Here is a 288,358-nt window from a genome sequence, read left to right on the forward strand (position 1 = left end):
CTGTCCTGCACTGTACTGCCACTGCAAAACAACAAATTTCATGACACATGTCAGTGATAATAAACCTGATTCTGATGGCCCACTGCATGCCAGAATATTGTATCTGTGGCCAAAGCATCAAGGCTCTGGGATGATCCTGATCACTACCACACTCTGCAATGGAAATTTAAATGGGTTCCACCACCAAGCTGCAGCCACCAGGGAAATATTGCTTTCAGTTTCTCACTTTGTATAGAACACCAGTTAGACCACAGCTTCACCACCTTTCAGGAAAGGTGTGATTGGACTAGAGAAGTGTAGAGATTCACAAGGTGTATGAAGTTAGCAGCCTAGATGGAGGAAGTAAGAAGGAACTATTTCTCTTGGCCCAGAGATCATCAATTGTGGAGGAACCAAGGGATCTTGGGGTCCACGTCCATAGATCCCTCAAGGTTGCCACACATGTTGATAGGGTTGTTAAAGTGTATGGTTTGTTGGCTTTCATTAGTTGGGGTATTGAGTTCAAGAGCTGCAAGGTAATGTTGCAGCTCTGTAGAACTCTAGTTAGACCACACTTGGAGTATTGTGCTCAGTTTTGGTTGCCTCAGTATAGGAAGGACATGGAAGTTTTAGAGGGTGCAGAGGAGACTTACCAGGATGCTGCCTGGATTGGAGAGCATGTCTTGGGATAGGTTGGGTGAGATAGGACTTTTCTCTTTAGGGAGAAGGAGGATGAGAGGTGACTTGATAGAGGTCTACAAGATTATAAGAGGCATAGATTGAGTGGACAGTCAGACTTTTTTCCAGGGTGACAATGGCTAACATGAGGGGACATAATTTTAAGGTGATTGGAGGAAGATATAAGGGGGATGTCAGGGGTAATTTTTTTTTTAGTGGTGGGTGCGTGGAATGCACTGCCGGCAGATACATTAGGGACATTTAAGAGACTCTTAGACATCAATGATGGAGAAATGGGGGGGGGGGGGGGCTATGTATTGGTTTATGGGAGGGAAGGCTTAGATAAATATTAGAGCAGGATAAAATGTTAGCACAACATTGTGGGCTGAAGGGTCTGTACTGTTTTTAATGTTCTATAAGTTTCATTTATGTTTTCCCAGACTTTGGCTGACAGCCAATGTTGAATAAATTAAAGTTTCCCACAGCTTAATATTGGGAAGGCTTAGATTATTGTCTTTGGTTCCTGCAACTAACTCAGTTCTGTGGGGCATCATTCCCATCACAAGATGAACTAAACAGTTCACAACCTTGGTGTTATGTTTCACATAGATCTGAGGTTTTATGTGGAGATTTGCTCTATCGGCAAGGCCGTCCCCTTTCACCCCTATAGCAATGCCTGGCCACATTCTTATCACAGTTTGCTTTTGTCTGTTAAAACCTGCAGCTATGCTGCCTTTCAGCTACTAGGCCAGTTTTCCCACATTCTCCTGGCAGGCCTCCCACATTGTACACTATCTAAACTCTGCTGTCTGTATGTTAACCCATTCCAGCTCTTGTTAACTAACACTATGTCTGTATCTGTTGATCTACAGAGCTTTGCTCAGATAGCAGCTCAGTTGTAGAACCTTCAACCTTGTTTTAAAATCCCTCCACTGCCTTGTCACTCTCCTCCACCCTCAGTCAACACCACTTCCCCCCACTTCTCTCCCTCCATTACTATATCTACAAGCACAAGTATTCTGAATCCCTGCAATCTTCCGATTCTATTTCTCATGCACTCCTGATTTTTAATCATTCTGCCCTTGGTTTTGTACATCCACTTGCCTTGGCTCTGGAATTGCTTCCCTGACACTCCATAACTGTCTCGCCTTTCAGAAACACTTTAAAATCTACCTCTGACTAAGCCTTTGCCCATCTATCCTGATAGCACTGTGCAATAAATATAAACAAAATGCTGGAAAGACTCAGCAGGTCAGGCAGTATCTTTAGAAAGAAAAATATGGGTAATTCTTCCTGTGGCTCAGTTTCAATTTTTGCCAGATTTTGATTTGCAAATACTCCTTTCAGATGCCCTAGGGCACTTCATTAAAGGTGATAGTGCAAGTTATTGCTCAACTTGTAGCTGAGGCAGGTGACATAACTCAGCAACAGCCTTCTGGATGAAGGTTTGTCAGTGCTCCATTGGTAAAGTTAGTGTAGGAGACACTCCCTGAATATCCAGTTGGAGGAACTCCACGGGTCAAGCAGCATTTGTGGAGGCAGAGGGATGATCAAAGCTTTGAGCTGAGACCTTGCATCGTTGAGAGTGTAGAGGGAAGATGGCCAATATATTAGAAATGAGAGGGAGGGGTGAAACAGAATGATGGGTGACAGGTGGAACCAGATTTTGGGGGGGGGGGGGGGGGGAAGAGGAAGAGGGGAGAATGACCTGGCTCCATCTGAAATTTTTTTCTTATGTGCAAGCATACAGGATTAGTTTAGATTGGCATTATGGTCAGCATAGACATGATGGGCCAAAGGTCCTGTTTCTGTGCTGCACTGTTGTCATGACCTTGCACCTTATTGTCTACCTGCACTGCACTTTCTCTGTAGCTGTGACAGTTTACTCTACTGTTATTTTTACCTGTCCTACCTTAATGCACTCTGTACTGGCTCAATGTAACTGCACTGTGTAATGAATTCACCTGTACAAACAGTATGCAAGACAAGCTTTCACTGTACCTTGGTACAAGTGACAATAAACCAATACTAATACTGTTCTATATTCTGTTTCCTATCCCACCTATCACCTACCACCCTCTATCTCAGAACTCCCCCCTCCCTCTCCCCACCTGGCTCCATCCCCCCCCCCCCCCTCATCTGGTTCTACCTACCAGCCTCTGGCTCATCCCCTCCTCCCACTTCTACATGCTGGCTGTCTTCCTTCAACACTCAGTCCTGATGCAGGGTCTCAACCCAAAATGTTGACCATCCCTTTGCCTCCACAGATGCTGCCCAATCCATTGCATTCCTCCAGCAGCCTAGTTTTTGCTCCAGATTCCAGCATCTGCAGCCTCTTGTGTCTTCCTGAATATCCAGTGCAGGTTTGGCCTCCAGCTCAACATCCTCCTGCACCTTCTACTTGCCCCTCCTGTGACAGTTCCCACTGCTCTCTGCTGTCTTCAAGGCTGTACCTCCAGGCTGAAGACATCCCATGGGACCACACAAGCTGTTTGAGGAATATAACACTGGATAAACATCGTTTCCTGCAGAAAAAGCAAACTATCCAGAATAATGAATCGTACAAAGAAACACCCAGATGTCAAGTAGCTGCCTACAATGACAATCCATCAATGAATCTGGGAGTTCTGCTTGATATCTTTAAACCAAGCTGCCAATAAACGCATTCCTGGGTAAGTCCAGGAAACTGACTCAGACAATATAGGGAAAGGTATTGCATGAAACCTAGGGCTCATATGTAACTGACACTCATTCTAAGTAATTCAGGCATGTTTGTGGTGCCACTAGCACAATCTGTTCTAATTTGGTGGATGGCACACATCTAGCTGGAAATGTCTCTGCTCCCCACCTACCACATTTACAGTTCAAGAAGCTGTTTTGTACTTTTTTAAAAAAAAGGCAGAATAACTGAATTGCCAGGCCATCTTCTCTAATGCATAGTGCATTCACATTGAAATATTTTTAACATTTTGCTGCTTTAAAATTATGCTGAAATATGCAGGCCCAGAATTTGACATGTTTGCACTTACTGCAATCCATATTTATTGACATTTTACAATCATTCTTAAGGTTTAAAATTCCCATTGTTGTTTGCAAATTCTCCAATGGTTTGTATCCACTCTCTGTGACTTCCTCAAACTCAACAGTTCATTGCACAATCTATGGAACACCAATTATGGTTTAATGTCTCTCCCCAATTTCCTATGCCACACCACTGGCAGTCTTGCTGTCAGAGTTCTTGACTGTAAGATCTTGAATTCCATCCTGAAATTTATCCATCTCTGAAATGCTTGTGGAAACCAACCTTTGTCCTTTGTGCATGCTTCTAAGATAAGATTTCCTTATTAGTCATGTACATCAAAACAGTGAAATGCATCTTTTGCATCGAGTGTTCTGGGGGCAGCCCACAAGTGTTGCCACACCTCTGGCACCAACATAGCATGCCCACAACTTCCTAACCTGTATGTCTTTGGAATGTAGGAGGAAACCTGAGCACCTGGAAGAAACCCACACAGACACAGAATGTACAAACTCCTTACAGACAGTGGTGGGAATTGAACCCAGGTCACTGGCACTGTAATATGAAGTGACTTAGGATGTTTTATTCCCTCAGTGGAGCTATTCAAATCAAATTGATTTGCAGGGTTTGAGAACCCTACATTCTTACTGGCACAACATTGCAATGGATTGCAAAAGCTTGCTTCAGTTAATCAGTTCAAAGATGAAGATACAGTATGACCATCAATGTAATGTTCTGAGAATCGACACATTCTAGGACTTGCAGAGGCTTGATATTTTGCATTTGACCTAAACCTAGGTGCATTCAAACTCCTGCCCACTTTCCATCCTGCATTAGTCCATTACTCCTATCCTCAGTGACCAACATTAGCTCCTTGTTCCCCTTTGTCTCTAATTTAAAATTTTAATCTGCAGTGATCCTAAGATTATTCACAATCTTGCTCCTCCTCCTGCAACCACCAGAGAACTGCCTACACTTCCATACCTGAGTTTCTGTGCATACTCAGCACTGTCCTCACATACTCACTCTTGCATTTCTGTTCTTTGCATCTTTAGGTAAAACACCTTGGAATTTGCTGCCCAGATCACTTCCAAAATGAATTACTCTAATGTTCCTAAGAGCAAAAGATTCCCTGCTTGCCACCTCTTCCACAAACATTCAACTCCAACTTGTGCAAAACTTTGCCATAGGTTGTTCTGCATAAATATCATATCAGTCCTTGTCAAAGCACCTTGGATCCATGTTCATCTACCTTCATTCATACATCTTTAGAGTCATAGTTATACAGCATGGAAATGGGTCCATCAGCCCAGCTCACCTATGCTGAACAATGTGCCTACTTTAGCTAGTCCCATTTGCCTGCATTTGGCCCATATTCCTCTAATTGTTTCCTATCCATGAATTTGTCCAAATGCCTTTTAAACATTGTAATTCTACCTACCTCCACCACTTCCTCTGGCAGCTCAATCCACATACCCACCTCCCTTTGTGGAAAAGCTTACCCCTTGGGTCCACTTTAAATCCTTCCCCTTTCACCTTAAACCTATGCCCTCCACTTTTAGACTCCCCTACCCTGGGTAAAAGACCATAAGCATTCACCTTATCTGTGCCCCTCATGATTTTATATACCTCTATAAAGTTACCCCTCAGCTTCCTTCAATCCAGAGTAAACAATCCCAACTTATTCCAGTCTCTCCTCATAACTCAAGCCATCCAGTTCTGGCAACATCATTGTAAATCTTTTTTGCACCCTTTCTAACTTAATCACTTCCTATAGTATGGTGAACAGAACTGCACACAGTATTGCAGGTGTGGTCTCACCAACATCCTATACAGCTGTAACAATTCTTGTACTCAATGCCCTGATCAATGAAGGCACATATGCTATTATGCTTCACCAATTTGTCTACCTGTATCATCAATTTCAGGAAACTATGTACTTGCATCCCAAGGTTTCTGTTCTAAAACACTCCCCAGGGCCCTGTCATTCACTGTATGTCCTGCCCTGGTTTATCTTCCCAAAATACATCACTTTGCACTTGTCTGAGTTAAATTCTATCTGCCACTCCTTTGCCCACTTTCCCAGTTGATCTGGATCCTGTTGTAATCTTAGACAACCTTCTTCACTGTCCACTATGCCACCAATTTTGGTGTCACCTGCATCTCATCCAAATTGTTATATATGACAAACAACAGGAGACCTAGCACTGATTCCCTGCAGCAGCAGCACCACTGGTCAGAGGCCTCCAGTCTGGAAAAACAACTCTCCACTACCACCTGCTGACTCCTTCCACCAAGCCAATTTTGCATCCAACTGGCTAGCTCACCCTGGATCCTATATGATCTCGCCTTCCAGACCAATCTAGCATGTGGGACCTTGTTGAAAGCCTTGCTAAAGTCCATGTAGACAACCTTGTCCTTATCAATCCTCTTGGTCATCTCTGCAAAAGAAAAACTCAATTTGTGAAACATTATTGCCCATGCCCAAATCCTTTCTATTGTGTTATTCTATCCTGTATCATCAGATTCCACTAGCATTGTTCTCCCCACAGGCTCTCTGACTATGACTTCGGCCCACAATTAATGGCAGAGTTGGGAAGAGGAGGAATAAGGTATGGGTAACATTGAGGAAAGGGGCAGCATGAAGGGATTGCAGGACATTTGAATGGAGGGCAGTAAATCAAACATGTGATAGAGAAGGGATCTCTGGTGTAGGGGCCAGAAGTGTGATTGGAGTGGGGTCCAATGGAGTTGGAGTCAGGATGAGAAGCAGCAATGGCACAGGCAGAGAGAGGTGTGGGGCGAAGGGAATAAATTTGAAGCAATATGTGAAAAGGGAATTTATCCATTTATTAGAATAGACTCCTTGATGATAAAAAATGGGGTTTAAGCTGAATCAGGCCTCAAAGCTACAATTACAGGCTGCTTTAGTGTGTGGCCCACAGGAGGGGGACACAGACTGATCAGCCTCCCACATGTGTGAAATCCTCCATCTGTATGCAGGCCAATACATATGGAGGGCCCAGAACAGTTTTAAAAGTGAGTGACCCATACTCAAAGACCCAATCAAGTTCTACATTTAGGTTTTGGGTTAAATTTCTTTGTATTAGTCTTGATATTTGGCTAAGTAATAATATTTCTGGCCCAAGTCTCTCTTCCTGGAGTGGCATTTGTCTTCTGTGTTGATTGAAGTGTTATCTATTTGTTTATCTATAGAATATCCCAAGGAATTTCTTCTGTTAATGGTGCAAGTGTTGTGTACACAACAAATGTTGAAACAGAATAATTGCATCATGACATCCTTTTAAAGATGGAACAGAAGGATTCCTTCATTTAAAAACAATGTTGAAGTGAAAGTCCTTTCTTTATAGGCCTGAATCTTTCCTTGGATCTTGCATAAATATCTCCAATAAGCAGTATCAGAAACAAGGAAGGCATAGATTTAAAAAGGAAGGTGTTTTATAGGGGATCTGTGGGGAAGGCTTTTTTATTTACATAGACTGTTTTATATCTGGAACTCACTGCCAGAGGTGGTGGTGGAGTTAAATACAATCATCACCAGTTAAGAGATATTTAGACAGGCACACGAATAGGCAAGGCATAGGAAACAGACCTAACACTAGCAAATGGGATTAGTGTAGATGGGCAAGAAGGTCAGCAAGGATGTAGTGGGTTGTTTTTTTGTGTTGTAGAACTCGGGTATGTGTATGCCTGAATCTCCTGAGATCCTGAGGAAAGGCCCTTTCAGGAATGCACTTGTCAAAGAACTTTTGAAATGCTGTCACTGCTGCAAAGGAAACATGGTAGCCATTATATGTACAGCAAGATCCCATAAATAGCATCATGACAATGAGCAGCTAATCTCTTATAGAAATGTTGATTGATGTATGACTTATACAATCTTCTCAAATAATGCTACAGGTCTTTTATGTTCACTTGAAAGAGTTTACATTTCATCTGCAAAATAACACCTTCAATGGTGCAAGATTCCATCAATACTATAGTGAATGTCAACCTTGGAATTTGTGATCAAGTTTCTAAGTGGGACTTGAATTTATAAACCTCTGGCAGAGGTAAGAACACTCCCACCTGAGCCACATCTAACAATCACCAAGCTCCCATTTCCCAAGTCAAGATGGCTATTTCTTGTCTGCATGTGCTTGTAATTACCAGAATTTGTAATGCAGGAGAATGAAAGGAAATAAGGTGGAAGCAAGGTTATTTCAGCTTTCATAACTTTAATGAAATCCCTCTGTAAATAAAACCCTGAAAGACATTAGTAAACTAGGTAGATTTTAGAACAATCCAATCGTATTATTTCACCACTACAATGACTAATTCAAATTCCAGAATACATCAATGAAATGTCTTCAATGTGAGATATTAACTGTTTCCCTTTGACAACATTTCAACATGAAACTCCATTTGACCTGCTGAGTGTTTCCAACATTTCCTGCTTTTTCTAAAAAAAAAATTCCAGATTATTTTACTACATCTATTTAAATTCACAAATATTGTGGTGGGCTTTGAATTCTCGTCTCCAGACCATTAGTCCAGGCCTCTGAATTACCAGTGCAAGCCAACATGTCAATATCCCTGTTTTCTCTCTTGTTTCTGTTGCAAGCCTCTGCATGAAAATGCTGCAATGAGAGTTATGCAGATTTGATGGTCTGCTTACAAATACTTGTGACAAGGAAGCTCTCTTTAAATTTTATAGTTTAAGGAATTAAGACTAACTCTTCTGAGGGCAGTTTTAACGAAAAAGTTTCATATGGTATATTCAATTTAATACACAGTTGTAGCGACTCACCGTCCAAGCAAGTGAACCGGCTCGGTGGTCGGGTCGTTGGAGCGGCGAGGCCCAAGATAGCAGTGGGCCTTCGTCTTCCCCAAGTGACAGGGAGAACCTGCGCGCGGGAAAGATTTGATGATGCAGCATATACGTTATTGCTGTTTTGAGTGGGCGGGAACAGGCTCTCTTAAAAGGCCTGCGCAAGGCAGGAAAATAAACCAGTTCTTGTTCTGAAACCCTTCGACTAGTGTCTCGTTTTTCACATCGCGGTAGCAGCTGCTACACTGTCCAGTTATGCCTTTCAGGATTCTTACCAGAACACATACCTAAAGTTTCATGTTAAAAATTATTTTGTATGCACCAGCATAGTGATCACTCCCAAAATTGCTTTGTAATTAAAAAAGCTAAGAATTATTTCTGGAATGACATAAGGACAGTAGGGAGACAGATTTACGGGCAGCACATTGCAGAAAAATTGAGGCAGTCCCAGAGCCCCACTAGAAAGAAGTTTTAGATCATTTCAGCACATCACAAAATGAAAGAAACTCTGAGCTGGTATCTGTAAAGATGGGATCAATACTTTGATCAGGTTGTCACCCTAGTCAGAAGGAACTGTATGTATTATATATCAGATGTTTTGAAAATGTAGAATAGCTCTGTTAAATTTGACAACTATTTACAAAATTTAAGTTCAGATATATTTATTGAAAGGTATTTGCCCTTATATGTCAGGACACTGGTACAGTTCATAAATCTTTGATCTATGCAAGCTAAACATATCAATGCATTGTCAGCGCAACAGAGCATTTTTACATTATGCATAGTGATTTACTATAGGGTGAGGCTTGTACAATAATTTTAATCAGTTTGTCGTTAGAACAATATAGCACAATACAGGTCCTTTGGCCCACCATGTCGTGCCAACCTTTAAATCTTGCTTAAGACTATCTAACCCCTTCCTCCCACATATCCCTCTATTTTAAATTCCTCCATATGCTTATCTAACAATCTCTTGAACTTGACCAATGTACCTGCCTCCACCACTACCCCAAGCAGCGCATTCCATGCACCATCCACTCTCTAGGTGAAAAACCTCCCTCTGACATCTCCCTTGAACTTCCCACCCATTACTCTAAAGCTATGCCCTCTTGTATTGAGCATTGGTGCCCTGGGAAATAGGTGCTGGCTATCTACTCTATTCCTCTTAATATTTTGTATACCTTTATCATGTCTCCCCTCATCATCCTCTTCTCCAAAGAGTAAAGCCCTAGCTCCCTTAGTCTATCATAAGGATATAGTGTTTCACATCAACAAAGATTGATTATTAATTGCTGTCTTACTGCATGGATATTATAATATCATTATTAACAAGTTGTCGGTACCAACATTGGAGCCGCCATCAACATAAATTTAGAACCAAACTCTACTTTTTCAAATCCATATTTTGTATGTAAACCCTTGCCTATACTCTATCATGTAGTTCCTTACAAGGTATCCGTTATTCCAGATACGATAAACCTTCTGAATCCTTCAGTTCAATCCTAGCCTATAGTTTATTGTAATTTATCCACAATTCCTTAGCTGAGTTGTCTGAATCCCCTGATTAGGTGTCAAACTGTTGAGCCACAGTTAACAACAAAATAATGCTGCTGCCACACAGCTCCAGTGACCTGGGTTTGATCCTGACTTCTGGTGCTACCTGTGTGGTGTTCAGACATTTTTCCTGCGATTGTGTAGGTTTCCCCTGACTGCTCTGGTTTTTCTCCCATATCTTAAGGACACACTGGTAGGTTAATTGGCTACTGTAAATTGTCCCAAGTATAGGTAAGTGGCAAGAGAATTTGGGAGTTTATGGACATATTAGAGAGAATCGATTACAGGGACATTGGATAGAGAGCTGGCATAGCTTTAATGGGCAGAATGGTATCCTACATTGTAAGTGTGTATATGTGATATGAGAATACGATTATATAGCAAATTGACTATAGCAACAACTGCAGGAAGAAAATCTGGTGCCACCATTAGAACCCAGTCTACTCATGAAAACAAATGAAAGATTTGTGCGTATTTAATATGCACGTACAAAAGGTTGGTCATGCAGTGATTCATGTGCATAATAAACTAAATAGCTGCTAACTTCTGATATTAGTCCTGTGACACATTTTGGAGCATTAAACAGAAATTAGGCCTTTCCCTAGGAATGTCACGACTGAAAAAAGATTTTACATATCAGGAATTAAACTGTAAGAAAAAGAAAACAACAGCCAATTTGTTGCATAGAATGATCTCACAAATAGTAATGGGACAGTAATTACATAATTTGTTTTACTGCTAGTCAATGAACCAATTTTGTCTGAGACAATGCTAATGACCTAGCACTTTAGTTGTAATATGTTTATCTCTGCTGCATTTGAGAAAACTGAAGAATGTCATGGGGTCACGCAAACCCTCCTATGTGGACAGAAAAAGCCTGTTTAATGTCTCATTTGCACTTCTAAGACATAAGATATCTTTATTAGTCACATGTATATCCAAACACACAGTGAAATGCACCTTTTGCGTAGAGTGCTCAGGGGCAGCCGACAAGTGTTGCCACGTTTCTGGCGCCAACGTGGCATGCCCACAACTTCCAAACCCGTACATCTTTAGAATGTGGGAGGAAATCGGAGAACCTGGAGGAAACCCACACAGACACGGGGAGAACGTACAAACTCCTTACAGACAGTAGCCTGAATTGAACCCAGCTTGCTGGCGCTGTAATAGCGTTACACTAACCACTACGCTACCGTGCCTACTTAAGTAGTAGCCTAAAAATGAGTTCAAAACTTATGATCTTGTGAATCAGAGATACGAATCCTATCACTTAACCAGACCTGATACTTCAAGAGAGCCTGAGTAGGGGTCAGGATTCAAATTGATCTAATTGAGTTTTTAAAATTGACAATATTTATTTGGAACTTTTACTCTGTGCTCAAGAAATCACAAACCAATGACATAAATAAATAATATTGGAGTAAGAAAGTAAATCATTTCAAACAAAAAGTCAAAAGTGTTGAATAATTTACATGGAAGCCTTTGGGGTGGGTAGCACCTGAGTTCAAGAGATATCCACAGCTACAGTCATAACCTGCACTTATATGCTGACTTCAGTGTGGGTAAACATCGCAGAAGCTGAATGCCAAGTTTTAAGAATGTAATAGTATTAGAGGAGAGACTGAAAACATTTGCAAAAGGTTTGAAAGGAGTAGGAGGAGGCAGAGATCTTGGGGGCTAATTCCAGAGCTTGACACCTTAATGATATGGCATGGTCCCCATTAACAGTGCAAAATGATAAGGGATGCACAAGAGGCAACATGAGAAACACAGATTTCAAATGGGGTGCCAAGATTGGAGATTACAAAGGTAGGAAGGTAGCAAGTCATAGAAGGATTTGAACACAAAAGTGTTTCTGGGCCAATGTGGGTGTAAATGGAAAGGCAGATATTGGAGGATAGAATACTGGCAACACAGTTTTGTATGTTTGAGCCTATGGAGGTTGAGGATGCATTGAAGTGCTATAAGGGTATTAAAAAAAAAGGAAGGAGTAGGCCATTCAGTCAGGTCATAGATGATCTTTAACCTCAACGTCACCTTTCTTCACTGATTCCTTTTTCCTTGATTCCTGGATATCTAAGAATCTGTACATCTCTCTCTTGAAAATAAGCTGCTGCTTCCACAACTCCTTTAGGAGAGAATTCTGAAGTTTTACGATCAGCTGTGGAAGAAATTTCTTCACATCTTTGTCTTGAATAATTGACCCCTTTTTTTGAGAATATGTTCCCTGGTTGTCGAAATCCAAGCAAGGGGGAAAAAAATCATTGGGTCAAGCTCCAAAATAACTTTGCACATTTCAATGAGATCACCTTTCATTCTTCTAAACTCCAGAGTGTATACGTCCAATATGCTTAATCTCCCCTCATGGGACAAACACGTACCTTCTACCCTTCCCATCAGGAATCAATCTAGTGAATCTTCTTTGCACTCCCTCAATGGCTAGAATATCCTTTCTTGACAAGACAGAAGATGGTATGTTGGCTGTGGTCTCACTAGGACCCTGTATAACTGGAGGGTGACATCTTTATTGTTAAATAAAGGCCAACCTACTGATTGCCTGTGGAATCAATGTGTTTGGAATGATTGTGTACAAGGACACCCAGATCTCTCTGAACACTAACACCTGTCAATCTCTCACCATTTAAAAAAGTATTCCACCTTTCTAAGTTTTTTGCAAATAAATGTATGACATATTTTTCAAAAGTTATAAAAGTGAGTTTCAGCAGAAGATGGGTTGAGGTGTAAATGAATGTGAGCAATATTGCAGGATTAAAAGTAGTTTAGATTTCATTAGCAAAAATAATTCTACATCCACAGCCTATTTATCTCTGCATCTCTGGAGGAGGTAGTTCCCCTAATCTCTGGGACCCTTGAACCTGCATATTATATTAGTGCAATCCCATATTTAATATAATTCATAAATGTATATAAACACTTTGCATATATTATCAATACATGTAGCTTTTATGTGAATTTAAAGGTTAGTTGACTCCATACAATCTGCCAGGTACGTATATGCTTGCAAGTGTAAACTCCCTCAATTAGAAATTTGTTCCTGCTGCCCGGAAATATTTAATCAGCATCTCAAATCCTTCTAAGTTACAATAGAAATTGCACAAATGAATCAATCAGTAGAATTTGCCATAGTAACTAAGTGTGTCTTTGAGAAGGAAATGTCTGTTCAAAAATGGAAGGTTACTTTAGGAACACTCTAGTATGCAGCACTCCGTTTCTGTAGTATCCATAAGTTTCATGATGCCGGATTTGACAGAGTATTTGACAATGAAAGCTTTCATAAGATCATATCTATAGTTTTTATTAATGAAACTGTAGAGTATGGGATTGACACAGCAATGTATTAGAGATAGACACTGAGTGATGTGAAGGGAAATAATAATGAAATTTTCTAGCTGACAACTGAAAGATAAAAGATCTAGGAACCACAAAACATCAAGAAACAGAATAGAGTGGTAAGGAAACCAACAGATTAGGAAAACAATCACATAGACAAATATTATCTTCCGGCTATTTTTCCTCTCTGGATCATTTGCAATTGGGATGGCTGTTGCTAGGAGGAAATAAAAAACTGCAATAACGAGGAATGGGATAAGAAATCCTATAATGATGCAACAAATTTCCATCCCAGCCATCCATTCTCTGAAGTTGTCCTCAGGGTAAGATAAATGACAGATGGGCGCACCCTGATGATTGCTATTCACTTTCAAGAAAATTAAATCTGGAACTGATACCAGTAAGGCAAAAATCCAGATAAACACACAGATAACTTTACGGATCAACACTTTCTTTCGGTCAACAGAATCTTGGAACCACATCACTGATACATACCTGTCCACACTCATACATGTTAGGAAGAAGATACTCCCAAACAGGTTGACACTGAAGATGAGGTGAGTAAATTTGCACATGAACACTCCAAAAGGCCAAGTGCCATGTTGAATGAAGGATGTGACCCAGATAGGGAGAGTAATTACCACACACAAGTCTGCAATGGCCAGGTTCAGGATGTAGAAGTGTGTTTCATGTCTTGAGTGAATTGACTTCACATTCACATAGACCACAATAATGTTGGCCCCCAAACCACTGATAAAAATCAGGATGTAAAAGAATGATATTATGTATAGGATAGCATTCTTATTGACATTTTGCATACAATGATAAATTTCCCAGGTCAAACAATCGGAGCCATTTACACAAGTGATCCAGGTTTCATTTGCTGTCGAAATATTCTGCTCATCCAAGTAATCCAAGAAAGCAGTGAAGTCAATGCCTGCCATGACAATCAAATTTCAAGGTCGGAATACTGTAAAAACAAAAGAGAAATCTATAGATTTCATCTCTTCAAATCATTGAAATAACTTCTATTTCCTTTAGCTGAGTTAATAGCATTCTTCAAATATAACTTAATTTTTTCTTCATTGAGGCAAAGCCACCAAGGGATAGGGTTGCAGTGAGAATCATGAAACCAGGCACAAAGTATTTAAAATTATGGCAGTATAAAGAAACAACTAAACTATCACTAACTCACAAGAAATACTGCTAACTAGATCAATAATGAGCTGATCCAATACAGTTCAACCACTTTGGAACATCTGTTAAAATTCAAGATGAAAAGTATTATTGGATTGATAGGATTTGCCACAGCAGCTGGGCAACTTGGTTGACATGGACGAGATGGGCCAGAGGGCCTGTTTCCTTGCTGTATAACTCCATGACTCTTTGACCATTAGGGCACACAGATTAATGCACTCCCTCCTGCACCATCTTTTCTCTAGACATTCACTCATTTGTTCTATATACCTACTTCTCTACTTGTTAGCACGTGGCTTTGGGAGTAATCATGAGATTACTACCTTCGAAGTGCTGTTTTCAAATCATTTTTCTAGCTCCCTGCAATCTGCTAATGGTACCTCATATCTATATCATTGGTATCAATGTGAAACCTAACTTCTAGTTGTTCATTCTTTTCCTTCAGGATGCTCTGCAGTTGTTCACTGATGTCCTCGATCCTGGCTGTACCCACAACCTCTGAACTCTGGAATGGTTCCTGGATATTGCAGGCTAGCAAGGTGATGCCCTTATATAAGAAAGGAGGGTGGGAGAAACCAGAAACTTACAAGCTGTTTGCCTGGTATTGGTAGTTGGGAAAATGCTGGGATCTATAATAAAGGATGTGATATTAAGACATTTAGAAAATAATAATATGAGTGAGCAGGGTCAACATGGATTTATGAAATGACAATCATGTTTGATAATCTATTGCATAACTTTGTGTATGTATCTAGTAGAACAGATGAGAGGAAACCAGTGGATGTGGTGTATTTGGATTTTCAGAAGAGTTTAGATAAGGTCCCACAGAGGAGGTTGCTAAACAAGTTTAAAGCACATGGAATGTGGGGAAAGATACTAGCATGGACTGAGAATTGGTTATCAATTAATAAAGAAAAAAAGTAGAAATGTACAGGTTCTCTTTAAGTTGGCAGGAATCAGTGCTTGGGCCTCAACTATTCACAATCTATATTAATAATGTGATTGTGGGCACCAGCATGTTTCCTAGTCTGTTATTGACACAAAAAACATGTGGATATTTGAGTAGTGATGAGGACAAAAATAGGCTTCAAGAGACTTTACACACACTGAGTGAGAGTAGATGGACTGAAACCTGGAAAAATATGAAGCAATACACTTCAGTAGAAAAAACAGAAACGTTGAGTATTTTTTAAATGGTGAGAGATTGGGAAATGTTGATGTTCAAAGGGGCCTGGATGTCCCTGTACATGTCACTGCAGGTACAGCAGGCAATTAGGCAGGGAAATGTTATGCTGGCCTTTAATGCAAAAAGATTTCAGTACAAGAATAAATATGACTTATTACAACTATAAATGGCATGGGTGAGACCACAAGTGAAATAATAAGAGAAGTTTTGGTCTTCTTACCTAAAAATGGATATACTTGCTATGGAGGTAGTGCAGAAAAACTTCACAAGACTGGTTCCTGGAATGATGAGTCTTCAAGTGATGTGACATTGAATAGGCTTGGCATCTATTTTCTGGCAGTTGAGAAGAATAAAAGATGATCTCATTGAAGCTTACAAAGTTATTAAAGGACACAGGAGGGAACATATGGGGAGAGTATTTCCCCTGGTTGAAGATTCTAGAACTAGGGGAACACTCTATCAACATCAGTGGCGCACTAAATAGCTATTATGCACTACTTAAACATAAAACAAATGACATATTGGTCCAACCTTCCATCAATATAGACAAACCAAGAAAGATGAGAAGAATAAAGAAGCAAAGTGAAACAAGCCAGGAAATTCATTAACAAAACTGTCTTGGCAACTGGCTTTTATGCATGCAACTGAACGATATAAATAAAAATGCAGCTTACCTCTTGAATAGCTTTTCAGGGAAGAAAAAAATATCTAGGTCGCACACACAGTAAACGGTGTCGATAAATGACGAAGAAATTAGGTCTTAGTAATGGGTGTAATTGGGTGGCGTGGGCTCGTTGGGCCGGAAGGGCCTGTTACCATGCCGTATAAATAAAGTTATAAAGTTTTTAAAATCTCACAGCGCAGTAATGTCAGATGATCTCTTCAGGTGAAAAATCTATTGGGTAAAATGCATAAAATGATTGTTGGAAACCATTTTTTAAAATCTACGATGCTAACAAGAAAATTAAAGATATCAGCAACTAAATGAACCCATGGGAGGTTTCTGCAAAATTCTTTTACAGAGTATTACATCCAAAAGTTTCAATATGAAATTTGTGTTATGGACAGATGTGCAGCATGATAGATCTTTTTTACTTCTAGTGGGTGTATTGGGAACATAGGCACAAGGCAGAATGCAGCTGTACACTTTTTACATTAAAGGAGTGTGTATATCTTTCAGCCTGTGAAGTAGGAGTGGGCTTGATTCCTCAGCTGCTGCTAGCTTGTGATGGTTTGCACTTGAGTTGTTAAACAAGTGTCAGAAGGTGAGGGTGAAGGTGAGGGGAGAGTGAGCAGCCAGAAGTCGTGGTACACATTAGTACCAACGACGAAGATACAAGAAAGGATAAGTTCCTGAAAAGTGAATATGGGGAACTAGGTAAGAAGCTGAAAAGCAGGACCTCAAGGGTAGTAGTCTCTGGATTGCTGCCTGTGCCACATGCCAGTGAGGGTAAGAATAGGTTGATTTGGCAGATGAATGTGTGGCTGAGAAATTGGTGCAGGGTTTCAGATTTGTGGATCATTGGGATCTCTTCTGGGGAAGGTATGACCTGTACAAAAGGGACAGGTTACACCTAAACTGGAGGGGGACCAATATCCTTGCGGGCCGATTTGCTAGAGCTGTTGCGGAGGGTTTAAACTAGTTTGGTAGAGCAATGGGAACCCGAGTGATAGGTCAGGGGATGGGGCAGTTGGTGTACAGGTTGATGCAGTATGTAGAGAGACTGTGAGAAAGGATAGGTAGTTGATTGGGCAAAATTGCAGTCAGTTGGATGGGTTTAAATCTGTCCATTTTAATGCAAGAAGTATCAGAAACAAGGGTGAGGGTCAGTACATGGAACTATGATGTGGTGGTGTTGTGTGAAATTGTTTTGTTAACTGTCTTAAGGATCAAAGACTCTGGACTCGAGCTTTGTAGACCAAACCTAGTTTAATCACAAAGGCAAACGCGGGACAGAATGGATGGGAACAGACACACGCTCACTCACGCACAGGGATACCACGAACACGAGAGGGGAAGCGCAACTGGGGTAAAATACACTCACACACGCACAATAATACACACAAGCACACAGTAACAATGTACAACTTCAGGATATAACACTTCAATGCCCGTCCCACACTAGCATTGGCCCTTAACACTCCCTGAGTCTGAGTGAAATGCTCCCTGACCATATGGTGATGCACTCTTACCAATGATCTCTGCAGCATTGTCTCACTACTCCTGGGGTCGTCAAAAGAGATAGGGCTAGGGGAGGCAGCCCTTTTTATGGTGCTAGGAGGCTGGGTGGAGCCTCACTGTTATGATTTGAACGAGCCAATGGTGTGGAAGTCAAAGACAAAGGTTCCTGTCACAGCCAGTGGTCAGGCAGGTTCAGAGACAAAGGATACTGGTCAGGCAGGTTCAGATGCAAAAGGTACTCTCACACTGGAGGGGTGGGTGGAGCCGCACCTTGATTGACAGTAGTATCACTTCCGATCAGAGGAGCAATGCTGTCCTCTGGTCATCGGGGGTCAGTGTCGTAACTGTCACGTGACAGCCATGTGGATTTCTCACAAAAGGTGGCCATTACAGAGACTTGGCTGTCACAAGGGTAGGAATGGCTGCTGGATGTCCTGGGGCTTAGATGTTTCAAAAGTGATAGGGAGGGAGGTAAAAGAGGTGGGGGAGTGATACTGCTAATCAGGGAGAGTATCACAGCTGCAGAAAGGGAAAACGTCCTGGAGGGGTCGTCTACTGAGTCAGTCTGAGTGGAGGTCAGAAGGCCTTGGCGAGTAGGGTTAAGGAAAGCCCCAAGGTGTTCTACACATATGTGAAGAACAAGAGGATGACTAGAGTGAGGGTAGGACTGATCAGGGATAGAGGAGGAAACGTGCCTGGAGTCGGAGGAGGTAGGGGAGGTTGTTAATGAATACTTTGCTTCAGTATTCACCTGTGAGAGAGACCTTAATGTTTGTGAGAACAGCATAAAACAGGCTGATAAGCTAGAACACGTCGATGTTAAGGAGGAGGATGTGCTGGAACTTTTGAAAAACATTAGGATAGATAAGTCCCCAGGGCCGGACAGGATATATCCCGGGATACCATGGGAAACGAGGGAAGAGATTTCTGAGCCCTTGGCGATGATCTTTGCGTCCTCACTGGTCACAGAAGTAGTATCAGATGATTGGAGGGTGGCAAATGTTATTCCTTTGTTCAAGAAAGGGAGTAGGGATAACCCTGGGAACTATAGACCAATGAGTCTTACCTTAGTGGTGAGCAAATTATTGGAAAATATTCTTAGGTAAAGGATTTATGAGTATTTGGAGATGCATAGTCTGATTAGGGATAGTCAGCATGGCTTTGTGAGGGGCAGGTCATGCCTCATGAACCTGACTGAATTCTTTGAGGATGTGACAGAACACATTGATGAGGGTAGAGCAGGTGATGTGGTGTATATGGACTTTAGTAAGGTTCCCTATGATAGGCTCATCCAGAAGGTCGTGAGGCATGTGATCCAGGGAAACTTGGCTGTGTGGATTTGGAATTGGCCTGCCCATAGATGGCAGAGGGTGGTTGTAAATAGAGCACATTCTGCCTGGAGGTCGGTGACCAGTGGTGTTCCACAGGGATCCGTTCTGGGACCCCTGCTCTTTGTGATTTTTATAAATGACTTGGATGAGGAAGTGGAAGGGTGGGTTAGTAAGTTTGCAGATGACATGAAGGTTGGTGGTGTTGTGGATAGTGTTGAGGGTTATCGAGGGTTACAATGGGACATTGATAGGATGCAAAGCTGGACCGGAAGTGGCAGATGGGAAAAATATTAAGTGATTAACTTTGGAAGGTTGAATTTGAAGGCAGAATTACAGGGTTAATGGCAGGATTCTTAGCAGTGTGGAGAAACAGAACGATTTTGGAGTCCAAGTCCTTAGATCCCTCAAAGTTATCGCGCAAGTTGATCGGCTTGTTAAGGTGTATGGTGTGTTGGCCTTCATTAGTCGGGGGATTGAGTTCAAGAGCCACGAGGTAATGTTGCAGCTCTATAAAACCCTGGTTAGACCATACTTAGAATATTGTGTTCCATTCTGGTCATCTCACTATAGAAAGGGTGCAGAGGAGATTTACCAGAATGCTACCTGGATTGGAGAGCATGTCTTATGAGGATAGGTTGAGCGAGCTGGGGCTTTTCTCTTTCGATCGAAGGAGGATGAGAGGTGACCTGATAGAGCTGTACAAGATGATAAGAGGCATAGATCGAGTGGACAGTCAGAGACGTTTTTCCAGGGTGGAAATGGCTAATATGAGGGGGCATAATTTTAAGGTGATTGGAGCAAAGTACAGGGGGGTATCAGAGGTAAGTTTTTTTTACACAGAGAGTGGTGGGTGTGTGGAACACACTGGCGGGGATGCTAGTAGAGATAGATACATTAGGGACATTTAAGAGACTCTTAGATAGGCACATGGATGATAGAAAAATGGAGGGGTATGTGGGAGGGAATGGTTAGATTGATCTTAGAGTAGGTTAAAAGGTCAGCACAACATCGTGGGCTGAAGGGCCTGTACTGTGCTGTTATGTTCTATGTTAAGATAGCCCATATCTTCTTTCACAGTGGCTGAGTAATAAACAGCTTGCTTAATATCATAATTTCAGGAAATTGCAAGGTGTTACTCCAGAGCAAAAAACTGCTGGGGGAACTCAGCAGGTCAGGCAGCTGAGAGTGTAGAGGGGAGATAGCCAGTATAAAGAGGTGATCGGGGGTGGCAGCTATACTAACTATCTCCCCTCTATACTCTCAGTCGTGATGCAGGGTCTCAACCCAAAACATCGACCATTTATCTGTCTCCTCAGATGCTGCCTCAGTTTGCTCCAAATTACAGCACCTGCAGTCTCTTGTGACTCTAAGATGTTACTTCATTTTGGCGAACAGACAAAAAACTAGGAGCCGCAAATATAATGTAATTACAAGTAAATCCATTAGGTCATTTGATGAAACAATCTTTACCCAGACAGCATAAAACTTGCAACACACTATCACATGGAATTGTTAAGACAAAGTGTTGACACATTTAAGGAGCAGCTAGATAAGCATGTGACAGAGAAAGGAATAGAGGTATATGCTGATAAGGTTAGAAGGTGGTATATGGAATACCATTGTGCAGCATGGACCTGTTGATCTGAACGATCTGTTCCTGTGCTAAACATACTGTGCAATTCCTTGTAATGTCAAAAACTGAAGTAACGCCCCAGTGGCTCTACTGGTAAATTCAGTGCCCCAAATGGTATAGTCCCTTTGAGACTATGAGGTTTCAAAACTCCTTTTAGTTGATCTAAATGGCTGGAATGCTACGTGGCCTGACGAACTGCTGAATTAGGGAGGGAGTGGAGGGAAGTGAATCTGCTAGGATCCTGCTCCTGATCGAAATCCAAAAATTCTTGCTTGAAAATATCTCTGCGTTAATATTGTGCTATCACATAAACAGCTTGGAGATTTAACTAAAATCAGTCGCTGTAATTGCCCTTTTGCCTGGCTCCACCCATGTTTAAAGAACCTGTCAACATTCAACACCAAGCCTCTGACATGATGAACAATGCTCTCACATGAATGAGAAACCAAAAGACCAGATACTGCCTGTGGATTTACAGCCCTGTATGTCAGCACCTCGAGAACAGGGAGATTTAAAGACTGTGCCACAGCTGGTTTTAAGTATTTGAATGAGAAAATCTAACCCAAAATGACCTCGTATTTGAATTTTTAAGAGACATATGGCTTTTGATTAAGCCTTTTTGCAACAAATTTTATTAACACTTAATTTCAAAACTGAAATCCACAAATCCATTGAACAGTTAAATCTTTTTACTCATGTTTAATTTTGACCTAATTTATTCATCGTTTAAATATAAGGTCTAGAGGATTACAATTTAATGACTATACCCTGGTAGCAGGGAAACTTAGCTGAAACTAATACACGTTGGAAGCACTTTTTAAATACCATGAAACCTTACCCAGTTGAATAACTTGCTGACACGACTTTTAAATTCCACACACGAAGAAAAGGTCCTTTGAGTAAGATACCATGAACTTACACAACCATACTAAACATGAGTCAGAGATGAGAGGAAAAGAAAATAAGCCTTGCTTTTACACACTCACTGGTTAACCCACAACTCAAACACAGTAATTTCTGACAGGCGTTTAACATAAATATGCTTCACACAGGCTGTGTGTTGAAGATAATCAGGAATTCAATCCTCGCATAAAACAGCCACAATTGGTGAGCACAGTTCTTTAATTCTGCCTGCTTAGTCAGTTCTGCTTATCTACTGACTGAAAGAAAGTACAGTGGTTCCACCTCCCCTCTGAATGTTCACATTGACTTTAAAAGTTAAATGTTAAGCCTCCTAGCGAGAATAAGTAACTGTGATAATCTTAAATTCAATGACACAGAAAAGAAATAAGAGCTGTGCACATTACCAGCAATCTGCTTCTCTTGTTGTTGTGGAGTGTGTACTGAAAGGTTCTCGAGCTGTGGCACATATTTCTTCTAGTGTTAAAGGAAAACTCCTCCAAATGGAGATCAGGGATTAGTCAAGCACAAAACTAGTAGGCTGGTCTTCATACTGCTGTAATTTCTGGATCATGTGAAGTTTTCAGTGCCGTGAAGGCAAAAACAAACCCTGAAACCGGCAAAACTGCAGTTAAGGATAAACATTCACAAGTTTCCATTAGAATTTCCTTTGTAAAATACAGTAATAAGTATTTTTTTAAAAAATGCTATAAAAATGTAAAAGCAACATATTTTCCTCATTAGTATAAGAAGGCACACTTGCATAAAACTAGAAACTGAATCCTGTTGATATTGTATAATTGAATAGGTTTTACTATCCACATACTCAGTGGATTCATAAACCTCACTTCACATTCCTTACCAACATCCAGAAGATTTTAAACTAAGTAACTACACAGCAATCAAAAGGATAACTGGACAATATCACCAACTGTAAGGATTTATGGTAAATTAATGGCCTGTGGCAATTCTACCAGACCTCTGACATAACTAGGATAAAAGCTAAATATAGCAGTCTTTATAAATCAGCCTTTGCATCCCCAAGTAGTGGTATGATGCAGGAGGAGACAAAGGTAGCTTCCAATGATCCAAATAGGCCCATTTTGGGATTCAGAGCAGGACTGCAGAGGGACAGGAGTACCAGCTCATTAACTAGCACGAGGGACAGCCTGGGATCCCAAGTTGGGTGTAGTTAAGACCTAGTGAACTGTTTTTTGTTAAGTGATTTTATGCTGGCTCCTTTATCACACGGGCTACAGGAACAACATGTATTCAGAGACAGAGGAACGACATTCTCCATTCCCTTGCTTTGGGATCTACTTCAGATTTTCTAGCCTCTTTGGTTGGTGGTGAATGATGTAACACTTTCCTGTGGTTAGCAGTTAAAAGTGGGGACCCCCCTCAGTGCCTAGTCTGAGATGAATCACTCCGTGAACTTTTTGGCTGGAAGTTACCAATCAAAAGAGCTCACATTCATATCATCATTTCTGAAAGGTTTTACTTAATGTCATAAATTTAGAAAGAGTTGTTAAGAATTACATGGTGTAAACACAGGACCTAGATGGTAAGGTTAACTTGCATATTATATTATAGAAGCATATTGACACAGTCAAACAGCACTGAAGCAGGGTCTATGACTCATTGAGTCTGTGTCAGACACCAAGTGTCCACTTACAACAATCCTATGTGAATCCCATTTAATTTTCCCCACATTCCATCAATTCCCCCCCACCCCTCCTCCAGATTCTACCACTCACATACACACCCAGGGCAATTTACAGTGGTCAATTAACCTACCAAACAGCATATCTTTGGCACATGGGAGGAAACTGGAACATCTGTAGGAAACCCATGTGGTCACAGGGAGAATGGTCAAACTCCACAAAAACTCCACAGAGACAGTGAAGGTCAGGACTGAGCCTGGGTTGCTGGAGCTATATGGCAGCAGCTCTACTGGCTGCACCAGCCAACACGCAAGACAAAAGTGATAATAGTGCAAATCAAATGTATTTTTACCTGGTTTGTGCAACAGAACACAAGATAATAGATAGAGACACAAGAGACTGCAGATGCTGGAATCTGGAGCAACAAACAATCTGCCAGCGAAACTCAGCGGGTTGAGTAGCATCTGTGTAGGGAAAGAAATTGTTGATATTTCAGGTCTAAACCCTGCATGAGCTCTCCTGATGCATGGTTTCAGCTTGTAATTTCTACAATTCCTTTCAAAGAGTGATTCTTATATGCACATTTTTGTATGTTAAATCAGATGCAAATGGGTCCAGTTTTGAGACATTGGAGCCTGCAGTGTTCTGCTATGCACTTAAGATTGGCCACTGGTGATTGAACAATAGCTCCAATGGTTTGCATTTACCTGTTTAAATGTAACTTTTGCACAGGTGTAGCCAAAAGTATGTCCAAAATTTACTGACCAACAGTGGCCACTGTTTCTTTCTGTAACCATAAGAGCAGCATAGTGACACAGCTAGTAGAGTTGCTGCCTTACAGCTCCAGCAATCCAGGTTCATTTCTGGCCTCTGATACTGTTTGCAATAGTTTCCCTGTGACTGCATGAGTTTCTTCAGGGTGCTCTTGATATCTGGTTGGTAGGTCAATTGGCCACTGTAATTAACTGGCCACTGTAATTGCTCCTACTATGTGGGTGAGTGATAGAATCTAGGGCATGTTTGGAACATAGAGAGAACTTGGTTCTAGATAGTTAGTGTGGACTCAGTGTGCCAAAGGGCCTGTTTCAGTGCTCTGTGACTCTATGATTCTTAGCTTATCTTGCTGAAACTTTTCCACATTTATGCTGGGGGAATTGGCCCTAGAGATATAGCACGGAAACAGGGCCTTCAGCCCATGGAGTCCGTACTATCAATTGCCTATTTTATACTAATCATATATTACTCCCATTATTTATCCTCACCACTTTAACTTCCCCCAGATGCTACCAATTATGTACACACCAGGGACAGTTTACAGTGGCTGATTAATCTACCAACCTGCACGTTGTTAGAATGTGAAAGGAAACTGGTGCTCCTGGAGGAAACCCACGTGACCACAGGGAGAATGTGCAAACTCCACACAGAGAGCACCTGAGGTCAGGATTGAATCCAGGTCTCTGGCGCTGTGAGGCAGCATCTCCACTAGCTGCACCACAGTGCCACTGATAGATTTCACCCAACAGATTTCAATGAGGATTGTAGGGTTGTGTGGAAGATAGGCAAGAAGTTCATTTTTAAAATCATTTGTTTCATTTAATGTGAGTAATTATTTAAAAGTGTTTTTATTGATTTTATTTCTCATATTTCCTTACAATAGAGTAGGAAACTATTTGACCCATTGAGTTCTTGGATCTAGCCATCAGTTCTTGAAACAATACCATCATTTCCACTCCCCAACTCATTTCCCTGTAACCCACTCTCTCAGATATTCCCATTAACATCCTTGTGATATTCCTATCAGCCACCTGCACTAGGAGTAATTTAAAGTAGCCAATTAACATAACAACCAGCATGTTTTTGGGATATAGGAGGAAACTAGAGCACCCAGGGTAAGTCCATGCAGTCACGGGGGTGGCATGTGAACTCTACTCAGGCTGTACCAAAGGTCAGAATTAAACCCCAGTTGTTGGAGCTGTGAGATAGATGGACTATCGACAGTGCCACATTTTAATAACTATACATTCTTAAAAAATCTTTCTTTTATTTTTAATAGTTTTTAAATATTTCTCTAAGCTTTGGTGACTTAGGTCTTGGGGAAGAGGCCTTGACATTGCATTGTTCAAACCCTGTGACTCCTCAAGGCCTCTTTGCTGGACTATGGGATACTTCAGCACAACAACATAAGCTTTCCGCAGCAGGATCCTGTATGTTTAGGTCTGGGGTGACCAAGTACGTGATTGAGGAGGAGGTCTACGCCAGTAAAATCTAGGCCAGTAATCCAAATTTACCTTTCTAGTTATATAAATTTGACTGTTGGCAATGCATATTGGGACACAGTGGATGTTCTCTTTGTGATTTTCAGCCAACATGGAGCAAATTCACACTTTCTTGACAATGTACCGAGTTGCATACCAAGGCCCTGGATTCAGGAAATTTACTCTAATAGATTATCTTGAGTCTGAAGTCAAATTAAGCCAATTAGAAATTAGGTAAAAAAGATCTGCAAACTCTCTAAGAAGGCAGGGTTATAATGACTGATTCTCCTTAGGGCCTGAGATAATGTGGAGTAATCATATAATGAAGCAGACCAAACAGCGAATGGAGGCTCTCTAGTTTCCACAGGGGCCTCACTGCCAGGATTTCCTGGGGTCAGCCCTAATTACATGTTCTCAATGAACTCCACAGCTGTACTGGGCCGAATGTGAGAAGCTTGCCAAAGGAATTGGACAGGAAATTGCACATAGTGAGAGCTGCTGGAAAAATTAACATGCCGCTGTTACATAATTGTAAGTCGTCACATATGCCTTGAAGAAAAAGTTCTATTGTATATTTTAAGCTCTCTTGTTTGGATCATACCTGGTAAGGGGAATAAGCAATTAGAAAATGAACTCTAAAGATCTATGATGGAGCGGCATAACGTTAAAACCTTTTACTTTAAAAGCTGGGCAAGTGTAAGTGCTTCTGGATGAGGTGAATTTGACTTGTCCTAGAAGACAGTAATGGAATGTGCCTGGCAGGAGGTAGCACAATAAATGCTGATGGAAGCAGTGATTTTGACAATCAAGGCAGAGCCATTGTTGGGTTTTAGATTGACTGCAAGTGGCCTCGCTCACACAGATAACAGTTTTGTAACTGGCCTTGTGTTAATTGTGGAGGGAGTTCTTCTATGCAGCCAACTCCTGATCTCCAGGAACTGCTGATCTTCCTGTTCTGAATGTTTCAAAATATTCAATTAGTACCATTAGAAAATATCACAACTACAATGGTTGTGAAGGAAAGACCATCCGTAATTACGTCTTGACTTACTGATTACCATGGGTTTCTGACTAAGATGGCTTGTGAGAACATGAGTTGTGATGCACGACTAACCTGCACACAGAGTGTAAATTTGGTGCTGCTTGTTCATTGACAACTGAATGTTCCAGGGTACAGATGGTGCAAGCATGAAAGAGGTGGAGGTAAGAGAAGAGGGGGAGTTGCGATTTTGATAAGGAAGAACATCACTGCAGTATTTAGAGAGGATGTTCCTGGGGGGGATACTCAGTGAGGCTATATGGACAGAACTTAGAAATAAGAAGGGGATGATCATTTTGATGTGATTGTACCATTGGCCCTTTAATAGCCAGCTGGAACTAGAGAAGCAAATATACAGTGAGATTGCAGATAGGACCAGTTTTGTGAGTGGCCAGGCTCAGCTGAAGGTAGCCTGCATTACTTACAGAGGAACATTGTGACTGACAAGCTGGCAGGTATGATTGTAGCAGAGAAAGTAAGTTGTTCAAACAGACATGGAGGAGAATGGTTTTCATGATTTTGCTCTGCTGTATTGGAAGCACTGAACAGGTAGATGGAAAGGAGGAGAGAAGTCTTCTAAATGAGGAGAGAAATCTTCTATTTATTGGAAACCAGGAGGCTCTCCAGGCACGTACTGCAAAGGGATATGAGGTGGTCACTCAGGAGGTTAATCAACAGGGTGAAATATCAAATAGTGCAAAATACAATCAACAATCTTACATAGATAGTCAAGATTGGTAAATACATGTCTGAATGCCATTTTCCACCAGCCACACCAATGGTTTCATACAGTTTTCAGTGTACACACAGTCCAAAAATCCCTAATCTATTCCTCTTATATTAATTCCGAACAATAAACCTTCACACAATTATGCTGCTGCAGTGCACACACCTCCATTTCACTGCTTGCATGCATTGCCAGCCAATCATTTATATCAGCTAAGCTTATCAGCTCACTTGTAGGCTAAGGCAACACATAACCACCAGTGGCATCAGCTAACCAGCAGGATAACAGGCTATTAGAGGAATGTTGCTGTCCATAATTGAAGCAGGTGTGACTGAAGCCATGCTCAATGGCTGGGTTGAAATTATTACAGATGATGGTTTCCTTATATTTGTAATTCTCTTCACATCATCTTTCCTTCATTCTACAATCCCTTAAAATGTAAAAAACTGCACCTCTTATTTTATTATTAATCTGTGCCTCCTTTCATCTCATCAAGAGCTGAAATTGGCATGAGCTCAAGGGAGTGAATATGAATACATTTCAGCACCCAATGGAATATGCCTAGCCAGTAGCTAAGATACTGGCAGTATGTGAAATTTGAAGACAGCTTAGAAGCAGGATCTGCACATAGGGAAAACGTAGTTGAGGGTCAGCTCCCGGAGGATGAAGTTATACATGAGCAAAATTGAGTTGCTGGGGGGAACTCAGCAGGTCAGACAGCATCTGTGGAGGGAAATGGACATTTCAGGTCAAGACCTTTCATTGTACTGAAAGAGTAGAGGGTAGACAGCCAATATAAAGAGATGAGGGAGAGGAGTGGGGCAAGAGCTGGCAAGCAATAGGTGGATCCAGGTGAGGAGGGGTAGCTTGGCAGATGGAGTCAGGCATGGGAGGAAAGGGTGGAGATAGTGACAGAGGCTGTGCATGAGTTCTGCTGCAGAGGACATAGATGAGGACTTTGTTGGGCAGCCTACAGGAGAAGACTAATGGGCAAGCACAATTAAATGTTTGAGCATTAGTATGCCTGCAAAGAAACTGCAAGCAAAGTCAAGGAGCATGTAGGAATCTTGCTGGAATGCAGGCAAGCTAGAGTCGTACCACGGAAACAGGCCTTTTGACCCAACTTGTCCATGCCGATCAAGTTGCCTAACTGAGCTAGTCTCAGTTGCTTCCATTTGGCCCATATCCCTCTAAACCTTTCCTATCCATGTAACTGTCCAAATGCCTTTTAAATGTTGTAATTGTACCGGCCTCTACCACTGGCAGCTCATTCGATATACTCACCACCCTTTGTGTGAAAATGTTCAGTGAGTCTTGTGAAGTGCTTGGAAGTCATTCTTTCTTCCATGGGTGGGTAAATCAAGTAGTACACTTGTGGAACCAACTATGAGGTACCATCTCATGATGAAGTTTTAGCTTTTGTTGCAGCACAGGTAGAAACCACCCCATTCGGTTCACAGTTCAGAGGTGGCACAGTGCCACAGCTAGTAAATCCACTGCCTGACAATATCAAAGACCTGGGTTCAGTCCTGACCTTGGGTGCTCTCTGTGTGGAGTTTGCATGTTCTCCTTGTGACCACATGGGTTTCCATTATGTACTCCGGTTTCCTAAGACTTGTGCATTGGTAGGTTAATTGGCCACTGTAAATTGTCCATCATGTGTAAGTGAGAATGTAGGTGAGATGAATAAAAAATATGGGATTAATGTAGGATTAGTGTAACTCGGTGATTGACGGTTAGTGCAGACATAATGGGCTGAAGGGCTGGCTTCTGTGCTGTATTTCATTGAGTCCTATGGCTTGGAAACAGGCCATTCATCCTACCACTTCTACGCCGACCAGCATGCCACCCTTCCATATTATTCCCATCTTCTAGCACTTCTATGCCTGGGTGATTTAAGTGCTCATACAAACATCTCTTAAATGCTATCAGTGACTCTGCTTCCACCACACTCTCTGGCAGTGTATTCCATGTAATTACCACTCTCTGAAAAATGTCCCATTTAGAACTCCTCAAAATCTCTTAACCCTTACCCTAAATCTATGTCATCTAGTTTTATCCACCTTCAATAAGGCAAAAATTTTCCTGCAGTAAACCCTATCTATATTCCTCTTAATTTTATATATCTCAATCATGTCCCCTCTTTGTTATGTTTGTTCTTAATCTCGAGACAAACTTGGCGTGGATTTAACATCTGAACATTTATTGAAAAACAACAAAACAACAGACTACACGGACTTACAACACCAGGCTGGCTGGCTTTTTCCCGCTCTTTCCAGCCACTTCCTGTTCCCCCATGTGACCCCTTGCATTGCCTGCTGGGAACTGTAGTTCTTTATTATAACTACATAATAACACATCTTCCCCGTTAAAAAAAAACAAACACAATACTTTGTCCTTATAAACCTGCCAAGAACCCTTGTCCACTCAGCAGCTTTCAATCAGTCTCTGAGGTGGTTTTATGGTCCTTTTTGGTCTGGTACTTGTTTCCGCAGGTGTGGCGTGAGTGGTTCTGCTTGCTGCTTTGGTCTGTAGGTAAGGCATATTTCACATGAAGCAGAAGTCCGTCTGATGTCTTGGTTCATTCTGGGCCAGTACATCACTTCACGTGCTCTACGTTTACATTTTTCTTCCCCAAGATGCCCTTCGTGTATCTTCTGGAGCACCTTCTTGCGTAGTGACACTGGAATCACAAACCTGTTCCCTTTGAAAACCATATCTTTCACTACTGACAGTTCAGCTCTGCATGCCCAATAATCCCGAATACACACTGGACAGTCATCCTTTGCTGCTGGCCGTCCTTTCCATATTGTATCCTTGAGTACTTTCATTGTTTCATCTGCCTCTGCTGCTTTCCTAATCTGCTCTGTTCTATCCAGAGATACTGGAAGAGAGGTGACTATCATGTCAACATAGGCCTGTATATCTGCATTAACCTGTTGGTCACTTTTTTCTGTCTTGTCGACTACTCAAGACAGAGCATCAGCAGCAAACATATATTTTCCTGGTGTGTAGATCATCTTCATATCATTATTTCTGCAGCCTTATCAACATGCGCTGTATCCTCATGGGAAAGTCATTCAGTGGTTTGGACATAATTGAGACCAACGGTTTATGGTCTGTCCCCACTTCAATAGCTTGCCCATAGATGTACTGATGGAACCTTTCACATGCATATGTAGTGGTGAAAAGCTCTTTCTCTATTTATGCATAGTTGGCTTCCGCACTTGTTAAAGCCCTTGATGCATAGGCCACAGGTTGCCATTTGCCATCATGCTGCCGCAGTAGTACTGATCCAAGGCCGTGCTGGGATGCATCAGCTGATTTCCAGATACACCTTTCCGGATCATAAAACTTCAGCACGAGCTCTTCAGTTAGGACCCTTTTCAACGTCTGGAAACACTCTTCTTGCTCATGAGACCAAATCCATTCATTTTGTTGCTCAAGGAGTGACCTAAGTGGTGCTGACACTGTTGATAGTCGAGGGATGAACTTAGCTAGGTAAGTCACCATCCCTAAGAAACATCTCACCTCCTCTTTGTTTTGAGAGCTCTCCATGTTTTCAATGGCTGACATCTACCTTGGGTCAGGCTTCACTCCCTCTTCAGATATGACATCTCCTAAGAAGGTCAGTGTCTTCACACCAAACTCACATTTCTCTTTATTTAATTTCAAATTGATATTCCTTGTCACGTCAAGCACTTGTCTCAGTCGAGTATCGTATTCTTCCTTGGTGGACCCCCAGACGATGATGTCATCCATCATGGTCTTGACACCAGGTATGCCCTCGAAAATCAAGTGGATGGTTTTATGGTAGACTTCTGGTGCAGACAGGATCCCATATGGCAGCCGAAGATAGCGATATCTTCCATGTGGTGTGTTAAAAGTACACAGTCTCGAACTTGCCTCATCAAGCTTCATCTGCCAAAATCCAGATGATGCGTTGAGCTTGCTGAACCATTTGGCACCTGAAAACTGGGACATGATCTCCTCCCGTGTTGGAAATTTAAAATGCTCTCTCTTGATGGCTTTATTGAGATCTCTTGGGTCTAGACATATCCGCAATGCTCCATTTTTCTTTTGCACAATGACCAGTGAACTCATCCAATCTGTTGGTTCTTCAATTTTCTGTATGACATTCATTCGTTCCATGCGTGCTAGTTCTTGTTTAAGTTTATCTCTAAGTTGAAACGGAACTTTCCTGCATGCATGGACAACAGGAGCCACTCTCTCATCTATGTGAATTTTGTGTACACCGGGTAAGCATCCAAGCCCCTCAAAGACATCTGCATACTCTTCCATGAGTGTTGTGTGGTCATCTTTGGTATGTGAAGTTACTATGAAAACTCTTTTCACTAGGTTGAGCTTTTCACAGGTACTCAGACCTAATACTGGCTCTACTCTCTTTTCTACAATCAATAGCTATGATTTTAAGTGCTGCCCTTTGTGCTTAAAGGTCACCGTACAGCCCCCTTTTACTGGAATTTTCTCTCCAGTGTAGCCTGTCACTTTTAACTTCACTGGGTAAATCTTACTCTTTACTGTGAGAGTCTTATAATCATCCATGGATAACAGATTCACCTGAGCTCAGTTGTTAAGCTTGAATGGAATTACTGTCTCATTCACAGTTACTGCAACAATCCATTCTGTTTTACCAGCAGCCACAGTCTGTACAAAATCCACAAAGAATTCCTCCATTTTCTCATCAACTGTGTGCACCCTTCTCTTGTTAGCCCCAGCTTTACAGCACCTTGCAAAGTGATTCTTCTTCCCACAGCTATTGCAGGACTTCCAATAAGCAGGGCACATCTTTCGAAGGTGTTTACCTCCACATCTGCTGCATTTGCTGTTTGAGCCTTCCTCTTTGATTTGCTGTTGCTTTCGGAAACACCTTGGGAGCTGCTTCTCTGTTTTCACAGCATGTACTGTTGTGTCTGCTCTGTACAGCTCCTTAGCTTGTGCTCGTGTGGTTTCTGCTGACCTACACATATTCACTGCCTTTTCCAGAGTCAAATCTTTTTCACGCAACAGTCTTTGACTGAGTCCATTATCTGGAATTCCACAAACTATTCTGTCTGTAACTAGTGAGTTTCTCAAATCTCCAAATTCACAAGACTTACTCAGTGTGTGAAGCTCAGCTCAGTATTGGTCGAAGCTAACACCTTGTTTCTGGTCACAGGAAAAGAATTTATATCTCTCAAATGTGATGTTTTTACTTGGGATAAAATACTCCTCAAATTTTTCCATCAAGGCGCTCAACTCAAAAGCTGTCTCATCAACTTGAAAGCTGTTATAGATGTCCAAAGCACCTTCGCCAATCATGTGCAGAAAAATAGACGCTTTCAATTTTTCATCGTTCCTTCCCACTCCACTAGCATCTAAATATATGTTGAATCGCTGTTTGAAGTGTTTCCAATTATCGGCTACATTGCCAGTAAACTGCATAAGCTTGGCAGGACTTAGCTTATCCATAATGGGAACTCTCGGCCTCTCACCTGAATCTCTCTTGGCAAATCCGGTGACCGTTGAACTTCATGAACAATGTACTCCTTCGCCACGCCGGCCGGCTTTTCCTCTGTCTTTTTACAGCTTTTCTTTCATACTCACTGAGTCTCTTTCTCAATTGCACACAGTATTCATTTACTTTCCTTGTTCAGACTTCACACCAACTTCTGACGCCATGTTATGTTTGTTCTTAATCACGAGACAAACTTGGCGTGGGTTTAACATCTGAACATTTATTCGAAAACAACAAAACAACAGACTGCACAGACTTACAACACCAGGCTGGCTGGCTTTTTCCCGCTCTTTCCAGCCACTTCCTGTTCCCCCATGTGACCCCTTGCATTGTCTGCTGGGAACTGTAGTTCTTTATTATAACTACATAATAACACATAATAACACACTCTTAACCTCCTCTTCTCCAGAGAAAACAGACCTAGCTTCTCCAGTCTCTCCTCATGACTGAAACCCTACATTCCAGTGAATCTCTTCTGCACCCTTGTCAGCACTATCACATCTTTCTTATAGTGTTGTGACACAGTACTCCAGCTGAGGTTTCACTGATATTTTATAAAGCTGAAGCATAATCTCCCTGCTTTTGTATTTAACGCCATGATTAATTAAGTCCAGTATCCCATTTGCCTTCTTTACCACTTTATCTACTTGTGCTGCCACCTTCACGGATCTTTGGACCTGCACGCAAAGGTCCCTCTGTTCTTCAATACCCCCTAGAAACTTACCATTCATGGTTCATGTCCTAGCTTCATTATTTCTCCCAAAATGTACCACCTCACGTTTATCAGGATTAAATTCCATCTGCTATTTCACAGCCCATTTCACTCACACATCTACATCACCTTGCAGCCTAATACTACCTTCCATGTTATCAACAATCCCACCAATCACTGTTATCTGTCATGACTCTGTGAGGGGTTTGAAGGGTGATGCAGCTATTGAGCAATCTGTGCTCCAACATATTACATGGTTGGCTAAGGCATTTCCCAAGGGAAGTGGCAGTAGTATTGTGCAGCATGAATCTGTGATCCCACCATAGCCTTTAGTGTTGCCACTCACCCATCCGAGACTCCTGTTACTCATATCAAGATGATGCAGTCTGAAGCTAAATCCCAGAATTGCTAGAGTTATGCTGCACATCAAACTACAGTGTCCTCCAATGTGAGTCAGCAGCATTTCATCAGCCATTCTGCAGATACTGTGACTGCATGTGTGGGAGGAACAGGGCAGGCAAAAATACTTGGAAATACAATAGCGTGTTTCTTTGTATAGGTATTCCCTGATGTACGAGTATTCAATTCATGAATTTTCACTACAATAACCACTGACTCTGGGCTATGTACTTTTTACTTACGAAGCTATTTTTTGCTATAACATTGGTCCAAACTTCCCACAATACATTTCACCAAGCCTTTTCAATTTATAACATTTTGCTTGCTCGGTCTTGTTAAGGAATTTTAATCAGGAGTTATGGAATAGCAGCCAGTAACACAAACAAGAACCAGCCTTTAAGTACTGTTCAAATTTAATTATACACAATAATCAGTTCTGAAATTTCATGAACAGCTGCGTAAACACCATTGTGTTTGTGAAGGGATCATGCTATCACTTAACAGATATGCTTTGGAAACTGACTGGACAATCTCTTTTATTGACAGATGTACGAAGATACTTTGTTAAATAATGTGACACCCATCGATACAGTCAGTCAGACTTGTGAATTTAATAATATCATGGGAGCTCATTCGTATGTAGGGGTGCTTATAACCTGGGGAGAGAGCCTGTACTATACTGGCACTGAAACCAGCCATGAGGCATGGGACATCTTAAGTTTTGTACCATTGTAAATCACACAGATTTACAACGATAGATAAATGTCTATGTTAATCAGACTACATTAAAGCCCCCAGGATGAGATCAGGGAAGGGTGCAGACTGACCATCTTGTCACTTAACACATGATCATAGACATATTTCTTCTGTCAATCAAATATTTGGGGTTTCTGTGTATCTAGAAAGCCATCCATCAATATAGTGGCAACAAGGCTGTTTTGGGTTTCTGGAATCCTCTCAAAGGTGTTTGAATATTCAGAAGTCATCTTGTCAGTTGAAATGTGCTCATGTTGTAAATATGTAATTCTACAAAACCACATCTACAATGAAAAGTATTGAAGTAAACTATGTAATTATAACTATTAAAACTGTGTTTAATCACCTGCTACTGTATCTGTGCTTAAAGAATTTAAAACCTGAATGTATTTTGAGTATGGGGGTGGGGGGGATACTTCTAAGAGATTCTCAGAAAGATTCTTCCAGGACTTTCTCTCAGGAGATTTTTCCACCAGAATTAAAGGAAATGTTTTCCAATACATGCATACCTTTAGTAAATTAAGAATGAGTATTGTTTTTGGAGTGATTTGATGTGTATAGTGGTCTTGGTTGGGAACGTTCATTTTGTGGTGAGTTTTCAATTTGCATTGTAATCAACCAGGAACCAATGGTTAGCAACAGAAGGAACGGGACTGTACCTTTTCTCACTTTCTCAGATAATGAAACAATAGCTATTCATCTCTTGCTCAATATGACCACTCTGTTAGACCAACAGTTGGTAATTCTGGTCTGGCGATGTTTGTGTATCTGGGCTCCTTGGCACCTTTTAGGCCCACCTGACCAGTGGTGTGTTAGGATGGGGCCAGGGCACTACAAAGAAGAAATGGCTCTGGGATCGCTTCACTGCCCAACAATGTGATCCCCTCAAATGCATCCAAGGGACTCAATCCAATCAGTGCCCACAATCAATGGTATACACCTCTGGCCCATAACCAAGACAGGTGGATAGACATCTCTTTCTCCACTGGCAACTGAACTTTTTATTTCCTTCATAGCTTGGTGAGTCCCTCCTGCATTGCTGACCTTGCGCCACCTCAAATGAAAGTGTTTGAGGTCCTTCCAATATACATTCTGGCCTTTAACAGACCAAAATGCAGCAGCATTGATAACATACATGTACCATGGCATCAGTTAACAAGGTGACTTTGAATATACTATTATTATCCTCTTCCTCAGCTGTGGAATAAACGCCAGTCGACATATGCACTTCCACCTCTTCACCATCCAAGGCTATGAGGATGTACCCTGCAGGACTGTTCCACATCATCACTCCCTTGCATCTGAGGATAGTGGGGACTATTGTCCTCTCTTTAGGGAGATGTAGTCCATGAAATGTGTCCTACCCTGTGATAATTATATCAGTCGACCTCCTGAAACATGGATTCTGAGGCTGAGTAGTTCCCATTACATCCCTGGCAAGGTCTCCAGCTTTACATACACACATGACTTGCAGCCTTCATGACTTTGGCACTCACATGACTACTGGTTTCGAGCCAACACCACTTGTGTCATCACTGCAGCCATTACCTTCTCAGTGACATTTTTTCTTGTTTGCTCCACAGGTCAGGCAGCATCTGTGGAAAGGGAAACAGTCAACATTTCAGGTCCAGGATCCTTTGTCACATGAGTTCTGATGAAGGGTCCCTGACTGTAAATGTTGACTGTTTCTCCTTCTACAGATGTTGATTAATCTGCTGAGTGTTTCAAGTATTTTCTGTTTTTCTTTCAGACTCCCAGCATGTTTTGACTTTCAGATTCCTTCGAAGGTTAGATCCCATGCATCAAACAGTTTCATTGAATTGAATTCTCTCATTTCTCATTCCGCAAGTCAAAAATGAGCTTACAGCACCAGATTCAAAAAGGTCGGAAAATTGTACCTTTTAATGTCATTAGTCTGACCAAGCATTCACCATTTCCTCTGGTCCCTGCTGTCATTTTCCTCTGAGCGGTCATACCCCCAGCAGTATCCAAAGTGATATTCTTATTTAAGAAGGGAACAGCCACAGGAGAGTCCTGCTCTGCCTGCTTTCTCCTTCTGGCAGTCACCTATCTTTCTGAATGAACCTCTGGTGTGGTAATCTCCTTGCAACTTCTATTTACAACACTTTCTGCCTCCTGTATGCCCCAGAGCAAGTCCATTGCTGCTCCAACTGATCTATGCAGTCTGAGAGGAACTGCAGTTGGACACATATTTCTGCAGGGACATTTGAACTCTCCCTGATCTCCCACGTCTCACAGGAGAAGCATACCACTTCACTGACTGCCATCACTGCTTTTAACAAATGGTGGAGCCAAGGAAAGGAAAACTTCCCTTCGCTTTATCTTGTTGCTGCTTGCCCTCCTCACCGAAGCCCGGTATTCCCTGAAGTCCGCACTCGGACCTCACAGCAGCACTACGACATCACAGCTGCCCTTCTCAAAATGGCTGCTCTGTTACATATTGCCTACCTTTAGGCCTCACAGTAAGCAATTAAACAGCTCCTCACTTGATCTAGGTGTTTTCAACGCTTGCTGCTGCTCCTCCTCTTTTCTAAGCCTCACAGTAAGCAATTAAACAACTCCTCACCTAACCCTTTTTATTCTCCCTACATTCTTGTCAACTTTCCCCAGATTCTACCACTCAGCTACTCAGGACGGGCAATTTAGAGTGGCAATTAACCCACCAACCAGCATGTCTTTGGGATGTGGGAGAAAACTGTAGCATCTGGAGGGATCCCACGTAGTCACAGGGAGAATATGCAAATGCCACATAGATAGCACCCGAGGTCAGGATTGAACCCAGGTCTCTGACACTGTGAGGTAGTGATTCTACTAGCTGCATCACTGTGCCAGAGTTCTGAGGAATCCACATTTCACCATATTCATAAATGATTTGGATGAAGGAATGGAGAATTTTATGACATGAGTGGGGCAGTAGACAATATCTTCATGGACTATAGCAAGGCCTTTGATAAGTTCCTGCATGATAGGCTAGTCTGAAAGGTTAGATCACATGGGGGCAATTGGATGCAAAATTGGCTTGGTGGTAGGAGTCAGACAGTGGTAGTGGAGGGTTATTCTTCAGATTGAAGGCCTGTGACTAGTGGTGGGCTACAGGGATCAGTGCTGTTGGTTATATATATTAATGATTTGGATGAGGATGTAAGGTGACACGATTAGTAAGTTTGCAGATGACACCAAAGTTGGTGCTATTGTGGACAGCAAAGAAGGTTGTCGAAGGTTACAACAGGATATAGATCAACTGAGAAAATGGGCAAAGGAATGGAAAATGGAACTTAACTCAAACAAGTGCAAAATGTTGCATTTTGGTAAGTTAAACCAGGGCAGGACATACACCATGAATGGCAGGGCCCTGGCGAGTGTTGGAGAACAGAGAGACCTAAGGGTACAAGTATCGAGTTCCCTGAAAGGGGCAACACAGATAGACAGGGTGGTAAAGAATGCATAAGGCATGGTTGCCTTCATTGGTTGGTGTATTGAATATTAGAGTTGGGGGCATAATGTTAAGGCTGTACAGAACACTGGTGAGACTACACTTGGAGCATTGTGTGTAGTTCTGGTCGCCATGGTACAGAAAGGATCTTCCCAAGCTAGAAACTGTGCAGAAAAGATTCATAAGTATGCTGCTGGGACTGGAGGAATTGAGTTACAAGGAGAGACTGGATAGGTTGGGGCTGTTTTCCCTGGAACGAAGGAGGCTGAGGAGTGTCCTTATGGAGGTTTATAAAATCAGATAAGGTATTGATAAGGTAGATAGATAAGTCTTTTCCCCAGGGTGAGGGGAGTCTAAAACTCGTGGGCATAGGTTTAAGCTGAGATGGGAAAGACTTAAAGGGGAGCTGACAGGCAAGGTTTTCATACAGTGTGGTGGGTATATGGAACAAGCTGTCAGAGGAAGTGGTAGAGGTGGGTACAATCAGAACATATAAAATACATTTGGACAGGTACTTGGATAGGGGAGGTTTAGAGGAATATGGACCAAACGCAGGCAAAAGTGACTGGCTCAGGAGGGCATCTTGGTCTGCATGGATGAGTTGGGCCATTTCACTCTATGACTATAGGTATATTTGCAGATGATTCTAATTTAGGTAAGACAATGGGTAGTACAAAAGAAAGCATAGCCAGATTAAGACAAAGGAATTAAAATCCAATGTAGGCAAGTAAGAAGTCATCCACTTTGAGTGCAATTAAGTTAAATTAAAGTATGTTCTAAGTGGTTACTTCTTTCAATAGGTTCACAGAAGGAACTCTGTGATCTCCAACTATAAGGAAGAGGACTGCTCAGTAACATCCTCAGAGCCATACATATTGAGGATCTGCAAATTCTTCTATGCTTGAAATAAAATGCTGGATATCCAAGATAAAAACAGAAAATGCTGGAAAAACTCAGCAGGTCAGACTGCATCTGTGGGAAGATAAACAGAATTAATGCTTCAGGTCGTAGACACTTTGTCAGAACTCTGAAGAAGAATAGAAGCTCATTAAGCTACAGGGATGGTGGGGGAAGGGATGTCTCTGATAGGGTAAAAGCTAGGTGACCATGAGAATAAGCTGTAAACAAGTTGGCTGGTTAGTTAGTAAATGGGAGCAGTTAGAGAGTGAGAACATAGACAAAAGAATGCAGGAGTTGCAAAATGCTGAGCAGGAAGACAGTCCTGGCAGATCAAGCTGGGCATGTCCTCCACTTCTGGAGATTAAAAAAAGGAAAACAGGAAAAAGAAACAAAGAAGCTGAGCCGATGTCATGGATAGAGACTGATGCAGACAGAGTAATCAAAACCACAGAATGACAGAAAGATCACAGACAGTATAATCTCCCAGAATTTATCAACTTTTGTATGGAGGTTTTAGGTGACGGCAAACAGGAGAATCTAGACCAGTCACTGACCCTAGAGGAGCTGACAATCACCATCTGTTTTCTTCAGATGAATAAAACTCCCGGAAATATACTTGGCTCTGTGGGACTGGATGGGCCCAGACCTACTGGAAGTGTACATTGCTAAGCTTCTAGCTGGCAGCATGTCAGAATCCATGAGGAAAGACACCATCACCCCTTGTTGGCCTAACCAACGTTTTGTATAGCTGGAACATGATGTCCCAACTCTTATACTCAATACCTCAGCTTGTAAAGGCAAGCATATCTTCTTCACTACCCTATCTATCTGTGTCACCATTGTCAGGGAACTATTAACTTGCACCCCAAGGCCTCTCTGTATATCAACACTCCTAAGGTCCCTGTGATTTACTGCATATGGCCTACCAGCATTCAACATCCCAAAATGCAATACCTCACATTAGTCTGGATTAAGTTTCATCTGCTACTGCTCTGCTCAACTTTTCAGCTGAATCTATGTCACTCTGTATCCTTAGACAACTTTCTAAACTATCTATGACTCCACCAATTTTTGTGCGTAACAATCATCTAGCAGAAGTCATTTCTAAGGTTTAACATAAAGCATATTGCTTGTAAGTTACAACTTAAGGGTATTAAACACCCTTTAAACTTTTGAATAGCAGGGAAGTAAACAATGGGCTCAGGATGTGTTTATGTATGCCAGTTATTATGTAGTTATATAAGCCAGTTTTTCTTGAGTTAAGGACATATCTGCAAGTAATTACTAAGAAGAATTTTCCTTTGAAGCTAGCACGTATAACCCAGACACAGATTGTGCATTTGGTTCATCAACCTATTTCTCGTGAAAGCAGTCAAAGACATCCACATTTATATTGGTCTTTAACATGCAATCTTTCCAGACCAGGTGATATAATTAAATTTTCAAAGTTTCAAAGTTGTTTCTTTTAAACAGTGGATCATTAGGAGTGAATCAGGAGCTGAGAGACCAAGGAGCAGTGGGTCACTCACAGGTCCAGGCTAATTTAGAAGGACCATTAAAAAGCAGGTCGTGTCAAGTGGAGCGGACAGAGTCAGAGTGAGTGGCTTTGGCACAACAGGCTTCGGCATCAAAGGGCGGAGGCCATCTGCAACAACACTGGTGAGTAGCTGGTAAGTAAAGGTAAGGTTTACTGTTATTGGTATAACTTTTAAGTAGACTACAGCTAGGTAAGAAAAAAATAGTTCAGATGGAGGGCAAGGTGATGTGCTGCAGCTGCACGATGTGGGAGCTAGTGAACCCTGCTGTGGTGCACGGTGACCACATCTGTAGTAAGTGCTTGAGGCTGGAGGAACTTCGGCTCAGAATTGATGGAATAAAAGGAATTATACCATGAGTGCTTTGAGAAAGAAATGAGTAACTTAGGAAAGGGTAGGGGTGAAAACAGGAAAAACAGGAGTCTAACAAGGTCAGGGTGATGAGTTGAGTGAGAGTCCAAAGGGTTGCCAGGGTTTGCAGAGCTCTACCCTGAGGCAAGATAAAGGAAGGTGGGTGGGTGGGTGGGTTGGGAACATCAACTACTAGGTTAGATTTTCAGATGTTCAGAGTTGTTTGAGATCTCGTTAAGGCTTCCACTGTTTGGCAGCATGCTGCTTTTACTTTCTCCAAATTTCACTGCACGTGGAATGAAACAGCAAGTCTCACATCAAAGGAAAACACAGAGCAGTCAGAACAAGCCAGTCAGCTGCTGTGACAACTCCCAGTAGCAACCTTCTTTGGAAACCACATATGTGGGCCGCCTCCAGAACATTCCATGCAAAGATGCATTTCACTGTGTGTTTCGATGTACATATGACTAATAAATAAATCTTATCTTATTTGTGTGTTTTCGCGGGCTTTTTTTTCCTGCAGAATTTAGAAGGCCCAATAAAAAGGAGGTCGTGTCAAGCAGAGCGGCCATTTTGGAGTGGCCATTGTCGGAGTGGACAGAGTCAGAGTGAGTTGCTTTGGCACAACAGGCTTCAGCATCAAGAGACGGAGGCCATCTGCAACAACACTGGTGAGCAGCTGGTAAGTAAAGGTAAGGTTTTACTGTTATTGATATAACTTTTAAGTAGACTACAGCTAGGTAAGAAAAAATAATATATAGTTCAGATGGAGGGCAAGGCGATGTGCTGCAGCTGCATGATGTGGGAGCTAGTGGACCCTGCTGTGGTGCACAGTGACCACATCTGCAGTAAGTGCTTGAGGCTGGAGGAACTTCGGCTCAGAATCGATGAGCTGGAGTCACAGCTACAAACACAGCGAAGCATCAGGGAGGGAGAGAGTTATGTAGATGCTGTGCATCAGGAGGCAGTCATCCCCCTTACAGCAGGTACTTCTAGGGTTCAGGAGGCAGATAGATGGGTGACTGTCAGGGGAGAGAAAGAGAAGGGGAACAGGCAGACAGAGCAGAGGACCCTGGAGGCTGTTCTCCTCAAAAACAGGTATTCCGCTCTGGATGTTGTTGAGGGGTATGACCTACAGGGATCAAGTGGCAGTAGCCAGGTCTCTGGCACTGGGACTGGTCCTGCTGCTCAGAAGGGAAGGGAGAAGAGGAGGGCAATAGTGATAGGAGACTCGATAGTCAGGGGAACAGACAGGAGGTTCTGTGGACATGACTGAGAATCCCAGATGGTATGTTGCCTCCCAGGTGCCAGGATCCAGGATGTCTCTGATCAGGTCCACAGCATTCTTGTGCGGTAGGGAAAGCAGCCAAAAGTCGTGGTACGTGTTGGTACCAACAATATAGGTAGAAAGAGGGATGAGGTCCTAAAAAGTGAGTTTAAGGAGCTAGGCAGAAGGCTGAAGAACAGGACCTCAAGGGTAGCAATCTCAGGATTGCTGCCAGTGCCACGTGATAGTGAAGGTAAGAATAGGAGGAGGTGGCAGATGAATGCGTGGCTGAGGAGTTGGTGCAGGGGGCAAGGTTTTAGATTTTTGGATCATTGGGATCTCTTCTGGGGAAGGTGGGACCTGTACAGATTGGATGGGTTACACCTGAACTTGAGGGGGACCAATATTCTTGCAGGCAGGTTTGCTAGCATGGTTCAGGAGGGTTTAAACTAGTTTGCAAGGGGGATGCGAACCGGAGCGATAGGTCAGTGGAAGAAGTGCATGGAGTAAAGCCAGGTCTAACATATAGAAGCTCTGAGGAAGGAGAAGCAGAGTATAGGGTATAAAAGTAGTAAGGTGGATGGGCTAAAGTGCATTTACTTATATGCAAGAAACATCAGGAATAAGGGTGATGAACTGAGAGCTTGGATAAATACATGGAACTATGATATTGTGGCTCTTGTAGAGACTTGGCTGTCACCAGGGCAGGAACGGATACTGAATATTCCTGGATTTCAGTGTTTTAAAAGGGATAGGGAGGGGGGGAGAAGAGGAGGTGGGGTGGCGTTACTGGTCAGGGATATTATTACAGCTGCAGAAAGGGTGGAGATTGCAGCAGGATCCTCTCTAGAGTCAGTATGGGTGGAAGTTAGGAACAAGAAAGGAGCAGTTACTCTACTGGGAGTATTCTATAGGCCCCCTGGTAGCAGCAAGGATACTGAGGAGCAGATTGGGAGGCAGATTTTGGAAAGGTGCAAAAATAACAGGGTTGTTATCATGGGAGACTTCAACTTCCCAAATATTGATTGGCACCTGCTTAGTACCAAAGGTTTAGATGGGGTAGAGTTTGTTAAGTGTGTCCAGGATGGATTCCTGTCACAGTATGTTGACAGGTCGACTAGAGGGAATGCCATATTAGATCTAGTATTAGGTAATGAACTGGGTCAGATCTCTCAGTGGGTGAGCACTTGGGGGACAGTGACCACCACCCCCTAACCTTTAGAATTGTCATGGACAAGGATAGGAGCAAAGAGGACAGGAAAATATTTAATTGGGGAAAGGCAAATTATGAGGCTATAAGGTTAGAACTTGTGAGTGTGAATTGGGATGATATTTTTGAAGGGAAATGTACTATGGAGATGTGGTCATTGTTCAGGGATCTCTTGCAGGCCGTTAGGGATAAATTTGTCCCGGTGAGGCAGAGAAAGAATGGCAGGGTGAAGGAACCATGTTTGACAAGAGAGGTGGAACATCTAGTTAGGAGGAAGAAGGTAGCATACATAAGGTTTAGGCAGCAAGGATCATATCTTGAGGAATATAGGGTAGCAAGGAAGGAACTTAAGAAGGGGCTGAGGAGAGCAAGAAGGGGACATGAAAAGGCCTTGGCGAGTAGGGTTAAGGAAAACCCCAAGGCATTTTTCATTTATGTGAAGAGCAGAAGGATGACGGGAGTAAAGGTAGGACTGATTAGGGATAAAGGTGGGAAGATGTGGAAGTGGGTGAGGTCCTCAATGAATACTTCTCTTCAGTATTCACCAGGAGGGCGGCCTTGATGACACTGAGGACAGTGTTGGTAAGGTTAATGTTCTAGAGCATGTTGATACCAAGAGAGGATGTGTTGGAGCTGTTAGAAAATATTAGGACAGATAATTCCCCGGGCCTGATGGAATATTCCCTCAGGCTGCTCCGCGAGGCAAGGTAGGAGATTGATGAGCCTTTGACTAGGATCTTTGAGTCCTCGTTGTCGATGGGAATGGTGCCGGAGCATTGGAGGGTGGCAAATGTTGTCCCCTTATTCAAAGAAGGTAGTAGGGATAGTCCAGGGAATTATAGACCAGTGAGCCTTACATCTGTGGTGTGCAAGCTGTTGGAAAGGATGCTTAGAGATAGGATCTATGGGCATTTAGAGAATCACGGTCTGATCAGGGACAGCCAGCATGGCTTTGTGAAGGGCAGATCACGTCTCACAAGCCTGATAGTGTTCTTTGAGGAGGTGACCAGGAAGATTGATGAGGGTAGTGCAGTGTATGTGGTCTACATGGATTTTACTAAGGCATTTGACAAGGTTCCACATGCTAGGCTTCTTCAGAAGGTCAGAGGGCATGGGATCCAGGGAAGCTTGGCCATGTGGATTCAGAATTGGCTTGCCTGTAGAAAGCAGAGGGTTGTGGTGGAGGGAGTGCATTCAGATTGGAGGGCTGTGACTAGTGGTGTCCCACAAGGATCGGTTCTGGGACCTCTGCTTTTCGTGATTTTTATTAATGACTTGGATGAGGGGGTGGAAGGGTGGGTTGGCAAGTTTGCAGACGACACAAAGGTTGGTGGTGTTGTGGAGAGTGTAGACGATTGTTGAAAATTGCAGAGGGACATTGATAGGATGCAGAGCTGGGCTGAGAAGTGGCAGATGGAGTTCAATCCAGAGAAGTGTGAGGTGGTACACTTTGGAAGGACAAACTCCAAGGCAGAGTACAAAGTTAATGGCAGGATTCTGGGTAGTGTGGAGGAGCAGAGGGATCTGGGGGTCCATATCCACAAATCCCTGAAAGTTGCCCACAGGTGGATAGGGTAGTTAAGAACGCTTATGGGGTGTTAGCTTTCATAAATCGAGGGATCGAATTTAAGAGCCGCGAGGTAATGATGCAGCTCTATAAAACTCTGGTTAGACCACACTTAGAGTACTGTGTCCAGTTTTGGTCACCTCATTATAGGAAGGATGTGGAAGCGTTGGAAAGGGTGAAAAGGAGATTTACCAGGATGCTGTCTGGTTTAGAGAGTACGCATTATGAGGAGAGACTAAGGGAGCTAGGGCTTTACTCTTTGGAGAGGAGGATGAGAGGAGACATGATAGAGGTGTACAAAATATTAAGAGGAATAGATAGAGTGGACAGCCAGCGCTTCTTTTCCAGGGCACCAATGCTCAATACAAGAGGGCATGGCTTTAAAGTAATGGGTGGGAAGTTCAAGGGAGATATCAGAGGAAGGTTTTTTACCCAGAGAGTGGTTGGGGCATGGAATGCGCTGCCTGGGGCGGTGGTGGAGGCAGGTACATTGGTCAAATTCAAGAGATTACTAGATAGGCATATGGAGGAATATAAAATAGAGGGATACGTGGGAGGAAGGGGTTAGACAGTCTTAGGCGAGGTTTAAATGTTGGCACAACATTGTGGGCTGAAGGGCCTGTATTGTGCTGTACTGTTCTAAGTTCTATGTTGTAACAGACTTGGCTTCACTGTAATTTAAAAGAAAAGTTTAGTGCCCATATTTTTCAGACAGCATTCAACAAATGTCACAATCCATTCATAATAACAAATGTTTTCCATGAATTTTTTATAAATTTTGTACTTGAACACATGGTGAATGAAAGTCCAAGACATTTGCCCTTTACAAAAGATCCCAGATGTTTGTAAACAGTGTGATCTCCTTGACCAGTTACTGTGACATGCAAAGTCTGAACCAGGAAGTGTGCTTCAGAATACTTCATTCAAAGCAAAATCATATACAGAAAACAAAATGAAGAGAGGGAAAGAAAGATGAATTTTAGAGAGAGAGAGAGAGAGAGAGAGAGAGAGACTTTACAAGCAGTAATACCTTTAACAATAATTGAAATGAATTTGAAGAACCTGAAGTACTTATAAAATTTCACAATCATTGGGGTTATTTGGCAATAATTAAGTATTAATCACACCAGAATGGGTGTTCTCTATTTCTGATGTGTTAGTGAGTTTCCTTCACTTAAGTACTCAAAATACATTCCCTTCTATGTATGAAGTAACAAGTCTCTTGGCAGGTTACTATTAAATAACTGCTTTTGGAAGATCAAGGTGACTTAGAAAAGAATTTCCTTGTTACACCTCATACTCATGACCATCAGAAGTTGCTGGTTACACTTTATAAGGGCGAGCACTGATAGCTTCAGTATTTTTTCTAACACTAAATAAAGATCAAAAAAAGAATTCATATATTTTTAACTGGATGCATATACATTTTCAATGCAGAGTCCAAGATTCTAATTGAATGGCAAGAATGAATCTAACATCACAGAATTAAGAAAGGGAAAACTATTCTCAGAAATCAAATTGAGTAATAGTTTTTTTCCACACTGCATGATTCAATTTTTATGTAAAACACAAATGAAAATTGGGGACATATGGCATAGATTATATACTTTTATTTCTCTTATTCTATGTGTTTGCATATTGAGACACTGTGGACCCATGACATGTAATGCATGTCTAGACACACTCGTAAAATTTTAAATAACATTGAAGAGGCTGTGCCATCAATAGAAGCAGGCTTTCACAGCAACTGTGAAGTCACACCCACTGTATTAGCAAATCTATATGTTTCAATGGAGATTCTTAGCCTGCAAAATGGAAAAGATCACTTTTAAAAATAAATTATTTTACTCAGTTTAATAGTTTTAATGATTTTTGTGTTTTGATATGTTTGATAAACTTAATTAATTGTTACAAAATAATAACATATTTATTGATTGTTGTTTTAATCCTTTTGAAAAATCTCAGTGCCAGAGACAGGCAAAAACTTAAATTCATGGCAAAGCAGCAGCCTTATTATCTGTCTCCAGATTGTGTGTTGGCCTTCCGCAGTTGGCTGAGGTGAATACAGGAGTATAGTAACTCTGGACAGCTGGCCAAGTCCAGGGAGCGCCAGAGAATTGTGATAACTTGTGAAGAGATGACAAATCAACATATATAGGTTAAGTGAGTGAGCATGGATCTGGCAAATGGAATACAATGTGTATAATTGTACATTTTGACATGAAAAATAAAGAAGAATTTTATCTAACTGGTGAGAGGTTAAAAACACTGAGATGCAGAGGGATCTGGATGTCCTAGTGTTACAAGTTGGCAGCAAGTAATTGGGAAAGCTAACAGAATGTTTTATTTATTGCTAGGGGAATTGAATACGAAACTAGGGAGATTATGCTTCAGTTACACAGGGTACTGTTGACACTACATCTGGGGTATTGCATATAGTATTGGTCTCCTTGCTAATGCATTGTAAGCAACTCAAAGAATGGATGAGTTGTCTTCTGAGGGAAGGTTGGACAGGTGAGGTTTATATCTGTTGCTACGGGAGACTGCATATGCTGGAATCTGGAGCAAAAAGTAAACTGCTGGAGGAATTCAGTGGGTCAAACGGAGGAGCAAAGGGATAGTTGCTGTTTCTCGTCGTGACCTTACATCAGATTTATATCTGCCCAAGTTTAGAAGAATGAGAGATGACTTGATTGAAATAATATAAAATCCTGAGGGATCTTGACATGGTGGATGTGGAGAGGATGTTTTTTTATGTGGAATAAACTAGAACAATGGATCACTGTTTAAAAATAAGGGATCACCTATTTAAAATAGAGATGAGATAAACTTATCTCATGAGTTTTTCTCATCTCATCTCATGAGAGAGTCATGAGCTTTTAGCAGTCTTCCTCAAAGGATAACTAAAGCAGAGTCTTTGAATATTGAATAATGGTGGAGCAAGTTTGACGGGATGAATGGCCTACCCTTAATCCTAATTCATTTGTTTGTATGTCCATGTCCATTATTATTCCAAAGAAAAACAATTAATATCTCAGAGAGTCACCGATTCATAGAAACATATAAGATGGAAACAGGCTATTTGGCCTAACTCCTCCACACCAACCAGTGGGCACCCTTCTGTATTCATCCCATCTACCAGCCTTTTATGTCTAGTTGATTGAAGTGCTCACCTGGACAGTTCTCAAATGTGTCAGCAACCCAGCTTCAACCACTCTCTCAGGCTATGCTTTCCAGGTACTTACCACTCTCTGGGTGAAGCAAGTCCCCCTCATATCCCTCTAATTCCCTTCTCCCTTACTCTAAATCTATGTCCTCTAGTTTTATCTACATCTAATACAGGGAAAAGTTTCCTGCAGCCTACCCTATCTATGCCCCTCATAATTTTACATACTTTAATCATGTCCCCTCTTAACCTCCTCTGCTCCAGGGAGAACAGTACAGCCTATTTTTTTTATATTTCTCCTCTGACTTCCATTTTGTCTTCTTTGGTTTCCTCTCTCCTACCATTTGAGACATTGCACATTGTGAATGCTTGCTTTTTTGCTTCTGATCTATTCTAAATGTTTTCAATTTTTATTAATTATTTTTTTTATCTTCTCTGTATGTCTCCTTATACCTCAAACATATTCCTTCACAGATATATTTCATCTTTTTCTAACATCTTTTATCTCTATTAAAGGCCAGGAGGGTAGGAAATAGTACCAAAACAAAACACAAGGCTTTGCCTAGAGGTGAGGAAATAGAAGTGAAGGAACAATTGTAGCTGAGAGAGAAGACGATAGAGGGTTTCTGGGTTTATGAGAAGCATTAGACTTGGAACAGTGGAATCTGGGATGAAGTTGGGATATTGCCATTTTGAAATATTCATGGAGATGGGATAACTCAATGGTTAGGTGTGAAAAACTCAGAATAAGGCTTCTGTCGCACAGTATGTCTTAGTCAGATCAAAAACATATTGTCTCTATCTCTCTCTCTCTCTAGGATACATTATTAAATCAACATGTCTACATTGCCAAAACAATATTTCTTACATTGGCTTTCTTCACAGAGATAGACAGTTTCTGGCACTTTCAATCTAAATATTGCTGTAATAACACAGAGAGCAGTTGCCAGGACTTGGAATATGATTATGGATGCGGCTAGAGGTGGGGCACATCATGGTTATGCAAGAGACAGCAGGTGCTGTAATCTAGAGAAAAAAATAAACAGCTGGAGGAACTCAGCGAGTCAGGCAGCATCTGTGGAGGCAGAGGGATGATCGATGGTTCAGGTTGAGACACTGCATCATGGTTAGATGTACTTCTGGAACACAGTACCATGATGGTTAGGTAGGTCAAGTCTACTTCTGGAGCAGGCGAATGGCATGGTTATTTGGGCAGCTGGAGTTAGGGACCATCATGGTTAGGTGTTCATCCAGACCAGGAGGCTGGTATGGTCAGCTGTGCTGTCACAGCCAAGGACAAAATTGGAAACACCATTAGGTGTGTAGCTCGTGCTGGCAGTAAGAAATGTGGTCAGGTGCATGGCCAAAGTGGGGTGCTGGCATGATTAGGTTTGTAGTCAGACATGAGAACTAGGAATACAGTTAGGTGAGCAGCTGGTGCTTGGGGTGGAGATGTGATTCGGTGTGTGGTCAAAGAGAGGAACATGGTTAGATAGATGGCTGGAGCCAGGGACTTAATCACTGCATAATATGAAGTTCAGGTCTTGTAATGCTTGGAACCTCATTGACAAGCTCATGCCTTTTGCATCTCTCAATAATCTGAGATAAATCCCATCAGGCCCTGAAGACTTATCCACCTTGGTATTCTTCAAAAGACCCAACACCTCTTCCTTCTTGATATCAACATGCCTTAAAATATCAGCACACCCCTCTCCGATCTCTCCATGTCCTTCTCCTTGGTGAATACTGATATGAAGTACTCATTTAGTACCTTGCTCACTTCCTCAGGCCCCAGACATAAATTCCCTTCTTTGTCCCTGAATAGTCCTACCCTCCCCCAGCTACCCTCTTGTTTTTAATGTACATATAATATGCCTTTGGATTCTCTTTCATTCTACTCAGAAAGACATTTTATGTCCCCTTTCAGCCCTCCTGAATCTCTGTTTAAGTTCTTTCCTGATCCCTTTATATTCCTCAAGTGCCATGACAAATTTTAGCTTCCTAAACCTTACATATGCGTCCTTTTCCTTTTCGACAAAATTTGCAACATCTCTCGTCATCCAAGGTTCCTGGACCTTGCCATCCTTGTCTTTCTTCCTCACAAGAACATGTTGGTGCTGAATTCTGATCAACTGGCCTTTAAGTGACTCCCACATGTCATATGTGGCTTACCCAATAACAATCACTCCCAATCTACTCTCCCCAGCTTCTGCCTAATATTGTAATTAGCACTCCAATTTAGTGCTTCCCCCTGAGGTAGAGTCTTATCCTTATCCATAAATATCCAAAAACTTATGGCGTTACAATCACTGTTCCCAAAATGCATTACATCTGAAAATTTACAGCAGCTAGTTGAAAATTTTACTGATTATCAAATCATTTAAATTAATGAAATAGTGAGAATGTCAATTGATGGCATATCACAATCACCAAAAAACCTTTTATATGGCATTGCTCAAATTAAATCTTCTATTATTATACCTGCTTCTTTCTAACAGAAAATTGTCGAGCATCTCTTGGTATTTCCCCTCAACAGTATCAAGATAGAAATAATGTTATCTGGAAATAGGAGTATGTAGCTCCTGCTTTATTTGCACAAATCATGCATAAAATCTGTTTTGCATGTTTTAACACATTTGTGTCTTATCCATTGGAAGCCCTGCCCACTGGGAATTTGTAGAGGTATATCTGGTTGTATAACACTTTGGCACGATAGTCATCTTCTTGGCAATGCCGTGTCCTGCTTTCTGACAGGAGCTGAATCTAAAACTTATGAACTATGGATCTTTTATTTTTTAACCCTTGGTCCAAATAATAAGTAAACCTTGTAGTGAGTTGACCATTAGTTTAATCTCTGCATATGCTTTACTCATGTTTTACTACTCTATACATTGCAACTATCATTACTGGGCTCAGAGTTCTTAATGAATGTACTGACAGCACAAAAAGATGCTATGACCGCTGCAGGCTTATGAGCCCATTTTCATAGTGCATTGTGACCATGAGTGGCACTGGAACTGAATGGTGATCACATGGAGCAGGGGAGTACAGTTATAAAGGTGGGGTGCATTGCCACAGATATTCAAGACAGATGTCCACCTATCCCTAGATTACCCCTCATCTCTACGGAAATTTTACTTTACACCAGTTCTATCTGTGGAAATGCTATTACCCAACACCTCTTCCCAAGGAACATCAGCTATCAGAGTAAGCTGTCAGCTGCCAATAGGAATCACATATTTTAATACAACCAATAAAGAGAAAACACACTAATGGTATTTTAAAGGTAAATTTCTTCAATTTAGTAATAAGCTTTAGTTGACAAACAGGAACCAGAGAATAGGAAAACATTGAACTTTGTTGGGTAGCAGGAAGTGATGAGTAGGTGCTTGTAGAATCATTGCCAGGGCCACAGCTATTCAGAATATAAATCGATGATTTTGATGACAGAGTTGAATGTAATATTTCTAAGTTTGCCAACAAAATGAAATTGGGTAAAACTGCTACAGATATGAAATAGGTGGTGGTAAGAGAGGAGAGGGAGTTGCGTTTTTGATTAGGGAGAATGTTACAGCAGTAATTAGGGAGGATATTCTTGGGGAGATCATCCAGTGACGCCGTATGGGTAGAACTTAGAAATCAGAAGGGGATGATCACTTCAATGAGATTGTATTATACGCCTTCCAATAGTCCGCAGTAGCTAAAGGAGCAAATATGTAGGGAGATCGCAGATAGCTGCAAGAATAATAGGATTATAATAGAAGGTCATTTTAACTTCCACCATATTGACTGGAACTGCCATAGTGTATAGTGCTTGGATGGGGTGAAATTTGTTAAATGTGTCCAGGAAAGTTTTCTCAAACAATATGTAGATGGCCCTAGAGAGGGGGCAATACTGGACCTCCTATTGGGAAATAAGGCAGGGCATGTGACTGAAGTGTCAATGCGGGAGCACTTTGGGACCAGCGACCATATTATTTTAAAATAGTTATGTAAAAAGATAAGAGTGCTCCATAAACTAAATTCCTAGATTGGGCAAGGCAAATTTTGAAGGCATTAGATATGAAATTGCAAATGCACCCACCCCCTCCCCAGGCACTCGTCCCTGTAACCATGCAAGGTGTCACACCAGCCCTTACACCTCCTCCCTCAACACCATCCAGGGCCCTAAACAACCTTTCCAGGTGAGGCAGTCTTTCACATGTGAATCCCTTGGTGTTTCTTGTGTCTCCAACTTGCAAAGGTTGATTGGGAGAGGTTGTTTGCAGGTAAAGGGACGTCTGGCAAATGGGAGGCTTTTAAAAGTGAGATAGGGAAAGTTCAAGGACAATATGTTTCTATTGGAGTGAGGGGAAAGGCTGGCAGGATTAGAAAACCCTGGTTGATGAGGGATATTGAGGCACTGGTCAGGAGAAAGAAAGAAGCATACATCAAGTATGGGCAGTGGGGATCAAATAAATCCCTTGAAGTTGAGATTGAGGACACATAATAGGAAAAACAGTAAACCAGAGTATTACTTAAATGGTGAGAAATTATAAATTTATTGATAAAGAAAACTAAAACTAAATATATTGCATTTTGTATTACCAAGCAAAACAACTGAAGTGCAAGATGATACATGCCACTTTGATGAATATGAAAATGCTATTTTCTGCATTAGGAAAAACAAGCAATGCAACATGCACATTATAGGACATAAAGGTATAGTCACAAACTCAGCATTCACCAATGTGCATGGAATGCAAAAGTCTTGGCTTAGAAATTCCTTTGCACAGCTTCAAAAAGGTGTTGTGCAGTTGAAAATCAGTCTTGAGTACAACATTAACTGCATATATTTCTGGGTGTCTTAACCCTTGTAAGGAAATTCAACATCTAATTTTTCAATGAACTTCTTGTTTGGATCAGTATCTATCTCCTGACAAAATCACCACCACAAATGATATCAAGAATAATGGATCAACAAAATTAATTTCCTGTCTGACTTTTCAACCCTATTTTTCTGAAAAATTGCAATTCTTATTTACTTATATAGCAATCAGGTTTTACTCTCCCTGGTTCTCCTTAAAGAGCAACTCTCAGAGTCTGCCTTCTTGAGGCGTGAACTCACGTCTGCATAGTTGAATTGCTTGGGGAGGTCAAAGTTACAGAAACTCAGTATCCTAGCCTCAGGTTCATTTCAGACTGGTGCTGTTGATCTCATCTCATCTGAGTCTGATGCTCACTGCTGCATGAGATTGGTCACCAAAACACTCAAATCAGGGGAGAGAAGAATTCTTCATCCACAGGAGCACAGGGACATCTATGCATTGGAGGCTTCTCCAAGTTCAGGCATTTATCAATTGCACTTATAATGCATTCCTTCCAAAGGCTTTCCTTACCTTCCTGCCAGGACTGCCTAGTTGTCGCTATGAAGGGTCTATGAAGCCTCCTTGCACAAAATACAAGCCCTCTTCATTTACTGTCCGTCACCAGGCTGTTCAGGTGGCTGACTCTCCAGGGACCACTCAGCCAACCTTCACTAATCATCGCAGTATCTATTCATAAGTTGCAACTGTTGCTGGAAAAATGCACCTTGTACTGTTGAGTGTCAATTTATGAGCTAGCTGCAAAGATCACACTTTCATAGAGAAATGCCAGCAAATGCAAACATTTTCAATACAGCAATAGAATATACTGTGCTGAAATTGAAACATGGAAATCTGACAAGGCTCTTTTGTGAACCTCACAACTTTTATGGGACTTTCATAAATAGTGTTGGGGATAATCCAAGAGGCTATTTTACAGCTATTAAATGGGAGCAAAGCAACTTCTCAACACTTTTTTTTAGCTTGTATTGGGAATTAGCAGGGAAATAAACAATTCCCACTGTGTATGCACAAAACAACATTTTATTTAATCTGCGGCTGAATTTATTTTACCTTCCTTTAGGCTATGCTTTCTTCTGAAACGAACCACCTCCTTCACTTTGGTTGGTCAGGCAACACCTCAAAGATTGTGCACAGTTTTGGTCCCCTTACCTAAAAAAGGATATAATAGCAATGGAGGCTGTTTAAAGGAAACTCACCAGGCTAATTCCTGGGATGAAAGGGTTGTACTATCAAGGGAGTCCGGGTGGTTTGTGTTTGCAGAAGAACGATGGGTGTCCTTATTCAAATATATAAGATCCAAAGTGAGTTTGACAGAGTACATGTTGAAATGTTATCACTAGTGGGAGAGTCATGACCAAGGGGATACAGCTGCAAAAAAGGAGGCTGGTCACTTAAAACTGAGGTGCATAGAAATTTCTTCTCTCAGAGGGTAGTGATTCTCTGGAATTCTCTGCCCCCCAAGGATGGTGGAGGCCAGATTACTGGACATATTTAAGGTGGAGATGGAGAAGTATTTGAAAGATCTAGGAATTGAGGCTTATGGGGAACTGGCACAGAAGAGGAGTTGAGGCCAGCATAGATCAGCCATATTGAATGGTGGGGCAGGCTTGAGGGGCTTGATGGCCCACTGCTCCTATTTTCTTGTGTTCTTCAGAAATTGTTGTGGGAGAGAGAGGGCTCTGGGGAATTGTTTTTTTTATATAGAGTCATACAGCATGGACACAGGCTATTTGGCCCACCACGTCCATGCCAACTAGTGGGCACCAAATGGTATTAATCCCATCTTCCAGCACTTGGCCCATACCTTCTATGCCTAGGCGATTTCATTGCTCATCTAGACACCTCTCAAATGACGTCAGCAGCTCTGCTTCCACTACTTTCTATGGCAGTTTATCCCAAGTACTCACCACTCTCTGGGTAAAAAAGGTCACCCTCAGATCCCCTCTAAATCTTACCCCTTATCCTAAATCTATGTTCTCTAGTTTTATCTACCTCTGATATAGGGAAAAGTTTCATGAAATCTACCTTATCTGTACCTCTCATAATTTTATATACCTCAATCATGTCCCTCTTAACCTCTTTGCTCCAGGGAAAATAGACCTGACCTCTCCAGTCCCTACTCATAACTGAATTGAATCAAGCAACATTCCAGTGAAATTCCTCTACATCCTCTTCAATGCTATCACATCTTTCCTAAAGTGTTGTGACACAGTACCCCAGCTAAGGTCTGACCAATATTTCATAAAGTTGGAGCAAAATCTCCCACTTTTGTATTCGATGCCTCAACTAATGAAGGCCTTTGTCCCATATGTCTTCTTAACCATGTTATCTACCTGTGCTGCCACCTTCAAGGATCTTTGGAATTACTAACACTAAGGTCCCTCTGTTGCTTAATACTCTCTTGAACCCTACCATTCATGGTGTATATCTGAGCCTTATTAGTACAGGAAGTCCCCGACTTACGAATGCCTGACTTACGAACGTCTGTACTTAAAAACCAACCTTTGTGGTAGGTTCGTAAGCGGGTCCGGCCCCTGATCCTACCACGGCGGTGGTACACCTTCTTTGGCCCAACCCCGGGCCAAGTGAGCATGTGCGGTCAGGGAACCCTGGGCCAAGTGCGCATCTGCAGCCAGGGCCATGTGCGGCCGCGATCCCCGGGCCAAGCGCGCATGCGCGGACACTGTTCCGAGTTACACACAAAATCGGGTTACGAACAGTCTCAAAAACAGAACTCGTTCGTAACCCGGGGACTTCCTGTACTCCCAAAATGCATCACTGCACATTCCTCAGGATTAAATTCCATCTGCCAATTCTCAGCCCATTTCAGCATCACATTGATATCACCCTGTAGTCTAATATTAACTTCCACACTTTCAACAATTCCACCAATCTTTGTGTCATCTTACTGATCATACCTCCTACATCCAAATTATTCACATATATTACAAACAGCAAGCATCCCAGCACCAATCCAATCCCTGTGGAATACCACAAACCACTCTCTGCTCTCACCTCCCATCTACTATTGACAAGCCAACTTGCCCTGAATCCCATAGCCCCTAATCTATTGGAACAGTCTCCCATTTGGGATCTTGTCAAAGGCCTTACTGAACTCCATGTAAATCACATCCACTGCATTGTTCTCATTTTTTTCTGGTTTGGGAGTGTTAATTTTTACGGATTGTGCAATAGGAGAAGGAAGAAAATGTTCTTCAGGTGTCACCTTCCATAAATGCACACTTAAAAAGTAATTACCCAAGAATGCACAATGACACTGACCATACAAAACGTTCACCAAACCATGTTTCCCAGATGAACAGACCTATTTGAAATTGCCCCTCAGTTACAGTCCCAGCACCAGATGGGTGGTTTGTAGCAATTTTCGAAAGGGAGCTTTAAACAATAAATAAAACTTCCGTTGCGTTTTCTTTTATAAACACAAACTCACCCAGAGGTATCATGCAACATTAATTTTTCTAAAAAGGTCTAAGCTGCCAGGCCGGCCGGCAGTTACCATGACGACATTCACTCGCTTGGAGTAATACACATGCGCTCGCCGGGGAACTGCAGCGCGCATGCGTTAGCATCCTGGTTGCCCTGGAGTTGAAGGGAATGTAGCTGAGTTAAGCTTTGAATTTGCTGAGGGCATAGAGAAATTACATTACAATACAAGCATATGGTCGTGCTGCACAGGTTGGCTACAAAATTTATCCAAGGAGCTTTGTGCAAGGATTTCAACTGAAGACCTGCTTCAAGGTTTTATGCAGGTCCGAGTGTAGCACTGGTTGAACTGGAGGAAAGTGGTAGTGAAACGAACGAGGCTGTAAAGTTGAGGTTCTGACCCATTGCAAGGAGAGTTCAGACTCGACCCTCGCCGATCACCAATCATGTCAAACAGGTAAGCAAGAAGGCACTGCATTTACTTTCGTGTTTTATGTATCCCAACTGAGAAATGAAACAAGGGACATTGAGTATTCCAACTGAATATACTGATTGGCAAATTCTTTACAGATTACCTAAATATAAAATCACTGAGTTTAGGATAAAACAATGCAGCATGAGTGAGCAAAATTGTAGCACAAAAGCACAATGCATTATTATGTTGTTATTTTAAATTTCCTTTTGAGCATGGAAACTCAGCAAGCATAGCAATAGGTCCTTTTGGCCCACCTTCTCTGTGCCAACCGTGATGTGTATCTGTGCTCATCCCATTTGCCTGTATTAGGCCTGTATCACTCTCTGTCTTTCCTGCATAAGCACCTGTCCACATGCCTTTTAAATGTCATCATTGTATCTGTTTCAATTGCCTCCTCTGGCAGTTCATTCCATATAACCACTATCCTCTGTGTGAAAAATGACAGATCTCCTTCACAGTTCTCTCCTCTTAAACCTGTACCCTGTAGCATTATACTCCCCTGCCTGGGGGAAAAACCAGCTATCCTATCAATGCCCCTCATAATTTTATAAATCTCTATAAGGTCATCTCTCAGCCTCCTTCCAGTGAAAATAGACCCAGCCTGTCCAAACCCTCCTTATAATTACAATTGATTGAACTCTTGTAAACTTTGTACAGTAGTTTAAACTGCATTTCAAGAAACCAGTTAAATGACACAAATAAAAGGAATATCATATACTTCAGGAAAGGGGGCAGTGTACATGCACCTGTCTACATCAATGGTGCTGAGGTCGAGAGGGTTGACAGCTTCAAGTTCCTGGGAGTGAACATCACCAACAACCTGTCCTGGACAAACCACGTGGATACTATGGCCAAGAAAGCTCACCAGCGCCTCTACTTCCTCAGGAGGCTAAAGAAATTTGGTTTGTCCCCTTTGACTCTCACCAACTTTTACCGATGCACCACAGAAAGCATCCTATCAGGATGTGTCACGGCTTGGTATGGCAACTGCTCTGCCCAAGACCGCAAGAAGCTGCAGAGAGTTGTGGACACAGCCCAGCGCATTACAGACACCAGTCTCCCCTCCTTGGACTCTGTCTTTACCTCTCATTGTCTTTGTGTAGCAGCCAGCATAATCAAAGACCCCACCCACCTGGGACATTCTCTCTTCTCTCCTCTTCCATCAGGCAGAAGATACAGGAGCCTGAAGGCATGTACCACCAGACTTAAGGACAGCTTCTACCCCACTGTGATAAGACTATTGAACAGTTCCCTTATACAATGAGATGGACTATGACCTCATGACCTCACGATCTACCTTGTTGTGCCCTTGCACCTTATTGCACTGCACTTTCTCTGTAGCTGTGACACTTTACTCTGTACTGTTATTGTTTTTTTTACCTATACTACATCAATGCACTCTGTACTAACTTAATGTAACTGCACTTTGTAATGAATTGACCTGTAAGATCGATATGTAAGACAAGTTTTTCGCTGTACCTTGGTACAAGTGACAATAATATACCAATACCAAATACAATATGAGTAAATTGTAAATTGAGGTCCACAATTCCATAATCAGTGATCTGAAGGTACAATTTATTGTTTAGCATTGAGACTCCAAAAACAGTTATTCTTTCCATTTTGGCATGCAAGTGAAGACAGAATCAAGATATCTTGTTTACCTTTATTAGTCACATGTACATCAAAACACACAGAGTGTTCTGGGGGCAGCCCACAAGTGTCACCATGCTTCCGGCGCCAACATAGCATGCCCACAACTTCCTAACCTGTATGGCTTTGGATTGTGGGAGGAAACTGGAGCACCTAGAGAAAACCCACGTAGTCATGGGGAGAACGTACAAACTCCTTACAGACAGCGGCTAGAATTGAGCCCAGGTTGCTGGTGCTGCAACAGAGTTACACTAACTGCTACACTACCGTACCTGCCCCTAAAGAAGTGTCTTGGCAGTGGTGGGTTGTAACTACAAAAGTCACATTTTGGAAAACATGTTTAAAAAATGCTAAAAATACTTGGTAGGTTAATTGGCCACTGTAAAATTGGCTCTGTTGTGTAGGTGAGTGGTAGGATCTGGGAAGCATGAATGGAAACTAGTGGGGCAATGAGAGAGTGAGCCGACACTGAGCTGTAAAGAAATATGGCAAAATCATCTAGTGTGGAACTAAAATGCATGGAGTGTGCAGGTCACAAGCTGATTTTGGGTGGGTTGGCATTTGGGATGATACAATTTGGTTTACTATTTAGAAGGCAAGACAGGATGGTGCAGTGTCAGTGTTGAAGGCATTAAACAGGGATTTGCAAAGGCTGATTGGGAGAGACTGTTTGTGTGTAAAGGCACATCTTGCAAGTGGGAGGCTTTTAAGAGTGAGAGACGGAGAATTCAGGGACAGCATGTTCATGCTAGAGTGAAGGCTGGCAAGAACCCTGGATGATGAGGGATTTTAAAGACACTGGCCAAGAAAAAAGGAGGTGTATGTCAGGTATAAGCAGCTGGGATCAAGCAAAACCCTTGAGGTGTATAAGAGATGCAGGAGTATATTTAAAATGGGAATCAGGAGGGCAAAAAGAAGACCTGAGATAGCTTTGTCAGATAAGGTAAAGGAGAATCCTAAGAGATTTTACAAGTATGTTAAGAGAATAAAGGTAACTGGTGAGAGAATAGGTCTGCTTATGGAACAATGTGGCCATCATGTGTGGAGCCACAGGAGATTAGCGAGGTGTTAAATGAATATTTCTCATCTGTATTTACCGTGGAGAAGGTCATGGAGACTAAAGAATTAAGGGAAATGAATAGTGATGTATTGTAACTTATCCAAATTACAAAAGAGAAGGTGCTGGCAGTCTGAAGGCATATTAAAGTGGATAAATCCCCAGGGCCTGATCATGTATCCTAGGTAATTGTGGGAAGCGAGGGAAGAAATTGCAGGATCCCTGGCAAAGATATTTGCATCATCTTTAGCCATGGGTGAGGTGTCGGAAAACTGGAGGGTGGCTAATATTGTGCCCTTATTTAAGAAGGGTTGCAAGGATGAGCCAGGGAACTACAGGCTGGTGAGCCTAACATCAGTGGTGGGAAAGTTAATGGAGGGGATCCTGAGGGAGAGGAGGTACCAGCATTTGTAAAGGCAAGGACTGTTAAAGAATAATCAGCATGGCTTTGTGCGTGGGAAAGTGTGTATCACAGACTTGTTTGAGTTTTTTTGAAGAGTTGACCAAGAGGATTGACAAATGCAGGGCGGTAGACGTTGTCTACATGGGCTTTAGCAAGGCCTTTGATGAGTTCCTGCATGGTAGGCTAGTCTGGAAGTCGAGACCATGTGGGATCCAGGGTGAGCTAGCCAATTGGATACAGAATTGGCTTAGTGGAAGGAGTGAGAGGATGGTAGTGGAGGGTTGTTTTTCAGATTGGAGAATCGTGACCAGTAGTGTGCCTCAGGGATCATTGTTAACATTGTTAGAAAATTTGCAGATGACACCAAAATTGGTGGTGTAGTGGACAGTGAAGAAAGTTATCTAAGATCGCAGCAGGATCTAGATCAACTGGGGAAGTGAGCCAAAGAATGGCAGATGGAATTTAACTTGGACAAGTGTGAGCTGTTGCATTTTGGGAACCAGGGCAGGACTTGTACAGTAAATGGTGGGACCCTGGGGAGTGTTGTAGAACAGAGACCTCAGAGTACAGGTACTTGATTCCCTGCAAGTGGTGAAACAGATAGGCAGGGTTGAGAAGAAGGGGTTTGGCACGCTTGCCTTTATCAGTCAGGGCATTGAGTGCAGGAGTTGGGACATCACGTTACAACTGTACAAGATGTTGATGAGACCACACTTGGAGTATTGTGCGCAGTTTTGTTTGCCCTGACATAGGAAGGATGTTATTAAGGGTGCAGAAAAGATCCGTGAGAATGTTACCAGGACTGGAGGGCTTGAGTTATAAGGAGAAGATGTATAGGCTAGGACCTTTTTCCCTGGAACCTAGGAGGTTGAGGAGTGACCTTACTGAGGTATATAAAACCCTCAGGGTGTAGACAAGGTGTATGGTCACAGTCTTTTTTCCAGCATAGCGGAGTCTAAGTCTAGAGGACATAGATTTAAGATGGGAGGGGAAACTTTTAAAAGACCTGAGGGGCAACTTTTTCATGCAGAGGGTGTTTGTTATATGGAACAAGCTGCCAGAGGAGGCTGCCGGGGTGGGTACAATTGCAATGTTTAAAATGCATTTGAACAGGTACATGGATAGAAAAGGCCTAGCTATGGGCAAAATGCAAGTAAATGGGACTAGCTTGGATAGATATCTTGGTCGGCGTTAACGAGTTAGGTAGAAGGAACTGTTTCTGTGCTGTTTGACTCCCTGACTCCTATGGTTTTAAAAAAAGCCTTTCAATAGGCACTAGCTAAAGGAGAATGAGTTATTTAAACAAGTTGATACTTTAGTATCCATTGCATCATGCAGTAACATGAATCACTATCTTCAGAAAAAGAAAGAAGTTTGGTGGGGGGTGAAAATAGAGAATAACATGTTTGTTCAGACATGGAAAGGATGCATATCAATTTTTGGCTACTTATTTAGTGCTCACGAATGTGCAGCAACTTGCCCACTAGAAGTGTGCTTGGGACATTGAGTTAAGCAGTGATCCTTTTGGTTTTCAAATTGCCTACTGTTACGGATTAAGTTACTATTGGTGAATGCCCCTTTAGGACATAGTGCAGTAGTGTGTGTGTGTGTGTGTGTGGGGGGGTGGGGTGGGGGGGGGGGGCGGCCGTGATTACGACAATAACAGGAGATAAGGATGTGATGACGTTTTTGGAGCAGTCAGTTAGGAGAGAGAGGGACAGAGACACTGCCTGCTGGTCTCTGTATCAATGGATGAAAAAACAATAACTGTGTCTGTCACCACAATCCATGTATGGATTTTTGGAATAATCCAGTGGAGTCCACTTTGTCGTTAACCTATAGAAGGAAACAGGTATTTGTGTGGACGGCCACATCTTGAGTGCCTTTTGGGGTGGCAGATACTTTGGAACAAAGAAATGGAGATCATCAGTGATTGAGGTGTCATGTAAGTTCCATCGTGGAACATTTGGATTTCATAATTACTCTCTACATTTCCTCTTCAGTCAATGGTAGCTTTGCAGAAGCCTTTGCTCACGTGTCACCTTATGGCTTGCTGAACTGAACTTTGAGAACTATTCCTAGACATGGAGTTTGGGAATTTGCCACACACACACTTCGAGTTTAGAGTTTTTGGGGTTAATGTTTAAGATCTAACATTTTTACTTCTAACATTCTAACATTTTTGCTTTTATTTTTCTTATTATCATAAGTAGTTATTAATAAAATAGTTTTAACACTTATACATGACTCGGTGTGTTTCTTTTGTTGCTGGTACGTGACACTACTGACACCTGGGCATTCGTGCATAACTTGAAGAGTAATCACTAGTTATTTAGCTGTACTGGGGGAGGGGTGAGGAACAAACAAATAGAATGGAACAGGTACTATCTATTAAGCTTAAAATACTTTGAAATATGGTCCCAAACAGTAGCAGTTTGCAACTAAAATGACCGCAAGACCAGCATTATCATCATCTGGATAAATGTGATACCAGTTACACACTGCAGACTATATTAGTCATGAGACACAATGACATTTATTTATGCAGAGCATAGTTTGTGAATTCAAAATGCAGTTTTAATATGGATACTTTATAGTTTTAAATGAATCATTTACTCATTTATTTATTACTTGCAAAGGATTTGCTGTCCAAGCCAGTTTCAAAACATTAGCCAGTGTTACCATCTGTAGCCTATCAAATTCCCTGGGTGATGGCTATCCCACTTCATGTTTCTTTACATTATTAATTAATGCTACACAACAGAATGCATCTGTTTACCTAGTGTTTACACAAGCATGGAGAATCCATGTAATGGTTGCAAAGTAATAGATATATGCCTGTAGAACTGTCATTCTGAGGCAGATACAAATATTCCCATCTTTACATGTGCTTTATAGATAGAAAACATTTGTTCAGTATTTTTTTGCCACTGTCACCTGAATCCTCAGGTATTTACATAATTAAAAATGAACAGTTTCTTCCAAGTGTCTAATTTTATTTGCAACCATGAATAAAATAGATAAGTGCAAATTGCAATGAATCAAATTGTCAAAAGAACATACTGTGCACCTTTATTATGTATTGACTTTATAGACTTGGTCATCTTCATCTCATGGAAGCCACTTTATTCCGTCAAATTTATGAGGGAATAAAATTCATTGAAAATAATTGTTTGTTTCCAAAGCATGAGGCCAGGCTATTTGATCATATGTGAACATATGAATTTGGAGTAGGAGTGAGCTGCTTGAGCTTGCTCCACCATTTAATAAGATCATGGACAATGGGATTATGTAGTCAGCTCTACATTCCAGTCTCACTGCAGTGATTTTCACCCCATTGTTCATCAAGAATCTATCCTCCTCTGCCTTAAAAATATTCAGTGATCCTGCTTCCACCATCATTTGAGATAGAGTTCCAAAGACCCACTAGAAGGGAAAAAAAACCTTATCTCTATCTAAAATGACTTTATTTTAAAACAGTTATCCTTGGATCTAGATTTTCTCATGAAAAGAAACTGTGTCTCCATTGTCAACTCCGTCAAGAATTGTTATGATCTTGTATAGTTCAATCAAAACTCCTCTCATTCTTCTAAAGTCCAACGAATACAAGTCCAACTTTTATAGTCTTAGAAATGCACAGTGCAGAAATGGATCCTTTGACCCACTGCATCCATGCTGATCCTTCATCTACACGAATTCTATTTGCTTGCATTAGGTCTGTATCCTTCTATGCCTTGTCCATTTAAGTGCCTGTCTTAAATGTAGGGATTGTATCTGATTCCTCCACCTTTTCTGGCAGCAAGTTCTAGATATCAATTGTGAAAAAAAACTTTGAAACTCCTTCCTCTCACCTTAGGCCTATGTCTTGATGTTTTTGATACCCCTGCCATCCTGGTGAATCTCCTCTTCACTCCCTCCAACTCAACCATATCCTTCTTATAGTGTTGCAACCAGAACTTCACCAGTACTCCAAGTGCAGTCTAACCAGTCTTTTGTAACGTTGCAACATAACATCCCAGCTTTTTTACATATGTACAGAAAAAGTCGCAACTCCGACCTATGAAGGTAAACATTCCATATGCCTTTTTTTTAAAGCAATCTTCAGGGAACTATCGACTTGAACCCCAAGGTCCCTCTGTTCGTCAGCGTTCCTTAGCGTCCTCCCATTTACTGGATAAATCCTACCCCTATTTGACTTCCCAAGGTGCATTGTCTTGCATTTGTTGGGATTAAATTCCATATGCCAATTTTCTACCCAACTTTCCATCTGATCTCTATCCTACTGTAGCATTATTTTAATAAAAAAGGACAATATGCACCTACTTACAGTGTAGGAAATGAACTTATGTCTCATAAGATAACCCGCCCACTCCAGTTATTAAATGTGAACCTTCTCTGAACTGTTTCCACTGCATTAATGTCCTTCCTTAAGTAATGAGTCTAATTATGTACATAGAAGATTGATGAAGGCAGGGCAGTAGGTGTTATCTAAATGGACATTTAGTAAGGTATTTTACAAGGTCTTGCATGGTTGGCTAATCCAGAAGATTAAGACAGATGGGATGCAAGGTGAGCTGGCTAAATGGAGCAAAAATTGACTTGGTGATAGGAGGTGGAAGGTATTGGTGGAAGGGTGCTTTTCTGATTAGAACTTTGACCATTGGTGTATTGCAGGGTTTGTTGAAAGGATCCTTGTGGTATACATTAACAACTTGGATGTGAATGTAGGAGGTATGATTACTAAGTTTGTGGACGACATAAAAATTGGAGTTTGTGAGCAGTAAGGAAGGCTGTCTAATGCTACAGAGGATCTAGTTCAGATGGAAAATTGGGCAAACCTTTGTAGATGGAATTTAATTTCAATATGTATAAGATGATGCAATTTGGGAAGTCAAATATGGGTAAGACCTGTACAGTAAATGGTAGAATGTTAATGAACTGAAGGACTTTGGGTTTCCCATCCATAGTTCCCTGAAAATGGTACCACAGGTAGGTCGAATGGTGAAGGAATATGGCATGCTTGCCTTCATAGGTAGGGGCATAGAATTTTAAAAGTTGGGACATTTGTACAACTTTAAATAAACACTGAATAGACTGCATTTGTAATATTGTGTGTAGTTCTGGTCACCACCCTGTAGGAGACATGTTGTTCCACTGGAGAGACTATAAAGGAGATTAACCGGGATGTTGACTGGATTGGAGGACTTTAGTTATGGGTAAAGATTGGATGGACTGGGCTTATTTTCTTGAGCAAAGGAAGCTGAAGGGTTTCTTGATAGAAGTATATAAAATTATAGGAGGCACATATAGCATAGGTAGTCAGAATATTTTTCCCATGGTAGGCGTTCAAAAACAATAGGGCATGGGTTTAGGTGAACATAAAACATTACAGCACTGGACAGGCCATTCGGCCCATGATGTTGTGCCAATCTTGATGCCAATTTATACCAAATGCCCTCCTCCTGTGTATCACCCATATCCCTCCCTTCCCTTTGTATTCATGTGTCTATCTAAAAAGCCTCTTAAACTCTACCAAACTGCCTGCTTCCACTACTACCCCGGTAACCCATTCCAGGCATCCACCAATGCACTCTGCAGAAAAAATCATGCCCCTCACGTCACCTTTAAACTCCTTCACCACCACCGCCCCCCCCCCCCCACCCCAACTTAAAATAAGCATGTCCTCTGGTGTTTGACATTCCTGCTCTGGTAAAAGATTCTGACTGTCTACCCTATCTATGCCTCTTGTAATTTTAAAAACTGCTATCAGGTTGCCCCCTCAGCTTCTGACGCTCTGGGAAAACAATCCAAGTTTGTCCAAACTTTCCTTATAGCTCATTCCCTCTGATCCAGGCAGCATCCTGGTAAACCTCTTCTGTACCCTTTCCACAGTCTCCACATCCTTCCTATAGTGGGGTGACCAGAACTGCACACAATACTCCAAATGGTCTGACTAAAGTTTTATATAGCTGCAGCATGACTTCCTCACTCTTATGCTCAACACCCCTACCAATGAAGGCAGGCATGCCATGCACCTTCCTTACCATCTTATCCACTTGTGTAGCCACTTTCAGTGAACTATGGACCTGGACCCCAAGAATCTTCTGTACCTCAATGCTATTAAGGGGCCTACCATTAACTGTATACTTTCTCCTTTCATTTGACCTCTCAAAGAGCAACACCTCATACTTGCCCAGATTAAACTCCATCTGCCACTTCTCTGCCCATATATGTAACTGATCTATATCCCGCTGTATTCTTTTGATAGTCCTTTACACTGTCCACAGCTCCACAAATCTTGGTGTCATCTGCAAACTTGCTAATCCACCCATCCAAATCATTGATATACATCACAAACAACAGAGGTTCCAGCACCGATCCTTGCAGAACACCACTGGTCACGGACCTCCAGCCAGAATAACAGCCTTCCACCCCTACTCTCTGTCTTCTATGGCAAGGCAGTTCCGAATCCAAACTTGCAATTCACCCTGGATCCCATGCATCTTTATCTTCTGAATCAACCTACCATGAGGGACCTTATCAAATGCCTTACTAAAGTCCATGTAGATAATGTCCACTGCCCTACTCTCATCAAGCACCTTTGTAATCACCTCAAAAAACTTTATCAAGTTTGTAAAGCACGACCTGCCCCGCAAAAAGCCATGCTGACTGTCCCTAAGCAGGCCATGCCTGTCCAAATGTGCATAAATCCTATCCCTCAGTATCCTCTCAAATACCTTCTTACCACTGATGTGAGGCTCACTGGCCTATAATTACCTGCATTCTCCCTATTTCCCTTCTTGAACATAGGCACAACATCTGCTCTCCAGTCCTTCAGGACCTCGTCTGTTGCTAGTACGGATGCAAAGATCCTTGCCAAAGCCCCAGCAATATCCTCACTTGCTGCTTTCAATATTCTGGGATTTATGTCATCAGGCCCTGGGGACTTATCCACCTTGATGCTTTTCAGATGACCCAGCACTACCTTCTCCTTAATCTCAACATGTCCCATCACATCAGCATGCCCCACTCTGTTTTCACTATCCTTCAAATCCTTCTCCTCGGTAAATACCAATGCAAAGTACTCATTTAGTACCTCAGCCACTTTCTCTGACTTCAAGCACAAATTCCCTCCTTTATCTTTGAGTGGACCTACCTTCTTCTTAGTTGTCCTCTGTTTTTTCAAATGTTCAAGTTACTTTATTGTCATTCATCCATGCTATAAAAACACATGGCGGAACAAAATGTCGTTTCCCCCAGACTCTCACAACAGAGGACATACGTAGAACAGAAGACATACAATAAACACAAACAAAAAACAAAAAATCAACAAAAAAATAGTGCAAGTACAAATAGTGCAAAAATACAGTATATACAAAATACAAATTTAGTGCAGAGTTAGTGCAAAACCGAGTTGGACAAGAGAAATACAAGTTCAGTGTGTTGTACTCATTGTATAAACATGTTCAGCAGCAGCCAAAGTTCTTATATGCCATTGTGCAAACCAGAGCTTTTGACGTGGCATTTGTCTACCAGGGTATTCAGGAGCCTGACAGCCTGGGGGAAGAAACTGTTTTGCAATCTAGTAGTTCTGGCCCGGATGCTCCGGTACTGCTTGCCAGACGGCAGTGGGACAAATAGGTTGTGGGAGTGATGAGAAGGGTCATCTATGACTCTATAAACGTTATGTGTGCATCGTGTATTGTAAATATCTCAGATGGAGGGAAGAGGTACTCCAATGATCTTTTTCGCTGTATTTGCAATTCTCTGCAAAGACTTACAGTCAGAGATGTTACAGTTACCGTACCAGGCAGAGATGCAGCTAGTCAGGACACTCTCAATGGTACCCCTGTAGAATATGGTGAGGGTGGGGGAGGGCAGGTTTGCTTTTTTCAGCCGCTGTAAAAAGTGGAGACGCTGCTGTGCCTTCTTGGTGAGGGAAGAAATGTCATCTGCTTTATGTATTCCCAAGAACTTATAACAGCTGACTCTCTGTACAATGATGCCATTGATGCACAGGGGTAAGTGGTCAGCCTGAGCCTTTCTAAAATCCACAATCGTCTCTCTTGTTTTGTCCACATTCAAGGAGAGATTGTTGACTGAGCACCAATCCGCCAGCCTCGCCACCTCCTCTCTGGAAGCTGTTTCATCGTTCCTGCCGATGAGGCCCACCACTGTTGTATCATCAGCAAACTTGATGATATGGTCGGAGCTTGAGTTGGCAGAACAGTCATGGGTCAGCAGCGTGAACAGCAGTGGACTGAGCACGCAGCGCTGGGGGGCTCCAGTGCTCAGCCTGGTGATTTTTGAGATGGTATTTCCAATACGAACTGACTGTGGCCTTTCAGAGAGGAAGTCCAGAATCCAATTGCAGGTGGAGGCACTAAGGCCCAGTAGGTGTAGCTTCCTTATGAGGTTCTGTGGGATGATAGTGTTAAAGGCGGAGCTGAAGTCTATAAAGAGCATTCTAACATAAGTGTCCTTTTGACCTAGGTGAGACAAAGCCAGGTGAAGGGCAAAGGACACTGCATCTTCGGTTGACTGATTGGGGCGGTACGCAAACTGAAGGGGGTTCAGTAAGGGAGGGAGAATGGATTTGATGTGTTGTAAGACTAACTTCTCGAAGCACTTCATGATGACTGAAGTCAGTGCCACGGGACGGTAGTCATTTAAACAGGTTACAGTCTGATCAGCTTGTCTTTAAACAACTCCCACATGTCAGATGTGGACTTGTCCAACAGCAGCTGCTCCCAATCAACACCCCTTAGCTCCTGTCGTAATTTGCCCTCCCCCAATGGTGAAAGGAAGGAGTTTCAAAGTGGATTTCAGGGGTATATTTTTTTATACAGCATGGTTGATATCTGGAACTCACTTCCAGAGGAGGTGGTGGAAGCAGATCCAATTACTATGTTTAAGAGACTTTTAAACAGACACTTAAATAGATAAGATGTAGGAGGATATGGGTCTTGTTAAGATTAAGATATATTTATTAGGCACATGTACATTGAAACACACAGTGAAATGCATCTTTTGTGTAGAGTGTTCTGGGGGCAGCCTGCAAGTGTCGCCACGCTTCCGGCACCAACGTAGCGTGCCCACAAATTCCTAACCTGTATGTCTTTGGAATGTGGGAGGAAACTGGGGCACCCGGAGGAAACCCACGCAGTCACTGGGAGAATGTACAAACGCCTTACAGGCAGCGGCCGGAATTGAACCCGGGTTGCTGGCACTGTAATAGCGTCATGCTAACCGCTACACTACCATGTCTGCTAGATAATGGGATTAATGTAGATGGGCAGAAAGGTTGGCATGGATGTGGTGGGTTAAAAGGCCCATTTGTGCTGTACAACTCTCTGACTCTCTAACTCTTACTTTAGATGCCCCATATAACTAAAGCATAACTTCCCAATTTCTGTAATCATTTTTCCTAGCAATAAACAGTAGCATTGTGCAACCTTTCCTAATTACTTGCTGTGCCTGCATACTAGCTGTTTGTGAATCATATACCAGGTCACCCAGATCCCTTTGCCTCTCATCATTTAGGTAATATGCTTCTTTGTTTATTTTTCTTTTCAAAATGTACTGTTTCACATTTTCCCTCATTGTGCCCCATTTGCCAGAGTTATGCCCAGTTACTTGTGCTATCTATGTTCCTTTGCAGCCTCCTACCTCTTCTTTGCAACTTACTTTTCAATCTATCTTTGTGTCATCAGCAGATTTGGCAGCCATACCTTTGATGCCTTCATCCGTCATCTCTATGAGAACACTGAAGCCCCAGTACTGAATCCCGTGGCACACCACTCATTGCATGCTGCCAACCAGAAAATGCCCATCTGTTGGTATTCTCTGTTTCCCATTAGCCAGCCAATCTTCTATCCATGCCAATTTGTTATCTCTTAATCTCTTCAAATGCTTTTTGGAAATTTAAGCATAGTACATCCACTGGTTTCTCTTTATCTATAGCACAGGTTATTTCTTCAGAGAACTCAAATAAATTGGTCAAACGTGATTTTCCTGTCGCTTAACTATTTTGACTGCCTGATTACTTTGAATGTTTCTATGTTCCCTATTATAATGTTTTTAATAATGGCTTCTAACATTTTTGCAATGAGAGATAATGGTCCATGTTATCTGCTGTCTGCTTCCCTCCCTGTTTGAAGAAAGGAGTTACATTTGTTAATTTTCCATCCACTGGAACCTTCTCTGAAACTAGGACATTTTAGAAGAATAAAACAATACTACCACCTATCTTACTAACCACTTCATGTAAGACCTTAGGATGAAGTTCATCAGAGGCCAGGAGTTGTAATATGCGACTCTAACAATTCCTTGGATTCCTGAGTTCCTCTCAATTTCTGATTTACAGCTATTTTTGGGAATCTACTGTTAATAGTGTACTGTCTATAGTGTTATAGACTACTGTCTATAGTGAAGACTAACACAAAATATCTGTTTAATTCATCTCCTTGTTTTCTGTTATGATTTTCCCAGACCTTGGTTTTCTTATTTTCTGCTTTTATATTTTGATATTGAGAACACCCATGTGGTTGCTTTTTTGTTCTTTGTTCGCATTTGGCAGGCAAGATGATTTGTAAACAAACCCTGTTGATTTTCAGAGCGCAGCGCTACTTAGAGCAGGAATGCTGCATGTTTAAACAAGGTCCACAGAAACCTAGAAAAGTGCAGCACAGGAACAGGCCCTTTGGCCCACCTTGTCTTCACTAGCCATTTACCCAAATTAAACTAATCTCATCTGCCTGCACATTGTCCATATCCCTCTATTCTCTGCCTGTTCATATGTCTATCTAAATGCCTCTTAAATGTTGCTACGTTATCTCCTTCCACCATTTCCCCAGCTCATTCCAAGCACTTACTACTCTCAGTGTTTAAAAAAAAATTGCCTTGTAAATCTCCTTTAAACTTTTCCCCTCTCACCTTAAACCTATGCCCCCTGGTATTTGAAAAAGACTCTTGACTATCCACCCAATCTGATTTCCCCTCGGCCTCCAGGCACCAGAGAAAACAATCCAAATTTGTCCACCCTTTCCTTATTGCCAATACTCTCTAATCCAGGCAACATCCTGGTGAACCTCTTCTGCACCCTCTCCACAGCCTCCACATCCTTCCCATAATGCAGTGGTCAGAACTGCACACAATACTCCAAATGCGGCCTAACCAAGATTTTATACAGTTGCAACATGACTTTCTGACTTTTATACTCAATGCTCTGATGGATGAAGGCAAACATGCCATACACCTTCTTTACCACCCTATCTACTTGTGTTGCCACTTTCGGGGAGCTATGGACTTGCACCCTAAGGTCCCTCTGTACATCAGTGTTTCCAAGGATCCTGCCATTTACTGTATACTTTACTTTTACATTTGACCTTACAAAATGTAGCATCTCGCACTTGTACGGATTAAATTCCACCTGCCATTTCTCTGCCCAAATTTCCAAATGACCTTTATCCTGCTGTATCCTTCGACAACCTTCCTGGCTATCCACAACTCCAGAATTTTCATGTCATCTTCAGACTTACTAATCAAACCACCCAAATCATTAATATACATTATAAAGAGGACAGAGGTCCCAGCATTGATCTTTGTGGAACACCACTAGTCCACAGACCATCAGTCAGAAAAAAACACCTCTCTACCACTAACCTTTATCTTCTATAACCATTCCAATTTTGAATTTAATTTACCAATTCACTGTGGATCCTACGTGAGTTATTCTGGACCACCTACCATGAGGGACCTTGTCAAAAGCTTTACAGAAGTCCATGTGGGCAACATTGTCTGCCCTACCCTCATCATCTTTGTCACTTCTTCCAAAAACTTGATCAAATTTGTGAGACAGGACTAACCCCACAGAAAGCCATGTTGACTATCTTTGATAAGTTCACATTTTTCCAAAATGTCAGTAAATCCTATTCCTGAGAATCTTTTCAATGATTTCCCTACCAATGACATAAGCCTCATTGGCCTTTAATTTCCTGGTTTGTCACTGTTGCCCTTATTAAACAAAGAAACGAACGGTATTGGCTGTTCTCCACTCTTCAATTAGCTCAACCGTGGTTAAAGCAGATACAAGGATCTCTGTCTAGGCCCCAGCAATCTCCTCCCTTGCTTCCCTCAGTATCCTGGGATAGATCCCATCAGGCCCTGTTTTTTTTATCCACATTAATGTTTTTCAAGACACCTAACGCCTCCGACTTGACATCAACATACCCCTCCCTAATCTCACTGTCATCCATGTCCTTGGTGAATCCCAATGTGAAGTACTCATTAAAGACCTCACCCACGTCATCTGGCTGTAGGCATACATTCCCTCCTTTGTCCTTAATTGAACCTACCTTTTGCCTTGCTACCTTCTTCGAGAGCATCTTCAAGAGGTGGTGTCTCAAGAAGGTGGCATCCATCATTAAGGACCCTCACCATCTGGGACATGCCCTCTTCATGTTACTACTATTGGGGAGGAGGTGCAGGAGCCTGAAGACTCACACTCAACATTTCAGGAACAGCTTCTTCCCCTCCGCCATCAGATTTCTGAAAGGTCCATGAACCCATGAACACTACCTCATTATTCCTCTTTTGCACTATTTATTTATTGTTGTAACTTACAGTAATTTTTATGTCTTTATGTCTTGCACTGTACTGCTGCCACAAAACAACAAATTTCATGATGTATGTCAGTGATAATAAACCTGATTCTGATGGTTCTTGTGCACCAGAAATGTTGAAGTAATTCTCATGATGTAGCATTCCAAATACAAAGCTTCATATGTGAAAATATTTGGGGATTTTGTGCTTGGAACATTAATAATTTAAATAGGAGTTGGCCATATGATCATTTGAACATGTTCCATTATTCAATACAACTGTGGCTTACCTGCTACATTACCTCTACTTTCCTGTTACATGATCGTTTCTTTTGATTTCTTTAGAAATCTATTGATCAACCATAACTAAGCTCAATGATTGACCATCCACAGACTTTGAAGGCATAGATTTCCAAAGATTCAAAGATGTCTGTTTTTTTTTACCCTGAAGCTGCAGTCTCCATTTCTCTACACCCTAGTCAAAGATTAGCTTCTTGGCTTCAATCCTGATGAGCTCTGTCAATCTTGTATATTTCAATGAGATTGATTCTCCTCTGAACTGAAATCACTCTTTGTGGAACTGGCCCTTTGACTAAGAAATCAATGTAGTGAATTTTTTTATGGCACCCCATCTCACACCTATATCCTTCCTTGTATATGACAAACAAAACTGCAGATAGTACTACCTATTTTGTCCAACCAACGTCTTGTTGAATTGCAGCAAGAATTCTTCCTTGGTTCTCCATCTTTGAGTAAAGGCCAACATACCATTTGATTTCCCAATTGCACATTTACCTTTATTTACTGAGTTTCAAGTGCAAAGGCTCACAGATTCTCTCAATAACATTTAATCATTTTTCACCATTTGAAACAAAACTAGTCTTCCTGTTTTTCAAAGTGAATAATCTCATTGTTTGCATCTGCATCCCATTACAGATTCTTTGTTTTACTTATAGTTTGCTTTCACTCCTAGTTTTGTATTGACAGTAAATTTGAAAACATTACACTCCATTCCTATATTTTAGTCATTGATCTTGATTGTACACAACTGAGGCACCAGCAGTGATCTGTGGAATTTGATTATAACAGCCTGACAATCTAACAATAACCTATTTATTATTAAGCGTTTTCTTCTCTTTAATCAATACTCTATTTTTCTAACATATTACCCAAGTTCTTGAACCCTTTTTTGTAATAATCTTTTATATAGTACTTAATGCCTTTGAAAATCCAAATGTAATATATCTACTGACTGTGTCATGCTGATTTTGAGTCACAGCCTCTATCAGAAATTCTTAAGATAATTTTTCTTGCATAAGACCCTGTTAGCTGTCCAAATCATGCAGTCACTTACAATAGTCTATTCCAGATTCCTTAACAATGGATTTTACTGTTTTCCCAATGACTTAATTTAATTTATCTGGCTTGGTGTTCTATATTTCCATATTAGATTTGTTATTTTTTGATCAACATGGATTGCTCCAGAATCCCTTCCTCCTCTTTACAGGCATTCCCTTGGGCTTGAGAATTTTTGCTTCCATGACAGTTTTGAGGTGGCTAGTGAGTACATGTATATATAGTCTCGTTAGTCCCTTAGCTACTTTCTCCATTTCTGCCTGTTTTTTGTTCCCTTCTGTGAAGACAGTTACAAATATTTGTTTAACATCCCAGTTATTTCCTCTTCCCCGTTATAATGTCTCCAGTTTACTTTTGGAACCCTCCACTATTTTCCATTTCTTTAAGAAGCATTTGTAATATGTTTTGGTATTTCCTTGTCATTTGCTCTCATACTTTCCCCATATATCATTTTATGGTGATCTTTTGCTGGCTTCTAAAGTTCTCCAAAACATGCATGCTTCTTTTCATTGCTGCTTTTAATCTTTCCCTCAAATTTCTTTGGTTAGTCAAGGACCGATCTCTTTCGCTGTGAATGTTTTATTTCATGATGGAATGTGCATTCACTAGATTAGTGCATGGAACTATGATGTTGTTTCCCTGACAGAGACTTGGTTAAGAGAAGGGCAGGACTGGCAGCTCAACATTTCAGATACGTAAAAGAGGTGGGTTAGTTGAACTATTGATCAGGGAGAATGTCACAGCTGCACTGAGAGAGGACAGTCTGGATGGTTCATCCAGCAAGGCAATATGGATAGAACTCAGAAATAAGAAAGGTTCAATCACTGTGATGGGTTATACTATAGGCCTCCCAACAGCCAGGGGGGAATAGAGGAACAGATAAGTAGATAGATTATGGAAAGATGTGAAAGTAACAGGATTGTTGCAGTCAGTGACTTTAATTTCCCCAGTATTGACTAGAACTTCCTTAGTGCCAGGGGCAGAATTTGTTAGGTGCACCAGCAGGGTTTATTGAAACAGTATGTAGATAGTCCAACTAGGGAAGGGGGCCATACTAGACACTGTAATGGGAAATGAGCCTGGCCATGTGATTGGAGGAGTTTCAGTGAGAGAGCATTTTGGGAACCATGACCATAACTCTGTAAATTTTAAGATAGTTATGCGTGAGAATAAGACTGGACCTTAGGGGAAATTGCTAAATTGGGGGAAGCTTAATTACAACAGTATTAAGTAGGAGCTGGGGAGAATGGATTGGGAGCAATTGTTATTGGGTATGTCAACATCTGGCATGTGGGAGTCATTTAAAGGCCAACTGGTCAGAAATCAGGACCAACATGTTCACTTGAGGAAGAAAGACAAGGTTGGTAAGGTGGGGGGAAGGGGGGTGGTGGTGGGAAAGGAAAAGGAAGCATGTACAAGGTTTAGAAAGCTGAAGTCAGGCAGGGCTCTTGAGAAATATAAAGGAGGCAGGAAATAAACAGGGGATCATGAGGTCTAAAAGGTGCTATGAAATGCCATCGGCAAGTAGGATTAAGGAATATCCCAAGGTATTTTATACATTAAAATCAAAAGGGTAGCTAGGGAAAGTGTTAAGACCACTTAAGGACAAAGGAGCGAATTTATGCCTGGAACCAGATGAAGTGAGTGAGGTACTAAATGAGTACTTTGCATCAGTATTCACCAAGGAGAAGGACATGGAGGAGAGCGAGATCAGGAAGGGGTAAGCTGATATTCTTGGGCATGTTGCTATCAAGGAGGAGGAGGTGTTGGGTTTCTTGAAGAACATTAAGATGGATAAGGCCCCAGGGCCTCATGGGTTCTATCCCAGGTTATTGAGGGAGGCAAGAGAGGAGATTGGTGGGACCTCGCAGAGATCTTTTTATTGTCTTTAGCCTGAAGTAAGATCCCAGAGGGCTGAAGAATTGCCAATGTTGTTCCTTGTTTAAGAAATACAACAGGGATAACCCAACAAATTATATGATTGAGCTTTAACTGAGTGATAGGGAAATTATTGGAGAAGCTTCTTAGGACTAGGATCTACTCGCATCTGGAAAAGAATAGACTTAATAGGGATATTTGGCATGGCTTTGTGCAGGGGAGGTCCTGTCTCACAAATTTGAGTCTTTTGAGGAGGGGACAAAGATGATTGAGAAGGGTAGGGAAGTGGATGTTGGATACATGGACTTCAGTAAGGAATTTGACAAGGTCCCTCATGGCAAGCTGATCTGGAAGATTAAGGCACGTGGGATTCATGGTGACTTGGTAGATTAGATTCAAAATTGGCTTGACCATAGAAGATAGAAGAAAGCCCACTTACCCAGCTGATGAAGATCCCCCTGTAATTTTTGATAACCTCCTTCACTGTCTACGATACCACCTAATTAAGTGTCATCTGTAAACTTACTAACCATGCCTTGTATATTCGCATTCAAATCATTTATGTGAATGACGAGCAACAATGGGCCCAGCACTGTTCCCTGTGGCATATTGCTAGTCACAGGCCCCCAGTCCAAGAAACAATCTTTCACCATGACTCTCTGCTTCCTACCATCAAGCCAATTATGTACTGATTTTATAATATTGTATTGGCAGTCATACCCCTTGGTTTATAAAGTGGCCAAGTATTTTATAACATCTGGCACAGCAAATAAGAGGTTGAAGTTTAAGTTCAGATTAATTTTATGAACAAAGGAATCTCATGGGAAATTATTTATTGTATTTCTCCCTTCTCCCAAGTCCTGCAGCTTCATTCCAAGTCCATTCTCAATCTCTGGTATTGCATTAAATCAGAAATTCCCATCCAAAGCATAGAATCTGGTGCCACTGATGCAGTTAAATTGGGTGGAAATTATTGTTAAGTATATCAATAAGGAGAGTACTAAGGCAATAAATTAAGGCAAGGGAGTTGTGTGTAATGAAAGTTGGAGGATATTATCAAATGCTTCTGTAAACTTAGAAAGGTCAGTGACAGTCCAGGTTGCTTATAAGAAAATAAAGCCTCTTTATGCAAAGCATAGCTACAATAAACACTCATATTCGTCCTTTGCCAAATAGTGTCTAATGGATAGATTCACAGATTGATGAACAGTATGGCAGGCCATAACATGAATGCTCCATCGAAGGACTAACCATAACTGCATAACATTTGATAAGTTCTCCACTGGCAGTAACATTATACTCTGACCACACCTTGGTAATCTACCATGTCTCTTTTGAAACATACAGAAATTGAAATAAACTAATGGAAGACTTGAACTTAATGGACAGGAACCAATGATTGCTTCATATCTGGCATGCTGCTCTGCTCTCTAAGTTAAAGAAGTGGCTTAAATTAGGCACCATTTTAGCTGTTAACACTTTACTAAATTAATAGTTTGAAATGCATAATTACTTTAGTTTAAAAATACTGAAAAAGCTGAGAACTTGGACCCTGGCAGAGATATTTGTATCATCATTAGCCATGGGTGAGGTAACAGAAGGCTGGAGGGTGGCTAATGTTGTGCCTTTATTTAAGAAGGGTTGCAAGGACAAGCCAGAGAACAGGGTGTGAGCCTAGCATCAGTGGTGGGAAAGTTACCGGAGGGGATTCTGAGAGACAGGATGTACCTGCATTTGGAAAGGTAAAGACTGATTAGGGATAGTCAGCATGGCTTTGTGTGTGGGAAATTGTCTCTCATAAATTTGATTGAGTTTTTTGAAGATGTGACTGAGGATTGATGAGGACAAGGCAGTAGACTTGCTACATGAACTTTAGCAAGGCCTTTGACAAGGTCCCACATGCTAGGCTGGTCCAGAAGGGTAAATCACATAGGATCCAGGGTGAGCTTGCCAGTTGGATACAAAATTGGCTTGGTGGTAGGAGTCAGAGGATGGTAGTGGAGGGTTGTTATTCAGATTGGAGGCTTGTGATCAGTGGTGTGCCGCAAGGATTGATGTTGGATCCATTGTTGTTTATCATTCTTATTAATGATCTGGATGACAATGTAGTTGGCATGGTTAATAAATTAGCAGATGACACCAAAATTGGTGGCATACTGGACAGTGAAGAAGGTTATTTAAGATTACAACAGGATCTAGAGCAACTGGGAAAGTGAGCCATTGATTGGCAGATGGAATTTAGCTTGGACAAATACAAAGTGTTGCATTTTGGTAAGTTAAATCAGGGCAGGACTTGCACAGTAAATGGCAGGGCCCTGGGGAGTGTTGGAAACCTAGGGGTACAAGTACATAGTTCCCTGAACGTGGTGACACAGATGGACATTATGGTGAAGAAGGCATAAGGTATGGTTGCCTTCATTGGTTGGGGCATTGAATACCAGAATTACAATGTTATGGCTGTACAGGACACTGGTGAGACTGCACTTGGGGCATTGTGTGCAGTTCTGGTCACCATTGCTATAGAAAGGATCTGATTGAGCTGGAAAAGATGCAGAAAAGATTCATAAGAATATTGTCAGGAATGGAGACCTTGAGTTATAAGGAGAGACTAGATAGGCTGGGGCTGTTTCCTGGCAGCAAAGGAGGCCACGAGGTGACCTTATAGAGGTATATAAAATCATGAGGGGCATAGGTAAGGTGTATGGTCATAGTCCCGGGTAGGCGAATCTAAAACTAGAAGACGTAGATTTAAGGTGAGGGGGAAAGATTTAAAGGGGACCTGAGTGGCAGCTTTTTCACACAAAGGATGGTGAGTATGTGGAATGAGCTGTCAGAGGAAGTGGTAGAGGTGGGTACAATTACAACATTTAAAAGACATTTGAACAGGTTCATGGTTAGGAAAGGTTCAGAGGCACATGGGCCAAACTTAGGCAAATGGTACTAGCTCAGGCAGGCAACCTGGTCAGCATGGAAGAGTTGAGCCAAACGGCCTGTTTCCATGCCGTGTAATTCTATGTCTAGATTGCGTTATGAAAGGGGAAGCACAAATGATATGCTTGACTGGCATCTTCTCTACCATTCATTAATTCTATGATTTCTATCTGACACATTTAATATGGAATGCTGTTGTACATGAAGTTTTTGTCTGCTATTCATATCATTATCCAACATTATTGCATTACAGAGCCTATAATAAGATGTGGGCTGATACCCATGAGGCACTTCACTATCTTCTCCAGGAGGAGCTCTCTTCCCAAGATGCCAAACCACTTACAGACCGCGTGATGATCTTCCAGATGCTGACTTCCTTCTACATTAAGTATGTGCAGATTTTCCGTAATGTGGAAGAGCTCTATGAACAGATAGTACATCCTCAGAAGAGAAGGATTATCCACCATGTACTGGAGGGTGTTATGGGCAGAATTCTTGAGCTAAAGGATGAAATGGTGAAACTGGAGTTCTCAGAGTTTCACTATTATGACGATATACTGCAGGATCTCAAGCTAACCCCGGTGAGTGAGGTTCCATCATTGATTTAAAAGCAAGAAAAGGAAAATGAAGTAGGCCTGTCTGTGGTTTAAAAACAGATAAAGTTGCTATAAAACAGCAGGTTACACATTATCTGAGGAAAGAGAGTTAATGATGCAGGTCAATTCCATTTATAAGAATCTGATGCTAGCTTAAGAGAAATCACTGAAGGATTAGGTTCCTTTGGTCATTGTAGAAGTAAAGCTTGAATCATATCAGAGAGGGCTACCCAGATAGGCCAGAGCAGACCTTAAAAAAAAATTAAGATTTCAATAGAAGAGCTTCAAGTTGCCTGCCACTTTAATTTTCCATGCCACTATCACTGTCTTCAACAGCTGACACCTTTCCAATAAAGCTGAATATAAGCTTGAGGAGCAGTACCTCATCTTCTGACTAGGCACATCATAGCCTTTTAGGTTCAACACTAAATTTCACAATTTCAGATAATTAGCTATTTCATTCTTGTGTTTCACATTTCCAAGATATTATTTTTCTTTTCCTCTTCTGGTAATTTCCATTCCATTCTCGTCCGCCTATGTTCACTTCAGGACACCTCTTGTTATCCATTAGCTTTTACCTTCTATCGGCCAGTACCATTTCCATTTTGTTTTTTCTCTCCTGAAATGTCAGGCAGCATCTATGGAGATATTAACCTGCTAAACATTTCAGTCTTCCAGCATCTGTAGTATTTTTTTTATGAACACCTTGAAATGTTTTATTTTACCAACATTTCTGATCAGTTGCAGTTATTTAATATTTGCTGCAGCAAGTATTTTGAAGCCATTACTAATCTCAATGATTTTAAAGCTAAACTTACTAGCCCATTGCATGCTGTCTGTGTCAGCCAGCCTTGCTTCACACTCAGGTCGCTTTGTGTGAGGTGAATTTTGTTGTACATAGGCCACAGCATTCTCCTATATAAATAAAATATCACAATATAAAATATTACTTGTTTGTACGGTATTCAAAAGAACAAAATAAGCTATAGCTCCCATTATTTATTTTAAATGGGTTTCCTGTTGATTAATTTGTAAGTGCTGTCAAGATCTAGCTGAGTTGTCAGATCATAAGTAATTAAAACTGTTCGACAATGATATGTATTTCTTATTTATGATTTGGGCTTTCATTGGGCTTACTCACAAGGTATCCTTGCAAATGTATAATATATTTAATTATCCGTTTAACTTCAAGGGTCTTTATTGAATTTTAAATTAAATTTCACAGGAAGCCTTAGAGATCCCCATTCCCAGATACTTCATGAAGGATAAATTAAAAGTTATGAAGGAAAGAGAAAACATTCTGTCTCGAATATTATCCCAAAGCTCAATTCAAGTGCAAAAGGTTAGTCGTGCAAATGAAATATTTACTGTATCTGTATATGCTGTTACTTTTAATATTGAAACTGCTACCCTTTTAATATCTTAATTGGTTTCCTCTTGAGGATGTGCTTTTCACCTGATCATGAGAAAGCTGAATCAGAACTTTCCTGTCTTCTTTCTTCCAGTCTCTCAGAAACCTACTGTAGGTAGGTGAACTACATTTTCCCTCATATGTTCTAATTCCAGAATCTTACCGGCCTATCCAGTTGGATTAAAATGGGTCAAGGCTCATAAAACAATAATTATTTAACTGTTTATCGCCCTGTGGATAACATACAAAGTCCTCTTAAATTTCAAACACTATTCACCGCAGCAAACACTAAGTGGAGTTTGCCTCGAGACCAGATTGCTTGTGAGTTGTTTAACAAAAAAAACTTGCTATGCAACAAACCCTACTTGTACTACAGAAACCAAAGCGTAACGCTTTACAGCACCAACGACCTGGGTTCAATTCTGGCTGCTTTCTGTAAGGAGTTTGTATGTTCTCCCCATGTCTGCATGGGTTTCCTCCGGGTGCTCAGGTTTCCTCCCACATTCCAAAGACGTACGGTTTAGAAAGTTGTGGGTATACTATGTTGGCGCCGGAAGCGTGGCGACACTTGTGGGCTGCCCCCAGAACATTCTATGCAAAAGATGTATTTCACTGTGTGTCTCTATGTACATATGACTAATAAAGATATCTATATTAATTAACACAAAATCTTTTGAGGCATCTTGGGAGATAACTTGTTATGCTACTCTACCATTCAGTAAGATGATGGCTGGTCTGTTACCTCAATGCCACTCTCCTTTACTCATCCCATCTCCATGATTCCCTTTTATATCCAAAATTTTATCAATCTTTATCTTGAATATATGCGACCACTGAGTCAACACAGTCCACTTGGGTAGAGAATTCCAAAACTTCACTACTCTCTGGGTGAACAAGTTTCTTCCAATTCCAATCCTGCTTCCAATCCTTCTAATTGCAGACGACATGAAAATTTGTGATGTTATAGATAGTGAGGAGGATTGTCTTGGGCTACAAAGTTGAGAGTTGAGTGGAACAATGACATATAGAATTTAGTCCCGACAAGTGTGAAGTGTTGCAGTTTGAGAGGTCAAATAAAGGTAGGATATACACAGTAATGGTAAGGCCCTAGGGAATGTTGTTGAACAGAGGGACCTTGCAGTATGTGCATAGATCCTTGAAAGTGGCAGAACAAGTAGATAGAATGGTGAAGAAGGCATTAAGCATGCATGCACTCATCAGCTGTGGCATAGACTATAACATGTTGCAACTTAATAAAATATTGGTTTGGTTACATCTGGAGTATTATGTGCAGTTTTGGTTGCCACACTTGTAGGGAGGATGTAACCGTGCTGGAGAGAGTGCAGAGGTGATTCACCAGGATGTTTCACCAGCATTTTTGTTATAAGGAGAGACTGGGTAGGCTGGGTTTGTTTTCCCAGGATGAGAGAAGGCTGAGAAGTGACCTGGTAGAGGTATACAAAATGATGAGGGGGATAGATAGGGTAGAGAGTGAGTAGCTTTTTACTTTAGTTGGGTCTAAAATAAGAGTGCTAGGTATACGTTGAGAAGTAGGAGGTTTAGAGAAGATCTGAGGGGAAATCTTTTCCACACAGAGGTTGGAATCTGGAATGAGTTGCCTGAGGAGATGGAGGCAGGTATTCTCACAACATTTAAGAAGCATCTAGTCAATCACTTGAATTGCCAAGGCATAGAAGACTATGGATCAAATATGGGTAAACAGGACTGATAAGTAGAACTAGATAGGTAGAATGGTTGGCATAGACATTGTGGAATGAAAGGCCTGTTTCTGTGCTGCACCATTCTGTGAGTCTATAAATGGCTGACCCTTTATTTTATGACTTTGATCTCCTTGATGTAAACAACATACGCAGAGGAAACAACATTATTTAGTGAGTTGGGTCCTTGTTTCTTTTCGTCTCTGTACAGTCTGGTCTGCTGAACATGTCCCAGTATATTAGAAGCACATCAACAACAAATTGCACAATCATAGTACCTATCTCTCTCAGACTAATTCTCTTACACACATTTTGCTGTTACCCAGAGTAACTTGTTTCTCTCTTTCTCGGGTCTAATGAAGGTCCTTCATCTAAACTGTTTCCTTTCTGCAGATGCTTTCTGACCTGTTTAGTTTTTACTGTATTTTACATTTTCTGTCTATCCTGCTGGGTAGGTCCCACCACGACACCATTAATAACTCATTACACAAACTAAGAAGCTAATATACTGAAGACTGTCCCCATTAAGTAATTTTTACTCATTCTATCACAGACAATCCTTTTGTTCTATCAACTTCCCTCTTGCTGAAAACTAACTTGCATCTCTCTCTTTCTCAGTTCTGATGTAGGATCGCAGACCTGAGATGTTGATTGTTTCTTTTCACAGATGCTTCCTGACCTGATGAGTTTTCAAGCACTTTCTGTTTGCGTTTCAGTTTCCAGCATTTGCATTTTTTTAAATTTGCATCTCCTGTAAGAATTTTGTCTGCTTTAATCATCTTCTAAACTCGAGCATTTAGGCGTAATCTTCTTATTCCTTCCTTATAAGAGTCTCCTCATTCCCAGGAACCAATCTGATGAACCTTTGTTAGTGACCCTCTGTGGGGCCCTGTATAATTATAGGAAGATGTCTTTCATTCTTAAATCCTCCAGCAATAGAGGACAATGTATGATTTGTTTTCCTTACAATTTGTGGAAATGCATGTTAATCCTCAGTGATTTGCCTACAAAGACGCCAAGATCCCTCTGAACATCAGTGCCTTCAATCTCTCATTTAAAACAAAACTCTGCTTTTCTATTTTTTTTCAACCAAATTAGATGACAACATATTGCCATATTATATTCTGTTGCCATGCCCTTGCCCATTCAAATCCCACTTGGCATTCAGCTCAGAACTCACAATACTACCATGCTTTACTCTACAAATTTGAATCTATTACACTTGGTTCCTCATCTAATTCATTGCTTTAGATTGTGAACACATTGGGCCACAGTCTCATCTCAGCCACACTGCTTTAACAACTTCCCAACCTAAAAATGACCCATTTATCATGGTTACAACCCAAAAAATTTGAACAGGTTTGTCAAAAACTATTTCATTTCTGAAAATTAATGTTGTACCTTCCCAGTCCTGTTTTTGTTGCCTAAATGTCCAGTTGCCACTTTATAATAGTCTGGAATTTTCCCTATGTCTGATGTCTGGCTAACAGGTTTGTATACTTTCCTTTCTCTCTCCTTTCTTAAATAGCAGGGCCACAATTGCTACTTGAATCAATGGAAACTATTCTAGAGTGAGGAGAATTGTGTCAGATGACTATCTGTGCAACCACTATTTCCATAGTCATATCTTTCAAAACCTTGGGATGTCAGTTATCAGGTCATGAGGAGTTATCTTAATCTTGTTTGTCTGTCTGTGTTTATTGAGCTGTGGAGTCATACAAATGGATAGAAATGAACCAATAGGTCCAACTCGTCTTATGCCGACCAAGGTATCTACCTGAGCTAGTCCCATTTGCCTGCATTTGGCCTGTATCCCTCTAAACCTTCCCTATCCATGTACCTGTCCAAATGTATTTTAAATGTTGTAATTGTACCCTCTCTACCACCACCTCTGGCAGCTCGTTCCATATACCCACTAGCCACTGTATGAAAAGCATGTCCCTGTTTAAACCTTGCCCCTCTCACGCCCTCTAGTTTTAGACTCCCCTACCCTTGGTAAAAGATTGTAACTATCTACCCTATCTATGCCCCTCATGATCTTGTAAATCAATGTAAGAGTACTGTTTCTTGCTTTTCCAGTATTTGATTTTCCTCCCCCACCACCCCACTCATTTCCTCTTTTGGAATTTCAGATTTCATTTGTCTCTTCCCATTTGTATCTTCTCCATATCTACATTTACGACCATTTCTGCCACTTGGTCATTCCTGGTCTCCACTCCATAATGTAACTTCACTACTGTTCTCTCCACAGACCCAATCACTGCTCTGACTCTCTGCAACTTAAACCCTATTTCATTTCTGAGTTTTCTAATACTGTTGAAAGGTCATTAACCTGAAGCATTCTGTTTCTCTTCATGATGATGACTGACCTACTATTTTCAGTATTTTCTATTCTTGCTTCAAGAGACCAGGTGATCATTTGGACTGAACAAACAAGTGCCACTGTATAGTCAAACACTATTTCGAAGTTTCAGTGCTCTCTCCTTCAGTTGCATACCACGTTTGCAAAGTCAATCAATCCTGTCTATGTCTTGCTTCCTGGCTGTAGAAATAATTCCTTGCTCTATTTCATTGTTCAGCTCGTTTTGACTGAAGATTAATTTTAAAATTTTGTTGGTTCTTCAGCTTTTTTTTATTCACTCATGGGTTGGGTACATGGCTGGTAATCCTGACATTTATTGACCATCCCATATTGCCTCTGAACTGAAGAGGAAGCTAGGAGTCAATCATATTGGTTTGTCTGGAGTTAAGTATAGGCCAGACAAGACTGGGAAAGCAGATTTCCTTCTCTGAAAGGCATTTGTGAACCAGAATGCAAATTTATTTCTATTACTGAAACTAGCAATGTTCAATTAGTTGAAATTAAATTCCCCAGCTATCGCTGTGCGATACAAACATATGTTTCTGGATCTGTTGTCCAGAATTTCCTCTGCTAGTTTGGGAACTTGCCCACTGTGCTACTGCATGTGTTTAGGTAAAATGTATTGTTGCTGCAGATCTGCCTATAACAATTTTCTACATTTTCTACATTTTCTAGAGAATGGAATCAGACTATATGTAGGTAGGAATAATTATCTTGAGCTGCCATGATGAAAGTAGTTGGAGATATTGTGTAGTAATAGGAGATATTTGCAGATATATGAATACCCACATTTAATGGCATTTGTCAGTGGCAAAATCATAATGTTAGTAACTATTAACAATAGAAAACTTCTTATTGAGTTGATGCTTCAGCAGTTTGTCAAACACAAATTGAAAAATATTTCATATGTAAAACAACCTTGAGATTGGGGGAAAAAGTCTTGCATTAGAGCATAGAATGTAGAACAGTACAACAAAGGAACAGGCCCTTCAGCCCATGATGCTAATTACATCTGCCTGCACAATATCCTTCCATTCCCTGCCTGTTCATGTGCCTGTCTAAATGCCTCTTAAGCATTGCTATTGTATCTGCTTTCACCACTTCCCCTAGCAAATTGATTATTGCAATTTTATTTAGCAATGTACTTCTTACTCGTATGGAATTGTGAATATATTTTGATTAAAATAAAACTCTGCAATGGTGGGAAATGAAAGAAAAGTAGAAAATGCTGAAATTGCCAAGCAGGTAAGTTAGTATTGGAAAAGGCAATATTCTGGCTGAAATGTTTTTTGTCATAACTGCAATTCATACTTGATAATGGATTAATGTTTGAATACAAGTAGAAATTTTGTAATACTGTGACTCAATGGTTACCCCATCTAGAGGAAAACAGGTATGAGATTAGATTGTGAATTCAGCAATGCATATTCCAATCCAGTAAACCCTAGACTGGGAGCACAGTGGAGGCAAACTTACTCCTTTGGTTTAGAAATTGCCTCGATCTGCCTGGGTTTATTAAAAAATATCAACATCCTAACATGAAGAAAAGGAAAGCTTTGTATCAGAATCAGTTTCTGCAATTAGTTGAAATTAAACATATGATTTATATAAATCTCGTAATATATAAAATATGTATTGATATTTCTAGGGACTGAATTAGAACTGGATTAATGAACTATTATAGTGAAGACTAAAATTTAGCAATGGCATTCTTTTTATGCTTTGTGAGATTTTATTTTTGTTATTGATGGATGAGGAGTTCTATCAAAAGCAAGTGAAATGTTTTATATCTTGTATATTTATCCAGAGCCAACTCTATGCCTCATTTAATCAGAGGATACATATAATTTCCATATTAATCACAAGCTTTCGATTTAATTCTTTAGTACAAGTCAATCCCATTGCTAGTGATTGGAACAGTTGGGCAGAGCAATTAAATATTGCAAAAAAGAAGACGCTGTGATCCCAATTACTTTGCTTATGTTTGGTTATTTGATGGTTATGAGGATTATCCCAGGCTGCTACAGAAGGCAAGGGATGAGATTGCTGTGGCTCTGGCTAAGATTTCTAAATCTTTACTGGCCACAAGTGAGGTACCAGATGTCTGGAGGGTGGCAAATGTGGTTTCCCGTTTTAAGAAGGGTAGCAGAGAAAAGCCTGGCAATTACAGACCTGTGAGCCTAACAACAGTAAAAGGAAAGTTAGTGGAAAAAATTCTGAGTGTCGGGATTAATGGTCACTCTGAAACGCAGGAACTAATCTGCATGGCTAGCATGGCCTTGTCAAAGACAGATCATGAATGATCAATCTGATTGAATTTTTTGAGGGGGTAACAAAGTTACAAGGTTAACAAAGATGAGGACAGTGTAGTAGATGTGGTTTACTTGGACTTCAATAAGGCCTTTGACAAGGTCCCACATGGGAGACTGGTCCAAAAAGTTAAAGCCCATGGAATCCAGGGCAAGTTGGCAAATTGGATCCAGAATTGGCTTCGCAACAGGAGACAGAGGGTGGTGATAAAAATAGTTTTTGTGATTGGATGCCTCTGGTGTTCCACAGGGATTGGTGCTAGGACTGTTGCTGTTTGCAATGTATGTGAATGATTTGGATGTGGTTGCAGGAAGTATGATGAGTAAATTCACAGATTACGTGAAGATTGGTGGAGTTGTTGACAGTGTGGAGGGTTGTCTTAGGCTATAGGGTGATATTGATGTGTTGGTGAAATGGGTTTAGAAATGGCAGATGGTGTGATAAATGTGAGGTAATGCATTTTGGGGGAACTAATGAAGCTAGGACATCATGAATGATTTATGGACACCCGTACATACGAACGAGCTCCCATAAATATTATTACATTCAAACGAGTACCAGTCTTGTAAAAGCCTGTTTACGTGTAACCTCCCTTTAGTAATTTTTTTAAATTTTAAATTTTTAAAATTTTTAAATTTTTTAAAGTTTTATTTACAGCATGGTAACAGGCCCTTCTGGCCCAACGAATCCGCGCCGCCCATTTTAAGCCCAAATTAACCTACCCGTTCATCTTTTCAATGTGGGAGGAAACCGGAGCACCCGGAGGAAGCCCACGCAGACACGGGAGAACGTACAAATTCCTTACAGACAGTGGCAGGAATCAAACCCCAATCGCTGGTGCTGTAATAGTGTTGCGCTAACCGCTATGCTACCATGCCGCCCAATCAGACACCATTAGCTCTTAAGAACACACGCTGCCCGTTTCACTACTGGAGTCTACTTAAGAGAGTTGCTTTGGAAATTGACAAGAAATCGTTTCTATTGATATTTCATTAAGCAATGATACTTAATTAAACAATGTAACTTCCACTGATACTTCAAGCCCATTGAAATCAGCCATTGAGCGTGGGACATCCTGATTCCACACTTCTGCCTTCCCCCACCTTGTTGCAATAAATAAATGTTCATGTTAATTGGCCCTCATCAACAACACTTGTTACAATACCATCAAAGTATGGTTACTGTATTGAGTGATTTTGTGTATTTTCTGAATTATGGACAAAATCGACTTGTGGACATCTGTAAAAGTAGAACCTATTCGTAAGTAGGAAACAGCCTTATATAAAATTATGGGTGGTATAGATAAAGTAGATTGAAGGAAACTTTTTCCCTTATCAGAGGTGAATAAAACATAGATTTTGGGTAAGGGGTAACATGATGATCTGATGGGGGACCTTTTGCACCAACAGTGATGAGTACCTGGAGTGCACTGCCAGAGCGAATAGTGAAAGCAGCAGTCACTGACAGCATTCAAGAAGTGTCTGGACAAACACTTCAATCATCTCGGCATAAAAGGCTATGGGCCAAGTGCTGGAGTATGGCATTAATACAGATGGGGGCCGACTAGTCGGCATGGATGTGGTTGCCCGAATAACATGTTTTTATGATTTATGACTCTATAGTTTATGATTCTGTAGTCCATTTTTGTTCTTAAAGTATGTCATGTAATCCTTCTTCAACACTGACTTTGATAGATTCTGTAAAGATCTCTTAAACGTCCATCACACTTTTACTTTTTTTTAAAGTGACCACCATTCATTTCATTGTGCACTATACCCAGGATACAACAAATTCATCAGCTTTATGGTTAAGGAGCTCTATCCTTCTTAGCAGCATAGTTTTAAGGTTCCTTACCTTGTTGTTAACATGTTAGGCTTATTGAGGTGACTCACTTTTTTATGGTGGGTTGTAGGAGGAGTTATGAAATTAAGGTCCAAGTAATTGGATATATATTGGCAGCATTAGAACGATTGATAATCTTAAATCAATACTTATTTAACTTCTTGCCAAAACAATCTTTAATGTTATCTTTTATTTTATGTATTTTAGGAAACTGGTATAAAAACATTGACTCTAGAAGAAGCCATCCAAATCATTCAAATTGCTGAACGTGCTCGGCAGGGGCGGTTACGAGCTAAGTTTATGCTGGAAATTCGAATGGAAGAAGAAAGACAAAACTTAGCTAAACAACGAAAAGCGAGTGCAATGGCTCCTGAAATGGCAGCTACTTTAATAAAAAAGGTTTTATTTTCACTTTTCACTTAAGAGCATAATTGTATAAATCATGATGAGAAAGGATGATTTGTCCTATCAAGATTCATTCCACTGATACCCACAGTTTCCTCATCATAGAAACCAGTTGCCTTTTTTTACCTTGGCTAATCTTCTTGGTGAATCATCTTTGGATAAAGTTCTTTCAAAAAGCTCTTAAATTTGCTTTAATATTCATTAGTGCCATTGAATTACCATTTCATTAATTTTTGCTTTTGAGGGTGAATGGAAAGTAGGGGCAAGGGTATGAGATTGATGTCATGTGGGTAAATTGAAATTAATTTCAGTGTATTTGTCAGATTTTTTTCCACACAAATCTTATTATAATTTTATCATATAATGAGCATAACACAGAGCTTGCATACTGCAATCACAAGACAGTTACATCGGACCACTTGCTGTAAATAGGATGTGACTGTATGTGGCTCCGCAAGTCAGGAGCTGGAGCAATCACGCCAGGTTTCCGGCTTCTGTGCGGGCAATGATTTAATGGCTGAATTAGACTCTTGAAGGCGCAGCCTGTTGGATAAGAACATAAGAAATAGAAGCAAGAGTAGCCAAGTAGATCACTTGCTCTTTTCTGCCATTCAATGCAATCATGGCTTGGTTTTAAAGCACCACACTGAGCTGCATCGTGTTATGAATGAAGTGTGTGTCATCAGAAGGATGTAGCTGAAAGGGGGTAAGGAATTAGGGACCACCTCCACCTCTCACTCGTTGCTGCCTAACACCTCCCCACCAGTCAGCAGCACACCTACTGCCTCATTGTATTCAAGTCAGTCTCTGGAGCAAAAATAAAACCACTGGAGGGACTCAGTGGATCAGGCAGCATCTGTGGAGGGAAACGGACAGCCGACATTTCGTGTTGAGACCCTTTATCCGGAGTCATGTGATGAAAAATACCAAATTTTTGTTAAGTTTTTGTTTTGTAGTGCAATCACATAAAAGGCATCACTTTGTCCTTTTTTCTTGAATGGCTTTTCTTGATCATGGGTTGGCAATTTGCTTTTCTCAGTTGCTTGTTCGTGAAAGGGAAGACATGAATAGAACAGGATCAATCGGATGAGATGATTAATAATGTTGGGTACAATTCTGAGTGCCAACTCATTTTGACTGTTATTATCACGTGGAGTTAACATTTATTGACCATCCTCACCTCGGCACTATCAGATTATCTTCAGCTGTGCCCTGGAAGGATCAAAAGGCCAAAAATTTTGCGATGGTGGGCATCTTTATGGTCAGTGTTAGTTTGTATTCACCAGGTCCATGATGGAGACTACCTCCAAATGGGAGGCAGCAGATGTCTGCCAGTAACTGATTTTATAATCTTGGCTATAGAGTCATTGTTTTTCTGAGAACTCTAGCAAGTTGAGACACTATCTACACATACAGATATGTGGGTAGCAGTTTTTGTAAATTCCATTCCTTGCTATTCCCCTCTTCTGCTTATTTACATAGAACATAGAACAGTACAGCACAGAACAGGCCCTTTGGCCCACAATATTGTGCTGACATAGGTAATCCCTTCATAGCTAATGCCTATATCACTGTATTTTCCTCTCATTCATTTCTCTGATAACTGATCCCTTCTGCTTACTATCTAGATGTCTGTTCACAGTTGCCTGTTGCTTCTGCTGATTATCATTTTACTCCTCTTGCACATGATGACTTTTAAAATTTAATGGATGTCAAAAGCACTTCACGGTCCATTTGCCTAATAATCACTGTCCCAGTGTAGGGGAATGTGCAGCAGACAATTTGCACACAATATAGGCCTACAAGTGCAGAAAAGATTCACAAGGGTGTTGACAGGACTGGAGGGCTTGAGTTATAAAGAGATACTGGATAGGCTGTTTTTCCTGGAGCGAAGGAGGCTGAGGGATGACCTTGTATCAGTCTACAAAATCATGAGGGACATAGATAACGTAGATAGTTACAGTCTTTGTCCCAGGATAGGAGAGTCAAAAACTAGAAGGCATAGGTTTAAGGTGAGAGGGGAAAGATTTAAAAGATATGAGGGGCAGGTTTTTCAGACAGAGGATGGTGGATATATGGAATGAACTGCCAGAGGAAGTGGTAGAGGTGGGTACAATTACAATGTCTAAAAGACATTTGGACAAGTACATGGACAGGAAAGGTTTTGAGGGATATGGGGCAAACGCAGGCAAATGGGACTAGGTTTGGTGGGCACCTTGGTCTGCATGTGAGTTGGGCAGAAGGGCCCATTTCCGTGCTATATAATTCTATGAATCTATCTATGACCATGACTAAGAATGAGTTGAACGACATTGATAAATGTAGCTAAGACACTGTAAACAGTTTCTGCTTTTGTTTAAATGATGCTATTGTATCTTTTCCATGCTGGTGCAAGACTAGGTGTTGATTTAACCTCATCTGGAAGTGCATTGAAGTGTCAGCAAAGACAATGCATATGGGTCTCTGGAATTGGTGTTGAGCTTGTACATTGATTCACAGGTGAGACTCAGAAAAAACAAAACGAGAACTGAAAATTTTAGAAGACTGCAAGAGTAACCTCCTGTATGCTAATTACAATTTCCTGGCTGATGGGTCTGCTCTCTCTCTTAAAAAGAGGACAAAGTCATCTCTGAGTGTTAGGAGTTGCTTACATTCTACATGGCATAAAAGGATGGGAAATTAAATTGTGAACCATTCCTTTGGTAAGAACAAGACACTTTGAACATCATTCACATTGCTATGAAGTTGATGAATGTCATACCAAGTCAGATTCAGATGCAATTTGTGATGTTGGAATTGTAGTTCTGGAAAGCTAGTACAAATCGCCAGTACATCCAATTCCTAAGCAGAAAGTAAAATCATTGCAAAAATACTATTCCATTTGTATGTCAACAGTACACAAACCCATTACTCATGTCTTTAAAACTTTCCTTTTCTGTAAGAATTCATTGGAAGTGTATGTTACAATTGTTGTACACAGTTTTGGAGGTAATACAGCATTATTGACATGATATTTTTCATACAATAATTTAAATATTTGGGAGGTTATTTTTTTAGCTGTACAAATAGACTTTTTATCTCAATAATGTCAAAATTAACCTAAATCCATTCCTTTTCTGCTCAAGCATTAATCACAACTATTGTACTTACTTTTACAGGTTTGGTGTGGATATATTCAAAGGAAAATTACCAAGAAAGAACGGGCAGAGGAAATGATATTTCTTGAGATGGTGAGTCCAAATGATGTGGTTGGGAGGTAGCCATTGTCAGTTAATATCAAGATGAATTGTGAGCTCAAAGATTAACTATAGAGGAATTAGATTTGTAGGAAAGACAAACTTACAAGGCTTTAAAAGTAGAATAATTATTGTAGTTATTGCAGCTGAAAATGTTGTAATACTATAGTCTCAAACCTCGCAATTCTTGCCTTTCCTCTGTGAGATTAAGTACACAATGACTATCTGTGAGAATTAAGCATGTAATTCTGGCAGTGTTTTAGTGGAATGCAAGATGATAGATGAGATACATGATTTCATAGAATGCATCTATGATAGCTTTCTTGAACAGCATGTTAGTGAACCTACAAGGGAAAATGCTATCTTAGATCTGGTCCTGTGCAATGAGACAGGTAAAATTAAGGATCTTGTAGTTACAGATCCTCTTCGAAAGAGTGATCACAGTATGATAGAATTTCTAATACAAATGGAGGGTGCAATAGTTCAATCTAAAACCAGTGTATTATGCCTAAACAAGAGAGACTACAACAGGATGAGGGAGGAGTTTGCTAGTGTAGACGGGGAACACAGGTTATATGGTGGGACAGTTGAGGAAGAGTGGAAGATTTTCAGAGAGATTTTTCACAGTGCTCAACAAAAGTATATTTGAGTTAAAAGCAAGGACAGTAAGAGCGGAGAGCCAACCTTGGATAACTAAGGGAATAAAAGAAGGCATCAAATTAAAAGCTCATGCATACAAAGTCACCAAGAGCAGTGGGAAACTGGGAGAACTTTAAAAAGCAACAAAGAACCACTAAGCAAGCAATCAGGAAAGGGAAGATGGATTATGAAAGTAAACTAGCACAAAATATAAAAACAGATAGTAAAAGTTTTTATAATTATATAAAGTGGAAACGGGTGGTTAAAGTGAACGTAGGTCCCTTGGAAGATGAGAGGGTGGAGTTAATATTGGGTAATGTGTAAATGGCGAGGCCTTGAATGACTATTTTGTGTCAGTCTTCACGGTGGAGGACTCGTCTAACATACCAAAGGGAGCTGTTATGGATGCGATGGGAGGTGAGGACCTTGACACAACATGGATTCAGGAAGGGCAGGTCCTGTCTGACAAACTTACTAGAATGCTTTGAGGATATAATGAGTGCAGTGGATAGAGGGGAAACAGGTGGATGTTGTGTACTTAGATTTCCAGAAGGCGTTTGATAAGGTGCCACATAAAAGACTTATCCATGAGATAAGGATGCATGGAGTTGGGGGTAATGTATTAGCATGGATAGAGGATTGGTTAACCAATAGAAGGCAGAGGTTTAGGATAAACTGGTGTTTCTCTGGTTGGCAATCAGTGGTGAGCGGGGTGCCGCAGGGGTTGGTGCTGGGCCCACAATTGTTCACGATATATATTAATGGTTTGGAAGAGGGGACCAAGTGTAGCGTATCTACGTTTGCTGATGACACTAAATTGAGTGGAAAAGCAACTTGCGCAGAAGATGCGGAGAGTCTGCAGAGAGATCTAGATAGGTTAAGTGAGTGGGCAAGATGGAGTACAATGTTGGTACCTGCAAGGTCATCAACTTTGGAAGGAAAAAAAGATCAGATTATTATTTAAATGGTGAAAGATTGCAGCATGCTGTTGTGCAGAGGGACTTGGGAGTGCTTGTGCATGAATTGCAAAAGGTTGGTTTGCAGGTGCAACAAGTTATCAAGAAGGCAAATGGAACGTTGGCCTTCATTGCTAGAGGGATTGGATTTAAGAGCAGGAAGATTGCAACTGTACAGGGTGCTGGTGAGACTGCACCTGGAGTACTGCGTGCAGTTCTGGTCTCCTTACTTGGGGAAAGATAAACTGGCTTTGGAGGCGGTGCAGAGGAGGTTCACAAGGTTGATTCCGGAGATGAGGGGGTTAGTCTATGAGGGGAGATTGAGTCGCCTGGGACTATACTCACTGGAATTCAGAAGAACGAGAGGGGATCTTATAGAAACATATAAAATTATGAAAGAGATAGATAAGATAGAGGCAGGAAGGTTGTTTCTACTGGGAGGTGAGATTATAACTAGGGGACATAGCCTCAAGATTCAGGGGAATAGATTTAGGATGGCGATCAGGAGAAACTACGTTTCCCAGAGAGTAGTGAATCTGTGGAATTCTCTGCCCAGGGAAGCAGTAGAGACTACCTCATTAAATATATTTAAGGTACAGTTAGATAGATTTTTGCATTGTAGGGGAATTAAGGGTTATACGGAAAAGGCAGGTAGGTGGATCTGAATCCATGGCCATTGAATGGCAGAGCAGGCTCAATGGGACAGATGTCCTACTCCTACTCTTATTTCTTATGTTCTCTTTCTCTTGCAAAACATGAAACTGCTAGAGGAACTCAGCGGGTCAAACAGTACCTATTGGAGACAAAGGGATGGTCGATGTTTCGGGTCAAGACCCCTGCATCAGGACTGGCAGTGTGGAGGGAAGATCACTAGTATATCGAAGTGAGATGGAGGGGTAAGATAGAGGCTGGTAGTTGCCGGGTGGAACTAGATGATATGGTATGATGGGCAGATCAGATGGAGCCAGGTTGGGGGGTGGGGGATATTTAGATAGAGGCTGGTAGGTGACAGATGGTAGGTGTCTGCTTATTCCTTCCCACCCACCCATCCCCAGCACTTTTTCCTGCAACCGTAAGCTTCAAATTTGTTTGTGCCTTTTTGTTTTTCAGGAACCTCCTCCTGATTTTCAGAAGCCTAGCTCTACTCAACTGCAAGCTCAGAAAGTATATCAACAGCGGCAGGTGGTACAGGAAGTACATGAGGTGGAATACCAGCAAGCCTTAGTCACAATAAAAGAGCAAGTGCGATCAGTTGAGGGACCAGATATTCAAGAAACCTTGCAGGAGCAGATCAGACAATGGTTTATCGAATGTCGGTAAGGGAAACAGGATTTAGTAGAATAACCATGACTTCTCTGTGGTTAGAAACAAACTGCTGGAGGAAATTAGTGGGTCAGGTATCTGTCCATTTCCGTCTACAGATGCTGCCTAACCTGCTGAGTTCCTCCAGCAGTTTTTTTTTTGCTCTAGTTTCCAGCATCTGCTGTCTCTTGTGGCTCTTCTTCTCTATGGTTCATGCTTTAAAATGCAGGTTGCAATTAAAATTGTAGAATCAGTGCAACTTGCAGCATGATGTGATGCTATTTACGGTAGTTGACTGTTGATTTTATGTTAAAACAGTTATGCATAGTTCCACGATCCTACCTTTTTCTCTATAAGCCTATAAATATCTGTCCAACTACATGAAGGATGTCATTAAGCTGGAAAGGGTGCAGAAAAGATTCACGATGATGTTGCTGGGGCTGGAGGGCTTGAGTTATAAGGAGAGACTGGATGAGCTGGGACTGTTTTCCCTTCTGAATAGGAGGTTGAGGGGTGACCTTGTATATAAAATGATGAGGGGCTTAGATATAGTGGATGGTCACAGTTTTTTTCAGGGTAGGGGAGTCTAAAACTAGAGGGAATAGATTTAAAATGAGAGAGGAAAGATTTAACGGGACCTGAGTGGCAAGTTTTTCACACGGGGTGGTGAGTATGTAGAACGAGCTCCCAGAGGAAGCTGTAGAGGTGAGTACAATTACAATGTTAACAAGACATTTGGACAGGCACATGGATTAAAAAAAACTTAGAGGGATAATGGGCCAAATGCAGGTAAATGGGACTAGGACAGATAGACATCTTGGTCGACATGTGAGAATTAGGCTGAAGGCCCTGTTTCCATGCTGTATGTCTCTGACTCTTATGTCTCAAAATGAGACTCTGGGAATACTGCTGGCAACCATCTTCCAGCCCGAAAACTTCCATTCATTTATCCCTTTTGCTTTCTATTATCACTCAACTGGTTTTATTTCCATATTGTCATATTCCATTAATTTCAGGAGTTTCCCTATTTTTAATAAGGCTGAAAATATACATACAAAAACGTGCAGATGCTGTAAATGTGAAATTAAAATGTAGGAAACACTCCACAGGTCAGGCAGCATCTGTGGAAAGAGAAACTGAGATAATGACTTAACTCAAAGAATTTTCGTTGGTACTAGGAAAGAAAGAAAACAGGTTAGCTTTAAGTTGCCAGGATGGTGGGAGAGTGTGGAAAGGACAAAAAGAATATCCTCTGGACTCGCCTTATCAGAAAAATTCCTTTTTCTTTCCCTGTTGTTTGCTCCCCGTCTTCTCTGCAACTTAAAATTAACTTGTTTTCTCTCTATTCCAGTTCTGATAAAGGGTCTTTGACCCAAAATGTTCACTCTGTTAAGTGTTTCCAGTATTTTCTGTTTTTATTTCTTAATAAGGATATTGTGTGGCACTTTCTTGAATGTCTTTTGAATATATACATCACCCAAGCCACTAAACTGATCTGCCTTCTCTATTACCTAATCAGAGAATTCAACCCAATCACTCAAAAATGGTTACTGGCTTTACTAAGTGCTGTTGTTTTGTTCTTCAATCCAGAAACATAACTGGAAAGTTCCCTGACTATCCTGATGAAGAGAAGGGAGGCTCCGCAGCTATATTTGCTTCAAAGACTCCCCAAGAGGTAAATTCTAAAACTTAATATGAGGCTGCTATATTTCGGGTATTAGTTGAGGCACATAGCCCGCTCATAAATCTCAAGTTAGGATTGTTTAAGGTGAAAAATTTAAACTTCCCCAGTTAATTACATACTCTATCCCATTAATAACTTCCCGAACATGTTGAACTAACAAGTGTATCAACAGCTTTCTTGAAGTGAATCAACTGAGGAAGAGGAAAAACTATCTAGGGTCCTTGCTCATAATTATGATACACACAATTTCCTACAAGGATTGTGATATGCTCTGATCTTTTTGGATGACAAGGATGAAGCTTGGCATAACCATGTAGTTATGTTGGAATTGGAGCTTTATTCAGCTTCATATGATAATACTTCTACAATAAATCTTTTCATTTGAATTATTGTGCATGTATGAGAGAATAGGCCACAGGGAATAAGTGGGGGAATAGGACTGTGCCAAGAGCAAGTATAGACTCAATGAGCCAAATGGTTTCATCCTATGCTGTGAGAAAATATGTGAAATTAGATTGTGTAGTCCTGTTTATTTCAATGACAATTAACTGAAGCTGCGCTTATCGCAAAAGTCTCCAGGTTTTTTTGTATATCTATGGAAAAGGATCATTGCTGACAACATTGACAGGGTGTTGTGAAATCAATTCATATGCGCATCATTTTACATGGGTTTGTATACAATGCTTCTTTTGGAGCATTATTGGGAAAATTTGCAGGAGCAGTCATCATAAGGTGCTCCAGTAACAACTAGATTTCGCAACTCACTGTTAGACCAGCGCCCTGCCACACAAGTCCCTTGCTTACACTTACAATTCATGATTTCATGATTCCCCTGTGTCTCCTCATAACCACAGAACTGATCTCAACTCCACCCACCCCTCCGCCATTGCACAAATGAATCTCCACCTTTACCTGACTCCTAACTACTGACAGCCTTCCAATTCCTCTCCTTTGCCCTCCAAATCAGCCTAAGTCAGGACCCAACAATTTCCCCCTTGGGTGGTGGTGGTGGGTGGTGGGTGGGGGCAGAGTCCTGATTTCCACTCCTCAACTCTTTTACCTGATTCCCAACTTGACCCCCAGGCTTAATGCCTCACGAGGTTAAGAGAAGACAGAAGACAGTCACTTGGTCCGCTGGAGCCGGTAGCCATACTTTGCCAGTAGCATTTTGTCTTTGAATCCTTCTGGGACCCTACTGGTGATATCTGCAGAACTTTGAAGCCTGCCACCCACAAATCCATTGGGCAGGCAGTGACTGAAGGCTTGTTTGACAGGGCAAACAACTATTTCAACTTTGCTACCAGTAGTGCCAGTCAGAACGAGTTATGTGGAGATACAAGAGACTGCAGATGCTGGAACCTGGAGCAATACACAAAATGTTGGAGGAACTCGGCAGGTCAGGCAGCATCTATGGAGGGAAATGGGGGAGGAAAACTTCTTCAAAGTCAGCATACCTTGAAGAGACTTCACAGTGGAGTAGCAAAATGGAGAGGAGGAAAGCTTCTTCAAAGTTTTCCTTTCTCTCCATAGATGCTGTCTGACCCGCTGAGTACCTCCAGCTTTTTGTGCTGCTGCAGAATGAGTTAAGTGTTTTGGCACGATCATCTGCCTATATGCATCAATCAAGGCACCTAGGATTCCCCTGAGTGTATTGGACACTGAAAGGTTTATTTTAATCAAACAAAAAGGAAGATTTTATCAAGTAAAATAAGTTATATTTTACTATTTTAAAAAATTATTAACATGTCAACATTGGGAATTGCAATCAAACCATATCCAACCTAGGCATAGCAGCCATTTAGAAAATTTCTTGTAGCCATTTCAAGTAACTATGAAAGGAATGGAGGTTCTTTGTTAAATAAGGGTTTCATCAGAATGAAAATTATGAAGAGCACCTTTGTTCAGTTCCAGCAAGTCAGTCTCCTGGCATATTTTTACAAGGTCAGTGAATTAATTCATTTTTCTGAAAGTGTGGAGAACTAATTGGCAAACAAGCAAAAATAAGACTTAAAATGCTTGTGAACTGCTGGTCCTGGGTTGGATGCAGTTTGATTGTAATTACCAATGTTGGCATGGTAACAATTTTTTAAATTGCAAAATAAAACTTATTTTACTTAAAAGAAGTTTTTCTTTTCGTTTGATTAAGATAATTGTTGTGGCTGTCCAATACACCTGGGTGATTGACACATGTAGGTGAATGATGTAAATAAAAGTTGAATGACAAGGCAAAGGGCACATTAGCTATTAGGGTTTTTGTTCTGTAAACTTGTAATACTCCCTAAAGATTCATAACCAGGATAAAATTCCATTGCTTGTTAATCTTAATTTCAATACTTCTCAGATCACCATGTATATCCCGTACATAACCATGGAATCATAGAAACATACAGCATGGAAAAGGATCCTGTTAGCCCACCCCACCTTGTCCATTCTGACCATTATGTTTATTTAAGCTCATCCCATTTGCCCACATTAGGCCCATATCTCTTTTATGCCGTTCCTATCTAAATGCCTATCCAAATGGCTTTTAAATGTTGTAATTATAACTGTCTCAACGACTTCCTCTGGCAGCTCATTCCAGATATTCAACATAAAATGACGTAGAATAGTACAGCATGGGAACAGGCCTTTTGGCCCACGATGTCTGTGTCGAACATGAAGCCGAATTAAACTAAATCTCTTTTGCCAGTACAAGATCCATATCCCTCCCTTCCCTGCATATTTACTGTATGTATCAATCTAACAGCCTCTTTAACGCCACTAGCTTATCTTCAATGTTCATCACTCTCTGTGTGGAAAAACTTACCCCTCAGATTTCCTTTAAATTTCTCGCCTCTCACCTTAAACCTGTGTCCTCTTGTTCTGGACGCCCCTACCCTGGGCAAAAGATTATGACAATCTATCCTATATCCTCATAATTTTATAAACCTCTGAAAGGTCACCCCTCAGCCTCCTACTTTCTAGTGAGAATAAACCCAGCCTGTCCAATCTATAATTACAGCCCTCCATTCCAAGCAATGTCCTGATAAATCTTTTATGTACTTTCTCTATTGCTACCATACTCTTCCTATAGTGTGGTGGCTAGAACTGTACACAGTACTCCAAATGCGGTCTAACCAATGTTTTGTACAGTTGCAATGTGATGTCTCAACTTTTATACTCAATGCCTTGGCCAAGAAGGCAGGCATACAAAATGGCTTTATCTCTACCCTATCCATTTGTGTTGCAACTTTAGGGAGCTATGGAATTTTCCCAAAGCTCATTCTTGCTCTCTCTACATCAATGCTCCTAAAGTCCCTGATAGTTACTCCATGTCCTACTAAAATTTGACGTCGCACAGCTTGGCATAAATGTCCTTGACATATTCATGGTGCATATCATCAATAGGAAGATTAATGACAGAACAGCACAGAAGTTTACTTCATCATAGAACAAGTGTATTTGCTTCTCTGTATGTTGTCACGAACCAGCAACAAAAGAAACACACTGAGCATGATTCAGTGTTAAAAACTATTTTATTAATCACTACTTATGATAATACGTAAAATAAAAGTAAAAATGTTAGTATGTTAGAATTCAAAAATGTTAAACCTCGAACGTTAACCCCAAAACTAAACTCGTCGTGTGTGTGTGTGACAAAGTCCAAAACTCCCAGTTCCGGAATGGTTCTTAAAGTTCAGTTCCGCAAGCCATAAGGTGAAACATGAGCAAGGGCTTCTTCAACAACCACCGTTGTCTGAAGATAAGATGTAGATGTAGAAAAACATAGAGAGAGTACATACGAAATCCAAATGTTCCACGATGGAACCCAAACGACACTTCAGTGTTTACTCGGTAGTGACTTCCTCACCCCGAAAAGCATCCGAACCGTGGTCGTCCACACACAAATACCTGTTTCCTTCTACAGGTCAGCAACAAAGTGAACTCCTCCAGATTACTTCCAACTTCCATACATGGATTTCAGTGGCAAACACAGTTATTGTTTCTCATCCATCGATAGAGAAAACAAGCAGGCTGGTGTCTCTCTCCCTTCTCTCTCTCTCCTTCTTCTTCTTCTTACTTCTTCAACAACGTCATTACGTCCTTTATCTTCTATTGACGTAAGCACGCCCCACACACACATACACACACACTCTCTATCTTAAAGGGACTTTCACTGAGTCCATAACAATGTACTGTATGCAAAACATGAACAAACTTGATTGTTCTTTGAATATTTTTCCATGATCACACAAAGCGGGCACATGTTTTGGAAAAATACCTGACATTAGCAGCTGCCATAAGAAATCCATGACATTTTCATTTCATTCAATTTCTGCTCTCTGTGAGCTCAGCTTACTATACTTTGAGTATGATCACTTTGCACAATTGCTACTACTCTTATTGAGTTTTTGTGGCTTAGAGTAGAGGTGCTTATTTACAATACATGCTCGTTAAAATAACTCCATGCCCAAGTTCAAGCAGAAGACAGTAGGATCGGAGCTTTTTCTTGTAGCTCCATGATATAAACTGAAGATGAAAGGCCTGGATAGAGTGGATATGGAGAGGATGTTTCCAGGTGGGAGAGTCTAGGACCAGAGGACACAGCCTCAGAATAAAATGACGTTCCTTTAGAACAGAGATGAGGAGGAATTTCTTTACCCAGAGGTGGTGAATCTGTGGAATTCATTACCACAAACGTCTGTGGAGGCCAAGTCATTGGGTATATTTAAAGCAGAGGTTGATAGGTTCTTGATTAGTAAGGGCATCAAAGGTTATAGGGAGAAGGCAGGAGAATGGGGTTGAGAGGGAAAACTAGATCAGCCACGATCGAATGGCAGAGCAGACTTAATGGGCCGAATGGTCTAATTCCCATGTCTTATGACTGAGGGAGTTCTCCAGTGCAGGAACAATATTAGACGAGAGACTGCAGATGCTGAAATCTGGAGTAAAAACAAACTGTTGAAGGAACTCAGCAGGTTGAGCAGCATCTGTATCGGGGGTGGGGTGGGGGTGGGTGGAAGAGACAAAAGATTTTGATATTTTGGGTCAAGACCCTGCATCAGGACTGAGCATGGAGAGGGAAGGTAACTGATATAAAGGGGCAAGGATGAGATGGGGGCTGGTAGGTGACAGATGGACCAAGGAGGTGTGAAGGGTGATGGGTAGAAGGAGCCAAGAGCAGGAGGGGTGGAGATGGCAGATAGAGGCAGGTGGGTGATAGGTGTAAGCACTTTCCCCTGCCGCCATAGATGGTGCATCACTTGTTCCTACAGCTCCTCCCTCACTACCATCCAGGGACTTAAACAGTCCTCCCAGGTGAGGTAAAGGTTCATGTGCACCTCGTCTGTTGCATTCGGTGCTCCTGATATGGCTTCCTCTAAACTGGCAAGACCAAGTGCAGACCACATCACCAGTTTGCAGAGCACCTACACTCTGTCTTCAATGACCATCCTGAGCTCTTAGTTGCATGCCATTTCAAGTCCCCTTCCCATTCCCATACTGAGCTGCCCATCCTTGGCCTTCTTCCCTGTTAGTGTAAGCCCCAAATGCAAACTAGAACACCACCTCATATTCTGCCTGGGTAGTCCACAACCCAATAGTATGAGCACTGATTTTTTTTCAATTTCAGGTTCCCCTTGCCTCTGAGTTCCCCCTCTCTTTCCCTCTGATCCCCCTTCTGAGTTCCCCCCTCTCTCTCCCTCTGATCCGCCTTCTGAGTTCCCCCTCTCTCTCCCTCTGATCCCCCTTCTGATTTCCCCTCTCTCTCTCCCTCTGATCTGCCTCCGGTTCTCCCATTTTTTGTTCCCTTTCCCATTTCCACCTCCCGGTTTCATCCATCTACTACCTGCACACTTCACCCACTGTATACCCTCCCCCATGTGGTTCCAGCTGCCTTTCATCTCTCCCCTAATGGTTCCCATTATCGCTTCCCTTATCAGTTTCTAGCACTTGTGGCCTTTGAGTCCCTGCTCATCATCTTCCAACCTCTGTCTCCACCTCCACCCTCCCCTCCGCTCACCTGGCTCTATCTGCCTCCCTTTCTTCCCCTTGTCTGCTTCCATGTTACCCACTGTCTTCCAACTCCACCTGTCTTTTCTCTCTGACCTGGTCCCTTCTGCCCATCATCCTTCACAACTCATCGGTCCACCTATCATCTACCAGCCCCTGTCTCACCGCCCCCGCCCCCTTTATACCGGCTATCTTCCCCCTCTGCTCTCAGTCCTGATGCAGGGCCTCGACCCGAAACATTGACAGTTTCTCTCCCCACACAGATGCTGCTTGACCTGCTGAGTTCCTCCAACAGTTTGCTTTTAGCTCCAGGAATAATAATCATTTTTCTCCACAGGTGCTTCAAGAACTTGCTGCACAAGAAGAAAAAAAGAAACAGAAAGATAAAGAAAAGAAGGAGAAAAAAAGTGGTAAGGACAAAAAGGAAAAGAAGAAGAAAAAGAAGGGAAAAGCTGATAAAGAGGTAATGTTACAAATTTTGGCTTTGGCTTAAATGTTCTTCTGAGTTCTTACCCATAAATGGCTTCTGTCTCTTGCATTCAGGATTGATTGGTACTGTCCAACGTCTTACTTTATGTTACTTGTGATTTCAACAGGATATTGTGTCTTTTGCACTTGTCCTCACAGGGCTTCTCCAATTATCCACCCGCCTAGTTTAGCGAGGGCTCTGTGATGCCATTCTCAATCAAATTCTGCCTTGAAGTCAATAGTGGTTACTCTCACTTCACCTCTGGAGTTCAGGTCTTTTGTCCATGTTTGACCATTACTGTCCTGCCTTGGCTGATGAATCAATATTACTCTATGTAGAACACTGCTTGGAAGAAGTACTGCGAGTGACAAAGGTGCAGAATTTACTGTGGGTGGGGGACTTCAACATCCATCACCAAGAGTGGGTCAGTAGCACCACTACTGATTGAGTTGGCTGAGTGCTAAAGGAAATTGCTACTAGCTTGGCTCTGTAGCAAGTGGTGAGGGAAACAGCAAGAGAGCACAATCGACCTCAGCTAGTCAGCAAAACAAAAGAGCTGGTCATTGACTTCAGGAAGGGGGGCGGTGCACATGCTCCTGTTTACATCAATGGTCAAGAAGGTTGAGAGCTTCAAGTTCCTAGGAGTGAAGGTTGAGAGCTTCAAGTTCCTAGGAGTGAACATCACCAATAGCCTGTTCTGGTCCAACCATGTAGACACCACAGCCAAGGAAGCTCACCATGCCTCTACTTTCCCAGGAGGCTAAAGAAATTTAACATGCCCCCTTTGACACTCATCAGCTTTTATCGATTCACCATAGAAAGCATCCTATCTGAATGCATCACAGCTTGGTATGGCAACTGCTCTGCCTGGGAGCACAAGAAACTGCAGAGAGTTGTGGACACAGCTCAGCACATCACAGAAACCAGCCTCCCCTCCATGGACTCTGTCTATACTTCTAGCTGCTTGGGTAAAGCAGCCAGCATAATCAAAGACCCCACCCACCTGGGACATTCTCTCTTCTCCCCCCACCTCCCCCACCCTCCCATCAGGCAGAAGATACAAAAGCCTGAAAGCACGTACCACCAGACTCAAGGCAGCTTCTACTCTGCTGTTATAAGACTACTGAGTGGTTCCCTAGTACAATAATATGGACTCTTGACCTCACAATCTACCTCATTATGACCTTGTACCTTATTGTCTACCTGAACTGCACTTTCTCTGTAGCTGCGACACTTTATTCTGCATCCTGTATTGTTTTACCTTGTACTACCCCAATGCACTGTTGTAATGAATTGATCTGTGTGAATGGTATGCAAAATAAGTTTTTCACTCTACCTTGGTGCAAGTGACAATAATAAATCAATTCCAATACTTGCCATAGATGTATCTGTCCATAACGATATCAGTAGGAATGACCAATGCATCGTCCTTGTGGAGTTGAAATTCTATCTTTACAGTGAAAATACACTTCATCATGTTATGTTGCACTACCATGCTAAATGGGGCAGTCTATGAACAGATCTAGCAGCTCAGGACTGGGCATCCATGAATTGCTGTGAGCCATCATCAGCAGCAGAATTGTACTTAGCCACAATCTGCAACCTCGTGGTGCAGCATATCCCCCACTCTACCATCACCATCAAACCAGGGGATCAACCCTGGTTCAATGAAGAGTGCAGGAGGGTATGCCAGGAACAGCACCAGGCATACCTCAAAATGAGGGATCAACCTGGTGAAGCTACAAGACAGGACTACTTGCATGCCAAGTAGCATAAACAGCATGCAACAGACAGAGCCAAGCAATCCCACAACCAACGGTTCAGATACAAGCTCTGCATTACTACCATGTCTAGCATAAATGGTGGCAGACAAGTGAACAACTTGCTGGAGGAAGAGGCTCCTCAAATATCTCCATTCTGAACAATGGGGGAGCCTAGCACATCGGTACAAAAGAGAAAGCTGAAGCATTTGCAAAACTCTTCGGTCAGAAGTGCCAAGTGGATGATCCATCCATCTCAGCCTCCTGCAGTGCTCCCCAGCATGATAGATGCCAGCCTTCAGCCAATTCAATTCACTCCACATAATATCAATAAATGGCTTAAAGGTATTGGATACAGCAAAGGCCCTGACAATATTCTGGCAATCGTACTGAAAACTTGTGCTCCAGAACTTGGCCAAGCTGTTGCAGTATAGCTACAACACTGGCATCTACTCAGCAATCTGGAAAATTGCCCATATATGTCCTGTCCACAAGAAGCAGGACAAATATAACCCGCCCAATTACCACCTCTTTAGTGCTATTAAGAGGCACTTGCTTAGCAACAACCTGCTCGCAGAAGCTCAGTTTGGGTTCCACCCTAGTCATTCAACTCCTGACCTCATTACAGCCTAAGTCCAAATGTGGACAAAAGAGCTGAACTCCAGAGGTGAAGTGAGAATAACTGTGCTTGACTATCAAGGCAGCATTTGATTGAATATGGAATTAAGGAGGCCTGGCTAAACCGGAGTCAACTGGAATCGGGGGTGGGTGAAACCCTCTGCTCATTGGAATCATACCTAGCACACAGGAAGATGGTTGTGGTCGTTGGAGGTCAATCATCTCAGCCACAGGACATCTCTGCAGGAGTTCCTCAGGGTAGTGTCTTAGGTCCAACCATTTTCAGTTGCTTCATCAATGACCTTTCTTCAGTTGTGAGATCAGAAGTAGGGATGTTTGCTGATGATTGCACAATGTTGAGCACCATTCATGACTCCTCAGATAATGAAGCAGCCTACATCCAAATGCAGCAAGACGTGGACAACATCCAGACCTGGACAGATGTGTGGCACAAATGTTACTTGCCACCTATTTGTCAGGCAGTGATGATATCCAACAAGAGAAAATCCAACTATCACCCCCTGATATTCAATGGCATTCCCATCACTGAATCCCCCACCATCAATATCTTGGGGGTTGCCATTGACCAGAAACTGGACTGGAGTAGCCATATGCACAATGTAGCTACAAGAGCAGCTCAGAGGTTAGGAAAATTGTGATGAGTAGCTCACCTCCTAAATCATGAAAGCCTAACCACCATCTATAAAGCTCAAGTCAGGAATGCCTAGGTGAGTGCAGCTTCAACAATACTCAAGAAGCTCAACACCATATAGGACATGGCAGCCTGCTTGATTGGCACCCCATCCACAACCATTCTCTCATTCCACCACTGACACACAGTAGCAGCAGTGTGTAACATCTGCAGGATGCATTGCAGCAACTCATCAAGACTCCTTAGACAGCACCTTCCAAACCCATGACCTCTACCAAGTAAAAGGACAAGGGCAGGAAAAGCATGGGTACACCACCACCTGGAAGTTGCCCTCCAAGCCATGCACTATCCTGTCTTGGAAGTGTATTGCTGTTCCTTCACTGTTATTGTGTCAAATCCTGGAACTCTCTCCCTAACAGCGTTGTGGATATATCCACACCTCAAGGACTGCAGCCGTTTAAGAAGGCAGCTCACCACCAACTTCTCAGGGACAATTTGGGAAGAGCAATTAAATGCTGGCTCGGCCTGCTAAGTCCATATCCCTTGAATGAATTAAAAAAAAAGGTGAAACTGATGAATATTCTGCTGAGGTCATTGTAAAAATGACTAGTTTCTCCAACCAACTTTAAACTTGTACTATAATACTTCCACAGTGTTTTATAAAAAAGGTTATATTATGATAATGGAGGCCTAAAAGCTTATTTTGTGTTTTTGTTTCTGCTCCGCTCAAACATTATAAAGCCAACAGGCTAGAAGAATTTCCACCAGACCTATATTTGCCTTTTAGGACATAGAACATTACAGCACAGGAACAGGCCCTTTGACCCATGATGATCATGCCAACCATGATGCCAATCCAAACTGATCCTATCTGCTTGCAGGTGGTCTATATTCATGCTTTCCCTGTCTGTCTAAATGCCTCTTAAACATTGCCATTGTTTCTGCTTCCACCACATCCCCTGGCAGTGTGTTCCAGGCACCTACCACTCTCTGTGTAAAAGAAAAAACTTGCTTCATGTATCTTCTCTAAACTTTCCCCCTCTCACCTTAAAGCTATGTTCTCCAGTAATTGACAATTCCACACTGGGGAAAAAGACTCTGTCTACCCTTTCTATGCCTCTCATAATGTTACATATTTCTATCAGGTCGCCCCTCATTGTCCGATGTGCCAGAGAAAATAATTAAAGCCTGTCCAACCTCGTAGTTAATACCCTCTAGTCGAGGCAACCTCCTGGCGAACCTCTTCTCCAATCCTTCCTGTAATGCGGTGACCAGAACTGCACATAATACTCCAAATGCAGCCTAACCAACCTTTTATACAGCTCCAACACGACTTCCTGAACAATCTCAGAAGAGTCCGGATTTTACTTTTTACTTCAGTATTATATACTCATTATGAAGGAGGCTCTTTGACTTTAAACATTAATTCTGTTTCTCTCTCCACAAATGCTGCCTGACCTGCTGAGTATCTCCAGCATTTTCTGTTTTTGTTTCAGTAATTTGCTTTTTTTTTTCACTTAATGGTCAGCAGCATCTGTGGGAAAAGAAACAGTTACTGTTTCAGGTCCGCTATTCTTCAGTGGCAGAGAAGGTGGTGGAGGGATGGGTCGAACAAAGGAAATATCTCTGAAAAGCAAACATTGCTTCTCTTTCACAGGTTGTTTCCAGCAAATATTGTCTCTATTTCGGATTTCCAACTTTTGCAAACTTTGATTTCACCAATATAATTTTAGATGTTCTATCATGCTCAATCAAAAGATAGTCAAGGCGTCTTTTATGTTCTAAGCCAGCCATTGCTAGCCACAGCTAGTTATTGCTAGCCATTCCTGGATTGGATGGATTTAGTTACAAGGCGAGATTGCATAGGTTGGGATTGTTCTCATAGGAGGCTGAGGGGTGAATTTACAGAATTTTATCAAATTATGAGGGACATAGATAAGGTGGATCGTCAGTTTTTTTTCCAAGACTAAGGGAGTCTAAAACTTGAGGATGTAGGCTTAGGGTGAGAGGGAAAAGTTTAAAGGAGATGTGGGGGGGCAAGTTCTTCATACAGAGGTGGTAGAGGCAGGTACAATTACAACATTTAAAAGACATCTGGACAGGTACATGGGTTAAAAAAAAAAGTTGAGATGGGTAAAATCAGGAAAATGGGATTAGCATAGATAGGCCTCTTGGTCGGCATGGACAGGTCAGGATTAAGGACCTGTTTCTGTGTTGTATGACTCTATAACTATGACTTTCTGGGCTATTGTTAAAACCCTCATTAATTTATATGCTATCAGTTTACTAAAGCTCATTCTTGAACTTTTATGTTGAAAGATTGTCAAAGAATTTGGTATTTCGGTGAGATGTATTTAAAGAAACTCTTTTCATGGTCAGGAAGTTCAGTAACTGGAAGGAATGGAGGAAAGCTGGTGAAAATTGTTTTAATTTAGCAGATGGATGTGATCAGAACTGTGTGACCTTTTTTCTTACATGATATATCACCTCCAATTTGCTATCCCCATTTGATTAAAAACATCTTTCATTAGGGAAGTGGCTACTTTCCATAGGAGCCTGAATAATCTCAGTTTGATGACCATGAAATATGGACATGTGTTCTTTCTTGAAGGTGACCATGTCTCTGATGTCAGCTGGCATGTCCTTGTCTTCCCAGAAGTGAGAGATTAGGCTGTGAATTTGCGTCTGAAGTTCCTTTCTGCAATATTTTCAGCAAAGATGCCTTCTGCTCCTGAGGCGTGTTGTATTTCATTTAATCTGGTCCAGTCTCAGCACCACCATTGACCAACTTCGTTCCTGGTGTCATCAAGTTAATATGTTCTGTATACAAAGCACCAATGCCACTCATGGCTTCTTTGAACAATGCGCCCTTCCAAGTGCAACACACAAAAAGTTGGAGGAACTCAGCGGGTTAGGCAGCATCTATGGAGGGAAATGGACAGTTGATGTTTTGGGTTGAGATCTGTTACCTGGACCCGAAACATCGACTGTCCATTTCCCACCAAAGATGCTGCCTGACCTAGTGAATTCCAACCATGCTGGAAGGATTTGATGTGGAGGGTGCTTCTCATTGCTAGCCAAGCGAAGTCTTAGTCTTGGCGCTTGTTGGTGAGTTCTGCTGGTGAGGCATTCTGCCAATGTGGTTGGTTTTGACAGTGTGGCTTTTTCAACGAGTTGCTAGGTTTTCTGTGCTTTTTCTACCCACCATCTTTTCTTTAGGTCATGGGTTTTTGTTGGAGCTTGGTCTTTGGATGCATGTAAAGTTGTTTTTATTCACCTTGCGGAGTGATGTTTTCAATCCAAGAACACTCTGACTTTGTATATTCTGGTAGAGAGGTCAAGGGTCTGATGTTTCACTGATGCTGATTAGGGTGGAGTGCAGAGATGTCCAGTCAGAGTCACAGAGTTATAAAGCACAGAAAATGGGCCCTTTGGCCCAACTTGTCTAGGCCAACCAAGGTGCCTATCTGAGCTAGTCCTATTTGTCTGCATTTGGCCTGTATCCCTCTAAACCATTTCCATCCATGTACCTGTCCAAAGGTCTTATAAACATCGTAATTGTACTTGCCAGTGGCAGTTTGTTCCATATACATACCAACACCTGTGTGAAGACGTTGCCCCTCAGGTCCCCTTTAAACTTTCATCCTCTCATTCTTAAACCTATGCCCTTTGGTTTTAGACTCACTTACCGTGGGGAAAAGAAACTGTGGCTATCGGCCCTATCTATGCCCCTCGTGATTTTATAAACCACTATCAAGTCACCCCTCAGCCTCCTCCTCTTCCAGCGAAAACCGTTCCAGCCTATCCAGTTTCTGCTTGTAACTTAAGCCCTCCAGTCCTGGCCACATCCTTATGAATCTTTTCTTCACCCTCTCTAGCTTAATCACATTCTTCCTTTAGTATGGCAATCAGAACTACACACAACACTCCAAGTGCGGTCGCACCGACATCTTGTACAGCTGTAACACGATGTTCCGACTCTTGTAATCTATGCCTTGATTGATAAAGGCAAGCATACCATACACCTCTTTGCCACTCTGTCTAACTGTGTTGCCACTTTCAGGGAACTATGTATGTGTACCCCTTGGTCCCTCTGTTCTACAACACTCCTCAGAGTCCTGGCATTCACAGTGAACACCCTCCCCTGGTTTAACTTCCCAAAATGCATCACTTTACACTTGTCTGAGTTAAATTCCATCTGAATTTCCTTTGCCCACTGTCCCAGTTGATCTGGGTCCTGTTGTACCCTCAGAAAATATTCTTCACTGTCCACTACACCACTTATATTGGTGTCATTCACAAACTTTCTAATCATGCCACCTACATTCTAATCCAAATCATTAATATACCTGACAGACAAAGCAGGACCCAGCACCGATCCCTGTGGCACACTACTCATCACAGGCCTCCAATCTGAAAAAACAACCCTCCACCACCGCCTTCTGACTCCTTCCACCAAGCCCATTTTGTATCCAGCTGGCTAGCTCACCCTGGATCCCATGTGATCTCGCCTTCCAGGCCAGCCTGCCATGAAGGATCTTGTCAAAGGCCTTGCTTATAGTCCATGTAGATAACGACTACCACCCTACCCTCGTCAATCCTCTTGCACCTCTTCAAAAAAAAAACTCAAATTCATGAGACATGACTTCCCATGCATAAAACCATGCTGATCAACCTAATCAGTCCTTGCCTTTCCAAATGCTGGTAGATCCTGTCTCTCAGAATCCCCTCCAGTAACTCTCCTATCGCTGATGTTTGGCCGATTGACCTGAAGTTCCCTGGCTTGCCCTTGCCGCCCTTCTTAAAGGCAAAACAGTTTTCCGGTACTTTACTCGTGGACAAGGATGATACAACAATCTCTACCAGGGCCCCAGCAATTTCTTCGCTTGCTTTCCACAATGTCCTAGGATACACTTGATCAGGCCCCAGGGATCTATCCACCTTTATGCTTCTCAAGACTGCCAACAGCTCTTCTTGTGTATTGTCAATAAGTTTCAGGATTTCACTTTTCTCCTCTTAAACTCACCAGCTTCCATGACCTCCATGGTAAATACAGATGAGAAGTATTCATTTATGACCTTGCCCATCTCCTGTGACTCCACACAGAGATGACCACACTAATCCTTAAGAAGACCTGTTCTCTCCCAAGTTACCATTTTGCTCTTTATTTATAAAATCTTGTAGGATGCATTGCATTTGGTGCCTATTCCTCTGAACCTTTCCTATACATGTACCTGTCCAAATGTCTTTTAAATGTTTTAATTGTATCTGCCTCTACCGTTTCCTCTGCCACCTTGTTCTACATACCCATCACCCTCTGTGTGGAAAATGTTGCCCTTTGGGTCCCCTTTAAATTTTTCCCCTCTCACCTTAAATCTATGCCCTCTAGTTTTAGACTCTGCTATCATAGGGAAATAGACTGTGACCATTCATCTTATCTATGCCCCTCATAATTTTATATACATCTATAAGGTCACCCCTCAGCCTCCTACGCTCCAGAGGAAAAAAGCCGCAGCCTATGCAGTCTCAACTGCTCCAGTCCCAGTTCCATCCTTGTGGATCTTTTCTGGCCCCCTTTCCAGCTCAATGACATCCTTTCTGTAATGAGGTGATCAGAACAGTTCACAACACTCCAAGTGCAGTCTCATCAGCATCTTGTACAGTTGTAACATGATGTCCCAATTCTTGTACTCAGTGCCCTGACCAATGAAGGCAAGTGTGCCAAACACCTTTGTTTTATTATTTATTCACAGAAAAGTGGAAAGATGTAATCAAAAGAACCCATCAGCCTGTCCTTTGATTGAACAGTACTCCAAATACCATCTTTACCTTCCCTCTGCTATTGAAATCGTAGTCTTTTAGTGTGAGTAAATATATAAATCAAACCAGGTCTTGCAAATATCAACCATTCTTCAGTGTTTTATCCAGTTAGTTTTCTCTGTTTCCGTCACCCTATGGAGTGTTATCCTGTGAGTACAGTTGTTGTTGGTGGAAGCCTAGTTTTTCAGTGGAGAGAGCTCGAATAATATCAAGAGCTCTGGATATAGATCAGGCTTTAGACTGCATGCTCTTGGGCATGAATGGTGGCAGTATGACATCGCTGGCTTACAAACTGCAGCAAGGGTACTGGAGAAGGTGAATGGTTGGATAATGAATACTGTTATGAATTGTTGGATAATGAATACTGGGGCGTGTGGGAGAACAGGAGATTCGTGTTCCTTGGAACTACTTCCATGCAATTTCCAGGTTAGGAGCATTTTCAAATTGTGCCTTGTGCCAAAAACAACTTAATTTTGATGCCTGCCTCAAGCAAGGAAAGGAACAAATTCATTGTGTCAGTGGATGAATGTTGTGGATCAAGAAGCTGATAAAGCTCAACAATATGGTAATTTTTCTACAACCAAAGGCTTTCAAGAAAAGCTAAATGCTTAACTGCTCCACCATTTTATCTGTTGCCTGCCATGAATACAGTGGCATCTTTGTGCCATGTATTCATTTTTCATCAATGAAAGGAATTATGAACTGTGTTTTAGGGGGATGGGTTGAGATCCTGCATAGCATGCATGTTTCTGAGAACTAGCACCCTTGTACCAAAGTGAACATCATCAAAATGTCAACATTAGGGATTAATCTGAAAATCCTTCATAAATAAAATAGGTAAGCATCTCAGTACAACAGGGAACCTTTAAACAGTCCTTTTCAGGAGTGAAAGTTGCATGAATATGATTATCTCGTGCTTATTCTGAGAAGGAGGTAAGTAGCATATTCCGCTGATTGAAAGCAAGGTCTATTTGTGTATTGTGTGCCTGCAACTGTAGCATGTTGCCAAATGCAGACTTCCTAATCTTGGCAAACTTCTTTGGGTTGATGAATTCTTTTCCTTATCAGGAAGGGTGAACTTTACTGCAGACATTTCTTCTCCCACAGACGAAATTGAAACCTGGTGGGATTAGCAGAACTCTAACATTTATAAATTTTGATCTATTTCCCACGCTCAATCCATTTAGTAAATCCAACAATGAGAGCAACAAGTCGTATTTACTTAGCACCTGAAATATTAAAGAATATCCTAGGGTGCTTTACAGAAGTGTTATCAAACAAACTTGATATCAAGCTGTTTAAGGAGATATCAGTACAGATGTCCCACTCCTTGGTCAAAGGATCTTAAACCACTCTATAATTTGGTGGGGGGGGGGGGTGGGTGTGGAATAAAAGACAAAAAGGCAGAGAAGTTTAGGAAAGTAATTCCAGAGCTCAGGGCTTTGGCAGATGAGGGCATGGCCATCATTGGTGGAGCAATTAAAGTTGGTACTGGTCAAGAGATCAGAACTAGAGGCATTCTTTTCTCTCTCCTCCTAATCCACCCAGGTGCTCTTGGCACACCCCCTTCTTTCCACCTATTGCTCCTGCACACCCCTCTCCCTCACCTCTTTATACTGGCTGTCTACCCTTTACATTCTCAGTCCTGAAGCAAGGTGTCAACCCAAAATGTCAACTCGCCCCTTGCCTCCGCAGATGTAGCCTGACCCATTGAGTTCCTCCAGCAGCTTGAGTTTTGGAGGACATTTTTGAGGGTTATATGCCTAGAATAGATTACAGAAACAGGGAGAAATGAAGCAAAGGATGGTTTTGAAAAAGGAATGAAGACTTTAAAAATGTTGGATGCTTAAATAGGAATTGATGCAGATCTGCAAGCACAGAATTAATGGGTAAACAGGTATCAGAATCTCAAAAGCAAAATATCACAGATGTTGAAAATTTGAAATAAAAACCAGAAAACGTTGGAAATCTTAACAGGTTAGACAACACCAATGGAACAAATTCAATTCATATCACAGACTGATGTTCTTTTATCAGAAGTGGAAAAAGTTAGGGATAAAGAAGTTTTAAAATACAGAGAAAGGAAACTGAAGGAGAGAACTGTGTAAGATTATATGGAACACTAGTCCAATGAATCTCAATGTAAGCTTGAGGAACAGAGCCTCATCTTTTGATGAGGGCTTTTGGACTTGACATGGAATTCCACAATTTCATACAAAGAGTGGTTATTGACAACAGCATATCAGCCATATTGACAACAGCATATCAGTTGGAATAACGTATGATGCACAGCTAACAATCTATTGCAGAGCACTTAAAGTCAGTTTAGTCAGAAAAGTGTCTACTTAAAGAGTTGTGGAAACAGGAACTACAGAAATTCCCAACCAAAGGAAAGTAATTTCTCCAGCAAAAATGTCATGAGTGCAGGGCAGCCATATATATAGGTTATGTGTATAAAGCCAAATGCAGCCATCTGCAGCATTATAGTTGTCAAGCCTTACTGATGGGGTGATTACCCAATCATACTCATTATACTTGACTGCTTCTACAACTCCCATTTACACCTTATCTAGACCTATCTTTTACTTGTATACTTGTACTGTTAGCATCCTCCTTAAACATGAACCCATCAACCATTTTATCATTTAATCCCTGCTGATTCTGCTCCATCATTGATCATGCATCTATAGTTCTATCCTCTGCTTTGCCCTTCCTCTGCATTGTATAGCTTGCTTATCTTTAACTTTTTCCAGTTCTGTTGGAAGATCTTTGAACTGAACATCAACTCTGCTTTTCTCTCCACATTTGTTGCCAAGCCTCTTGAACATTGTTTTTATCATGGCAGCATTGTAGGACTTTGTTGCTACAGTTTATACACAGGATTTGTTTATGGGGAAAGAATTATAAGGCTATTATTGAGGCAGCAATAATTAATCATTAAAATATTGAAATTTTTATGGGGCAAAATAATGTTCCAGACATCTAAGTTTTTAATTGATTAAATTTTATTTAAATTTTATCTAATTAAAATTAAATAAAATTTTAACTAAGTCTAAACACCAGTTTTTAACAGCATAAAGACTAAAACCTGCACTTTATTTATAGACAGTAACAGCATGTGTATTGCATGGTATAATGGTTCAGTCCTTCCAAGACAGATGTGAGATCAGTGATATTGTATACCAACTATAGAATTACATTCAGAGTTTAATGGGAATCTGAAGACAACAAATTCCTAGAACTTATCTCCTTTAATGCCATTTTTTGTGCTATTTAATCAGTGGTAGATCACACTAACCATGATTTTTGGGTGAAATAGCTGTGGAGTATGCAGTGAGAATGCTGCCTGAGAACTGAAGTGGGAGGTGACAGTGCCTCCTTGGCCCAAATCTACATGACTGGTAACCTCTCAGGACACTCCATAGACAATGGTGCAAAGATCTGCTGGCACCCAGACTGCTTTACCATTGTTTCAACCTCCAGATCTGGAGATGTTGAGTCACAGAAGTCTTCTCCCTGATGTGTTTACTTCTCTCTTTGAGGATAGCTCTCTGCTGTCTCAGCAGATGATAGGTGTTTGAGTTGAGGAGGCATATTGCTTCTCCTGCAAAAGACAAACAAGTTGCTGCATGCTATGAATTCTACTCCTGCAGGAGTGATGGCAGATGGAATTTAATCCGGACAATTTGAGAGGTAATGCACTTTGGGAGGTCAAGTTCTGGTAGGAAATATAGAGTAAATGGCAGAGAACTTGGGAGTATCGATATACAGAGAGACCTTTGGGTGCAAGACTATAGCTCCCTGAAAGTGGTGACACTGGCGGATAGAGTAGCGATAAAGCTATTTCCCATGTTTGCCTTCATAGGCTGAAGCATTGAATATAAGAGTTGCAATGTTATGTTTCATTTGTTCAAAACATTGGCTAGACTACCACAGAGTACTGTGTACAATTCTGGTTGCCACACAACAGGAAGGATGTGGTAGCAGTAGGGAGATTTGAGCGTGAAAGATCAGTATTTATATTGGAGTAGGGTTCACCTTGACATATCTCGCAAGGTTGTGATTCTTTTTGGCATTTCTCCATGGTGCATTGATTCTCATCCCTAACAGCCATGACCACCTGAAGGAAGCTACTACAACCACTTTCATTTAATGGGAATTTGCTGTTGATTATACCACCCATCTTGGTGTCAACAGCAAAGTCACTAATCATGCCAGATACATTCTCATCCAAATCGTTAATAAAGATGATAAACAGCAGTGGACCCAGCACCAATCCATGCTGCACACTACTGGTCACAGGCCTCTAAAATAAAGAACAATCCTCCCTTTGACTTGTCCCACCAAGTCAATTTTGTACCCAATTGGCTAGCTCACCCAGGCTCCCATTTGATCAAACCTTCCGGACCAACCTACCATGCAGGACCTTGTCAAAGGCTTTGCTAAATTCCATGTAGACAAAGTCTATGGCCTTGGTCAATCCTCTTGGTCACCTCTTCAAAAACTCAGTCAAATTTGTGAGATGATATTTCCCAGGCACAAAGCCATGCTGACTATCCCTGATCAGTCCTTACCTTTCCAAATGCCAGCAAATCCTGCCTCTAAGAATCCCTTCCAGTAACTTTCCCGCCACTGATGTCAGGCTCACTGGCCTGTAGTTCCCTGGCTTGGCCAAGCAGCCCTTCTTAAATAAAGGCACAATATTATCCAGCCTCCAGTCTTCTGGTACCTCACCCATAGCTAACGTAGCCATTGAAATTGCCAGGGCCCCAACAATTGTTTTCCTCGGCTTCCCACAATGTCCAATAAAACATTTGATCAGGCCCTGGGGACTCATCTACTTTTATGTGTTTTAAGACCACCAGCATCTCCTTTTTTTTCAATGTGGCTATGTTTTAAGATATTACTATTCTCTTCCCTGAATCCCGTAGCTTCCATGATCTTCTCCATGGTAAATACAGATGAGAAGTATTCATTTTAAGACTTTTCCCATCTGCTGTGGTTCAACACACAGACAACCTCATTGATCCTTTTAAGGGGCCCTATTCTCTCGTTAGTTACTCTTTTGCTGTTAATATACTTATAGAATCTCTTAGCTTTGGCAGACAAGGGAGAATCCTATCTCATGCCCTCTTTTTGCCCTCCTGATTTCACTCTTGTGAACATCTCTATCCCTTATACTCCAAGGGATTCACTCGATCTCAACTGCCTACACCTGACACATGCCTTTTTTTCCTGACCAGAGCCTCAGTATTCCTTGTCAGCCAGGGTTCCCTAATCCTTCCAGCCTTGCCCTTCACTCTTCGTGCTGTCCCTGAGCTCTCCCCCGCTCACATTTAAAAGCCTCCCACTTGACAGACGTCCATTTACCCACAAACAGCCTCTCCCAATCAATCTTTGAAAGTTCCTGTCTAATGCCATCAAAATTAGCCCTGCCCTAATTTAGGACTTTAAGTTGTGGACCAGTCCTACCTTTTTCCATAACTATTTTAAAACTAAAAAAAATTATGGTCACTGTCCCAAAGTGCTCCCCCACTGACACTTCAGCCACTTGCCCAGTCTCATTTCCCAAGTGGAGGTTGAGTGTTGCCCCATTCCTAGTAGATCTATTTGCATACTGCATGAGAAAACTTGAAACTTTCCTGAACACACATAACAAATTCTGCCCCAAGTAATTCCTTAGCACTATTGCAGTCTCAGTGAACATTAGAGAAGTTAAAATCACTTACTATTACAACCCATTGCTTTTATAGCTATATGCAATCCCCCAACATATTTGCTTCTCTAATTCCCACTGACTGTTGGGTGGGGCCTATAGTACAAACCCATCAAAGTGATCACCCCCTTCTTATTCCTGACTTCTACACACATAGCCTCACTGGATGATCCTCCAGGAATGTCCTCTCTAAGTACTGCTGTGATGTTCTCCGTAATCAAAAACATAACTTCTCTCTTACTTCCATCACACCTGTAGCATTTGTATCCTGGAACATTGAGCTGCAAATCCTGCCCATCTCTCAACCATTTTTCAGTAATAGCTGTAATATTCCAGTCCTATGTATGTATCTGTGCCCTGAGTTCATCTGCCTTACCTGTCAGGCTACTTGTATTAAAATAAATAGAGTTTAGCCTATCAGACCTTCCTCACTCCCTGTTCTGCCGAATGAACTTGCTCACACTAACGTCTATATTTGCCTCAACTGCTACACCACTGCTTTGGGTCCCACCCACTGTCAGACTAGTTAAAACCCTCCTGAGTGGCACTAGCAAATCTCCCCACTGGGATATTGGTCTCTCTCCAGTTCAGGTGCAACCTGTTCCTTTCGTACAGGTCACCTCTGCCCTAGAAGAGCTCCCAATGGTCCAAGAATCTGAACCTCTCCCTCTGCACCAACTCCTCAGCCACACATATATTTGCTCTGATTCATAACGTCACTAGCATGTGGCACTGTACTCCAGAGATTACAACCGCTGAAGTCTTGCTTTTTAACCTTCTGCATAATTCCCTATTTTCACTCTGCAGGACTTCATCCCTTTTGCTGTCTATGTCATTGGTACCAATGTGTACAATGACTTCTGGCTGCTCACTGTCCCCCTTGAGAATGTTCTACAACTGTTCAGACCCTGGCACCCAGGAGGCAACATACTATCCCAGAGTCTCATTCGTGGCCACAAAATGTCTGGTGTGTCCCCCTAACGATCGAATCTCCTATCACTGCAACTTCTCTTGTCTCCACCCTTTTCTGCTGTGCATCAGAGCCAGTTGTTGTGTCACAGACCTGGCTGCTGCTGCCGCTCTCCCCTGAAAGGCCATCTCCCCTCCCAACAGTATCTGAAGTGATGTGCTTATTTCTGAGGGGAATGTCCACAGGGAAATCCTGCACTCTCTGCCTACCTCCTCTACCTTTCCTGGTGGTCACCCAACTACCTGCTGCCTGCATCTTGGCAGCACCTCACTAAAGCTGCTGCTTGTGATACCCTCAGCATCATGGATGCTCCTGAGTGAGTCCACTTGCCGTTCCATCGGCTCGTTGCAGTCAGTCAGGAACTGTAGTTGGACGACTTCCCACAGGTGTAGCTGCCATGTGCACTGTGAGTTTCCTTGGTCTCCCACAGAGCAAACGACTACCCTAGCTGTCATCTCAAGCCCACCAAGACTTCAGTGGAAGGTAAAATACCTTACCACTGCTCAGCCTCTTAGCTGAAGCCTCTCAAGACAACGGCTCAGCACTTGTACCTCAAACACAATACTGCAATCTCAACAACAGCCACTCTCACAATGGCTGCTCTGCTGCAGCTCAGCTCAGCTCCTTTTAAATCTTTTCACTGGGATCCATTTACTAGGAATGTTGGGACCAAATAGTAGTTAGGCCTTACCTTGTTCTTTTTCCATAAATTTGTTTTATTCAATTGTTCTCCTTAGATATTTATTATCTGCCCAAAAAATGTTTGGCTATTTTTGTCAGCAGGCTTCAGTCCAGCCAGCATATTGAGTCTGGTTAAGATATTCCATTTGGCAGCTTCCAAGGCTGCTTACTTGATAATGAATTTAACCTCAAATTTAAAATTTGATTTTTATGATAGGTTAGAATTTCAAGAAATGAAATCTGGAAAGTAAAATCGATCTTGATTTCTTGTATAATACATATAACCTTTTCAAAACTTAGGCACAAATATTTTTTTTCAATTCATGCAGGAAGAAGAAGAAGGTTGGAAAATGGCTGAGAGTGATTTCCTTCCAACAGTGGCAGAAGGTCATAAAACATATGAAGGTAGGAAAAATCATTATGCACATGATAACATTTAATGTCATATTTGAATCCATCTCTGCAACCATTAGTGCATACGTTATTGATGATATTGCAGGGATTTTTGAGAACTAAATCGAAACAAATGCCACTATTTAAATCTGTTAATTTCCTCAAGATTTATTATTTTTAAGTTTTCTTTGATATCAACAAACTGGGCAAATAGTCTTAAGTATGGAAAATGGAATTCATTCAGTGAAAGGCAGTGCATTTAAGAGGACAAACAATACAGAGAAATATGCAATAAATGGTTGGTACAGAGATGTGCAGAGAAAGACAAGGATCTTTGAGAGTTTCCTTCCAAATTCCTGAAGACAGAACAGGATGCTAAGGTGGTTAAGAAGGTACACTTGTCTTAATTGTCAGATAAATAATATGTCAGAGCAGAGAGGTTTCTTAGAACTGTGTAAAACATTAGTTTTAAAATTAAAAGTATGAGAGTCTCGGATAGGGTGAATGAAAAATGCCTATTTCCTGAGAAAATAGGTCAATAACAAGGAGACATAAATTTAAGTTAATTGCTCAAAATTAGAGGGAAGTGGGTGGAAAGGTGGTGGGGGTCTGGAGGTTGCTCCCTGGAAGGGTGGTGGAGGCAGAAAGTACTTGAGTGACATTTGATGTGTCATGGCCTATGGAGCTGGTGATTGAGATCTGGGAAATGAGATTAGTTTAAATAGTTTATTTTTGGCTGGTATGAGCACAGTGGGCTGCATTGTGCTGTACTTGTTATGATTTTAAGATTAGTAGAAAATATATTCACAATGTATTAGTTACAACAAACATTTTGCTGTTGCAGTAATGAATATTTCCTTTTAAAGTTGTAAGATGAAACATTAGTTGCGAAACACAACAGCTTGAAAGATTTGTATTGGGTTATCAGCTGCAACAATTCAATCTACAATTTATTGACTGTACCTATTGAGAGTTTCCTCATTATGTCCTTTCTTGGTAATAATATGGTTAACACATTCAGAGTGCCACTGGAGATTTTGAAGGTTGCAGTTTTGCCAACAAAAACTCCATGTATCAATCATGTCATCAGAACAGCATAAAGTAGAGGTTATGTGTTTCATTTTATGGAGCGGAGAGGAGGGAAAATAAATCAGCAGGCAAAATTGTCAGCCTGACTTGGCATCCTTTTCATAGCCAAATTAAGAATATGATTGCTGATATCAATTTCTCACTCTCTGAGTTTGAATAAAATGCACAAGTATTTCAAATGTTTTTTTTCTGCACTAGAACCAGCAGTCCGAGATGAAGAAAAAACATGTGTCATATCCCAGGATTTTTCTTATCTCCTTTCCTTCTCAGGATCAATTTTGCTTCATTGTGGTGGTATTAATCACAGTGAGAATTAAATTGGATAATCCCCAAAATCAGGCTTGGATATTATGATACTTGACTGACCTGTAGGCAAGATAGCAAAAGCACTGTTCTAAATGATGGCTGCACTCAGCCAGTGTAGCCCGTGTTGCAGAGTGGCTGCAACATCAGTGGGTGATGTGGGGAGGTGCAGGGTGGTGAGGCAATATAGAAATTGCATATTTATTCTTAAAGGAAGCCTAAAGCTCTTAAAGTGGAGCTGCTTTATAGCTGTAAGAAGTGATCAGAGGCCTTTAAAAATTGAATCTTGACTGTGATATTTTAAGAAATGGCTAACCATACCAGAGAATGTGAACTCTTTAATAACACAAAATGTGGAGAGAAGGGGACATCTGTTTCCATAGAAGAGTAGGAGGCATTCTGCTTCTAATCAAAGAAGGCAGGAGGAGAATATTGGCAGTGTAACTTCAAGAATGTAAGTATAACACAAGAGAAGCTTAAGAATCAAACACCAGCTGTCAAGGTGAATAAGGTGACTCTCACAAAGAGCATCTGATTACCAGCTGTACCTCGAGCATCTCCCTCTTCTTAATTCAGGAAACTCCCATCACTCAATTAGCAACAATGTATAATCGAACTCTAAAATTCACGTTTTACCTCATCACATACTCGGTCCTTTTGCAAACCTCCCATCCATAACTCTCAGCTTACACACACTGGCATGATGGCTGTAAAGCCCAGAAATATTGCAGAATAATAAGGAACACATCCACAGTGAGAGGTGGTCATACATAACTGGAAACACTTGGCAAGAGCTGAAGAGGAAAAGACTACCTGGATGTTTTTACTGCCATTGAAGAGATGGGGCTAGCCATTACAGATGGGGTATCACTGAGGCTGTGTCTATTTGTGGAATTGGAGAGGTGGATAGTGAGGTCTTCTCTCTTATCTTCCAATTTTTACTGTGTTCTACAGTTTTTTCTGACTTACAAGCTCTGGTGAAGTAATTCTGATACCCAAGAATTAGGCCCTTCCCAATTAGAGGAGGAATAAGAAAGTGAAGATGAGATAAACATTGAGGATGAAGGGATACCAACGTTAGACTTACAGCCCACAACTCAGACATTGGTACTGCTTTTACATTAGAGGTTAAGGTAGTGGAGAGATCTTCACTTGGTAAGCCATCGGATGTGTGGACAGGAATAAGGTTTGAGGAAATAATAGCCCAGAAGTCAGTTTCCTGGGAATGCACTTATACAGAAGTTCATCCAAATGAAAATCCTGAAGCAGGCCATTCGTCTCGCCATGTCCACATCAACCATGTTCCTAATTTAGAGCCAGATGAAGGTTTTGATGTTGTAGGCTACAAAAGCAGGATTCTGGGTATAGACAGCCAAATATTTGGTGCAGTCAGAAGCTCACCAGAAAGTCTGTGCATAATGATGGGAAACCTATCTTACGCACAGGACATTGGCTGAGATTTAAGTCAATGCTTTCTAGCATTAGTAAACCTGTGGAATCTACAATGATGCAGCATTTAATGGCTGATGCCACAACTTGCATTGTATTTCAAACAACTTTCCTAGAATTATATATCATACATAGTACAGAAACTAGTCACTTAAGCTAACCAGCCCTTCTCATGTTTATGCTCCACCCGAGTCTCTTCCCTGTTACAGGATGGATGCAAGTATCCTGACACTACATGCAGTCTAATATGTTTAACAACTGTAGGTCTTTCCAAAATTCAAATAAACTGCATCTTCTGCAGTGCCCAAGGCTATTTTCTCCATCTCTTCAAAGAATTCAATGAGATTAGAAAAATAATATTTCTAAAAATAATAATAACAAAGTCCATGTTGTTCATTCATTAGTTTTGGGTGCTATTCTTGTTTTCATTTGTCTGTTTTTGCCTTTATTAGGGATCAGAATCAGGTTTATTATCACTGACATATGTTGTGAAATTTGTTGTTTTGTGGCAGCAGTACAGTGCAAGACATTAAAAATTACTCTGAGTTACAAAAATAAATAGTGCACAAAAGGAACAACGAGGTAGTGTTCATGGACTGTTCAGAAATCTGATAGTGGAGGGGAAGGAGCTGTTCCTGAAACGTTGAGTTTGGGTCTTCAGGCTCCTGTACCTCCTCCCTGATGGTAGTAACGAGAAGAGGGCATGTCCCGGATGGTGAAGGTCCTTAATAATGAATGCTGCCTTCTTGATGCACCGCCTCTTGAAGATGTCCTCAGTGGTGGGGAGGGTTGTGCCTGTGATGGAGCTGGCTGAGTCTATACCCTCTGCAGCCTCTTGCGATCCTGTGCATTGGAGCCTCCATACCAGGTGGTAATGCAACCAGTCAGAATGCTCTCCACTGCACATCTATAGAAATTTGTAAGAGTCTTTGGTGACATACCAAATCTCCTCAAACTCCTAATGAAGTAAAGCCACTGGCCTGTGTGATTGCTTCAATGTCTTGGACCCAGGGTAGATCCTCCAAGATGTTGAAACCCAGGAATTTGAAGCTGCTCACCCTTTCCACTGCTGACCCCTCAATGAGGACGTGTGTGTTTTCTCGACTTCTCCTTCCTGAAGTCCACAATGAATTCCTTGGTCTTGCTGACATTGACTGAGAGGTTGTTGTTGCAACACCACTCAACCAGCTGATCTATCTCACTCCTGTATGCCTCCTCATTGCCACCTGAGATTCTACCAACAACAGTGGTGTCATCAGCGAATTTATAGATGTCGTTTGAGCTGTGCTTAACCGCACAGTCATGAGTGCAGAGAGAGTAGAGCAGTGGGCTGAACACGCATCCTTGAGGTGTGCCTGTGTTGATTGTCACCGATCCGCACTGTCTGTGGTCTCCTGATAAAGAAGTTGAGGATTCAGTTGCAGGGGGAGGTACAGAGGCCCAGGTTTGGAAGCTTGTTGATCGTCTTTATTAGGGATTACATTATTTTTCCTTCCACTAAAGCATAACTGTCTGGTCTGTAGCTACCTGGACAATTTCTTATTTCCTTCTTAAATGGAGTATCATGTTAGGAATCTTCCAGTGCTCTGGCATTACACTATTTCCCAGTAAATTACTGAAAATGTAATAAGTGTCTCTGCTGCCACTTCTACAGATTATTTTGGTGTGCTATGTAATCAATTTGAACTCGCCCCTTTCAGTTTAGTTTATTAATTTGATCTTTCTTTTGCTATATTTCTAATCTGTTGTTCACCTGGCCTGTATTGTGGTTAAATCCTGAAGCAAGGCAATGAATTAATACTTCTGCTATTGTATCATTATTGCCAATAGATTTTTGTTTTATCTTCTCTCTCTCTTAGTGACCTAACACCCACTCTGACTTTGTTTTTTTTTGTTAATGCACCAGTTATATATTATTTTGCTTCATGCTACTTGATAATTTAACTGCATGGTTCCTTTTGCTATTTATTTATTATTCTTTTTGATCTCTAACACTTTATATTCTCATGTCATTCTCTCCCCTATTGTCCATGCAATTGTTGTAGGCCTTTTTCCTTCTCCTCAATTTTCTCTTGTGTATTTATGATGGGATTTTTGCAGTGAACAGTTTGCTTTGTTTAACAGTTTATATTTGTATGGATCTTCATTGGGTGCCATTTTAAATGAATGCCATTTCTGTTCTGTATCAATATTTACAAATATTTTGGTTTCTTTTGTCTTTTTTGATTTCAGCATCTCAAAACCAGCTCTTCTTCTAACTTATTACACTGGTCTTTGTCCTATTTAAGTCCTCAGTTATTTTCTTAAATATGTATTAGATTATAGGCAGTCCCCAGGTTACATAGGCTTGCATTCCTAAGAACTGTCCATAAACTTACTTTTCTCCTTCCTGATGTACTATTTCAGTTTCTCTCAGTACGCATCGCACTGCTGTCCATTTTCTATAAGCAACCCATATCGTACCCAGGACTGATGCAGGGTTTTGACTGGAAGTGTTGACAATTCCGTTCAACCCACTGAGTTCCTCCAGCAGATTGTTTGTTGCTTCAGAAAAATAAAGTTGATGTTTCAATTCAGTTACCTTTCAGCAGAGCTTTGCTCACTCGAGACTCTTGTCTACTCACTCTACACTCATGACTGCATGGCTAACACAGCTCAAGTACCATCTATAAATTTGCTGATGACACCACTGTTGTTGGCAGAATCTCAGATGGCGACAAGGAGGCGTACCAGAGTGAGATAGATCGGCTGGTTGAGTGGTGTCGCAACAACAAACTCACACTCAACGTCAGCAAGACCAAGGAATTCATTGTGGACTTCAGGAAGGGGAAGTCTGGAGAAGGCACACCAGTCTTCATTGAGGGGTCAGCGGTGGAAAGGGTGACCAGCTTCAAGTTCCTGGGCGTCAGCATCTTGGAGGATCTATCCTGGGCATAACACATTGATGCAATCTTGAAGAAGGCACACCAGCGGCTCTACTTCATTAGGAGTTTGAGGAGATTTGCTATGTCACCAAAGACTCTTGCAAATTTCTACAGATGTGCGGTGGAGAGCATTCTGACTGGTTGCATCACAGTCTGGTATGGAGGCTCCAATGCGCAGGATTGCAAGAGGTTGCAGAGGGTTGTAGACTTAGCCAGCTCCATCACGGACACAACTCTCCCCATCATCAAGGACATCTTCTTTGAGAGGCAGTGCCTCAAGAAGGCAACATCCATCACTAAGGACCCTCACTATCCAGGACATGCCCTCTTCTCATTACTACTATCGGGGAGGAGGAATAGGAGCCTGAAGACCCACACTCAGCGATTCAGGAACAGCTTCTTCCCCTCCACCATCAGATTTCAGAATGGTCCATGAACACTACCTCATTATTCCTTTTGTTTTGCACTATTTATGTATTTTGTAATTTATAATAACTTTGTGTCCTTGCACTGTACTGCTGCCACAAAACAACAAATTTCACAACATACAATTCAATGATAATAAACCTGATTCTGATTCTAGATCTGATCATCGCTAACTGCTGATGTGGCATTGCTCCTCTTAAATTTTCCATTGTTCTTATTTACTCTAACCAGCTCCCTTCTGAACTTTGCAACACTGCACTAAGAACCAACCCCACCTACTGAATATTTCCAGCATTTTCCGCTTTTATTTATTATTGTAAACTTTGTAGGATCTCTGTCCTTTTACCCACAATTCCAGACAATTAACTTTGAGGTATTTGAAATTCCTTCGTTAATATGATTGTTATTTCAGTCTTTCTTCTAATTTCCTTCCATATTTCTTCTTTCAACTAACTTTAACTATATGATCGTCTTTAATCTACCCCAATTACTGCAACTCATCCTTTTTTTTCATCTTTTAACACTTTCCATATATATCCACATTCTAATTAACTAACAGCTATGCAATTTTTTATAACATCGTTACTTTTTAAACATACAGCTATTCAACCTTCCATTTCTCATATCTTTCTTTTCTAGATCTGTTAAAGCTTGCACGATTTAATCCCCAATCCTGATTTTTCTTGAGGCATGTTTCAGAGATCTCTATTATTCCAATTTCATGTAATTTTTATTGCTTACTTATCTCTAACTGTATAATGCTACTGTGAAGAGCTGTACAGAAAGCTTTTAATCTCATTTCCTCTCATTGTATTTTTTTACATTCCTGTTCTATAATACGATGTATACTTTAATAAATCATGCCCTAACTTAGCTTATTCTGCCCTATGCTCTTTGTAGTCAATTTCATTCTCCTAGGTTAAACTATCATTGTTGTATCTAAACTCTGTCTGACTCATTTGGAGCCTTTATCAACTCCACTTTTTCTCTTTCTGCTAAGATTCCATATTCTGTTTCCAGTAAAGCCTCCACCTACATTTCTATCCCACAGTTCCCCATATTGGATGGCTTCCTGAGCCATAGTGCCCTTGGTTTGCATTTGTGGTGGGGTGCCTCATGGTTTTCCTTTTGCCCTTACAGGTAGCAAGTACATGACACCTACTGAATGCCATTGGGGAATCTACTACTTAACCTTTGCTAAATTCTAGCCCCCTGACAGTCACAATTTTCTCTTTCCTGAACCAGAACCTATTCTCTTTCCTGGAGTATTACCAAGACCTGCATAACACTAGCCAGAAATTCCACTCCTGCTCTATGTTCCAGGATGTTTCAATTTCACACGTCAGCTCAATGACTGAGCCAGGGTGACAGAGGTCCTACAGCATTCTTTTGGGATTCAGACAGTCTCACTGTCCATTACTCCTTACACAGCAGAACAACATGAACATCTTCAGGTTGAAGAAGGTTCTGTAAAAAGTTTCTGAACTGAAACTTTCAGTCTATTTCTCTTTCCACAGAGTGTGTCCAGTATTTTCTATTTTTATTTCGATTTTTAAAAAAAATTTCAACTACAAATCATGATACCAGCTCAGCTGCAGGCACCTTCTGCCATGTGGGAACTTGGTTCACAGCAATATAACTGCATCTTGCAGAGAAATCTGAATGGTTGAGTTAAACACCTGGGTTTAACTACACATTGCTCTTGGTTGGCCTATGTTTATATTTAAATATATAGCCGGGCAGTCGCATTTCTGACTTGTGAACTGTTCGGGTTATGAACACTTCTCAGGAATGGAACCCTGTCGTAACCCGGGGACTGCCTGTACAATGTAAATCTCCAGTTTTCTTTTCATAGGAGTAGAATCACGCAGTAAACAAAAACATAGTGCCACAAAAGCTAATTTCAAGGCAAGGTAATGTGCTCTTCTTACATCTCTTACAACCTGGTTATTTTTGGGGTTTAACCCCACATAGTTCATGAAAATAGCACTATTAACATGAGACTCTCTTTATAACGGGGAGGGAGGGCAGGAAGTTGTGTACAATGGTGTGAAGGGTTAAATTACACGTGCAAGTGGCAGTAAAACATCTGACACTGTCATCATTTCACACTTCACAAACTGCAACACCTCTGCCCTGAAATTAGGCTTCATAGAAACCCCTAACCTTACTGCAGGTAGTTGAACCTTATTTATATGGGCAATCTTTTTCCAGCAGAATTCCTGAAAAGGTTTTGCAATAGGAATTACAAAATCATTTAGCCATCAGTCATTGCCACTAGTATATCTTTTTTAGCACTGTTTAACATCCAAGTTAAGTAAAATAAATACATGTGGATCTGAGTCTGCTCTCTTAATTCCTGTCTGACAGACTCCTAGGCACAGGTGAGGGATTTGTCAAAGAAAAACTTGTTTCTAATATATAATTTATTTCCAAATGACTAACAAATTTATTAGATGTGGATTAGTGGGAAATATCAGTGTCTAGTCATTATTGCATTCAAGAGTATATGTACTGAATTTGGCCAAGAATTTATAATTTTTGTACTTGCACAAAGAAAGATTGTGAACATCCCATATATATGGATAATCACATAGTGTTACCCTGTCAATGCCACATCTAAACCCATCGTTCCAAAGGGGAAACTGTACACACCCAGTTCATTTTTATTACTGTGTTTGTACAAAGCAAGTATGTATGCCTTTTGCCCTGCATCCGATTCCACACTTGATACCATAACCTCATACTTCCTTATGCCACAAAGGTCATCTGCCCCCATGACAACTTGACAAGGTGGAGGAAGACCCAGCAAGGAAGCTGAGTGTAGCTGCTTTGTGATAACGGAAGTTTTGTTAGGCAGGCAAAACATCTTAGCAAATCTTTGTGGCCGGGTCAATTGACACACACAAATAAATAAGCTAAATAATTAAAACATGCTTTTACTGCATCTTCTTATCTGCATGTTACAGTTCATCCAGTTTTCTTAAGCAATACTATAAAACCAACTTTGAAACATTACGTTCATTGAACAACTTTTCATATGAGGTTGCATGGCAGGGTAGTGTATAAAGGAAAAGACAACAAAATGGAATGCAGTGTGATTTACATTTAGGTCTGTTAAAAGAGGGGAATAATACAGAGACAATCAGTAAGACAGAGAAAGAAAGACTTGAATTTATATAGCAGTTTTCATAACTTCAGGTAAGACTATATCTGCAATACCGTATTGGAGGAAGGATTTGTTTGCATTGATGGTAATATAGGGAATAATCACTAGGTTGATTTCTGAGATGAAGGTTTTATGACGAGAAATTGAGTAGAATGGGTCAAGAATGATGGGTGATCCCATATATACCGTATGTAATTGAGTGCACTTGAAAGAGTAGAAACAGTGAGAATGTTTCCCTTGATGGGGAATATAGAGATTCATAGTTTCAGGATAATGAGGAGGACTTCCTTTTTCACATCCACTTGTGGATCCTTGAAATTCTCTACTTCAGAAAGCTGAGGATTCTGAGTCATGGGGGCTTATCTTCCATTGCCCAAGAATCACCCTCCACCTGCCCCTTTGGCCTCTGGTGCAGTCCTCTGGGAGCCCAGTCCCAGTCCATCTCAGAGTGACTGGGTGTGGCATGAGGACTGTTTTGGTGCACTCACGTGGACTCAGAGAACGGTTTTGATAACCAGTGAAGTGTTAGTTGTCAACATTCACACGCATTCTGTGAGACCCAGGACATGTAATAATAACAAAGATATTAAAGAAGATTACATTTAAAAAGCATATTTACACACTAACAATTACCTAAAATTATTGATGCCAGCTTTTTTAAATAATAAGGATATAACCATTCACCTCCCTCTCAATAAAAGACATCTCTCCATTCATTTGAGTGGGACTGTCATTTTTACACTGGGTCTAAACCTGCAAAGGATCAGTGTGTAGATTTCCTATCCTGAGCTGGAGCCCTGCAATAGATCAGGCTGCTTTGTCGACTCCATAAAACACCTACTGAAACCACATAGGGACAGCCTAGGCCAGGGGGAGATGGACAGAAAATGCTATTTTTTATGGAGGCTACCATCAGCATTGGGTTTATTATCACTGACATATGTCATGAAATTTGTTGTTTTGCAGTGGCAGTGCAGTGCGAGATATAAAAATTACTATAAGTTACCAAAAAAAGGTGCAAATGTGGAATAAAGAGGGAGACTCCATGGGTTCCTGGACCATTCAGAAATCTGATGGCGGAGGGGAAGAAGCTGTTCCTGAAACATTGAGTGTGGGTCTTCATGCTTCTGTACCTCCTCCCTGATGGTAATGATGAGAAGGGGGCACGTCCCGGATGGTGAGGGTCCTTAATGATGGATGTCGGCTTCTTGAGACGCCGCCTCTTCAAGATGTCCTCGATGGTGGGTAGAGTTGTGCCTGTGATGGAGCTGGCTGAATCTACAACTCTCTGCAGCCTCTTTCAATCCTGCACGTTGGAGCCTCCATACCAGGCAGTGATGCAACCAGTCAGAATGCTCTCCACAGTACATCTGTAGAAATTTGCAAGAGTCTTCGAGGAGATTTGGTATGTCACCAAACTCCTAATGAAGTAGAACTGCTGGCATGCCTTATTTGTGATTGCATCAATGTGTTGGGCCCAGGATAGATCCTCTGAGATTTTGACACCCAGGAGCCTGAAGCTGCTCACCCTTTCCACCACTGACCCCTCAATGAGGACTGGTGTGTGTTCTCCAGACTTCCCCTTCCTGAAGTCCACAATCAATTCCTTGGTCTTGCTAATGTTGGGTGTGAGGTTGTTGTTGTTGTTCCAGGTTTCCATTTTTCCAGGTTGCTGCGCCAACCTGAAATACTAAGAACACATCGGTTAGAATTGTTCGTCAGATCCCCCCCTGTAACCAGACTCAACTCAAGTGTCCTTGTTGAAATGTCCAAGGCCCTGGCGGCGGACACCAGGATTTAAACTGAGAGCCGTGTGATATCTCAGGAGGAATCCCTGACTCAACTCCCTCAAAAAAAAACACACGGGGTCCCCTCAAGAGAGTCTTGGTTAAAACCGCCCAGGTCATCACACATATCTCACTCCTGTATGCCTCCTTGTCACTATCTGAGATTTTGCCAACAGTGGTGGTATCATCGGAGTGTAGAGAGAGTCGAGCAGTAGGCTAAGCATGCATCCTGAAGGTGCGCCTGTGATGATTGTCAGCTAGGAGGAGATTTTATTACCTATCTGCGCTGACTGTGGTCTCCTGAAATTAAGGATCCAATTGAAGAGGGAGGTACAGAGGCCCAGATTTTGAAGCTTTTTAATTAATACTGAGGGGATAATGGTATTGAATGTCGAGCTGTAATTAAGTACATAATGTAACTAAGTATATAATGTCAATTAAGTGATTTTTTAGTAATTATTCTAACATAAGGGTGTTTTGAAAACTAATTTGTATACAGAATGATCCCCAAACAATGGTGTTTGATGCTAACTAAGGGCAAACTATTGGCTGACACACTGAGAAGGATGCCTTTGATGAGCTGCATTGTGTTGCCTTTTGAACACAGGTAGTGCTTGAGCACTTAAAATTCTTTTCATTTGAACATAATTGAAGTCTTAACCTTATGTTTTTTGAACTGAAGTGATGGAACCAAGCATTGTGGAAGCCCTGCACTTTCATCCCTCAGGCTGAGCTGGATAGGCTTAATATTAATACGGGTCCTTTATTGACTGAGTCATAAGAAATTATATTGGGAGAAAGGAAATGACAGAAAAATTAAAGACACATTTTGTGTCTGTCTTCACAGAGGAAGACAGAATCACCAAAATAATGGAGAAGAGAATGAATAATTGAGTGCTGATGGAAAAAAAAAACTGGAGAAATTAATGGGACTGAATGTTCTCGGGACTTGATGACCTGCATCCTAAAGATTTGAAACAAAAATTGTATTTGGAGCTGATAGATATATTGGTTGTCATCTTCTAACATTTCACAGATTTTGAAGTGGTTCCCACAGATTGAAAGGAAACAAATGTAACCCCACTATTTAAGAAAGGAGGAAGAGAGAAAATTGGGAACCATAGACCAGTTAGCTTGATGTCAACAATGGGGAGATACCAAAATCTATTCTTAAAGAACTGGTAACAGGGCACCTGCCATGCACAGCAACTCTATTAGCTGCTCCACAGTGCCACCCCAGAAATCAGACCCAGAAGCCAGTGTTCTCTGGAAGCTATGCGGGTTCCTCTTCTGCAAAAGGCTTGTTTAGGTGCTGTACAACTCTATAGCACCTAACAAAGCCATTCCATTTATAATATAAATGCCTCTTCCTCAAACTTTACACATCAAGGGATCACTATCATACTCCTCTAATTCTAAGACAGGGTCTTGATAATTTGTCCTTGAGTTATTTGGAAACAATCTTCAAAAAACTGCAGAACTGATTTGTGCCCATTATTAGACAGCACTGCTCACTAGTAGAACAATGCTCTTCAGGGAACAACATGCATCACGAGGCAAATTTCTGCTGTTAGTTGGGTGTTTTCTCAGAGGTTTTAACTCAGGAAGGAGACCTTAGAGGGGCACATCAAGAAGAAGCAGCACTATTCTAATTACTGGGCATTGTTTCCAAAGAATTTTTTTTGAGAAGATTATTAAAAGATTGTTTCAAAAGGTAGGATTTTGGCAGTAAATAGAGAGGTGATACCATGTTAAAAAGGCATTTCAGAATTTTTGGCCTTGACACCTGAATGCATGGTTGCCATTGTAATGCAATTCTGGGATAATCAAGAGACTACAATTGGACGAGTATAAAGATTCTGGAATATTATAAACCTCAAGGAGATTATGTGATTCCGAAGGGGTGAGGCCTTGAAGGGGTTTTAAAATAAATCCATTATTCAATTGGGAGGCAGTATAAATCATCAAGTATAAGAATGATGTGTGAATAGGATTTTGTGCGATTTAGGATATAGCCGTAAAATAGTCATTAGGAAGAGGGAAAATAGCCAGCAGTGGATTGGACTGAAAGTAATAGAGGCATGGATTAAAGGTTCAATAGTTGTTGAGCTGAGGTAGCAGTAAATTTGGGCAACACCACAGAAGTGGAAAAAGGTGGTATAAGGGATATATCATTAAAACCACTTAGGTCAAAGGTTGTCTTTGGATCAAATATGATACCATGGTTGCAAACAATTTGGTTTAGTTTCAGACAGATGTCGGGGAGGGGGGGTTCAGGTGTCAGGAGTGAGATGGAACCTAGCACTGTTATAGATGATGATGTCAAGAAATATGCATGTAGATGAAAAATAGGAGAGCCATTTGCAAGTAATTATTGGACTATGATTAAGTAGATAAGAATGGACCCAGGGAAATGCAATCATACCCAGATGGTTGACATTGGATGGTGCAACATAAGCATTGCTGCAAGGAGATCAGTGTTGAAGGTCTCAAGGTCCCCACAAAGGCAGCTCTTCACAGATAAAACTACACAATCTACAGTCGACTCCCATTCTACAGGAGCTGCAAAGGTTTCACAGCATGTAGGCTGCCCTGAAGTCTGCCATACATGACACCTGTGAAGAGACTCTTGGCTTCTCTACCAAGAAGAACCAGGAATGATTTGATGAGAAGATGAGGTCGAGGAGCTAACCAATTGCTTCCTTCCAGTGACTGAAGAACTCCTTCCCAGTCCACAATCACGGTGTGGATCCTGTCCATCCGAGACACAATGGGCATGATATACACTGCACGGCAATTGCCAGAGAAACACAAGGGGCATTACCAGTCACTAAACATATTTGACCTCACTAAAGCCTTTGACTCTGTCCATCAGGAAGGGTTGTGGATTTAGCTGCCCATTAGAAATTTGTCTCCATTGCATTGCATTCCATTCCATTCCACAACAGCATGCAAGCTATCATGCTAAACAATGCATCTACCATAGAACCAATATCAGTGATTACCAGTGTCAAGCAAGGCTGCACCATCACCCCTATGCTTTTTTCAGTGTTTCTTACTGCGCTATTGCATCTCCCTTGCGACTAACATTCCTTGGGTGTGCAGCTAATCTTAAGAACTAATGGGAAACTATTAAATTTCTAGCAACTATGCTTCAGCACCAAGTTCACCCAAACCTCAATTGTCAAACTACAGATGAGGCTTGTATTTGTGCACAGTCACAAGCCAGGCTCTACGACATTGATACTCATTCAAGGAAATATACAAGGGAATGGGCCTTACACTCAACATCCATGAAACCAAATTCTCTCAGTTCCTCCATTTTCATTGCATTTACTCCATAATGAGACATTCCATACAAGTGTCTCTGAAATGTCTTCCCTCTTCCTAAACTGTCGCTTCCCACCTATCATAGGTTGACAGAGCCCTTAACCAGATCCCATCTATAACTCACACCTTTGCTCCCATCCTTTCTCTTCCTGTACAGAACAAGAACAGTTTCCTTGGTCCTTACCTTCCACTCCACCAGCCTCCTCATTCAGTAGATTATTCTTTGCAATTTCTGCAAGATCCATCAAGATTCCACAACCAGACATGTAGACACTTCCTCTTCACTTTCCACAGTTCAAAATGATCACTCCCTTTACAACTCCATGTTCCCTGCCCTCTTATTTACTTCTGAGATCTGGACTAGCTACAGCAGGCATCTCAAGGTAGTGGAAAAATGCCACCAATGCTGTTGTTGAAAAAAAATATGTAGGAATGTAAGAAGCAGCAGAAAGTAGTGGACTCAACCTAATACATCACAGGCACATCCCTCCTCACTATCGAAAGTGTCTACACAAGGCGCTACCTCAAGAACACAGCATCTATCATCAAAGGTCCCTACCATCCAGGCCCTGCCATCATCTTGCAGCTACCATCGGGCAGGAGGTACAGAAGCCTGAAGTCCCACACGACCTGGTTCAAGAACAGCTACTTCCCTTCAACCATTCAGTTCTTGAACCAACCTGTACAACCCTAATCACTACTTCAGCATAGCAACACTATGCCCACTCTGATCACTTTGCACTACAATGGACTTGGTTCTTTTTTGTTCTAGTTGTGTCCTTTCTTGTATAATTATGTATAATTTATGTTTAATTTATGTTTTCTTGTGAATGTTGTGTCTCTAATGCTAAGTGCCTGTGATGCTGCGGCAAGTAAGTTTTTCATTGCAGCTGTGCATACATGTACTTGTGCATATGACAATAAATTTGACTTTGACTTTGATATTTGAATGCATGAGAAGCAATGTCAGGGTGCTCTCCCAAGCTAACAGCTCTAGCCTTGAAGCCCTAGTTACATTCAATTGGACAGAACAGACACTCTATTTCAAGCTCTATCATAGCAAGATATAACCAGAGGGCAAAGTAAAAGATTGAAGGACGCACTCAAAGTATCCTTGAAGAAATGCAGCATGCCCACTGACTCCTGGAAATCACTGGCCAATAACTGCTCAAAGTGGAAAAGGAGTATTCAGGATGGTGCTGAGAACCTTGTGTCCATGTGCTGAGAGCACATGGAGACCCTGCTTTAGCAAGAGAAGGAGTGTGCCATCTCACAACTACTCACCCATCCACCCCGTCAGCCACCTCTTGCTCCATCTGTAGATGAGTCAGTGGTTCCTTCATCGGCCTTAATTAGCTACATCAAGACCCATGAAATTGGCATCGAAGCCAGTCACCCTCAATCCCAAGAACTGCCTAAGAAGAGAAGGAGAGCTGAAAATGTGTGCCAGAATAGGCCAGGGTGATCTGTTGCCTGATATTTCCTTCCCTCCCTGCGATGAAATGGAATCTCCTCATACAGAGTTACAGGACCCTCTTCTTTTTCCTGAGTGTGCAATGTATTACCAATCTTAATGCATTACATAAACTGAAGGGTGATGATCATAGTCTGATTTTATCACTCTTTATGCTTGTAAAGCAAAAGAATTGAGAAATTTTGATAATGTTGGGTAAAATGATGAGCTTTTTTATGAGTAGAGTATCAGCTCCTTTCCTTCTTTGTGAACAACAGGAGTTTGGCAGAACCGAGATGAGCGCACAAACCTCTCCCAGAAGTATGTTGCTGAACTCATCAAGGAAGATAAACGCAAAGAGGTGGAGGAGGAAATCAGAGTGCAGGTATAAAAAAATGTGGTCTGTAAAGCACAAAGCAGTATTCGAAAATGACAAAAAAATACTTTAGATTACAAATTCAACAGATAAAGCTATGAAACTTAGAGACATTGATTGCGATAGTTTGATCCTTGATATTCCTTTGTACATTTCCAGAGTTATTTCTAGATTCACTGTTTCACTTTCCACTCTAACCTGCCTGGTCCTCTTGAATTTTTGAGCCTTTTAACTTCTTTTAGTCTTTGTTTCCTTCTGTAGTGCACTGACTTTTTAAAACTCAGACTTGTGGTATTATCTCGTGAATGAATCTTGATCCATATTATTTTCTCCTGTACAGTTTCTCCAAAACTGTGCAGTTTTAGTCACCCTGTTATAGCAAAGACATTGTCAAGCTGGAGAGGGTACAGAAGAGATTTATGAGGATGCTGCCTGGAATAGAGGGCAAGAATTATTGGGAGAGGTTGGCCTCGCTGGATCTTTATTCCTTGGAGTGTAGGACAATGAGGGGTGACCTCATAGAAGTTTATAAAATCATGAGGGGAATAGATAAGGTGGACAGTCAGTCTTTTCCCCAGGGTTGGGGAGTCCATAACTAGAGGGCACAGATACAAGATAAGGGGGGAGAGATTTAAGAGACCTGAGAAGTAACTTCTTTACACAGAGGGTAGTGAGTACCTGGAATGAGCTGCCTGAGGAAGTGGTCGAGGCAGGTACAATTGCAACACTTAAGAGGCATTTGGATAGGTACATGGAAGGGAGGAGTTGGAGAGTTATTGGCTGAACGTGGGCAACTGGGACTAGCAGGGAGGATGCCGAAGGGCCTGTTTCCATGCTGTATTACTCTATGACTCCCACTGCTTTTCATTCTTGCTGTTGACTTTGATCAATTGTCTCTATCCTTCACGAATTTGATGAGCATGGCTTTGTGTGTAGGAGATCATGGCTCATGAATTTGATTAGTGTGGCTTTCTGTGTGGGAGATCGTGTTTAGCAAGACCTTTGCCAAGACTTCGCATGGTAGGTTGGTCTGGAATGGGATCCAGGCTGAGCTAGCCAATTGGGTACAAAATTGCCTTGATGGTAGGAGTCAGAGGGTGTTTGTTTTTCAGACTGGAGGCCTGTGGCCAGTGGTGTGTTGCATGGATCAGTACTGGGTCCTCTTTTGTTTGTCATATATATCAATCAAATTGCATGAGAATGTTGATAGCATGATTATTAAGTTTGCGAATGACACCAAAATTGGTGGTGTGGTAGACAGTGAAGAAGGCTATCTAAAGTTACTATAGGATCTAGGTTACAGCAAGGAAAAGGAATGGCAGATGGAATTTAACTCAGACACAGGTAACATGTTGCATTTTGGTAAGTTAAGCCAGGGCAGGACATACACAGTGAATGGCAGAGCCCTGGAGAGTGTTGTAGAACAGAGAGACCTCGGGGTGCAAATACATAGTTTTCTGAAAGTGGTGACACAGGTCGACAGGGTGGTGAAGGAAGCATATGGCATGCTTGCCTTCATCAGTCATAGCATTGAGTACAAGAGTTGGGATATCATGATATAGCTGTACAAGATATTGGTGAGACCACTCTTGGAGTATTGGGCACAGTTCTGGTCGCCATACTATAGGGATGATGTGATTAAGCTGGAAAGCATGCAGGAAAGATTCACAAGTATGTTTCTAGGACTGGAGGGCTTGAATTATTAGGGGACATTGAATACGTTGAGACTTTTTTCCCTTCAGTGAAAGAGGCTGGGGGATAACCATATAGAGGTTTATAAAATCATAAGGGATATAGATGAGCTGGATGGTCACAGTCTTTTTCCCAGGGCGGGGAGTCTAAAACAAGAGGGCATAGATTTAGAGAGGGGTAAGACTTAAAGGGAACCTGAGAGATCCCTTTAAATCTTTCAGACCCCTTTAGATCTTATTAACGATTGAGTTTTTCAAAGAGGTGATGAAGCTGATTGATGAAGGTAGAGCAGTGGGTGTCGCCTACATGGATTTAGTACGGCATTCAACAAGGTCCCTTATGAAAGGTGCATCCAGAAGATTAAAGTCCATGGGATTCAGGGTCATTTAGCCGTTTGGATTCAGAATTGGCTTGCCCACAGAAGACAGACGGTAGTGGTTGATGGGTCTTATTCTGGTTTGAGGTCCATGACTAGTGGTGTTCTGCAGGGATCCATACTGGGACCATATACACGCACACGTATATAAATGGCTTGGATGAAAAGGTGAATGGGTGGATTCATATTTGTAGATGACATAATGATTGGTGGCATTGTGGATAATGTGGAAGATTGCCAAAGGGTACAGCGGGATATAGATCAGTTGCAGATATGGGCGGAGAAATGGCAGATGGAGTTTAATCTAGGCAAGTGTGAGATGTTGCAATTTGGGAGATCAAATGTAAAGGGAAAGTACAGAGTTAAATGCAGGACCCTTAACAGTGCTGATGTACAGAGGGATCTTGGGGTTCTGAAAGTGGCTGCACAAGTTGATAGAGTGGAAAAGAAGATGTATGGCATGTTTGCCTTCATTAGTTGAGGCACTGAGTTCAAGAGTTAGAAAGTTATGTTGCAGCTTAATAAAATTCAGTTTAGGCCTCATCTGGAGCATTGCATTCAATTCTGGTCACCTCATTATAGAATGGATGTGGAGGGTGCAGAAGAGGTTTACTGGGATGCTGCCTGGAATAGAGGGCATGTGCTATAAGGAGAGGTTGGACAAACTTGGGTTGTTTTCTCTGGAGGTGAGGAGGCTGAGGGGAGACCTGATAGAAGTTTATAAAATTGTGATAGGTGTAGATAGACAGTCGGTATCTTTTTCCCAGGGTCGAAATGTCTAATACTAGAAGGCATGCATTTAAGGTGAGAGGGGGAAAGTTCAAAGGAGATGTGCAGGGCAAGTTTTTTACATGCAGAGTGGTGGATATCTGGAATGTGCTGCTAGGGGTGAAGGCAGATATGAGAGAAGTGCTTAAGAGGCTCTTAGATAGGCACATGAAAATGCAGAGAATGAAGGGATATGGATCATGTTCAGGCAGAAGGGATTAGTGCAATTAGACATCATTAGCTTAATTTGGCACAGCATCGAGGGCCAAAGGGCCTGCTCTTGTGCTGTACTGTTCTATGTAGGGACAGGTTTTACACAATCACAGTGATGAGTATATGGAACAGGTGGTAGAAGTGGGTACAACTACAACGTTCAAAAGACATTTGGACAGGTACATGGACAGGAAAGGTTTGGAAGCATATTGGCCAAATGCAGGCAAATGGGACTAGCTTGGATAGGCAACTGGGTTGGCATGGACAAGTTGGGCTGAAGGGCCTGTTCCTGTGCTGTAGAACTTGATGATTCTAAAAAAAAATTTCCAATCATTGCCATCTGCGTAATTCCAAATCCAAACCAAGGCTATGATTGAAGAAGTAGCTTGCTCTGTGAATTTATCTGCCAACTTTTCCATTTGATTAATCCAAATTTGGTGTCTTTTTATTCTTTTAAAATATTCCCTGATGTTCAATGGACTGAATGGCTTAATTTATCTGCAAAATCCTATGATACTGAAATTACACAACCTTTATATATTTTGCTAATTTAAAGATCAGTAGAAATTCCACCACATCGGACAGCCATTGTCCTGTTCCATTCAATTTTAGTTCTATATCTGAGCTGTCACATCTACTCTCATTTTGCTGCTCTTTCCTTCTACTTTAAAAAATTCAAATGCCATTCAAGAAGATTTTCTACTTTGGCAGCTCTAGTGCAGTCTTTGAGTTTTTCTGTGAAAGTGTGAACCCCACTCAATGAGTGTTTGCTCCATAGTTTATACATATGGGATTGCACAATATGAATTTCTGGCAGATATCAGAAGTACCAAAGCAGATCTCTCCACGTAATTCCCATATTAAGGTTATTGAGTTGACTTCAGTCACCACTTGTGTTAATGTATTCTGTATTCTAATGATCCTTTGGATCAATTTTTCATAACATTCCTCTTTTTGCTCCTAATATTAATCCTAATTTATATTCTTATAATACCCATTCATAACACAATGAAATGTTTTAAACATGTTTACATTCCTCATATAGTTCCCTCCTTGGCCACCACTTCTCTAGGAAGCACAGCTCTACATTTAGAAAGACTTCATTTTCATGTCATCACCAGTATATTTATAAATGTACATCAAATCCTTAAAATGATTCCATCATTCTGTCTATTATAGTTTGTGTTCTGACTTCTCTGCAACCTTTTAGTTTTGGCTGGAATGTTTTTATTTTGTACGTTTCCCTTCTTGGTTCATATTTCACATGATCTTCTGTGTTAATATTCCAAGTTTTTCATTTGATTAATCTGAGTTTTGTCTCTTTTTAATCTTGCAAAATGTACTCCCTATAGTTTGCTCTCAACTTTTTGTGTGAATCAACTTGTTTTGAAAATTTTACTCCTGCTTTGTGATATTTAATTGGCCTTGCTTGTTAACCAGCTGACGATTTCAATTTACTTGAAATTTGTTAAAAGATCTCAGTGTAAGCCTGGCATGTTACAGTTCTCTTAGACAATGATTTTTTTAAAATAAAATGCAATGCTTTCATAATTAGAGTCTTGAAATTAAAATTAATGGAAAGAAAAATGCCTAAATAATTGGACTTGGTGAACAGATATTTTATGTGAGAAACAGGGACAGGCATTGAAAATATCCATATTTTGTTGGAGTTCTGTGCTTCAGTTGCTGTCATTTTAATTCCCCACTCCCACTCTGACCTATCTGTCTGCAGCCTCCCACACTGTAAGTTTGAGGACCAGCACCTCCTCCAATATATTGCAGCCTTCAGGACTTGATATTGAATTCTATAATTTCAGGCAGCTTTTTTTTCTGTTGGTATCAGAGCTGGGCAGTTCTGCTGTGAGGTTATCTATCTGTATTATTGAGTCAGCTTTATCTCCCACAGACACTGCCTGGTTTGCATTTATACCATGTTCCTTTTGGTTTCGGGTCTCAGCGACAGCTCTCTTTGTCCCTTGTCACATGTCCCTATTGTTTATTTTCTGTCTTTCTACCTGCCCTTGTTATTCTTTAAATTAAATGATTGCATAAATACCTGGGCAACTTAGCCTCACCCTATCAGGGGTGTTCCCTTCCTTCACCGCAACCTAAAGTTGACTTGTTTTCTCATCTTCCCAGTTCTGATGAAGGGTCTTTGACCTGAAACATTAACTCTGATTCTAAGATAAGATAAGATTTCTTTATTAGTCACATGTATATCGAAACACACAGTGAAATGCATCTTTTTTTTGCGTAGAATGCTCTGGGGGCAGCCCATAAGTGTCGCCAAGCTTCCAGCGCCAACATAGCATGTCCACAACTTCTTAACCCATAGGTATTTTGGAATGTGGGAGTAAACTGGAATACCCGGAGGAAACCCACGCAGTCACGGGGAGAACGTACAAACTCCCAGAATCGAACCCGGGTCACTGGCGCTGTAATAGCGTTACGCTAACCGCTACATTACCATGCCTGCAGATGCTGCCTGACCTGCTCAGTGTTTCCAACATTCCGGTTTTTATTTCAGATTACAGTTTTTTTGACTTTCAAAGGCATTTGGAAGATGGCACGAAGGGTGATTACTCAACAACTGGTATTGATTAAATTGCCAAGAATTGCTTGGGTCAGGCTTTCATGATTTGTGCAGAAGGAGATACTGAGATGGCCACCAAAAGGGGGATGACAACATGAAAGATGAGTCACTGCTGGGAAAAGTGTTTCTTTTCATTAATTATTACATGGTGGGTATCAAGTGTATCAACAATCATTCTTCATGCCCATTGTTCACCGTAAAGAATCGAGCTCTGGCAATGATCTTTCTCTATAGTCTTCTAGCCATGCAGAGAAATATGTTCAAGTCCAACAATCCACAGTAATTGAAAGATCCCTCTAAACAGTTCATGCAGTTCATGTTTGTGATGGATTACTTCTTGTAGCTGGACCACAATAAGTACTAATTATTAATGTGATAATCATTGCAAAGGTGAATCATGTGTAGATGGGTAATGAGTGTGGGAGCTGCTGACTGAAGTTTGCAGTATACACTTGCTGAGCATGGTTCAAAATCAATTTTACACTCTAAATCAACTGAGCTTCTAGGCAACTATGTTTACATGAGAAATCTATGAACTACACATTATCTTTCGCAATACGTCGTAATTTCATATGTTGACTCATTTTTAACCTAACATTTTAATTTTTTCTATTCCCATCTTCTTGATGCAGTTTCATGTGTGGTCAAATTCTGTAGCTGACAGGCTAGCAATATGTTCACCATCAGACAATCAGGCTGTTTGACTATGACAAGCTCATACATGAGCTCCCCTGATTCCCACATGAGTATGCTTCATTAAATATCACTTGATAAGAATCAAAAGTTGTAAATTGCTTGTTTCTTATCCCATAATTTCTCGGGGATATTGAAATTATATTCAGTGTTCATATGTACTCGGGACAATTAACATTCTTGGCACAGACTCCAATACCAACAACTTAAATTTACTCAGGACATTTAATATAACAAAATATCAAGCAGTTATATTTGGAATATTAAACAGCAATCTTAAATAATATTCTGAGAAATATTATCCAACTAAGCCTAGGAAAGAAAAACTTGGGCAGATAGGCCTGAGGTCATCAAAGAAGTTGTTTTTAAGGAACACCTTAAGGAAACAAAGACAGCTGGAGAGGCAGAGAGAGAATTCCAAAACTCCAGCAGCTCTGCTGCTCCTCACTCTATACATTTTTTCTTTCTGCTCTTTTCATTGTCTGTATATTCATCCAGTTATCCTTTCCTCTCAGCTCCTGCCATTTTATATCTCCTTTTGTTTTCTCTTTCTCCTCTCCTTTTTTGCCTGGTTCCTTTGCTACGCTCTCCATTTCCAGTGTGCTTTTTTGTGTGCATTTCTCCCCCTCCATTTTTCTTTTACTGTTCTTCCTTTTGTTGTGCCTTCCCCTTTTTTTGTTTCTGTTTTCTCTTACAATTGGCTCTCCTGTTTTCACTCTCCCTTTTGATTTCACTTTCTCTCTGCCATTGCTTCTTTTCTGTGTCCCAGATTTCTGCTTCACAGTCTCTTCTTCATCTCTCTTCTGATTTCTCTCTTTATTCCTTCAACGTTTATTACTTTTTCTCATTAAGAATATAAAAAAATAGGAGTAAACATGGGTTACATGACTGCTTATGCCTTATTTGCCATTGAATAAGATCATAGCTGATTTAATCTTTAGCTCAGTTCCACTTTCCTGCCTGTTCCCCATAACCATTAACTCTCTCATAGACCAAAAATCTGTCTGTCTCAACTTTGAAAATAGCCAATGATGCAATATCCACAGCTCTCTGGGATGTACAAATCCATAACTTTACTTGCCTCAAAATGAGGAAATACTTCCTCATTTCCATTTTAAATGCAAGACTTCTGAAATTCTGCTCCCTATTTCTAAATTCCCTCATGAGGGGAAACATTCTCTGAGCATCAATTCTGTCAAGTCCCAGTCAATCTGATCACCTCTCATTCCTTTAGACTCCAATGATTATAGAACCAAACTACTCGACTGTTCCTCATACTACAATCACTTCATCTCAATAGGCAATCCAGGAAACCCACTCTGAACTGCTTCCAATGCAGAAAAATCTTATCTTAGATAAGGAGGCCAAAGCTATATCCCGCATTCCAGTAGTGGTCTCATCACTGTCCTGTACTGTTGTAGCAAGACTTTCCTACTTTTATATTTCATTCCCTGCAACAAAGGCCAACAGTCCATTGGCTTCTTAGTTACTGTTGTACCTTCATGAATACTTTTGAATTTCCTATCCACAGCTGCTGTCTGTATCTCTCCATTTAAATAATATCCTTTTTTTTCTTTTCTTTCTACAAAAGTGGATGATCTCACATTTCTTTATATTATAATACATCTGCCATTTTATTTGACCTTGCACCTAAACTATCTAGATCGCTTTGCAGACTATTTGTGTGCTCTTCACAACTGGCTTTCCTATGTAAATTTATATCATTAGAAAATTTGACTATGTTTAATCAATATCTTTGATCTATTCATCTAAGTAATTTACAAATCATAAATAGTTGAGGACCTAACACTGAGTACTTTGCACCTAACAAATTATAGTTTGCCACCCTGAAATTAATCCACCTCTCATGAGGCAATCTGCACCAATGCATTACTCCCAATGGAACAGATTGGGTGATTTCTAATATAAACACAGATACAAAATATTCGTTCAAAGTCTCTTCCATTTCTTTATTTCCCATTGTTAATTTTCATCCTTTATGGGACCAATTTGCCTACCTGTAGTTTGTATACACAGTTGTTTTCCAATTGGCTACACCTTCAAAGTCCAGGGCAGAATGGGTTTGCAACCTTACTCCCTTGGAGTTGGCATTGAGATAACTTTCCCCACTGATTTGCTTTCAGTCCATCCTTATTTGGTAGGATGTGCTCTATATCTGAAATGAGAAAGGCATAGTGAAGGTGAGAAGTGATTGTGGTATAAGAGAAGGTGAGATAAGAGAGAGTGCATTGGATGTGTGCATCTGTTATCTTCAGTGACTTCTGTTTTGCCAAGCCTTTGTTTGCAAGACCCTCACCTCTAACTTACTGAGCTGCTAGGCTCAGCAATGGTCTCTTTGTGTCTTATTTCAACCCCATTTTGCTAGCCGTTTTCTCCTGAAATAAAAAAAATGTCCTTGAGTATGTTTCAATGTTTCTGAATGAAGTGATTGCCTTGGCTGTAAGTGTATGCAGTGCATGAAGTGTTCAATTGATGTGTGCAGGTGTATTAGCATACCAGTTTTAACACAACAAGCAAGATACTGGAGGAACTCAGCGGATCAGGCAACATCTGTGGAGGGAAATGAACAGTTGAGTCAGGTCGAGACCCTTCATAAGTCCAGATGTTAATGCTTAAAACAAAACCAAGTTGAATAGGGAACTAAAGTTGCTTAAATTGAAAGGGTAGATCAGATGGGATAATTGGTATCTGAGGGACGAAGACACTTTCCCCAACAGCATTATCAGTCATCATGATAGTCTGAATTACATGGGGTAGTAATTTTTGAACTGATAATTTAGTTAGACTGGTCTTTATTTATGGCCTACCTAAACTACTGAGAGAAACGGAAACTTTGTGCACACACAGTAAAATGCATCTTTTTGCGTTACTGAGAATGAGCTGGGGGCAGCCCACAAGTGTCGCCACCCTTCCAGCCATGAGATCATTCCTGTTGAGTCTTCGTGTTTAATTTCCCCATTTCCTAATTAGAGTAAATTCAAAGCAAACTCTTTTGTAGATGTATTGTCTGTCTGTCTTTTCAATTCCTATCCCTCTTTTCCCATTTTGAACACCAACCTTGAAAAACAACCTCTGTAATCATATCCTAGGGATTTCTTTGGTATCTCACTTGCATATTGATTTTCAAGTGTAATTGTTAAACATTTTCCCAAGTATGTGATGCTTTAATACAGGCTTTCAATTCATCTGCTCTAATTGGTATATGAGGGATTGATAATCTAGAAAAAGATAAATTAACAGTAGGAGTTACTTTGTGCACCAAGTTTCTGTATGAGACCAGCTATGATTTAAACCAATTAGATGAATATATCCAAGGGAGGAAACCAAGAGAAAGAATGAAGTTCCGTAAGATACCAAAGAAATGCCTTAGATATTATTACAGAGGCTGTTTATAATGATCAAGGAATCTTTTCTTTTGGATTCTTCTGTTGGAATGGGAAAACCTCCTGGAATTACTGGTAGTGTTTAATGAAAATCTCCAGATAGCACTAAAGTAACTCCTACCATTAATTTATTATTGCATCTAAGATCTTGCAACATTCGACCCAATGCTTCCATGGCTCTTTTAGAATGTTTTCCTTTGTAGTTCCCCAACCAATGTTGCATGTTGTAGTCTCCACATTTGTCAAATTTAAAGTGAGTTAAAAAGTCAAATGTGCAGTTTTCATCCCCATTAAAAGTGTTGAAGTATTTTCCGATGATACCATAGCCAGGGCAGTCATGGTTTGTCTGAGCTTTAGCCAAAAGTAGATTAATAAGGAAAGATTTTCCCATTCCAGCAGAAGAATCCAAAAGAATAGATCCCTTGATCATTGTAAACAACCTCTGTAATCATATCCAAGGGATTTCTTTGGTATCTCACTGAACTTCGTTCTTTCTCTTGGTTCTGTCCCTTGGATATATTCTCTGGTTTAAATCCTAGCTGGTCTCCTTCAGAACATCAGTGCACAAAGTTTCCATTTCTCTCAGTAGTTTAGGTAGGCCAAAAGTACTTAGTTCAGGTCCACCCAAGTATTTAGTAGCCCAAAAATAGATCTGAAAAAAAAACTCATCCATCTTCAATGGGGAGAATTAAAATTGTGATGACACACGGACATTCTATTTTATTATATTTTTTTTGATTTCTAGCATCAGTGGGTTTTTGCTTTTCAATTCCTATCCCTCTTTTCCCATTTTGAACACCAACCTTGAAAAAGCTGGTTTTTATCCTGTTCTAAAACTTGTTATTTTCCAGTTTATACAGAGAATCTGTGGTAATGTTATTGGTTGATTTGACCTCAAACTAAATTATCTGACAAACTATGTCTTGATTTCTATAAACATTTATGCACATAACAATTTGTTTGCCTTGTATTGTAAACCCGACATGGACGTTTATGAAGACAAAAAGGCCCTTTCTCCTAGACTGCTATTTAATGCAGTTTTACCATCATCACATTCCCTCTCAATCCCACGTTTTCTGCACCATACTTGAGGATTATTTGAGTTTATTTACAAGTTTTACTATCTAAGCATGAGTAAGTTTCAAATGTCATTGTGGTTAGTTTCAGCTGCCATCCTGGAAACGAAGGAAAAAAGAATCAGGATCCACTCTGCATATTTGCACGTCTTCTGAAATTTTGAATTTGCCCTAGCTATTGTGAACTTCTTAATCATTAATAAAATACATGTGCCTAATATTTTTTTGCTCAGTTGCACTGTTTTTGTTGTGTAATCAGAATGCAGAATCTTTGGGTGAAATTGCATATAGTGCAATTTGAGTTAGTGTAGGGCAGGCATGGTAGTGTAGTGGTTAGCGTAACACTATTACAGCACCAGTGACCTGTTTTAAATTCCCACCGCTGTTCTGTCAGTTTCTACGCTATATTAAATCAATGCAGAAAATTTTGTGACAACTTGATTCTTCAAATTAATTGCCTTAAATGCTGTCATTGAAATAAATAACATATACAGTTTCAAGTTTGCTAACTAAATTTTGCTTAAAAACTGATCTATTGATTTGATTTTTTGTATTATATCCAGGATTGTCAAATAGATATCAAGATTATGAATAACATTTCATTAAAAATACTTTCTTTTGATGGCTCTGATAAACACTGAGACTGATTGCTTCTGTGAAGTATTGGGTGTAGCCTGCACAAGTGATATAGAATATCATGGAGGGGCAGTAAGATCCAGCCTAGCCATCCACACCCATAATACCATGAATAAGTTAAAAAAGAGAATCTAGATCATTAATGGAATCCTATTTTGTTAAATGAAAGCCTTACCATTTGTGTTACCTAATTGGTTACTGATGTGACAATTCTGTTTCAGAACATGTCAGGATGGGCTTGCTGGGTAGAGAGAGTGGAACAGAACCATATTGAGAAGGTGGAAAAGATGACAGAGGAAGAAGAATAAAATGTTTGCACAAAAAATACACACGGGGAACATGGAACTAGGTTTTTTGTAGGATCTTCTGATGGCTGACAGAGTAACTTCTAGTGTGATACTGAGCCATAGAAGGCTAGAAGAACGTGGGTTGAATCTCCAATCTTTGTTGAGGTAGTTGATCTGTGCTCAATTAGCAGTGGAAACACTAAAGTTAGCCTCATATCGTTGGTTCAAAGGGATGGTTCAGCATGATTGCCACCACATTTATTTGCCTACATCAACCACGTAGGCTGATACTTGAAGGAAAGTCACTTAGATGAGAACAGGTTGAACTTTTGGACCACTATAAATGTAACTTGGAGAAGGATGGGTTTATCTGTGCTTGGATAATTTTTAAAATTCTCACAAGGACTAGAAGTAGATATTTCAAGTCAGCCTATTTATATCTACTCAGTCAAAATTGATAGGTTTTTATAAAGGGGTATAGTTCTTTGTAGTATTTTATACCCTGCTTTGCAGTTAAATAATTACAAAGTAAAATAATTGCAAAAGCCAGAAATCCATCATGAACAACAGCCTGTGTTTTGCTCTATGTACAGCTTTTGGTAAAACTTACTTACTAATTCCAAAGTAAGGTGTGTCAGAAAAACAAGTTATCCCCAGTTCCCAAAGGGGTCTTTGATTCTCTCTCCAGCTTTCAATTTTAAAAAATCTTGCTTCATTTTTCCACGTGCAACATTTAATATCATATTCCTGGCAAAATCATCTGGTATTCTCTGATTCCCATGCAACAAAGATGTTTCCGTAAGTCTTTTTTAATTACATTCATATTGGAATTTATCCTGCCACACCACATTGGAAGCAAGTTTGTTTAAATTGCTTCTAAAATAGATTTGAATTTATTACAGGATATTCTGTACACTACTGTCCAGATATAATTCGGTGACAAACAGTATGGGGCAGGGAAGCTGACCTGTTGCTTGTTATTAGAAATGATTGCACATGGAGAGATGTGGCTTGAAATAGCAAATTCAATATGATATTGCTTCTAAACATGCAAAGCTGTGCATGTTTTAAATTTCTTTTAATATTTATTCTCTCAACACATCATTAATTTTCTGTGTTTTAGGAATGATTTTAAAGGTAGACCTTTAACATAAAGTGTACAATCTTTATAAAATTTATATTGCAGTTAGTTTCACTTTATAATAGATGACGGAAATTTGAGAATTTTATATGATGTCTTGTTTGCTTTACCAACTATTCGGAGTGAATGCAACATCTAACAACCTGAGGCAGATTCTCATCACTTTTACCTTCTATTCTTTCCAGCTGCCCGTAGAATGCAATGATTAAAGTAGAATGCAAACAAATGCAACAGCAAGCCAAGTAATCTAGTCTGCATCCATGTACATTGGTTTAAGTCCTTAATTGACTATTGCAATGTCATGATAAAATCTGACCCTTTTTTTAAATTGGCAATGCTGGAGAAATTTCCTCTAAATGAGGTTCAAGCTAGCCCACTCCTGTTCCTACATGTCACCTTCTGCGTCAAGTTTGAACTTGAATGAACACCAGGAGGCATGAAACAGGGTTACCTCAAATGGACATGATGTGACTAGCAAGTGTCTAACTAGAATCTGGGTTAGGGCTGCAACTATTCACCAGCTTTACAAATGAGTTGGATGACAGGATAGAAAGCCACATATCTAAGTTTACTGATAACTTAAACATTGATAGTGCTATAAGACTTTTGATTGATGCATTTGGTTTCAGATATATATTGTTAAATGAAATGGGCAAAACTGCCATCTGGATTTCAATGTACACAAATGTGAGATCGTCTACTTTGAATTTATAAAGAAATGCATAGATATCTACAATTTCCTTGGTGTTCACAGATTCATGTTAACTGGCTGTTTTGTGGCAGGTCAAAAACCATGTTGGTCATGAGAATTTCAGTAGTGCCCGAAGCAATGGGTGCTATTGAATCAGTGTTACATGGCAGCAGTGCATAGTATGCAAATTAATTCAGGTGGAGTTGGGGCTGCATCCTGCAACCTGCAACCAGCAGGGTGGGGGAGGATCACAGAGCATAAGGGTCAGATATGAGACTTTATTATAAAGGAGGTTAGGGCTTATATCATCTATCAGTAGTTAAGTCTGTAATTCCCAGTTGTGAGTGGGGGTTGAATGCTGTTGGGGGAGGGGTCACTGAACAGGAAGGATTAGGTATCCATCTGATGGGTGAGGGTCAAAGGCCTGAGGAGGATGGTGTCAGTATCATAAAGGGACCTGAAGGAGAACTGGGAAGTAGTTGATTTAAACGAGACCCACTAAAGTTGGTTACTAGTGCCAGGCTTGGTCCTGGTGAGGAAGAGTCTTTTTAAGTCATTCAGCTGCATGGAAACTTGATTGCATATGGCCAACAATAAGTGCAGCCTAATTTTTCCCAGTGGATCTCTAAATGAGGTACAAGCTAGCCCGTTCCTGTTCCTTTGTGTCTGTTCCTGCATCCACAATGTGATCTCATCACAAAGCATCCCCCTTTCCTTCCTTCCCCCTCTGTTTCTGTGAGAACTGTTTCAAGAACTTCAAAACCCTCCTATTTTTCTCATGCACCTGCCAATCAATACATTTGCTCGTTTGACATTACTCTTGCATTACTTTAATACACTTCTGGTGTCTGACAATATGATCTTTATTAATTAATCATCACTTTTTAATCTGCTGATGAAAATCTTTCACAAGGTGTTAAACCCTTTTAACTGTTAGTGATAACCCAAGTGAGCAGATCTAACCACTGATTTTTGACTCTAGGTCTCCCCTTCTTTGATTTTTTTCTTCAGTTAAATTAAGGGACTTAGGGGTTACTTTGATTCAAAGTTTAATTTAAATTTTCTTTTTTTTTAGATGCAGGTACATTGCTGTGTTTTTCCATCAGTCTTTGTCCAAGATTTCAAACATTGTTGCTTGCCTTTTCATTGGATATTTACGTACATGCATCTGCTGTAAATGAAATCCTGACTGATTATCAGCTCAGCTAGAACTGATGATACTAAAAGATGAACTGTTAATAATGTAAAATTACGATTACTTTCATATATTGCAGGTTGATGAACTAATGAGACAGGAGCTGAAGAACTTAAAAATAGCAGTGGACAGGGATAAGAGTACAAAGAGGAAAGGAAAGAAAGATGGGAAGAAGGTAAGTGCATGGAATGTTGTTATATGGAACAGAGAACAGTACAGCACAGAACCAGGCTTATTGAAAGTACAACACAGGACCTGGCAACAATAGATGACAGGAACATTGGTGGAGTTGCAGATAGCAAGGAAGGTTGTCAGAGGATGCAGCACGATATAGATCAATTGCACATTTGAGAAGGTGGCAAAAATGACTGATGAGAGAAGGACAGTGGATGTTTCCTTAACAGACTTTAGTAAAGCATTTGAGAAGACCCTTCATGACAGGCTGGTCCGGAAGATTAAGTCACATGAGATCCAGAGCGAGTTGGTAAGCTGGATACAAAATTGGTCCATAGTTCATTGAAAGCAGCGTCACAGGTAGACAGGGTGGTGAAAAAGGCATTTAGCACGCTGGCCTTCATCAGTCAGGGCACTGAGTACAGAAGTTGGAACATTATGTTGCAGTTGTATAAGTCATTAGTGAGGCCACACTTGGAGCTCTGTGTACAGTTTTGGACATCCTGTTATAGGAAAGACGTGGTTAAACTGGAAAGATTGCAGAAAAGATTTACAAGGATGTTGCCAGGAGAAGCAGGCCAGGCTAGGTCTTTATTCCATGGACCATGGGAGAATGAGGGACAACCTTATAGAAGTGTTTAAAATTATGAAATCATAGATAAGGTGGATGGTAACAATCTTTTTCCTAGGGTAGGGAGTCCAAAACTAGGGGACGTTGGTTTAGGGTGAGAGGAGAGAGTTTTAAAAGGGACCTGAGGGGCAACTTTTTCATGCAGAGGGTGGTGAGTATATGGAACGAGCTGCAAGAGGACCTTACTAGTGCATGGCACCAGGAGTTTTCCAAAGATTACAACCATTGTGGTCCTGCTTTTTAACCTTCTGCCTAAATCCATATATCCACACTGCGGATCCTCATTCCTTTTTCCCTATGTCAATGTGTACGGCGATTTTTCCCTTGAAAATGTTCTGCATACGCTCAGAGACATCCTTGACCCAGGCACCCAGGAGTCTTGTTTGTGGCCACAGAATCTCCTATTTGTGCTCCTTACTATCGAGTCTCCTTTCACTGCAGCTTTACTTGACTCCACCCTTCTGTACTTATGCCACAGACCTGGCTGCTGCTGCTGCTCTCCTCTGAAAGGCCATCACCTCCAGCAGTGTCCAAAATAAGATATTGTTACAGAGGGGAATGGCCTCAGGGGAATCCTGCACTCCTTGTCTATCCCCTCTGCCTTTCCTGGTGGTCACTCAACTAACTGTTCCCTGTACTTTCGGTGTGACCACCGCTCTAAAGTTCCTCCCTATGATGCTCTCAGCATCCTGGATGCTCCTGACTAAATCCAACTGCAACTCTAGCCGCTCTATGTGGTCAGTCAGGAGCTGCAGCTGGACACACTTCCCACAGTTATAGTCACCACGGACACTGGAATTTTTCTTGATATCCAACATCCTCAGGAGAAGCATATAACTGCACTAATTGCCATCCCTAAACCACCAAGACTACAGAGGAAAGTAAAGGACCTTGCCACTGTTCAGCCTCCTTGCCGAAGCCTCTCAAGACAAAGCCTAAGGACTTGTACCTCAAACACAATCACTACAACCTCACAGCAGCCACTCTTACAATGACGGCTTCAAAATGGCCATTCGCTAAAGCACACCTCCTTTTATATGCTGCCAGGCCGCTGAGTCTGTGGAAGGATAAAAAACCTTCCTTTGAAACTTACACCTATTGAAATTGTTTCTGCTCCACCCACTCTCCGCCAGGTCTCTGGGAAGGAAAATAAAATGCTCTTTTGAAACTTACACCTTTTTAAACTGCTCTCTGCTCTTCCCACTCACAGCCAGGCCATTCTTCAGTGGCACTGCCAGAAAATGACCCAGTGTTGAAACAACTGATTTAATGCTAACCTTACATTTTAACTGTCTTCAATTGATTTCTGGTTACATGATTCATGTGGGAAATATGTATTGATTGACTGTATTTAGACTAAGTTCAACTGGATTATAAGTCACCATAGTTTAGTAAACTTCAAGGTAGTCATAGAGAAAAGTAGAATTGGACCTTGAGTTAGGGCACTAAACTGGGGGAAGGTGGGCTTGGGAGAAGTAGATTGGAAGCAGCTACTGGGGTGGAAAACAACAGCTCATAAATGGGAGGTGTTTAAAAACAAGAGAGTAAGAGTTCAGAATCAGCATGTTCCTGCAAAGGTAAGAGGCAAAGTTGGTAAGTTTAGGGGACACTGGTTAATGAAGGATATTGAAGGTTTGATCAGGGAAAAGAAAAAAGCATATGTCAGGTATAGGAGCAAAAAAACAAATCGCTGGAGGAACTCAGTGGGTCAACCAGCATCTGTTGGCGGCAAAGGGCTGGTCCACATTTCAGATTGAGGTCGTGCATCAGAACTGAGAACGTAGAGAGAAAATGGCCTGTATAAAGAGGTGAAAAGGAGGGTGAAACGGGGGCTGTTAGCTGATAGGTGGAATCAGGTGAGGTGGGGAATGATGGGCAGATGGAGCCAGATGGGGGAGGGGTAAAGAGTAGTTTTGAGACAGAGGCTGGTGGGTGATAGATACAAACAGGTAAGGAAAAAAACGATTGGGCAGATGGAGATGTGATGGAGGAGGGGAGGGGGAAGGAGAGGCAGAAGCTGGGAGGTGATAAATGGAACCAGATAAGGGAGGTGGAACCAGATGGGTAAGGGTAACGAATCTAGGTAATGGTGAGGATTAGGGGGAGGGGAGGATGGAAAAGGTGAACAAAGGGAGAGAGGCCCTGGGTGGACAGGTGGGAAAAGAACTCAGGGAGTGTGAGTTACCTACAATTGGAAAATTCAGTGTTCATATCAGAAAGCACAACAGCCATCTTGAGCTTCCAGTTGCATGCCATTTCAACTTTCTTTTCCATTCTCACGCTGACCTGTCTGTCTTTGGACTTCTCTACTGCCACAGTGAGGCCAAACTCAGACTGGAAGAACAACATCTCGTATTCCGCTTGGGTAGCTTACAACCCAATGGTATGAACGTTGAATTTTCCAATTTCAGTTAACTAATTCTCCATCCATTCTATTATATTACACCCAATAACATGTCCTGATCTTATAAACTATTATATAGCATCTTATTGAATACCTAGTCTAAGTATATAACTCATTTTGTTTTCCCTTTATCAGACCTGCTTGTCTATCCTTAAAGGACTCTAATAAGGTTGTCAAATATGATTTTCATTTCAAAAACCATATTGACTGTCTTAGAGTACTATGATTTTCTATGTGCCTTGTTACTTCTTCCTTAATAATGGACTCCACTATTTTCCCATTGAGAGGTCTTAGGCTAAATGACCCACTTTCTTTATGTCTTTCTTCAAAACCCATGTTACATTTGTGGTTTTCTAAATTCTTGGGATCTCTCCAGAATCTTAGAACTAGTGAACAATTGTCAAAACTATCCATGCACTATCCTTGCATATAGACATCAGTTTGTGGGGATTTGTCAACCTAGTAGTTTTTTCCTTTAGTGATAATACTTGTTTTAATTTCCTCTCTCCCTTTTGCTCCATAATGGTTTATTATTCTTGGTCTGCTTTTGGAGCCTTCACCTGTGAAGTAAATGTAAAATATTTATTAATGTCTCTGACATTTCCTTAATCCTCAGCATCAATAACCCTGTCTCAGTTTCTGAGTGAAGAACATTTACTTTGCTACTCTCTTCATTTTTATGAATTTTTGGAAGGTTTTACAATCTAAATTTTATGTTCTTTATTGGATTTACTCTTGTATTTCTTTTTTCACCCTCTAACAAATTTTTAGTCTTCCTTTGCTCCTTTCTACAATTCCCCCAATCTTCAGGAAAATAGCTCTTCTTTAAAACAAAATTATAGGCCTTTTCATTCAGTTTAATTCCACTTTAATTTCTTTAGTTAACCATGAATGTATTTCCTTTCCCATAGAATCTTTTGCCTGTAATCAGACCCATTTGTGTTTGCATTTTATACAAAAGTCGCTTTTGAAAGCTATTTTGTGTACATTAGATCAAAATAGCAACTATTCAGGGTTGATTAGCAACCACCAGGAAATTGGCCAAGTGCAACTGCCTGAAGCAATGTTTATGTCTGTCTGGCATCAGTCATACAGCACATGATGTTATTATGCCCATTGTACCCAGTTTCATGATAACCAAGCTAAATCATGGCATAACCATGCAACCTACAACCATAAGCACAAAGAAACAAAGAGTAAACTCAGCAACAGATCAGCAAAAAGACATGATTTAAAGGAACTCTGATAGGACATGGATTCATAGAGCTGAACATGGAAAAGAAAAGCTTTAGAGGGATATGGGCTAAATGCAGGCAAATGGGACTAGCTCAGGAAGGCACCTGGGTCAGCACAGACAAGTTGGGCAGAAGGGCCTGTTTCCATGCTCTATAACATTCAACTCATCACAGAAAGATCTTTTTCAGCCTAAATTGTCCATGCTGACCACGGTGCCTATCTACGCTAATCCCATTTGCCTACATTAGGCCTGTATCTCTCTACTCCTTTCCTATCCAAGTACTTGTCCAAATGCCCTTGAAAAATTGTCATTGTTTCTGCCTCTATCACCTCCTCTGGCAGCTCATTCCCAATCCAAGGCTGAGCCCAGCCCCACCCCTTGAAGGACTCTCTATATACTGCTTTAAAAAGCCATTGGATGCAATTTACAAATTCCACCCCATCTAAGCCCCTTATCCTAAGGCAATCCCAGTCAATAATGGGAAAGTTCAAATCCCTAACTACTACCACCCTTAGTGATTTTACACCTTACTGCAATTTACCCACATCTCTGTTCTTCTAATTCTCACTGACCATTAGGAAGCCTATAGTATCAAAGTGATTGCCTCTTTCTTATTTCTAAGTTCCACCCATAAAGCTTCATTGGCCAATCCTCTCTGAATACTGCTATAATGCTCTCGCTGATCAGCAGTGCAACACTCCCTACCCTTTAGTAACCCCCTCTGTCATACCTGAAACTTCCGTACCCAGCAATATTAAGCTACCAGTCCTGTCCCTCCCTCAGTTATGTTTCTAAGATTGCAACAACGTCATACTCCCTTGTGGTGATTCACGCTCTCAGCTTATCCTGCTCAACTAAGGCTTCTTGCATTAAAGAAAATCCAGTTAAGCCGATGAGCTGTTTCATGCTCCCCCACTTGTCTCCATCTGCTCTTCCCACTGGATGTGCCTGTACTATTTTCTACATATGAGTCAGCCTCCCCACCTGCTGTGTTGTCATTCTGGGTCCCACTCCCTGCCCCACCCTGAATGTACCCCACAAGTATATTGGCTTCATAGAGTTATGCAGCACAGTAACAGGCCCTTTGGCCAATTCATCCATGGCGATGAAGTTGTCTGCCTGAGCTAGTCCCATTTGTCTAGATTTGACCCATATCCCTCTAAACCTTTCCTATCCATGTACCTGTCCAAATGTCTCGTAGACGTAAATATACCCGCCTCTACAGCTTCCTCTGGCAGCTTGTTCCATATACCCACCACTCTCTGTGTGAAAAAGCAGCCCCTCAGGTCCCTTTTAAATATTTTACCTTAAACCTATGCCCTCTAGTTTTATACTCCCCTACTCTGGGGGAAAAACTTTGACTAAATATCCCATCTATGCTCCTCATGATCTAATAAACCTCTATAAAGTCACCCCTCAGGGAAAACAGTCCCAGCCTATCCAATGTCTCTTTATAATTCAAGCCCTCCTATTCTGACAACATTCATGTGAATCTTTTCTGCACTCTGTCTAGCTTAATCACATCCCTCCTATAGCATGGCAACCAGAACTGCACACAATACTGCAAGTCTGGTCTCATCAATATCTTGTTCACCTGTAACATGACGTTCCAACTCTTCTACTCAGTGCCCTGATTGATGAAGGAAAACACGCCCTATGCCTTGTTTTTTCAGTTGAGAGCTTATTTTCTCCAGTTGCAACAGCCAGAGCAGAAGAGGGGAGGAGCTAGCAGCTTTTCTTTTTGAAGTTGTGACTGATTGACTAAGTGTGTGGCAAATCAGCCAATAAAAGGAAGGTAGAGTACAGCAGAGTGGACATTGTGAATATGGGCCAGTGTAGGAGTGGGAGCTGAGGCTTTGGCTCAAGAGGCTTCAGCGAGGATGCACAGGTGAGTAGTAGGCAAGAACAGGTAAGGATTTTATAGTAGTTAAATAAAAAGGCACCAAATTACAACTAATTAAACCAAGTAGGGATGCAGGATCAGGTGATGTGTTGTAGCTGCATGATGTGGCAGCTGGTGGACCCCATTGTGGTTCCTGGTGACCACATCTGCAGCAAGTGTTGGTTACTCAAGGAACTCAGGATCAAAGTTGATGACCTGGAATCTGAGTTTCAAACATTCAAACACTTTAGGGAGGGGGAGAGTTACCTGGATGCTGTGTTTCAGGAGGCAGTCACACCCATCAGATTAACTGCTTCAACTTCGGTCTATGGTCAGCGACAAGAGGGTGTGAGTGCAAGTGAGGCAGGTAGGAGGATCTAAGAGGTAGTGCTAGAGGAGCCTCAGTCCTTGAGCTTGTCCAAAAGGTCTGAGATTCTTGCTCCTTGTGTGGATGGGAGTGGGGGCTGTAAGAAGGATGACCAACCTAAGCATGGCACCGAGGTTCAGGGAGCCATTCAAGGGGGGGAGAGAAGAGAAATGTAGTTGTAATTGGGGATAGTATAGTCAGGGGAATGGACACAATTCTCTGTTGCAAGGATCGAGAGTCCTGAAGGCTGTGTTGCCTGTTTGGTGCCTGGGTTTGGGACATCTCATCTGACCTGCAGAGGAATTTGGAATGGGAGGGGAAAGATCCAGTTGTCATGGTCCATGTGGGTACCAAAGACATAGGTAGAACAAGGAACGAGGTTCTGCTGAGGGAATTTGAGCAGCTTGGGACTAAATTAAAAAGCAGAACCAAAAGGTGGTAATCTCTGGAGTGCTACCTGAGCCACGTGCAAATTGGCACAGGGTCAATAAGATCAGAGAGCTGAATGTGTGGCTCAAAGATTGGTGTGAGAGAAGTGGGTTTGAAGTCGTGGGACATTGACATCAATATTGGGGAAGGAGGGAGCTGTTCCAATGGGACAGGCTCCACCTGAACCACGTTGGGACCAGAGTCCTGGCAAATTGCATAACTAGGTCTGTGGATAGGGCTTTAAACTAAATAGTTGGGGGGCTGGCTTCAAGAGATCGGAAAAGTATAGATAAAGGAAAAGAGAAGGAGAATGCAGGAGAGGTTACTGAAGTCTTCAGAATAAAAAAAAGAAAAAGTTTAGAAACAGATAAGAATTTCACTTCAGGCAACATGGAGACAAGTTTCTGGTGGTGAAGGTGTTATATTTGAACGCACACAGTATACGAAACAAGTGGATGAGCTTATAGCGCAATTCAAAATTGGCAGCCTCGATGTTGTGGGCATCACAGAGTTGTGGCTGAAAGAAGATCACAGCTGGGAGCTAAACATCCAAGGATACACATCCTATCGAAAAGACAGGCAGGTAGGCAGAGAGGGTGGGGTGACTCTGTTGGTCCAAAATGAAATCAAACCCTTAGCAAGGAGTGACATAGAATCAGAAGATGTAGAATCCATGTGGGCAGAGTTAAAAAACTGCAAGGATAAAAAGACCCTGATGGGACCTATATATAGGCCTCCAAATAGTAGCCAGGATGTAGGGTACAAATTACAACAGGAGATAGAAAAGGCATGTAAGGAGGGCAATGTTACAGGGGTCATGGGGGATTTCAATATGCAGGTAGATTGGGAAAATCAGGTTGGCACTGGATCCCAAGAGAAGAAATTTGTAGAATGCCTACGAGAAGGCTTTTTAGAGCAGCTTGTGGTTGAGCCCACTAGGGAAAAAGTAATTTTGGATTTGGTGTTGTGCAATGAACCAGATTTGATTTGGGAGCTTAAGGTAAAGGAATCTTTCAGAGGCAGTGATCATAACATGATAGAATTCACCCTGCAGTTTGAGAGAGAGAAGCTAAAATTAGATGTATCGATATTACAGTTGAGTAAAGGTAACTACAGAGGCACGAGGGAGGAGCTGGCCAAAGTTGATTGGAAGGGAACCCGAGCAGGGATGACAGGAGAGCAGCAATGGCTGGAGTTTCTGGGAGTAATTCAGAAGATGCAGGATCAGTTCATCCCAAAGAAGAAGAAGCATTCTAAAGGGAGGATAAGGCAACTACGGCTGACAAGGGAAGTCAAAGACAGCACAAAAGCAAAAGAGAAGGCATACAATATTGCAAAAATTAGTGGGCACCTAGAGGATTGGGAAGCTTTTAAAAACCAACAGAAGGCAACTAAAAAAGCAATAAGGGGAGAAAAGATTAAATATGAAGGTAAGCTTGCCAATAATATAAAAGATGATATCATAAGTCTTTTCAGATTACTAAAGAGTAAAAGAGGCAAGAGTTGACATCGGACTGCTGGAAAATTATGCTGGAGAAGTAGTAAAGGGGAACAAAGAAATAACAGATGTACTGAATATGTATTTAGCATCAGTCTTCACTGTTGAAGACACCAGCATTGAAACCTATCGAACATTAAAAGACCTGGATAGAGTGGATGTGGAGAGGGTTGGTATTAGTATTGGTTTATTATTGTCACTTGTACCGAGGTACAGCGAAAAGCTTGTCTTACAAACTGATCGTACAGGTCAATTCATTACACAGTGCGGTTACATTGAGTTAGTACAGAGTGCATTGATGTAGTACAGGTAAGAACAATAACAGTAGAGTAAAGTGTCACAGCTACAGAGAAAGTGCAGTGCAATAAGGTGCAAGGTCACAACAAGTTAGATTGTGAGGTCATAGTCCATCTCATCGTATAAGGGAACCGTTCAATAGTCTTATCACAGTGGGGTAGAAGCTGTCCTTAAGTCTGGTGGTACGTGCCTTCAGGCTCCTGTATCTTCTACCCGATGGAAGAGGAGAGAAGAGAGAATGCCCCGGGTGGGTGGGGTCTTTGATTATGCTGGCTGCTTCACCAAGACAATGACAGGTAAAGACAGAGTCCAAGGAGGGGAGACTGGTGTCTGTAATGCACTGGGCTGTGTCCACAACTCTCTGCAGTTTCTTGCAGTCCTGAGCAAAGCAGTTGCCGTACCCAGCCGTGATATATCCAGATAGGATGCTTTCTATGGTGCATCTGTAAAAGTTGGTGAGAGTCAAAGGAGACAAACCAAATTTCTTTAGCCTTCCGAGGAAGTAGAGCCACTGGTAAGCTTTCTTGGCCGTGGCTTCTATGTGATTTGACTAGGACAGGCTGTTGGTGATGTTCATTCCCAGGAACTTGAAGCTCTCAACCTCAGCACCATTGATGTAGACAGGTGCATGTACACCGCCTCCTTTCCTGAAGTCAATGACCAGCTCTTTTGTTTTGTTGACATTGAGGGCAAGGTTGTTGTCATGACACCATTCCACTAAGCTCTCTATCTCCTTCCTGTACTCCGACTCATCGCTGCTTGAGATACGGCCTACAACGGTAGTATCATCTGCAAACTTGTAGATGGAATTAGAGCAGAATCTGGCCACACAGACCTGAGTGTATAGGGAGTAGAGTAGAGGGCTGAGGACGCAGCCTTGTGGGCACCGGTGTTGAGAATAATCGTGCCGGAGGTATTGCTGCCTATCCTCACTGATTACGGTCTGTTTGTTAGAAAGTCAAGGATCCAGTTACAGAGGGAGGTGTTGAGTCCTAGGTCTCGGAGTATAGTGACAAGCTTACTTGGGATTATTGTATTGAAGGCAGAGCTGTATTCAATAAACACTAGTCTAACGTAGGTGTCTTTACTGTCCAGATGCTCCAGAGCTGAGTGTAGGGCCAGGGAGATGGCATCTGCTGTAGACCTGTTTCGGCGATAGGCGAATTGCAATTGGTCCAGGTTGTCTGGTAGGATAGAGTTGATGCTGTTTCCAATAGTGGGAGATTCTTATGGAATCTTGTAGGATTCTCGTATTTACCCTTTTGCTCTTAATATACTTGTGGACTATTTTAGGATTCTCCTTTACCTTATCTGCCAAGGATATCTCACGTCCCCTTTATGCCCTTCTGATTTCTTTTTTAAGTCTGGAATGGGCTGCCACGGGTAGTGGTGGAAGCAGACACAATAGTGGTGTTTAAGAGGCTGTCAGACATGGATATGCAAGGGATGGAGAGATATGGATCATGTACAGGCAGAAGAGGTTTTGTTTAATTTGGCATCATGTTTGGCACAGACATTGTGGGCTGAAGGCCTGTTCCTGTGCTGCACTGTTCTATGTTCTATCCCTTGTACTCCTCAAGGGATTCACTTGATCACAGCTGCCTATACCTGACAAATGCCTCCTTTTTCCTGACCAGAGCCTCAATATCCCTTGTCAACCATAGTTCCCTAATCCTGCCAGTCTCGCCCTTTACTCGAACAGGAATATGTTGACCCTGAACTCTCCCTACCTCACTTTTAAAAGCCTCCCACTTACCAAATGTCTCTTTACCTGCTAATAGCCTCCTCCCAATCATCCTTTGCAAGTTCTTGTCATATGTCATCAAAATTAGCCTTGCCTCAGTTAAGGACTTCAGCTTCCTAACACAGTTTGACCTAATCTAAAGTTTTAAAATATTCTGTTTGCAAAATGCCTATCAGGGTTTCGACCACCGTAAAAAGTACAGGCCCAAATAGCCAGGGCAATATTTATTGCTTTGAAAAAAGTCCCATTTGATCAGGATTGTTTTCACTGATCTTGGAGACTTGGGGCTTTCAATACTGAAAGTTACTGAGTGACTCCAATGGTTTAAATTTTGATCTATGTAAATGAGATACCCTTCGCAAACCACTGGCAGAAAGCAAGAACAATCTTGTTGCGTGAATTATTCGATCTTTCCAGATCTTGCGCTTTTTAGACCTTATATGACTGATGAAGGAAATAAATGGGAAATGAGAAAGGAAATTATAGGGGCCAAAGGCAGTGTTAAGTGTGTGTGTGTGTGTGTGTGTGTGTGTGTGTGTGTGTGTGTGTGTGTGTGTGTGTGTGTGTGTGTGTGTGTGTGTGTGTGTGTTGTCCTTGAAACTTAGAATGTGGCGCAATATGTAGTAATGGCTGTGAGAACCAGAAGCACAGAATGACTGAAGTTTGGCAGCGTAAGTCTCCCATGTTAACAAAAGCCAACTAATCTGGGACAATTGAAGCTGCAGGCTGCCTATTGATGTCTTGTGGTTTTCAATTCTCTTTTGTTGGAAGGTCCCAGATTGATTTGTTCATAGGAACCAGGCCATAAACAGGCAATGAATAAATGCATTGATTGCTGCCAGATATGGGTCCAGGGTGTAAGAGGCTGCAGGTTCAGTGCGGGCCTGTATAGATATTAGGAGGTGGCAGATTAAGAGGGAGGGTAGGGGTTGTACTGTAGAACCTAGGATTCACTGGCTATCAAAGCCATTTGGGGGTGGTTCCAGACGCCTGTAATTGAAAAGATTATGAGGACCTCTCTAATTATCTGAGAGCTGCTGGCCCTTGGAATATCCAGTTTACCATTGGATCCCATCATAGGGTTGTGCCAGTAAACTCAGGAAAGAGTCAGTGTTCCAAGGTGAAGCTCATTCATCAGACTACTGACTTTTGACCCAGATATATCAAACCAATTTGTTTGCTTAAATGAATTTGCGTTGATTAAGCTGCAGCCAGACATTTCCTGTTGCTGATTTCATTCTGTTGGCATATAGATAAATAAATTAGATCATTATTCATTAGTGCCCCTTTCTCCTTTAACTTTAAGATGATTGGTTGTGTAACATTTGTTACTTTGGTTATGTACCATTTTAGGAATTGTGCTGTGTGACTAACTGCCGTCTGTATTTTTCATATTTATATTTCTTATCATTCATGATGCAGAATGAGGCCATTTGTCCCATTGAGTCTATGGTGGCTGTTAGAGCATGCCTGTTAGTCCCATTCCCCTACTTATCTCCCTGTCGCCTATTCTCTCTCGCATGCCCCCAATTCTCATGCCACACACCTACACCAGGGGTAATTTATAGTTGCATCTTAACCTACGAGCACATCTTTAGGATGCGGGAAGAAACTGGAGGACCTGGATGAAGCCTACACAGCCACAGGGAGAGGTTTCAATTGCCACACAAAGTGCATCCAAGATCAGGATTGAACACAGGTTGCACTACCCGCTGTACCACTGTGCTGCCCTGTTTAGTACAAAAGTTGCCTGGGAGTCTGTGAAATAAGCACACAGTAGAAATATTGTTCTGGCTCTCTGCAAGTTCTTTTATTAATAAAGTACCTTTTGAGATTAATTTATTGACTATTCTCTAATATATTAAAGAGGAATTGAGAAAGAAACAAAGACAGGTAGATTCAGTGACATTTCTGTTGCCTTGTTTGATTACATTTGTTTTTTGCACGGCAGTTCAGGACAAAATGGATGTTCCAGGAAATTAAAGGCTAGTGAGCCTTGTGTCAGTGGTATGGAAATTATTGCAGAAGATTCTTAGGGACAGGATTTTACACATTTGGAAAAGTATGGACTTATTAGGGAACATGTTTCTTATGTTCTTATTAAAGTGAACATGGCCCATTGAGCCTGCTCTGCCATTCAATAAGATCATGGCTGATCTGGCCATGGACTCAGATCCACCAACCTGCCTTTTCCCATAACCCTTAATTCCCCTATTATGCAAAAATCTATCTAACATTGTCTTAAATATATTTAATGAGATAGCCTCCACTGCTTCCCTGGGCAGAGAATTCCACAAATTCACTACTCTCTGGGAAAAGCAGTTTCTCCTCATCTCCGTCCTAAATCTATTCCCCCGAATCTTGAGGCTATGTCCCCTAGCTCTAGTCTCACCTCCCAACAGAAACAACCTTCCTGCCTCTATCTTATCTATCCCCTTCTTAGTTTTATGTGTTTTGTAGCGGTTGCTACCGCGGAATAAAACAAGACTCTACTCAGAGGATTGCCAAACAGAACTGGTTTATTTTCCCGCCTTGCACGGGCCCTTTAAGGGAGAAAGTTCCCGCCCAAAACAACCGGCAATGACGTAAGTCCTACGTCATCAGGACTTTCCCGCGCGCAGGTTCTCCCCGTCGCTCGGAAAGACAAGGCCCGCCGCCATCTTGGGCCTCGTCGCTCCGACGCCGCGCGACCCGACTGCCGAGCCGGTTCGCCCGACTAGACGGTGAGTCGCCACACAACCCCCCCCCCCCCCCCCAGAACCGGCAAGACAGTCCCCAAGGTCCGTGGGCTGTGCCAGCTGCCGCTTAGGGGGGCGGCCTCTGCGTCACGGCGTGGCAACCTCGACAGGCTGTTGCAGATCCAAATGGGCCGGTTTGAGGCGGTCCGCCGTGAAAACCTGTTCCCTGCCTCCAATGTCCAAAATAAAAGTGGATCCGTTATTCCGTATGACTCGGAACAGTCCCTCATATGGTTGTTGCAATGGCACCCGAGGTGTGCCCCTGCGAACGAAAACAAACTTACAGTCCCGTAGTTCCTTGGGCTGGCAGGATGGGGCTTGACCGTGCCGTGAGGTGGGAATCGGGGCCAAGGCGCCAAGCTTCTCGCGCAGTCTTTGTAGGACTGCTGGGGGTTGTTCCCCTTGGTCCCGAAGGGCAGGTATGAAATCCCCGGGGACAACTAGTGGCGCCCCGTATACAAGCTCAGCTGACGAAGTCCGGAGGTCTTCTTTGGGGGCAGTGCGTATGCCGAGCAGGACCCAAGGCAGCTCGTCAACCCAGTTAGGACCCTTCAGGCGGGCCATCAAGGCCGATTTCAGATGGCGGTGAAAACGTTCCACCAACCCGTTTGATTGAGGATGGTAGGCCGTGGTGGTGTGCAGCTGCGTCCCTAGCAGGTTCGCTAATGCAGCCCAGAGACTGGAAGTGAATTGGGTGCCTCTGTCTGAAGTGATGTGGGCCGGAACGCCAAAACGTGAGACCCAAGTTGTGAGCAGCGCCCGGGTGCAGGAATCGGTTGTGATGTCAGCCAGGGGGGTTGCCTCAGGCCACCTCGTGAACCGGTCCACGATGGTAAGGAGGTACCGGGCTCCTCTTGAAACCGGCAGAGGGCCCACGAGGTCGACGTGTATGTGGTCGAACCTCCTACGGGTAGGCTCGAACTGCTGTGGTGGGACCTTGGTGTGTCGCTGGATTTTTGACATCTGGCAGTGCGGACAAGTCCTGGCCCACTCACTGACCTGTTTGTGCAGGCCATGCCAGACAAACTTGCTGGCGACCAGTCGGACAGTAGATCTGATGGACGGGTGCGCCAACCCATGTACCGAGTCAAAAACGTGTCTCCGCCAGGCTGCAGGGACTATAGGGCGGGGCTGACCAGTCACAACGTCGCAAAGTAGGGTCCGCTGACCTGGACCAACCAAGAAATCTCGGAGCTGCAGACCCGAGACTGCGGTTCTGTAGCTGGGCAGTTCGTCGTCGGCTTGCTGTGCGTCAGCTAGGGCCGTGTAGTCGACACCCAAGGATAGGTTGTGGATGGTTGGTCTGGAAAGTGCATCAGCAACGACATTATCCTTTCCGGAGACATGTTGGATGTCAGTTGTGAACTCGGAAATGTAGGATAAATGTCTCTGCTGATGAGCTGACCAGGGATCGGAGACTTTGGAGAAGGCAAAGGACAGAGGCTTATGATCGGTGAAAGCGGTGAAAGGCCTGCCTTCTAGAAAGTATCGGAAATGCCGGACCGCCAGATACAGCGCTAGAAGTTCCCGATCAAAAGCGCTGTACTTCAGTTCGGGCGGTCTAAGGTGCTTGCTGAAAAATGCCAAGGGTTGCCAGCGGCCTTCGAGTAGCTGTTCCAGTACCCCACCCACCGCGGTGTTGGACGCATCTACCGTGAGGGCAGTCGGGACATCAGTCCTGGGGTGTACCAGCATCGTGGCGTCTGCCAGGGCGTCTTTGGCCTTAACGAAAGCAGCCGCAGCCTCGTCAGTCCAGGTGATGTCCTTGCCCTTACCAGCCAGCAGTGAGAACAGAGGGCGCATGATACGGGCTGCTGCAGGGATGAAACGATGGTAAAAGTTGACCATCCCAAGGAATTCCTGTAGGCCTTTGACTGTGTCAGGGCGGGCAAAATGGCGGATAGCATCCACCTTGGCGGGTAGGGGTGTTGCCCCGTCGCTGGTGATTTTGTGGCCGAGGAAATCGATAGACTCAAGTCCGAATTGGCACTTGGACGGGTTAATCGTGAGGCCGAAATCGCGGAGGCGGGAATACAGCTGGCGGAGGTGGGAAAGGTGTTCCTGGGGGTTACAGCTGGCGATCAGTATGTCGTCCAAGTAAATGAACACGAAGTCCAGGTCTCGGCCTACCGCGTCCATCAGCCGCTGGAAGGTCTGCGCAGCGTTCTTAAGGCCGAACGGCATCCGAAGGAATTCGAACAGGCCGAATGGGGTGATAATCGCAGTTTTGGGGATGTCATCCGGATGGACCGGGATTTGGTGGTATCCCCTAACGAGGTCCACTTTGGAAAAGATGCGGGCCCCGTGTAAGTTCGCTGCAAAGTCCTGGATGTGAGGGATGGGATAGCGGTCCGGGGTGGTGGCGTCATTCAGCCTGCGGTAGTCGCCGCAGGGCCTCCACCCTCCGGTGGCTTTGGGGACCATGTGCAGGGGGGAGGCCCAGGGGCTGTCTGACCTGCGAACAATCCCCAGCTCCTCCATGTGACGGAACTCTTCCTTTGCCAGGCGGAGCTTGTCTGGAGGTAATCATCGTGCTCGGGCATGAAGGGGTGGCCCTGTGGTAATGATGTGGTGTCGTACCCCATGTGTGGGCCTAGAATTTGTAAACGAAGGTGCCAAAATCGATGGGAATTCGGCTAGGAGCTTGGCGAAATCATCGCCAGAAAGGGAAATGGAGTCCAGGCGCGGGGCTGGTGGGCTGATTTCTCCCAGGGGATAGGTCCGGAGAGTGCTAGAGTGGACTAAACGCTTCCTTCGCAGGTCGACTAACAGGTTGTGGGCCCGAAGGAAATCGGCTCCTAGGAGTGGTCGGGCGACGGTGGCAAGGGTAAAGGTCCAGGTAAAACGGCTGCCGCCAAAGTGTAATTGAAGCGTACGGGTGCCAAAAGACCGTATCGTTGTACCGTTGGCGGCATTGAGTAGAGGACCTGGTGGCCTGTCACGAGTGTCGCGGCCTGTCGGGGGGGCAAAATACTGACCTCCGCTCCAGTATCAACGAGGAAACGCCGTCCAGATTTCTTGTCCTGAACGAAGAGGAGGCTCTGTCGGCGGCCAGCTGCCGTAGCCATCAGCGGCGGCTGGCCCTGGTGTTTCCCTGAAACTTGCAGGGTGGGCGGCATCGACGGGCCTCCGCACCCCACCTCTGATGGTAGAAGCACAGCTGGTCACCCGTGTCGTCGTCTGCGTTCCTGGGGCGTGGCTGCTCGGTTGCTGGGGCCGGGCGAGGCGGGCGTTGGGCTCGCGGCCTGGTGATTTGACTGACGGACGAACCGCTCTCGCGCTTGGCCCTCCACAGGACATCTGCCCGGGCAGCCACCTCACGGGGGTTGCTGAAGTCGGCGTCAGCTAACAACAAGTGGATGTCATCGGGGAGCTGTTCGAGGAAGGCCTGTTCGAACATCAGGCATGGCTTGTGTCCCTCGGCCAATGCCAGCATCTCATACATTAGGGCGGATGGGGATCTGTCCCCCAGGCCATCCAGATGAAGCAGGCGGGCGGCGCGCTCACGACGGGAGAGGCCGAAGGTCCTAATCAAAAGGTCTTTGAAAGCCGGGTACTTATCTTCCTCCGGAGGCGACTGGATGAAGTATCCAACCTGGGCGGCTGTCTCCTGGTCCAGAGAGCTAACCACATGGTAGTACTTCGTGGAGTCGGAGGTGATCTGCCGAAGGTGGAATTGCGCTTCGGCCTGGTCAAACCAGACACTGGGCCGAAGTGTCCAAAAGGTGGGCAGCTTGAGGGCCACTGCGTTGGCTGCTGCGCTGTCGTCCATTTCGCGGGTCCAAAAGCTGTTTGGACCGTCGGGGTCACCAATGTAGCGGTTGCTACCGCGGAATAAAACAAGACTCTACTCGGAGGATTGCCAAACAGAACTGGTTTATTTTCCCGCCTTGTGCGGGCCCTTTAAGGGAGAAAGTTCCCGCCCAAAACAACCGGCAATGATGTAAGTCCTACATCATCAGGACTTTCCCGCGCGCGGGTTCTCCCCGTCGCTTGGAAAGACGAGGCCCGCCGCCATCTTGGGCCTCGTCGCTCCGACGCCACGCGACCCGACTGCCGAGCCGGTTTGCCCGACTAGACGGTGAGTCGCCACAGTTTCTATAAGATCCCCTCTCATTCTTCTGAATTCCAGCGAGTATAGTCCCAGGCGACTCAATCTTTCCTGGTAGACTAACCCCCCTCATCTCCGGAATCAACCTGGTGAACCTCCTTTGCACCGCCTCCAAAGCCAGTATATCTTTCGTCAAGTAAGGGGACCAGAAATGCATGCAGTACTCTAGGTGTGGCCTCACCAGTACCCTGTACAGTTGCAGCATAACCTCCCTGCTCTTAAATTCAATCCCTCTAGCAATGAAGGCCAACATTCCATTTGCCTTCTTGATAACCTGTTGCACCTGCAAACCAACCTTTTGTGATTCATGAACAAGCATTCCCAAGTCCCTCTGCACAACACCATGCTGCAATCTTTCACTATTTAAATAATAATCTGATTTTCTATTTTTCCTTCCAAAGTGGATGACCTCACATTTAGTAACATTGTACTCCATCTGCCAGACCCTTGCCCACTCACTTGACCTATCTATATCTCTCTGCAGACTCTCTGCATTCTCTGCACAATTTGCTTTTCCACTCAATTTAGTGTCATCAGTAAACTTAGATACGCTGCACTCAGTCCCCTCTTCCAAATCGTTAATGTATATCGTGAACAGTTACAGGCCCAGCACCCTGCTCACCACTGATTGCAAACCAGAGGAACACCCATTTATCCCAACTCTCTGCCTTCTATTGGTTAACCAATCCTCTATTTGTGTGGGAGAGATACTATCTCACAAATTTGAATGAGTTGTTTGAGGAAGGAACAAAGGTGATTGGAGAGTAGGGCAGTGGCAGTTGTCAACATGGACTCTTGTAAATCATTTGACAAGGTCCCTCTTGGTAGGCTGGTCCAGAAGATTAAGTCACATGGGATCCATGGTGAGTTGGTAAATTAGATCCAAAATTGGCTTGGTCATAGAGAAAGGACAGCGGTAGAGGGTGTTTTTCTGATTGGAGGTCTGTGACCAGTGATGTTCCACAAAGGTCAGTGCTGGACTTTTGTTGTTTGTAATATATAATATTTGTAATGAAAATGTTTTGTAATATTTGGATGAAAATGTGGGTGGTCTGGTTAGTAAGTTTGCAGATGACAGGAAAATTGATGGAGTGGTGGATAGCGAGGAAGGTCGTCAAAGGATATAGCAGGATATAGATGTTGGAAATTTAGACAGAGAAATGACAGATGGAGTTTTATACTGACAAATGTGAGGTGTTGCTCTTCATGAGGTCAAATGCAAGAGGAAAGTATACAGTAAATGGCAAGACTTTTAGGAGTATTGATGTACAGAGGGATTTAGGGGTGCAAGTCCATAGCTCCCTGCGAGTGGTGATGCAAGTGGATAGGGTGGTGAAGAAAGTGAACAATATGCTTGCTTTCATTGGTTGGGGAATTGAGTATAAAAGTCAGGATGTCATGTTGCAGCTGCATAAAACTTTAGTTAGACCACATTAGGAGTCTGTGTGCAGTTCTGGTCACCACACCACAGGAAGGATGTGGAGGTGTAAAAGAGGTTCATCAGAATGTGGCCAGGATTGTAGAGTATTAGCTGTAAGGAGAGGTTGAATGAACATGGATTGTTTTCTCTGGAGGCTGAGGGGTAACCTGATAGAAATGTAAATAATTTTTGAAGGTTGGAAATGTCAAATACTAGAGGGCATATGTTTGAAGGGAGAGGGAGATTTGTGAGGCAAGTTTTTTTCCACAGAGTGGTAGGTGCCTGGAACAAGCTATCGGGGAGGTGGTAGAAGCAGATATGATAGCAATGTTTAAGAGGCATTTAGACAGACACATGAACAGGCAAAGAATGGAAGGAAGCAGGTGGGATTAGTTAAATTGACATTATGGTCGGTGCAGACATGGTAGGCTGAAGAGCATATTTCTGTGCTTTACTGTTTGATCTTCCTATGATTTTGTTTTTGTGGTATTTACCCCTGAATAATTTCACAATGTGGAATTTGATCTGAATACTCATCAGCTCCTAGCCCATAATTGTAATTCTACAGTGTTATATCCTAGCCATTGATTTCCCTGTCAATAAACACTATAAGCTTTGCACATACATTTGAAACTGAAATAAATTCACAAGAGTAATTTAAAATCTGAGAGTTTATTTTGTTTCCGTGTTTCATGCAGAAAAAATCAAAGAAAGAAAAGAAGAAGAAGAAGAAAGGAAAAGATCTGACTGCTAACAGGTAATAATCAAACTGGAAATGGTTGAATCCTGTCTTTCAAAGAAATATTCCCCAAGCAATAAAATGACTTTATCTCAATCAGACAATTATTTCAGATTTTAAAAGTTCCAGAAATAAATTTCAGTTAACTGAACCCAAGTTTTGTCTTTTCTTCAAACAACATTCTTCAAAAAATTTACACGTATTGTAACAGCCTGCTGCATTTAAAAAGTTGTTGCCAGTTCTTTTTATCTTGTGCTATACTTTGATTACTGACCCTTATGTCAGTGGATGTAGTTTCTCATTATTTCTTCAAAGTCCTTTAGAATTCCACACTCCTCTGTAAAATGTGTCCCTTAACCTTTTTTGCTCTCGGTAGAATACTCGTAAGTTATTTGGTTTTCCTGATAACTAAATTCCCTCATCTCTGGCACAGTTTTCGTAAATCCCTTCTGTACTCTTTCTGGCTTTGCTATCCTTCCTAAAGTGCAATGCCTCCAGTTCAGCATAATACAGCATCTGAGACCGAACCAATGGCACCAATTGTAGATAAGCTTAGATAGCCTTTGCCTCAGATATACCCCCCTACTAAGTTTCACAGCCGCATTTACCTTTTGTGGCTGCACAGCTCCCAGTGTTTTGGTGTCAATGTTGGAACAAGCATCCAGTGAGTGGTAACTAAGACTTTAGCAGTGGATGTTGAGGCCTTGTCTCCCAAGGCCACCCTGATGTCCTTTTAATAGCTCAAGCCATTAAAGGCCTTTTCCACTGTTTATGGATCTCTCTGATGATCAAAGACATAGAGAATCATTTAAAATACATTTCAATAATTAAAACCTCAAAAAATTGTTGTAAAACTATAATAATGAATATATTTAAAACAGTCATGTCAATTAATTGAACATTAATATTAAGTAATACAAAGATTAACAAAAAATCTTAGCTTCAAGTATTTCATGCAGAAAAGATTTATGAGAATGTTGCCAGGACTCAAGGGACTGGGTTATGGGGGAGGATGGGCAGGCTAGGACTTCATTCCTTGGAGCATAGGGGTGATCTTGTAGAGGTATACAAAATCATGAGGGACATAGATAGGGTGAATGCACACAGTCTTTTTCCCAGGGCTGTGGAATCAAGAACTAGACATGGGTTTAAGGTGAGAGGGAAAAAAGTGAATAGGACCCTGAGAGGTAACTTTTTCACAGAGTTGGTACACATATGGAATGAGCTGTCAGAGCAAGTGGTTGAAGCGGGTACAATAACAATTTAAAAGACATTTGGACAGGTACATTGGAGAGGAAAGGTTAAGAGGGATATGAACCAAACGCAAGAAAATGGGACTAGCTTAATTGGGAATCCTGGTCATATGGACGAGTTGGGACAAAGGGCATGTTTCTGTGCTGTATGACTCCATGTATCTTTTTGATGAAATCGGCAACCCTATTCAAATGAATGGGGTGGCACTAGATCTGCCACTTGTGGCTGGCAAGAAGTGAAGGGCCAGATAGGAAGAGTATCTGACCCCTCAGTTCAGTACACCCAAGAACCACACCTGGATTTGGTGCAGATTCTCGAGCGCAAGCTCCAGTGCAGATTGTACATCCATACTGCTATATTGCAGGCAGGGTGGTCCAGAATATGTTGCCAACTGCACTACACCCAGCCAAAAGTTCCCTACACCAATTAGTCACTATTATGAGTTGGCCTAATGATTTGTAAAGGTGGATGTGAAATACCCTATGGAAAGAACAACGGAATTATCCCTGCTGTCCTGACAATATTTATCCCTGAATTAGTATTACAAATCACATTATTTGGTCATTATCTCATTGTTGAAGCCATCTAAGTGCAAGTCTCTTTTTATTTCATGATACAAACAACATTGCTCTTTGATTTTTCTTCTGTACTAGTTATCATTTAACATTTAGGGTTAAAATTCAAGTATGGCCATAGAACTGAGATGGTTGTCAAACAGAACTAAGGAACAAATAAATGGCAATCCTCACTTTAATCTCAACAAACTGAATCACCAAAGTATGTTTCAAAAGTGAATATTTTCATTATTCAATGATAGATTTAAAGCATCCAAGGTTTTTAAAGCCACAGCCCATTTATTCAGAACTTCAATCAACACACCAGGTATAAACTCCAAATTGTCAATACATCACTTTGACACACATGTACATTTTCAAACTGCTCCTGTCTTGGTGAAACTTGGCAATATCTTGACAGACAAATTATTGCACATTCAACGTAGAAGGAATCAGATGTTGAATAAACAGAAAAATGTTGAACTTTAAAGCTGGAATCAAGGCTTTGCTTTTAAAGGCAAATGAAATATTATCAAAGTTTCAATCACTTCAAGATTTAACCCAAAGGCATATTGCAATTGCTTAAAGTATTTCCAGAATGTCACGTTGTTTGATTTATACTGTGAAATAATTAGCTGAACTTGTTTAGTTTTAGATCTGACAGCTGATTTGTATTCATACCAAAATATGAAGCACTCTCAAATACTGAAAAGTGAAATGCTATAACAGCATCAGTACCATGAAATTTTGCATCCAATGTGAATTCTAAGATAATTCTCTGAAGTTAAGAAGAAATGAAGGAGAAACATAACTCATATAAATTGTGTATAGACATTAAAACTACCTGAGAATTACTTCATCACTGATGTTGTCTTTCAAATGTTAATATAAATTAATGTATAAATATAAAGGGTAAAAATTCACTTAGGGATAAAAAACCAAATGCCCTCATCAGCAAGACTATCATGCTACATGACAGCTTCACTATAATTCAAAGAGCCATTGCTCTAGGTTATTTGTTTAGAATGTTCATCTGCAGATAAACAATTAGGAAATTATTATAAAGCTTCTGTTGTGCAAATTTTTCTGTGATGTTTGTCTAACTAAATGTGAGCAACAGAGTTATGACACTGGGATTGCTTTTGAAAAATTGTCACAACTGGAGAGAAAGAACACTCCTAACTGATTCAATGATACCAATTTTCAATAATATATTGTCTAGGAGAAATGCAAGGTTCATCGGTGCTGCAGCACTGAAAGGCATCAGTCAGCCCATTATACTAAAAGTCATCTGATGTATTTCTCACCATTTAAGTTAGTCTAGCTTACTTGCACAAAATAATTATAATACAAAAGATGGTAAGTTTGTGGCGACCAATGGACAAAGAGATTGGAATGCTGATATAGATGTATACAGGCACTAATGATAACTTTTAATTTGTATAGGACAATTGATTCCCTCTATGAAGAACTAGTTCGTGAAGGTCTGCTCATAAAGCCAAAGAATATCCAACTTTCTGATTTTAAAGGTATGAAAAAATTGTTTCTACTTTTACAAAAGGGTTTTGCAAATGATAAGTATAAGGCTAACAGGTAATTTTTTACCTTAAGTTTGGGTCAGCTTTTAGAATGCCATGCAAAATTTTGATGTCAATTTGACTTTTAAAATATATATTATAATTATATCATTTTAAGAATGGAGGTTGAACTTGAACCCACTTCAGTCTTGTGCTAGGTATATTGGAATGAGAGGCATCACTATGCCAGACACACCTTTTACAAGTTCCCTCTTGGAAGGAATTAGATCATGCATTTAGTGATGCCTTTGTCTAATATATTCAACAATGCCAGGAAGGCTGGCATATTCTAAGCTGCACTACATGGGTTTGGATGGCATAATAAAGTTAAGTATCCATTATGTAGCTAATGAGGAAATATTAAAGCTTTGAATGACAGCTCCGAGAAGATGTTGCTCAGAGGGGTATTGATTGAAGTGAAGCTTAAAGGTGGGGTATAGAATGTGTTTACATTGTGACCAGGATAGCAGTTATCTGCTTTATGCTGGGTTTTGATGACTACCTGCCATTCACCTGAAACTTCTCATACTCATCTATCATGAGCAATGTTGATGGAGAAGCAAATTGAATTTGGAAGGGATAGACTGTTGAGCTAATATGTAGAGCTACCTTGTATTAGTTAAGCAACAACTTGACTAGTCACATTCAATGTATCACATCACACTAACTATCCTCCCAGTCTCCTCCATCACCATCCTTGAGTATTCCCTGCCCCATTGGCAGGTCAATTCCCCAAAGGTAGTAGCACACTGGCAAAGAAGGAGAAGCATTGGAAAGCCTCAGATAAACCCTTCTACTCTGGTTGGTGGAGTTCTTTCTCGTATTTCCTCTATTTTACCCCATCTCCCTCCAAACAAAACAGAACTAGAGTTCCCCTTGACTTTAACAAGACCTTTGACAAGGTCCTGCATGGTAGGCTGGTCCGGAAGGTTAGGTCACATGGGATCCAGGGCGAGCTAGCCAATCAGATACAAAATTGGCTTGACAGTAGGGGTCAGTGGTGATAGAAGGTTGTTTTTCAGACTGGAGGCTTGTACCAGGTGGTGTGCTGCAGGGATCGGTGCTGGGTCTGTTATTTTTCATCATTTATATGAATGATTTGGATGAGAATGTAAGTGGCATGGTTGGTAAGTTTGTGGATGACACTAAAATTGGTGGTATAATGGACAGTGAAGAAGATTATCTAAGTTTACACCAGGATCTTGATCAACTGGACCAGTGGGTCGTGGAATGGTAGATGGAGTGTAATTAAGGTAAACATGAGTTGAATCGTGAGCAAACCTGGGCAGACTTGCACAGTAAATAGTAGGGACCTGGGGAGTGTTGTAGAATAGGGAGACCTCAGGGTGCAGATATATAGTTCCTTGAAAATTGTGATACAGGTAGGCAGGGTGGTGAAGAAGGTATTTGGCACATTTGCCTTTATCAGTCAGAATATTGAGTACAGGAGTTGGGATGTCATGTTACAGCTGTACAAGATGTTAGTATGGCCACATACGGAGTACTACTTATAGTTCTGATCACTCTTCTATAGGAAGGATGTCAATAATCTGGAAAAGGTGCCAAAAAGATTTACGAGGTTGCTACCAGGACTGAATTGTTTGAGTTATAAACAGAGGCTGGATAGGCTCAGATTTTTTTTCCCTTGAGCGTTGGAAGCTGAGGGGTGACATTACAGAGGTTGACAAAATCATGAAGGGCATAGATAAGGTGAATAGCCACAGTCTTTTTTCCCCAGGGTAGGGGAGTCCAAAACTAGAGGGCATAGGTTTAAAGTGAGAGGGAAAAGATTTAAAAGAGAACTGAGGGGCAACTTTTTCACACAGAGGGTGGTGCGTACTGTATATGGAACAAGCTGCCAGAGGAAATGGCAAAGGCAGGTACAATTACGACATTTAGGAGATATGGGACAAGTACATGGATAGGAAAAGTTTAGAGTGATATGGGCCAAACACAGGCAAATAGGACTAGCTGAATTAGACAACTTGATCAGCACGGACATGTTGGGCTGAAGGGCCTTTTTCTGTGCAGTATAGCTCTATGACTCTAGTCCTCGCCTTTCACCCTACTGGCTTCTGCATCGGGCACATCATCCCTCGTCATTTCCACCAGCTGCAACAAGATCCCACCACTAGCCATGTTTTTTCCTCCCCATTCCTTTCTGCCTACTACAGGGACCACTCCCTCTGTGACTCTCTGTCTCCCAATTCCACCCCCCCCCCCCCAACGCACACACAGTGATGACATCAGACAGGCAATTGCCGATGGAGAACAAGGAAGTAAAAAGCATAAGTTTTCTGATGATTTACTGATGTTTTCTGATGATTATTGTCACATGTACTGAGATACAGTGAAACAGCTTTTGTTTTCATGTCATCCAGACAGATCATTCCATACATAAGTAGTACAGAAGGAAAATGAAACAGAATGCAGAATATAGTATCACAGTTACAGAGGAGTGCAGTTCAGGTAGACAAAGTACAAGGGTCACGATGAGGTAGATTGAGAGATCAAGAATTCATTTTTATCATATAAGAAGTCTATTCAGAAGTCTTATAACAGCGGAATAGAAGCTGTCCTTAAGCCTGGTGGTACGTGTAATCAAGCTTTTGTATCTTCTCCTCGATGGGAGGGGGGAGAAGAGAAAATGACTGGGGTGGGAGGGGCCCTTAATTATGTTGGTTGCTTTCCCGAGGCAGCAGAAGTACTGACAGGGTCAATGGAGGGGAGGCTGGATTTCATTCATAAAAGATGTTTCAAAATAAAATACGTATATTTACTTTTATTTTATTAATATAATTGGAATTTTTAACATTCTACACATAAGATTATTTCTTTATGGCAAGAAATTCAGATTACCTCGTGCAATAAGATGTTACACTTTCAGGGCTCTTTACTTGAGTTTAGAGTGCAGAGACTAACTGATGTTGCCAGTTTATTGAATTCCATCTATTACACCAAGGAAGCCTTTTACACACATCCTATAGAGCAGCAGGGATTCACTGATAGCAACTTAGAGCTTCAGAATCAGAATCAGGTTTATTATCATTGATTTATGATGTGAAAATTTGTTGTTTTGCGGCAGCAGTACAGTGCAACAGCAGAGCAGTCCGTGATGTTCAACTGCATCGCTCAGGTTCATTGTTTAATTACGGCAATTTTCTGCAGGTACCCCAGATCTTGTCAATGACAAAATACAAGCCAGTGTCCTCTTGGGTCAACTGGATGCTTAGGTTAGTAAAACTAATGTCAGAGAAATAAATCTACTCCCTTGAGAACACACCTCATGGATTTAAGGGTAGGCCCATGGAAAAGATTACTAGATATCCCAACTCCTTGGATTATTTCTTTCAGCATTTTGGATCATCATAATTCAAGTGCAGATATTCAGTAGAACATCCAACATCCATTTAGGCAGCTGGTGCAAAAGATGTTTCAGTTCAAATGTGGTATTAGACCACTTAATATCTCAAATAAGAACTCAAGGAAAGCATGATACCCTCATAACAAGTTGACAAGATGGTTAACCCAATTTTCATGATTAATTCCCTATTTTTTTTCCTGTATAGGTGAGTACAACTACTTGGGGACCACACTCCGCCAAACAGATATCGAACCCATGCCTTCTCTCTTGGATGTGAAGCAACTGATCACATTGTATGGGATTCTTCCCTTGGGTAAGAGGCTGATAATGAGAATTAAGACTTTGATACAATATACTCAATTCTTAAACATGGAAGAACTCAATCAGTATTTGTAATTTGTCAGCATGGAACGCTGCATGATTCCATTTTAATGTGACAAATGTGTACATAGTTACATTACTACTTTTCAAATGACGCAGATGATACTGTTTACTTACCTAATCTAAAACAACCAGGTTGTGCCAAATCAGGTTCTCCAAGAAAGAGTGGGAAGTTAGTTACCTTGGTTTCCACCTCAAAATATATTGTTAAATTGCAGCCTGCTGAGTTCCAACAGCAGAGTCGTTATAATGCAGCTTCCACCACTTTATTGCACAGCACTCAGGAAAGATTCCCAGCTCTGAAAGCCACAATCTCCATGGCTACCATGAGGGAGAAGGTCGTTGTAGGGGAGAGGATCTTCTTTGCATCTTCTGCCAGCGAGGTTACCCTCCCAAAGTCACCTGCCACATCAGTCCCATAGTTATGTTACCTGTGGGATGATCAATAAGTCAAACGTAACTGTTTTCACATTAGTTACATTCTACATAAAGATTCATTGTTAGTTTGAACATGGACTGGGCACTTTGAAACGTGTGTGAGCAGTCTTCAATAACCGTCAGAGCTATCTTTAGAGGTATTCTTTAAATGCTGCCAAATGAAGAAACCAGCTTCTAGTGCTCCTTGGTTTTTGTGACCGTTCAACAATCATTTTATGGAGCTGAAAGTTCCAATTTATGTTGCAAGGGTCTGAAACGTGGTTGCACAATGATTGGCATCATAAGATGTACAACAGATGAGCCAATGTGAATTGAGACCAAAAGTACCTGGTCCAATTTTGTGATTAGTGCATTTTCATCTGGAATTGATCACATACTCAATTAACTTTGGGGAAGATCAAATGTGGATCATGTGGCATTTAATAAGCATCCCTATGCAGTCTGATATCTAGGCATGCCACTTTAATAAAGAACATAGCTGAGCAAAGTATGTGTCTGTGAGTCAATGAGAGGAAATGTGTGAGAAGCTTGATAGTAACCTTGAGCTTTGAGAAACTCTTTGAGCTCTTTTGTGTGCCCCTACATTCCCTTATAAATTCAGCTCGATGACACAGTGACCAGTTTCCTCAAAGTATATCAAGGACCCGTAGTTGGAAGGATGCCATTCCCACAGTACACTGTTGCTTCCATCTGTCTGTGCAGCACTGGAAGCAGATCCTAAGTATACTTGTATTGGAGTTTGGAGGTTTATCCAAGTGTCTGACTGACAAATTACCTTTTGTTTTATTTGTATACTAAGCTCACTGACAAGGTCAGAATTTGTCCAAATTTAATTCTCCAAAATTAACAGTTTTGAAGCACTGCAGCCTTGTAGTGAAGGTACTCCTACAGTGCTCATAGAGCATGAAAACAGGCCATTCGGCCCACCGTCCACACTGACCAAAGTCAAAGTCAAGTTTATTGTCATATCCACAAGTACATGTATGTACAGGTGCAATGAAAAACTTAATTGTAGCAGCATCATAGACACATAGCATTAGATAATCAGCATTCACAAGAAAAAAAATAAATTAAACATAAATTATACACAATGTTTACAAGAAAGAACACAATTAGAACAAAAAAAAACACGATGTCCATTTTAGTGCAAAGTGATCATAGTGCTGCTAAACTGTAGTGATTGGGGTTTTGCTGGTTGGTTCAATAACTGAATGGTTGAAGCTGTTCTTGAAACTGGTGGTTTAGGACTTCAGGTTTCTGTACCTCCTGGCCGATGATAGCTGCAAGAAGATGGCATGGACTGGATGGTGGGGATCTTTGATGATGGATGTTGCCGCCTTGAGGCAGTGCCTCTTGCAGATACTACTGACGGTGGGGTGGGATCTGCCCCTGATGCACCGGGCAGAGCCCACTACTCTCTGCAGCTTCTCGTGTTTCTGTGTATTCGAATTGCCGTACCAGACCATGAGGCAACCAGTCAGGATGCTTTCATCAGTCAACCTGCAGAGATTTGTTTGAGTAATCAGTGACAAGCCGAATATCCTTAACCTCCTAAGGAAGTAAAGATGCTGACGCGCCTTATGATTGCATCTATGTGCTGGGCCCAGGACAGGTCATCCAACATATTAATGCCCGGGAATTTAAAGCTGCTGACTCTCTCCACTGCCAATTCCCCCCAGTGTAGACTGGCATATGTTCACCCTCCTTCCCCTTTCTGAAATCAACAATCAGCTCTTTAGTTTTGTTGACATCGAGCAAGAGGTTGTTGTGGTGTCCTATCTCGCTCTGGTAAGCTGACTCATCGCCAGCTGTGATTTGCCCGACAACAGTAGTGTCATCGGCGAATTTGAAGATGGTTTTGGAGCTGTGCTTAGCCATTCATTCAATGTGTGCATAGAGAGTAGAGCGGAGGGCTAACCCTGCAGCCTTGAGGTTCACCCGTGTTGATGATCAGTGAGGAGGAGATGTAGGCACCCGTCCATATTATTCACATCTTCCAGCACTTGGCCCATAGCCTTCTATGTCTATTATGATTAAAGTGCTCATCTGGACACTTCTTAAGTGCTTTCATCGGCTCTACTTCCACCACCCTCTCCAGCAGTGCATTCTGGGTACTTGCCAGTCTCTGAGTGAAAAAGGTCCCCCTTTAAATCTATTGCCTTTTTACTTTAAATCTGTGCCTTCCAGTTTTATTCACAAAGGGGAAAAACTTCCTGCAATCTACTCTATCTAGACCACTCATAATTTTTTTAAACCTCAAACATGTCTCTCTTAACCTGCTCTGCTCCAGGGAAAACAGACCTAGTTTCTCCTCAGAACTGAAACACTCCATCCCAGGCAACATCCTGGTGTAACTCCTCTTAACCCTCTACAGGGCTATCTGATCCTTGCTGTCATGTGGTGACCAGGAATGCATCCAGTACTCCAGCTGAGGTCTGACCAACTTTTTTATAAAGTTGAAGGCTAACCAATGGTGAACCCGCAGACTCTGCCACAGGTGGGGCAGGAGGTGTTTGAAGGATGGGTAGGTGGATGGCTGATTAGGGGGTAGTGCGCTCCTTTCACCTTTTACTCCTCCTGCATTTTGAATAGTCAAAAGCCAGGGATTTCCATGAGTCAGTGAGGATGTTACACTTTTTCAAGGAGGCTTTGAGAACAGTTTTGAATCTTTTGCTCTGTACACCTGGTAATCTCTGGCCATACAGAGCTCAGAACAGTGTCTGATTCAGGGGTCAGGTATTGGACATGCGACTGAATTAACCTGTCCATCGGAACAGACTGAGTGTAATCAGAACTTCGGTGCTGGAGATGTTGGCCTGGGAGAAGATGCTTACGTAGTTCACATCCTGCCAGTGGATTGGAGGATTTTCAGAGACAATGTTAATGGTATTTCTGCAGTTCATTAGGTGCCTGACCTAAAATGGTTCATTACTCAGAAGCATACTGGAAAGGAAGGAACATTGCTTCTCAATCAATTATGAGCTTTGAGAGTGTGCCAGGAGACTTTAGATAATTTTACCCATTTCAGGAAAGGAGACATCTGATTGTGGGTAGGGGGTACGGGTGGAGCGGGTTGGGGGGTGGGGTGCTCTATCTCCTGTATTTTACAGGAAAGTTATTGCTGGGGGCTTCCTCAAGTGCCTCCTTAAAGGGAATAAAAAAACTACTCCCTGAATTGCTGTGTGAATTCTATCCATTTAAAGGCATATGAACATGATCTCCCACATGTCAACTCCAAGAGAAATACAGGAAGTAGCATTAATCACTTGTGCTTTTCTGACCTCACTAAAATCTGCAACCCTGTCAGTTGAGGACTGTTGAGCATCTTTCTCAAATGCAGCTGCCTGTGGGAATTCATCTTCATCTCATGGCTGCCACACCATGGAATGCAAACCATGGTCCTTCCCACAGATCCATAACAGGCCCAATCTCAGTGCAGATTTATGTTGGGGAAGCCTTTCTCACAGGCCTTAGTGGGAACTATTTATTCAGGACATATTTCATTTTACCTTTTTTTTTTTAGCTTATTAGCTTTCTGTTCAAGTGTATGCTTTATAGAAGCTGTTCAACAGCAATTCTGAATTTTATAGAGCACTGTCTGTATATTTTTTAACTTAACTTTCTTCTTGAACCTTTAATTCACGCCTAAAGGAGTGGGTAAGTATGAATGTCGGCCTGACTTTGTAATCTTAGGCATTAATACTCCAAAAGTTCACAATTAGTTACAATGTAACAAAGATTTTGTTTTTTATTTGTTTTCCCTTTTTTTTAACCAAGTTACATCCGGGGGAAATAAAATCATGCAGCATAGAGTCTATAACAGTTTGGTGTGAATGATAACACTGTCGAGATGTCAGATTTCCAGAGAAACCACTTGGCAGATGTGAGCCCTGCACATTTGCTTCAGTATTAATCAGAGCAACAAACAGATGCACCTCCTCAGAGCTCTGTAACCAAGATCATTTCAACAGAACACTTGCTTATAGAATTAGGTTTTTCTTCACTTAACAGTTCTTTGATGGCGTAGTTGATATGTGTGTTTCTAGTATGGCAAGTAGGAGTGGTAGGCAGAGCAATACATTAGATTTCAATTCATTTAAGCTGAAAAAGAAGGGGTTAAAAGAACAAATTTTCTGTTCCTAATTACCATTCTTCTGCAAAGTCTGCATAAATGGATAGCAAGGGCAGTATCAGGCTTGGCCATGAATCCACCAATGGAAAAAGAAACTGCCAATAGTCGTTGGCTATACTGAGGGATGAGGGATAAGAACATAAGTAATAGAAGCAGGTTAGGCCATTTGACCCCTTGTGTCTGCTCAGACATTCAGTAAGACCATGCCTGATCTTGTACCTCCATGCCTCGTTCCTACACTAACCCGTTATCCCCTGACTCACTTCACATCCAAAAGTCCTTTCATATCCATTCTGAATAAACTCAGCAACTGAACCTCCCTGACCCTACTGAGTAGAAATTCCAATGATCCGCTACCCCCTGTGTGAAGAAAACACTTCTCATCCCAGTTCTGAATGGCCAAACAGTCATTTGGACAATGTGCCAAAGAACAATTGGCACACGTTCAACTGTAAACCTGCATGAGTTAACCTTTAAAAAAGAGAGGGTTAAGAAAGCAATACTTCACAGATTTTTTATTTGCAGAGCTAGCCAGTCTAAGAGAAAATAGCAATGAGAGTGTAATTTAAAAAATCCTCAGGTCGAGGAACGATTGTAGATTCCTTGTGCTAGTTGTTTCATTGAGATAAAACCATGCTTGGAAAGTTGATCATAGCAGAATCAAATGAGGATAGATTTGGCTTTGATAGAATTCCTCTCTCCCAACCATAATTTAAATAATCCATTATTGTACACTATGCATGTTTCAGTAAAGATTCAGACATCTATTCGTGTCTAGGGAACTACTACAGCACAAGCTGTCATTCTTCTGAAAAGGAGAAACAAGAAAAAATTAGCGAGAAAAAGAGCTGTGCACTTGTGCGGTTTATTTTTGCCACTGCTTATAATACATAATATAGCAGAATTTTTGTAGTTCCATGGGACTTTAATTTCTCTGTTTATAAGGTCTCTGGGGTTGTGGGAAATCCTGTGTTCAAGGCTTTAGTCTGAATTGATGGAACTTCTGATTACTGTTCAAATAATTTAATAACAGAATCCCCTTTCTGGAATTCAAAAGAAAATTTGGAGGAAGATTGTGAATGATTTTTTTTGGAAAGCATGGGAAAAAGACCTAACTTTTTCTGAAACTCTTGGGAGCCTGTTAAGGAATCCCATTTTACCTCTGGAGTTCAGCTTTTTGGTCCATGTTTGGACAAAGACTGCAATGAAGTCTGGAGGTGACTTGTCCTGTAGAAACTCAAATTAGGCATCATTCAGTAGTCTATTGGTGAGTAAGTGTTATTTGATAGCACTGTGAATGATAGTCTCTGTCACTTTTCTGACAATGCATATGTTTTTTTTAATCTATGACCAAACTATTCCCTCAGAATTTCCTAATTAAAATAAAACCTGGCAGTACTTGCTTGCAAGTTAATATGGCGTTCATTTGGAAGCCTACTATTTGTTTAAAATGTGTTAGCATTTTCTTCCAGATTGAGGGTTATTAAATTAGGTTGTTCTCTGTGGAGCAGCAGTGGCTGAGGGGAGGCCTGATAGAAGTTTATAAGATTATGAGAGGCATAGATAGCATAGACACCGGTATCTTTTTTCCAAGGTTGAAAAGTCTAATACAAGAAGGCATGCATTTAAGGTGAGATGGGGTAAGTTCAAAGGAGTTGCTCAGGGCAAGTTTTTTTTTACACAGAGAGAGGTGGATGCCTGAAATGCACTGCCATGGGTGGTAGTGGAGGCAGATACGATAGAGGCATTTAAAAGGCGCTTAGATAGGCACATGGATATCCAGAGAATGGAGTGTTATGGACATTGTGTAGGCAGAAGCAATTAGTTTAGTTAGGTGTTTAATTAGTTTGGCACAACATCGTGAGCTGACGGGCCTGTCCTGGGCTGCAGGGTAATCATTGTTTGTATGTATTATAAGGAATATTTATGAGTGTGCTCCAACTATAAAATAACTTCAATGTTCAGAATTGCACAAAAATCTTTCTGAACTGCTTCTGATGTCATTTTAGAATGGAAATTTGAACAGATTGTTGCCCTATTTTACCCTCCACAAACTAAAACTGATCATAATAATGAGCTCGGGGGAAAAGAAGGTTCAGAGTCGTGCCATCTGCTCTGGAATATGCCATCTAAACTTCTCTGGCTCTCTATCTCTATTACATCCAATAAGCTGCTTCTTAAAGCCAAACTCTTTAATCTACCTTTTGGACACTTGTCCTAATATCACCTTAAATGGCTTTAAGCACATGTGAATCCTTTGGAATCTTTGATTATGTTAATATTCTGATCCTCCTTTACCATAGATGTGGTGATGCAAAGCTTAAGTTATTTGACTAGCAACCTGAGTTCTGGGCCATTGATCCAGAGATGAGTTTGAATTCCACCATATCAGCTGGTGTCTTTAAATTAAAGTAACTGGTATCATTTTGTTTTTTTTTTAAAAAAAAGCTAGTGCAACAACTGTAAGCATGAAATTAATGATTGTCATAAAAATCCATTTAATCCACCAACACTCATCGGAGAAGGAAATGTGGTACTCCGGTCTATGTGACTGCAATGTGGTTGACTTTTAATTGCTTCCTCGGTTCAGGGTCAGTTAGGGATGGGCAATAAATGCCTGCATTGCCAGCAATGTCCACATCCTGTAAACAAACAAATATCAATACTTCACATTGTAATCTCTTGCCTTCCTCCATAGCTACCTCTCATCCTGTTTAATATCTTAAACACAAGAGAAGCTTGGAAGTTTTGACTGTTTTAGGAGCAAAATGGTATTAGTAATTAGTTATGGTGCAAGTGGAATAGGTTTCTACCACAACTTTATTGAGAATGAAAGAAGGTATTAGCATCTATTGCTTTTACTTAATTTTTTTTTCAAAATCCCCTTTGTTATCTCCATGCAATGCTGGATTTCAAGTGAAAGTGTTTTTCATTCACTTTAGTTCTGCATTGTAAATGAACTGCTTTTTTTTAAACATAAGATAGCCATTTGCTAAGCATTCAGTAAGTGTATACTAAAATATGACAGTTCAACATGTGAATAGTTAATTCCCAGTCCTTGCTCTCGGTGTCATCAATGCACAATTAATGGAAGCGTCTCATGACACACAATGGCTTGGAAAGAGAGCATGCTAATAATTCATTCAGAGTTCAAGGCTGGATTTCCCGCATTGTCTCTATTGGGAATGCCACCTAGGTCAAATGGAAAACAGCCAGTGCATTTTGTGCTTTCTGATCATTTTAGTTAAAAAGTCAACTGAGAATTGAAGATATCCAATATTTTTCTTTATATTTATCATGAAGGTCAATACCATAACGATGAGAAAGAACATCAAATGTAATCCTAATTATTGTTAGGTTACAGAGAACATAGAACATTACAGCACAGTACAGGCCCTTCAGCCCACGATGTTGTGCCCACATTTTATCCGGCTCTAAGATCTAAATAACCCTTCCCTCCCACATAGCCCTCCATTTTTCTATCATTCATGTGGTTATCTAAGAGTCTTTTAAATGTCCCTAATGTATCTGCCTCCATGACCTCTGCCAGCAGTGCATTCCATACACCCACCGCTCTCTGTGTTTTTAAAAAAAAACTCCTCCTTCTGACATCCCCATACCATCTTTAAAATTATGCCCCCTCGTGTTAACCATTTTCGCCCTGGGAAAAAGTCTCTGTTCACTCGATCTGTGCCTCTTATCATCTTGTACACCTCTATCAAGTCACCTCTCATCCTCCTCCTCCTCCTCTCCAAAGAGAAAAGCCCTAGCTCACTCAACCCATCCGCATAAGACATGCTCTCCAATCCAGGCAACATCCTGGTAAATCTCCTCTGCACCTTCTCTAAAACTTACACATCCTTCCTATAATGAGGAGACTAGAAGTGAACACAATAATCCAAGTGTGGTCTAACCAGAGTTCTGTAGAGCTGCAGCATTACCTCACGGCTCTTGAACTAAATACACTGACTAATGAAAGCCAACACACCATATGCTGCCTTAACAACCCTATCAACCTGCGCGGTAACCTTGAGGGATCTATGGACATGGGCCCCAAGATCCCTCTATTCCTCCACACTGCTAAGAGTCCTGCCATTTACCTTGTATTCTGCCTTCAAATTCAATCTTCCAACGTGTATCACTTCACACTTTTCCGGGTTGAATTCCATCTACCACTTCTCAGCCCAGCTCTGCATCCTATCAATGTCCTGTTGTAACCTACAGCAACCTTCTACACTATCCACAATGCCACCAACCTTTGTGTCCTCTGCAGACTTAATAACCCACCGTTCCACATCCTCATCCAAGTCATTTATAAAAATCACAAACAGTAGGGGACCCAGAACAGATCCCTGCAGAACACCACTGGTCACCAACCTCCAGGCAGAATATGCTCCATCTACAACCACCCTCTGTCTTCTATGGGTGAGCCAATTCTGAATCCACACAGCCAAGTTTCCCTGGTTCCCATGCCTCCTAACTTTCTGAATGGGCCTTCCATGAGGACCCTTATCAAACACCTTACTAAAATCCATGTACACCACATCCACTGCTCTACCTTCATCAATGTGTTTTGTCACATCCTCAAAGAATTCAATCAGGCTCGTGAGGCACGACCTGCACCTCACAAAGCTATGCTGACTGTCCCTAATCAGCTTATGCTTCTCCAAATGCCCATAAATCCTGTCTCTAAGAATCTTCTCCAGTAATTTGCCCACCATTGAAATAAGACTCACTGGCCTGTAATTCCCATGGTTATCCCTATTCCCTTTCTTAAACAAAGGAACAACATTTGCCATCCTCCAATCATCTGGTACTACTCCTGTGACCAGTGAGGACGCAAAGATCATCACTGAGGGCACAGCGATCTCTTCCCTAGCTTCCCGTATTAACCTTGGATATACGTATCCCATCCGGCCCTGGTGACTTATCTATCCTAATGTTTTTCAAAAGTTCCAGCACATCCTCTTGCCTCACATCGACATGCCCTAGCGTATCAGCCTGTTGTACGCCATCCTCACAAATGTCAAGGTCTCTCTCACTGATGAATACTGAAGCAAAATATCCATTAAGGACCTCCCCTACCTGTTCCGACTCCAGGCACATGTTTCCTCTTTTATCCTTAATCGTTCCTACCCTCACTCTAGTCATCCTCCTATTCTTCACATATGTGTAGAATGCCTTGGGGTTTTTCTTAATCCTACTCACCAAGGCCTTCTCATGCCCCTTTCTAGCTCTCCTAAGTCCATTCTTAAGCTCTCTCTTGGCTACCTTGTAACTCTGCAGAGCCCTGTCTGATCCTCGCTTCCTAAACCTTAAGTAAGCTTCTTTCTTCCTCTTGACAAGATATTCTGTCTCTTGTCACCCATGGTTCCTTCACTCTAACATCCTTACCCTGCCTCAACGGGACAAACCAATCTAGAACCCCATGCAAGTACTCCTTAAACAACCTCCACATTTCCATTGTGCACTTCCCCAAGAACATCTGTTCTCAATTTGCACTCCCAAGTTCCTGCCTAATAGCATCATAATTCCCCCTTCTTCAATTAAATACTTTCCCATATCGTCTGCTCCTATCCCTCTCCAAGGCTATAATAAAGATCAATGAATTATGGTCACGGTCTCCAAAATGCTCTCCCACCTAGAGATCTAAAACCTGATCAGGCTCATTATCTAGTACCAGGTCCAGTATGGCCTCTCCTCTGGTCGGCCTGTCCACATACTGTGTCAGGAATCCTTCCTGGACACACCTAACAAACTCTACCCCATTTATCCCCTTTACTCTAAGGAGGTGCCAATCAATATTAGGGAAGCTGAAATCACCCATGACAACAATGCTGTTATTTTTGCACCTCTCCGAAATCTGTCTCCCGATCTGCTCCTCGGTGTCTCTGCTGCTATTGGGTGGGGGTGGGGGGGTGTCGCTCCCTTCCTGCTTCTGACTTCCACCCACACTGACTCAGTCGACGATCCCTCCAGGATGTCCTCCCTTTCTACAGCTGTGACACTGTCCCTGATCAGCAAAGCCACTCCCCCACCTCTTTTAGCTCCGTTCCCGTCCCTTTTGAAACATCTAAACCCCGGAATATCCAGCAGCCATTCCTGCCCTTGTGACAGCCAAGTCCCTGAAGCATCCAACACACCTCCAAATGTCTTTGTTTCATGCTTGTTTAGATGTGAGACAATATCTAATCCTATTCACTCGCAAACTGGACATGTATTGACCTAAAGTGGGAGCATTGGCTACTTTCCCCACAGTCGAGAAGTCCAATCGAATTGGAGTCTACCATATGCTATCTCAATTAAGATTCAAGGAGAAGAGTGATTGGAGCCTTGTAGCTGTCCTGATGAATAACGAAAAAAACATGGGATCTCTAGTGCTAAAAGCAACATATTCCACTGCTCCCATGTCACAACTGGTAAAATATTTTGGGAGATAGGACTACAAACAGGTAAAATAAACACGGAAGAAATCATCCAGGTTAGTGCTTGTCCCTGACAAGATATTCAGTTTGATGGCCTAACTGAATATTTTTTTGACAAGTATTTTTAATTTGGAATATGTTGATGTTCAGAGGGAAGGGGATCCTTGTACATAAATCACTAAAAGCTAATGTGCAGATTAAGCAGACCAGATCTGTACCGTGTTGAGTTTAGAAGAATGAGTGATCTCAGTGAAACATACAAAATAACTACATGGCTTGACTGTGTTAATACAAGTAAGATGTTTCCCCTGGCTGAGGTGCCCAAAACCAGGGTTCACTGTCAAAATAAAAGGTTGAATCCTCAGGATAGAGATGAGAAGAAATTTATTTGCCCAAAGGGTAGTGAATCTGGAATTCCTAGCGTAAGAGGCTTAATCACTGAGACTGAGAACAATAGCTTCAGAGGTTTGGTTCAGGAAAGTGGCACTGGACAAAGAAAAGCCCTGAATGATTGAAAGGTCGAGCAGAAGTGAGGGCACAGATGGCCTACCCCTGCTTCTATTTCTTGCGTTCTCTTCATATTATAAAGCCTCTATAAAATCTCCTTCTCCTTTTCTTAAGTTTAGTTGAAATACTAAGTGTTTCCACAGAACTAGTTTCCCATCCCAAACTTCACTTTGTGAATTTAGAATGCAAACTTTAATGTCCTTTCCATAAAGGAGGAGCCAAAAACTATGATCTTGAAGTCCCTGCTCTTATTTATAATTTGGAATAGGATAAACCTTAAGTCTGATTCTGTCTTTTATTGGATCACTGATGACCTGTATCTTAAATACATTTATTCTCCTTTGATCCATCTCTTTTGATACCATCTCTTGAAATTATTAACCTTAATCTTGAAAACGTCATTTGGCACAGGATCCAGAGCATTTTTTGGAAATAATAAGCAGATTTCACTGACCTATTTATGGACCAAATGCTTCCTCTTTTTTTTTTAACTTTTTTTTAAAAAACTTTTTAATTTTTTTTTATTTACAGCGTGGTAACAGGCTCTTCCGGCCCAGCGAGTCCGCACCGCCCATTATAAACCCCAAATTAACCTACCCGTACGTCTTTAGCATGTGGGAGGAAACCGGAGCACCCAGCAGAAACCCACGCAGACATGGGAGAACGTACAAACTCCTTACAGACAGCAACGGGAATTGAACCCCGATCGCTGGCGCTGTAATAGCGTTGCACTGACTGCTACGCTACCGTGCCGTTTTTTTTGCTTTTCCTTCATTCCTGGTTCTAACTGGAAGATTTTGCAATGTTGTTCTAAATCCTGTGCCAGAGAAAATAGATTGTCTTTTATCTACCTAGTCTCCTTATTGTTCCAGGTATTTCAATCAGATTACAATTCCATCTTTTTAGTACTCCAGATTTTAATGTTAAAGTCAATGCAAATAAAATTTAATGGCTGAAACAGAACTAGACTTGGAGGAAAATGAAATTCTGTGCAGTAAACTTTCTCTAATAAACACCCTGAATTCCTTTTGCAGGTTCCCAAACTGTCCATGAGAAAGCTCCTTTGGTGAAGTCTTTGTTACTGGCAGGACCATCTGGAGTTGGAAAGAAAATGTTGGTCCATGCTCTTTGTACAGAAACCGGAGCCAATCTTTTTAATTTGTCATCACATAACATTACAGGAAAATATCCAGGCAAGACTGGTCTCCAAATGATGATCCATTTGGTTTTCAAGGTAGGATTTTAGATGTATGGACAAAGGAAAGGTTGATTCTTTTGAATATACTGTATATAACAGTAATTTTGTAAAACAGTGTTCCTGGATTTTCCAGAATCATTGGTTGTATGTGAGGCTTTGCTTGTGGTTTCAACGTCTCTTAAAATGTATCCATTTTGGTAAATATTGGGGCCAACATTGATCCGTTAGTTATTCTTGACTTTAATCTTTCCCTGTCACTAAATAGCATTTTCACATCTTTTGTCTTCCCCTCCCACGTTTTCACCTTTCAGTCGGGAAAGAGCGAACAATGCTGGGTTATAGTTCCAAAGGTTCCAGTCTGTACTTCTCACCATGTCTGAGGATGTTGCTCCAAAATGTCCATAAATATTAAAACAGTTCTAATAGCCTTTATCCCAAATTCTATAAGACTATTTTCAACAGCCACTGGAAATCAGTATAAAAAATTTTGAAGAAAATAAATGAATATACAACAATAGTGACAGGCTGTTAAATAAAGAAAAGAAAAAAATATGGAATTCAAAACACCGAGTGCCCAGCATGTTCTCTTCCCAATTACGAATAACAAATGTTTTGTTGTCAAATCTGATTTCCCCTAGAATCCACTTGTAGGATATAGGTGATCAGTGACTGTTTGAAAATTTATGAGCAAGATCATAGGTATTTAATGATATTTACCCCATGGACCTTTATAGATGAGACTAATTATGTTCCTATCCAATCCGAGCTGACCTGACCAGCACTGACAAGAATCCCAACCAAATATCACAATGTGTATGCACTCAGTCTAATATTGCAGAGCCCCTAAATGACCCCAACAAGCATGTAGTAGTGTATTTATTTAGTTTTTGTTTCGTCGCAAGATGCAACTAATCAGGCCTGAGCCCAAGGACTTGTATTTTGATCTGACCCATTGCCGACACTTATAATTGGGTCCTGTTGGGATTAGGATAGGTAGCCAGCACCATGACAAACAACTTTGTGTATTTTGATTTCAAGAAGGAGCAAGTGTCACCTTGTGCCCTGGGACTTGCCAACAATGCTGGCTTCCCAATGGTGTTGGTAGCCATCGACCATAATAATGTTCTCGTAATAGCTGCCTTGGAGAACCCAGATCTGTTCATGATTAAAAAGAGTTTCCACTCCCTAAATATGCAGGTCATCATGGATCATGAGAATCATTATCTGATGGTCACTATCATGTTTCTGTGCAGCTCTGATGACTCGGTCCTGTGGTAAGTTATTGACCTCTTCATTCCTCAAAACCTGTCTACCATCTACAAGGCTTAAGTCAGGAATGTGATGGAAAACTCTCCATTTGCCTGGATGAGTACAGCTTCAACAACATTCAAGGAGCTTGGCAGCACACAGGGCATAGCAACCTGCTCGATTGGCACCCCATCCACTACCATTCACTCAATGCACCACTGGGGCACAGTGGCAGCAGTTTACACCATCTGCAGCATGCACTGCAGCAACTCAACAAGACTCCTTACACAGCACCTTCCAAACCCACGACCTCTACTAGCTAGAAGGACAAGGACAGCAAAAACATGAGAACACCATCACCTAGAAGTTGTCTCCAAGCCACACAGCATCCTGACTTGGAAATATATCGCTGTTCCTTCACCGTCCTGGAACTCTCTCCCTAACAGCACTGTGGGTATACCCACACCTCAAGGACTGCAGTATTCAAGAAGGCAGCTTACCACCACCTTCTCAAGGGCAATTAGGGATAGGCAAATAAATGCTGGCTCAACCTGCGAAGCCCACATCCCTTGACTGAATAAAAAAGATAACATGAGAAAGAATTGATGAAGTCTTGGCAGTAAAAACACCAGTGCCACTCTGTTCACAACAATCAGATCTGAATATTTTAATGTCACACTATTCCAACACAAGCAATCACATCTGACCAATGCTATGTCATCTGCTTTTAATCCTTGGTATAAATGAAGGCGCAGAGAGAACAGGTAGCACTGAGCAAATGATTCATTTCACTATATGACATTCTTTTATTCTAAGCTTCTCATAGGACTCTCTCCTTCAGAGAGTGCCAATATAAATATTTAAAGAACTCAAGCGGGGGATTGAATTTATTTATCAGCTGAATTACACATAAATTGTTTTTCACATGCGTGCTGTGCTGCAGGGCAGCAACCCTTATTTGAAAAAGCATTCCTAACCAGCTAACAGTAATGAAGTATGAACTTGAGCCAGTTAACATGAATTGTATACCATCAACATCTTTACAAAGTGAGGCATCACCGCGTATGCAGTAATTGCCTGCAGCTGCCAGATCACCATAGATTCATTCCGGACATTGTTGCCGAAAATAACATGTTATGTTGTTAATCGTGTTTTGAAAATCATGTATAACAAAATGAAATCAAATAATACATAAGTTGAAAATCTTGACATTTTTCTTTTAAACACACCTACTGACCACCTTGTTAGGTAAGTTTTGATGGCCTTGTTCTAAACTGTGGTGTTCTCCCAAGACTGCAATCCAGTTAGCGAATGGCTGTTCCTTTCTTTTCAAATCCTCACAGATGTTCTCAGTGACTCTCAATGATCTCTTGCCCTAGATAGGCCAGCTTCAGACTACTGGCCCAGCCAATGGAAGGAACAGTCTATATGGTTAGCTGTATGGGGCAGGAGTAAGCATGTGGCCTGAGACGCCATGGTGGGAGGCACATTGCTAAGGTTGTGAGTGGGGACAACAATATCCTGAAAATGATACTGGAGATCTGGATAGCTAATAGCGTTTTGATCTGCTGGCACTCAGACTGCACCACTGCCATTCCAATCTCCAGATCCAAAGCTGACTTGGCTGACACGACCCAACCGCAGATATTTCACCCTGCTATCTTCACTCCTCTGCCCAAAGTTAGATCTCTGCACAACCTATATCGATGGCACACGTTTCAGTTCCTGTGGAAGGAGAGTAAATTTGCTTGTGCCACAGCTCTGTTTGAATTGGGAAGATGTTTTTCCATCTCTGCTAATGCAGGAGAGCATTCCCTTCACATTCACACTGGGTAGCATCTCTGTGTCCATTGGGAGCTACAACCTATTCATTATTGGCATCTTGCTGCTTACTGAACACCTCAATCTGCTCACGAGCAACACCGCTTTGCTCAATGAAGACATTAGCTGCTCCCTGACTTAACACCCTATTCCTTCAGCTGCTTCCATATGGCAGAATCCAGACCCCCACCTTTAGCGAACCAAAACTAGGTGCAATCTAATTTCTAGGCAGTTATATTCCCAGAACCTTTGACATCTCTTTGTGACAACTTGTAGAAATTTTTATGTTTTGGGGGGTTGTTGGTTTGCAATGAGATCTAACGGTAATGGTTCATGAGAAGAGGAAGTAGGGAGTCTGTTGGTGGCGCTCGATGGACTAAGTCATAACTTGGCTTTGGTCCAGGCACTTTTCAATCTATTATTTACCACTCTTTAATAAGTCTTTTACAATACTGGCACAAGTTTAATCTTGATTTTTAACTGTTAAAATGACCACCAGATCTAAAGCCTCTGCTAATGGTAAAGGTATTGGAGACCAACCTACTTTGGAAGCTATTTCTAATCTGGATAGAAAGTTCGATCAGACCTTTGCCGAATTGAAGTCTATTTTAAAAGACTTTGAAGACAAACAAAATACTCTTATCCAGGAGAATGCCAAACAAATGCAATTAATTGCTGAATTAAAAGCTGGTAAAGAGAGAGATGCCAAACTCCATTCACTTGAAAAAGCCTTTATTATGACCAAGCAAAACCTGGAAAAGCAACAACAGAGGATCATCGACCTGGAAGGAGGCAACAGAAGGAAAAATGCAAGGATCATCAGTTTTCCAGAGAACACCGAGACTGGTAACCGTATGGAATTCTTTTCTAATCTTTTGGTCTATGTGTTTGGTTCCAAAATGTTCCCGTTCAACCCATTCTGGATAGGGCTCACAGAGCATTAAGATCTAAACCTGCTCCGGATCAAAAATCTCGGCCAGTAATACTGAGATTCCATTATGTCAGTGGCAAGGAACTCCTGATTCGTACCGCTCGTAGAAGTGGAATGATTCAATTTAAACAATGGAAGTTCCGAATAGTTGAAGATTACACCCCAGAAGTTATGAAAGAAAGGCTGACCTACAAACCAGTTATGGCTTGTCTCTATCAAAGCAATTATCATCCTGCATTATTATTCCCAGCAAGGTTGAGAATTTCATTACCTGATAAATCTCGCAAATGGTTTAAATCCATTCAAGAAGCCGAGAATTTTCTTTTGAATTAACTTGTAATTTTAGAAGCTAAGAAACGCAGAAGAGACACAGTGTTTTTCCTTTGATTCACTACCTACTTGTTTTATTATCTAATTAATTTTTAGATTTAAACCTTTCTTTTTTCTTCTTTCAATATTTTTAATGTTTTGTTTTAATAACGATTAAGAATTTAACAAAATGACTGATCATTTGCTTTCTTTTCGAAATAATTATTAAACCGTATTTTTTAATTGTCGACTGTTAACACCATTTGGCTCTGTTTCAATCTCACAACTATGTTATGATTTCGGTATCTCTGTTTGTATTATGTTGTTCATTTTTAGACAAAACATGGGTAGTTTATATATTTTTTCAATTTGGACTACTGCCACCAATAGAACTGGGGTTAGTTCAATTAGAGGGTAGCTTTCTGGCTGCCTATTGGCCAGTTTTCGGGCTGTTGGGGGAGGGGGGTGGGGCTGCATTTATGTTTTTCTTCTTCTGGGCTAAACTACACATTTTTCTAAATTGTCGTCACATCCATTTCCTCTTTGAATTTTTTTTTACTTCTTCCTGTTGGTAAGACTTGGAAATACCAAGATTAACCCTTTACATACCATATGTTTTTTAATCTGTTAAAATGGATAAGACTATTAATTTTATTTCATGGACTGTTAACGGCTTAAATAATCCACTTAAATGCAAGAAGATTTTTAAAGTTTTTCATAGATTAAATGCTCAGATTATTTTCGTTCAGGAGACTCACATCAGGAAGAAAGATAATCAACGTTTTTTTAGATTTTGGAGGGGTCAACAGTTCCATTCAAATTCACAAGCAAAGGTAAAAGGAGTTTCTATTTTTATAGACTCCTCAATTTTGTTTGTCCATCATGAGACAATAGTAAACCCAAATGGTAGATTTTTATTAATTACTGGTCTGCTTCATAATAAAAAAGTTGTTATGGTTAATGTTTATGCACCCAATGTAGATCACCCTGAATTTTTTAAACATCTGTTTGCATTTTTTCCTAATTTAAATGAATACACTGTGATTATGGATGGAGATTTTAACTGTTGTCTAAACTCTTCAATGGATAGATCTGTGTCAAATCCTACACTTCCAAACAAATGTGCTGACTTTATTAATTCCTTTTTAGTTGAATCCAGAATTTTAGATGTTTGGAGATTTCTACACCCATATGATAAAGAATTTTCATTCTTTTCTCATGTTTACCATAACTACTCGAGGATTGATTATTTTTTTTATTGATGCTAGATGAGCTCCACTTACTATGGACTGTAAATACAATGCAATTGCTATTTCTGATCATGCACCATTGACTTTATCAATTAAATTACCAGATGTATCCTTTGATGTCAGACAATGGCGATTTAATCCTTCTCTATTACAAGACTCAGATTTCCTCCAATTTATTAAAGAACAGATTTCATTTTTCTTTTTAACTAATTTTACTGAAGAAATTTCCGGTGGGAGTATATGGGATACTTTTAAAGCATATGTCCGTGGTCAAATTATTTCATATTCCACTGGTTTGGAAAAAATGAACTAATAACGAAATACATATATTGGTTGACAAGATTAAAGAAATCGATAAAAAATATTCTGATACTCCAAATCTGGAGCTTTTTAAAAAAGAACAGATCTCCAATTACAACTTAGTTTATTATTAACATCTTCAATTGAAAATCTACTACTTAAAAACAAAAGTCAATTTTATATACTTGGTGACAAATCCGGTAAATTATTGGCCAACCAATTGAAAGCTACTTTATCTAAACGTCAGATTAATAAAATTCATAAACCAGATGGTACCTACACAATAGATCATGTTCAAATTAACAAATCCTTTCAAGAATTTTATTCTTCTTTATACCCATCAGAATCCTCTGAGGATCCTACATTAATGTATGAATTTTTAAGAGGTCTGAAGATTCCCCAACTATCTTTAAATGAATGTTCTACATTAGGTGCTCCCATTTCGGAGGAAGAAATAAAGAAAGTAATATTTTCAATGAATTTGGGTAAAGCACCTGGCCCTGACAGATATACAGCTGAATTTTTTAAATCCTTTTCTGATATTCTTGTTCCCTGGTTAGCGAAAATTTTTAAAGATGCCCTATCAGTGGGTAAACTATCACAATCTTTCTATGAATCAAGTATTTCTTTAATTCTTAAAAAGGATAAAGATCCCATTGATTGTACATCTTATAGACCTATTTGTTTATTAAATGTAGATTCAAAAATATTTTCCAAAATATTGGCCTTTAGACTGGAAAAGGTTCTCCCACAAATTATCTCTGAAGACCAGACAGGATTTATTCAGAACCGTTATTTACATTTTAATATTAGGAGATTAATGAATATTATATATACCCCTTCATCCCAAATCCCAGAATGTGTTGTTTCACTAGATGCTGAAAAGGCGTTTGACAGAGTCAAATGGGAATATCTACTCACTACACTTCAAAAACTTAATTTTAGCCTTAAATTTATATCTGCGATTAAAATGACTTATTATACACCTATGGCTTCAATACTTACTAATAATCAAAGATCTCCTTTGTTTAGGCTTTTTCGAGGTACTAGACAAGGTTGCCCCTTAAGCCCTTTATTATTTGATATTGCTTTAGAACCCTTGGCTATTGCACTCTGGGACTTTTCAAATGTATGTGGCATTACTCGGGGACAGAAGATTCATAAGATATTTCTCTTCACAGATGACCTGTTACTTTATATTTCTAATCCAGACGAATCTATCCCTGCAGTACTACCACTACTAGATCAGCTTAGTGTTTTTTCTGGATATAAATTAAATCTTCATAAGAGTGAACTTTTTCCATTGAATATGCAAACCCCAATTTATAGCCAATTACCTTCTAGATTGGTACCTGACTATTTTATGTATTTAGGTGTTAAAATTACCAAGAAACATAAGGACTTATTTAAAGCTAATCTATTGCCTTTAATTGACCATGTTAAACAATTATTTACTAAGTGGTCTCCACTGTCTTTATCATTGGTAGGCCGAATTAATGTGATTAAGATGAATATTTTACCAAAATTTCTATATTTATTTAAAGCGATTCCAACTTTTGTCCCGAGATCTTTTTTTGACACTATTGATTCTAAAATTCTTTCATATATTTGGCAGAATAAAAACCCAAGGTTAAGTAAGAAATATTTACAAAAACTAAAAAAGGATGGTGGTATGGCCCTGCCTAATTTTAGATTATATTATTGGGCAATTAATATCAGATATTTAATTTTTTGGATACAAGATTCAGATGTAATTCAGTGCCCCAAATGGGTATACCTTGAGCACCAATCAGTACTTGAATTTTCATTAGTTTCTATTTTAGGAACTTCACTCCCTTTTGCACTTCCCAAATTAAGTAAGCATATGACTAACCCAATTGTTAAACATACAATATGAATATGGTTTCAATTTCATAAATTTTTTGGATTGAATAAATTTAACTTGTCAAGTCCCATTCAATCTAATTTTTTCTTTCATCCATCCAGAGTTGACTCAGCTTTTTCCATATGGAAAAGGAAGGGAATAGTATGTTTTTGCGATCTATTCATTGATAACTGTTCTTCATCTTTTGAACAATTGTCTAACAAATACACTTTTATCGATATTTGCAGATTAGAAATTTTTTAAAAGCTGTTATACCCTCTTTTCCGACACCTTACAAAATTGAAACTACGGAAAAAATTTAGGTCTTAATCCTTATCAGAAGGGCTTGATAGCAATAATTTTATGATTTAATTATGAAAATATGTCCAGAATCATTGGACAAAATTAAGAATGAATGGGAAAGCGAACTCCAGATATCTATACCTACAGAGACTTGGAAGAAAATTCTTCATTTAGTTAATACATCTTCAATGTGTGTCAGACACGAGTTGATACAGTTTAAGGTAGTTCACAGGACCCATATGTCCAAAGATAAGCTAGCTCATTTTTATAACCATATAAATCCTATATATGATAGATGTAAATCAAATGTGGCTTCTTTGACACATATGCTTTGGTCCTGTCCTCTTTTGGAAAAATATTGGAAAGACATTTTTAACATTATTTCAAACGTATTGAAGATTGATTTACAACCGCACCCTATCACTGCAATTTTTGGATTACCAAGGATAGAGTCTGGCCATTTATCTGCTTCCGCTAACCATATGATTGCTTTTGTTACATTAATGGCCAAACGATCCATTTTGCATAAATGGAAGGATCTAACACCCCCTACTACTTTTCAATGGTTTTCTCAAACTATATCATGTTTAAACTTGGAAAAACTTAGGAGAGGTACTGTTGCTCCTTCGCTTAAATTTGAAGATATTTGCAGTCCATTTATTCAATATTTTCACATGATGTAGATCCCCTTTCAATAACTTTCTAACTTAGAGGAACGGAGTTGACGACATAATATTGCTCTGTTTCTACTGAGAAATTTTAGCCCAGTTTTTTTTTCTTTTTTTGTTGTTTGTCTTTTTTTGCAATTTTTCTGTTTAGTTTAGTTTATATTAATTATAATTTTTCTGATTGATTTGGGGTTTTTTTCTTTTTTTTAACTTATATAATAAATCTTTTTCTTTCCTTTCTGTTATATTATATTCACTTATTAAGAGATCGTTGGATCTACAGATTTTTTTATATAATTTATTGTTCTTTATGATTATCTATGCCATGATTGTTATCCTGATCTCTTTGTATTACATGTACAAACATCGATGCTATGTATCAACCTGTATTAATTTGAAAACTAATAAAAAGATTGAAAAAGAAAGAGAAAGTAAACAGCAGGCACAACAAACAGTTGGCAAATGAGGATTGAAAAGTAGGTCATGCTGCAGTTCTACAGGGGTTTGGTGAAACCTCTTATGAAGTATTGAACACATTGTTGTCTTCTGCACTGGTATCAGTGCAGCATGGATTTACGAGGTCAATTCCAGGGATGAGGGGTTTGTCCTATGGAAAAGTAGTTAAGGCAGATTTGCCTATAGTCACTGGATTTAAGAAGAATACGTGATGATCTTGAGATATTCAAGACTCTGAAAGGAATTATCAGGGTAAACACTGAGACTGATTTCTCTATCTGGAGTGTCTAGACTAGAGGCACAATCTCAGGTTAAAGGGTCAGCTGTTTATGGCAATGATGAGAAATTTACTTCTGCAGAAGATTGAAAATCTTTGGACTCCTTTACCTCAGAAGGATGGATACTCAGTTGTTCAATTTTAATATCAGAATAATTTTGGGCATTAAGGGATTCGGGGATCATGCTGATCTGGCAGGATCTTACTAAATGGCAGAGCAGATTCAAGGAGTCACATGGTCCCTCCTGCTTCCATTTCTTATGCGATGAAAGCCATGTTAGAGTCACAGACATATTGACTGAGTGTCAAGATTTGTGGTGGTCCAGTATTGCTGCACAACTGGAACTTTATGAGAAGATGGCCCGAGAGTCATAGACTCGTACAGCATGGAAACAGTCCATTTGGCCAAATTCGTCCCACCTGACCAGTGGGCACACTTCTGTGCTAATCCCATCTCCCAGCATTTGATCCATAGCCTTCTACACCCAGGCGATTCAAGTACTCATCTAAATTGGTAAATTGGTTTATTATTGTGACATGTACTGAGGTACAGTGAAAAACTGTTTTGCATGCCATGCGTATAGATCATTTCATTACAGAATCAGAATTGTTGCAAAATTTGTTGTTTTGCAACATCAGTGCATTGAGGTAGTACAAGGGAAAACAATAACAGAATGCAGAATATAGCGTTACAGTTACAGAGAAAGTACAGTGCAGGCAGACAATAAGGTGCAAGGTCATGGCGAGGTAAATTGTGAGATCAAGAGTCCATCTTACTAGGGGACAGTTTAATAGTCTTATAACAGCAGGATAGAAGATGTCCTTGAGCCTGGTGGTATGTGCTTTCAGGTTTTGTATCTTTTGCCCAATGGGAGTGGGAAGAAGAGAGAATGTCCCAGGTGAGTGGGGTCTTTGATTATGCTGGCTGCTTTACCGAGGCACTGAGAAGTGTAGACCGTGGAGTCCATTGGAGGGGAGGCTGGTTTCCGGGATGTGCTGAGCTGTGTCCCCAATTCTCTGCAGTTCTTGCGGTCATGGGCAGAGCAGTTGCCATACCAAGCCCTGATGCATCTGGATAGGATGCTTTCAATGGTGCATTGATAAAAATTGGTGAGGGTCAAAGGGGACACATCAAATTTCTTCAGCCTCCTGAGGAAGTAGAGGTGCTGGTGAACTTTCTTGGCCATGGCATCTACATTGTTGGACCAGGACAGGCTATTGGTGATGTTCTCCCCTAGGAACCTGAAGCTCTCAACCCTTAGCACCATTGACGTAGACAGGAGCATGTGCACCACCCCCCTTCCTGAAGTCAATGACCAGCTCTTTTGTTTTGCTGACATTGAGGGAAAGGTTGTTGTCATGCCACCAGGCTCTCTATCTCCTTCCTGTACTACGATGGTATCATCTGCAAACTTGTAGATGGAGTTAGAGCAGAATCTGGCCACGTAGTCATGAGTGTATAAGGAGTAGAGTAGGGGGCTGAGGACACAGCCTTGTGGGGCACCAGTGTTGAGGATAATTGTGGCGGAGTTGTCGCTGCCTATCCTCACTGATTGTGGTCTGTTGGTCAGGAAGTCAAGATAGACACTTCTTAAATGCTTTCAGTGACGCAGCTTCAACCACTCTCTTTAGCAGTGCATTCCAGGTACTTATCATACTCTGGATAAATAAGGTCTCACTCATGTGCACTTTAAATCTCACCCCCTTCCCCTAAATCTATATCCTCCATTTTTATCTAGGCCTGATGAAAGTACCTTGCAGTCTGCCCTATCTATACCCCTCATAATTTTATATACCTCAATCATATTCCCTCTTAACCTCTTCCTCTCTGTGGAGAACAGACCTAGCTTCTCCAAACTCTCCTCATAACTGAACCGCTCCATCCCAGGCAACATGATGGTGAATCTCCTCTGCACCCTCTCCAGTGCTATTGCTCCTTTCCTATAGCATGGTGACCAGAATTGTGCAAAGTACTCCAGCTGACCAATATTTTATAAAGTTGGAGCATAACCTCCCTACTTTTACATTCAATGCCCCGACTAATGAAGGCCGGTATCCCATATGCCTTCCTAACCATATTATTTAACTGTGTTGCCACCTTCAAGGATCTATGTCCATCTGCTCCCCCATACTTCCTAAGACCCTACCATTCGTGGTGTATTTCCTGCCCCATTTATACTCCCAAACAGCATCAGCTCACATTTGTCTGGATTAAACTTCATCTGCCATTTTTCAGCCCATTTCACCATACATCGATATCTCTCTGCAGCCTAAGACTACCCTCCATATTATCAACACCTCTACCAACCTTCATGTTATCTGTGAAGTTACTGATCATGCCTGCCATGTCAACATTCATGTATATTACAAACAGCAAGGGTCCCAGCACTGTCCTTGAGGCACCGCTAGTCACAGGCATCCAATCACAAGAACAACCCTCTACCATCATCCTCTGTCTCCTACTGCCAAGCCAACTTTGGATTCAGTTTGTCAACTGGATCTGGATTCCAGAGGCCCTAACCTTTTGAACTGGTCTCCTATGTGGGACCTTGTCAAAGACCTTACTGAAGTCCTTGTAAATCCTGCCCTGCCCTCATTGATACACTTTGTCCTCTCTAAAAAGAGTACTAATACTTGTCAGGACATGTGCGGGATCTGCCCCTGACAAAGCCATGTTGGCTATCACTGATTAGCTCCTGCCATTCAAAGTAATCATTCCAAAATATTTTCCAGTATCTTCCCTACCACTGATGTTAGGTTCACAGGTTGATAGTTGCCAGGCTTTTCCCGGCTGCCTTTCTTGAAAAGGGGGAACTATGTTTGCTGTCCTCCAGTCATCTGGTACCTCACTTGTTTCTAGTGAAGATTTAAATAAATCAGCCAGAGCCCCAGCAATCTCTTCGCTTGCCTCCCGTAGCAGCCTGGGATATATCGCATCCAGTCCTGGAGAATTATCCACCTATAAGCCCACTAAGCCCTCTCCTATCTTTACAGTGAGGAGCAGTAGGAGAAGCAACAGTACAAATGGTACAGCAGGATCAGCTCTGAAGAACTGTCAAAACCCGAAATTGCAATCCCGATATATATTAAGTCATGCCATTTTCCATACAAACATCAACTTATCACATTTGTGCTTTCCCAGTGTCCATTTTCTGGGTGCCTTTGCCTCTCCGAGTACTTCTATGTGGTGCTATCTCAATGGCTGCAGCATGGCTGGTGAAAAGCTGCTGACTTTCAGTGGAGGAAATTATGAATGTTATTGGAGGACAGCATCAAACAGCTTAGTGTCTAGAAAACCCCACTATGCACTGCACCATCTTAGCATGACAACAGCTGTACAAGCAGGCACACTGACATGGGCTAAATAGTGACTGATTGATGGTGGTGGGAGGAGGAATGCTGCATGCACTCTGTATAGTTGTTAGCTTTCCGAATGTAAGTCTCCTTCTGCACAACTTAACTGAAGCTCCTTTGTGTCAATGTGTATTTGCTTGTGTGAAACTAATCACATTTAAGAAGTTACCAGAAAAGCAAGTTGAAAGAAAATATACTCAAAACCACACCTAGGATTAAAGTAAAGGCTGCTCTTGATGCATTGCAAATATTAAGCATATCAAAATCTCCATGTAAAAACCCCACAATTCAATCCAGAAGTTACAGTTTGTTGATATAAATTTCGTAAATTCTTGATGGGACAGATTAAGATAGATATTTATTTCAGTCTGCTTCTGTCTCAGGCCTGGATTTGTTTCCTTGCTTCTTTGTATGATCAAAATGTCTTAAGGGAATAATTTGCTATTTGGTGCAGCTTGCATCAGCATTTTACATCCCTGTGTCAGGTGCGGCACCGTTGGGATCTCAACAGAACCTGCTTTTTTGTATTCAGCCACAATCTGCAGAAGCACTCACAATAGAGAACTTCACAGTCAGGAGATAGACTACCCCTGTACCCCATCAATCTGAATTTAATCTTCAGTTTAAAGTGACATGCTTGCACCTAGGGAAGGGAACGAATTTGGTTTTCTTGGGTTGTGCAACTTTTTTACCAAACACAATATCATTCCTTGGGGAAAAGTGACTGAAATTGAAGAAAACGGTCGACTTACTGCAATAATAGTGAAGGCTCAGATTTTCCTTCTGGGTTGTAGCATGCTCTCAACAGGCTAATGCACTGACTTGTCAGGACGTGTGCAGCGGCACCACCTACTGTAGAAACATGCTTTATCATGCGTGAAACCTCCTTCTTTGATGCAGTTAGTGCTACTGCTTTACAGCTCCAAAGATGTAGTTCCATACTGACCCTGGGTCCTGTTTATGAGGAGTTTCCATGCTCTTCCTCTCCAGGTGCTTGAGTTTTGTTCTGCATCCCAAAGATGATGGGTTAATAAGCTACTGTAAATGTTGTCTTAGTGTAGGCAAGTGGCAAAAAGAAAAAGGTAAGTTGATGGGAATGTGACAGATAATAACATAGGGTTACAGGGAAAAAAGGAGGGGCAAATGGGATTGATGGGACTGCTCTATTGGGAGCTAGCATGAATCTAATGGCCAAATGGCCATCTCCTGTGTCATAATGAGTAAGTAAACCAGGTACCAACCCATGGTCTACAGTGCTGGTAACCCATTTCAAATGGTTTCCTTTAAGTATTTAACATTTACAACATATCTCCCTCAGAGGTCCACTCTGCCATGAACAACCTGGTCATGACTCTCACCTTTGCCCCACCCCTCACGCCCTTCCAGCAGCAGACTGCAAACCCCAACCTCCCCTTTGATAACACTACCTGATCTTTGAGGTCCAGATCCATCCAGCCACCCTTTCCTCCACAAATGAGGACCTTGAATGGGAGAGCAAGCAAATGAGAGGCCTTTTGCCACTTTAATTGCATAAGCTCTATTTTATAATACATAAAGGACTTTGCATCAGGAAGCTCTTGAGACAATATTTATTGGACTGCTACACATCACAGATTTAATGTGGCTTTTCAGACATGAACGGATTTTTAGGGAATAATATATTTTGCCTGGGCAGATAGCAAATAAATCCACTATTCATACTAAAGTAGTAAAAGCTCTATATTACTTATCAATTTTTCTTGCACTTGAATTATTCACATTGGATTCAATTGGTGCAGACTTATAAGCCATATTTCACCTGCAGACTGCTTCAAGTTTGACATTTTTCTGTGGTGATCTAGTATTCTCACATTTATGGGATGTCAGAGTGGTTGAGGTGGGCAGTGGAACTGTTAGTCTATAAATTCTACCTGTTGATGTTAATGGGTTTGAATCTCATTCTACTTTAACACTGTCATCAATCAATGTATTTGAAACAAAGACATAGTCTCCTCTATGCTGCTGTTAGCAGAGTGATGAAAGTTTTTCTCCCTTAGCTGTCTGCTATACTGGACGTTGTAAGACCTTATGATAACGTTGGTGCTCAAAACTAGAAAGAAAGTCACTCCCCAGTGCTAATATTCTTCACATAGGTTAGCCCCATATCACCAACACTCTACTTCAAGTACTTCATCTTGTCAGGGAAAGATCAATGTAGGTATCAATTAGTAGGTATATAACTTCCTTGAATTCGAATTGAATGAAGGTTTGGGTTTTCATATTCCCTTTATCTGTTACTGAACAACTTATTCAAGATAAGGTGGCAGAAGAACCATATGAATGTCTGTTGACAATCAGACTTCTAACTGCAGCTACACATATAACGTGCTATACTCCAGATATTTACAGAGAGAACAAAACTGCCATCACCACCATTGACTAGGAGAATTACTTTGGGCAAGCTGGATTCTGCAGTACCTTTTCACTCATGTGCAGTGTTCCAAGGTTAGTGAAGATCCTAATAACCTTACCTGTGCTGTGTTCCTTCCTGCAGAAAGTAGAATCAACCCATTTGAACTAATTTATCCAAACCAACTTTATGACAGTTTCAGAGGTTAACACTAATTATGGATGTCACTGTGTCATAGTAAATTGTCAACATGAAATATATATCATCTACTTTTGGGTCTGATATATTACTATAAATTAATAAGGTAGAGATATATTTAAAGACTAAGATTTGCTGCTGCAGGGAATGTCATTTCTGACTGGAATTTACTTGAGTGATCTACATATTTATGTATCTGGAAATTCAATGGGAAATTGTTTAATTGAATATATAGAATAACTGAAAACAGGGGTGAATCATAGGTTACAATCAAATTGAAGGGTTCATGTGGTTTTATGCAGGAAATATGTATCTAAAAGTGAGCATCAAGTTGGAATCCAATAGAACAATGCAAAGGATTCACATATGCCAATAAGACGAAGTCGTTACATTAGATTTAAAATTATCTGTGATTTTTTTTTAAATGCATTTAGTTTTTTGAGAGGGGATTTGATTTAAAGTTCCAGTCTTCAGCATGAATAATTTGATAGAAACAGAATGGTACAAATTATTTGGAAATGTTTAGGAAATGATATAATTACATTTGTAGAACTGAAACTAAAGATATTTTTGTTGTTTTCAGCTCTTCCTGTCTTGCTTGTGAAGTTATTTCATCTCACAAAAGCTAAACTCTGTTTTCCACCTCCCCAGCTGCCTCCCTGCCTCCAGGCTAAAGTTCTGGTTTCAGACTTTGTGCAGATTAGAATATGTGGGAAATTAATTGTGTTATTTGGCTGCACCTTTCAGTTATTAATTTGCTGCTTGTATTCCTTTTACTTCTAGAAATCTATCAGTGCTGAACATAGTATATGTGCTGATGTGTCTGTACTGTACAGTAGGGGCAAGATGAATTTCTAGTCACTTGCCTCTTCCATCTACAAATGTTTTCGACAGGATAATTCAGATAGCATATTTGTTGGTTTCTTTCATTGGCACTGCAGAGTTGACCAAAAGTAAATGAAACACACCACATCAAATCAGCTGAACAGTCACTGAATTCCACAGAAGTTCTGTATGAAAGCTCAACAGCGATAGGGAATTTGCAATTTGTGGACATGTGGGTACAAGTTCATGTGCTGGTACTGAACATCAACAAGTTCAGAATGCTTCAATTTTAAACCTATACATGGTGGTCCCCTGAGGATGGCACAATCAGTATCCAGTTGGTTGAATCCAAGCAGGACTGTTGTGGAATCCAACAACTGCCCCCCCTACACTTGGGCTAAGAATGAGAAAGGTTTGCCACATTTTGTTTAGTGGAAAATTAGTCACATGAAACATTTAAAAATGATATGGATGCACAGATGTGCAATTGTAGGACTGGTCAGGTCTTCCATGTATTCTATCGGATTGAAGGTAGCCTGACTAAAACTAGATTTTTAAATATCTTCCATTTATATGTTTTGTTTGATATGATAGACATCCCGAAGGATTCAACAAAAGTGTTATTGGACTCTAAATTGTCACTGAGCCACATAAATAAGTCTGATGAAAAAAATAAGTTTCAGGGAGGAGCTTGAAAGAGGACACACAGGTGGAGAAGCAAGCACTTCAATTCAAAACCAATTAAGTGAGCCCTCTAGGCAATGTTCTCACTCCTGATTGCTGTCAAGTAAAAACGGTGCTTGTGGCCTTGGGTAAAATCAGAAGAGAATCCAGCTGTGATAATTTTCCCACATCAGTCACAGGTCAATTAGCCTGTTAAAACATAGCCACTTGGATCAGACACTGAAGGGCAGCAAGCACCTATGGATCTAATGGACCTATTGTACCCCAGCATGCTTCATGCCTTCAAGGACAGAAGGAAAAACATGTCCTTTGTGTATTCTAGCTAAGTGCATTTGCAATTTTCCTGCACACAACATTTAAGCAGGAATCTGCTCTAAAGCTAATCTAAAATTCTTTGGCAGCAGCTTACAGTACACTCTGCAGCTGATAATCAGTAATGCAAACGTACTTTAAAGAAAAGGGGCTTCTGCGTTTGATATCCTATATCATTTTATTAAACTTGACACCAGTTTTGTTAATATGGGGGTGATTGGACATATTTTTAAAAATATTTAAAATTGCAGCAAATAGGTTACCAAAAAAAAGAGCAGAGTTTGCTCTGAAAATCCACCCACGTCCCAGCCAAGGTTTTCAGAGTTATGGGATCTCATGTAATTCCTATTGCTTCGGTTGACCAGGCAGATGTTTCTGCCCCTCCTGCCACACCAAAAGGCAACTGTCCAGCTGAGAATTCCTGGCCAAGGAAGGAGAAGATTCCTTTGGAGACTTCAGTAATTGGCTTCTGTAACTTGAACTTTGGGAAACTGAAAAATATATACTCCTCTTTTAGTAGAACCCTCCATCAGACTCCAGATTTTGTCCTGCCCTGCTTCAGATTGGATCACTCAAGGGACTGGTTAATTGTGTTGTCACAACACATGAATGCAGTTGTACAAGTGATGGGGAAGATGGGTTGTGGTCGTGCTGTCAAAGTCAAAGTCGAGTTTATTGTCATATCCACAAGTGCATGTATGCACAGGTGCAATGAAAAACTTACTTGCAGCAGCATCACAGGCACATAGCATCATATAAGCAGCATTCACATGAAAAACATATATTAAACATAAATTATACACAATTTTTACAAGAAAGAACACAATTCGAACAAAAAAAAACAAAGTCCATTTTAGTGCAAAGTAATCAGAGGTCATGGTGTTGCTAAACTCTGGTGATTAGGGTTGTGCCGGTTGGTTCAAGTACCAAATGGTTGAAGGGAAGTACCTGGTGGTGTGGGGCGTCAGGCTTCGATTGTCTGCCCGATTCTCCTGCCCGATCGTCTCCCAATGACTGTGAATGATTGAGATGAAGAGAGTGGATAGTGAAAAACGGACAACTCAAGGGAGGGAGCTAAGTTTAAAGTACAGCATCTGGCGGCTTGGGTGGATTGCTGAGCTATAAATGGCATGCTGTACATTGTATTTTTCCTGCCAAGTGTGACTAAGAGGCCACTGTTTCCACAGCTCCAGCTGTTGGCTGTTCAGTGAACCAGCATAGCACGATATGTCTGTGCATATCACCACCCTTTGCCAGCCTTGAGGCCTAGTGCATGTTGTGGAAAGTAGCGTATGAGCTCATGGGAGACATTACAAGCTCAAGTCTCCAGGTCAACTAATTGCAAAAGTGCCTAAGTAAATGGGTACATTTCCTCCAATAAGAGGAAACATTTAAGTTCCCTTTGGCTCCCTCCTTACAAAAGAAGCCACCTTGAAATAAAATAAATTCATTTGGAGGTCATGGGCCATAATCCTGCCCTGAGTGCTGGTGCAAGTCCTGAAACACAAGATGGTCATCTGGTCTTGCAAAACTTTCAATGCTAAACATGTACTTTGGTCACTAAGAAGTCTCCACTACATGCGGATGTTCTGGAAGGCTTGGCGTCAAGATCTAGTGTAATTGGGAACCAATCTGGTTCCTGCATTTCTGATGGTTTCATAACCAAAGTTACAAAGAATTTTCACAGTGTATTCACAAATTTTTGACCCCTATGTTGATTTTTTTAAAAATCCTCCATCCTATTGGATTTTTGAAGCCACATAGTGCTGTTCTTATTTAGTCATGGAGCAATATAGCACGTATACAGGCCCTTCAGCCCAATGAGTCCAGGCCAACCACGGTGCCCACCCAGCTAGTCCCAATTTCCTGCATTCGGCCCATATCCCTCTAAGCACACGAACTTAACTGGGGACTGGCAGCACTGGGGAACAGTACTATGGAGGGCCTGAAGGCAGTGAACTGGGAACTGGCGGAGCTTCAACTTTATGCCCAGCAGACCCGGTATGCTGTGGACTACCAGTTGGCTCAGCAAGGAGGAGTATGTGCCATAGTAGGGGACAAATGTGTCACTAATGTGAGAGGTGAGTCCTACAACATCTCCCATGCCATTCAGGACATTCAGAGGCAAGTAGATAGTTTTAGGCAGGGATTTTCAGGAGGGACAGGTTGGTTGGGGTGGCTACTAGGAGGATCGTGGGCATCATACCTGCTGCATGGAGTGGTGGGACTAATCCTTATTATAATAGTATGCTGTGTGGTGCTGGCCTGCCTAAATACCTGTTGCAAGGTCCTCATTAATAAACTCTCGGCCCCGTTCTCGGCACCCCTCTAGGTTATCATGTAATGATAAAAAGGAGGGAATGAGGAAGTAAAGGGTTACAAACTGTAACCATACCTATAGCTGATAGAAAAAATACCTCGCAAGCAACAGCATGCAAGCTGCTGACTCAATGGATAAGGTGTTAATTGCTGTGTCCAGGACCTTGGTGGCAGGCCAATATACTAGATGATAAGGGTGGTGGGTGTAATAAACAGACTAGAGGAAGCTTGTTTTAAACACTGAGGGTGATACCTGTCTTTGAATCTCTTGATTATAACTCAATTATGTTAGACAATAGGTGCGATGTCTGTCTTTGGTTCTCTGAGGTCTGAACGAAACTTGTGGAGGGGAGCCAAATTCATTAAGTGTGTGTGACAATATCTGTATAAATCACTGCCTGCTGCTTTGGACTGCGGAGAGCTCCGATAAAAACTCTGCATGAGAGTTTGAGGAGAATTCTCCCGCAGTATACCGCTAATAAACGCGCTTTATCGAATCAACCTTGTGGCACTGTGTCACTTTGCAGCGGACAGAAGTGGGAACTCAAAATCGGGACAAAACATGTACCAATCCAAGTACATCTTAAATGATAGTATTGTACCTGCCTCAACCACTTCCTCTGGCAGCTCATTCCAAATACTCACCACCCACTGTTTGAAAAAGTTGCCCCTCAGGCCCCTTTTAAATCTTTCCCCTTTCACCCTAGTTTTGGACTCCCTACCCTGGGGAAAAGACTGTTACTCTTCACTATATCTCTCATAATTTTAAACATTTCTATAAGGTCACCCCTCATTCTCCAATGTTCCAAGGAATAAAGACCTAGCCTGGCCAACCTCTTCCTATAACTCAGGCCCTCTAGACCTGGCAACATCTTCATAAATCTTTTCTGCACTCTTTCCAGTTTAACCATATCTTTTCTATAATAGGGTGACCAAAACTGTACACAGTACTCCAAGTGCAGCATAATTTCCCAATACCTATACCCAATGCCCTGACTGATGAAGGCCAGCGTGCTAAACATCCTTTTCACCACCCTGTCCACCTGTGATGCTGCTTTCAACGAACTATGCACTTGTACTCCTGGGTCGCTCTGCTCCATTACACCCCCTAGTGCCCAACTATTCATAGTACAAGTCCTACACTGGTTTCACCTCACCTCACACTTATCTGTATTGAAATCCCTTTGTCACTCCTCGGCGCACTTCCCTGATTGATCAAGGTCCCCCTGTAATCTATGATAGCCTTCTTCACTATCAACAACACGTACTAATTTCGTGTCATCCGCAAGCTTACTGATCAACCCTTGTGCATTGGCATCCAAATCATTTATATAAATAACAAATAACAAGGGTCCTAACACCGACCCCTGCGGCACACCACTAGTCACCGGCCTCCATTCGGAGAAACAATCTTCAACCACCACCCTCTGCTTCCTACCTCTCAGCCAATTTCTGCTGTAATAGTGGCAATCACTTAATTAATGGAATATTTGTGTCAGCAGCCTGTGTCTCCTTTCCAATGAGAGCTATACTGCCCACTGTAACGTCTATCGACACCCTAGGATCCCTTTCCGTGTGGGCAGTGCCTTAACCAGTGTAGTATTGTCACCAGACTGAGGGCCCTTTCCTTCTGGGCAATACCTGCCCACTATAATGTCTTTCAACAGCCAGTATGTACCTACGATGGGTTTGGTTGATTAAGATCTACAAGCTGAATTCCTCCCATGAGGCATTAGTTGCACCTAATCTTCATGTTCAATCTTTCTGTATGTGTGTGCGGGCATATCTACATTAAGATTTAAACCTGCTGGTGTTGTTATTTTACTCAGGTTGCCCGCCTGCTGCAGCCTTCGGTTGTGTGGATTGATAACGCTGAGAAAACTTTCTACAAGAAGGTTCCAAAGACAGAGAAGGGGGTATGCACAGATCTTTTCTTTTGTGTTAAGCAGTTTTGAAGCTGTTAGTTGGCCATAGAAAATCAACTGATTGCATCAGCTGGTTCTGATGTACTAAAGGCCTGAAGTACATTTAACAACAACATCAAAATAAAACAGGTACCACAGCCTGCTGCTATTAGTATTAATTTTTATACCAAGCAAGTAAGACTTTCTACTTCACCTCAAAATGAACCCACCAACCGTTTCATAGTATAGCAACTGTCTCATGAGGCACAAGGCAGACATATGTAAACTCTTACAGAATAAAATATTGCTTTTTTATCTTTAAAAAGTATAATTTTAAGATTAATTAAGTTTTTGGTTTTTATTTTACTATTTGATTGGGATTAGAAAACATTGGAATTTTCTTTTGTGTAAGTGGAAATTATTCAAGCAAAGGAGATCTTCAAATGTGATCCTCTCTTCTTGCTGGATCACTCTGATGATTTTTACTGACAGTGACCAACATAACACATCCATTGAAATAATTCCACAGGATGTGGAGGGGCTTGAGAGCCCGAGCAGAAGTTTGTAAGAGTTCATTGTGGGATCGTGTGTGGGAAGTCCAATATGTTACTGATTAACACTTAGGGGTTTGAACATAAAAGTCTTCCTCTGAATTTACCTCTGAAAATTGGTAGTAAGGATTAGGTAAGTATTATTCCTTCCCAAGGCATCTAGTGCTTAGTTAGCAAATCTCTAGCCAACTATCACCTAGAAGCTTGCTGGCTGCTTCCTTCATATCAGTCATACTGGAAGAGTGATGCTGTTTCTCCACCTCAGAAAAGTTTCCTCTGATTGCTCTCACCAGTCTCCAAAATAATTTCCATCCCTTCCAAGTACAGCACACCAAACTCTGTTGGAACTTGTACCTTTGATCAGAAGCAATGTTCTATTGAATTGGTACTATTAGGGTCAGTGTCAGGGCAATGGAGCAGAAGGAAATATTCTCTGCCCACTTCATCAGAGGATTGTGTTACTCAAAATGCCACGCCCAGTTTATGAGGACGTATAAGATGACCAGCTTGTTTTCTTTACATTTCTAAATGTTTGGGTGTTGCCTTGTATTCATGAACGCAGTGTGGCAACCTTTTAGATGCAGCTCTCCTACAGTATGATGACCTTGCTAAATTCATGGTTATTTATATGTAGAACAATAACACAGTATCTGTCCTGTGTCCCATTTCTCTAATGTGGCACCATAAATCAGGTACATTGCAAGAAAACAACCAATGAGAACAAAGTAATTTCTACATGCAGGACAAAATACTTTCTGTAACATAGCAAAACAATGCTTGAGAGCCCTTCAGAAATAAAATATTGTGAAAAATTCAGTTATTGTAGGTAAGATCATAGCATCAAGTTTTTCCTTGTCTCATCTTAAACAGCTGGATCGAAAGAGATTAAAGAAATCTTTCCCAAGTATACTCAAATCCATGAATGCAGAAGATCGTGTCCTCATTGTTGGCACAACACAACGGCCCTTTGATGCAGAATTAAAGTCTTTCTGCCGAACTTTCCAGAAAATTGTACTTATTCCAAGACCAGACTATACAGCTCGATTTGGTGAGTATGGAGTAAAGACTTTCCCTCCAAAGGAGATGTTCTTAGGAACATGTATAAGGGTATCTCTAGATGTTTGCATTTACAGTGGGAGAAGGAATGGTCAAATAGGATTTACACAAATCCTATCTAGAGTCACAGAGCTATATAGCATGGAAACAGGCCCTTTTTGCACAACTTGTCTGTGCTGACCAAGATGTCTATCTGAGCTAGTCCCATTTGCCTGCTCTTGGCCTATATCCCTCTAAACCTTTTTGATCCATGTACCTGTCCAAATGCCTTTTAAATGTTGTGTTTATACTCATCTCTACCACTTCCTCTGGCAGCTTGTTCCATATACCCATCATCCTCTCTGTGAAAAACATGCCCCTCAGGTCCCTTTTAAGTCTGTCTCCTCTCATCTTAAATCGATGTCCTCTACTTTTAGACTCCCCTACCCTGGGATAAAGACCATGACCATCCACCCTATCTATGCCCCTAATGATTTTATATAACTTTATAAGGTCACCCTTCAGCCTCCTACACTCCAGGGGAAAAAAGTCCCACCCTTTCCAGCCTTTCTTTATAACTCAAGCCCTCCATTCCTGCTAACATCCCTGTGCATCTTCTCTGCACCCTTTCCAGCTTAATGACATCCTTGCTCTAGCTGGGTGACCAGAACTGCACACAATATTCCAAGTGTGGTCGCACCATCGACATGTACAATTGCCACTCCCACCCTCTGTCTCCTTCCACCAAGCCAATTTTGTATCCAATTGGCTAGCTCACCCTGGATCCCATGTGATTAACTTTACAAACTAGCCTACCCTTGTCAAAGGCCAGGCTGAATATCCCTGATCAGTCCTCGCCTGATTGTGCAAGGGTATTTCTTGATGATCGGCCATCTGATTAGCCATCCTCCAGTCTTCTGGTACATCATCTGTGGCTAAAGCTGATGCAAATATCCCTGCCAGGGCCCCTGTAATTTCTTACCTAGCTTCCTAGAATGTCCTAGGATACACTTGATCAGGTCTCAGGGATTCATCCACCTTAATATGCCTTAAGGCCTCCTCTGTTGTAATGTGGATATGTTCCAATACATCACTGTTCATTTCCCTTAATTCTTTCACTTCCATGACCTTCTCCACAGTAAATACAGACAAGAAATATTCATTTAATACCTTGTCCATCTCCTGTGGCTCCACACATAGATGACCACATTGATCCCTACGAGGACCTATTATTTCCCTAGTTACCCTTTTGATATTAATATACTTGTAGAATCTCTTAGGATTCTCCTTTACTTTATCCTCCAAAGTGATCTCATTTATCCAAAAAAAATCTGTGCACATATATGTATATCTGTATACTTCTAGTACCACAGACTCCATTCTAGAAAAGCACTGAAGGACATAGACTAATATTAATAGACTGGGCCTGTGAATTCTGCTTTGCACTAAAAATTCAGTCTATCCTCTGAGCGAGCCCTCTTTTCATTCAAAGTAATTTCTAAACCAGTGCTCTAGGGTGAGGAATTAAGAGAGGAACATAGAGTTACAGTGCAAGAGATTGGGCTGGAACTGCAAATGGACTAAGGTCCTCAGATCTTCCTCCTTTCATTCAGTACAACTCTGAATTGATTCCTAACTAAAATCAGGAGTTTGCCCTCTGAAAAACTGCCTTGACAAATATGTGGTAGATCTTAAATTTTGTCACTCTCTGCTTGCTTTGCTTTCTTAATCTTTCTTTGCTTTCTTCAGAAAAAGTTTATCATCTAACTCCAGATTTTAAACTAAACAGGTTCATGCTTCGAAAAATGAAATGATGGTGTTACACTGTGCACCTACTCATAATTTCAAGCTCTTCTCGTTTGAACTAGGATATTACAGCACCATCTGCCAATTCTAATTAGGGCATGTATTCTACAAATAAGAAACATTTCTTCAACTCCAACACTAGAATACTTAAGCAGTCAATAATCATTCCTGCCTTCACAGGTATGAATATTAAAGTCTATAGTTTCTTCTTTGGGAACAGATACAGCCAAAAGTCTCAAAGAAAATGCAATAAAAAGTGAAAGACCAGAATTTCTGGGTAGTGGCTTGCATTTGCTGCACCCCTACTCTCTGCATCTATATTTACCTAGAGCAGATCTTCTTGTTCCTGAAGCCTCTCCTATCTGATTGGAGAGGAATGCATAGTGAACAGCCTTCAGGCTGCATATAGCAAGATCCACCCACAGAACCCCTTTGGCAGCTGGTTAAGCCATGTCCCCAGGGTGAGCTGGTTGTTAAAACTGTTAAAGGATTTGAAAGTTGGTGAGTAGGTCTGAATGTGAGTGTGAATCTTAGTCCTTTGCACGAAAGTTCAATATATCCTCTAGAGATATTTTAAAAAATAATAAATCACTTATAACGAGAGAATAATTAAAAGGAATTTCAAACATTTTAATAAAGTCAATGAATTCAAAAAATATTAAATGCTTGAACCTGTCGGAAGTTGGTCCTCCACTGGTGGGCTCCAACATCAGAGCACTGTCAAAACATGAACAACTATCAACTGTGGGGAAGTCCAGAACTTGCACAAGAGTCTAAACTTATTGTCATTTTGCTGGTGATTCTGTGCAGAACCACCAGCATTTCTCAGTAAAATCCTGACCACTGTTGTATTCTCCTGGGCGTGAAGATCCAAGTGTAATGTGAGGAGAAACATTCCCATCCCCTTAAGTACTGTTGCCCAGAAATTGTTTCTCACCTACTTTTGTGGTGTCCCTGAAAAGTGGGTACTTTGGTGGGTCTCATTTGTCAATGTTTCCTGCAGCTGTGGTAGGAATGTGAATGAGTGTGAGGAGCCAGGGAAGCAAGGGGTATGATGAAATTCTCATGGTCCAGAATCACCTGTACATTGAAGGAGTGGAAACCTTTCCTGTCGATGAGAAGATCTGATCTTTAAAGGGGAACCCTTATGGGCATGTGTACAGTCAAAGATCATCTGTATGGTCAAAATGATGCCTTCCATATTGGATTGCAGCCAATGGTTGAAGCACCCATGGAGCTAAATGCTGGAGAAAAGACTCTCCTGACTTTGGAAGGTGTTTGAACAGCTTATAGAAAGCTTCAAAGCTGCTCAGTAAGGTCTCCCAACTCCATCAGGATGCCCCTTTAAATAGTAGAAAAAGCAATAAACTAGTTCAATGTGCTATGAGCATCAATAAAGTTGTTCCATTATTGTTGTCATTAGAAGTTGTGAACTCCAATCTACGTCATTAAGGCAAAACATCGAAGTGAATGAAATGTAAATTAATTGGGAGTGTCACAGACCTCAGGAATAAAGTCAGACATGTTGGTATGGCCCAACTCCACAATGTCCTTTTTCACAATTGTTGTGATTTCACCTGGAAGTGAGCACTTACATAGTAAACTCCAGGTAAAACCAGTTCTTTCACACCTAGCATTCAAAACTAAGCACAAAGCGATCCAATTTATAGGTTAACGTGAGGATACTTGCACTTGTGAGTCAGAAGCTTGATTTTTTTTGCTTAGAGGTTTACTTAAAGGATATGTGTTTTTAAAAAAAATTAAGGAAAATTGGGCATAGTTCACTCACATCAAAATTCTGTGATCTTTTGAGCCATGTAATTTGACTGCACCCTGATCACATGCCGAGGAAGCTCAAGGCACAAGTATCCACCTGGCATTTGGTATGTAAAATGAAAGTACATGGTGTACCGGTGACTTTTGTATTATTTGGCAACAACCCAGGAATTGCATGTGAGAAGGATGTTAATGATTTGGAAGAGGGGACTGAGTGCAGCATATCTAAGTTTGCTGATGACACTGAATTGAGTGGAAAAGCAACTTGTGCAGAGGATGCAGAGAGTCTGTAGCGAGATATAAACAGGTTAAGTGAGTGGGCAAGGGTCTAGCAGATGGAGTACAATGTTGGTAAATGTGAGGTCATCCACTTTGGAAGGAAAAATAGAAGATCAGATTATTATTTAAGTGATGAAAGATTGCAGCATGTTGTTGGGCAGAGGGACTTGGGCGTGCTTGTGCATGAATCATAAAAGGTTGGTTTGCGGGTGCAACAGATTATCAAAAAGGCAAATGGAATGTTGGCTTTCATTGCCAGAGGGATTGAATTTAAGAGCAGGGAGGTTATGCTGCAACTGTACAGGGTAACTGGTGAGGCCACACCAGGAAAGATATACTGGCTTTGGAGGCGGTGCAGAGGAGGTTCACCAGGTTGATTCCGGAGATGAGGGGGTTAGCTTATGAGGAAAGATTGAGTTGCCTGGGACTATACTCGCTGGGATTCAGAAGAATGAAAGGGGATCTTATAGAAACATATAAAATTATGAAATGGATAGAAGAAATGGAGGCAGGAAGGTTGTTTCCACTGGTAGGTGAGACTAGAGCTAGGGGACATAGCCTCAAGGTTCGGGGGAATAGATTTAGGACAGAGATGAGGAGGAACTGCTTTACCCAGAGAGTAGTGAATCTGTGGAATTCTCTGCCCAGGGAATCAGCAGAAGCTATCTCATTAAATATACTTAAGATACAGTTAGATAGATTTTTGCATAATAGAGTAATTAAGGGTTATGGGGAAAAGGCAGGTAGGTGGATCTGAGTCCACGGCCAGATCAGCCATGATCTTATTGAATGGCAGAGCAGGTTCGACGGGCCAGATGATCTACTCCTGCTCCTATTTCTTATGTTCTTATGTTTTTATGTTTATAGGACATTACTTTATCCCCAGTTTTAACAAAAACATGTTTATGTGTTCAGTTTAATTACGTATCTCCCAGAATCAACAATACAGGCTTTTCTTAATGTGTTAGTGTGTTATTTACTGCAGTAGTATATAATTAGAACTCTCATGTTTCATGCAACAGTGTTATGGAAGAGCATCATCCAACAAAATGGTGGGATCCTGACGAATTCATTGGATCTAAGTTCCCTGGCTAAGATCACTGATGGCTATACCCAGGGACACCTTACCCAAGCTGCAAAGGATGTTCTAACTGAGCGACGCATCAAGCAGTTACACACAAAACCTCTCACTGCAGTGGAGTTTATTAATCCTCTAGCCAAGCAGGAACCTGTATACCAAGAGGAAGAGGAATCATTCAAGGTAAAGAGTAATTAATTAAGTTTTGATCCTCATTTGGTGACTAAAGCAATATAAATGGTGTGGTTGTAATTTCAGAGAGAAACACAATCTGGAAGAGTCAGTAATTAGTGGTAAGTTGGCATTCAAGGGATGTGGCTTTGAGCAGATGCCTGGTATATTCCAACACAAAGGGGCAAGAGGAAAAATGAGATTCCCAGTCATTTGATCTATTCTGTGCAATTTCTGTTAGGCTGCTCAAGTTTATTGATAACATTATCATTAGTGCCCATGATTCTTCAAAAGAAAGTGTCATATTTTTAGTGTTTTCTTTCTGGCACCCCCACCAACATGTAACTCCAAGAAGGTTTCACTTATTGAGCACTTTGAAGTAATTGTTACCAGGATCATCAGACAAGAAACCCATGACATTGGATTTGGTCCCATTGACTTCAGCAGACAGTGAGATCTGTCAGTGTTACAACACCAGGACTACACTCGTAATGGTCAGTTTTTAAATGTGTATTAGGTTAAGGCTGCCCTCAGAAGTCCGGTGCAAATGTCCAATATCGTCAGCATTTGTCACTGGACATGCTTAGACAGGGCAGGTACCCTGGAATTTCCTCCAACATCACCAACGATCTGCAATTCTCGCCTTATGCACAGAATAGTTCAGAATCAGAATCAGGTTTATTATCACTGACACATGTCATGAAATTTGTTGTGGCAGCAGTACAGTGCAAGACATAAAGACATAAAAATTACTATAAGCTACAAAAATAAATAAATAGTGCAAAAGAGGAATAATGAGGTAATGTTCATGGGTTCATGGACCGTTCAGAAGTCTGATGGCAGAGGGGAAGAAACTGTTCCTGAAACATTGAGTGTGGGTCTTCAGGCTCCTGTACTGTACCTCCTCCCTGATGGTCGTAAGGTGAAGAGGGCATGTCCCAGCCGGTGAGAGTCCTTAATGATGGATGCCACCTCCTTAAGGTACCGCCTCTTGAAAATGTCCCTAATGGCGGGGAGGGTTGTGCCCATGATGGAGCTGGCTGAGTCTACAACCATCTGCAGCCTCTTTTGATCCTGCACATTGGAGCATCCATACCAGGCGCTGATGCAACCAGTCAGAATGCTCTCCACTGTGCATCTGTAGAAATTTGCAAGCTAAGCTGGCCATTTTTCATGAATTGATCCTGAAGGCTGTGAGAAATAGTAGTGACAACCCAGCTTGGATTTTCCCTTGACTTCCATACTTCCATTTGCAAATAGATATGATTTGATATTCTAAACAACTCAGCACTATGCCACATCTAGATAGTGGGTTGAAACTACATATACAGAACTGAAATTAAAAAACATCATGCACATTAGCATCAGGAAATGAAAAGACAGGCTTAATTGTCTTTGAGGGATTCCCAGATTGTTTATATCTTCATTTGCTATCCTGCCTTCTGTGAGTTTCCCATATATTCTGGTCCCAAAATTCATATGCGCGATTTTAAGAACGAATGAAATTGGCAATTCAGCATCTTGTGCACATTCTGCCATTCAACATGAATACGAAGGGAATGGAGGGATATGGATCCTGTACAGGCAGTTGGGATTAATTTCATTTGGCATCATGATCCACACAGACATCATGGGCTGAAGGGCCTGTTCCTGTCCTTTACTGTTCTATGTTCAATAAGATCATGGCACCATTTACCTCAGCACCATTTTCTTGCACTGAACCCTTATCCCTTAATACCTAAAAGTCTATTGCATTACACCTTGAATATACTTATCTATGGTGATTGCACAACCCTCTTTAATGGAGAATTCTGTCAAATGTCAACAATTCCTGTGCACAGACACCCAGGTTTTTCTGATGTTAAAATCATATTACCAGTTTCCTTAATATATAAATGTAAACAGTGAAGTTCATCAGCACTTGTTCCAAAGCCATGCCAGCAGGATCCCTCAAGTAATGTGCCTCTGTTTCAGCAACAACAAGTGTTTGGAACTGAATTTCCCACATTAGTAGCACCTTTCCTCACAGCTGTGACCTCAGGAAGTCCACCACAATATAATGCATCTACAGGGAGTGTTGGTAAGGAATGAGTGCAGGAGAATGAGAGCAAGAATAAATAGATCTTTATCGGGTGGCACATGGTGGAGCAATGGAGTACTACTGTAGGGATCAGTGCTTAGCCCCAACTACTCAATATATATCAATGAGTTGGATGAGGGACTAAGTGTAACATTTTCAAGTCTGTGGACAACACAGGGCTTAGGGGATGGGGAGGGTTGGTGGTGAATATGTGAGGTATAAGGAGGATGCAAAGAGGCTCCAATGTGATGTGTGCAAGTTGGGTGAGCAGGCACATGAAATATGACATGAATGCATGTAAGGTTATCCACTTTAGTTCTAGAAACATAAAGACATTATTATCTGAATGGTAATAGATTGTGAAAGAAGTATGTCCTTGTACGCCAATTGCTGAAAGCAGCTGTTCAGGTGCAGCAAGCACTTAAGAACGCAAATGGTATGTTGGTATTCACTGCAAAAGAATTTGAATACAGGAGGAGGGAAGTCTTGCTGCAGCTGGACAGGGCTGTGGTCAGACCCCATCTGGAATTTTGTGCGCAGCTTGGGCCTGCTTATCTGAAAAACTATGTTCTTGCCATGGAGGGAGAGCAGCAGAGACTTAGCTGACTGATTTCTAGCACGGCAGGATTGATGTCAGAGGAGAGATTATATCAATCAGGTCTATATTCGCAAAAGTTTGGAAGAGTGAAAGGGAAACCTATAAAATTCTAACAAGACTAGATGTGGGAGGGATGTTTATAATGCTGGGGGAGAACCACGGGTCATGGCCACAAAATCTGGGCTATGCCATTTAGAAATGAGATCAGGAGAAGTTTTTTCATCTGGAGGGTGGTGAAACTTTGGAATTCTTTACCACAAAAAGTAGTGAAGGCCAAGTCATTAAGTATATTCAAGAAGGAGGTAGATGTATTTCTGAATGCTAAAGGGGTATGAGGAGAAAGCCTCTTACAGGATGCTGAAGTAGATGATCAGACATGAACATACTGAATGATGGAGCAGATTTAAAGGGCAAAATGTCCTATTCTGGTTTCTATTTTCTATGTTACTAAGAATAGGAGATGAATGACAAAGTCCTCTAACAGGGACAGACGATCCTGAATAGGCTTCTGAAGTGCAAAGCAGCCTCCCTGTGCAAGGGATACTCATGGCAGGAAGTTGCCTGAGAGGCACCTGAAGGAGCAAGAGTGCCCGCTATGAATGTCTGCTTTTGGAAACAGTGTGATTGAATGTGTGGCAAGCAATGGCAAATGCCCCATCCAGGTGTGGATCCAAAAGTTGTATCCATGAAAAATAGGACTTCCATTTTGCTTGTAGAGCTTTCCTTGACTTTTACAATGCAGCATTGAGTAGCTGTGTGGCATATCTCAGCAAAGACAGTCTGTAAAGATCCAAAGGCAAGGTATGTGAGAGATAGTGAGGCTCTGAATTTGTCTGAGAGTGATGAAGGGACTTGTTTTTGTTTGCTGCTTGAAGTTTGCCTGCAATGTGGGATTGTTGTATTGTAAAGTGACCTTTAAAAGGCTACTATGAGGAAAGTGGAGGAGTTATTCATAATATCATTTTTATCTGATGTTTCTCCTGTCTTTTAAGCCCTTTCTGACCCGATGAATTCAGAATAAGTTACCTTTCAGTGGGATTCTTTTGGCATTTCCGTCCACTTAATTTTGAGGAACAACCTGCTGAAACCACCTGTTAAAGCAGAGGCTGGGATTCCAGTCTGGGTTAGTCTCCTTGCAGTTTGTTTAGCAGAGTTATGCAGCTGTCTGCAGGAGAGGCACTGAATGCCCTTTAAATAATGCTCAGACTGAGCGTTCGGTTATTATTTGAAGTTTTTTCTCCGTGAAAGAACAGTATCAATCATTTTGTCAGAAAACTCACCAGAGACATGTTTTGGACATTCCTCTCCTATTGATGTTATTGAGGTCACTGGATGCCAGGGTACATTAATATTCACATCAAGAAACCAATTATTGGTATTGGTATTGGTTTATTATTGTCACGTACCGAGGTACAGTGATAAACTTGTCTTGCATACTGTTCGTACAGATCAATTCATTACACAGTGCATTGAGGTAGTACAGAGTGCATTGAGGTAGTACAGGGTAAAAACAATAACAGAATACAGAGTAAAGTGTCACAGCTACAGGGAAGTGCATTGCAGGTAGACAATAAAATGCAAGGTCAAACAAGGTAGATTGTGAGGTCAAGAGGGAGTGCTTACTGTCTTAAGTGCTTGCTACACCTGAACACTTGCTTTCAGTAATTGGTGTACAAGGACATACTTCTTCCACAATCTATTACCATTCAGATAATAATGTCTTTCTGTTTTTAGAACTAAAGCGGATGATCTTACATGTATCCATGTCATATTTCATGTGCCTGCTCACCCAACTTGCACACATCACATTGGAGCCATCTCATCGTATATGGGAACCATTCAATAGTCTTATCACAGTGGGATAGGAGCTGTCCTTGAGCCTGGTGGTATGTGCCCTCAGGTTCCTGTATCTTCTGCCCGATGGGAGAGGGGAGAAGAGGGAATGACCCGGGTGGGTGGGGTCTTTGATTATGCTGGCTGCTTCACCAAGGCAGCGAGAGGTATAGACGGAGTCCATGGGGAGGGGAGGCTGGTTTCCATGATGCACTGGGCTGGGTCCACAACTCTCTGCGGTTTCTTGCGGTCCTGGACAGAGCAGTTGCCATACCAAGCTGTGATGCATCCAGATGGGATGCTTTCTAAGGTGTAACATCTGGTTTTGAATCACCTATCAATGTGTGCAAAATTGCATAATGGCACATTAATGCTACTTTCAATTGTACTGTCCAAACAAATTTTAAACCTTGGTTTTTAATCACTACCAAGCACTTCTGAGCCATTGGAAAGAGTGGTCACTGCACAGTTCTGGTGGAGACGATTTCTAATCTACTGAGGGTACTCTCTGTTGTGTTGTGTGGCTGTATTATTGTTCTAAATGAGATAGATTCAGAGCAGCCCTACCGCTCAAAAATGGGTATCCATGAGATGCTGTGGGCCATAAGCAGCAGCAGAATTATGCTCCACCATAATGCATAAGATCATTAAAAATAAGGCGATTACCATAGCATGCTAAAGAGTGGAAGCAGAACGCTACAGCCTAGTCTAAGCAATCCGACAACCAATCCAAAGTCCTACACTCCTGCCACATGGTTTAGTGGACTACTAGGCAATCAATGGGAAAAACAACTTCAGTAATCATCCCCACCCTTGATGGTGATTGCAACAAGTGCAGCAGACAACGCTGAAACTTTTACTGCCCTCTTGCAAGTAGTGGGGCGTAATTTTTTCATCTCAGTCATTTCCTAAGTTTTCACCATCACGGAAGCCAATCAATTACATTCACTTGCCATATTCTCAAAGTATGGCTAAGGCTAAGCAGAGGGAAAGGATATGGGCTCTGACAATAAACTGGAAAGGGTATGGACTCTGTAATAATGAAGAATTAGTTGCAACTGCAGCGAACCTGTGCTCGTACAGCTAGTACATTGATACCTCCATAGTAAGGTAGAAAATTGTTCAGTTGTATCCTATCTACTAAAAGCAGGACAGATCCAAGGACGAAACTCAGGCTGGACTTTGGATGTCCAAAACTGTATGAGCTCAGGAGCAAAGAATGGCCACTTCAACAAGACAGGATAGAAATTCAACTTGAGCATTCGTACATGGTCCATCCAATTTGCACTCCACCCAATATTCAGTTATAAATGTATCCAAAAATGTGTGCAGCATCTAACAGCCCATGCAATCCCATCCATTTTGTCATTTGTTCCTGAAGCAACTTCTTCTGAATGATTGATGTCCAGGTGATCATACCTGACAAAAGAGTCAGTTTCTCCTCGAGGGACTTCAGCACAAAGTTGTCAGCAAGAAGAAAGGAAATATTTAGCTATAGGTATAGGTAGATACAGATGGGTGCATCTGCATCAGGAAATAACTTATTTAAATTTCAATTGTACATCTCTGCTGAAATTGTGGTATGTAATTCATTGGAATCACTTCCTCTGATTACAAACAAACATGCCATTGAATAAATTAATATTGTGCATCAATTTTAATTTTCAACCATCTTTATGATTAACATTGTACACCAGCACACTGGAGGTAAATGGTTATCTTTTTACCTCAGGATTGGTATGTCAAAACACCTCTGGGCAAGAAGAGAGCAAAAGCTGCAAAGGAATCAGAAAATGATGGGAAGGAGAAGGGCCAAAAAGGAAAAGAAGGAAAGAAAGGAAAAGAAGGAAAGAAAAAAGGAAAAAAGAAAAAATAATATTCAGATGTTTCTGAGCCAGCTGTATATTTGTATTGCATTTATCATTAGTTGTAAGCATCTTTCTTGTATGTGCATTTGTAGATTAAGAAATGTTATTGTCTATTATAATTAAGTTAATTGAAAAAAAATGTATCAATTACTAATTTAGAAAGCAGTGCATTAACCTAATCCACTTAATTATTCCCCTAATCATGTGATATTACTTCCTTTAGCAAAGTGAATTTTAATTCAAATGGTTGCTGTAGTCATGAATGGCTCAATTAATCACTAAAGTGCCAGATTATGAAATGTACATTTTGGTAATAGGAATAAAAGTTTGTTACAAGAGAAACATACCACACAAAAACTGTTACAGATGATAGCAAAATACAGAAAATCCAAAGAGAACATAACATCCTATGCTTAATTATTTTGATATATTAAGCAAGTACTACAATATTGGGTGACACAAGAGATTCTGCAGATGCTGGAAACCGGAGGCAACACACACAAAATGCTGGAGGAACTCAGCAGGTCAGGCAGCATCCATGGAGGGAAACAAACAGTCGATGTTTTGGGTCGAGACCCTTCATCCATACTTCATAAGGTAATTGGCGAAAGACCCAAAGACTCTTCAAGGATGTATGAAGCCACAGTCTCAGAATAAGGGGTCAGCCATTTAGGACTGAGGCATTGAGTTATTTCTCCAATAAGAAGGCTGTAAATCCTAGTAATTCTGTGTCAGAGAACTATGAATGATCAATTATGGTATATATTCAAATCTGAAATCATAGAATTTTGTTTGCTCAGGAAAGGAAGGGATACAAGATTGACACAGAAAAATGGAGTATAGGTGGAAGCAAAGCTTTGATTTTTTTTGTTCGCATTGTGATGCATGCTCAAGGAGTCAAATGACAACCTTCTTATTGTTGTGTTCTATTATAAATGCAAACTTCACCAAAATGTATCTCCTCTCTCAAACATCACAGTTTTTCATCAGATTATTAGTTTTCAGATAGTAGTTATAGATATTTAGAAAAGAGCCATTGCATGAAAGCTCCACTGCACATATCCCAACTAAGCAATCATTTAATCTTTTCAGTACACACATGCCTATATAATGAAACAAATCACAATAACCATTACTTTAATTACACAACCATTTCCCAGTAAGAGATTGCTCAACAGAGAAAAACAATATTGGATAGAGGCCACTCAAATAGCCTGATGGAATATAACTTGATGGAATGAATCTGCATTCATGTGGTTGCATGCACCATGCCAAGATGATTTATCTCCCATCTAGGGAACACCCTGTCAACAAACCAGCACAGATTAAGAATAAGACTTATAGTAAATATTAGTATATGGAGAGATCACATTAGTATGAAACATCATGTTTCCACTGTTTCTAAGCCAAAGGAAATCTCATTGCATACAAAGCCTTTTAGCTTTGGTTCAGTAGTTGTACACATGCCTGAATCAGAGGGTTAAGTATTCAAGAATGCTCTAGAGACCTGACATAACCCAGGCTAACGCACTAGCACTGTACTGAGGGAGCAAGGAGTGAAATTAACACAGTGAGGGTAAATGTTATATGTTCCAATGAGACTGGAATCTGGAGTAAAGAAAGAAAACTGCTGGAAGATCTTAGCAGGTCGAGAAGCGTCTGTGGAGGCAAAAGGATCGAGACCCTGCATCAGGACTGACAGCATAGCGGGAAGGTAGCAAGTATTTAGAAGTGAGAGGGAGGGCTGAGACAGAGGATTCTAGGTGATCTGTGGAACCAGAGGAGGGGAGGATAACGAGCAGATAGAGTCAGGTAGGACTAGGGGGTGGTGGGGGGGGGGGCGGGGGTGGGGGGGAAGTGTTGAAGTGTTGAGACAGAGGCTGGTAAGTGATTGGTGGAAATACATAAGGGAGAAAACAGGCAGATGGAACCAGGTGGGGGAGTGGATCGGAAAAGTGAACCAAGGGAGAAGAAACCCAGGTGGATAAATATGTGAGTGACGGGCAGATGGAACCAGGTGTAGAAGGGTAACAAGTCAGGGTAATGATGGGGGAGGGATGGAGAAGGTGAACAAAGGGAGGGATACCCTTGGTGGACATTGGGACTGGGAAAGAAAGAGTGGATTACCTGAAATTGGAAAATTCTTGTTCATACCATCGGGTTGTAGGCTACCCAAGAAGAATAAGAGGCGTTGTTCTTCTAGTTTGCATTTGCCCTCACTGTGGCAGTGGAGAAGGCCGAGGACAGCAGGTGGGAATGGGGAGGGGAGTTGAACTGAGATAAAACTGGAGGCTCAAGATGGCCGTGGTTGACAGAGGTAGACAGAGCGAAGACGTTCCGCAAAATAGTTGCCTAATCTATACGTTGTCTCGCTAACGTAAAGGAGGCCACATTGCAAGCAATGTACATTGTTTATTCTGGACCTGCCACTTTAAATAACTTAAATTTATTTAACATCTTTCACAATCTTAAGATATCCCGCAGTGCTCTACAGCCAATGAAATGCCTTTAAATGGCAGCCACCATTGAAATGCATCTTAATTCCTCAGAAGAAGAGCAATCACTATTTAATTTTAGCAACAGGTATTTTTTTTGTATGGTATTGGTCAAGGGATTGCCCCGGATATTGGGAAAAGCTCCTCAGCTCTTCCATCTTTCATGCATTCAGGAGGCAAAAAATTTTAGTGGCTCATCTGAAAGACTGAGGAAAACAACAGAGAGAAAGAAAATACACTACTGAGTGAAATCAAAGAAATTCCAAAATATGTTTTATAACTACATTAAGAGCAAAAGGAAAGAGTAGGTTCCGTTAGGCACCAAGAAGGTATTCTGTGTTTAGTGGTGAACGACACTTGTGTTGTACTTAATGGATTACTTTGAGGTTATTCTCACAAAAGAGGGAGGTGTCTCCAAAGTTGTGATTTGGAAGGAAAAGCATGAAATGTGGGAGGGGTTAAACATTCTAAGAGGGGAAATATTTGGGAAGTGAATAAATCCCACAAGTGAATCAATCATAATGGTCATTATGAAATAGATCCCAGGCTATTAAAAGAAGCATTGCAGATATTGTTGAGGCTCTGAACATTGTTACTCAAACCTGCTAGGCTTCAGCAATGGTGCAAGATAACTGAATGACTGCAAACACTATTCATTGTTTCAAAAATGGGAAAGGGATAAATCAAGTAAACCAACTGGTTTAAATCCAGTGGTGGGTAAATTATTGGAATCAGTTCAGTTTGAGATTTAATTTGGAAAGGAAATGGATCGGGGATAGTCAGCATGAATTTTTTAATGAAAAGATGTATCCAACTTAATTGAATTTTTTGAGGAGATAACAAGGGTCAATGAAAGCAATGCATTTGATGTGGTCTACTTGGACATCGGCATGGCTTTTTGAGAAGAACCTATATGGCAGGCTGGCTAGGAAGGTAAATGTTCATGGGATCCAAGAGGAAGTGGCAAAATGGATCCAAGATTGGTTCAGTGCTGGGAAGTAAGGCTAATGGTTGAAGGTGAGAATAGATAAAACTGCAGATACTGGAAATCTGAAAGAGAAACAGAAAATTCTGGAAATACCCAGCAGGTCAGGCAGCAGAGAGTAATACAGCATAGCTCGTCCATGCCAACCAAGATGCCCACCTAAGCTGGTCCCATTTGCCTGCGCTTAGCCCATATCCCTCTAACCCTTTACTGGAAAGAGAAACAGATTAACATTTCAGGTCCAGGACCCTTCTTTGAAGGGTAATTTTGTGACAGGAAGACCGTTACCATTGAGATTCCATATGTACGATCCCTTACCTTTTGTAATATATCAATTAGTTATAAATGTAGTGGGAAAGCTAAATAAATTTGCAGAGAATATCTGAGCAGGAGAGTTATGATGGAATTATATACACTGCTTGTTAGACCACAGTTGAACTATTACAGTTAGTTCTTGTTACTGAAAAGATGAAGCTGTACCGCAGAGGGTACAGTAGAGAATTATGAAATGCTATCAGCACTGGAAAGGTTTAACTGTGATGAAGGATTAGATAGGCTATGGTTGTTTTCTTTGAAATAGAGACCTAATTGAGCTACGTAAAATTATGAGGAGCCAAGATAGAGTAAATAAGGAGGACCTATTATTCTTAGCAAAAGGGTTGAAAAGCAGGGGGCATAGTTATAAAGTGATTGGCCAAAGGATTAGAGAGATTTGAGGTTGATGAAGGTGGAAAACCCACTGCCTGAAAGGGTAGCAAAGTAGAAACCCCTTGCCAAATTTAAAAAGTACCTTAATGTATACTCAAACCATGACCTGCAGTGTGTTGGACCTGGTGCTGGTCATTGGATTAGGCTAGGTAGCTCCTTTTAGACTGGAACAGACTTGCTGGGCTGTGGCTCCCTTATGACATAAATACTCTATAACTCTGTGAGTAGGACCTAGGTGTTTCTTTATTTTTGACCGTCAAACAAATTATAACATGCATCATACCATGTACATGGGAATTTTAAAGCAGGTCCCAAAATGAGCACCGTCAGCAGAATTCAGGTCCGCCCACCCATTCATGATGGTATAAGCTCAAACTGTTTTGAGACTCTTCTCTCATTGGTCTGCTGCCAGTGATTTGTGAGCTTTATGCATGCTGCCTGTTGCCTTTCTCTAGTGCACATACTGCTCAGAATAGGTCAGTTCTTACACCAATCTGACCACTGGTTTAGGAGTTGGTACTGCGGAACTTCAAATGAGTCACCAGTTTCCTAGTTATTCTAATAAAGACATCACTGGGAACTGACAGCATCAGGATTTCAATCAAAGATATTGAAACCCTTTTGTTAATCTTTTTTGGCTGAGTTAACATTGGTGTTAAAATAACACTGACCAATAAATCTTCACTGAACTCCTTGGGTTAAGATTTCTTAATGTCATGAATACTTGAGTAATGTTCATCAAATATATACTTGCAGTTTTGAACTTAATTGGATGATGACCAGTGACATTTGAGGAAAGTAACTTAAATATTCATTTATCAAATACCTCTGCAAATGTTTCCAAATTTTAAAGTTGGCAACAGTTAGAAAAGGAAACTGATGAAGAAGGAAGGCTGAACCCTGAAAGAGCAGCATTTGCTAATTTTTTCAGCTAGAAGACAGTACCTCTAACAGTTCAGCTCTCCTACAGTAGCACACTAAAGTCTGCAACACTTCTGATACTGTCTTAAATAAGTATTAGAGAGAGAACTTGAATTAAAACCCATGTTTGCTTAGGAAAGAGCACAACTGTCAACTTTGCCAAAGTGAGTATGTATACAATCCCAAATTTCATAATGAAAGACATATATAAATATTTGAAATGGAGCCTAAACAAAATTATACCTGGAACAAAAAGAAAAGAAATTACACCAGCTTGTCAAGGTTTGAGTAAGATCTTAAAGGAAGAAAATGAGAGGGAGAGTGCGGCTCAATGGTACAGTAGCATAGTGCTTACACAGCTGGAGTACCATCCAAAGGTCTGGACCATTGATCCTGATCTGTGAGTTTAAATCCCACCACAGCAGTTGTGAAATATAAATTTGAGTAATAAAATAAATATAATATTAACAAAAGCAGGTATTTTAATGGTAATCATAAAACTACTGGGGTTTCATAACAATAATAGCCATATGATTCACTTTATCCTTCAGGAAAGGAAATCTGCCATCCTTACCAAGTCTGGTCCATATGTGACCCCAGACCCAGCAGTGTAGTTGACTCTTAACCACTTCGCGCTGTTCAGAGGCAATCAGGGATTGTCAAGAAATGCTGTCATTTCAGCAGAATCCGCATCACATGATCAAATAAGAAAAGCTGTTGGTCCACCAACTTCCTGAGAGGGCAAAGGTTTATAGGGTGTCTGAGGGGCAAGATTTTCACACAGAGGGTGGTGGGTATATGGAACAAGCTGCCAGAGGAGGTGGTAGAGATGGGTAAAATTATGACATTTAAAAGAGATTTGGACAGTTACACAAATAGGAAAGGAGTAGAATTACAGGCCAAATACAGGCAAATGGGATTAGCATAGATAGGCATCTTGGTTGACATGGACAAGTTGGGCTGAAGGGCCTGTATCCACATTGTATAACTCCATGAATCTATGATTTACAATGAGACAGTGGAATATATATGAATTATGCTTTATGTAAATACGTCATAGGTGATCAATGTTTTCATGCACAGATAAAGGAAGTTTCCTTTTTCCATACAGAGCTTTCCAATTTGAAATCCGTTCTCATTTATAAACCATGGCTTATTTACATCAGACATACTTGTCACAGGTAGGACAGTGTGATTTATCTGTCTCTGAATTTTTTGAGAATATCTGTCTAAATAAGTAGTCACAGATATTTATAACAAAATAACTTTGCTTAAACAGTGGTGATCTAACCCAGTCCTTTTATTCTTCAAATCTTTGAGAACTAGTTTTATCAATAGTCAGTCGTCCTAAAGCAGCCTGCCAATCCTACAGTCATTTGACAGTTCTGACTTTGTTTGTCACTCTAGCCACTAAGGTTCTTCTTTATTTTGGTCATCCCAGTCACTCATTTTGTGTGTATGCTTTTTGTAATTGATACTCTAGCACTGGAACAGAAGGTAGACCATGTAACACACCACATGGATTTATTGAATGATATATTTGCAAGAGAGAATGCAATGAAAGTTCAGCAGATTCATTCCTAGGATGGTGGGTTTGTTATATGAGGAGAAATTAGGCAGACTGAGGCCAGAATTTCCAGGGATTAGAAGAATGAGAAGTAATTCAAATGAAACTTCAAAATTTCTATGGGCCTGGCAGTGTTGACGTTTCTCCTGGGGTGTCTGGAATGAAGGGGTCGCAATCTCAAAATAAGGGGTTGTCCTTTCAGTACTGAGCTGAGAAGAAATGTTTTCACCCTGAGGATAGTAAATCTTTGGAATTCTTTAACCAGCAGAGCTGTGGAGGTTCAGTCACTGAGTACATCAATGGACGTGGGTGAGGTTAGTGCAGAAAAGTGGCACTGAGGTAAAAGGCCAGCCATGGTCTTACAGAACTGTGGAGCAGGCACAAGGGGCAAGTGTTCCACTCCTGCTTCTAATTATTAAGTTCTTACTATGATCCAGTTTATCTCGGAAAATTGCTATTTTAGAAAAGTGCTATACACCATTTGAAAACGATTAACTTATTGTATTACTAGCTACTAATGTGTTTCTATGCTTCCATTAAAGTAATCTATATCCCTATGGAAATCACAAATCATTGACCTTTTTGGTCAGTGTGGATATAATGGGTTCAGAAGATTCAGCCTTTCATGTCTATGCTGTCTGAACAAGAGCTATGTATCCCTATCCCACCTTGTGGCCTGTAGCCTTGAAGGTTATGATACTTAAGTGCATTTCCAATTACTACTTGTATGTGAGAAGGGTTTCCATCAGGCAGTGAATTCCAACCTCGTTCTGGAGGAAAAGATTCTTCCTCAACTCACTCTCCCAATTACCTTAAGATTATTTCTTCTCATATGCTTTTCTCTACAACATGCCACTGAAGTCACGGTGTCATAGAGCATGGAAACGGGTCCTTAAGCCCAACTTGCCAACCAAGCTGCTCTCCTGTTCCAGTCCCATTTGCCTGCATTTGGCTCATATCCCTCTAAAACTTTCCTACCCATGTACCTGTCCAAATGTCTTAAAATGTTGTAATTGTACCCGCCTCTACCTCTTCCTCTGGCAGCTTGCTCCATATACCCACCATCCTCTATGTGAAAAACCTGCCCTTTGGTCCCTTTTAAATCCTTCTCCTTTCACCTTAAACTAACACTAAGCGTCTTTTAAACATTGTAATTGTACTCTCCTCTACCACTTCCTCTGGCAGCTCGTTCCACGTAATGATCACCCTCTCTAAACTCTCTGTATTATTACCACATTCTTCATGTAGGGTGTGACCAGAGCTGTACATAGTACTCTGAGTGTGACCTAACCAATGTTTTGTATAACTGCAATGTGACATTCCAAATCTTCTACTCAATGCCTCAGCCCGTGAAAGCAATTATTGGCAAATGCCATTTTTTTTCACCCTATCCACCTGTGCTGCTACTTTCAGGCAGTTATGAACTTGCACCCCAAGGTCCCTCTGTACATCAACGCTACTAAGATCCCTGTTATTTACTCTATAACTTCTACCAGTATTTGGAATCCCAAAGTGCATTACCTCATGCTTGTCTGGATTAAATTCCATCTGCCACTGCTCCACTCGACTTTCCAGCTGATCTGTATTCTCCAGTCCTGGTAAACCTCTCTGCTCTCTGAATGCTATCACATCTTGCTGAAATATGGTGACAATTTGTATGGTAACAATTAATTTCCGGGGATTTTCTTTCAATTTTAACCTCAAAGTTGCTGTTGTTAATACTTTGATGGGATTTCCCTGTGTAGGCATCTACTAGGAGGTTGCATTTCTCCTGCAGCAGGCAGTAGTGATAGCTGTTGGCTGCCATTGGCTGGACTTTACATTAGCAAAGCACTTTTTACCATTGTGCCTTGGCCCGTGTGTCATGATTTTTATGTTGAAGTCAGTGAAAATAGAACACAGAAAACAGAACAGTACAGTGCAGGAACAGGCCCTTCAGCCCACCAGGTCTGTGCCAACCACAATGTCAAATTAAACTAATCCCATCTACCTGCACATGGACCATATCACTCCATTCCCTGCCTGTTCATGTGTTTCTCTAATGCCTCTTAAACATTGCTATTGTATTTGCTTCCACCACTTCCCCTGGCAATGTGTTCCAGGCACCCTCCACTATTTGTGTAAAAATTTTGGCTCATAAATCTCCTTTAAACTTTTCCCCTCTCAGCTTCAAGCTACGCCCTCTAGTGTCTGACATTTCCACCCTGGGAAAAAGACTCTGATGCCTCTCATAATTTCATATATTTCTACCAAGTATCCCCTCAGCCTCCAACACTTCAGAGAAAACAACCCAAGTTTGTCCAACCTCTCCTTATAGCTAATGCTCTCTAATCCAGGCAACATCCTGGTGAACCTCTTCTTCTCCCCCCTCCCCCCTTCAAAACCTCCACATCCTTCCCATAGTGGCAATCAAAGCTGCACACAATACTTCAGCTGTGACCTAACCAAAGCTTTATACAGCGGCAACATTACTTCCCGACTTTTATACTCAATGCCCTGACTAATGAAGGCAAGCATGCTGCACACTTTCTTTAACACCCTATCTGCTTGTGTTGCCACTTCCAAGGAACTATGGACTTGCACCCCAAGATCCTTCTGTACATCAATGCTCCTAAGGGTCCTGCCATTTACTCTATACTTCCCTCTTGCATTTGACCTTCAAAAGTGCAACGTGGCACACTTGCCCGGATTAAACGCCGTGTGCCATTCCTCTTGGTCTATATCCTGCTGAATCCTTCCTTCTTCACTACCTTCTATTTCATTCACTATCATTACCTTCCTGACTATCCACTATTCAGCCAACTTTTCTGTTGTCTGCAAATTTACTAATCAGCTCACCTACAGTTTCATCCAAATCGTTTATATATAACAAAAACAGCAGGTGTCCCAGCACTGACCCTTGTGGAATCTGACTGGGCACAGACCTCTAATCAGATTAACACCCTTCCACCACAACCCTGTGTCTTCTATGGCCAAGCCAGTTTTGAATCCAAGTCTCCATAAATCAAAGCCAAAGTCAAAGTCGAGTTTATTGTCACATGCACAAGTACATGTATGCACAAGTACAATGAAAAACTTACTTGCAGCAGCATCACAGGCACATAGCATCAGGTAATTAGCATTCACAAGGAAAACATAAATTAAACATAAATTATGCACAATTTTTACAAGAAAACACAATTAGAACAAAAAATAAAGTCCATTTTAGTGCAAAGTGATCAAATTGGTCATAGTGTTGCTATACTGTAAAGATTAGGGTTTTGCCAGTTGGTTCAGGAACCATATGGTTGAAGGGAAGTAGCTGTTCTTGAACCTGGTGATGTGGGACTTCAGGCTTCTGTACCTCCTGCCTGATGGTAGCTGTGAAAAGATGGTATGGCCCGGATGGTGGGATGTTTGATGATAGATGTTGCCTTTTTGACACATTGCCTCCAGTAGATACTGCCAATGGCGGGGTGGGATATGTCCGTGATGTACTGGGCAGAGTCCACTACTCTCTGCAGCTTCTTATGTTCCTGCACATTCGAATTGCCGTACCAGACCATGATGCAACCAGTCAGGATACTTTCAACAGCAGAAGTCCCACGTGCCTTAAGCTTCTGGATCAGCCTACCATGAGGGACCTTGTCAAAAGCTTTACGAAAGTCCATGTAGACAACATCCACTGCCCTGCCCTCATCAATCATCTTCATCACCTCCTCAAAAAATTCAATCAAGTTTGTAAGACAGGACCTTTCCCTGCACAAAGCCATGCTGACTATCCCTAATAAACCTATGCTTTCCAGCTGCGAGTAGATCCTATTCCAAAGAATCTACTTCAATATTGGAGTCATTAAGTTATACAGCACAGAAACAGGCCCTTCGGCCCACCATTATTTTCCCATTATTGAGCGATCCAATACCAGAGGGCATGCATTTAAGGTGAGGGGGGTAGGTTCAGAACAGACGTGAGGGGTACGTTTTTTACTCAGAGAATGGTGGATGCCTTGAATGCATTGCCTGATGGGGTGATGGAGGCAAATTCATTGGGGGCTTTTAAGAGAGGCTTGGATGGCCACATGAATGAGGGGAAAATGGAAGGATATGGGCAATCTGTAGGTAAGAGGGATTAGCTATGTCGACACAACATTGTGGGCCGAAGGGTCTGTTCTGTGCTGTACTGTTCTATGTTCTATGTCCATGCCAAACTTTTTGCCCATCTCCACTAATCCTAATTAGGACCATATGCTTCTATACCTTGCCTATTTAAGTGTCTATTTATTCATTTTAATGTCAATAGTTAATATCCAAACTACCTATATTGACATTTACAATGAGAATATGTGTAAAAGTGCAACTGGGTCTCCTGAGTTAGTTGCAGACTCAGACCACCAGATGGTAGTGTTGCAGCCTATCTGTTCTCCCACTGAACAACTACGAGAATCTTTTACTTACAACTTCTGGTGTTTTTCATCTTGTCGGCATTTAAGATCTATTCCTTGGGTTTTATTGCACAGTTCAAGGCTGCAGGGAGGCTGAAAGTAATGAAGGAGGATAATCTCTATGGTCACAACCACATGGGATTCATTTGTGAATATAAGATAAGATAAGATATCTTTATTAGTCACATGTATATCGAAACACACAGTGAAATACATTTTTTGTGTTGAGTATTCTGGGGGCAGCCCACAAGTGTCGCCATACTTCTGGCACCAACATAGCATGCCCACAACTTCCTAACCTGTACAGCTTTAGAATGTGGGAGGAAACCAGAGCACCCAGAGGAAACCCACGCAGATACACGGGGAGAACGTACAAACTCCTTACAGTGGCCGGGATTGAACCCGGGTCGCTGGTGCTGTGATAGCGTTATGCTAACCACTACACTCACAATCATGATACTGTGTTGGGAGTAGGAACTTGATGGGACAGATTCAAGCACAGGGAGCTGGAGAGATGAGTGCAGATTTAGGAGGTGATAAGTGAACTCGGAAGACAAAAGGAGGGTGGAGACGGAGAGGTTGTACAGACAAAAGAATCAAGGTTGGTTTTCCAAGGTCGGTAAAATGGAAGCTGACTTGGAAGGGATGGGAACCTGAGGTGAGAGAATAAATTATATTGCCAGCTCAGATGGGGAACATGAGGGGGAGTTGACTGGGTGCAGTTTAATAGGAATTGTCTGGAGTAATTATAACCATAGAAACAGGCCCTTTGGCCTACTGAGTCTGTGCCGATCCTCAACTGCTCATTTACACTATTCCTACAGTAATCCTGTTTTTTTTATTTTGGATAGAATGAATTTAGAAAGAACCTAAAGAGAACTACCTGGTCAGGACTTCTACCTGCCAGCCTTTCCCACCATTACGCACATCACAAATCCCCAGGAATGCCATGGCAAAAGTGAGAATGGCTCTGTCACTTACAGCATTTGGGGACATCTGCTTCCTGATGAATTTATCCTGGAGTGTATATTGTAAAGCGCAACCAAATGAAAGCCTGTCGACATTCACCGTGACCACAAATTGCATGTAAAGTGGAAGGCAATCTTCACATTAGGCCACAGTGGAGGCAATGTAAAGCTTGTTTAACATAGATGGAATACCAGTTTCATGTCTATACCTCTCTTGTGTAAATGAGCTAGTAATTTGTAATTGTAAAAGGCTAAACTTTTCCTTTAAAATTCTAAAGACGGGATCAGAGAGGCAAGGAATTTTGGAAGGAAATGCCAGGCAGCAGAACCTGGTAACTGAAGTTCCTGCTTCCAATGATGAACTGAAGATGGAAAGCGGGAGAGGTGAGAGGGCAGGCACAGATTACATCAAGTTAAGAAGATAAGATAAAATATCTTTATTAATCACATGTACATCGAAACACACAGTGAAATGCATCTTTTGTGTAGAGTGTTCTGGGGGCAGCCCGCAAGTGTTGCCACACTTCTGGTGCCAACATAGCATGCCCACAACTTCCTAACCCATATGTTTTTGGAACGTGGGAGGAAAGTGGAGCACCCGGAGGAAACCCACGCAGACACAGGGAGAACGTACAAACTCCTTACAGACAACAGCCGGAATTGAACCCAGGTCGTTAGCGCTGTAATAGCATTTCTCTAACCACTATACTACCATGCCAGTGAACCAGTAACAGGTTTTCAGACTACTCAAGGCTGATACTTCAGTATAAATCAGAGCTGTATGTATCTGTACCATTGCTTTGGTATAAAGCACTGGTGATCCAACAATAAACTGTATGTTCTAGAGATCCTCAATTTGAAAACTGACTGCAAAGCAATTATGACAAACATGCCTGGAATGTATTCACTGTAAATGTCATAAATGCACAGATTTTTGCCATCCCATTCCTAACAAAACATTTTACAATGCCTAATGATACATCTGCATGATACAATTATTCTAAGCATGCAAATAGTAGAAGGAACAGAAACACTGGGTGTTTGTGATCAGATTTCATTGTTGTTCTGTCGGTAGTGTAGCAGCTCTGGGGGCACGGTAATGTAGCGGTTAGCGTAACGCTATTACAGCACCAGCGACCCAGGTTCAATTCTGGCTGCTGTTTGTAAGGAGTTTGTACGTCCTCCCCGAGACTGCATGGGTTTCCTCCGGGTGCTCCAGTTTCCTCCCACATTCCAAAGACGTACGGGTTAGGAAGTTGTGGGCATGCTATCTTGGCGCCAGAAGTGTGGCAACACTTGCGGGGCTGCCCCCAGAACACTACACAAAGATGCATTTCACTGTGTGTTTCGATGTACATGTGACTAATAAAGACATCTTATCTTATTTGTCTGTACTTTGCGTGACATTAAGTAACCAGATAAACAGATTGAGAAGGAAATGGAGCCATCCTCCAGCAATCTGCACAGGCCAGATGTCAATCATCATCTCCATTGTACCCCCAGTCTAAATCCTCTGCTGCTTTGGTATGTACTCAGGTGAGCTATCCAGTGATTTGATGTTCTGATGATCACTTAGTCTTTGTGCAATTTATCTGATATTGCTGGGTCCATTCAACAAAGATCTTCATCAGAGATTGAGTCAATGTTTAATACAGAAAGAAGCAAATGCATTTAATACTTAATAAACCACCCAGTTCATTTTTTCCTCAGAAGCCTTGCTATACTACGTAAGAAGAAATTTACTGGGATTGATCATGTTCAAAAACTCCTCTCCCTCTGACTAAACCAAACTGTTCACAATCATATTTGTCCTTGAGCTGAGTATTCAAACTCCACTTGCTCCTCAACAAGAAGGTCAGGAAGACAGGAATGGTGGGACTGTCACTGAACCCATAGGGCTAAATAATCTGGTGATATTAGAAAGCTGAATGGCAGTGTAGGCTGTGAGAAGGATGCGGAAAGGCTGCAGGGGGATGTCTCTATATCTCTCCTCTGATTTCAGTCTGAATAGTCTGTCTGGATTGGTAAAACCCATTAAGGTTTACAGAGCAGCAAAGCCCAGAAATCATTTAAAAAGTATATTAAAACCCAATAAAATCTCTCTCTCTCTCTCCCTCCCTCCCTCCCTCTCTCCTGCCCTCCTTCTCCCTCTCTCCCTCTCTCCCTCTCTCCCTACAACCAAGTGTCACAGTTTCAGAGTAAGGAGAATTCAGGTATGAGATGAGAAGAAATTTCTTCACCCAAAAGGTTATCAGATTTTGGAATTCTCTACACAAGAGTGCTGTGGATGGTGTCACTGATATGCAGGACTAATATTGATAGATTTTTAAGGAAATCAAGGGAATTGTAGGCACAGAGACTGCAGATGCTGGAATACAAAGAAAAGCACGAACTGTAGGAGGAACTCAGCAGTTTGAACAGCATCTGTGGGAAATGGCATTGGGGCAGGGAAGGTGCTGAGGTAGAAAATGTCATGATATTTATGAATAGCAGAGCAAACATGAAGGGTTAATGTCCAACTCCTGTTTCTAATTCTTATGCCTCTATAGAATAAAAAAGTTAGCATTAGGTACAATGACTAGCTAACACCAATTTGTTACAATAACCCACTTGACTCATTAATGTCTTTCAGAGAAGAAAACTGCTGCAACAAACAATCTGCTGGAGGAATTCAGTGGGTTGAGCAACAATTGTGGAAGGAAAGGAATCGCTGACATTTCCTTCATTTTCTTTCCTTTTCCTTCCCCCCGCAGATGCTGCTCGACCCGCTGAGTTCCTCTAGCAGATTGTTTGATCCTCCAGATTCCAGCATAGAAAATAGAACACAGAACACTACGGCACAGTACAGGCCCTTTGGCCCACAACGTTGTGCCGACATTTTATCCTGCTCTAAGATCTATCTAACCGTTCCCTCCCACATCGCCCCCTATTTTTCTATCATTCATGTGTCTATCTAAGAGTCTCTTAAATGTCCCTAATGTATCTGCCCCACAACCTTTGCAGGTAGTACGTTCCACACACCCACTACTCTCTGTGTAAAAAACGTACCCCTGACATCCCCCTTATACCTTCCTCCAATCACCTTAAAATTATGTCCCCTCGTGTTAGCCACTGTCCCCCTGGGAAAAAGTCCCTGACTGTCCACCTGATCGATGCCTCTTATCATCTTGTACACCTCTATCAAGTCACCTCTCATCCTCCTCTCCAAAGAGAAAAGCCCTAGCTCGCTCAACCTATCCTCATAAGACATGCTCTCCAATCCAGGAAACATCCTGGTAAATCTCTTCCGCACCCTCTCTAAAGCTTCTACATCCTTCCTATAATGAGGGCGATCAGAACTGAACACATCTGCATCTGCAGTCTCTTGTGTCATTTTGCTCCAACCTATGTGTGACTCCAGACATATGAGGACATGGCTAAGTCTTAACTACCCTCACAAATTACCTTGTAAGTCCCTTGCTTTGGGACTACAGGATAAGGATAAAACTACTTGGACCACCTGGCACTGACAGAGTTACATTTATAACAAAGTCCAGCTAACTCAATAAAGTTGAACCACCGGGGACTGGTGTGTTACCTGAAAGAAGTGTTCAATATAAGACTGTGTAGTCGTGTGGCTAGCAACTGATCCTTTACAAAGCATGATGGGAAAAGATACCAGTTTTACATAAGCAGCAGATTATTGTGAGAAGAGAAATAGAAAGTAACTAGCAAACGGTTAAAAAAACAACCAACCCAGAACAGAAGACTGGACAGCTTTTTCAATTTTAACAGGCCACACACAAGGATAGTTAATGGTCTGTGGAGTTCTCTAAGAATGCAAAGAGAATTGACAACAGCTTAACTGGAAGAGTGTTCTGCAGTATTGGTTGATGGATCACAGAACTATGAATGGGGAGTTGTTCAGAGAGGCTATCTGTGGCAATTAGACTATGAGGTACAGACTGAAGCCAGATCTCTATGAGATGCGGAAATGGAATGGCAAAGTAAAAGCTATTTTGTTGTAGTGAGATAAGAAACTCTGAAACATCTCTCATGGCACCAAAGGCTTCCACAGCAGGCAGAAGGCTCATTGTCAATCTGGTAATATGAGATAATCAGAGGTCTGTATTAAAAAAGTGAGGTACCTCAGTGGGAAGAGTTGGTCATGAGATCACCATGAGAAAACTGCCAGGAGCAATCGATTCCTCATTGATTTGTACCTTATTGTCTACCTGCACTGTATTTCCTCTATACGGTAATTGTAACACTGTATCTGCATTCTGTTATTGCTTTTCCCATTGTACTAACTTATAAGTACATCGTAATAATCTGTCTGAGTTCCATGCAAAACAAAGTTTTTCACTGTATCTCAGCACGTGACAATAATAAATCAATTACCAAATACCAATTACCAGTTATTAATTCCCCTTACAGGGGATTAGGACCCCTTATGGATCAGTGTGTTGTCTACGTGTGGAGACATGGGAGATGGGTGGGATCTTAAATGAATACTTCTCGTCTGTATTTGCCATGGAATTGGTATTGATATTACAAAAGACAAGGTGTTGGCAGTCTTAAGGCATGTAAATCCCTGGGGCCTGACCAAGTGCACCTCAGGACATTGTGGGAAGCTAGGGAAGACATTGCTGGAGCCCTGGCAGAGATGTTTGTATCTTCATTTGCCATGGGTGAGGTACTAGAAGATTGGAGGGTGACTAATGTTGTGCCTATATTCAAGAAGGGCTGCAAGGACAAGCCAGGGACTACAGGCCAGTGAGCCTAACATCAGTAGTGGGTAAGTTACTGGAGGTGATTCTGAGAGACAGGATCTACCAGCATTTGGAAAGGCAAGGATTGGTTAGGGACAATCAGCCTGGGTTTGTGCATGGGACATCAGGTCTCATGAAATTAAATCATTTTTTGAAGAGGTGACCAAGAGGATTGATGAGTTCAGGACAGTAGACGTTGTCTACTTCGACTTTAGCAAGGTTTTTGACCAGGTCATGCATGGCAGGGTTGTCCGGAAGGTGAGATCACATGGGATCCAGGGTGAGGTAGCCAGTTGGATACAAAATTGGCTTTATGGAAGGAGATAGAGGGTGGTAGTAGAGGATTGTTATTTAGACTGGAAGCCTGTGACCAGTGCTGTGCCACAGAGATCAGTGCTGGGTCCCCTGCTGTTTGTTATATATATTCATGATTTAAATAAGAATGTAAGTGGCATGGTTAGTAAGTTTGTGAATGACACCAAAATTGGTGGTGTAGTGGACAGTGAAAGTTTGTCTAATAGTTACAACAGGCTTTAGATGATCTGGGAAAGTGGACCAAGGAATTGCAGATAGAATTTAACTTGGGCAAGTGTGAAGTGATGCATTTTGGGACGTTAAACCAGGGCAGGACTTGCACAGTAAATGGCAGGGCCCTGGCGAGTGTTGCAGAAGACCTAGGGGTACAGGTACATAGTTGCCTGAATGTGGCAACACAGGTAGACAGGACTGTGAAAAGGCACATGGCACGCTTGCCTTCATCAGACTGGGCATGGACTACAAGGGTTGGGATGTCATGTTACAGCTGCATGGGGCGTCAGTGAGACCCCACCTGGAACATTGTGTGCAATTCTGGTCACCATCCTAAAGCAAGGATGTGATTAATACAGAGAGGGTGCAGAAAAGATTCACAAGGATGTTGCTGGGACTGGAGGGCTTGAGTTATGAGGCGAGACTGGATAGGCTGGGACTGTTTTTCCTGGAGTGTAGGAAGCTGAAGGGTGATTTTATAGAGGTTTATAAAATCATGAGGGGCATAGATAAAGTGGATGGTCACAGTCTGTTTCCCAGGGTAGGGAAGTCTAAAACTAGAGGACATGGGTTTAACTTGAGAGGGGAAAGATTTAAACAGGACCTGAGATGCAAGTTTTTCACACAGAGGCTGGTGGGTATACGGAATGAGCTGGTAGAGGTGGCTACAATCACAACAGATCGAAGACATTTAGACAGACTCATGGATGGAAAATGTTTAGAGGGATACGGACAAATGCAAACAAATAGGTCTAACTTGGGAAGGCACCCTGGTTGGCATGGACAAGTTGGGCTGGAAGGCCTGTTTCCATGCTGTATGACTCTATGACTCTATGAAAGGGTGTCAAAAGGTGAAATCTGCAAACGCTGCTGTTGAAGATGCTGCTTCAGATATGTGAGCATATTGCTACACACAAAGAGGTAATTGGATTTACACCACAGTTGAGCTTGATTTCAGGTAAGAATCAAAGCATTAAGATTGCTATTGCCACATACTGAAACAACCAGTGATCTAACAATGACCAGTAAGATTCATGAGTAAGCATATTTGTTTTCCTTGGAAGTGCACCACACCTATATTAATTAGTACTTATGTTTTTGATGATTATGAAACTTGTAATCAACTCTCGCCAACTCTTACAAGAGAAATTTCTGCATACAATGGGAGCCTTTGAACATATGTTGTTGACAACAGATTAAAATTCATGCGGAGACACAAGAGATTCTGCAGATGCTGGAATCTGGAGCAACACACACAAAATGCTGGAGGAACTCAGCAGGTCAGGCAGCATCTGTGGAGGGAAATAAACAGTTGACGTTTCAGGTCAAGACCCTTCATCAGGACTGGATTAAAATTCATGTAAACGGTGAATAATCACAACATTGGTACTGGATTGAGGGGCTTGAGATGATGGGATTTGTATGATGTATCTTTGAGAATTATGGTGAGAAAGGACTGGGAGTTAGTGGGAAAATAAATAGAATTTTCCCCAGGGTTGGTGAATCAAGAACTAGAGGGCATAGGTTTAGGGTGAGAGAGGAGAGATGTAATAAGAACCTAAGGGGCAAACTTTTCACCCAGAGACTGGTCAGATTGAGCTTCCAGAGGAAGTGCTTGAGGCAGGTACATCAATGACATTTAAAAGACACTTGGACAGGTTCATGGATTAGAAAGATTTGGAGGCATATGGGTCAAACAGGGACAAATGGGACTAGCTTAGATGGGAATCTAGGTCAGCATGGACGAGTTGGGTCAAAAGACCTGTTTCCATGCTGTATGTCTCTAAGACTCCATGACTCTATATCCAGGAATGCCCTCTGAATTGTTTCACTTCCATGATTGTGCCATTTCAGAGACCCTCCACATGGTCTGGTTGTCCTGAATGCATAGTTTCTTTGACAGACATCCTGAATACACTAATGTTGACAAATGGAATACAGATAATCCCCCTTCTTACCTCTCCATCAAAGAAGTTCCTGTTTGCTCCTGATCGGAGTTTACAACACCATTGAGCCAAAGCTTGCTGACGGAGGTGTACTACTCACATTCACCACTGACATATAGGGAACCTTCAAGTTTGCCTTTTGAAATCTCCCCAGTGTTGACTGGTTGAATGTTGCTGACCTATGGGTCATTTTTAGTTGATGTTTCCATGTGCTGAGTGGTGCTATTATGATAGTTGGCAAAGACATTGAAAGAAGATTAATCAGTATTGGGTATAGGATTAAGTGTTTCTCACCTTTGGTGAGATTGTTTTTCTCCAGAGCAGCAAAGTTTATTGAGGCCAATTTAAATTTTTGCATCTATATCAGTTGTTTTGAGGCACACTACAAATCAAGGTGAGCACAAGTGATGCTTTAGATTCTTTCAACAATTCAATTGATTCATGGATTGAATATGTGAAAGGTAAAAGGGAAGGAAAAATTCAGACAATTTGACAAAAATAACTATTATTTCCAGACAAACCAGGTGATGAGATATTTGAAGAGCTGGTTACAAACAGCTAGAATACTAAATGACAAAACAGACATGTCCTGAACTTTGTATTAAGTGGCGGGGATACGTCTTTAATGATGTGTATTTAATGCAGGCTTCAGTAATCTTAACTTGAGGGTTTCGATGAGAGCCAATTAACATGAACCTTCACTTATTGTCTTCCCCTGTGTTGTTACAATGGTACAGAATCAGGATGGCCCACACTGATGATCGGTTTTGATGATCTGAAAGTATCAGTGGAAGTTAAACAGTGAACAGGTTTTTTTTGAAGGCTGGTTCTTATTTGAATTAACTAGCTGCTCCCCCTATTCCATAACCCCTGAAGATGTCCCAAATAATCCCTAAAAGAATGATCATCGAGATTACCTAAGATGTCGTATGTTACAGCATTCAAATGAAACGGATGAGGATTTTCCCAAACTGGAAATGTGTTCATTTTGCCATTGAGGTTGATGCAATGAAGGAGGACACACCTCGAAAAGAGACATTATTGTCAACTGGTGATGTCCCAACAACAACTGAGCCATTGTGTTCTCAATGTGTGAGGAAACCACCAGGTGAATTGAACTTCTTAATATGGGAAAGCTATTTTACCACTTTTGATGAATATTGTCCTTCTTTGACTTTATTTTATGTATGTGCACTTTCATCCAAATTAAGGGGGAAGCAATGTGAAAATCCTTGCTTATAGTTTTCTATATTTGGTCCCTTTAAGAGTGCTATGATTCTATTGTTAACATTGCTATCTGAAGGATGGGAGTAACAGAATTAAGTATAGATGGAATGTGCAAGTTAAGCTGTGAAGTGTGAATCTTGTTTTCAGTTGATGTTTGCATACCCCTGATATGTGCCGTTCTGATGGCTGTAAGCTGCAGGTTCTAATTGGCCGGGGCCCTTGGGACAACATGGTCTTGTACAAGCTAGTGTACTCTCACACACGGGTTAGCACAAGTCCACCCATATAGCAATTTAAACCTGTGCCCCCATTCCTCCAAACTTTGCCTTGGGATCTTCCAAAGCTGTCAAATTTTAGAATGCTTCCAAATATGCCCAATATTCAGAAGCATTCAAAAACTATGAAGAATCAATTAAATAATGAAAATATTTAAAAGGGTTAAAGACACCCAAAGACTTTTAAATGTAATTTAAGAAAGCACAATTTTTTACTACTTAACTCAGTCTTCTCCCTTATTACTGTTCCTCTATATTCCAATGAATGGACCTTTAGGTTTAGCATGACACAAATTTTCCAGCTGGGAATTCAGCATGTTTGTACTCTGCCTCTCCACTGTGGGCTCCCTATTGGTGCACTAGCCAAAAATCGAGTCCTGGGGCATACAGACAGAACCTGATCCACTCCTACAGGCAACATCACCAAACACAAAAGACAAACAGCCATAAATTCCCAACAATCAAGCCTTGGGACTTAAGTATACCCTACGGACACAAGAGACTGCAGATGCTGGAATCTGGAGAAACAGGTGTTCTGATGCAGGGTTTTGACCTGAAACATAAACCATTGCTTTCCTCCCCCACAGATGCCGCTCAACCTGCTGAGTTCCTCCTGCAGATTTTTTGTTGCTAAGTATACCCCACACTGTTGACTCACCCAGCTATATCCCTCATTTCATTTCCTTATTCTTTCCGCAAGTACTTCCCTAATTCTGGTTCAAATCAAGAGACACAAAAGCTGCCTAATCAGCTTATTTTTGGCTCCAGATTCCAGCACCTGCAGTCTCCTGTGTCTCCAGACACAAGTTGAACCTTACTGCACAAATAAAACTAGAAAATGCTCTAAGCACTCAGCAAGTCAGACTGCACAAATGGAGAACATATAGAACACTACAGCACAGTACAGGCCCCTCAGCCCACAATGTTGTGCTGACATTTTATCCTGCTCTAAGATCTATCTAACCCTTCCCTCCCACATAGCCCCCTATTTTTCTATCATTCATGTGTCTATCTAAGAAATAAACTGAGTTAACATTCCAGGCTGATGATCTTTCAGCAGAACCTCTGTTTCTCTCATCACAGGTGCCGCCTGACCTGCTGAAAATCTCCAACATTTCCTGTTTCTGTTTCAGATTTCCAGCACCTGAAGAATTTTGCTTTTGGATCACGTTTACCTGTTAGCCATCTATTGCCATCTCTGGCTAGACTACATTAAGTACTCTTGGACATGGAGCTTCTCGGGAATAACCCAAGCAAAGATAACACTGGCTTCTGTTCTCCACTATCAACCACTTCCTTAAAATCTCCGAACATTCATTCTCATCTTGAACAACAACAGCAAGAAGCTCTTGGATTTATTCATCAGCAAGAAAATCCAGTGTGCTATGTTGCTTATCCACCTGTCTACCATGATAACCCTTCCCCAGATCCTCCTCTTCCAACCTGTGAATTTCCATTTCTCTCCTGCATTTTACTTGTCTTCCTCATGCCACATCCGTTTATTTTATGCATGAGACCTACTAACTGTTCACTTTGTTCCTTCCTTATCTCCTGCTCATTGATAGAAACATAGAAACATAGAAAACCTACAGCACAATTCAGGCCCTTCAGCCCACAAAGCTGTGCCGAACATGCCCCTACCCTAGAAATTACAAGGCTTACCCTTAGCCCTCTATTTTTCTCAGCTCCATATACCTATCCAACAGTCTCTTGAAAGACCCAACCATATCCGCCTCCACCACCGTTGCCGGCAGCCCATTTCACGCACTCACCACTCTCTGAGTAAAAAACTTACCCCTGACATCTCCTCTATATCTACTCCCCAGCACCTTAAACCTATGTCATCTTGTGGCCACCATTTCAGCCCTGGGGAAAAGCCTCTGACTATCTACCCGATCAATACCTCTCATCATCTTATACACCTCTATCAGGTCCCCCCTCATCCTCCATCTCTCCAAGGAGAAAAGGCCGAGTTCCCTCAACCTGCTTTCACAAGGCGTGCTCCGCATTCCAGGCAGCATCCTTGTAAATCTTCTCTGCACCCTCTCTATGGCTTCCACATTCTTCCTGTAGTGAGGTGACCAGAACTGAGCACAATACTCCAAGTGGGGTCTGACCAGGGACCTATATAGCTGCAACAGTACCTCTCGGCTCCTAAATTCAATTCCACGATTGATGAACGACAATATACCATATGCCTTCTTAACCACAGAGTCAACCTGTGTAGCTGCTTTGAGTGTCCTATGGACTCGGACCCCAAGATCCCTCTGATCCTCCACACTGCCAAGAGTTCTACCATTAATACTATATTCTGCCATCATATTTGACCTACCAAAATGAACCACTTCACACTTATCTGGGTTGAACTGCATCTGCCACTTCTCAGCCCAACTTTGCATCCTATCTATGTCCCTCTGTAACCTCTGACAGCCCTCCAAACTATCCACAACACCCCCAACCTTCATGTCATCCATAAACTTACAAACCCAACCCTCCACTTCCTCATCCAGGTCATTTATAAAAATCACAAAGAGTAAGGGTCCCAGTATGGATCCCTGAGGTACACCACTGGTCACCGACCTCCACTCAGAATAGCTGCTCCCTTTCAATCTACAATGGTCAATTTTTCCTCAGAAACCTACCTTTAACTACTCTTTCACAAGATCACAAGATCACAAGACAAAGGAGCAGAAGTAGGCTATTCGGCCCATCGAGTCTGCTCCATGAGCTAAACTAAATTATTCCTATCTAGCCCCAATTTCTGGCCTTTTCCCCATATCCCTTGATACCTTGACTAATTAAATACGTATCAATCTCCTCCTTAAATGCCCCCAATGATCAAGCCTCCACAGCTGTATGTGGCAAAGAATTCCATAAATCCACGACCCTCTGGCTGAAGAAATTTCTCCTCATTTCTGTTCTAAACGGGTACCCTCTAATTCTAAGACTGTGCCCTCTAGTCCTGGACTCACCCATATGAGTGAGCTTAGCCATATCTACTCTGTCCAGTCCTTTCAACGTTCAAAATATTTCTATGAGGTTCCCTCTCATTCTTCTGTACTCCAGTGAGTACAGTCCAAGACCCGACAAACGCTCATCGTATGTAAGCCCTTTCATTCCGGGAATCATCCTCGTAACTCTTCTCTGAACCCTCTCCAACATCAGTACATCCTTCCTAAGATAAGGGGCCCAAAACTGCACACAGTATTCCAAATGAGGTCTCATTAGTGCCCCATACAGCCTCATCAACACATCCTTACTTTTATACGTTATACCTCTCGAAATGAATGCCAACATAGCATTCGCTTTTTTTACTGCCGATCCAACCTGGTGGTTAACCTTTAGGGTGTCCTGTACGATGACCCCCAAGTCCCTTTGCACTTCTGTACTTTGAATTTCTCCCCATCTAGATAATAATCTGCCCGTTTATTTCTTCTACAACCGCACATTTCTCAACATTGAATCTCATCTGCCATTTCTTTGCCCATCTTCCTAAACTATCTAAGTCTCTCTGCAACCTTCCTATTTCTTCAATACTCCCTACTCTTCTACCTATCTTGGTGTCGTCTACAAACTTAGCCTCAAAACCATTTACTCCATAATCTAAATCATCAATGTACAATGTAAAAAGAAGCGGCCCCAACACGATCCTTGCGGAACACCACTAGTAACCGGTAGCCAACCAGAACAGGATCCCTTTATTCCCACCCTTTGCTTTCTGCCTATCAGCCAATGCTCCACCCATTCTAATATCCTTCCTGTAATTCCATGAGCTCTTATCTTATTAATCAGTCTCTTGTGCGGCACCTTGTCGAAGGCCTTCTGAAAATCTAAATACACAACATCCACAGCCTCTCCCTTATCCACCCTACCTGAGATTTCCTCAAAAAACTCCAATAGGTTGGTCAGGCAGGATCTTCCCTTCATGAAACCATGTTGGCTTGGACCTATTTTGTCTTGCACCTCTAGGTATTCCATAACCTCATCCTTGAGGATCGATTCCAATAACTTTCCAACCACCAATGTCAGACTAATAGGTCTGTAATTTCCTTTATGGTGCCTCCCACATTTCTTATACAGCAGAACTACATTTGCAACCTTCCAGTCCTCTGGAACCATGCCTAGAAAATAACCACCAATGAACCTGGAAAATTATCACCAATGCCTCCACAATCTCTAAAGCCACCTCCTTCAGAACTTCCTAACGAGTTCTTGCCTCCAGCTTATGTTTCCCCTCCAAAATCTTTGAAGGCATCTGTACCTTGAAGATTTGTGTTCATCCTTTTAAGCTCCAGAGAATAAAGTCCAAGTCACTTTCTCCCCTTCACCCAAAAATCAATCCTCAATGTTTCTTCTACACAGTAACTATGAAAATTGATGAAGGCAGAGTGGACAAGATCCCGCATGTTAGGCTGGTCCTGAAGGTTAAGAAACGAGGGATCCGATGCGTGTTGGCAAACTGGATCCAAAATTGGCTTGATGATAGGAAGGAGAGGGTAGTGATAGATGGGTGTTTTGCTGACTGGAAATCTGTAACAAGTGGTGTACCACTGGAATCAGTGCTAAGGTCTTTGTTGTTTGTACAGTATATACAGTATGACTTAATGACTTGGATGAGAATATTATTGGTATAATCAGCAGATTTGCAGGTGACACAAAAATTGGTGGAGCCATGGATAGCAAAGAGGGTTGTCTAAAGACATGATGGAATGTAGAACAGCTGGAAAGTGGGGCAGAGTGGTGGCAGATGGAATTTAATCCATACAAGTTTAAGGTAAAACATTTGGTATATTAAATGCTGGCAGGACATATAGAGTAAATGGAAGGGACCTTAGAGATGTTGATATACAGAGAGACCTTGAAGTGCAAGTCCCAAAGAGTGGCAACCCAGGTGAATAGCATTGTGAAAGATGCACTTGGTAATCTTGCCTTCATAGTCCAAAGCATTGAGTATAATAGTTGAGACTTCATGTTACAACTGTACAAAACATTGGTTGGACTGCAGTTGAATACTGTGTTCAGTTCTAGTCGGCACACTACAGGAAGGATGTGGCAGCAATAGAGTGAGTGTAGAAGAGAATTGCCAGGATGTTTCCTGAATGGGGCGCTGTAGTTATAAGGAGAGATTGGATAGGCTGGGTTTGTTCTCACTGGAACATAGGGGTGACCTTATATAGGTTTATAAAATTATGAGGGGCAAAGATAGAGTAGGTGGCCAGAATCTTTTTCTTGTGGCAGGAGAGTCTAGAACTAGAGAGCACAGATTAAAGGCAAGAGGGAAGAAATTGAAAGGAGTCTGATGGTTAAGTCTTTCACACTGAGAATGATGAATATCTGGAACGAGTTGCTAGAAGGAGGCCAATACAATAACACTGTTTAATTGGTGTTTGGATGGGTACTTGGATAGGAAAGGTGTAGAGGGATACGGGCCTATTGCGGGCAAATGGGATTAGTGTAGGTAGATATCACAGTCGACATGGATAAGGGTGGCTGAGAGGGCCCCTTCCTGTGTTGTACCTTTCCATCAACCTATGACGATTGTTGAACCTTCCACAAAGTCCCTCCTCATCATCCAGCTCAGTATAAACTGCCTTCACTTGTTTGTCCATCGTCAATGCATCTCAGACAATAACCACTTTTCCTACCCGGATGCTCATCAACTCTAAAGTCACCCAAGCATCTGTTCTTTGCCACCTTTTCTTCCATACCAATGTCAGTGCAACATCCTACAGAGTTACGGTGAGTGATGTTGAATTGTTTGTAGCTTCCTCCACTCAAACCACTTTCCAGCAATGTCCTTCTAACACTAACCCCCACCCCCATTACCCACCCAAGTTCTGTTCAGAAGCATTCAAACACTATGTTTAATGCTTATCACAGAGGAGTAGGATCTGCTCCACATTTTTCACATAAGCTCTTCTATTATCTCCCTTTTTGGCTTGGTTCCCACCATTTTTATGTTTTCTCTGTGAAGCTTTTTAGCTTCCACTTTCTAAATTAAAGTTACCTTATGAATGTTGTTATTGTTTTCTCTGGCTGAAACATATTTCAAAAAATATTGAATAATTAGTAAGACTGTGGAATAGGTCAAAGAGGGAAATATTGAAGTAGCTACGAGAAGAAAGTTTGGATTAGTAAGTATAATCAATAGTACCCAATCTTGCAATGTGTTGTGTTTTATTGTAAGTAGCAAGAGAAACAAATTTATCCCTGCATAACCTTGTGCTTTGCCAGTGTCCTCTGGAACTATAAAACTCTCTTTGAGTCCCATATTTACACCTACATTTTGTAATTACTACCTATTTCAGTTTTGTGTCATAACAGTTATGTATGACATGACGCATTTAGGTGAGCAAATTCAGGAAAAGTACAGGCAGTTTTATTGCAGTCACTTCGCATACATTTATCACTGCTTGGAGGCCTATTTTAAACTAGTTCTAGTCAAGTTCAGGCATGAACTAATAGATACAAATAAGATTCATGTCACGCAAGTGCCAAGCCATAATTTTTACCAATAAAATTGTTAAGTTGGTCTATTATTGTCACATGTACAGAGTACAGTGAAAAACTTGTCTTGTATACCGTCCAAACAAATTATTTCATTACAATGATGCATTGAGGTAAAACAATAACAGAATGCAGAATGAAGTGTTACAGTTACAGAGAAAGTGCATTGCAGGTGGACAATAAGGTGCAAGGCAGCTTATTGAGGTAGATTGTGAGGTCAAGAGTCCCATCATAGTGTTCAAGAGGACTGTTCAATAGTCTTATAACAGCAGAATAGAAGCTGTCCTTGAGCCTGGTATACATGCTTTCAGGCTTTTATATTCTTCTGTCTGATGGGAGGGGGAGAAGAGAAAATGTTCGGGATGGGTGGGGTCTTTGTTTATGCTGGCTGCTTTACTGAGGCAGTGAGAAGTGTACATAGAGTCCATGGAGGAGAGGCTGGTTTCCGTGATGTGCTGAGCTGTGTCCACAACTCTCTGTAGTTTCTTGTGGTCCTGGGCAGAGCGGTTGCTATACCAAGCCATGATGCATCCAGATAGGATGTTTTCTGTGGTGCATCGACAAAGATTGGTGAGGGTCAAACCGTTTTATCTTTTTCCTGTGCGTTTTCTTGTGGGTGCTGAATAAAGTGTACAGACCTAAGTAAACAGTATCAGAGGCAGAAACATTCTTGGTGTAGCTAATCACTGTTCCTTAATAAACCTCATTTTTTCTGTTCACTGTTGGTGGAAACTTGCATTATCCACTTTGACTCAGCAATTTAAAAAAAAGAAAACCTTAAGGGGAATTTTAGCAAAGCTCAGCAATGTGGTTCCTGTAAGGACATGCAGTTCGTCTGGGGAAACTCATTGTCTTGTTTCCAGGCATCTGTCTTTGGGAGCAATAAACATTCGAATATAAGAAGACAGGAGCAAAAGGAGCCACTTGGCCCCTCAAGTCTGCCCCGCCATTCAGTATGATCATAACCAATCCATTCCAGGCCTCAGCTTCTCTTCTGCACCAACAAAAAAATTCACATTATTCCATTTCAGTCCTATCCATTCACTCCCCCAGTCCCACCTCTTTCTTTCCCACACAAATATACACTGGGAATTCCTTGTGAGGAAATTCCTAGTGGACTGCCTGAACTTCAGTACAACTGACAAGATTAGAGAAGACGGAAAGGAGAATCACGAAGACCCAGCTAAACATCTGGAAAGATCAAGTCGAATCCCAAGATCCCAGCTGAGAAATTTAAATTCAATTAGTTACAAGCAGATTTCGGCAAAAACTCTCTGGTCCACTGTTGTTCTTTAAAGACTGGGGCTTTGCTATGTCCGGTGTTTTGGTCAATGCTGAGTGGTGAGACTTATTATGCTTTTTCTGTAGTGATTTGAAGCAACTGGTTGGCTTTCTAATCCAATTCGGAGGGCTTTTAAATGTCAACTCTATTGTTGTAAGTTTGGAGTCACATGTAAGTCAGTCTGAAGAAGAATACCAGATTTCCTTTCTTAAAGGACAATGGTGGATGTTCCTGTCCAATGGGAAGAGGTGATGTGATCACTCCATGGTGTACAGTTGAAAGGAAAACAAATAAAACTACAAATAATGGAATCTGAAATAAAAACAGAGATGTTGGAAGAACTCAGCTAGTCAAGCAGTATCCATGGAAAGGGAAACCAATCAATGCTGTGGGTCAACAACTTTTCCTCAGAACTGGGGAAGTTGAAAGGAAGATGAGCAGGGAGGCATCAGTGTTGACTTTGGACGTTGTGATGAGCTATGACCTTTGCACTGAAGTCTCTGGCTGGTGACCATCTACTGCCTTCGCTCAGCTGATAAATTAGTACTTATTCATATTGAGCATTACTTTGTAAAAAAAGACTGAGGTCAGCCAGGGCACAGATCTACTGCTGGATCTACAGAAAATGATGAGACAATTAAACAGCTAACAAAAGGAGGAGCCTCCAAGAGCATCCCCACCCTCAATGATGGTATAGTCTGATGCTTGAGAGCAGAAGAGAAGCCCGAGTCACTTGCAACTACCTTTAGCCAGCCATGGCCAGTGCATAGATCATCTCACCCTCCTCCTGAGGCTCAACCAAAGCAGAAGACTTTTTCCAGCCATTTCAATTTACTCAATGCAATATCAAGAAAAATGTAGTGATGAAGAAGGCATTTGCCATCAGTCAGGATATTGACTACAGGAGATGGGACGTTATGTTGCAGCTGTACAGGACGTTGGTAAGGCCACATTTAGAGTACTGTGTACAGTTCTGGTCACCCTGCTATGGGAAAGACGTCATTAACCTGGAAAGGGTGCAAATAAAAATTTACAAGGATATTACCAGGACTGGAGGGTTTGAGTTATAAAGAGAGGCTGGATAGGCTGGGACATTTTTCCCTGGAATGTAGGAGGCTGAAGAGTGACCTTATAGAGGTATATAAAATCATAGATAAGGTGAATGGTCACAGTCTTTTCCCCAGGGCATTGGAATCCAAAACTAGAGGGCATAAGGTTTAAAATGAGAGGGAAAAGATTTCAAAGGGAACCTGGGGGCAACTTTTTCACACAGAGGGTGGTGTGTATGTGGAACGAGCTTCCAGAGGAAGTGATAGAGGTGGGTATGGTTATAAGATTTAAAAGATATTTGGACAGGTACATGGATAGGAGAGGTTTAGAGGGCCAAATGTAGGCAAACGGGACTAGCTCAGGTCGGCAACTTGGTCAGCATGGACGAGTTGGGCTGAAGAGCCTGTTTCCATGCTGTATGACTTTATGGCTCTCTAGTGTGTACCTGGTGCAGCAAAGGTAACATCCCTGCTGACGTGCACCAGAACTAGCCCGAGCTGTGGCATGCTGCTCCACTTAGGTTGCCTCACACCAGACCTCATTACCGGCTTGGTCCAGTCATGGAGAAAGGAGTGAAACCCCACTGGTGGGTTCAGACTGAGCGTCCTTGACATCAGGAAAGCATCTGACTGAGAGTGGCATCTGGGAGACTATGTAAACGTGAACTCAGGGGGAGAACTTACCCCCATTGAATTACCTTTAACGTAGACTCCATGATGCCACTCTCAGGGAGGAATCACCTCCAGCATTATCCTGAGACTCACCATTGATCAGAACCTTAATGGAATTAATCATATAAATACTGTGGCTGTCAGAGTAGATCAGAGGCAAGGTGTCCTGCAGCAGGTGACTCACCTCTGACTCTCCTAAGCTGTCTTGCCAAGTAGTGACTAGCTTATTTTCTCAATCAGTTTTTAGCAGTCATGTTATGACACATTTTGCTCCATTCAGCGACCATCATGATCATGCAGTTTCAAAACTCTCACTCAGTCACTGATTTTGCCAAAAAATATTTAATTTCCGATCGCAGAAACAAAAATATCATGAGATTGTATAATTGATGGTCTCGCAGATTACAAAGCTGGGACATTACACATCCCAGTTCCCTAAAACAGCTGCATTTAACTAGACAGTACCTCTGGAAAACAAGCAACTTACAAATTAGATTATTGGAAATGATGGGAGGTGAGGCTGTGCAGTCATTGTGGTTTGACTACAACATGAGTAATGTTAACTTTTGGTTTTACTGAAATATATAAATACTGAACAAAACAAAGGCTTCACAGTGCAAAGAAAAGGAAGTGACCTTCATCGCAGCAGAAAGGCACCTCCTGGCATAATGAAGATCATTCTCTTCATCCTCAGCTCATTGCAAATTCTCTGCTGCTCTGGTAAGGACTGTTGTTTCAAATATGATTTAAATTTCCAACAAGAAATTAATGTATATCGTCGGATTTTATTTTCATTTGATAATGAGGCACATACGATTAAATATTGTTTTTTTTATGACTGATTATGATGGTTTTGTGACTTGGGCAATAGTTTGTCAAAAAAACACAACCACAACATAAGCTGCAACATTCTGTTTTTTTTCTGCATTCAGGACAGCCATGTGGAAATTGTACTTTTCCCGTGATTGATGAGGCATTGATTGCTTCAGTCAGAAAATTGAATGATATTTCTTCAATTGATAATCTTTTTGCCATGGTCAAGGGCGAAGTAAAAGATGTGAGTATCACCAAATCTACTTCCTTTTTCTCTTTCTGTTTCTCCCTGCCAGTGGAAAAAAAGTTTTAAAAATGTTTGTTGTCCACTCTCGCAATGTTCTAACACTCATAAGTCTCTGTTCAGTGTATAATGATCACCATGTAAATGTTCACAAACATTGCAAATACAGTATATTGGGCTAGGTCATACTTACCTGTAGCTGACAGTGCCATAAGGAACCACAGGCTTTCTCCTGCTCACTCTTCAGTTTGTCTTTGACTCTGAGGCCCAGCAGCAAAGCGCAGGTGTGCTGAACTGACGGACAAGATACATTTTGCCAACTCTGAGTAAAATGTTAAGTGGCTGACTTATTTTAATCCATTTTGTTTCAGTTAATTTCTAGCACTTTGACATATTTTTATCAGAGACATTTAAAACCAGGGCACCCTTTGGCAGTGGTAAGATGTCAAAAGCTGCCAGATGTTCTGGAGGCAGGGTCTGAGTATCCACCACCTGAGGCCAATTGCCACTTGCAGAATGCTTCTTCCACTGGGAAGATTCTTGGTTGTTTAAGGTCAGTTTGGCTGGATCTCTGGATCCGGTGCAGGTGTGGACACCGTTGATGGCACGTTTGTGCAATGGCTATATCCAAGACAATCCAATCCATTGACCGCTGTACTGTTTGAAATTTTTTTTATTGTATTGTATTGTATTTTATTGTATTGGAGGCGGATACGATAGGGTCTCTTAAGAGACTTTTGGATAGGTACATGGAGCTGAGAAAAATAGAGGGCTATGGGTAAGCCTAGTAATTTCTAAGGTAGGGACATGTTCGGCACAGCTTTGTGGGCTGAATGGTCTGAGTTGTGATGTAAGTTTTCTATGTTTCTATGTTTCTATTGTACTTCCACAGACATTCTTTTAGAAATATAGATGGAATGCCACAATGTAATATTATTGTATTCCTTTTGTTAGATTGTTTCTGTGGGAGAACGCATGTTTTTTGTAGATTTAGCGCTTGATGTCCAAGAAACTGTGTGTCCCAAAGACAGTGGATTAGACTGGGCTGACTGTGCACTGAAACCCTTAGCAACTGCTGTGAGTACTGTTACCTTCTCAACTATTCACATTGACTTCTCTGGTCACACTTTGTCCTGTTTTGAGATTAGAGGTATTGAATACACAGACTGTAGTTTCGCAACAAAGGATGTACCTTGTAAGTGATACCAGAATCAAGACTGAGAATTTCAAATGTTGGTTCGACCACACTTGAAGCATCTGTGGTGTCCAAGCGGCAAAAAGGACATTGAATAACTGAAGGAAGTACACAAAAGGTTTGTAAGGATGTGAATCACAATTGAAAAGATGCACCTACGAGAAAAGATTGCTCAGGCTGGGGTCTTTGCCCTGAAAGTTTAAGTTGGAAATCTGATTGTCTTTAAAATTAGGGAGTATTCAATGACAACACTGTCTCAGCCTACGAGCTAAAAATGAGATATGTTTTAACTACTGGGCTTTTTAACCAGGAACACTATGGCTCACAATTAGCGGTCTACTGCACATCATGCTACTACTTCGCCCAAAAATCTGGTCGGCTGTGAACTGAGCAAAAATCAAGCAAACCTGATTATTGGCTGAACTCCAGTGGTTATTAGACCCCAACTGAGGGATTCCACTGCAAACATAACAAATCAATTATCTGCACAGCTGTATCCTCCTGATTAAAAGCAAGGCCATTTGGTGATGGATGGTAGTGTGCTATCAGAAGTGTGTAAGAATTGCTGGTCAGATGAAGACAATAGAGTCAATCTGCGTGAAGTTAAATTTAAAGATCTAGAAACATGCGTAACCACGCTGTCATTGAATTGCTGCTCTGTGTTGCACCCCTGTAGGAAACAGCTAACTGTACAAGCCGAGTGACATTTGACATCGATGTGGTGGTGAATGTGGAGGTACAGTGCACAGAGATGGATTGGATTACACCCAAGCCACGTCCAATCCCGGATTCTGAATCATCATCAGAAAGCAATGAGTCATCAGATGAAAGCAGCAGTGAGGTATTCAGCATTTTGTTCTCTAACTTGGTGTTGAATAAAGTCACGCATTGTCTGGAAATCACTGAAGAAACACTTGGGTCGATCCTGGTTTAAAAAGTCCTATAGTTACAATATTTGGGTTGACGTATCTCAGCTGACTGTGGTTGGTAAACCCTCCATTCTCTCCAGTACTTAATGATTTATACACAGCTTTATAAAACTCTGGTTAGACTCCATCTGGTATTACATTCAGTTCTGGTCACCCCATTACAGGAAGGACATAGAGCCTATGGAGAGGGTGCAGAAAAGGTTTACCAAGATGTTGCCTGGATTAGAGTGCATGTGCTATAAGGAGAGGTTGGACAAACTAGGGCTGTTCTCTCTGGAGCAGCAGAGGCTGAGAGGAGATCTGATAGAAGTTTATAAAATTATGAGAGGCATAGTAGACAGCCGGTATCTTTTTTCCCAGGGTTGATATGTCCAATACTAGAGGGAATACATTTAAAGTGAGAGGGGGTAAATTCAAAGGAGATGTGCAGGGCAAGTTTTTTACACAGAGAGTGGTGGCTGCCTTGAGTGCACTGCTGGGGATGGTGGTGTAGGTAGGTATGAAAGAGGTATTTAAGAGGCTCTTAGATAGGCACTTGAATGTGCAAAGAATAGAGGGATATAGACCATGTGCAGACAGAAGGGATTGGGTGTCATTAGCTTAATTATTTTGGCACAACATCGTGGGCTGAAGGGCCTGTTCCTGTGCTGTACTATTCTATGTTATATGATTATAGTATTATTCTTGCCTGGAGATGCCATCACTCTTGTGACTAGTAATAGGTATCAGTCTCAAACAGCGAACAGGGCAGGAATCACTGAGTTGTAGAGTTGCAAAACATAGAAACAAGTTCTTTGGCCCACTATGTCAATGCTGACTCTCGTGACTACCTATAGTAATGCCACTTGCCTGCATTAATTCCATGTCCCTCTATGTCCTGCTCATTCAAGTACGTGTCCAGATTCTTCTTAAATGTTGCTACTGTTCCTGCCTCCACCACCTCCTCTGGCAGCTCATTCCCTAACACCGACTACTCTTTATGTGAAAAATGTACCTCTCATCCCATTTAAACTTCCACCCTCTCAACTTAAACCCATGCACTTTAGTTTTAGATGCCCCTGCCATAGATTTCACAGAGTTATACAGCACAGAAACTGGTCCTTCAGCCCAACTCATCCACGCCGACCAAAAGGTCATAGTTTTAAGGTGAGAGGTAAGAGTTTTAACTGGGATCTGAGTTTTTTTTTAACACAGAGACTTGTTGATATCTGGAACATGCTGCCAAAGGGAGATATGTTAGATATGTCAGTCCTCGGCCTCCTCCACTGGCAGGAGAAATTCCAAAGTCAAAGTGGAAGAACAACACATTTTCCATCTTGGAACCTTGCAGCCTAATGGCATGAACATTGAATTCTCCCACTTTAAGTAATCCCCACAAGCCCCCCATATCTACCCCAACCATGCCTCTTCCTTTCTTCCCTTTTCTAGCCTATCTCTCTTTTTTCTACCCCCCTTTTTTCCTCCTTAGCTTTGACCCATCCTCCCGTGAGTCTGCTCTCCCCTCCTCCCCTGAACCTGCCTATTACCTTTTACCTGCATCTACCTATCATCACCTTGTGCCCATCCCGTCTCCCCTCTTTTGTCCACCTATCACTGCTCTACTTTTCCCTCCTATGTACTGAGCTTCCCCTTCTCCTATCTTCAGTCCTGAGGAAGGATCCTGACCCAAAACATTGACCGCCTGCCTTTCTCCACGGATGCTGCCTGGCCTGCTGAGTTCCTCCAGCATCATTGTGTTTTTCATCTAGATTCCAGCATCTGCAGTCCTTTGTTTCTCTGCCAAGGGAAGTGATGGATTCAGGTTCAATTACTACATTCAAGAAGAATGCAGACAGATACTTAAGTGGGCAAGGCAGAGAGGATACAGTCATAAAATGGGCAAATGGGATTAGTGTTGATGGACTATAAGGCCAGTGTTGACCTGGTGGGCTGAAGGGCCCGTTTCTGAACTGTACAACTCTATGACCCCACAAGTCTACCAAAGTGCACGTCCTCACACTTCCCTACATTAATCTCCATGTGCTAGGTTTTTGCCAAATTACTTGGGCCCCATTTCCATTCTCTTTTTGCCCAGGCCACTGTTTCTGTTCCATCCCCATCACGTGTTGGTGATTCTGTCACTTGCTAAGGTTAACGTGTGAAGTACCACTGTGGTAAGAACCCTATAAGAATCTGTCCTTTCAGAGATCATGAGGTGTACAAAATCTTAAATGCCCAAACAATTTATTTTCCTCTGAAAAGATCATGCATTTTAATTTAGGATGGTTGCAATAACAGAAGACGGAATATGCTCAGAAAGCGAGGAAAAGACAAGAGGAATGGCAAAAATGGGAACTGCAGGAAAGGAAAGAAGAGATTCAGTGAGTATGAATGGGAGTGCTTACAATGTTTGATAAATTCCGATTTGTTTCCTTGCAACTTTGTGATCTTCCGGATTAACTACGGGTGCTGGGAGCAGCACCACACATAACACAAAAAATGTGGTGCCAGCCTAGTAGAGCAGAAACTCAGAACTCCATGCATGCTAAATACCTGTGGCTGGCTAGAGAAGTTAATGTTAGTATTTACTCAAAAGTAGAATATTACAAGTTGTTAGAAATGGAGGTGGACTGGAGGACTGGGATAATTTTTGAATGCAGCAAATGAGGATCAAGAAAAACAAGACAGAATACAAGTATGAACGTAAAGCAGACTTTTAAAATAGAGCTTTTATAGGTGGGTTTACAGGAAGAGGCCAGCAAAGGCATTCAGAGACAGGAGAAATTCTAATGGGGAATGAGGAAATGGCAGAGGAACTAAATAATTACCTTGTGTTTGTCCTCATAGAAGAAGGCACACAAACTTGCTGGATATGTTATAGAATCAAGGGTCTAGGGAGAACGAGAAAATAACTATCAAAACATAACACCAAGATCCTTTTTGTTACAGAGGTTGACTCTGTGGTTAAGAAGGCATATGGTGTATTGTCCTTCATCAATTGTGGAACTGAATTTAGGAGCTGAGAGGTAATGTTGCAGCTATATAGGACCCTGGTCAGACCCCACTTAGAGTACTGTGCTCAGTTCTGGTCGCCTCACTACAGGAAAGATGTGGAAGCCATAGAGAGGGTGCAGAGGAGATTTACAAGGATGTTGCCTGGATTGGGGAGCAGGCCTTATGAAAACAGGTTGAGGGAACTCGGCCTTTTCTCCTTGGAGCGACAGAGGATGAGAGGTGACCTGATGGAGGTGTGTAAGATGATGAGAGGCATTGATTGTGTGGATAGTCAAAGGCTTTTTCCCAGGTCTGAAATAATTGCCACAAGAGGACGCAGGTTTAAGGTGCTGGGGAATAGGTACAGAGCAGTTGTCAGGGGTAAGTTTTTTTTACTCAGAGAGTGGTGAGTGCATGGAATGGGCTGCCAGCTACGGTGGTGGAGGCAGATACGATAGGGTCTTTTAAGAGACTTTTGGACAGGTACATGGAGGTTGGAAAGATAGAGGGCTATGGGTAAGCCTAGTAATTTCTAAGGTAGGGACATGTTCGGCACAACATTGTGGGCCAAAGGGCCTATATTGTACTGTAGGTTTTCTGTGCTCTATGTTCTAGGTCCTATAACACTAGAGAAGTTGTTGTGCTTGAAAGCTGATGTCCCAAAGACACAATCAGGTGCATCCCAGAGTTTTGAAAGACATGGCTTTAGAGATAGTGGATCCTCTGGTTATGCAAAGGTCTGCAGATTCTGGATTTGTTCATGTGGATTGGAGGGTAGCACTATTTAAGAAAAGAGAGAGAAAACAGGGAACTATTGTTGTGTTAGCTCAGTGTCAGTGGCAGGGAAAATGCTGGAATCTTTAATAAAGGATGTTATAACTGAATAAGTGGATAGAATAATAGGGTTGAACAGGGTCAATGAGGACTTGTGAAGGGAAAATCATGTTTGACTAATGGGTTAGAGTTCTTTGAGGATTTGACCAGTAGAATTGATAAGAGGGAGTCAGTGGATGTGATGTGTTTGGATTTCCAGAAGGCTTTCAATATAAATGGATCCTTCCTCAGCTTTGCAGGTTCTGACTGGTGGGGACTGCAAGGACGGGTGCTTGGGCTCCAGTTACTCACAATCTGTATCAATGATTTGGCTGAAGGGACCAAATGTCACATTTCCAAGTTTGCTGATGATACTAAAGGAGGTGAGATTGGGAGTACAGAGAAGGATGTAATGAGATTTCAAGGGAAATGGACAAGTCGAGAATATAGGCGAGAACAAGGCCGATGGAACACAAGATAGAAAAATGGGAGGTCATCCACTTTGGTGCACAGAAGAGTAAAACAGAGCATCTTTTAAGTGGTGAGAGATTGGGTCATGCCGATGTACAAAGGGACCTTTATGTGCTTGAACTGAAGCATTGTAGGCCAACATGTTGGTGCAGCAAACAACGAGGAGGCAAATGGCATGCTAGCCATTATTATGAAAGGATTTGATCAGAGGACAAATTGTACAGGCCTTTGGTGTGATTATACCCTGGAATATTGTGTATACTTGTCATCTCTTTGCATAAGATATATAGATATTCATTTATTTATTAGTCACATGTACATCAAGACACACAGTGAAATGCGTCTTCTTGATTTACTGAGAATGTGTTGGGGGCAGCCCGCAAGTGTTGCCACTCTTCCGACGCCAACATAGCATGCCCACAGCTCCTAACCTGTACATCTTTTTGGAATGTGGGAGGAAACCGGAGCACCCGGAGGAGACCCACGCAGACACGGGGAGAATGTACAAACTCCTTACAGACGGTGGTGGGAATTGAACCCGGGTCGCTGGCGCTGTAATAGCGTTACGCTAACCGCTACACTATTGTAGAAAGGATCTACTTGCAGCAAAGATTTAAAAGACTGGTTCCAGAAATGGCAGGTTTGCCACATGAGGAGAAGTTAAGTAGATGGGGACCGTGTTCTTTAGAGTTTAGAACAATGAGAGGAGGGCTCATCAAAAATTGCAAAATACTTAAAGGGCTTGACAGACTAAATGCAGGAAGGAATGTTTTCCCTGGCTGAGGAGTCTAGGATCAAGAGCTAGAGTTTTAGAATAATAAGTGGACTGTTTGGGGCTGAGATGAGGGAAAATGTCTTCACTCAGAGGATGGTGAATGTTTTGAAGTCTCTGTCCCAGAGGGCAGTGGAAGCCCAGTCATTGTGTTCATTGAAAACAGAGATCAATAGATTTTGGACATTATGGGATGTGGGTATAGCACTAGAAAATGGTGCTGATGATCAGTCATGACTTTGATGAATGACAGAGCAGGCTTGGAGGGTGAGGTGGCCTACCCTTGCTCCTAAATCTTATGTTCTTATGTTCAGAAGCACCATACAATTAAACAGAGGTAAGCATTCTCACAACCAATGGATCAGATCATAGCTCTGCTGCCCTCCCACATCCAGTCATGAATGGTGGTAGACAATTCGGGGAGGAGGATCCGAAAATATTTCATCATCAGTGATGGTCGTGTGAATGCTAGAGATAAGGCTGAGGTATTCCCAGCTATGTTCAGCTGGAGGTATTGAATAGATAATCTATCTCGGTTTCCTGCTGAGATGCTCACCACCACAAAGCCAGTCTCCAGCCAATTCAATTCACCTCACATAATATCAAGAAGTAGTTGAGAGCAAACAAACAACTGGAGAACCTCAGCAGGTCGAGCAGTATCTGGGGAGGGAAAGAAATCGTCGACATTTTGGGTCGAGACCCTACTTCAGGACTGAGAGTGCAGTGCTTGCCAAAAGCCCCATGGTAAAATATTTAAATAATATCTACTGAAATTGCTGGAAAATCTGATTTGCTTAATTCTGAAGATTAAATTACAGATTTAAGAAAATTGAAGAGTGGATGAAGATATGGAGGGAAAGAAAGTAAACAAGAAAATTCCACAATGTTTGCAGCATTTTCACTTGTAAAGCATTGTATTTAATATTTAATTAAAATGATATAGATCACTATTTAGTTGGTTGTATTTTGTATGTTCATGTGATTCATGTTTATGTTCACAATGTACTAACCAACTAAATTATGTGATATATTCCATGTGACATATCAATGAAAAGCTAATAAATACATGGAAATCTATTCATTGCAGAGTTTAATCCTTATAATGTGCTGAGGAGGGGACAGCGGGGGTGGAGTGGAGGTGGTTCTTTCCATTGTGTAAAAAAAGTTGTGTAGGAGCACAAATCCAAAGCATTAACCACACAGCACATTTGATATCCTCAATGAAGCACTCATTAGCCACATCATCACTGCCACATCCTATTGAAAATCAGCGAGTTTAATTTGTTTTTTTACATTTCAGAATAATATAATAAGTTAAATGGAATGGCTTCTTTTGTCTGCAAAACAGTGTAATTTGTGCAAAGATGAATAATTCTGTGCAAGGTTAGACGAAAACCTCTTTAATATTGTGTGGCTAAAAGATTAAAACCATACATGTTGAAAGAAGAAATGAGTTTCCTTTACATTGAATTAAATGTTAAACAATAACATGATATATTCATAAATTTAGACCAGCCGTCAGTTTAAAGAATATGTTTTGTGCAAGAGAAGTTGCAATGTCTAACACATTTTAGAATGTACTCTCTGTCCCTTTCTGAACAAACTAGATGACTTCACATTTGCCTGCAATGAAATGCATTTGCAGTTTATCTTATTTAATTTATCAATATCTCTGCATAATATCATACTGGCAGCTGCATTGTTTATAATGCTGCCCAACTTGGTGTCATCTCTAACTTTGGATCTGTAATTGAAGTCCTTTTATCCACCAACCCTTCCATAATGTTACAGCATGGTAAAATAAGCATACCACCGTGCCTCTTACACTTAATTGGTATTGGTTTATTACTGTCACTTGTACCGAGGTACAGTGAAATACTTGTCTTGCATACTGTTCATACAGATTAATTTGTTACACAGTGCATTGAGGTAGTACAGGGTAAAAACAATAACAGAATACAGAGTAAAGTGTCACAGCTACAGAAGAAGTACAGTGCAAGTAGACAATAAAGTGCAAGGTCATAACAAGGTAGATTGTGAGGTCAAGAGTCCATCTCATCATATAAGGGAACTGATCAATAGTCTTATAACAGGGGGATAGACACTGTCCTTGAGCTTGGTGGCATGCGCCCTCAGGCTCCTGTATCTTCTGCCTGATGGGAGAGGGGAGAAGAGAGAATGAACCGGATGGGTGGGGTGTTTGATTATGCTGATTGCTTCATCAAGGCAGCGAGAGGTATAGACAGCGTCCATGAAGAGGAACCTGGTTTCCATGATGTGCTGAGCTGTGTCCACAACTCTCTGCAGTTTCTTGTGGTCACGGGCAGAGCCGTGATGCATCCAGATAGGATGATTTCTATGGTGCATCGATAGAAGTTGGTGAGTGTCAAAGGGGACATGCCAAATTTCTTTCTTAAGGTTAGATGGCTCAGTAAAGACAAAACAAAATCAAAAGAAGTACTTCAATGAGAGACTGCAAAAAGAGACATTGGTGTTCTGAGGGAGAATGACTTTTTTCCTCTTCTCCACATGTTGATTCCCCTTTAGTAGAGTTAGAAGCTTCACCTGGTTAGTCCACATCCTACTTGTGGTAATTAGAGTCAGGCAGTCATAATATCATATGACAGGGAAACAAGCCTTTCTGCCCACCGTCCATGCCGACCATCAACCATCCATTTACATCATCCCATGTTATTCTCCCCACATTGCCCTCATCCAGATCCTACTACTCACCTACACATGAGGGGCAATTTACAACAGCAAATTAATCTACCGAGCCGCATGTCTTTGGGATGTGGGAGGAAACTGGAGCGCCTGGAGAAAATCCACAGGAAGAATTTGCGAACTCCACACAGATAGCAACGGTGGATAAGATCGATCATGGGTCACTGTGGCTGTGTGGCAGCAGATTTAAAAGTTGACCATCAATGAACATTTTATTTGTGTCCTGAGTCCTGATGCAGAGTGCTGATGCAGGATCACGGCCTGAAATGTAAACACTGAGATATCCAGGGGATAAGAATCCCAGCAGCTAAATGTGGAGAAATTCTTCCTGTTGACTGTAAATCCTTGGACAATGCAGAGCAACCTGCAACGTGTTCTGAACTACCCCCTCAGGTCTCCATTGTCAGCAGATTGTCCCTTTAAATAGAGAGCAAAGCAACCAAGAACTGTTGTGTGTTCCTAGTTGTATTGAGACAAGCATGTAGGTTGTGCTTTTGAGCTCCAGTGTAAGTCCAGAAGGTTGGAAATTGGCTTTGCACAGATTACATGTGCGTCAAATGGTGAGAAAACATGAATCACACAATGAAATGCCTGATCCTAGTTCACACTGAAATATAACTAGCATAGTCTACTTCAGGTAAAATTGATTATTGTGTGATTAGTCCCTAAAAAAAGGGCCCTAATCCATTCAATTCCTAGGCTTTTCTTTTTAGTAGATCAGAATAAGACATTCAAATGGAGACCAACTGCTGTGGGTGTGGTAATATGTTTTATTTATTATAACACATACTATGGTTAGTAAATCGTTGATATCCTGTTTCTTTTCATAGTTCAGATTAGTATCTGGTAAGCAACATATCATATGATTTAGTTAATTTACACACAACTGAGCAATGATACTATCATTAATAATCTAATGTAGTGTATTGAAATTATAATGCCTTAGTAAATCTTAAGGCAAGCAGTATTTTCTCCACATTTACCACATCCTTTGTACAATATCACATCCGTTCTTCCATTTTATCATAAAACCTGTGATCTAATCAGTAAATAAAAATCAATGATGATCCTCAATAATTTTGTCTGTATATTAGGTAGTCATCTTTTCAAGTGTTTTCATTTAATAAAATTAGAGTGCCCTTGGCTTAGATACATGCACAGAGGTTGATTGGTGTTGGAAGGGATGTTTGTTTTTCAATGGAAACTTAAGGTGTAGTCATTGGGTTAATTTGTTAATTCTGGGACTGCCAATTAGTGTAACTGCAGCCATTAAGAGCAGATATCTGAAATTTATTAAGCTCATTTTTCAAACAGCTCTGTGGAGTGAAGAAAGTTTGGAGGAATTGGTTTCATTCATGCTTATTATCCTCCAACAAAGGCAAATGGCAGTAATGCTTCATAATTGTTTATTATGTTGATAAAGTTCTTTGCACTTTTTGATGAGTAGATTCCAGAATCTGTGTCCTTAGTTTAACTACTCATATTATGAAATATTTTTAAAAATTGTAAAATCCATTCATGATACCAAGACACTCTCCATAGCTACATGTAAGGGAGATCATGAATATATTCAGTTGTTGCAGGATTATAAGAAAATTGGAGTGCTGAACTATAACGGCAAAATAGCTGAGTTCAAGAGAGATGACGCCAAGCTTAAGTCACACTGTCAACTGGTCAGATCATATCTGGGTCCTAACTCTGGTGACTAAGCTAAAAACAAAAAAGTGCTGGAATCATTCGGCAAGTCAGGCAGTAACCCATGGAGAGAGAAACAGAATTAATATTACAGGTCAAAGATCCCAAGAAGGCAACATCAAAGATCCCCACCTTCCGGGCCATGCCATCTTTTCGCAGCTACCATTGAGCTGGAGGTACAGAAACCTGTAGTCCCACACCACTAGGTTCAAGAACAGTTACTTCCTTTCAACCATTCGGTTCTTGAACAACCCTAGTCACTAGAGTTTAGCAACACTATGACCACTTTGATCACTTTGCACTCAAACGGACTTAATTTTTTTTGTTCTAATTGTGTTCTTTCTTGTACAAATGTTGTATGATTTATGCTTAATTTATGTTTTTCTTGTGAACGCTGCTTATATACTGCAATGTTGCTGTGCTGCTGCTGTAAGTAAGTTTTTCATTGCACCTGTGCATAAATGTGCTTGTGCATATGACAATAAACTCGACTTTGACTTTGACCTTGATCCATGACATAAGGTCTCAGACCCTAAAAGTTCACTCCTTTTCACCTTCAACAGATGCCCGACCTGCACTATTCTAGCATTTTCTGCTTTTGTTTCAGATTTCTAGCTTCTGCAGTATTTTTGTTTTCATTTAGTGGCTAAGACATAAGTTAGACTAAGACTAAGGTAGGTGTTGCCTGATCTGCTGAATGTTTCCAGTGTTTTCCGGTTTTTGTTTAATTTCAGATTTTCAGTATCTGGTGTTCACTGATTTTTATTATAACTTAAACATTCAGGTCTTGACGGGCTGCCCCCAGAACATTCTACGCAAAAGATGCATTTTACTGTGTGTTTCGATGTACATGTGACTAATAAAGATCTTATCTTATCTTATTGAAAGGAGGGATCTGAGAAGTAACCATTTGGAAAATAAGGAAGATCAAGAGATAAAGCTGATCCTCAATATTACTTCCAGGTAAACCATCAAAATAGATATATCAACACTAAAGGATGGGTTAGTGGGTTAACTGCAAGGCAGTTATAAGGGAATAAAGGGATAAAAAGGATTGGGCAGGCAACTCTGTTAGAGGTTGTGGCCATGAGTAGGTAAAGACTAGTTCAACTGAACGGCCTGTTTGCTGTAATATTTAGCCATGGAGTCATACAGTTGTACACCACAGAAACAGGCCCTTTGGCCCATCATGCCCATACTGACCTTTGTTGCCCATCTACACTAATCCTATTTGCCTGCATTAGGATCATCAGAAGTTGTGGTACAGAAAGAGGCCATTTGCCTACCATGGCCATGCCAGACAAAAGTGACCAAATGTGTCTACTCCCAGTTTCCAGATTTCAGCCTGAAGCCTTGCTGGTTACAGCACACCATGTACTCGGGTCTCAATAGACACTGTGACCACGGGAATGAGGACGAAAGGAAAAGAATTTCCTCCTCAAAAAGTGACAATTAGCTGTCTGTAAGGAGTCTGTACATTCTCCCCGTGTCTGCGTGGGCTTCCTCCCACATTCCAAAAATGTACGGGTTAGGAAGTTGTGGGCATGCTATGTTGTGGGAAGCGTGGTGACACTTGCGGGCTGCCCCCAGAACACTCTACGCAAAAAGATGTATTTCACTCTGTGTTTCAATGTACATGTGACTAATAAAGATATCTCATCTCATTTAACCCACCCTAAAATGCTACTAACCAAACCTACAGTTTGTCCTCTCCAGTTCCTTTGGTCTTAGAGCAGGTACATCCGAGGTTCAGGATGCAGATAGAATGGTGACTGTCAGGGGAGGGAAGAGGAAGAAGAAGTCAGGCAGGCAGACAGAGCAGAGAACCCCGGAGGCCGTTCTCCTCAGTAAGAGGTTTTCCGCCTTGGAGGCTGTTGAGGGGGATGACCTGCAGGGGCCTAGCTGCAGTTACCAGGTCTCTGGCACTGGGACTGGTACTGCTGCTCAGAAGGGAAGGGTGGGAAAGAGACATGCGGTAGTGATAGGGGACTCGATAGTCAGAGAAACAGACAGGAGGTTCTGTGGCAGTGAACATGAATCCCGGATGGTATGTTGCCTCCCAGGTGTCAGGGTCCGGGATGTCACTGATTGGGTCCACAGGATTCTTGAGCGGGAGGGAGAGCAGGCAGAAGTTGTGGTCCATGTTGGCACAAACGACATAGGTAGGAAGGGGGATGAGGTCCTGAAGAGCGAGTTCAGGGAGCTAGGCAGAAGACTGAGGAACAGGACCCCAAGGGTAGCAATCTCGCGATTGCTGCCTGTGCCATGCGATCGTGAAGGCAGGAACAGGAGGAGGTGGCAGATAAATGCGTGGCTGAGAAGTTGGTGCAGGAGGGAGGGTTTTAGATTTCTGGATCAATGGGATCTCTTCTCGGGAAGGTGGGACCTGTACAGAGAGGACGGGTCACACCCGAACCAGAAGGGGGCCAATATCCTTGCGGCTAGGTTTGCTAGGGTGGTTCGGGAGGGTTTAAACTAGTTTGTGAGGGGAAGGGAACCGGAGGAGTAGGTCAGAGGAAGAAGGGAATGGGGAAAAGTTAGATCAAACAGGTAGAGAGGCTTTGGGGAAGGAGAAGCAGAATACAGGCTCTAAAAGTAGTAAGGTAGATGGACTGAAGTGTGTTTACTTAAATGCAAGAAGCGTCAGGAATAAGGGAGATGAACTGAAGGCTTGGATAAGTATAGGGGACTATGATATTGTGGCTATTACTGAGACGTGGCTGACGTCAGGGCAGGAGTGGATATTGAATATTCCTGGTTTTCAGTGTTTTAAGAGGGATAGGGAAGGGGGGAGAAGAGGAGGAGGGGTGGCGATACTGGTCAGGGGCACTGTTATGGCTGCGGAAAGGATGGATGTTGTAGAAGGATCATCTCTAGAGTCCGTATGGGTGGAAGTAAGGAACAAGAAAGGAGCAGTTACTCTACTAGGAGTATTCTATAGGCCCCCCGGTAGCAGTAGAGATATAGAGGAGCAGATTGGCAGGCAGTGTTTGGAGAGAAGCAAAAATAACAGGGTTCTTATAATGGGAGACTTCAACTTCCCAACTATAGATTGCAACCTGCTTAGTGCCAAAGGTTTAGATGGGACGGAATTTGTTAAGTGTGTCCAGGAGGGATTCCTGACGCAGTATGTCGACAGGCCGACTAGAGGGAATGCCATGCTAGATCTAGTTTTAGGAAATGAACCGGGACAGGTGAAGGATCTATTGGTGGGTGAGCATTTGGGGGACAGTGACCATTGCTCCATAACCTTTAAAATTGTCATGGACAGGGCCAGGTGCAGAGAGGACAAGAAGATATTTAATTGGGTAAGGGCGAACTATGAGGCTATAAGGAGAGAACTTGGGAGTGTGAAGTGGGATGTCCTTTTTGAAGGGAAATGTACCATGGAGATGTGGTCGATGTTCAGGGTTCTTATGCAGGATGTTAGGGATAAATATGTCCCGGTGAGGCAGAGAAGGAATGGCAGGGTGAAGGAACCGTGGGTGACGAGAGAGGTGGAATGACTAGTTAGGGAGAAGAAGGTAGCATACATAAGGTATAAGCAGCAAGGTTCAGACAGAGCCCATGAGGAATATAGAGTAGCAAGGAAGGAACTTAAGAAAGGGTTGAGGAGAGCTAGAAGGGGACATGAAAAGGCGTTGGCTAGTAGGGTTGACGAAAATCCCAAGGTCTTTTTCAAGTACGTGAAGGGTAGGAGGATGGCTAGGGTAAAGGTAGGTCCGATTAAAGACAAAGGTGGGATAATGTGCCCGGAGGCGGCGGAAGTGGGAGAAGTTCTTAATGAATGCTTCTCTTTGGTATTGACTAAGGAGAGGGGTCTTGATGACGCAGAGGGGAGTGCTGGTAAGGGTAATGTTCTCGAGGTTGTAGATATCAAGACAGAGGATGTGTTGAAGTTGTTAAATAATGTTAAGACAAATAAATCTCTGGGGCCTGACCAGATATTCCCCAGGCTGCTTTGAGAGGTGAGGGAGGAGATTGTTGAACCGCTGGTAAGGATCTTTGAGTCCTCATTGTCCACAGGGATGGTGCCGGAGGATTGGAAGGTGGTGAATGTTGTCCCCTTGTTCAAAAAAGGTGGTAGGGATAGTCCAGGGAATTACAGACTGGTGAGTCTCACATCTGTGGTGGGTAAGCTGTTAGAAAGGATTCTAAGGGATAGGATCTATGAACACCTGGAGAATCATGGACTGATTAGGGACAGCCAGCATGGCTTTGTGAAGGGAAGATCTTGCCTCACAAGCCTGATAGAGTTCTTTGAGGAGGTGACCAGGAAGATTGATGAGGGTAGTGCGGTGGATGTGGTCTATATGGATTTTAGTAAGGCGTTTGATAAGGTTCCTCATGGTAGGCTTCTTCAGAAGGTCAGAGGCCAAGGGATCCAGGGAAGCTTGGCTGTGTGGATTAGGAATTGGCTTGCCTGTAGAAAGCAGAGGGTTGTGGTGGAAGGAGTGCCCTCGGATTGGAGGGCAGTGACTAGTGGTGTCCTGCATGGATCGGTTCTGGGACCTCTACTTTTTGTGATATTTATAGATGACTTGTATGAGGGGGTGGAAGGCTGGGTTAGTAAGTTTGCGGACGACACTAAGATCGGCGGTGTTGTGGATAGTGTGGAGGACTGTCGGAGCTTACAGAGGGATATTGTTAGGATGCAGAGCTGGGCTGACAAGTGGCAGATGGAGTTCAATCCAGAGAAGTGTGAGGTGGTACACTTTGGAAGGACAATCTCCAGGGCAGAGTACAAGGTAAATGGCAAGGTACTTGGCAGTGTAGAGGAGCAGAGGGATCTGGGGGTTCATATTCACAGTTCACTGAAAGTTGCCTCACAGGTGGATAGAGCAGTTAAGAAGGCCTATGGGACGTTAGCTTTCATAAATTGTGGGATTGAGTTTAAGAGCGGCGAAGTGATGATGCAGCTTTACAAAACTCTAGTTAGGCCACACTTAGAGTACTGTGTTCAGTTCTGGTCGCCGCATTATAGGAAGGATGTGGAGGCGTTGGAGAGGGTGCAGAGGAGATTTATCAGGATGCTGCCTGGATTAGAGCATATGGAATATGAGGAGAGGTTTAAGGTGCTAGGGCTTTATTCACTGGAAAGGAGGAGGATGAGAGGAGACATGATAGAGGTATATAAAATATTGAGAGGAATAGATAGAGTAGACAGTCAACGCCTCCTTTCCAGGGCACCAATGCTCAAGGCGAGAGGACATGGCTTTAAGGTTATGGGTGGGAGGTTCAGGGGAGGTGTCAGGGGGAGGTTTTTCACCCAGAGAGTGGTTGGTGCATGGAATGCACTGCCTGGGGTGGTGGTGGAGGCAGATACATTGGACAGGTTCAAGAGTTTGTTGGATAGGCATATGGAGGAATGTGAGATAGAGGGATATGCGGGAGGAAAGGGTTAGATAGTGTGAGGGTGGTTTGATGGACGGCACAACATGGTGGGCCGAAGGGCCTGTTTTGTGCTGTATGGTTCTATGGTTCTATGGTCTTGTGAGCTCTAGTTGTAGAATGCTCCAGTATTGCAGCATAGATGCTCCTTCTTGTATTGTGCTTGTTTCTATTCCATTGTCTCATGCACCTTCGGTACCAATGTCTCCTCCTATTGCCTCCTCTTGAACTGCGTCTCCTCTTGTGATGTCTATTTCTTCTTCTGTTCTACTGCTAGAACAAACTGCTTTATTTACACTCTAGAGAAAACAATGCTTTTTGTGTCGAATTTTCCAGTGACTGTGTTTCAGTTAGTCAGATCTTACATGCAATCAAACCTGATAATTGTCTATTTTTAGGCAACAGAGTTAATTCTGAAGAAATGTTCCCAATGAATCTGAGGCCTTTTGATCTGCCCTGACTCTCACACAGTGAGGAGTTTTCATCTGAAAGTCATGGAGGTTCAGCATGGAAGTGGGTGTATGTGTATGAGTATTAATGGGAGGAATTTCACTCAACTATGCTATTCTAGAATGCTAATTTCCTGCATCTGGGCCCCACCATTGAGCAGGGTTCTGTCCAGAGTGTGATTTTCTTATAATTGGTTCAGGATTTCTGGAAAACAACAAGATAAACCTAAATTTCTGCTGACTTTCTCACTGACAGATCACATTGAATATTTCAGAAGAACTCATCAGTCCAAACTGTTAAAATCAAATAGAGACAGATGAAAATCAGTGCACAAGAAAGGGCCACAGAATTTAAACACTTTTAAGTCCTTCTTCTTGCACAGAAAAAGTTAAAAATTAAAATAGTTCAAATCATTTTTTATGCACATTCAGGGAAGCAGACATAAGATGTAATTATTTTAATGCTTAACCAAGTTCTGAATGAAATCACTCTAGAACTATTAAGATGCATCCCTAGATGCTGAACATACGTTGCAGCTCTCAGAGAGCTGAAGCTACAGGATAGGAAAAAAGAATGAAGCATTTGTAGTTGGCATTGTAGTTGGTGTTGTGGTTGGTATTGTAGCGGGTGTTGTAGTTGGTGTTGTGGTTGTAGTTGTGGTTGTGGTTATTGTCGTTGATATTGTGCTTGGCACTGTAGTTAGTGTTGTAGCTGGTATTGTGGTTGGTGTTGTAGTTGTGGTTGTTGCAGTTGGTGTTGTGGTTGATATTGGAACTGGTGTTGCGGTTGGTGTTGTGGTTGGCCTCGTGGTTGGTGTTGTAGTTGGTATTGTGGTTTATATTTTTGTTGGTATTGTAGTTGAGATTGTGGTTGGTATTGTGGTTGGTATAATGGTTGGTGTTGTGGTTGTTGTAGTTGCTGTTGTGGTTGGCATTGTGGTTGGTGTGGTTGTGGTTGTTGTAGTTGGTGTAGTGGTTGGTGTTGTAGTTGGTATTGTGGTTGGTGCTGTGGCTGGTGTTGTGGTTGGTATTGTGGCTTATATTGTAGTTGGTATTGTAGTTGGGGCTATGGTTGGTATCATGGTTGGTATAGTGGTTGGTGTTGTGGTTCTTGTGGTTTTTGTTGTAGTTGGTGTTGTGGTTGGTGTTGTTGGCATTGTGGTTGGTGTTGTGGTTGGTGTTGGCATTGTGGTTGGTGTTGTGCTTGGTGTGGTTTGTGTTGCAGTTGTTATTGTGGTTGGTGTTGTGGTTGGTGTTGTTGGCATTGTGGTTGGTGTTGTTGATTGACTGGTGATGGGCATTGTTAGTGTTGTCAAGTTTGCGTTCCTGCACTGAAGGCCATCAACACTTTGAACACCGTCAACTTGAATTGTGACTCCACTTGTACAAGTAGCAGTTTCCTGAAGTTATAGAGGCTGGCAATGTAAGTCATTAACCACAACAACCACAACACCAACCATTTCAGCAGAGACTGCGGATCTGAAAGGAGGAGGAACACGGGAGATTTGAAGAACAGGCATCAGTTTCTGGGAGTGAAAGCCCCTAGAGCTCCATCAGAGCCCCAGCAATCTCCTATCTTGCTTCTCTTAGCATCCTGGGATAGATATTGTCAGGCTCTGGGGATTTATCCATCCTAATATGCTCCAATATTTCCAGCAATTCCTCCTTCCTGCTCCAGAATATCAGCATACCTCTCCCTTAACTCTCCAGTCCCCACATCCTTCTCGATGGCGACTACCAATGAGCAGTATTCATTTATGGCCTCATTCATATCCTTTGGCTCCACATTTGGATTACCCCTCTGGTCCCTGAGGGCACCTACTCTTTCGTTAGAACATAGAACACAGAACAGTACAGCACAGGAACAGGCCCTTTGGACCACAATATCTGTGCCAACCATGATGCCAAATTAAACTAATAATATATGCCTGCATGTGATCCACACCCCTCCATTCCCTGCATGTTCATGTGCCTGTCTAAATGCCTCTGAAACGTTACTATCCTATTTGATTCCACCACCCCATCTGGCATTGTTTTCCAGGCACCTGTCACTCTTAGTGTAAAAAACCTGCCTCGCACATTTCCTTTAAACTTTCCCCCTCTCATGTTGAAGGCATAGTATTGTCAGGTCCTTTAATATTTGACATTTCCACTCTGGGAAAAAGACCTTGGCTCTCTAGCTACCCTTTTGCGTTTAATATACTTATAAGTGATTTTAGGATTCTACTTAACCCCTCTTTGACCTTCTGATTTCTTTCTTAAGTTTTCTCTTGTATCCCCAATAAATCTCAAAGTACTGATTTGATACCAATTTTGTATACTTGATCTACACTTCTTTGTTTTTCCTGATCAAACCTTCAATCTTCTTCGTTAAACAAGGTTCCCTAAATTTATTATCTTTGCTTCTTATCTTTACAGGGACGTGTTGATGCTGAACTCTTATTATGTTACTTTTAGATGCCTCCTACTTAATCTTCTTCGTTAAACAAGGTTCCCTAAACTTATTATCTTTGCTTCTTATCTTTACAGGGACGTGTTGATGCTGAACTCTTATTATGTTACTTTTAGATGCCTCCTACTTATCAGATGTTTTGCTCTCTAGCAGCTGTTCCCAATCTCCACCAGGTCCAGTCTTAAACTTTTGAAATCAGCCTTCCCCTACTTAACTTAAGGACCAACCTTATCTTTCACCATGACTACCTTATAGCTTATCGAACTATGGTCAGTGTTCCCAATGGGTTCCTTCACATTTCTTTCACTTGCCCATCCTCATTCCTTCTGATAAGGTCAAGTATTGTCGCCTGCCTAGTATGATTCTCTACATACTGTTTGGAACAACGTTGGATGCATTTTACGAATTCCATCCCATCTAAGGCCCTTACGCCGAAGCAATGTTGGGAAAGTTAAAATGATCCACTGCCACAGCCCTATTACTTTTAAGCCCTTCTTGTGATCTGCCTTCTGTTCTAATTCCCACTGACTATTGGGAGGCCTATAGTATAACTCCATCAAAGTAATTGCCCCTTTCTTATTCCAAAGTTCTACCCCTATACCCTCATTGGCCAATCCCTCCAGTCTATTCTCCTTGAGTACTTCCATAATGCTCTCCCTGATCACTCCACTTCTCTAAGGTGTCTCACTAACAGTCAGCACCCATGCTCTTTATTACCTGATATGTTTTAACCTATCTCCATATAGGCTTTTGCCACATCACTCCTCCTCCAGCTCCAGGTTTCCCTCCATTCCTGACATCTCTCCATCTACCCTCCAGTTCTGAGGAAGGGTCCCTAACCTCAAACATTAACTGGTTTCTCTTTCCGCAGATGCTGCTTGACTGGCTGAGTTCTTCCAGCGTTTCCATTTTTTGTTATACTGATGTCCAATTGGGGAAACACTAAACAAACATAGAACATATAATATGTAGAATAATAGAACATAGAACACAGTGCACCACTGGATGGGCCATTCAGCCCACAGTCATGATGCCAACTTATACTAAATGTCCTCCTCCTGTGTATCATCCATATCCCTCCATTCCCTTCACATTCATGTGTCTGACTAAAAGCCTCTTAAACTCCACCAAACTGCCTGCTTCCACTACTACCCCTGGTAACCCATTCAGGGCCCTCAGTAATACTCAAGCCAAGGCGATCAAGAAATGGGCCCAAGAGCTGATGGATGATCCAACCTTGCAAACCAGTGCAGCTATTTGGGGCCACAGCTATTTCATACTTGTTTTCCCCTGAAGCCAAGGTACTGTGTCCCCAAAACAATCCAGCGCCCCTTTAATGAAGCATCTCCCTGAAACCAACAATTCCTTCCTATATAAATTTGCTGTTGACATCACTGTTGTTGGCAGAATCACGGATGGTGACAAGGAGACACACAGGAGTGAGAGAGGTCAGCTGGTTGAGTGGTATCATAACATCAACCTCGTGCTCAAAGTCAACAAAACCAAGGAACCGATTGTGGACTTTAGGAAGGGGAGGTCAGTTGAACGTGCAGCAGTCCTCATCGAAGGGTTTGCAATGGAAAGGGTGAGCAGCTTCAAGTTCCTGGGTGTCAACATCTCAGAGGTCCTATCCTGGGCCCAGCACATAGAAGGAACCATGAAGAAGGCATGCCTGTGTCTCTACTATCTTAGGAGCTTAAGGAGATTTGACATGTCATCAAAGACTCTAAAAAACATAGACAGATGTACAGTGGAAAACATTCTGACTGGTTGCATCACAGCCTGGTATGGGAAATCTCATGCACAGCAATGCAAGAGTCTACAGAGAGTGGTGGACTTAGTCAGTTCCATCAGGATACAGCTCTCACCACCACTGAGGACATCTACAAGAGGCGATGGCTCAGGAAGGCGACATCTGTCATCAGGGAGCCCTACCATCTGGGCCATGCCCTCTTCTCATTGCCGCCATCAGGTAGGAGGCACAGGACCCTGAAGACCCTCAACTCAAGGTTCAGTAACAGCTTCTTCCCCACTGCCATCAGGTTCTTGAACTGACCTGAAAAACCCGAACACTAAATCAGACTATTTTCTTTTCCAGGTTTTGCTTGGTTGTAATTAAAGTATTTTCAAGTGAGTGGAGTTTGGCATCTCTCTCTTTACCAGCTTGGTCGAGTTCAGCAATTAGTTGCATTTGTTTGGCATTTTCATGGAAAGGAGTATTTTGTCTGTCTGCAAAGTCCTTTAAAACGGACTTCAATTCAACAAAGCTCCAGTCGAACTTTCTATCCAGATTAGAAATAGCTTCCAAAGTAGGTTGGTCTCCATTACCTTTACCATTAGCTGACGCTTTAGATCTGGTGTTCACTTCAACAGTTAAAAATCAAAATTAAACTTGTGCCAGTATTGTAAAAGACTTATTAAAGAGTGGTAAATAGAAGATTAAAAAGTGATTGGACCAATGCCAAGTTATGACTTAGTCCATTGAGCGCCACCAACAGACTCCCAGACTATTTTCCTTCTTTCTCAATCTTGCACTACTATTGTTGTTTATTTTGTTATTTTTGCATTTGTGTATGTATACACGGTAGTGTAGCAGATAGTGTAACTCTATTACAGCACCAGCGACCCAGGTTTAATTTCCACTGCTGTCTGTAAGGAGTTTGTACAATCTCCCCATGTCTGTGTGGGTTTCCTCCGGGTGCTCCGGTTTCCTCCCACATTCCAAAGATGTACGGGTTAGGAAGTTGTTGGAATGCTATGTTGGCACCAGAAGCATAGTGACACTTGTGGGATGTCCCCAGAACACTCAATGTAAAAGATGCATTTCACTGTGTGTTTTGATGTACATGTGACTAATAAAGATATCTTATCTTGTCTTGTCTTATAATTTATGTTAATTTTTTATGTTAACTTATGTTTGTCCTTGTCTTGTAATGTACTGTGCTGCTGCTGCAAAAAGTTAGTTTTCACAGCAGTTATACCTTGTGAATGTGTGCCCATGACAACAATAAACTTGAACTTGGAATGCGCTTATTTCATAACATAGAAATTAGAAGCAGGTGTGGACCATTCAGCCCCATGCTTACTCCACCACTCAGTAAGATCGTGACTGATCTTCTACTTTGTTGCCACTTTCCTGCATTAATCACATATCCCTGATGCCAATAATAAGTTTCTTAATTTAAAAATTTAATGCCTTTGCTGGAATGCTAATGGCTTGTGCCAACCATCTACCTGATGCACAGGCCATCATCACTTTACCCAATCACATATGACTGAGAAAAGGCTACAAGTGTGCTCCACATGGTGACACAAAGAGGATGGTCAGTAGATTGAACATCTATTACACATTTTAGTTCAATTGACAGCAATGGAATCAAGTATCATACACTGGTTACAATATGTGGCTGATCTAAGGGGTCACTGAGAGGCAGACACTGGGATGTTTGGTCAGAACTTGCTGTTTAACAGAGAAGAGGCATTTGCCTTTTTAGGTGCACATTCTTCTGAGATGAATTGAGCTTCTGAGCTTCAAGGGTTGATCCATCCCATTAATAAACTTTGTAAGACATTTGGAAGATTGTGATAATTAGATTTTTATTAAGTAAAGACACAAGACAACTGCTAACATTCAGATTGCTAAAAATCTTACCATCTAAGGAAATAGATACAATATGTGTGAGTTGATTGTCATCTTGTTTTGTGGAACTAATGATGCCCCAGAGACTCAATGATTACATTTTCTTGATAAAAAATTTTGTTATACCTCTTTTATGGTGTTTCAAAACATTGATGAATTTATCACTAACACCAAATTGTGTTCCATGCAAAACAATTGGAAAAATATATGATAAGTGGTTTCAAACAGCCGTGGGGTAGTTTCCATGCAGAAAGGTGCAGAAGTATGATAAGTGCTGTTCCTGCTGGGACTTCAGCCAATTTTATACATCTCCCAACACTTTATTGTGCATCAACCAGAGAAGATCACAAGATCACAAGATAAGGGAGCAGAAGCAGGCCATTCGGCCCATCGAGTCTGCTCCAAGGAAAAGGGATAAAGAAATGGGGTGGGAAAAAAAGAGAGAGAGAAAAAAAAACTATTCTAATCCCATTTGCCAGCCTTATCCCCATATCCCTTGATACCCTGACTATTTAGATATCTGTCTATCTCCTCCTTGAATACCCCCACTGATCTGGCCTCCACTGCTGTGCGTGGCAAGGAGTTCCACAATTTCACCACCCTCTGGGTAAAGAAACTTCTCCTCATCTCTGTCTTGAAACTGTACCCTCTAATTCTAAGATTGTGCCCTCTGGTCCTGGACACGCCCACCAAGGGAAACAGCCTAGCCACATCTACTCTATCCTTACCTGTCAACATTTTAAATGTCGCTACGAGGTCCCCTCTCATCCTTCTGTACTCCAGCGAGTACAGTCCAAGAGCCGACAAACGCTCATCATACTTAAGCCCTTTCATTCCTGGAATCATTCTCGTAAATCTCCTCTGAACCCTCTCCAATGTCAGCACATCCTTCCTAAGATGCGGGGCCCAAAACTGCGCACAGTGCCGTCCCCAATGGCAGTCAGATTCAGTATGAGTGAATATCCCAGCAGTTAAATGCTGGAAAAATACACCCTGACAGCTGTACACTCTCTGAACTCCTGAAGGCATTTGAGCAATCCAAGTTCTGTAACTGTGGAGTCACATCTCCTGTGGTCAGTGTTTCTTTCAAACAGCAGAAAAGGCAACAACCTAGTATAACGTGTTCCCAGTTCTTTTGAATCTGTTCCATGACCCTCATACGTTGCATCCTTAAGTTCCAATTTATGGCAACATGGATGGAAATGGATGTTACATGAATAATGACAGGAAGATGTCAGTAATGTTTACATGACTCACACATGGAGGTGGCTGGTCCAATTTCACAATTGGCAAGGTTTTGCCAAGGAATGTTGACTAGCATGCTGCTAGTGCCTTGAAGACACACTCAGCTCAACCCAGTTTTATGATTCAGTTGATTATTCATACTCAGGGGGAATTTTGGATAGAACATACCTTAATTCAGTTAATTTTCACATATATGGAAAGTGATAATATTGCAAATTCCTTTTGAATGCTATTGCAGAAAAAACAAATGATTAAACAATAACTTATTTGTAATTAAACATGAAATATTATGCTCAAAATTAAATTTTAAGACAAAGAATTTTCTTCGTTTTGACCAATTTTCTTTCCCTTGATATTTTTATCCATTTAAATCTGAAATTTAAATAGAGAAGTTTATTCATTAGAAGTCTCCCATAGGTTCAGCTGAATATTAGCTAATCATTTTTCTGAATTATTGTTGGTAAACAGTTTTCCTTAAGTCATAATAAATGAAAGTATTTTTCACTTGGATATATGTAGTATAATAGGCTGCTATTACAAAGAATCTGTGTCATGTAATACTAATGGTGTCACCATAAATTGAATGATTTAATTTGGGAAATGTACTTACTGCAGTAATCAAGCACAAATACCTTTTAAAGTCCATTCATGGGCAGCTGGATGAGTGAATGACATTTAAAATAAATCAGGAGAATTGATTTCATATCCACATATATTTAACAGGTCCTCCAAATTTAGACAATACAGGTGAAATTTTGTGGTATTCAATTGATTCTTAGGAACAACACATTCCTCTATGTTGGTAAAGCTTTCTAGGCTTAATGACCAGTGGATTCATGGGTTGTGTCCTGAATTCTCATCCGTCGTTGTAAAAGATTTTCAAACAGCTTAAAAATTCCCCAATGATGGTAAACATGGAAGTGAGATTCCTGAATACGTCCAGTCACCACAGGGTGAAGATCAGAAAACAAGCAGAATGCTGAACCATTAAAGGGTGATGGCAGGGTACAAGTCAGGGAAAGATATGTTTAACTTGTACCATGCACTGGTCAGGACACAGCTGTCTCCAGCTGTGGTCATTTTAGGCAAAAGGGAGATGCTCACATCCCGAGGAGAGTTCAAAAATAATGGGCTGATCCCTGGTGTCAGAACATTGTGTTATGAAAAGAGAGAATCTGTGCACGTTACCATTAACAGAAGACATAGAGATAAAAAAGTTCATAGTACTACTGAGAAAACACATCCATAATATTACTTTATACAAAACTGTCACCATTAACCATCTAAACATTGAAGGCTAATTAGGCAACTGAGTGAGAGGATATCACTTTACGGGATCTCAACAGGCAAATGGGAAGATTTTTTAAAAAATCAGGAGCTGGAAATTTGAAATGAAAACAGAAAATGTTGGAAACACCCAGCAGGCCAGGCCATGTCCGTGGAAGAAGAAACTGCATTAATGTTTCAGGCCAAAGAAACTTCATCAGAACTGGAATTAAGACTTATGTTCATTTGGAGGATAAATAACAGGAAGGATCAGCTGGGCTATTTTGTGCAATAAAGTGATCACATAAATGAAATATAATGAGGAGAATTTCCTCTTCAGAAGCTGACAAGTAACTAAGTTGATACTTACCAAACCTGCATTTTACTCTCTCCATTTTCCTCTGTAGTTGTAGCTTAAGTTCTCCTACGTCGATTGAACCTGTTTCGATTCCTTCGTCTTGGATTTTGCCTCCTCCTCTGCTGACGTCTCCACCATCTCCACCACCTCCACCTCCTCCTGCTGCCTCTTCTCCGACCATGTCTCCTCCTGCAGTACCTATTTCTTCTCCTGCCATACTTCAAGAATAAAGTGTTTCATCGATACAGTTACTCAAGAGAAAAGAAAGCCTTTTTTATCTAGACTTTTATCAAAGCGCCATAGAAACTGCTAATTAACCACATCTTACGTACAATCAGACCTGTCTTTTTTGAGCACCTGTGCATCACCCTGCATGGATGTGCCGGGATCGCCATGAGTTAGCAGTAAATCAAGCTTATGGAATTTTCCATGGTGAGACTCTGTGACTGGATGCAGGATGTGGATTAATGTTTTTGAGGGAATTTGACACTGCCTGGCCTTGTACACAATGAGGAGTTTATCAGGAAAGCACAGGTGTTTTGTTCCCAATAATGTGTGTCCTGGTTTTCATGAGCATCTTGATGCAGGATATTCTGCAATGGTGGGATAGTTATTCCACTGCCCTGAAATCACATGCCACCTGCATTTGGGCCATGATCTTCTTCCAACGTGGCCTTGAGGACAGTTTTCTGCTGGAGACCTGGCCACCAGCTCGCTGGTGCAGCTGAGTATATATTAGGGGCGGCTGCACTCATAGAATAGCTTTGAGAGCTGGTGTGGCCCCTCCATCCCCAGGCTCACCAGCTGTTAAACCTGTCACCGACACTGGATGGATGTGAATGTGTTTGACAGTCACTAAGATTAGAAAACAACCAGAACCCATTATAAAATAAATGCAAAGTTTAAAAATTACTTTTTAAATATTTTAATGTAAACTGAAATATTAAAAGGCTCAAATACATTTAAAAGCAGTTAAAAACATTTAAACTAACTTAACTTAAATGAACTAAAAGTCATTCCTAACCATTTCTCAGCAGCCATTTCTTCTCAATCATTGCAATGGTGTCATAGAACCATAGAGTGTTACAGCATGGAAAAAGGCTCTTCAGCCTGTATGTTTCCATGCCAACTAAGATGTATGTTCAACCTAACCCCATTTCCTATATCCCTCTAAACTCTTGTCATCCATACACCTGTCCACATTCTTCTTAAATGTATCTAAGGTACCTCTCTCAACCACTTCAGCAATGAGCCCACTATACTTACACTAGTTTTATCCCGAAGCAACAGTTTAAAAGATGAAGATACTACAGCTTCTGTGCAAGTCAGCTGAGAATTTCCTGAATTTTCTTGGTTTTATTTCAGATTTATCGCATTTGCAGTTTTTGCTTTTTACCTGGCACAGGTTCAGTTGATTGATTTCCCAGTTTGAGAGCTGGGAAGGCTGCAGAATTTGATGCTGCACTGTTGGACTCCATGAGGAAGACACCTCAGCTCCTTAGGCCCACACCAGCACTGGACACCTGGACTTCTGCTGAGAAATGGGAGTTAGTCCTGGTGCAAGTGCTGGTGTTGGGGCGCAAGATTTGCCTCATTATTCTGAAAAGCCACCTTACCATAAATTGGACGTCATCACAGATCAGGTGATGTAGGTATTTCTGCCCACTTTTGCTTAAAGCTGGTCCAGAGTTTCCAGCATCAGTGAAACACACCGGCTGAAATTTGTGTCGACCCCTGTGCTACATTAGAATTCTCTAAGAAGCTCATTGGCAAATGATATATGTTAAAAAAAACGCTTCTCGAAACTGGCATGAACAGAATCAGATGACAGGAAAGTGTTGAATGCGTGCTTATTTCATTCTTTTACCCCTCGTTTTGTGCAAGAAAATGGAAGTTGGAACTCAGCAGCCACAATTAAAGACATGTGGACATGACAGAGGGTGACATGACAGTGGAATCTTAACACAGTTCTACCCTCGGACTGTGGGGCGGGGATGGGATGATGTGCTGATTAGTGCTTCCAGTGCATGTGGTTCACAGAGCATAAGTTTAACTAACCTACAATAAAATAATTTGTTAAAAGCAAGCTAAATATTGTCAGCAGATGTACCAATGAATTGATGGAGCTTGAATCATTGAGCCAGAGCAGGTCACCGTGTTCTCATTGAATGCATGTTCTTTGCCACGTGGGAAAATCAGAATGTTCCTCATCTTTATGAGATGTGTTGTAGCCGGCTGAGCTCAAGTTCTTGGTTTCTGAGCAGGAGCCAAATCTGGCATCACTGAAATGCACCCACAGGGAGCAGCATGTGGGATTAGAAAGGAATGGCAGGTGCAGACAGCACTAGAGCAAGAAATGGTACACAGGAGCAGATTGGGAGAAAATACAAAAAGATCCATGAGAGCTGTTTATGTGTCTAAGTGCTTCTTAAACATAAAATTGTATCTGATTCCAGCTCCTCCTCAACAGTGAGTTCCAGATATCAAACACTCTGTGTAAAAAGCTTCACCCTCAAATCCATTGTAAAACTTCTTCCTCTACCTCAAACCTTTGCCCTCTTGATTTTGATAAAGGATCTCATATCAGAGGGAGTGAATAAACTCAAACATCTAAGTGCACAGATCTTTGTAGATGGCAAAGTAGGTTGAGAAAGTGGCTAGAAAAAGCACACAGAGACCTGGGCTTCATACATAGATGCACAGAGCACCTAAGTGGAGAAATTATGAAGAATCTTTATTAAAGATTGGACTGACCATTGCATTTCCATCCTGGTCACAACATTTTAGGATTTTGTGAAGGACTTAGGTTGGGTGCCGAAAAGGTTTACAGGGAAGGGCTGAAAACGCCGGGATATTCTCCTTTGAGCAGAGGAGATATGGCAATGGTGTATAAAATAATGAGGCATCTAGAAGGCAGAGTGAAACTGTTTCCACTGAAGATGGCAGGGAACTAGAGGAAATAGAGATCTCAGATGAACAACGTAAGTGCCACAGGCATCGTGACAGTAAACCTTGATGCTTCTGAAATGCACAGGAGGCTGATTCAGTCCTGGATTTCAGAAAAGAATCACCTGATAGAAAAAGCAAATTGAAGGCCTAACAGGAAAAGGTGAAGGAACAGGACAACCTGTTTTGGCCTTGCAAAATCCAGTGCAATTTTTGAAGGGTTTAATGTGCTCCTACTGTGCAGTTAACATGAGAGTGATAGAATTGTGCAGCAGAGAAAAAGGCCCTTCGGCCCATCTGTGTCCATGCCGACCAAGATGAATATTCAAGCTAATCCCATTTCCCAGCACTTGGTGCAGATCTTGTCATCCATATACCTGTCCACACACTTGTTAAATATATCTAATGTACCTGCCTCAACCACTTCCTCTGGAAGCTGGCTCCATATATCTACAACCTTCCGTGTCAAAAAGTTGACTCTTAGACTTTTACCAAACCTTTTACCTCTAACCTTAAAACTATGTCCTCCAGTTTTCTATCCCCCAACCCAGGAAAAAAGACCACTCACCCCTTCTATGCCCCTCATGGTTTTGTATACCTCTATGAGAGCACCCATCAGTCTCCTACACTCCAAGAAGTAAAGGCCCAGCTTGTCTAACCTCTCCGGGTAACTCATTCCCTCGAGTCCTGGAAACATCCTTGTAAATCTTTTTTGCACTCTTTCCAGTTTACTCATAGGGTGACCTATGATTAACCTGTAACAGGGTGACCAAAACTGAACATAGTACTCCAAGTGTGGCCTCACTAATGTCTTGCAGAATTGCAACATAACTTCTCAACTTCTATATTCAATGCCCTGATTGATGACAAATAATAATGGGCCAATCACCAACCCCTGGGGCACACCACTACCCTTCCAACATTATTCTTTGTTTCCTTCCTTCCAGCCAATTTTGTATCCAGTTTGCCTGCTCTCCTTGAATGCCATGTGATCTAACCTTCCAGAGCATCCTGCCATGTGGAACCTTGTCATAAGCCATACTGAAATCCAGATATACAGCGTCTACCACCCTCCTCTCATCAACCTTCCTCATCACCTGATCACAAAATCTCAATCAAATTCATAAGACAAGATCTCCCTTGCGGGGACCCATGATGGCTATCCCTAAACAACCCCTGCCTTTCCAAATATAAGTATATCTTATCCCCCAGAATGCTTTCCAGCAAGTTACCTATCATGGATTTAGGCTAATGGGTCCATACTTACCAGGTCTACTCTTAGAGCCCTTCTAAAATAAAGTCACAGCATTTGCTCTCCAGTCTTCCGGCACCTCGCCAGAGGATAGGAATGTCGCAAATATCTCTGCGAATGCTTCTGCAATTTCTTCTCTAGCTTCACATAGTATTCTGGATATACCTTGTCTGGACCTGGAGATACGTCTGCCTTCATACATCTTAACACATCCAACACCTCTTCTACTGTAATGTGGACATTCCCTGATTCATTTATGCTTCCTAGATATGAACATTTGCAATGGGCAGAGTAGGGTTTTTACCGTGGAGTTGACCGAGAATTGTTGCAAAGGATCACAGCAGTTAGACAAAATAGGATTTGAGGGGAAAGTTCTTTTACACAGAGAGTGGTTGATATCTGGAACTCACAATCAATAAAGATTGTGGAATCAGGTACAACCACTATCTTTAACAGACATTTAAGACAGGCACTTAAATAGCCAGCATCGAAGGCATAGCCCCAATGCAGGCAAATGGGATTGGTTTTGGTGGGTAAAAGGTCAGAATGGACTTGCTGAGACAAGGGCCCAGTTCTCTGCCGTAAAACACTGCCTCTATATTATGTTGCCTACCATAGAGGCCTTCAGAAAGGCACATGAACAGGCAGGGAATGGAGGGATTTAGACCATGTTCAGGCAGATGGGAGTAGTTTGGCTTGCCATTATGGTCAGCACAGACATCGGGGCTTAAATGGCCTGTTCCTGTGCTGCACTGCTCTATGTTCTAAGGTTCCATGACTCCAGAAAACAGAGTGAAAATGATTTCCTCT

General features: G+C 41.5%; 3 protein-coding genes across 5 annotated transcripts; 2 read left to right on the plus strand and 1 right to left on the minus strand.

Moving 5' to 3' along the window:
• Positions 1 to 9,140: 9,140 nt before the first annotated feature.
• LOC127577021 (atypical chemokine receptor 3-like) lies at positions 9,141 to 22,355 on the minus strand. The gene is made up of 4 exons (XM_052027882.1): positions 22,249 to 22,355; positions 16,470 to 16,690; positions 16,016 to 16,128; positions 9,141 to 14,382 (listed from the first exon to the last, which is right to left on the minus strand). The coding sequence occupies exon 4, from the start codon at positions 14,354 to 14,356 to the stop codon at positions 13,262 to 13,264; it is 1,095 nt and encodes a 364-aa protein (XP_051883842.1). The 5' UTR covers positions 14,357 to 14,382; positions 16,016 to 16,128; positions 16,470 to 16,690; positions 22,249 to 22,355; the 3' UTR covers positions 9,141 to 13,261.
• Positions 22,356 to 56,926: 34,571 nt separating this feature from the next.
• On the plus strand, positions 56,927 to 226,133 carry iqca1 (IQ motif containing with AAA domain 1). 2 transcript variants are annotated; one of them, XM_052018883.1, is made up of 19 exons: positions 56,927 to 57,130; positions 79,282 to 79,609; positions 80,850 to 80,966; positions 89,475 to 89,666; positions 92,831 to 92,902; positions 95,614 to 95,819; positions 97,396 to 97,480; positions 103,818 to 103,943; positions 120,496 to 120,571; positions 136,768 to 136,874; positions 151,710 to 151,805; positions 171,261 to 171,319; positions 174,556 to 174,638; positions 178,256 to 178,363; positions 190,968 to 191,167; positions 212,469 to 212,555; positions 213,965 to 214,142; positions 219,013 to 219,251; positions 225,483 to 226,133. In XM_052018883.1, the coding sequence occupies exons 1-19, from the start codon at positions 57,120 to 57,122 to the stop codon at positions 225,624 to 225,626; spliced, it is 2,514 nt and encodes an 837-aa protein (XP_051874843.1). In that variant the 5' UTR covers positions 56,927 to 57,119; the 3' UTR covers positions 225,627 to 226,133. The 2 variants fall into 2 exon arrangements, with proteins under 2 accessions (XP_051874843.1, XP_051874852.1); XM_052018892.1 differs by lacking the exons at positions 212,469 to 212,555; positions 213,965 to 214,142; positions 219,013 to 219,251; positions 225,483 to 226,133 and adding an exon at positions 192,329 to 192,416.
• A 30,082-nt stretch (positions 226,134 to 256,215) lies between these two features.
• LOC127576176 (secreted phosphoprotein 24-like) lies at positions 256,216 to 265,158 on the plus strand. 2 transcript variants are annotated; one of them, XM_052026571.1, is made up of 7 exons: positions 256,216 to 256,640; positions 256,853 to 256,977; positions 257,932 to 258,054; positions 258,849 to 259,013; positions 261,362 to 261,461; positions 263,140 to 263,270; positions 264,949 to 264,969. In XM_052026571.1, exons 1-7 carry the CDS (start codon positions 256,589 to 256,591, stop codon positions 264,952 to 264,954), a joined length of 702 nt encoding a protein of 233 aa, XP_051882531.1. In that variant the 5' UTR covers positions 256,216 to 256,588; the 3' UTR covers positions 264,955 to 264,969. The 2 variants fall into 2 exon arrangements, with proteins under 2 accessions (XP_051882531.1, XP_051882539.1); XM_052026579.1 differs by lacking the exon at positions 263,140 to 263,270 and having other exon boundaries at positions 264,949 to 265,158.
• Positions 265,159 to 288,358: the final 23,200 nt, after the last annotated feature.

Source organism: Pristis pectinata, chromosome 1 (assembly GCF_009764475.1).
Source record: "Pristis pectinata isolate sPriPec2 chromosome 1, sPriPec2.1.pri, whole genome shotgun sequence".
Lineage (NCBI taxonomy): Eukaryota > Metazoa > Chordata > Chondrichthyes > Rhinopristiformes > Pristidae > Pristis > Pristis pectinata.

What these genes read in the sequence shown, in the direction of transcription:
- iqca1 (XM_052018883.1), top strand. An exon ending in AGACTATACAGCTCGATTTG is followed by an intron (nt 214,143 to 219,012) that starts GTGAGTATGGAG and finishes TTCATGCAACAG; the next exon opens with TGTTATGGAAGAGCATCATC. An exon ending in AGGAAGAGGAATCATTCAAG is followed by an intron (nt 219,252 to 225,482) that starts GTAAAGAGTAAT and finishes TTTTTACCTCAG; the next exon opens with GATTGGTATGTCAAAACACC.
- LOC127576176 (XM_052026571.1), top strand. Translation starts at nt 256,589, where the DNA reads ATGAAGATCATTCTCTTCATCCTCAGCTCATTGCAAATTCTCTGCTGC. An exon ending in TGAAACCCTTAGCAACTGCT is followed by an intron (nt 258,055 to 258,848) that starts GTGAGTACTGTT and finishes GCACCCCTGTAG; the next exon opens with GAAACAGCTAACTGTACAAG. An exon ending in CAGATGAAAGCAGCAGTGAG is followed by an intron (nt 259,014 to 261,361) that starts GTATTCAGCATT and finishes ATTTTAATTTAG; the next exon opens with GATGGTTGCAATAACAGAAG.
- LOC127577021 (XM_052027882.1), bottom strand. Translation starts at nt 14,356, where the DNA reads ATGGCAGGCATTGACTTCACTGCTTTCTTGGATTACTTGGATGAGCAG.